This window comes from Penicillium canariense, assembly GCF_028826845.1.
Source record: "Penicillium canariense strain IBT 26290 chromosome Unknown utg000001l_segment0_segment0, whole genome shotgun sequence".
In the NCBI taxonomy this organism is placed as follows: Eukaryota; Fungi; Ascomycota; class Eurotiomycetes; order Eurotiales; family Aspergillaceae; genus Penicillium; species Penicillium canariense.
Window position 1 is genome coordinate 4,470,704 of NW_026622728.1, and position 206,675 is coordinate 4,677,378.

Consider the following 206,675-nt stretch of genomic DNA (forward strand, 5'->3'; position numbering starts at 1 on the left):
CAAGACATTTAGGGGACTAAGGCAGGTTGGCATTATCGCGCGATAGCATCGGGTTTGCCCACCTGCCCATGTCACCCAGTCGTCAGATCACCCACGAGAGTGTCTCTCCGGCCTGGTCCGGACTCCGCTCCCTGCAGCGTCGAGGGTAGCTCTCAGGCCGAACTATCAGGGAAATCCCGACCATCCCGACTATCCCGACCATCACGACTATCATGACTATCACGACTATCATGACCCAGCACAAGCCTGCCATTGGCCCATCGAAGGCCAAGCTAGCGTGACCAGCCGCCAGGGATATAGCTACGGTGCTGCTCCCCACAGACCACCTGAGACAGGGCCAGTGACCTCGCGAGGAAAACGCCTGTATCGAGATTGCGGGCTATTTCTGCTGGGCCGCAGACGCCATGCTGGGCCAGCACGAGGGAGAGCAAACCCTTCCCTATGTCTCTCAAGAACAGAGAACTCCGTACCTACATCGTATAACTCCGTTCCTGGAGCGTGTGGGAGAGGATCAGCAGCGGGTGAGACAATCGTTGGACCGGGTTCGGTAGCTGATGGGATCGACTGAAACAGATCCAGCGGGAACACCGAAAGGTGCTTTTTCTCCGGCCAGACTCGGCGCTACACGCGTAGAATGATTGAGGACTGAAAAGGGGCGATTGGCTTCGGTATATTGGGCAATATCAGGTTAAACACGAAGGAGACAAGTCAAGGCTCAGCTGAGGCTCGTCGATGACTATTTTCGGCCTGAGGCTGCGCTGTCCCGCTGGACTATAGAACCGTGAACCGTGAACCATGAACAACAGGGGGATGAACCTTTCTAGCTCGTAGATCATTAGAAGCATAGGAAGCTATTCCTGAATGATGATCCTTCCCAAGCGAACTCTCATGATTCAGTAGGAGTTGTGTGCATCCTCAACAAGTGTTAGTCACATCCTCTGCACGTCCCAAACTCTTCCTCGGATCTCCACAGGGCCAGACCCAACAAGGCGCAGCGACAACAAAGGCCATCAGTCCACTTTTCTGAGCTGGCGGGCCGTGAGCTGCGTGCTGCACAACTTTTCTTTTTCTTTTTGCCGACCTGAATTCTGCAGGGCCCGGGACTGCCGTTGCCTAGCCTTTTAGCATCACTAGGGAGGAGTCGCTGCCGACTTACGTACCCAGCGTTCGCAATCCTCACTCCGAACTCTCCCCTCCCTCCAATCCATCCAACCTTGCGGAACCGATCCCCGGTTCTCCCTTCACCAACAAAACCCCCCTATACACTCTTCCGAAACCCCAACCCACAGCCACCAACATCAACATCCCGTCCTGTCAATCATCCCCCGACCGGCATTTCGACGGAGCCCTACACCCCCCCCCTTCAGCCCGGTCCATCCTGGGAGGACGCGCGCAGGTGGACCGCGAGATCCCTGGCACCCCCATCGTCAACACAACGTGGATTCGATTACCCACACCGGGGGTTGACCTCCCCCTTGGAGGTCATCCCGTATGTCTGAGACAGGCGAGATGTGTCACGGCTCGACGCGCACCATGCGGAAGGCAGCTGGGGCAGGTCTGTCGGGTCCAGATGCAACCAAGTGCTCGCGGCGCGGGCAGCTGTCCATGTCCCAGGGCCGTCGATGGCGAGATACCTCCAAACGTCGGCGGGGATGGGCACCCCGTCATCGATGGAGCTCCGCCTCCACCTGGTGGGTGGCCCTGATGTGTTTGGTTCTATCGTGGGCCTCGCCGGCCACAGCAGCGCTGCTGACTTTCGACAACTGCCTGAGCAAGACGATCCTCGAATCTAACCCGCCACAGCTGCAATACATCCCGCTCGACGTCGCCGTCACGTTCAACCTGTCCAACCCTTTACAGCCGCTGAATGTCACGGTCTATGGAAATGTGTCGGGCACGGCCGACGGCTCTACGGCTCCCGCGTGGACAGATTCGTCGTGGACTAATCAGAGCTCGACCGAGGGGAAGATCGTGGATTTGAGCAGCAGCAACAACAAGTACAGCACGCTGATTACCTCATTTGATGTGCTGGGCTTCTCGGCCTTCAGCAATGCGTCGCGCTTCTGCCAATCGCTGTCACAGGGCGAATGCCCGCTGGGCCCCGTCTTCAATTATAACTTGTGAGTCCAAATTTTGTGGCAGACCAGCTACTCCTTCGGCCTAAGCTAACGTGAACTGTGTTTCTTTTTTCCAGGAGTGATTTGAGCACCCTGCGGGCTTTCTCAGTTCAACATGATATGGCCTCGACGTATCGCTTTTCCACCATCACACCGACGTTTACCATCCGATCTGGCGACGCGTCGGCGGCCGAGCTTGGTTGCATCACGGTCGCCATTACACCAGACTTGGGCTCGCCCCTCAAGGATGCCTTGACTTATGTGCCCCTGGTGATCCTGCTGTTGGTTGGGATTGCCACCGTGACGGCGGCGATTTACAGCCCTTGGGGAACAACAGATATCTTCCGGTGGACGAGCAATTACGGCCGCGACGAGGACGTGCTGCGATTAGTGACTCCGGGGTTTGCGGATTGTCTGCAGTACCTCCAATTCGTCGTCTTGACTGGGTCACTGTCATTGGATTACCCTGGTTTTTTTCAGCCTGCAGTCAGTCACGGCTCCTGGTCGGTCCTGATGTTCAACCAGAGCTTTGTTCATCCGGACGGCGGCAATAATCCCGTTGTGGATGGTGTCTATGCAATCAATGGCACATATGGGCTGGACCGAATGAACCAGCTGGTAGGCATGGCCACCACCCGCGATATCTGGCCGGGCATGATGGTATGGACGGTGGTCATCTTGGCCATCATAACAGTCCTCTGTCAGGCTGGCTTTGGGCTGCGCTGGCTTCACCGCGAACTCGCACACAACACGGAGCAGGACCTGCGCGCCAAGAATATGCCCTTTACCGTTGGCAACGTCATTCGCATCGTCTTCAACTACCTTCTTCTGCCCATCGTTTCTCTCTCCTTCTTCCAACTTGTCATTGCCAAAGGCTCGCCCGCTTACAGCGTTGCTTTGGCGGCCGTGGTCATCATTATTGTCATTTGCTTCTCCATCTGGCTTATTCGCGTGATCGTGTCCACTCGGCCGAAATCCCATCTCTTCGACGACCTCCCGACTGTCCTTTTGTATGGACCTCTCTATAACACCTACTGCGACGATGCCGCCGCCTTCGCTATGATTCCCATATTCCTCAACTTTGCTCGCGGTGTTGCCATCGGAGCTCTTCAGCCATCAGGCATCGCCCAGGTCGTCATGCTAGCCATCTGCGAGGTCGTTTCCGTCCTGACGCTGATAGCCTTCCGGCCCTTCCCTTCGCCCACGCATATGAATCTGTACCACAGCATTTTCTCATGCATCCGATTCCTTACCATCCTTCTCAGCGTGGTCTTCGTCCCCTCTCTCACCGTGTCCTCTACCGCACGGGGTTGGATCGGCTATGTGATCCTCCTCCTGCACGCCTTAGTTCTCGTCTTTGGATTCTTCCTCAATGCCCTGCAGACGCTGATCGAGGTCCTGGCACGACTCGCGGGTGCCGGTGGCGCCACCCGTGGTGGTCTGGTGAAGGTCTTTGGCATGCGGCAGCTGTCAAGGCGTGTGCCGCGCCAGGATCTCGCCCGGCAAAGCATGGGCTCGGAGGCGGCGATGTTGGCACATGCTGATGACCGACTGTCCTCCCAGTTTGAAGGCTCACGGCCTCGCAGCTTGTCCGGCAGCTCTGGGCTCCTACTGAACCGTGCGACAGCCAGTGAGGGGCGCGCCAGTGCAATCCTGGATTATGCCAGCTCCCAGGGTGGTGGCTCACACAGTCGTGCCCCAAGTGGTAATCTATATACGAATTCTCCTACCGCTTACACAGGTGCTGGTGGGTATTCCAGCGGATCGCCGAATAGTAGCACGTTCATTGCTGCACACCCGCGGGATCCATACTATCGGCCGCCTAGGCCTGGTCGACGGACCTCGCAAGGTGACTCCTTCGACCGGGGCAAGAGGAGCTCGAGGTCGTTCTTGAAGGGCAATCGCAGACATGATGAAGAGCACATCGGCGATATGGCCCCGATGTCTGGTCGTGGCACGCCTGTCCCTGCTTATCTACCAGCACCGAAGGATGATATGGAGATGGACGACACGGGACAAGGAAAGGACTATGCCGTTCGTGAAGTCGACTTCTACTACCGCGTTCGTGGGCCTCCGCTCTCGCATACCGGTACCCGCAAGTTGAAGACTGGACCTGCCGATCCTACAGGGCCCGTTTCCTCTGCGACAGGCTGGTTCCGCAACGTATTCCAGGGAAAGACCAAGGATAAGGGCAAGGGCTTCGAGGTTGTCCGGAGTGCCAGGGCGCCTCCTCCGGGGCTTTTCCCGGAGGCCGACTACAACGAGCCATATCACGATGACCCGGAGGATATTGCGGCTGGTGCTGCGGCTCACTCTCGCAATGTGTCCGCCGGCGAAGCTCCCTATCGTGATTCTGAAGGCGATCACGGCGAACATGGGGTCGAGCGGGAACCTCGGCAGTCCAGCGATGCCCAAGGGGCTCCGGTCCTGCCTGAGGTAAATACCGTCGGCGGCATCGAGCTACCCAGCCGTGTCGGATCTCGTCGCACACAGGCAGCATCTGAGTACGGCACGGAGCAAGTTGCGCAGGCCTTGTCCGCTGTCACCGAGGCCTCCTCTCCCCCATCAAAAAGCGTTCGATCTCACTCGGATCAGCATCTCCAGGCCTCTTCCCCCACCACCGCACGACTTCCTTTCAGCAGTAGTAGCTCGGCATCCCGCGAACGGGGCCTGTCGGTAGCATCAACCTCCGGCTCCATGGCATCTAGTCACAACACCAACCGCGATGGCACTCGCACCGAGCGCCCATCGAGCATGGGGTATGTCGCGCAGCATCGCACACGCGACAACATCCACGAAGCCAGTCCCGACGAGCCCTCCTTCACCGGCAGTGCAGCCGAACTAGTCGACGAACACGCTCACAGTGGCCACCAAAAACCTCTCTAAAACAACTAAACCTAGTGTGTACATGCAAAACACTATTCTACAAATCCATACTTGCCCTCTTCAACTCCTCAACTCACATAGCACCCTTCCCACCCTATTGTATTCCACATTCAGGCGGCTTGGACTTCTTGATGCCCCAGACACGAATTTTCTTTCTTCCTGTTCTGCACTTCTTGTCTTGCCTTCTATTCTCTCTTGTCCTTTTCTCCGCTTTTGTGACTGTGATTGAACCTCGGGCCTTGAGCCTCACCTTGATTTAACACGTCTCCCCCAAAATTGTTGCGAGGCGTTCTCCCTGGCTACTTTCTACTTAATATTTTCGCGTATAATTTTCAGTACCTACCTACTCGCCCGCCCAGCCCACCTACCTGGGACCGACTGGTGCGATGTGATTCTGGTACTTGGATGGCTGGATCTGGCTCTCGTGCAAATTAATGGATACCAGATGTGTTTGGCTGCGATGGCGGCTGTGTTTTAATACCCGTCTACCACACACGTAAACCACTGCTTCTAGTACTCTGTACCATAATTTCTCGGAACCTCGTGATGAATTCAAACGGTGGTGGCTTCTCGATTTTGTACGTAGCCATGCGACCTATCACATAAATTATATATAGACTTGTCTCTCTTGCAGTCAAGAGCCTCAAGAAAATCCCGACCGGGCGGGTAGCCTGGTAGGCACTGTTGCCCGACACGATTGACAGCAATCTGACTGCCTGGATTGATATGTAAGTAGCGGTGAGATATGCTTATCCAAGCGAAAATAGGGTACACGGCTTTGGCGAGACGTGTCTGAAATACACCTTAGAGAGGATGTCACTGTCTTCAAGGGTGTGTAAGTGGCGGTCAGATACATGCGCCCGGGTGTAGGGTGCTAAATTTTAGCAAAAGTGGCCAGTGTGCGCCTTGCAGCGAACAGCGAGGGTCAGATACGTGCGTCCGGGTGAAAACAAGTACGAAGCTTTCGCGACTCGTAACGTGTACCTAGGGATAGGCAAACCGAGGACTTCGGGCTCTGTGTGTGCTTATAAAACTTATTTTGCAGACTTATGATATAACTTCCGTTTGAACTGTCTTTTCTTTATTCCATAGCCATCAAAACAGATATTTTAGACTCGATATGCGCTGATATGAAGGAACCAGCTTAGAAGCCCCACAATCTCAGCGACGAGCAGTTTCGCTATCAACCCGATGATAGTTCCCAACCCTCTTACATACGAAGGAGATGAGATGTCAATGAAAAGCGTGTTCATTTAGAACGAAACTAACACAACCTGAAATAATAGCTAGCATAGTGCTTTAAATAGCCAAGAAAACCCACGACATCTCTAGTTCAATCTGTGATTGTTGCGCATGTGCTGCTCAAGGTTATCCGCCCGATTAAACACCTTCTCACAGTTTACCATTTGGCAGGGATGTCCATGAGGAGCTATGTGGATTTTACGGACGTGGCGAACAAGTGAAGATTCCCTTCCAAAAGAACCTTTGTACTGGCAGCCTTCCCATTTGCACCAAAATGTCTGTGGGGTAGACATATCGCTTTGTAAATTGGAACTGTGTAGTCTTAGCCTAATCGAATGGTCTACTTTAGGGTCTGGAAGTGGCTGGAAAGTCACTTACACATAAGGTTGGTCATTCTTTTGAGCCAGTCGGATATCTGGAGGGTTCCATGCGTGATTGGCCGCCGTGTTTGTAACGTCACTAGGGACTCGCACGGATGAATTGAGGGAAAAGCGTTCACGTCGGGTCGAATTATTCATAGTCGCAAAGGCATCCTCATTCTGATTTGCATGGCGGGCAGAAGGTGAACTGCCAAGGTTCCAATACGAGGGTGCGTGAAACTGTTCCCATGAAGCCTCGTTTTCGTGTGAGTGGTGGACGCAAGGTGACGTGGCAAGGCTCAATTGTGAAGCTTCCAGGTGCATTTCTGGCAGTGAAGCATCACTGCCATTGGGTACGAGGTACGAGGCGGAAGATACACCAGCAGGGCTTATCCGTACCCCTGTAGATGCTGCCCAGCTGAATTGCCGGCCCGAGTTCTGCAGGGAAGTGTCTACCACGTCGTATGCGTGGGTATGGGTATGGTCCGCTTCCAATCCCGTTGAGTCAACGGACCATGCCATCGTGAGCCAAGGCACCGCGTGTCTCGAAGGCCGAGGAGCAAGGGTTGGTAAAGGCGATACTTGATGAAGGGATACAGAGGAATACCTAGAGAAAGGGTCTATTTCATCTGGGGCAGACAAGCGATCTTATATCCCATATACTAGGCGTTATTCCGACTCCAGTGGACAGAGAGCCTTGTTGTGGATAGGTGATCAGGTTGGGATGATCCATGCTGGGGCCCGCGTCGTGCCCCTGGTGACAGTGGAGCTCGCCATTGGCGTGAAATTCGTGAATTGACCAGTGAGAGGGTGCAATGAAGCAAAGAAAGGGGTGCGAGTGTGACAGCAGCTGTTCCAGACCCTGCTACTCCAGATATCAGCTCGTGAGCAACCACTGAAAATCCAGAATTTAAGGTGCAAGATCTGCGGGACAGGTCGTCTCACACCTAATTCAAACCCTGTCCGTGAATCTTGTGAAAGAGCCAATGAGAGATGCCGCCTACTGTGGCAGAGTCAGGGTACGTCGACTCTGCTTTTCCTTAAGATGGAGCTTTCCGGCGTTCAAGCCCCAATTTTTCAAGTTCTCACACAGGCGTTGTTTACCACATCAAATCATGGCGGACTCAGAATGGGATGCTTTCAGGCCAGAAATTGAGCGACTTTATGTTTACGAGAGCAAGCCTCTATCCGCTGTCCTGGAGTACATGGCAACCAAGTACTCAATGGTGACATCGTAAGTCTTACAAGTCGCGACGAATGGCCAACATCTTCAGCTTACAAACTCGTAGCCGGGCAAAATTGAATAGACTGCTCGACGCCTGGGGAATTGAAAAGAACCTCATCACTCGCCCGGAGGAATGGCCGTATATTGGGAGAAAAATCTTGAAAAGAAAGCGGGATGATAAAAAAGAAAGTGAAATTCATATTCGAGGGGAGCAAGTTCAGCCTGAAAATGTTAGGAAGAAATTGTACCGGGAAGCCTATGTGCCAACCAGAGACCTGATTTCGAACGGTGAGATGGGGATCTGCCCTCTTCAACCCTCTTCAAGACAGTGAGCTGATTGATCTCAAGCGCCGTCACCGGAGACCCCAGAAGGTGTTCTAGTATGGACCCCAGCATCACCAGGAATGCGTCTCAATTGGAATACGCCACTTCCGTGGCTGCGATTCCTCCAGCTTCTACACCCTCCGCATGCGCAAGGTATCATTGGAGACTATTCGTTTTGATTTTAATATTGCTTACCTCATAAAAGGTCCAAACTCGCCCTCGCCTCTCGTTGTGTCCTCTCCTTCATCGACTTTTCCTGCCCCATCTCCATCCTCGTCTCTTGCTATATCATCACCTGGAAAGTCTTATGCAATGTATCGAGCCGTCAACAGAGAATTGCTCCAGCGATTAAGCTCCATTATACCCTGGGGAAGACTGAACAGCCCTCCTAGCATACAAAGCAGTTCCAAAACAGCAGCTGCATTGACAATTCTGATGCCTGAGCAGTTCAAGGGGCAGCATCAGAGTTTATCATCGAAATTGAGCAGCTCTAGGAACAGTGGAAAAGATCTTCTGGCTGTGGAACTGTTCCTTCTCTCCAACAACCTGATCCCGCATGCCCGTGAAGGGCGATCTACAAGGGGGATGAGATCCGAAGATGAGCGAGTGATGAAGATGCTTAAGGATTCTAGTTGGGGTGATTCGAAACATCTCAGGATCTTGTTATCAACACACGAGCCATCAGCCGAAGCTATTGCGGAGAAGGTCTTCGCAAGTTCACTGAGACTTAAAGATTTGGAGACAGTGAGAATGATGCTAGAGGCTCAGATGGATCCAAATGGAAAAATTGAAACGGTCGAATACGGCATGTTGACGCCCCTGCAGTTTGCCGCAAGTCTTGCAGATGATGATGGTGCCGAATTGGTCGACCTTTTGGTAGCCCATGGAGCCGACGTAAATCCATCCGTCGATGAATATCCCCCATTGTTTTACGCAATTCAAGCAAACAACACCATATGCATGGACAAGCTTTTATTGCAGCGCGCCGTGGTAACGCCAGCATGCCTTTCTGCCGCAACGAGGTTGGATACCTTTGAAGCCTTTGAAGAGATAGTCGATTCTTGCTACGATGTGAATGCACGAGCAGGATTGCAGGACCACAGTGCTCTTGCGGAAGCCGTGCAGATTGGGAATGTCCCAATGATTCAGCTTCTGCTAGCGAAAGGTGCAAAGATGGATGAGCTAGTCGCTATCGAATTCGAACAAGATACTGCCACTACAACAATATTAGGGCTTGGGGTGCTAACTAGAAAGCTTGAAGTCATACGATCATTACTGGATCACGGCGTTGACATCAACCCTGACTTCGATGGCTTTCCCTTTATCTCCCCCCTTACATTGGCTGTCGAAGTGGGAAGAATCGATATCGTCATTTTCTTGCTGCAGGAGGGAGTGGATGTGAAGGCTATTGATGAGGGATCAGACAAGACTCTACTTGAACGAGCAGCCAGCAAGAAAAATCTAGCTTATTGTGAAGCTTTGCTGGCTTACGGAGCCAAGCTTAATGGCGAAAATGCCAGTTCTGCGAATGAGTCTTCGGCACTTCTCGTTGCTTTAATGAGTGGTTCGACGGAAATCGTTGCGCTCTTCATTGCCGCACATGCACGTCTCAATGATTATTACACGAAGCCTCCTGGTTCTGTTCTTGGCGCAGCCATCGAAATGGGAGACATGACATCAATCCACATGCTGTTAACAGCCGGTGCTCGACTGATTGGGATGAAAATCCGGAAGATAGGAAATCTAGAAACTGCACAGTTCCTACAGGGAAATGGAGTTCTGCGAAATCTGCTAATTGTTTCTGGAAGCAGGATTTTGGCCGCCGCTATCACCTATCGCCAACTCGACTTAGCCCAATATCTGCTTGATCATGATGCTGATCTTGGAGACCAGCTCGGGAGAGAAGACAATTCCTCTGTGGAGCAAAGTCCATTAGAGGCTGCGATAGAGCAAGGAAATCTACGACTCGCGGAAGTTCTCTTGGATCGAGGCGCAAAAGTCACGGATGGTGTTCTAGCAGGAGCTATGAGACCGTCACACTTTGATGCCAGGTTCCAGCGACGCCTTCTGGCTGGTTTCCATGAAAGCGCTCCAAGTGCTGTAGGGGCCGCAATCGTTTATGGACACCCGCTGGGGCTGTTCCAAGAGGCGAATGTGGACCCCAGAGGTACACCCCAACTCGAATCCTCTTATTTTCAGCTGGATGAATGTGATTTTGAAATTCCATCTCCTGAGTCGGTTCTTGAGCTTGGGGTCGTGATGGGAAACAAGGAGGGTTTGCTCTCTCTACTTGAATGGATTCCCTGGAGTGCAGATCTTGTTGGCCGCGCTCTGACACTCGCCATTCTTCTTGAAGAGCAACAGCTGTTGGATATTCTGATGAAATTCTGCCCTGATGTTGCGCAAGAGATCACGATTTCCTACCATGATTCCGACGATTTTGGGACGGTGAGTGGAAACAAAGACACCTATACCCCGCTTCAAGCTGCAGTCAAGCACCAGCACATCAAAGTTGCGACTGAATTAGCAAAGAGCGCGGATGTCAATTTCTTGGGAAACGGCGCCCGTCGCCGAACACCTTTGCAACATGCTGTTGAGAACGGCAATATGGAGCTGGTCAATATGCTTTTGAAACGCGGAGCTCGAGCCGATGGAGCTCCTGCCGAGGATGGTGGCGCGACCGCTTTGCAGATTGCATCCCTTCGTGGGTATATCGGCATCGCACAGAGAATGCTTGATCTAGGTGCGGACGTGAATGAAGGTCCTGCGAAGCTTAATGGGCGAACAGCCTTGCAAGGTGCGGCAGAGTACGGTCGCATTGATATGCTGCACATGCTTCTTGATAAAGGGCCGTTGGTTGTCGGAGATGCTGAGCGCCATTATCATAAGGCTGTAGACCTCGCAGAGCGGAACGGGCATATGGCTGCTGCGAAAATCCTCAGGCATTTCAGGAGCACTGTTGAGCTGAGCTTATCTTAGGCCCTAAGATAGAGGTTGATATAAGGTAGATTGAAAATTCCAGCGAGTCTACTTGTCGAAGTTTTCTTCTCGTTAATAGGTGCCTTTCTAATTCACACAATATATTTTGTGTAAGTTCAATGACCATTATAAACGCGCAAAGCATTGGGGTCTTAAAAATACAAACACGAAGTCATTCCATTCTCACAATGACGCTCTCCATCATCTCATGATGTTCATAGCCGAGGCCCTTCGGTACTGTAGACTTGCTATCTCACGCTGAATACAACTATGGATGAACTTCTGAAGAAGATATGTCAGCCCTGAATCCCTTTTACGAAGCACCCAAGCTCCCTGGTCAATGTCTCTCGCAAAAGAAAAAACCGTGACTCTGTTCCCCAACCATTGCTGTAAGCACAAAGTATTTCCAGATCACCAGCCAGAGGGACCGACCAAGGTAGCTCTCTGGGTATCTAGTCATATGGGAGCTTCTGTAATTCGAGGATTTTAAGGATGAAGACAATGCACACGCTACTTACAAACCATTTTCCAGAACAGATAATTTGTTTCAAGTTGGTTTAGTCGGTTAGCCTAGCCTTGTGGGGTCAAACCCGATCTCTGCACTGCAGTCGCGCGGCTGAGGGTGAGAAGTTGGGTGAGAGCGGGTGATGGTGTATGGGCTTAACGGGCCGAACTGGCCGGTGGCGAACTTCGGCTTAATTCTGCCGGGTCCTCACCGCCCTACCCACCCGCCGGCCCCACTGATAAGGGCGATCGCTCCTGCGCTTAAACCTCTCTCCCACCTCGTCAACAGTCTCCTTTCCGCGTTGCGTGAAGTCCACGCTCAATTTTCTGATCGGTGGCAAAGTCGCTGTGTCTTGTTTGCTTATTAGGCTATTATCCTGCCCATTCATTTGGTTTTCGGGAGCTTGCGCAGTTGGACACTGTGTCACGAGACTCTCGGCTGCCTGTTTCGTGGCCGTGATTGCGAAGCTCTTGGCGTGATTCTGTGAGATAGGCCGGCACCTGCCTGCCCACGGTTGCGATAGTGCAAGTGCCCAACAGCCTGCCCCAAGGATCTGTGTGGTGGTATTTGGTTCAACAAGACAAAGGCCGCTTGTCCTTGGTAAGAGCTTCATCCGTTGAACGTCGGTTATTATCGCTTCAGATAACGATGAAAACACTCTCTGGCTGCTATCATTTCTGATAAATAGCTGACAAGGAGTAATTTTTATCTAGCCAGCAGCTAGGGTATAATTGCCTGGGCCATATTTTTTTCGAGCATCCAGGCCCCCCACTAGCGTCACCCCTATCGACAACTCCTTCACAGCCCCTGACAAAGCCGGCTTTGGTCGACCGTGCCTGAGTACCTTGCATCGAATGACACTGCCTGCAAATCCCATGACGATCAACGCCCTTGCTGGCTAAGGCTGGTCCTGCTGCCCACGCTTCGCACTCCATAGACTGCTCCTGGATCAACAAGATAATCAACAAGACTTGATGATGTCCGGCTCCAGCGCTGCATCTTCAGATAATTCCATGACGGGCCGGCCCCGGCCCGAGGAGCAACTCATCAGAGCAGTCGATGCTGGACAGATTGCTGAACAGTATGCTGGGCCAAATGTTGGAGAAAGCGAAACTCTGACGCGGCTACCTGTCCGCCCGGTAAGCGGAAAAGCCGTACAAACACCGACTTCTTCGATAGAGAATATACGCATTGGTGAAACATCGGCTGGTTCCATGTTGGACATCATGGCGACTTCATCAGACAATAGTCCCATGCTTGGTTCTTTGCAAGCCAATTCGACAAACCATTCACATTCACAGGATCGCAAGCGCCGGGTGACAAACAACGGCAATACCTCCTCACTCCAGAGAACTCGCTCTGGTGGAGCAATCCAGCGTGAGGCCAATGTACAGGTTGCATTGCCTCATCGATCGGTATCCATGGTTGTGCCAACTTCGCGAACTGCCGCCCCGAAGATGTCGGGGTCATCATATGAAGCGGCAATAGAAACCAGTTCATCACCGCATAATCACCCTATTGACCACCGTTTGTCTGCTGATCATGGAGTTCCAAGAAATGTCCCGCTGTCTAGTGGCATTTCATCACTGTCACATCAGCCTAGGAGAGCTGACGATAGAACCCGCCGTCAGACATGGCACTCTCCATCGGAAGCTGGCGCGGATACTGTGACATACCCAAAAGAGAATCAGGTCAGCCGTCCATTTCCATGGGAACCATGGACTGGACCGAGCTCTCAAGCCTCAACCGGCAGCCCTAGTGAAGGTGAACTTTGCCAGCCACAGGCCAGGGCATCCATCTATTCACAACACACCGACCACACCCAAGCCTCGCAGCACCGACGAGAAAGGAACGTCGGAAATGATTTTGAAAGGGGGCCAAGGCGGAGATCCCACGTGGGCCATATAGCACTCAGCAGCCGACCTTCCGTGTCGAGATCCTTAGATCACAGCGGAACTTCGTGGAATGGTACCCATGAAGGTGAGAACCGCCTTCAACGGTCTGTGTCCTCACGGACATCCGTGGGAAATAGCGAGGGGGCCTCTTTCGAAAGAACCGCGAGATGGGGACGAGAGGGCGGGATAGTTGATAGAAACATGCATGCGAGGCGAGTCTCATTCGGGAGCCACCGCAACGATCCTCAATCGGGGGCCGGCGAAGACGAAGGAGGATATGGAGGATATCCAGAATATCAAGATGTCGACATGCCGAGATGGCAACCCGACGCAGAAGTAACGAGCTGTCCGATTTGTGGGACTGTTTTCAGTTTTTGGTACAGGAAGCACCATTGCAGGAAGTGTGGAAGGGTGGTGTGTGCTTCGTGCTCGCCTCACCGGATTACCATCCCAAGGCAGTACATTGTTCGCCCACCCGAATCACTCACCTCTCTGCCTACGTCCTCGCCAATTCCTGTATCTCTGACACCCGTTATCGACCTACCTGGAGACGGTCCCGTTTCGTTCAATTCCATTATCAACCCTGCCCTCGGAGGTGGTGAAGAAGTACGCCTATGCAATCCTTGTGTACCTGACCCGAATCCCAATCCTCTGGGCTATGGTTCTCCTCGCGCCCAAGGCCATCGATCTACCCAGTCGCTGTCGTCTACCATGGGATCGGCTTATTCCACCACAGCGGTAAGTTTCCGCCTGGCCCTTCGTTCCTTTGCTGCTACATTTACTATATCATGGAGTTTTGGACTAATACAATATTTTTCCATTGCAGCGAGTGCATGCCTCCTCTCGCCAGGAGCGACGGACGGTCGGAGCCAACGACCGACCCTCGTTTCTACCGGAATTTGGCCAGCAAGCCCACCGATCCGCCCACGATGCCATGGCAAACTTCGACTACAACGAACAGGACCAAAGCCACATGGTTCATGCAGCCGCGTTTGCCGACACATTCGCCAGAGTCGACAGCTTCCGCTCATCAATACCTAGCGCGTCTCGCTCAGCCGTCTGTGAACGAGACCTTTGCCCCGTTTGTGGAAGGCGATTCCCAGCGCTTAGCGATGACCAGCCGATGGAAGCCCGCGAAGAGCATGTCCGACGTTGCATCGCCAGCTACGGCGCCTCACCTTCTCAGCGCGAGCCCCAGCATGCGGATGCCCGACTGCCACCGCCGCCGGTAGCCGCCCGCATGCTTGAGTTCAAGGCGACCGAGAAGGACTGCCTCGGCGAAGATGGGTGTGTGGCCGAGTGTACGATCTGCATGGAGGACTACGAAGTCGGGCAGAGCCTGGCTCGCCTCGAGTGTCTCTGCAGGTTCCACAAGGCATGCATTGTTGACTGGTTCGAGCGGAAGATGGAGTGCCCTGTGCACAAGGTATCTTAGGCCCACCAACCTGGTGGTATGCTGCCTGTCAGACGGAGCGGGAAAGCTTTTGGTCGAAGGAAATAACGGGTTTGTGCAACCCCTTCTCTTTTATTTTCACGGCGATGTATAGGGGGATGTCAGATGTTTGAGTCGTTAGCTTCCTCCCCCTATAGATGTCCCCATGTTACGGGGAAATGAGAACACGATATTCATAAGCCTGTTCCATTGCGTGGCAACCGTGTATAGTAAACCCTTGATAGCACGGTATAATCAGGGTGTCAGCTTATCCATCATGGTGCAGCTCTCTAGCCTGCACGATCTCATTGCCTCCCTTGGTATAGCTCATTTGAAGAAAACAATTAGTATACTCCTCCTGCGAGTTGAACGACAGCCTGTTTCCACTTGAACAATATAGGCACAATCAAATCAGACAGTAACTGCTGCTCATCGTTCGTCAGGTGGGCGTGGTCACGTGCACGCACCCTGTGGGGGCCATCGTTCGACGCCAAAACAGCGCGGCAAGTTCGTGAACTCGACAATTTTTATCATGCAAGACCCGCTTCTTTCCAAGGTAAACGAGGCCACTTGATTGTCTCCACTTGGGGCTCATCTAGCGAGCGCCAACGAACCCTGCACCCACTTATATCGCCGTGCGACTTGCGCGAGTCTCTGAGTCGGCGGTCGGTGCTTGCATCCACCGTTCTCCGTCCTATCTTCTTCCGCGAGGGGCAAACAAAAACCCTGCATTGGGGCCAGAACGAGTACGTTGAAGAGATATTCCTTTCCGAAAAGGGGTCGGTTCAAGGGGTCTAAGGGGAAGGGGCTTGGAATGCTAACATTTCGCAGGGAGTGGTCCACAGGCCGATCAATTCGGCTCGTAGTCTTCGCCGGCGACAGGTCCGCTTTTGGTTCGCTGGGGCAAACGGGGTGATCAACGATCGGTCTTTATACTTGCCGCCCCCCGACTGGCATTTAACATGAGTTCCGAATACCCGGAACCCCCTTCGCGGGTGTCGCACGGCGTCTATGGCGTGTCCCCGCGTGGTGGGGACGATTATGGTCTGGGGTCACACCCAGCTAGGACCTCTACCGACCCCGGAGACTCCCATGGGGACATCAAACGGGCCCGCGCCTGCGAACCATGTCGTCAACTCAAGGTCCGGTGCGATACGGATCCAACACATCCGAATGGCTCCTGCAAGAGATGTGCGAAATCTGGGCGCGCGTGTATTGTCACGGCGCCCACGCGGAAGCGTCAGAAGAAGACAGATAGCCGTGTTACGGAGCTTGAGCACAAGATCGATGCATTGACTGCGACCCTGCAGGCGTCGCACGGTGCATCATTTAATATGGCACAGCCGGCGCAGCAAGGTTCTTCACATTCGCCCGATCTTCCAGGTCGGCGGTGGCTGCGAGAAGATCCGCATCTGACAGGGAATAAGCGACACCATGACGGGCTCGTCGTGTCGCAATATCCTCGCCAAAATAGCCCTTCTGCAGTGCAGATACCTCGACCGCAGCCATCTAAACACTGGCGTGTTCCCGCAGCCGGCGACTCAGCACCACCTAAAGTGGACAATGAATTCGTTGACGTGATCGATAGGGGCGTGGTGGACGTCGAGTCAGCCCAGGCAGCATTTGATCGCTATGTCACCAAGATGGCACCAGAGATGCCCATGGTGGTTTTTCCACCTGGGACAACAATGGGGTCCGTGCGGCGTGAGAAACCGGCCTTATTCCTCGCTATCCTCGCTGTCGCCATTGCACCCTTTCAAAAGGAGGTTCAAGCCAAGCTTTGCGATGATGTCTACCGTCTGATTGCAGAGCGCGTGGTAGTTAGAGCCGAGAAATCCCTTGAGCTTGTTCAAACGTTGCTGGTTTGTGTGATTTGGTATTCGCCTCCGGACAACATTGAAGAATTGAAGTTCTACCAGCTCATCCATTTGGCGGTCATCCTCGCCATGGATATTGGGCTAAATCGCCGCACAGGACAGGATGATAGGCCCCTCACTCGGCTACGAGAAGTGCTTAACAAGAAGCCAGTGGGATCACCTGTTGATCTTGATGGCCCCGAGGCAAAGCGCACCTGGGTAGGGTGTTATTTCATGTCGGTTCAGTAAGTCTATACGTGCTCATTCGAGCGGCCATTTGCTAATATTATCAGAGTATCTACGGCGTTACGGAGGGTGCATCTCGTAAGGTGGCAGTCATATATGGACGAGTCCCTTCATACGTTGGAAACCCATCCTGATGCCCTGCCTTCCGACAAGAGCATTATTTGGTGGGCAAAGCTTGGGCTCATAATGGAAGAGTCCGGCGTACATCTTCTAGCCGACGATTCCGAGAACATGGTCTCCTTTGCTGATAGCAAGGTGCGGTATACAGTCAAGGCTTTTTCAAACCAACTGGCCCAGTGGAGGAGGGAAATTCCAGAGGAGTTCTTTAACAGTAAGTTCGACTCCTATCATGACTTTCTGGCCGAAGGTTTCTAATACTGTTTTTAGCGCCCCTTGCCCATACTTATCATGTCATCAACCTCTTCGTCCATGAAAGTGCGATTAGTGTCGACTGCAAAGAAGCCGGCCTTCTAACCTCACGTGATAAAGATCTGCCCACTTCGATTGCTGCTCCGCTCATTGACGCAGTCAGTACCTGCATCAATTCTATCCACCAAGCCCTGGACATGATTACGAAAATTGAACCAGATCGTCTCATTTGCTTGCCGACTGTGGCACTTGCCCGGACAAATTATCCAGTGGTCAGTCTGATTAAAATATACTCGCTACTTGTGGCATCAGACTCCCGCATTGGCCAAATGATCGATACGCATAGCCTCAAGGTTGAGTATTACCTGGAGAGGGTTATCGCCCACTACCGTGCCGCTGCGGCGCTTGATGGCGGCAGGGCAGCATCGAAGTTTGGGAATATTATGATGATGCTGCGAAATTGGTTCATCAAAAAGAAGGAGAATGGACCTGCGCTGAGAGAGCTCTTTGGTACGGAGACGCTCACAGACATCCCGAGTGACAGGCAGTCGGTAGGTCTCATCTTCTGCCATTCCAATTCGACTTCTAATCACATTTGTGCAGAGGAAAACGGGAACCACACCCCTTCACCTCCTCAGCGAAGTTGCAATGGGCGATCCAGCCAACCGTGCCCCATCCACTGGCTCCCAATCTCACCTGTCCCGCTCCAGTCAAGAGAACGTCTACACCGCATCAACATCCAACCGAGATCCCGGCCATACACCAGGACATTCGGCCTACGGCACTGCAGACACACCACTTAGTCGCACGACCTCTACATCCGAACACGCTCCACCAGGTACTACTTGGCACTCTACACCTCCTTTCTCGGGACCCGTTCCTGGGAACTCAGGTCCTGAATATTACCCGGCATTTACATCACCCGGCCCATCGCAAGCATATGCAGGTATGCCATCTTCGAGTGGTGCTGGCCAGCAGGGATATGCTGATATGTCCAACATGGTCATTTCGCTCTCCCAGCCAATGGGCATGTTGCCCGAGATGGGCACCGAGACTAGTTTTGATCCAGATAACCTGTTCACGCTGGGAACTATGATGGATGAGGGACTGTTTACGTTTCCCTTGGCCTTTGATGGGAGTTTCCAGTTTTAGAGGGAGGTACCGCAATGTATATTGTTTGTCCGATTTGTTTGGCGTTTGGCTACTTAGTTATCTCATCTATAATCCCCTCCGATGATGAACAAGCCACCCAAAGAACCCGGATTTTGCCATTCATTTAATTTAAATATTAATATGCTCAGATCGCTCCAAAACGTCTCCACCTGCATTAGCTGGCTTTCGAGGTCCTGGCAGGGTACTGGATCTATTTGCCGTGCTACGTGGGCATGGATGATGATCTATGCGATTGGCAGATAGCCCTGCGCCCAACCTCAAAACCTCAACACAAGTGCACCGCCTGGGTTGAGGGTTGCTTTTAAATATGACTCCTGTAGGCGATCTTAACCGGATCGAGATCTCAAACAGATGTCCGAGACTCCGTATAGAGTATCAAAACCGGTTGATTCAAATGCGCTGCACCGAACAATTCGGGCGATGCCAATGATACAAATGGGCCATCAGATCACCTGCTGCAAAGTGAAAATCCAGGTAACAAAGCTCCTCCCCAGCAAAGCCTGAAAGTCTAGTGGGTTACTGGCGCAATCGGATATTATTCACGCGCGATGGAAGATATAGCAAACGAATTACATGAAGCTGTAATTGTGTCTACAAGGGCCGCCGAAAGGCGCGAAAGACCCTTGGGCTAAGGAGGCTAAGGAATAACTCGACACTGGATTTGCTTTACATGCTTGCAAACACCCACGACAAGCAAGGTCGGGATAACGAGCCCGTAAGACTTTACAAACGGGCTACGATCAACCAAAAGCATCTCCTCGTGGCATTACACCAGGACGTATCAGAGTACCTTCTTGGGTTGGTAGTTGGTACGCTATACCAGAAGTGAAGAGAGCTGGTATGAAAGCTATTTCAGTAAGGGCTTTGCAACGAAGATGTGAACAGAATTACTGAAGGCTCTCAAAGAAGCGGCGCGGGACATGGAAAGACCTTCGGTCTCAGTCATGGCAAGACCCTAGGCACCCTATCTTGGCTAAGTATGCCATACACGAGTCTCAGGAGGGAGTCTCAAGAGGTTGGTGGAGGCATAGGCCGTGCTGGGATTGCGAGCTAGGAGACTTGAAGACATCGCCAACTTCGACGTCGGCATCCCGGTGTATGGCCGGAGTCAGTATAGTGGTCATAGCATTTTCGATCAAACGTTAGCTGCGAGAGAAAATATTGAGACCTGTTTCCGGGATACTGTCACAAACGCTGAAGGCCGGAGTAAGTAGTTGAATCACTGAAAGAGCGCGAAGATACGGATAACTCCCGTCGCAAAACCGAAAAGCGAATCGAAGTAAGTAGTAAGGAAACGGAAAACAAAAGTACAGGAGATGGTGTGGTGGGCACGTCGGTGGGTGAAGGATATGATCAGAGATTTTGAATGCGGCCCTCAAGTATCATCTTGAACGGATACTCTCGAGAGTAGAGAGATCCTTTGAACGATTTTGACTGGAGTGATGTTGGCCAAGGGTACTTCTAAGGCAACAGAGACTGCGTTTCTTTTGTCATTTTCGCTTTGTGGTATCATTTTTAATCTCATATTAAAGGGGTATATACTATATTTATCGCGAATTTCCCTGCCACGTATGAAGAATGCGTTGCTCCACATATGCCCACGGCCATCCATTATCTCTTTCCGTCCGGCGCAGCAGGTCGAACAACAAGTTCTGGGCGAGTGGATCATCTATCCATGCACTGCAAGCACATAGTGCATGGCAGGCCATGATCCGCAAGGACGGCTCGTCGTCTGCGGAAAAGGCAATGCCGAAGAGGTAATTCAGGTTCTCCGATATTTGTTCCTGCAAAGGAGCTTAGTTAGACTGATGGGGTGATATCTAATATATAGATGCTAGATATACCTTTAATCTCGCGCGCTGCTCCATGCTGTTGTCGTATACTTCGGCTTCACGAATCAGCATCAGCGCCTTGGCAAGGCACAGATGTTGCACAGCGGTAGCTGCCAAGAACCAATAAATTAGCCAACATCTTCACATGACAAACACACAACGCGAAAGCTCTCACAATGCCATAGAGTTGTGTACCAAACCACAGGGAAGGGCTTTCCACCCCTCGGATCCGGCGGCGAAACGTGCAACGGGGTAAATGTCTCCGAACGACCAGCTTCCCAATCTCGGATCCGTTGTTTCAGGGCATTCTCCCCCGCGCTCCCCAAATGGCCCCCGTAGTTTCGGCCCGAGGAATTATAACAGAAATCAATTGTCTCGGCAAGTATCCAGATCGCCTGGTTCACCCGGTCGCCGTCGCTTAGGGCCGGCTTGGCAACCCACCACCGCCGCAGGCGGTCATCAAACGGTGCGAAGGCTAGGCGAAGACATTTTTGATACGTAAGCGCGAACTGGATGTCTTGGATCACGAAGACCCAGAAGGAGGCTGATGCGAGTCCGCCGGAAATCGCTGAATCCACATGTGAACTGATATATACCGAGCCTGCGAGGAGATGACGCTGTGGGTCGTTGGAGGGGGTGTGGGCTTAACGGAGTGTCAGTGAGGTCCATTCTGGAGCTTTGAACGTTGGGAGGGGGAGGGTTTTTTTCAGGGCGTACAGGAAATTTGTTCGAAGAAGCGAAGGATCACGGTCGAACTCAGAAGAATGTCGATGCCGATTTCAAACTCTGGTTTGTCGAGGACCGGGAGCATAATCGAGACACAGCGCTCATGGTAGCTATCCGCTACATCAGGCGAGATCGTATTTGCCGTTCGAGATAGATGGCATGCCGACACTGCTAGACAGGCGTAGAGAAGGAGTGGAGATTGGCTGGCTCTCCCAGCCACATCCGCTGAAAAGTGTCGCTCAGGGTCACCGGCATCAAGCTAACCTGTTAGCAACGTTCACAGATCGTTGATGAAAATTGTCCTTACCCATGGTGCTAAGTGCCGCTGAAAATGTCGGAGCAGGTAGGCTTCATTAACGTTGGCTAGTCGAGGAGTGGACAGTGGTGTACTGGATGATTGGGGTGAGTTTGCAGAGGTAGAACGAGAGCCACGCGTTTCTGTGACATAAAGAGGGACCGTGTTACTCGGCCCAGCCACTGACGGGTCCATAATGGACGATGGCGTGGATCGAGCTTCCGAGGGAGATCTGGAGGCCGATTGTCCCGTCACTGACACAACGTGATACTCAGCTGCCGTCTGATCGGTTTCATCTTTGAAAGAATCTGAGGTAAAGTCAGAAGTCACCCTTTCAACTTGAAGGAAGGAACAAATTTCCCTGGGTCACCGCCACATACATTCAGATGAAGATTCCATCCAGACCTGATCGTCGGGGAAAGTCAGGTCGCTTTCCCCATACCTCGGGGGCCCCTTTCCTCGTAAGGATGGGTTCTGACCATGCCGAAAGGAAACCTCCTCAGACTTTCCAGGCGCCGGCACGCATTCGCGGCCGGATCGTTGGCAGCGCAGACATTTTGCTCCGGATTTATCACCTTAGGAAGAGTTAGATTCGCATTGCTGAAGAAAGGTAATTGCAGACGCGTGGTGGTATGGCGTACATTTCAAATGGCGCAAACGACAGGTGAGGCTATTTTCGTCAGCTTTTCTCTGCTCGACAATGCAGAATAGAGACGGTGGCGGAGACTGACCATCCCCTCATTACGCAGCGACAAGGGCGAAAGAAATGACAAACTGGGAAATTTTCCAGAAAGAAAACATACTCGGTATCCCAGACCCGAGGGCACTAGATAGATATAATCCAAGAGCCTCGCCCTGCACAGGAACTATCGAATTATTATGCAGATAATTGATGGAGACTCGAGGCTAAATCAACAGTTGAGGCGGAGAGAGTGGAGCCATTCAGAGGGAGAAAAAATAGGCCTGGCCAAGATTGGGTAGATCATCATGACATTGCGCAGATTTTTTGGAGTACAACCAGATGTTGCGCTGGGTTGTTGGGGGTTAGCTCGACAAGGAGAGGAGCAGGGTGCCGGGTGAGTGGGGATTCGGATGTACTGGGTTTCAAATCGAATTGGCTGCCACTCATACCCCGACAGGCAGGCGTGGCCTAGCTTCATCACGCCAGGTGCAACGCTCCCCACTGGCCCGGCGTTTGACAGTCTCCTGCTGGATTTGGTTGGACGGCACACGTTCCCCCCACGCGTCCTGGACAAAGAGTTTTGCTTTCCCCCGATCAAGGCCGATCGTTCCCCGAGCCACCCAGATCTGGGATGTGCTCTGGCCGAAACACAAGCGGCTGGCTCGGGAACCCGGGCGCCGAGGGGGGCAAAAACAAGCGAGTTGCATGACCCCCGTAAACGTCCGTAGTGTGGTGGTAGTGGTGGTGGTTGGCGGTGGTAGTTACGTGATATGTTAATGGCGACCCCTTTTCAACATCGTGTTTCTAAATTTTTTTTTCCCTCGGCGGGAATTATGTGGGCATGACTGCGTTGGCAATGCCCAGGCACCACTGGCACCAGAACCAATCATATGGGACTGCGGGGCGGCAAGGTTCCTAGGAATTGTTGTGCCGGAGATGTTATAAATCCGAGTGATGCATCCTAACTCCGTAGTCAGTTGGACAACTGGCAGCAGTCCAATTCGAAGTACCGTTGCTGCTGGCTGTGTCAAGCGCATGGCCTCCAGTAACCGCGGCACTGCATCAAGCTTTAGCGGTGGAAACACTAGCGCCGAAGCTTCCATCCACTATTCGTGTTCCGCATCCTCACCGAGCTGCCTGGTGCAGGGCGCCGCGGAACGGTTGACTCTAGTCGGCCAGGTTCTCTCCTGTGGTCCTGTGCGGTCTCGAAGGTGCTCGCCATGCCCAAACTCAAAAGGACCCCTGGATGATAGCACTCAGTCCCGTACAACTGGATCGGCGAGGCCGGGATCGACTGTAGTGCCCAGCAAATCCCGCAAGATGTGGGGGCAGCGATATGAAAGGAAATTTCGGCACCGTCCGCGATTTGCTTTCGGTTTAATTTCGCTGGACCCGTGGATGGCGTACTCCAGACCCGTCGAACCCTGTCGATCTTGGCGGGCTGAGAGGAGTCCCCGAGCACCGCACCTGAAGCCGACGCTCTGATTCGAGCATTTGCACAATGGGAGGGGGTGCGATGCCAATCTCCCCGAAGGGCTGCTGCAGCCAGAAAGTTAAAGAAGATGCTCCCGGAGCAATAGCCAGACAGGTATATGTTCGTCCATCGATGTGGGGATTCTCAGATGCCGAGTATTCCAGCTGCCTCTTTCAGCGATATGTGCCGAAGTCAAAACTCGGAACAGTATTTAGTCAGTTTCCGGGAGATCAATCGATGCGACAGGGGAATACTTGGGAACTTTGATATTTGATATTCACTTCTTCTCGAGGGAAGTTGGAATAGAAAGAAAGAAGCCAAACGATGCAATTGCAATCAACCCCCCAAACTCAAGCGCGGGGGGTCACCTGACCCCCGAAAGCAGGAAATCCGCTTTCCCTGCCGATTTCCCCTCACTCGGCCCTGCGACTTATCTCTTCTAGCTTCGTTCTCAATACCTCAATACAATGACCCTGTCTCTATTTCTACTATGATGATGCTGACTGTATAATACCAATTCCTCCCTCCCATAATCCACCATGTCCCTCCCACGCATCTCCTTCCTCGAGGGATGGGAGCGCACCCCAGCTGCAGCCTTCCTGCGGGGGCGAGGGGACGACTCGGCCCAGTCAGACACCGAGTCCGACACGTACCAGGACCTGCCCGAGGATGCATCCATCGCATCCTCATTCCCATCCATGTATAGCAGGCTCAGTTTCAATCCGTATGCGGGGCCCGGCTGGAGCGAGAGCGCGGTCGACGATCGCGACGATCGACCCTCGCTGCTAGGATCCCTGGGCCTCTCCCCCACGACAACGCGGGACAGTCGTGCGGAACACGAGCGGGGACTAGCATCCCCGACACCTCCTGCTGTGGCAGTGCAGCAGAAAGAGCCACTGTGGTTTACGGACACAAGGGGTGCTTTCGAAGTGAGCCCTGCGAGGCGAATCGGTATGCAGAGCCACTTGTGAGCTCCGTGGTGGTGTATAGATCTGGTTGCTGATGTTCTTCTGCTTTTTTTAGCGCAGGTCTGTCTGGCAGTTGTGTACTGCTTCCTTGCCGCGGGCGTGGTGTTTGGCTTTGCGGCGTTGAAGCCGGTCCTTATTAGTGAGAAGGTATATCGTAATCTCTGCTCCCAGGAGGAGCTTGATAACGATGTCACCGTCTGCTATGGGCAAGAAATTAAGTATGAGCATGAGAAATTTGCTTCTGGATATATGCTGATGCTTTCCTGGCAGGTTGAACTTGATGTTTACTATTGCCGCCGTCGTCACCAATGTCTCAGCTCTGCCAGTTGGAACCATCTTGGATGCATATGGTCCCCGGGTGAGTGGTATCATTGGCAGTTCCTGTCTGGCCGTCGGCGCCGTCCTTTTTGCGCTAGCCCACCGGTTACCTTTCGACGGTTACATCCCAGGGTACCTGTTTCTATCACTGGGCGGGCCATTTGTCTTCATTTCTTCCTTCCAGCTGTCCAATACATTTCCTACTCGATCAGGGCTCATCCTGTCAATGCTGACAGGTGCATTTGATGCATCAAGCGCGCTCTTCCTAATATTTCGGCTTCTAAATGAGCACACAGATGGCGCCGTCTCTACCCAGACATTCTTCTTGGCCTACCTCGTGGTCCCGATCTTTATCATTGCAGTACAACTGACAATCATGCCGGCCACGTCCTACAAAACGGCCGGCGAATTGGTCCAACAGGCCGAGGCACAGGTCATCGACGAAATCCACGACCGCGTAGACCATCAAATCCACGACCGCGACGAGCGCGAACGCCAACGGAACGTTCGGCGCGAGCATCGCCAGAACATCGTCAGCCAAATCCAGGATCTCCTCGACGACGGCACAGTCTCGGTGGTCTCGGCAGCTGGAATTGACGACTCCGTCTTCAACTCTCCTTCCAGCCCGGCAGACCAACCGCGTGACCAACCCTCCCACCTACGCCAAGGACAATCCCCCAAACCCCAACCTGTACCCCAAAACACACCCAACACCCACACCAGCGGTGTCTGGGGTGTGCTCCACGGACACAGCGCATTGTATCAGCTCCAAACGCCCTGGTTTATCCTAATAACTCTCTTCACGGTGCTGATGATGCTCCGCATCAACTACTTCGTCGCCACCCTCCGCTCACAGTACACCTTCCTCCTCAACTCACGCCTGAAAGCTGCAAACATCAACGGGGTCTTCGACATCCTTCTCCCTATTGGCGGTCTACTCTCGATCCCCTTCATCGGCACTTTCCTAGATACATTCAAGACGCGCACTGTACTAACTATCCTGGTCTCGACTGCCACGATTATCGGGATACTCGGTTGCATACCGGGAAGTATTCCCGCCGCGTACGCGAACATCGTCCTCTTCGTGTTATACCGGCCTTTTTACTACACCGCTGTCTCGGACTATGCGGCCAAGGTCTTCGGGTTCCAGACTTTCGGCAAGGTGTACGGGATGATTATCTGTTTAGCTGGGGTGGGCAATTTCGCGCAGGCAGGGCTGGACGCGGTCACGCTGAAAGTGTTCGGCGGGAATCCTGTGCCTGTGAATGCTGTATTGACGGTGCTGGTTGCTGTCGTTGGGGCTATACTGGTTGGGTTCGTGAGTTGGAAGACTGCTGTTATAAGCGCAGATCAGGACAATGCCGTGATTGTTGGCGACGATACGGCAGAAACAAGTCGTAGCCAGAACCATGCTCACCAGGGCGTTGCCGCGAGGGATTGGGAGCGTCAGCCGCTGTTGATCGGATCATCCGGGGATGACAATGCACAGGTACAGAGGACATATGGTTCTAGATAAGGCAAAGGTGAATGCAAATTATACAGGACATAGAGAAGGTATATAAGTTAAGTGCGTACATAACACGAATGTGACTTTATGTTCATAAATGCATTATCTCTAACATAAACTGGCCAGCCGAAAGCTCCCCCCGGGGACGGTTGTTGGCCAGCACGGAATATTTCATCGAAATAAAAAAAAACAAGGGGGGTGCGGGGGGGGGACACCCCAAATATTTACCGAGTCCGGAAACATTTCAAGGTTCAAGGGCAGAGGCTTTTTTTTCATGGCGACAGGGTGGAGGAAAGGCAGATGATTGTAGTAGGGCTGATCAATAGGATCAGAGAGTAGGTATACGTCGGGTATAACCCTTGACACGCTGTGAATAGAGAGGTTCAAAACGGCGTTCGATGAATCAAGCCAGACATGGCCTTGCCATGGTTCAAGACAGCGAGAGGGATGAGCGGCTTCGTGTAGATAAGCCAGTCAAGGTCATGGAGGTAGGAGACGCTCACTCCATGATGTAAGATCTTGAAGCTTCAGAGAAAAGGCTTTCACCCGCTTCGTCACAGGCAATATCGTACCAAAGCATCACTTCCAAGGCACGTTTTACATCCGCCCAAGAAGACAGCCCATTGCGCCGGGTAGTCTCGCGCAGAGCAGATACAAAGAACGGCCTTTCGGGGCCACCATCGAACGCAGCGATACCCCCAAGGGTCAAGATCCAGATCAGGGGAATGCTATGGTTCGGAGAAGACCAGAGGACAGAAGCATTCGGCTGGCGCAGAACAGCCTGGAGCAACTGCGCCAGACGCAACAGTGGGGTATTATTTGCGGGGATAGGGAAGACAACGCCGACTGAAAAGATCAACATGGCCAAGCGACAGGCTTCGTAGGTGGCTTCCTCGGTAGGGTGCGAGAAGGCGCTCTGTATATCTGCGGCGGCTGGGACAGAAAGGAGTGTGTACTGCGCAAGGTTGCGCTGATCCGAGAGTAAAGAGACTTCGTACCCGGCTTCCATGCAGCCTTTCATGATGTTGACATAGGTGGTTGCTGCTTGCAGTGCCTCTGCCATTTGAGGTGTGACACCGATGTTCTGTAGCCACCCGAAGCTATGCTCAATATCAGAGGGCCCGAAGCCGAGCAGTTCTTGTACTGATTTGTCACCTCTACTCTCGTCGATGGCGCAGAACTCGAAGCATGGGGCGATGCATAGACAACTTGCAGTCATGACATCGGAGCTGTGGAAATTAAGAGTTAGTAAGTGGACCCGAAGTGCCCAATATGCATGCTAAAACTTACAAACAGATAGTCGGACGCAAGCCGTGGAGCTTGATGTTCTTTAACCCCCGCATCTTCACTAGCTGAACCAATCCTGAGACGTGAATCATGTTCGGTGGCAGATGACCATATACATCCAGCCACTGTAAGCGTTGGAATGGCGGAGTAAATGGTGTTCTCCGATACTGGTCGGGACTCGCTTCCAACGCTTGATGATGGGCCATACAAATGACACTCAAAAGCACGGCGTCACTAACCGCACGAGTGGGATCCTGCACGGCCTGACTAATCAGGTTGATCGACTCCATCTCGCACAATTGAAGGGTGCGCTGCTGGTTAGACCCAAAGCTGGACCCAGGAACCCAGCCCTTGAGCCACTGAACACGCTGATGGCATAACGATCCGAACATGAATGCCGTGAAGAGAGCCGGGTCCGACAGCGCAAGCGGGAACCAAGTCTCGCCCGCTTTTTTCTCATGCCCCATTGACTTTGGAATAAGGCCCGGCCACAGCACCGACAGACCTAGATGAGTACGGTCAGTATTCCATAGAGTCTGATCCATCCCGACTGCAGATATTGGGGGGACGAACAGTAATTTTCACAGAGATTCACCACTTCTGGCGAGAATTTCGAGGGGTACTGGGTGAATGGATCTAAGAATCCTGATATCGGCGGCTCGATGCGGGGGACCTCGTCCCACGTAAAAATGGCAACAGGCTCCCCCAGGTTTGTCATTGAGTTCGTGTCATCACTGCTGCTATCACTGCTATCGCTCGCGGGTGGGAAAGGGGATCGTGGCCATTCGCCCTGCGGGCGCAAAGAACCCGCGCCCATGGCCAGTGCGCGGTGCGCGGCATAGGGCGACGGACGCGACACGAGGGGGTAAGACGACTCGGCATGGTCGCTGCTGATTGAGTTTCGAAGGGGGTTCGTCGCGGTGTTGGAGGAGGGTTCATCGGTCGTCGAGCGGCCCTTGGTCTGGTCGGAGATCCATCGGCCAACATGGGCGCGCACCAGGCGTTGGGCCGTGAGTCGCTCGGTCTCGGAGGACGGCCTGGCATTGACGAAGTGGATACCATCTCGTTTCCGGGCATTGCTCTGTTTCTTTCGGGAAGCCATCTCCCTCTGATCATCCCTGATCACCGGCACAGGACGTTGCGAGAATTGGAAGGCGAGACAAGGCGGGTCGGCATCCTGCGTTCAGGACTGTAGTAGCGGGTGTGAGTGTGGGTGGCGAGGAGTCTGAAGTGGGCCGTAGGTTTGACACGCAGGGATCACACTCAAGACAGAAGAGGCACAGGGGAGCTCAAGGAGATACGGATGGTCGAGGATCAGTGGGCGGCAAGTAGCTGGAGGGACACGGGTTATTTGGATTATTGGAGGGGAGGGTGGAAGGGTTCGCCCTATGGGCGCTGGTGGACCATGATGTGCTTTCACACTGGGAATAGAAGCAATATGGGGAGATGAGAGAGAGAAGAGAGGTGGGGGGTTATTTTTAAGAATGATAATCGACGAGACGAAGAACCAGTTGGGTAAAAGAGCAGCAGTTGCAGAAGATAAGTGGGGATTTGACTAGACACAACTGACAGACTTGACGGGTTGACGTCGTGGAGGTTTGCGCGGCCCCGTGACCCGCGCAGATCACGCTCTTGCGCTGTCGGATGCTTCGCCCTCTCTGCTAGCCGACTCAACCAACTAACTCACGAACTAGTGACTTGCAGAAAGGTTCCTCTAGTTCCGAGTTTGCCTTCTTCCAGTGGAGCATCGCAACGTCGCAGTCTTAGCGCCGCATGGGGCCACCACTCTCCTTGCGCGCAGCGCCAACCTTTGCACTGGCCCTGCCAGTCCCAAGGTAACCGCCTATTGCAAGCCCTGACATGCCCCCGCCCGAGCGGCCAGCAGCTACTGCGATGGTTTGAGAGTTTCTCCACTCAGGCCGAATGGTAGGCTAGCCCCGGAGCAGCGTTCCAGAGGGGGACGATGGCTTGCGATGCGTACCCATGGGCCTGGATACGAAGGCAGCGGCGATCCCTCATATTGGTGAGCGAATTGAATGCCTGGGATTCCACCTATCCGATCTACGGAGGTCATCGAGCTCAGAAACGCTCTTTTCTTCACAGACCCGCTGCGGCGGGACCCCAACCCACCATCTTGGTGCACACTGGGGAATAGCTCAGGGTCGTCTGGGGGCTTGAGGGCCGGCGAACATGATTTGTGAGCGGGGACGCACCAATGACCGCCCCTCCACAAAGTGACCATTGCGAACCCAACCGTCACTCTCGAGGGCTCCAAACATGAGCCACCCCAGCTTTCTCCTAACTGCCTCAAGTCTCCAGGCTTGGGACACAGGATACCACCGTGCATGGAGCTTGGCCCCCAGTACTAGGGTACGTCGTCGCGTCTTTTCTACGTGATACATCCACTGGGGCGGATAAACCTTAAGACAGCCTAGAGCACTCCAGACAGAAAGGCACAGGCTGCTGACAACGAACTTACCAACGGAGCCCAAGAAACGTCGATCGGATTTCCGTTTCGCGATTGGCGCAGGTAGACCAACCAGGCACCGAAAAATGGCACTGACAGTGTTGTGGCACCGCCGATCTGGAGGGCTCAGCCAGTTGGAGAAGCTCCGGCGTGTCAGACTAACCCTCTCTGTCCATCCCCTTCCCAGCCGCCCGGGTTCAACTGGGCGGACTAGATCGGGTTCCCGGGACTCGCAGGAGGTGCGAGAAATGCCTGTCGATCTTATGCATTGCATCAGTGCCATAGAGTTCGCGGTGACATAACACCCTCTAATTAACTATCGAAGCTACGCAGGTTTGGGCAGGGTCTGCATGAGCCCATGGTGGGAAAAAAGGAAGACAAAGAAGAAGACTACACGAAACTAAACTGATTTCCTCCGCTAGTCTGAGCCCCAGCCAGATCGTGGGACGCAATTTGCAGGGCCCCACCTACGCCTGGCGTTAATCGGGTTGCACCGCATGAAACGCGTGATGCGGTCTCCAGCTCGTGAAGGGCTTTAAGGGCAGTTTTAGAGTAGAGGCGGGCCAATGAATGTAATAAGGTACGACGGTAGTAAATGCATGGCGATCGAATTTCTCGGTCACCCACAGTCGCGGCAGGGACGGCTAATCTTAAGTACATTAGATATCACGGCAGCAACACAACCTCTTACTTCAGTCAATCTCCAGCAAGGTATACTTGCTGCTCTGGCCAGTCTGTGGATCGCGGTACTGCTCCAGCGCCTTTTCCACAACCGCCATATACCCCAGTACCTGCTCCTCCTGCCAGCGGCGACCGACAACCTGCACCGCAGTAGGCAAGCCAGCCATCTTCATGGAATCGTAGTGCTTCCAGGCGCCGCGCGCGATCGCATTGTCGTTACCAAGGCGTTTCAGTGTAGTCTTGTATGGGGTGACGAGCGCGTCGCGGACAGCGTCAACGTGGCCCACAGGCAGGACCCCAGCAGAGTAATCCAGCAGATTCCAGAGGAAAGTATAACCGCACGACGAGACAGCGTCGTGCATCGCTTTATGCGGCAGCGCAGGTGTCGCATTCGCAGGGCACAGGATGAAGTCGAACTGCTGCGGCTCCGCGTCCCACCATTTATGCCAGGTCGCGCGGAAGGCCTCGCGCTGCGCGACCAGCGGCCACAGGGCCGCCGAGGTCTTGGGACCGAAGTCCTTGATCAGCGTAGCGAGCACCTTGTCGCGCTTGATGTAGCGCACGTACAGGTAGTACAGATAGCGCAGGGGACGCGGCAGGTGCGCAAAGCGGGACAGCTGGTTGGCGCCTGGGTCGGAGGGTTCGAAGCTGCGCAGGTTCGCGTTGAAGTGGTGGCAGCCGTCCGAGTTGAGGAGCTGCGAGGCGAGGTTGAGGCCGGTGAAGGGGTCGGCATTGGGCGGGGTGGTGATCTCGGTAACGGCGTGGCCGGCCTCAGTCAGGGCGGCGACGGTAGTAGAGATGGCGCGCTCAATCGCGGGCGTTGGGGGGACGACACCTAAAGGCTATTAACAAATGATTGTAGATTGCAGGGGAGTTAGGCTGATGCCATACCATCAGTGGTCATGAGACCAATGCGCAGAGGCTTGCTCTGTGCCTCGTCCTCCAGCTCCTTACGCCAGGAGATAGGATGGACGGAATAATCGTACTTCCAAGGCTGCATCCCAATGATGGCCTTGGTAAAGTATGTGAGGTCGTTCAGGGTGCGCGCCATAGGGCTGAAGACACTTGGAATACCCTCCTGGCCAGGCATGCTCGTGCTGACACCGATCTTGGGCCAACGACCGGTGCTGCAGCGGAGTGAGTAGATGCCGCTCCAGGCGGCGGGCACACGCACTGATCCAGCAACATCGGATCCAATACCAATGCGGCCACCCTGGGCAAGAAGCGCTCCTTCTCCGCCGGTGGAACCACCGGGGGAGTAGTCGAGGACGTGGGGATTGCAGCAGTGACCCCAGAGACCATTGGCGGACTCGAAAGAGAGAAGCGTCATGGGCACTGCAGTCTTCGCGTAGGGTACCGCTCCTATCAGCAGCGTCAGGATATAGTCCACTCATTAGAAAGAACAGTCACAGCAACATACCCGCATCCTTAAGGAGCCTGACCATAGGCCCATCTTCCTGGAACGGCTTGTTCGCCCACACCGAGTAGCCGAGTGTACTATCAAAGCCCTTAACCTGAACCGTGTCCTTCAGCGAGACAGGAATGCCCGCCAGGGGACCCTTCAAATTAATATCCGACTCGAGCCATGACTCCGCTTCTGGAAGAAGCAGCTCGGTGATGCAGTTGGTACGGTTCTGAGCTCTGACAGCGACCTTGCCGTATGTTTGCAGCACAGTCAAGGGCGAGATCGTCGAGCCTTGAATATCGCGGACTAGCTCTTCGATTGGCTGATCGATAATGTGCTTATCGGCATCGGTGATCCGGAGATGGTAGGGAGATGGCAACGAAGCGAAGCGGGTAGCGCGTTCCGCCTGCTTCTGGGTGCTGTAGAGTTATTAGCAGACTGTTCATAGACAAGGTTAGAAATATGGGAGCTCCCTACCGTGCTCGACGGTACGCAAAGTAGTCAAATGGGGGTAGCATGATGGCGTAGCGGTGAAACAGTCGGAGGGAACAGCGGCGGAGCGCACCTTTTATCTAGTCAAGGAGCTTGTGCGGGGAAGTGTGGAGAAAGCGATAAGCCCGTCCTGATAGGCATGTCCCGATGCCTTTCGGTTTGTGTCGGCGGAGCAAAGTCCGCTGGGTATCGGGAAGCTTTGGCTTACAACCAAAACACATTACCTAGCAATCTATTCCCTGCCTATTTACGAAGATAGTAATGCCTGTTTGCGTTACCGACCAGCTAGCTATCGACTAGGATCATTCTTTGAGACTCGAGACATGCCTTTGTCCTGATAAGGCCCCTGTACACTATACCCCGTCCAGCAGGTCCAACCGCCGGTAGATAACCACTAAATCGCAGACCCAGCCGTTTTACCACTGATAGTGATGCATCATTGAATATTTTATTTTCATGTTTGTGAAGCTATATAAAAGTTATCTACTTAACCGATCACACCAAAAAGCCGCCCTGGAGGCGCGGCGGGTATATCTCCAGTTTTTTTCTCTTTGCCATGCGCCAACTAAACAAACCCCTCATAACGCCGGTGAAAGCCAATTTCGTCCCAAAATGCAATCGAACAAGGTTATTGGTCCCCTCAAACAACTCTCATGATTCAGATGAGTTAGAGAGTCTTAAGGCTCAACCTTTTGCAGCCAGTTGTGCTTGGCGAGCCACCAGACGACCACACCGCCAGTCACCAGGAGGATGACGCCGAAGAATATGATAAAACCCCAGATTAGCGATCGCTTGCGCTTGCGACGTTCTCGCTCGAGCCAGGAGTCAGGTTCCCTATCATGATGTCAGCTGTCGGTGATTTGAGATTAGATAATCATGAATATGCGTACTTGACAGGTGTCGTGGCTTCTATGTCGCTCTTGGCTTCTTCTTCTAGATGAACTGCGGTGGAGAAACGCTTCCAAAAGTATGGATCGCGGACCAGGGCCATTGTAACGGTTGCGCGATAGGGTGTGTAGATCGGTCGCTTTTCTTCAAGCAGTTGTTCAAAGTGTCCCGGGGGCAATTAACGATGAGCAGGAAAATAGCGGAAGGGTGCAATTGATATCCGATTTTGGATTGTTGGAAACAAGTAGGTTGCGATGGTGGTGATGCCCCTTGATAGATTGAAGGCCAGTCGTGCGACAGCGAAGAGAGACTTGATTTCAAATAAGGAGCAAGTGATGCAGATAGCGGACCGACAGGTGAGGTGGAATAAATTCGAATGGGCAACGATCAATAGCGACGGTGGTTGAAGGAAGTGTGGTAACGAGTAGGTAGCGAGTGAAGAGGCGAGATTGGGGTGAGAAGATTAGATAGAGGAGGGGGAGGGGGTCAGGACACTTAACTCCTCAGATAAGAGGGCAGTGCGATCAGATGCCGCGTGTGGAATTCGCAACCCGGTTGACAGAGGCTGGAAAGATGGGGCAGCCCATAACTCGGTGTGCCTGGTCCTATTTTGCCGGGCTGGACTATGTGACAGCCCCCGCAGACCAGTGCCTGGCACTGTCAATCGAGCGGATGGACAGACGGAATACCTGCCCTGGTAACCGTAGACCCAATCAGAGGGTAGACCAATTGCCTGAAAATGCCATTGGCGAGCATGGCATGTCGGTCCGGAATGTAGGGATGAAAGACTATCGGTGGTATAGGAGATGGTGGCTGGAGCCGAGCCAATCCTAAAGTTTGAACGAGAATCTAGAATGTAGATCGCCGATCTTTTCGCGGTGCTTGATGGACTAACCGGTAATTTAGAGCGGGAACTGCAATGATACGATATCTATTTGATATGTATAGCATGTATTGGCTAGTGGGTTTACTGAAGATATAAATCTGAGTGATCCGGGCCATTGATGCACGGCCAATGCATTCGATTAAATCTGACAGCTTTGCTGCTGATCGTTTCTAACCGTTGTGGCGTCAGGGGGGAACTGCATGGACGACGCGACCCGCTAGCTGCCCCCACAACTGAGCAAGATACGATCTCGATGTTGATCGTTTTAGTGTTGTACTCTCGATACGATATTCAAATTCAAGTCGAACACTCATACTCACAATGATATCACACCTATATGGTCGATCATTTGGGGAACTGACCGCAAAGCAGAAGGATTTTGGAAATCAAGGAATATATCTGCAATCCACTCCACACAGGGCGCTTTCATCATCCGCTGTTAGGAGACGTTTGTTGAACGCAAGCGGCTGTTTTGGATGTCGTGATATGTCTGGCCAGACCCAGTCGAAGATTCATGATTTGCGTAGGGAGTTTACATGGCTAAAGTTCTACTTGACATGTCAGGAAAACTCCAGCCCAGCCTTGGAGGTAAAGATCGTTAACTTGATGAAGAGGTGATACTCTTGACATCGTCCAGTAAGAACCCCGCTGCTTAGTTTCTGCATGTAGCGACGGGAATAACCAAACACAATTATATACATTGATCACTAGTGGAAAGCTTGGAGGTTGAAAGAGAGCAAAGTCCTTGAGACCTAGATTGAACCCTAGTTCTTCCTTGATAATAAGCAAAACGTGAAATGGCATGTTCAGGTAGCCGACTCCGGTTATTTGCCACTCGGCACACTCAAACCATGCCGAATCGACCCGTCAAAGTCACCCTCCAGTCCACTACAAGGAAAAGTTGACCGACAATCCTCCATAGCCCTGCAATTTCGGGTAATTGAGAACTTTTCCGAGCAGAAATAGATCCCCCCATTCAAGATGCCCAAGTGACGGGGTCGTCGAACGGCAGAAGAAGAAATCTATCGCGTAGTTCATCTACCAGTTGACCCACTTGCTACTTCGGGTTCGTTGCTCATGCCAATTCTCCAGATGCCGACGATGCCATACACACAGGATCAAGTGCTCTGGTGGATAGTCGTGCAAGAAATGTCGGCAAGTCGACTGTCCTGCCGAGTGCGCCTATGTGAACAGGGATCAGATTAAGGTGCATGAGAGATATGGGAAGAAAGAGGTCGTATTGCACGCTGTCAGCTCATTTGCTAACCGGCAGCGCAGGCGCTTCCCCCGCACGTTCTGTTGAGTCGAGATGGACCCAGCGCGGAGAACGTCGTGTCGCTGCATCTGCAGTTCAAACAGGATGATAGCCATAGCTCAATCCTGGCCATTTATGGATCTCATGGTCTCATTGCGACAGTGTATTATCTTGGCCACCCGGCCCATCCTGCTGTATACTCTCATCCAGTCTCGCGACGCCAGTCACGCCGACAAAAATACCACGCAGGCACATGTCCAGACGCCCAAGACGCTCAGTGACGCATGCAACCACGCTGCAAGGCACAGCCACTCGCTGATCGTGGGGGAGTGGACCAACAGATCGCTGCAGATCTTCGGGTACTTCGACGCCCACCACCTCGTCTCTACCTCTTCTCGGTGGCGCTTATCATGGTGCTGTCCAGCCAGATCCACGAGCACCGCAGCGACTACGGTCTGTTCGAGACAGCCCTGGAAATTCTCCGCGCAATGAGCAATCACGGGAACCTGGCTGCCCCCGAGTTCTACAATAACCTGGAGTGCGTGCAGCAATGTCTCGACCAGAAATGGGGCTCGACCACGCGCACCTCGCATGCCAGCGAGTCAAGTCGCGTTCTCGACAGCCAGCCGATGCGCTGCCTGCGCTTCCCCAGTCTGCACAACGAGCGACCAACGAGCGACCGAGGTGGATCTGCCCGGAGGCTCTACGCTGCCCGAGACTACTGCGCCAGGGAATCTCACCCATGAGTAGTCTTTTGGATGAGAGCATGGAGGAGTTTCTGGCGCAGCCAAACGTTGATTTTGGGCTGTTAGATCCAACGGGAGTGCCGATCAGCGTGGCGGACGCGGTATACTCGTGGCCGCTCTTCTCGCCGTGGACGGCGTGAGGTGCTGCAGGGGATTTGCTGGGTGGGCTGGTGAGAAAAAGAAGAGTCTGTAGTCACGTCGGCACATATGGGCGATCTGCTCGATCTGCTCGATCTGCTCGATATGAAGAGGTATAATGGATGACGACATGATAGTCGGCGCCTCGTATGATGACAGCAGCTGAACAGGGACGTGAGTGGCGTGGTTGGTCGTAAGATGGACGGGCTGAGCGATTTGCTGATGTGTTCGGGAATGACCGCGCAAATGGCGTCTCGCGGGCAGTTGACGCCTGATTTTTTTGCCCTCGCGGACTGGCCCTTTTTGACTCAGCTCGTCATCTCGTCACCTGCTAGTCTTTTTGACCCTTCCCAGTCATGCCTACGAACACCTGCTCGTCGGCTCCGTCCCTTCCTGAGAGTTGAAGATTGTCTCCAATCTCGTGATTCTCTTGATTCTCTGACCTCATCCTCCCCTCCTGATTGTTCCGTGGATCGCCCTCCCCGCAGTGGGTCCATGTGTGTTGTGCCTGACCGCCCCTCGCTGCCTGGGGATGAGCCTCGAGCGCTGTGTCTTTACTTCACTGGCCATGCGGACGTGGATGTTCAGGCGCCTACTCATCCTCCCGTCTCGCCCGGCTCTCCTCCTGCATGCCACTCTCCCGACCGTGCCAGCGCCAGCCCTGCCATGGCCTCTGCGACCAGCCACTGGGGCACACTGATCAACCCGGACAAGAGCCCGGCGCCGCTGTTGGAACAGCTATGTCTGGGAATCGCACAGCTGATGGTGAGATATTGGACTGAAAAACTTGCCCCCAGAAACTCTCGCGAAGGCTTGACTGACTGTGTGAGACAGCCCTCCTTTGACTCGAGCCCCACAACCGACCTCACCCCGGACCGCCTCGCAGCGTTCTACCGCAAGGTCGGCGGCAACTACGATCCGCTCTTCCTCGAGACTAAAACCCAAGCCCTCTCCTTCATCTATCAGTCGCTCGGGTGTTTCCACAGCCTCCAGCCCTCCAAGAGCCCCTATGAACCCCCCTTCAGTCCCCTCGCTATGCCCGAATGGCTTCGTGCGCTGGCAGACCATTCAGGTGCTCATGGACCCGGATGAACACTGGCGCTTTCTGAAGAATGCGGTGGGCCTCTGGGATATTGCGGACGCGAAGGGCGAGATATTCCCCAAGGATATCCCCCCGCGATGCGTTTCCCTCAGAGCCAGATCCCGAAATGTTGCAGTGGCATGAGGGTGTCGCCAAGCGGCTCGAATACGACTATGTGAAGAGGAACGTTCACCGCGCGTCACCGCCGAGTTTTGGCGCTTATCACTATCATTTCAGTGGAAAGGATCCATTGCCGGATGAGGAGGACTACTTTTCGCATCCACCGCGCCGGTCAGAGTCACGGCGTCATACGCAGTATGATTCTGATCGACCGAGTAGACGGAAAAGTCACCGCCGCCGCATGAGCACGGACGATTATCATGCGTCAAGTAGCCGCAGGCCGGACGGTGGCCGTTCAGGCGTCTCGTCGCCCCGAGTGCAGTCGCCAGGTGCTCCGCCCGGCACGGAACGTCCTCCCCGCTCCCGAGGCCGAGACCATCCAGCCTGGTACAGCCATCCCCTCAGCCCAGGAATGGAAGATGCCCATTCACACGACGCCGATGCGTCAGAGCATTCCCCGCGCAAAGATGCCGCTGATCCCCTCCCCAAACACCGATCCCGCCACCACAACTTGTCCCCGCCTCCAGACACCGGCGCGCGCCGCCATTCTCACGACTCATACATGCGGAAACCTTATCGCGATCTCTCGCCAACGGCTCCGCGGCGGTCGCACGTAAGTGGAAGTCATGAGCCTCGGTCCTCAAAATCGAGCAAATCGCGCCGAGAAGCGCGCTCTCGCTCCCGACCAGCGCCCGACGTCCAATTCCGCAAGCCCATCTTTGACGGCCCCGTGTGGGCCCCGGCGCCAGAGCCTCCACAGTATTCATCAGTACCCCCACCTCGCGCCGCGCCCCGCCCTCGCTTTAATCTTGACCCGGAAGATACCAGACGAGGTAGCTACAGCGGCGGGAGTCCCGGGGGCAGTCGGCCTGGAAGCGGTGGCAGCAGCTCGGAACGACCGCGCTCGTATAGCAGCGCAGGATTCCACTCACGCCCTTCCCGCTGTAGTCCTGTTCGAAGCTCCGCCGCAAAGCGATATATGCGGACTCCTCTAGCGGAAGATTCAGCATCATACAACGCCTCGCCATCCCGTAGAACACCCCTATACGATTGATGCCTTATGATTCTTGACATGCTTTCTCATACCCATTTTCCCCCTTCTTGGAATTACCCACTTCAACTGTCTCCCCTCTGCATATGCGTCCCATCCCTTCTCGAATTTCTCCCGTCCTCCATTGGCGAGTGGCAGTCATGATTTACGACCTGATATATAGGTGTTTCCTTGGCGGTGTTTCTGATCCTTTAAGCGTGTTTTGATTTAGTCCTTGACCTTCATCTCCCCTCCCCCCTTTTCCCTTTTTGAATCCTTCTCTATACTTATTTGTGGTTTTTTTTCGCCGCGAACCTGGAAGCCATGACGTGCTCAATCAGCATATCAATAAGGTAAGCTTCTGAGTCCGGTTCTCTTGTGCCCGATGGTCGGATACCGCATTGTTTGCCACGCACACGCTACGCAAAGGACAACAGTTTTCTAGCTTGATTTTTCGAGCCTGTACAATTCCATGATAGGAATTTTTGAAGAGATTTACTGTTGAAATTAGCTACTCCACCTGTATTATCCAGCTAGCTACTAACCTGTTTTAGCTACTTGGCGCAGAATCTTCATTATCTGCCTGTAACCCCTATTTCCTACAATACACACTCTCTTGGTCTATTGGTCTACGCTTTACTCGGCGTTACCGTTCTTTCTGCGTTCGACATTTACCCCTGGACACACCAAAACGGGTTGCTGGCTAGTTGAAATAAGCCTAATATGGAGATAATCACGGGTGGATCTGTATTGTAACAAGCTGAAAGCATACAGTGACGTTCCATAGATTTCAACACCCCCTAATTACATAATATTCTGCCAGCCAGAAAGGGACTACCACATGTATGGCTAATTACACACACTAATATGGCGTATACCACCCAACCGAGTCAATCAGTGCCTGAACCCTATTAGGGATGGTCTCTGAGAGATGCTCTAGGTGCTTCATCTCTAAGTTGAATATTAGCGTGGTTTCTAGCTAGCTAAATATGGTAGGTGGTATAGGATGAATATAGGCGGTGTAGTGGGTGGGTCTAAAAGGGGTGTTAAAATGTATGGAACGTCACTGTATAGCCTATTACGCATTCAGGACAAATAAGATCGAGTAGAATCAAAATCAGATGAACAAGATTGATCGATTGAGGAAGAAAATAAGGGTGTTCAGAGCAACCCCTTGGCTCACAGTGGCCGTTCATTAGTATTTGCACTGTGGTATTTCCCTCATAGGTACACAGCCTTTTTTTATTATCTATACCTTACTTTATCGACGAGATAAACTCACTCTCCTCCCCTTTTATTCTCTATCCTCCTCATAGTGAGCGCAGGGTACTGGATACGGAAAGGTGGCACCCTATTGAGTAGGAACTTCCTACGGAAATTGATGTGGAGGAACTCGAACGCAGAAGAAATAGTGGGCCCCTTGGCATGCCAGAGTACTATAGTGCAAATACTTGTGAACTCTGACTGTATGTCTATACGGCCGATACTCGGTAGATATACTGTAGTACGAAACCGAAGTTCATGACTAATCCGAAATTACATACATTCCCTAGCAAATATGGTCGCCTGTGAGACACACCCCTTGCTAGCGGTAAGTTATCGCTCCAGGTTTCGACAATCTGGTTCTCACTACATTCTACAGTAGAAATAGTACCCATATCAACATACAAAGTGGTGTCGGGATCCGAGCCGAGAAACAATTTCTGTATATGCAGGGGTAATCTGTCTTCAAAAAGCACTATACAGTATGATGCCCCCAGTCAAAGACTACTACTGTACTGCCACCGCGCTCGTCCTAGTGTTCTTTGGTCTGCATTTACCCTAGGCCTATCTATTGACCTAGATATAGTGTCGAGGAAAATGGACCTATCATTTATGCCAACAACTAATTAGTTCGCCAACTGTGTACTTTGGTATATAGTTTCTATGTTAGTTTCGACGCCTGGGGAATTCGGTCATTGCAACCCCAAATCCCATCTTTGTAAGCGAGGACAACTCAACGTGTCCTCGCCTAGATTCAATCTTGTAGTTTCTTAATCAATCAATTCATCCTCTTTGGGTTGGTTCCGTCTGATCCTTATTTATCAGAGTGTACTAGTAGATATGATTTCACCATGTCTTGTTACACGGACTAAACTGTTCAGCTAGGGTCCTGTGCTGTTTCCACTTGGTAATTTAGTCTAACCGAAGGAGAAAACAAACGCCGTGGGGTCCCTTGAACTTAATTCGATAAGCTAAATATGAGAATGCATTTCAAAGCTTTCACGAAAGAGATTAATGATTACCAGGCGTAGCGCAGCATTTTACGTGCTACAGTAGCCTGCTAGGGCCCGCCTAAGGGGTAATGGCTGACTATCACATATTGGAGTAAGGATATTACAATACCTACAGACTAGGATCTTTTTCTTTTTTCCCCTCTTCTCTAGTTTTGAAATCTTCGTCAGTGCGCAGTCTTCCCTGCTTTTCTTTCGTAGATTGGCAGATCTGGCAATTCGTGACACCTGTCACCCTATAGCCTCCAGTAAGTTGATCATAGGTAGGAGATAGTTCGTTGATTGTGTGAGACATTTGTGGTGAAAGTGGATACGCCTGCAGCTTATTAGCTCAGGTACACACCGGAGATAGTCCAAGGGAGGATTTGGAAATGATGCTATTCTACTAGTCTCAACTACTTGCCTCTTCCCTCCAATTTGGAAGTCTGGGAATGAAATTCTAGTCACGCTAGTGAGTAGTGGAGCACCTAAGGGTTACATCACGGAAATGGTAATTTGCGGCATAACTTCGGCTCTGACAAAAAAAATGTGCGGCCATAGATATGGCCAATTCCATGGTATTTGGTAGAACAAAGCTCAGAGAGTAACTTACTCTAGTATTGGCGACGATATATTCAATGTTGTCCACAGCTGCAGGAAATCTAGGATCTAGGGAAAGGATATCTTAAAAGAGGAAGAGATAAGTCGAAGGCTGAACCAATTCCATAGATTCAGCTGGCGGGTAGAGAGACTTATTCATATATATGTCCCAATTGAACTTCGATACTAGTTGTCAAATGTAGAGACATACAACTTTACTACCCACACAACCTTAGACGAGACCGGCTACAGCAACAGCGCTCTGGCAGAAATATGCTCGGAATCATTCAATATTTAGTAAAGCTATACATCTCCCCAAAAGCACGACACGATCCATGTTTGGTATATATTGGCTGCTCCGCATGTGCCACCCGACACGACATTAATGGGTGTCTCGCATGTTGCATCCGCATACTTGTCACATTCAAGCTTTCCTACCAGGCTAGTGTAACTGGTGTTTTCCCATAAGCTCAGCGAACACGAAGCTCCAAATGCTGTAATATCCGAGACACTGCTCGGCGCTTCGTCGTCGTCATCTACACTTTGTGACCAGTCTGTATCCGTTGTGCAGTGATCAATCGTCAACTCATCTTTGTTGTAGTCCAGGCCTGTGTAGGTGAAAGTGCCTGTGGACGAGGTGTCCGAGTCATAGACTTGGCGGATGAAGAGGGCCCACGCCGAGGAGCTGCCGTATTCTGGAAGGGCAGTGCTCGTGGATGTGGCGGTGGCGGTGGCGGTGGTTGTCAGAACCGATGCGGTACCACTGTAAACCACATCAGTGTAGGTACTGGTCGGTTCGGTGATGGTGATGCCCAAGGCGCTACCCAGTCCTGACCAGCCGGAGCTTATACTAGAAAGCACGCTGTCGTTCCAGGCTCCGCCATCTTGGCCTTGGTCGTCATCGGGCGACACTGAGTAACAGGACTCTGCCACCCCCGTCGTCGTGGTCATCGCTGTAACCGAGCAGCCCACTTCCACCAACGTGCTAGTGGTCGTGCATGAGCTGGAGGTAGAGTCCACCGAAGTACACGAGACCCAAGCGTCCGTGACAGTCTGCCGCGTACAGGACGAGGTGGTAGTCGTCGTTGCGGTCTGCTTTGTGTCCGTGTCATCGTTGTTGGCATTCGGATCCGGCCCGTTGTCAACAGTGTCGCTATCGGGATCGTCCGGATCGGAGCTGGTATCACTATCATAGGAAGCTCCGGTATGCGGGCAGCCCCAGAAGCAGTGACAGAAGGGGTCATTGCAGAGCTTTCCACTGCATCCGCTTTCACATTCAGGGTTGTTAGGACCGTCGGTCACGTCGATTGAGGGGGGCTTAGGGATGTTTAGATCGTCGGTGCTCCCACTGCTGCCATAGGGAGTAGTATCCCAGGGATATGGCGGGATAATGATGGTCCGGTTCTTAGGGGCATGCGTGACGCCAGGCTCGTTGAGTGGGTTGGGATCGTCGGCAATAGTCACAGTGGTCGGGGGAAGCCGTGGCGTGGGGAAATATATGCCCCCAGTAGGTATCACCAGGTTGGAAACTGGGTATGCGGTGGTCGTGATGTCGGGTAAAGGAATCACTGTAGACTCGGCCACTCTACTGGTCCGGGTGGCGGTGGACACATCGCCATTGTCCTGAGTTATTCCAACGACAGTCGTCCACTCAACCACTACGGTGGTGGTATATGGAGGCCGTTTGATGATTGACGTGCCGCCCAGCTGAATCTCGGGCAGAACCATCGTGCAGGGCATGGGGCACGCAGCTTCCGGGTTTGACCACACACCCGGATCGATATAGACCACTATGCCGTTATCCGTGGTGCCGGACCCTGCGGTGGATGATAGTACGCATGCTCCTTCCGGGCAGTATCCTCGACTGCAGGCAAAGCTGCACAGCCCATGATACTCGTCGTAATCGACCGTGGCTGCAGGGACTCCCGTCAGACTGGAGTTGACCGCCGGAGCATCAATCAGGACACCTTCCGCGGTGCAGGTACACGAATGAATGGGGCAGTAGCCAAAATTGCACGCATATAAACACAAACCGCCCAGGTTGCCCTCCCCTTCGCCCACCACACAAGCAAGAGGAGTGAACGGCGAGCTAGTGGGCGTGGATAGAGGCACGTCCACGGTGCCACACGCGCTCTCAGGGCAGTATCCGTAGTTGCAAGAGAAACTGCACAAGCCGCTGTAATTGGCGTCCTCTCCAGCAGCCGGGTACCCGACGGTGCTCGTCGCATTGGGGAGGGTGCGTGCTGTTCCCATCTTGGTGCAATAACAGGCGCCAATGGGGCAGTAGCCGTATCGACACGAGAATTCACAGAGGCCGGCAAAGTTGCCCGTACCTGTGCCCTCAACGCAGGTATCGTTGGCCAGAGAAGGAGGCTGGGCAGAGATCGAAGTACTGGAGATGGAACTGCCTACCCAGGCGTTCCAATTCTGGAAGCCGTCATCGCAGGCTGAGGTGATGGAACCCTCAGAGACTTGGGCAATTATCACTCCATCCCGGATGACAGTCACGAGGACAGGACCACTGCCAGTATAAGCAACGCTGCCATGGTATATTCCCACCCCACCACTGGGCTTGTGTGTCCAAGAAACACTGTCCACCGAATTGCCACCCACGGACACGAGGACGTCGGCAGTGGAACCGAGCAGAGCAGAGAAGAAGATCTCGTCGGTCAACACACTCGCCGGTTCAAACTCAATCTGGAGCTGGCTCGCGGTGTTGATCGTCGTTTGGCCATCGTCACAGGCACCCACGGGCTGGGGGCGGAACCAAGTCACCAATCCCTCCTCAGTGACGGTGGCGATGTCGGACTTGTACATGTCAATGACAAAGGGCAGAAACAGACGCCAACCGTCATGAGGCATATTTTCAACATAGTTGAACGGCGCTTGGCCGATATACATCGGGGCCATGGCCTTGTCGTAAAGCGGGCCGATATAATGAGACTCGCCGTAGTCATTCCAGGTGAGGATCTCCACGAATTCGGGCTGCAGAAACCAGATCTCTTGCCACCGGTCATACCACAAGTTGTCACTGCGCCACATCCAGTTTTTGTTGTAGCCTGGTAAATTGGTGTAGAACCAGGGGGACACAGGCATCATGTAGGGCAGTCCATTCAAGTAATCTCGGTAGGATGCGTCGACGTATGTGTTCATTTCCTGGCCACCCCAGGGCCAGGCCGCCCAGCTCATCAGTCCATCGGCCACGTCTTTAGCCATGGCAGCTTTGGCTCCGAGAGAGGACCAATCCGGGATCAGAAAGCAGTTGGTTTCTGCCTTGATGGTCACCCAGTCATCGGCATTATCAGGGCCTTCAAACGTCGAGACTAAAGGCTGGCCATTATGTTGATAGTAGGCAGCATTGGATCCATAGGTGGTGAGGTAGTCCAGGACCTGGTCTTCAGGCCAGGCACCATTGCCGGCGTAATCAAAAGAAAAGAAGAGTCGGAAGCCCAAGGAATCGGCAACAGTGAAGGCGACAGGGAGGGCTGCACTGTTGACCGGGTCCCCATAGGCCATGTTCATGGCAAATGCATCAATGTGAGCGTCGAGAGCGAGGGTGAAGTCATTGGCCCAATCGCTTTCCGTGTAGTTCTCGCTGTTGGATACCATGAAATGGGCAAAGACAGCCTTGCCATGCACTTGGCAAGCCCCTAACAGGAGTAGGACGATGGGCATAAAATGCATGATCAAAGGTAACGAATACACAAATCTGGACTAGCAATTTTTCAAAGTCGGGGAGGCAGCAACAATGTCTGCCCCCGGAGGAAATGAGTGGTGAGTTGAATCGGAACCAAGAAGGGACATAAAGGAGAGACACAAGAAAAAGTAAAAGAGTGTGCACTCATTCTTATGATCCGTATTATAGCGGCGACAAAAAGACTAGTATAGCGCCATCCGAGCCGAAACAGCGCTTGCCTCGACAGAATTAGATGTTCGGGGATTTAAATTCTGCCTAAGTCAAATAATCGATGAAGCTTACCTGTTCGGCCATGTCGTCGGTGGGCTCTTTGCGTAAATTGTCACTGCCGTAGATGTACCAGAGGGCTCAATTTCTCCAGTCCACTCATACACATTCGGATTAGGACGAGCCGGGGCGGTTGTCGTTCTGGAATCCTACCCTAGGGCTGCTGAGCGGTTGCCGGTAGCTGCGTTGGTACTCGGTAATGGATGGATATCCACTATCTCTTTTTCATTTTTCATTGATAGTAAGAGGCTGGGAGCATAGGAGCAGCAGCGTTGGATCCGAGTGCGATACGGGTGGGTCGAACGGACGGAACGGATATCAGGGCCCACCTGCTTTGCTAAGTGGATGCGCTCCATTGGAACCCTGACACCCCCTTTTTTCATGTACCGATTAACGCCGGTCCCTTTTTGGCAGCATCCTATACAAACGGTACATACATAGGGTTTCTTTGATAAAGTGGAAATTTATGTAATTCTCGACATTCTTTTGGCCTAAATAAGCAAACGCCCAAGCTTTATTGCCAAGTATCATTTTGTTCAGAAAGAGACAAGAAAAACTCACGTTGTGAGAAAGAAGAGGTCTGCTTACTTTTTTCCTCAACGAGTCCAGGCATGAGTCACATCAATCGTGTGTCCCTTGATATGTATTCGAGATGGGAATACATGGGTTTGTATAATGGTGAAATAGGTGTTTCCCAACTTCCTAGGAAGCGGTGGTGCACACACACTAAGCAAAGCGTGTGGGGGCCAACGAAGGTACTAATATTGCAGGATTAGACTAGCCGTAAGATTCAGAGCAGATAATATAGTTCTGTCTAGACCTCGCTAAGGACCGCAAGGGACCGGACTAGACCGGAGACCGGACCACACCATATAGGCTTGGTCCTTACTTTTAGGACTGTCCGGTGTCCCTAACTTTTTTGGGACCGTACTACGTAGCTAAGAGATAGAGCAGCTAAATCACACACTATGCTCCATTGTATACAGTACAGCGTTAAGACAGACCCTAGTGGTGAGACATTTACGGATTTCAACACTACCACCGCTTCATTATCCGAAAACATCGTAGCCTTATTTGAAGATCTCCATAAAAGGATCCTGACACAAAAGCCAGGACTGAATAGGGATACCGTAAAATGGAGAAGATGCAAGAGAAAATTACTGAAATCTCGGATGGAAATATGTTGCATTTCCGTGCCATCGGTCATGGCACAAGCCTTTCACGGCTCCTCGTTATGGCACACTCCTACTTAAACGAGCAGTTAAATTAGCGGAAGGGAGCATGTCTGATTGAATCTCGCCGGTCTCTCACTATCCTTACTTCCAGGGGACATTCACTGGTTTCGATTTACTTTCCTTTTTCACCAATTTCTATACAATCAATTGTCTTCTGTGTTTTTCTTTTCTTTCATTACCGGACTTACTTGGTCATCTTCTACTCCCTTCCCTTGTTCTTGGCTGTCTTTCTCAATATGGGCTCCCAGCCATTACTCCGACTGGGGTTTCTAGGGCTGATAGGTCTTCTGTGCTTGCTTCTGGTGCACCAGACCCTTCATGTCACCGACAGTAGTCCTAGTCGGAATCATGCACGGGATCTCGTGGCCTCTGCGACTCCTAGGGTTTGGCAAGGCCAAAATCTGACCATCTCTGTCTCTTCCTCGAGAGGTTTAGCAGCGCGGGCACTCGATTTTGAGACGGCGGTACAAAAGGGCAACGGCTTGTATTGCAAGTGCAGGGCCAAGTGGCAACTCAGCGACGAGTCTGCCTGGACGACCATAGACGAGTTGGAAAATTACTGGGAGAGCCACGCATACGGAGAGAATGCCGGTACCGAACCCGACAGTGTGGCGTGGTTGAAAGAGGCCTTGACAGCCAAAGGACTGCCCACTGTGCTCAGCTCAAACAACGGGAAAGACGGCAATTTGGTGGGACAATTCTGGGTTCAGGAAAAGCCTTGGACGACAGAGGTAAATGCCAATGGCAAAGTCACTCGGACGACCAACTATATAAGTATTCTTGAATATTCTTGAACCGTTGTTATTATTTCACGTATATGAAGAAGCACAGTCTGTAGAAAATAGCTGATCTGGTTTTCCTGGTATAGGAAACAGATGGATTCTACATCAACCCCATGAGTCCCATAGCCGGCCTGGTCATTGCGGAAAACAATCGGAGTCCCGCGGACATGAGTGGTGGGCGAACCTGTCCGATAAGTAAATGGTCCGACGTGGTCTGGCTCAGTTACGCCGCGCTGGCCAGGTCTACCGGCAGCTCCGTGGCAAATCTGAAGTACCTGGTCCGGACACACATTATCAATGCGGATACTTTGAGTGTTATGAAAACGGTGTGTGGTGGCCCTTGTCCTGCGTGGCCCGGAATGGTCTTCGACATCAATCAGAAGAAGAGCGGCGGGGTGTTGATTAACCAGAATGGATTGGCCTTGTTGGGAACCCCCAATGGTGGAGGAGCCGCTTGGCTTCTGATCAACCACAAGCAGCAACTAGGAAAGAAAACCCCGATATCTGTCACAGCTTGGACGACCTCAGGATTGGATGAGAACGGCAACGACGAGCCATGGTTTCATATGATCTTTCAGTTCAGTTCCTGATTCTTTACATAGCTAGTTAGATACTCAAACCTAGCTCACGTAAAGACCTCGGGGAGAGGTTCGATTGAAAGATACCTGATATTCATTCTCTAACCGACCGTTCCTCTGCTACTCTCTGCTCACATTCCTGATTCTCTATCTGCATCCATGCCTGCATAAAAACAGAAACCCGATAATCTATCTCAGAGCCCGAGGCAAACGGAGAACACCCTTTCGGAACCTCTGATCCATCAGGAGTCGGGATAGGTCCAGGATGCCGCCCTGCGAAGGGGTAATTTGCCGACCAGAGTCCTAGGCAGTATAATCGCCAGAGGTCCCAAATTGGCATGCCTAGTCCCCGCCACGGACGGGCATCCTGGATACGGCAGACTTGATGCCGGGCGGGATAGGTTTTTGTCCTGACCTGACACGCTCTAAAGCAGCCGGCCATGCGATTCCAGCGAATCGATACAAGACCCTGGCCCCAAAAATCCATAGGGATACCCTCCTCGTAGTCGGGGATCGTAGGCGGAGACGGAGGGGCCCAGGTATCAAACTTACATCGTAGTCGAGATGCATTCGGTAGCTGAGAAATAAGGTGTATCCCGTCGTTGGTCGAAGTGACCTGAGACTTTGTAGTGCGAAGGATAGGATCAACCTCGCATAGGGTCTCCAGGCATTCTGATATAGTGCGTAGTTCCTCTCTCATCACTGGGGGTACGCTATTCCAGTCCGTGCTTTCGATCCGCCAATTCTCGAGATCACTGTGAGGCCAGTTTAGCCGGGCCCCAGCGATCGATAAATCAGAATACAATTGTAGGCGCCAGAGCGCACGGTAAACCCGATACTCCTCAATCCACGAAGGAGGGCCAGCATCACGCGGCTGATATGGCTCGGTGGGTTCCTGATTTTTCAATAAACTAGGCTCTCGAATGCCCTTCCAACGCCGCGGCTTAACCTTGCGGACACAGGTCAAAAGGGTGGTCAAACAGGCGCACGCCAACCGCTGGATGTTGGCCGCGACAATCACCATCTCTTTTAGCACGGCTGAGGATATTGAAGAAGGGGTTTCCATGAACGACGAAGAATGGTCTCGAGCGATAAACTCGGCGAGACTAGTATCTACCAAGCAAGGCTGGCGTAGCTTTAGGGCCATGCGAAATAGACAGTGCAATTCGTGACGCATGATAGGGTTCTCCCCGAGGATTGACTCAATTAGGCGGATGGCTTCAGGGTCCGCCGCAGTGTTGGCGTCGCCTGCGTAAAGCCCCCCTATCGGAGGGGAGACTTGCATAAGGCTTTCGAGACCAACCCAGTCCGCTGCCAGTGCATTGATACTGAATAAAAGTTCACTCGGAATCTTGTCTAGGGTTTGCATTGTCGCGATGAGGATCGATTAACAAATCGAAGTCGAAATTCATAAAGAGAAGGTATCTTTGTGTTGGGGGTGACCTGAAAGATGGGTGTTGGAATGAGAAACAGCGAAGAGGATCATATGTCGAAATACAGTCAGCGTTCATTAGTATTTGCACTGTAGTACCTTGGCATGCCAAGGAGCCCAGTATTTTTTCTGCCGTTCAGTTCCTCCACATTAATTCTCGTAGGAAGTTCCTAATTAACAGGGTGCCAGCTTTCGAAACCAATACCCTGCGCTCTACTCTAGTAAGGGTTACTAGGTAGAGGATAGAGAATAAAGGGGGAGGAGCGTGGGTTTATCTTATGTCGCACAGAATATGGGGCATAATACCGCTAGACCAAAAAGATCCATGGGCTTTATTCTTAGTCTATACGGTTATTTCTTGTTCTGACATCTTACCAAGAAAGGAAGGTATGGGTAATAAAAGAAGGCGGTGTATACGGGAACTACCAGAGTGCAAATACTAATGAACGGCCACTGTATGTGGAGTGGTAACTTACCACTAAGAACGGGATTCTTCATCAAGTGCCCACTTTTCTTATCTTTTCGTATGTAATTCTGGTTCGTACGTTAACTCAGGCTTTGTAACACCCGAGTATCGGCCGGACAGGCAGGAAACGCCTGGCCGGACAGGGGATGGATGACCTTCATCAGGCTTTTCCCCTGATTCTCTATATCCTCATCAATCAATCCGATCATGATCATCCCATTTGATATCTCCCTTACTAGCCTATACCAATAGTGCATAGTTAGACATCATACAGTAGCGGCCCAAAGGTTTTCAAACCGGTACTAGGATTTGTATACTTATGGTCCATTATAAGCTGTACCACGAGATAACAGCCTCACTAATGGGAAATTCACAATTTTTACTTGCTAGCTAAAGACTCCGATCGAGCCCACCAGGGTCCGGTCCGGAGTTCTTCGGCTTTCCACACATGCTAGTGGAGACGCTAAATGCGCATTCGAGAATTTCGAACTATAGGACGAGGTTCACCCTCCTAGTCTTCCCAGCCGCGGAGTTGAGAAATTACACTAGTCGGACGGAACGAACTATGTAGGCGATGTCCGCGTTCAATCTAACATTGCGGAATAACCTAGACGTACTTCTCTTGCTAAGCAGTTCGAAGATAGACTAAGGTTTTGGAGGTACGGATACGGATATGGAAAATAGTAGCTCCAAGGAAAGTGCCTTGCCCAACAAAAAGGGACGAGGCCCATACTCAGTAGTTACTAGTTTCTATGCTACCTGCATTAGATAAGGGTATGAAATTGCTTTATGCGTATTTGGTACGAATTTTCCTAAACCCACTCTTTAAGAATGCTACGATACAAGGGACACCCTTTGCTTGCGCCTGCTTAATGTTATGGATATGTCTCCTACCTAAGCTCCTAATCCCAATTCGCCTATCATATAAACCACCAGGGCTCACATGGGGTTTTTTTTCTCCTAATATCTGCCATCATACGCACCATGGTCTTTCCACTTTTTACCCTAGCAATCTTTCTCGCTACTGGAGCAGTTGCATCAAAGTCGCCGCAGTCTTCCTCAACCCTTTGCACCAAGTCAATCCTTAACAACATCATCGCCCTTTTCAGCCATGGAGCTATAACATTCTCCTATGGCGAAGCCAGTGCAACTGCCTGTGCGGATCGCTGTATGGAAGTCTCGACATGCCAGGCCTGGCTATATTCCACCTCTGGACAAGAATGCCAGCTATATCGCGAGCAGCCTGTTTCACACTCCTCGAATCCGCTATTTGTATCTGGGTTTTGTGAAGAGCCTGAAGAAGTGGTGTCCTCTCACATTGCGTCCTTACCTGCATCTTCAACATTCCCTACCAGTATCCACGTAAGTGACTTCTTCCTTGCCCTTGCTCGTCTTGCGATGCTTTGTAAGCTTCCACCTGCTGACCAAAGACACTGCAGCACACACAACCTTCGCCCCAAGTCATCAAACGTGATGCCACTCCTCATCCACACCATTCTTATCGCCATGATCACCACCATCATTAACAAAGCAGTAAAGAGTGAGCGAATAGTCCTACTTCGCTAAGCGTTGTGCGAGCTAGCATCAAGTCATAAATCCATGATGGACCTGAGTTGTATTTCATTTTTCCAATATATTCTAATACTAAAGAGCACCTACCAATTCATGTATCATAGTCATATTGAGACTGGAGGTCCATATTTTTACCAGCTGTAAGCCGATTATACCTGTAAAGTTGGCTCCTCGTTAAACTTTCTCCGAGACAACAGCAGTGCTAGTAAGAAGGGTCATCAAAGATTCGGCGTGATGAAAAGAACTAAGCAAGTCCTACTGGCGCAGAGAAGAAACGGGCGTTAATATACAGGGGAAAAGGGCAAAGGAATTAGCGTGTGTAGAACAAATTAGAGCTCCATCCGGCATACGCGGGACATTGATGAGCGAAGCAGACACATTTTATTTGGGGAGAGAAAGGGAAGCATAGCAATGGGGGCTAGACAGGTGCGGTTGGTTTGAACATGATTGGGAATCGGATGGGAGACAAGATCGGGTATGATTACCGGGGTTCCCCGAAACAAGGGACTATGGGGGTGACCTCGCTGTTGGGTTATCACAGCGCGAGCAGAACCGATGACCGCAAGGGAAGGACCATATGATCATCCGATGAGCATGAGGCGAATTATTTAGTCATCGTCAAAGATCTGGAAGGTGTTGTTGAGAATGGTCTCAATCATGCGGACTTGCCAGCCAGCATCGGCGATGTTGCCTCCCGAGTTAGCACTCATCAGGGTCGGTCTGTCGTAAAGTTAGCTTCTCCGGAATCTGATGGAGAGAAAGGTTGTTCACTCACCCGAAGTAGATGGCCAGGCTACCGGCGCTCATGCGGTTCGAGGTGTAGTGCTCCTGGACCTTGTTCAAGTGCTGTAATGCCATCATTACAGGTTGTTCTTTTCATAAGATATGAGCAGCGATTTACCAGGATGACAGCCCGCAGAATAGCGTAGTGGGCGTCCGGAAGGCTGTTGATGAGCGCGTGGCACAAGTCACGGCGCTGGGCATCATCCTCCTAGATACCTGCAAAGTCATCTCGTTAGTATCACACTAGAGAAACAGCAGGTAACTCGGAAGTTAGAGCAGCATCAACGAATTGGATGTAATACTACGAGGTGAAAAGCGGCTCAGGCGGGTCCCGGAAGAACTGCTTGACAAGGCCTGCCACGCTATTAACGTTGTGGTAGAAGTTCTCTAGGCTGGTGAAGTCAAGCTTAGAGGCGTCTAGATAGATGATCAATTAGCATAGAGACCACTGGGGAGAAATGTATGCAAGTTGAACTGACCGTTATCGGAGACCGGCTTTCTATGGTTGATGTGATTAGCACTACCGGAGAGTGGGTAGATACCCTTAGTCTCGTGACCAAACAACTCCATGGTTACGGAAACGCAGCGAGTGGATCATACGGGTGCACTAATAGGATCAATAACAGGTCTGAATTGCTAGAAGCCCCCTAACTGGCAATTTGGGTGGGCTCAAATACATGCCTAATCTTGGAGATAGTATATCCTGAATCCAGGTGGATCACCTACCCGCTGCGTTCCGACAATATCCAAGACGGGAAACTGCCGGATGTACATGTGGTATCCATCTCAACAACACACCTCCTTCTTGCCGTCGCACGACCATGCATTTACATCCTAAGAACAAGTAAACTTTTTCATCAATATACGCTGCCAGTCAATTGGCGGAACAAGATCCCAGTGCGGGTCTTTCGCCCACGGCGAATCTTTCGAGTATATCTCCTTCCAGATGTGCTCAAGTGGCCCAGGGGTAGGCCAAGCGTTTTCTTCATTTCTTAGCCAGAGACGCAGGGCATGGCGCCTCTTGCCCCCCGGCTTTGGGTTATCCGTGAAGCCATCGCGGGAGTGTAAGGCAGCCCAATTATTAACAATTTGGATGTCGCCTGGCTGCAACTGCATTGACAATGCATGTTTGGCTGCCGTGAACTGAACCAGGTCCAGGGCTTCTGCCTGGCGCTCGGTCAAGGGCGGAACTTCTACCTGACGCGTGGCATAAGGAGACCCGGTTAAGGACCGACGTGAGAAGCAAAACGCGGGGCCATAGGGGCCGAAATCCAGCAGGATGGGCCGAATTTCCCAGCTTGGTGGGTCTGTGAATTTGGAATTTGGACATCAGACAGTTAGCTTTTTGTGACCAGTAAACGTGAAGTGTTAGCAAGGATCTAATATGTTAACGCACTTGTCGAACTTCCACGTGTTTGATGCCAGGATGTGAATGACGTCTGGTCGAGTGGCCGCAATTTCATTGTAAATTTTGGCAGACGACGCGAGCTTCGACGATCCGCCCTGCGCCGCGGTATCTACGAAGAATAGAGCAACAATATCACAGTGGTCGGAATGGAATGGCTAATTGTGTTCCACGGTTAGCTTTCTGGCAAGGTCTAGAAGTTGTTCAACCTACTTGGCCAACATTGGAGTATGGGGGTTGCCTGTGGTCCACCCCAGGAAAGTCTCGTCCGCGGTCTTTTATGTGAACTGTGGAGCACGTCAATATCCAAGCAAAACCATGGGCATCTTAGAATAACGACTTACTAACTCGATTCCCTCTGTCATCCTGGCATGCTCTGGTGCTGCCAATGTAGCTGGTGATCCCAGCATATAGGATCATACTTTCTATAGGAGAGTATCGTGTCGGATCAATACCTCTAATAATGCAGAATCCTCGTCCCACATGCACAGTCTCCGACAATTCCCTAAGCTTCACTCCTAGCTGAGGAAGAGGAAACGTTTCAGGAGAGATTTGATCGAGATCTGGGTTGCTGGACAAGGCTAGATAAATGGAAATTGTGAGACAAAGCAAGTGAGATGAATTGATACAGGGTACGAACCTAGAAAGGAATGAAGTGCAGTTTCACTTTCTGCCAAATCCTCTGGAGACAGGATATAGACATAGTCGCCTTCGCTTTCAAAATTCGAACCCGACCAGTCTCGATCGGATTTTATGAGATCTGGAAAGCCAACAGGAACTGTCGTCGGAAGCCGTTCGCCCAAGCTTGCCAAAGCACAACTGCGTGCAAGGTGTGTTTCTAGCGACGGGAGCCACTGGATAACTTGATCGCGGTGACTACCGGGTTGAGTGGAATCCTTCTTGTTGAAGGTATCATCCTGCTTCGGACTACTCCCACGAACATCCTCAGGTACCAGCCATGGCATTGATATCGATTTATCGAAACTGCAGCTGCTGGCATATAACGTGGACATGTGCATTAGGCGTTGTTAAAAGTTGGGATGAAATCTTCCTGTCTATCTTTCGGCTTAAGCCAGGTGTTCGCGGTGTAAACTCTTCTGGGACCGAAACAGATGCGTGCAGCAAGAAGGCGAAATAAAAATTGAGTCCACTGCGAGGCTCTTTACTCCATAACGCAGAAAGCGATGATGTAGCGTGGGGTATTATGATAGGAGAAGCATCCAGTACTAAAGCAGCCCCACCCCTACTTTTTGAGGCGTGCCGCATTTAGCGTCAACAATACCTGGCTACGAGGTTCCGGAACTGCTGCAAGCTGCAGGATGCATCACCTTTCCTTTCCAATATTTTAATGACCAGTGCATTCTCCTTTTAGAATGTTTTCTGTAGCCTTGATTCTTATTCTAAACGAAAACCGTAGCGGCCCGCCGCAGGTGGTGGTTGTGGTTCGCGAAATCCGGAGCTCAAGGGCAGGTGGTGCGTTGATGAAACATGTCAGCGTAATTCCAGGCCTTACAACGAAGTTTTCTTAGCTGTCAAAATCTGAGATAAACTCATCATGTGCCTCGTATTCAGGTCGGCCAGCTGATCCGAGGCAGCCAATGCCCATCAGCCCAAACAATATGTTCTGGAAATGGAGAGGGTCACAAGGGAGCTGGAAGACAAGGATTAGTATGCAGCAGGACATGTGCTCCTCTACGATGGACAGAGAAAATAGCAGTTGATTGGCAAAAGATAAATTTAAGGCGAGGCTGCGCCTACCGGAGATTGCAACGTTTGACATGCACGCTGCGAGCCAGTCACATGTCCGCATTTAAGAGCCCCAATAGCTTGATGATTGGCTACAATACCAAACACCTGATTTGTGCTACGTGGGTTGTTGTGATAGGATGAAATGCCTATAGATTATTGAAAACTCTTGTAATCGTTTGGATTTAGAATGGCATGAGCCGACTGACAACCCGGTTTAGATCAGGTGCTAATCACATGTTCTTAACTACCATGCCTGGGGAGCTGCTCGCAGTCTTCAGGGAGGTTGAGAGTGAATTCTTCGATTTAAATTACTGCTATGCGCCCAGGGTTGCTTCGATGTGGATTGTGGGCTAGTCAGCATGAACTGTTGTATCCATCGTCGTACAACCCCGCCGAATGGCCTGACTCACGCTTCTGGCCTGAGCAAGGGGGAATGCCCTGTCCGCCCTCCGTGTTATTTTCCAGCATGACGAGACCCCTACTCACATATAACAGGATGAAAGCGATACAACTTGTGGCAGTTCCTCAGCCCCGAATAGTCTATCAACTCAAAGCTCGACTTCGACATTTCGTGATGACCTTGGCCTGAGAATCGTGGCAGCTGGTGAAGATCCAGCGATTGAGTTTGTACTGACCAACCACATTACCACATGTACCACCTGCTGATCTTCTGCTCTCGTAGCTTGATTGCGGTCCATGGACTTAACGGACATCGAGAGCAAACTTGGACGGCGTCGAATCAAATAAACTGGCTTCGCGATCTACTCCCATCCGACATTCCAAATGCTCGAATACTCACATATGGATACGATGCACGTACACATGGGACAAATGATCTGACGGCGCAATTCCTCTATGAGCACGCCATCACATTCCTGGGAAAGCTGTGCATCTTCAGGAGGAATACCAAGGCAAGTCAATCCCCATTTGGGCATAAAATATTCATATTTGTGACTTTGATTAGACAGAGAAGCGGCCGATCATCTTCCTGGCTCATAGTCTCGGGGGTATCCTGGTAAAGAGTGTATGTGATTTGGGGGTTTTTAAACGCATCTACTCACAGAATACGCAGGCTCTAATTCATTCGAACCTCAGCAAGCCGGGTTATAAAAGCATAAAACTGTCGACATAAGGAATCATATTCTTCGGCACTCCTCATGCCGGAAGTGGTGCCGCCACTTGGGGTACTCTGCTTCTGAAGTTAGGCTCGCTTTTTGCTCAAACCAACACATATGTCATTAAGCACCTGCGGGCAAACTCGGAATGGCTGGGAATGCAACTTGACCAATTCACCCCGATAAGTGCCGATTTCGAAATCGTGTTTTGTTACGAAAGCTATAAAACACCTGTTCTCCTCGGACAAGGTGTCCTGGTGAGTTAACCCTCTGCCGTGCTGCTTCTGTTTTTCATCTAATTCTCAGTAGATTGTGCCGCGGGAATCAGCAACTGTTGCTGGATATCCCAGGAGCACGAGCTTTTGCTTTTCAAAGAACCACACGGAGCTTGTTCGATTCAAAAACGCGAAAGACGAGGATTACATAACAGTCATGTCTCACCTGAAGGATATGATAAGTCGTTGCATACAGAGAGTGAAGATCAACTGGAGTGAGCTTTACCACTCTGAAGCTGAGACAGTTACAAAGGGTATGCAGGTTCTTAGCCTTTTAAGGTGACGATCACTAGATAACAAGATAACAAATATAGACATTCGGCGTACAGTGGAAAGTTCAAAGATATGCAATTTGCCTTTCGCCCTTCCTGTTGAAAGGAGTCCAGTATTTGCTGGCCGCTCTTCTCATTTGCGAGAAATGCACGAATACCTCTGCCCAGAAGAATCCCAGGTGGAGGGCGGAATCGACGAGCTGCAGCAATGTCGAGTGGTAGTGCTGTATGGCCTTGGAGGCATGGGTAAGACGCAACTTGCTATTGCATATGCCTTACAACAGAAGCAACACCTTTCTGCGGTACTGTGGCTTGACGGTTCCAGTAAAGGAAGCTCGCAATTAGGGTTCCGAGACATCGCCCAACGATATATCGATGCGTCTAAACAGGTAACGACGCTCGGGAACTCCTCTTTGCCAATCTTCCTCTCCGAGAGTACCTCAATTCATCGGACCTTCTCTCCTTGGACGAATCAGCTCTGCCAGACATATGCAAGAAAACAGTCAGTTTCCTGGAATCTGAGTACAGTGGTAAGTGGTTGTTAATCATTGACAACATGGACGAGCTCCTGGGGTACCCTATCTCGGATTTCCTTCCCCGGGCATTCACAGGGAAAGTCATCATAACCAGCCGGCTTACCGGTGCTGTTAACTTTGGAAAACCGATAGAGGTTGATGAGATAGAAGAAGAAGCAGCAGTCTCGATATTGATGGATACTGCTCTTTTGCGCCTAAAAGCCCCTTCAGGTAATCCTTGCCTCTTCACATCGCTGAAAGACAATCTTACGGTGAATAGACACTTCTCATGCCCGAATCATCGCGAAGGCTCTTGGGTATCTGCCACTTGCTATTGAGCAAGCTGGTGCATATATCAGCGACGTTCAGATCTCTCTTGACGACTATCTCCCACTCTATGAAAAGGCTCGCAGCCAACTCCTGAATCCTGCCACATCCCTCGTCAATCTGGCGCCAAAGAAAGCGGTTTTCGCTACATGGGAAGCATCCTTTGCTCGTATTCAAAGCCATAATGATGCAGCTGCAGAGCTACTTTTGCTCATGTCATTCCTGCACCATAGTTCTATATGGGAGGGTCTTTTCCTAGGTTTTCCTGGCAAAGGTAGGCCAATCGCTCCAAGCTCTGCACCCGACTTTGCTTGGCTATCACAACTGTGTCAAGACAGTCTCAAATTGAAACATGCTGTCGGAAATATCATTTCAGTTTCTTTAGCCAAGCGAGGTCCCCTAAGCGGCAGCATCTATCTTCATCCGCTTGTTCACACCTGGGGCCGCGAGCGTTTAAGCCCCGAGAGACGTGCTCGGAAATTGATTCATGCTCTGATTGTGGTTGGACAGGCACTTGAACACGTATCAAGGCAAGCAATGACAAAAGAAATCTGGGAGTTTCGACAACAAATTCTACCCCATGCAGATTCCTGCATCAATTTGGCGGAAGAAGAGAAAAGTCAAGACATATTCGAGTCCATTTTTGCAGATGCAGTTGCTGTCAAAGCCTTTTTTTACACTGTTACCCTGCTGCAAGATATAGGGCGGCTAAAGGAAGCCGAAAGGTATCTTGATATGCTGGTCCAACTCAAGCCCTCAACAATTTGCCCTGAATTATATGCCAACGCTCAACGAAGGCTTGCCGAAATCTTGAACTACTATTCGCGATATGAAGAGGCCCGGAATCTGTTCAAAGAGGCTGAAATATCGCTGACACAGCTGTTCGGACCGAGCCATCCAGACACTCTCGCCGCTCAAGTTGGGCTTGGGGATGGATACTTTCAGTCTGCCAGGATCCTAGAAGCGGAGCATGTTCTAAAAAGAGCCCTTGATAACGACACGTCTGATGCTGGCCGCATTGGTAAACACGGCCGTCTGGCTGCTTCGGTTTTGGGCTTGGTGTATCAAAACCAAGGTTTTTACAGTGACGCCCTGGAGCTACTTGACCGTGCACTAGAGGATGCTGCAGATGATGTTGATGGAGAGATCTTAAACTCCCTGATGGTCAAGTATCGCCGCGCCATCATACTGCAAGACTTGGGTTACTGGAAAGCGGCCGAGACGACATTCAAAGAAGTTCTTCAAGCTCGACAAAAAATCCTGGGCCACAACCATGTCACAACTCTGAGAGTTCTCAATGCTCTAGGTCGGCTGAGTTGCTGGTTGGGAAAATATAAGGAGTCGCGGGAACTTCTCGACCTGGCGTGGCAGGGCCAAGAAAAACTCGGCTTCAGCAGTGAGAATGAGACAGCACAGCTCCGCACGCTCTACAATATCGGCGCCCTAAATTGCGCAGAAGGCATGTTTGACGAAGCGTTCGAATGCCTGAACCGGGCCCTCAAGTCCCAACAGAAACTTTACGGCGAAGCGGCGGGTCAGGTCCTGGATGTGAAGTTGGATTTGGGGATCTTATACACGGAAAAAGGGGTCCTTGAAACCGCCGTCTCAACATTGGAATCAGTCCTCGAAACCAGGCAAAGACGTAATCCTGGAGGGGTTGTGTCGCTCATTCGTTCCAGGACAGCACTCGCCGATGCGTTGTTATGTCAGGGCAGAACTGAAGAGGCCGAGGAGATACTTCGACCTGCCATCGCCGATGCAGAGACGTCCCTCAAACCAGACAACCCTGACAGGTTGAGAATGGAAACTTCTGTTGCGATGCTTCAGTTTCACAAAGGCCATGGACACTCTGCCCTTCCGGCCTTGGAACTGACGATCCAGCTGCTCGGCTCCACTCTGGGTGAGAACCACCCGATGACCATTCAGGCTGAGGGACTCCTTGCGCAGATATACTTTCAGGAGGGTCGGAAAGAACAAGCGGCAGATATGATCAAGGAAGTTGTCGAGAAGATGGGTGCGCTGGTTGGGTTAGAGCACCCAAAGACAAAGAAATTTGTGCAGCTGAGGATAAGCATGACCATGAGTGAATTAACTTGATAGAGGTCGCAACAACCTTTTCTATATATTTCCCTTTTTCAAGTTTCCCTCTTTTAATTTCTTAGGATAATTTACTTAGTGAGCCTAAGCCTGATCGCCCTCATTAAAGGAGTGGTAGCCCAGAAAGGAAAGGGACAAAATCCTGTGTATAGGTGGTGCATATTTCGGATATCCTTTGCGTTATCTTCAAGCTGACAAGCCACCTGTAGCAAAAGTGCACGGAGCATGCCGGACTCATTTTGCTTTGCTGCGTCATTAAAGTCAAAATAGAAGTGCACGATTCCAACGCGGTCTTTGAATTGGTTTTGATGGGTTCTATGCTCAATGGCGGTTGAACAAAGAACAGACTTGCCACAACCTGCGAAGCCATTGACCCACAAGAATGAGCAAGGAGCTTCCATCCAAATAGTGAAGCGGCCATTGTTGACACAAGCGATGTCCCTTTCGAGTTTTGATGTTGTCTCTTGGAAGCCAGTCTCTAATGTGAGCCCAATTTCGTGTTGATAGCCGAGATGCTATTGCATGATTTGGCAGAGTGTGTCTGGAATGCGATCGATATGGCGGATGGGATCAAGGAAAAGAGAGGAAAGACTCTGTAATTCTTATGGTTAGGAGTTAATTGTCCCGATAGAACCGTCGCGCTCAAGAGAGAGTAAGACAAAACTTGAAAAAAATAGTTCTATCTATATTCTAGCTACGGCCGGCGATAGGCGGAGTGTTTGGGCTGTTTACAGTGTTTGGAGTGTCAAGAGTCGACTATTTAGCGGCGAGGCTAATACTGTCTCCACCAATAGAGGACGAGAGTAAGCGGAAAGGGGCGCTACTACCGAAGATATGGTTTGCATCTTCCTGGGGGGGGAGGTGTTTATTTCAACCTGCATTATGCAGTATGCATTATCATCCCTCGGTATAGGATGACGCCATGTCCAACATCACAAATCATTACCAGTGGGATATATCAACAGTGCAGCATGGAGCTCTGCGAGGCCACTCCGCCCATAATAAAGGTCCCAAGCCAGATGCCTCCAAGCACCGACATGAAATAGCCCACATTCATGGTCATCACCGCGAGCATGCTGGGCACACGGTCAGTATCGATCCGGGGCCATGAAATGTCAACTGGAATAAGGCATCAGCAACACTTACAGCAAATATGCAATCCCCGACACAACCAATTCGTACGTCGCCCGACCGGCAGCAGGATTGACGCGCCACCGCGACCACCGACTCCCAAGCTCTTGGATGCTCAATTGCAGTCCGGGCACAGGCTTGGTTTTGTGGCTGGCATCCGGCAAATGCTCGCCCAGCATACTATGCTGCACGCTGTCCGTCCACACCCGGCCCTCGAGGATGGGCCGCAGTGCGAGCAGAATGCGCAGCAGGACGGCCAGCACGATCAGGAAAATGCAGGTGCCGGCATATTGGCCCTGGGAAGATGGCGTCCACTCGTTCGAGTAGAGGGGCGTTTTGAACGAGGTGAAGAAGGTCATGGCCATGTCGGCCATGGACATGGTCATGGAGGAGGAGGACATGTCCATCGACGAGCTGGTCGAGGTAGATGTGGACATGGCCATGGCCATGGTGGAAGCGGCCGTGGTGGACGTCGTGGCCGTCATATCGGACATGTCCATCATTGTGGTGAGATAATAGAGAGACGCTGGGTATCAAAAACTTCACGTCGCGAGATACCTCGACAGAACCGGGCCGGCAGCAAAAAAAGTCCAGAACAGATCGATCCAGATAGAAGAAGAGATGCGACCAATTTTATCGACTCTTTCTTGCCACAAGAGAGGAACAGTCCAGAAGGAAGCCCCCGCACAGCGTCATCCGGACGGGGTCTGGTGTGGTGCCGCCAGACGAGCACCACGCGAGCCGAGCCAAATCGTGTGCCTGTTCCGCGCACTCCGACCAGGAACTGTGTGATGATCGCCCTTCGAATTGCCCACGATTGGCCCGCTGCGAATCGGGCGGGGCCGCAGTTGCAGGAGAGTCCACTTTAGTTCGTGCGAAATGCCCGCAAATGTGCTCACTGCAGCGGTGAAGTCTCCAGCCCGAAATGATGTTGATTGATGTTGATTGATGCTGATTGATGCTGATAGCACGATTGGCCCGTCAACATGAGCGTGAGTGGGGATTGCCCCAACACAGAATGGACATGAGAATATTTGCAGGCATTCGAGCACGATACCTCCCGGTTCGAGGCATGTCCGTGAGTCAACAAGAACAACCGTGCGAGCAATGACCCTATCCCCAGCCGTTGCTATCTTCCGGCTAGAGCTCTTTTGAGCGCATAATCCCCGGTTGGTTCGTATACGGCGGAAATGTACGAGCCAGCATTCCCCGGCGGATCGGTCCCGCAAACGAAAAGTGGAGACGTCCACCACGAGGAAGTCGTTGCGCTGGACCAGTGCGATATTAATAATGCCGCCCATCTCATGGATCTCGAGCATATTGTCATATCCTCTTTTCAACGTCTTTCGGCTCCCAGAACGCTCGTCCAAGCCCTATATCGACCCATCTGCATGCTCAGGCTAGGCAATAGTCACCAACGTACACCGTTCTGCAGCCATGGACATGGGCATGAGTATGCTGCCCTGGCTGGACCAGCCAGTCATGCTGCACTCTAATCGCAACCCCGGCGCGTGTGCGATGACGGCCGAGCAATGCGCGTACAAGAATTCCTACTGGGTATTCTGGTACCAGGCGGATCACCGCTATGCTCTGCCCACCGTGGCCTTCTTTCTGGTGGCGATTATACTTTTCACACTGGGACATATCCTGGCTGGGATATTCGCACCGCGGATGAAGCAGGCCTCCCCGCTGTCGCGGGTGCTTGCTGCATTCCGGTTCCTGTCGTACAAGGGGTGGCGGCTCGGCGGGTGGAATACCCAGTCGTTGGGGGTGTTCTTGCTGGGTGCGGCAGGGGTGGTCTTCTTTCTTGGTATGTGGGATGGGGATGGGGATAGCCCATACGAGTGGGAATCTAGCGATGATCGAAGCTAACCACCTGCGGGTAGCCATGACCCTTGGACCGCGTCCGTACTACTGGCCCAACACGAAAGAGATCAACTACGGCAACTCCCCTCCCCTTGCAACCCGAGCGGGATTTATGGCATTGGCGTGCATGCCCTTTTTGATGTACGAGATATACCATCTACCTTATCTCCTCCCTATCTTCCAGCCATTGACATGATCACAGTCTTCTCAGCGCAAAGGCCAACCCAATCACCGCACTGACGGGCATCTCCCACGAGAAGCTCAATGTGTGGCATAACTGGGTGGCCTGGGCCATGTTCGTGCTTGCACTCGTCCACACCTTCCCTTTCATTGTCTACCACGTGTGGAAGGGCGATATCGTCGAACAGTGGAGCACCGGAGGCGTCTGGGTCACCGGGGTCGTTGCTATCATTGCCCAAGCATGGCTCACGTTCATGTCCGTTCCGTGGATTCGGTAGGCACTCTACCCTTGGGCCCCATCTATGTCCTACTCACTGAACTCGTGCCCTCAGGAACCGGTACTACGAATTCTTCAAAGCAACACACTTGTTCATGGCCTTGGTCTTCGTCATCTTCTTCTTCTTCCACTGTGACTTCCGCATGTCCTCCTGGGATTACTTCATCGCCACAGGAGTACTGTACTCGCTGTGCTGGCTCTACGCCCAGTGCAAAACATACTTTGAGCACGGCATCCGCCACAAAGCCCGCCTCGTGCCCGAGTCCGAGCACACGCTGCGTATCACAATCGACACCCGGATGGAATGGGGGCCGGGTCAGCACGTCTTTCTCCGCTTTCTCACCTGCGGCGTGCACGCGCTCACAGCGCATCCGTTCACAATCTGCTCTGTGCCCCGACGAGATTGCAAGAACCAACTGGTGTTCTATGTAAAATCGCGTGGTGGACTGACCGGCCGTCTCATGGCGCTGGCCCGGAAGAACCCTGACATCCAAATCCCTGTTCTGATAGACGGCCCTTACGGGGGCATTCCAGCCGGGCGGGTCGGTGATTTTGACAGGAACCTCGCCATAGGCGGAGGAGTTGGTGCTGGCATCACGCTCTCTCTGATCGAGGATTTCGTCCGGTACTCATCCGTCCAGGAGAACAAGGAGATGAAGGTGATTGTTGCGACGCGTGATCCAGATATGCGGGCGTGGTACACGCAAGCGTTGGAGGATATTGCGACGCGACAGGCACTGGAAAAGCCAGTGGCAGGACTAGCCATTCACATCCATGAGACTTTTACCGAAGGCGGAGAGCAAGAACTCAGTGCCGAGAATATCAAAGTGCAAGGCAACACGCAGAGCATCGACTCCAAAGAGTCCAGCCCTTCCAGCACCTCCGCCACAGAGATATTCAATCTCCAGGTCATCGCCGGGAGGCCAGATCTCCCGGCCGCCGTGCACCACATGGCAGATCGGGAAGGTGTTTCGGTCGGTGTAGTCGTATGCGGCCCATCCTCCATGCTGTACGATGTCCGTGAAGCTGCTTCGGCCGTGCAGAACAGCATCATCTCCACGAAGCCCGGTATCGCGAGGGAGTTGTGGCTGCACAGTGAAAAGTTCTCGTGAGTTTCCCCATCTAAATGATTCTCGAGTATGGTTGCTAACGCGATGTTTGTAGATACTGAGCATTACATATCAATCTGGGTGACGAACCTAGTGGATAGTTGCATTGCGTTGTCATTATAATCCAAGATACCCTATCGAATTAAATATTGCCTGTCTTCATTCAACTCACCCAACTCACCCAAGTCTGCCATGTTTTTCTAATGGCCGCGAGAACTAGCCCCAGTACATGACGCACTACCACTTCCCATATTGAATAAATATCCCCAAGACGCCAGATGATAATAGTGGACCGGGGGAAAGTCTGCGACCATGCATTCCTGCTATTCACCCTGGGAAGCCAAAGTACTCAGCTGGCCCAGATCTCTCTGGGCAGTTTCGCATCATGTGCAGCCAGGCGAATGAACTCCCGGACTGTCATGAAGCTGACGTCTCCTATCCCGCACGTTCTGCATGGCTAGAGAGTCACCCTCACAACCCACGCGGAAGCAGGAGTAAAAAGTCGAGAGACGATCACAATTGTAGTCACAAAAGCGAAATAATTACGCATCTCATCATCCATCATACAGCGTTCCAAAGTGCAAATGAAAAGCCGCCATTCAAGGTAGAAGCCTCCACCGAAAACGCTGAGGACTACTAGGACAGGCAAGAAGGGATTGCCGATAAATAATCTTATAGTATTTATAACGAGCCTCTCTTTTAGATAATTTACCACACTGCAGTCATGCACTTGCTAGCAAACTAAAAACAAAATTAAAAACATACAACAGTCAGGATTCGCATGTGGTCACCCACCATACTACTAACTGACCGGCGTGTGGCTTAAGTACGGCTGAGCGGACGGGAAGCCCTGTTCTCCACACCCTATGGTCGTATGTGCTATAAATCTACTTAAGAGGATCTATGATGATTAGAAAGTGCTAGAATATAGGGTTGAAGGGATTACCGGAATTTATATATACCTTAGCCTTAGCTTTAGTCTTTTTATAAGTAATCATGGTGACGGTAAAACTGCGGCCTCGGGAATTAATCGTCTCTGGAGCACAGGGTGAGTTAGTCACCCCGCCGCCCTGAGCTGCTCACTGAGCAACCCTGAGTTACTCCCTGAGCAGCCTATTCGCTCACCCTAATGCTCAGGCCGACCAGCACATTCGACATCTAGATCCAGCAGAAAGACACATGCTTCCGGGAGTCTCCCCACTGTACATAACTTATACATTCACCGCACGGGGAGAAACTTACAAAGTGTAATTATCCGAGGACAGCCTAATTCTCACTGTTGAAACCTCATCAAGGGGTTGAAGTCGTAAAGGATAAGGAGGAGGATTGGGGAAATGTTTGACAGAGTGGCTGCCAAGCCCAGAAGAATGCTAATAACGTTGTGCCTGCTCAACATATATAACGGCGGATACCACCCACCGCCTCTCTTTCTCTCCTTTTTTTTTACGTTTCTTTTTCTTATAGATCAAGTCACCGAGATGGGTGCCAGCTGGTCATCAGGCCGCCCTAAGGAGCCCTCATCCTCAGCTGCCGATCTTGAACAGCCCCCCGATCCACCCAGCCAGTCCAAATACCCTCGCTGTTACGGCGATGTGGTCCCTTCGGTCTGTAGCGACCGCCCAGAAGACTTTTACGAAGAGCTATATGAAAAGATGTACTTCGTGCAGCATGCCAACCAAGACTGCATCGTGGCCTTTCAACAATGCGAGAAAGAAAATCCCCGTGTCGACCCCGAGGAGTGGTTTATCATTGCTGAGCGAATCCCCCGGGTATATGAATATCTGGCACATAGCACTAATACCCCGAATGTGGATGTAAACCAACCGATTGATCTTCACCCCCGCATCGTCAAGTGAGTAAAAGCTCCCTGCCTGCTCGTCTCTTACATTCGCCGCTAGAACACCGCAATTCTGCGTGGTGGGAGTAGATATCTTGGCCGTCTCCCTGTAGGATATCTGCTGGAGAAGCTAGACCCCGGCCCACTGGGCGTCACGACTCTGCCACTTCTGACCACTTTTCCTATGTCGCGTACGTCTTCCGATGATAAGGACTTCCCCGATAATGGAGACAGAGAGCCCCTCCTCCTTCTCTACTACCGCTGGGCACTGCAATCGCTTGCTATGCTAGCCTTCCTGCATGAACACGGGGTCTACCTGATGGATTTCAGCTTGAGCACAATATGGATACGCGATGATCTCTCGATTGCACTATCAGGATTCGTGAACGCAACCATCCCGACAGATGAATGGCCCTACTCTCCCGACGGGACGAGATACGAAACAGAGATCTACTACCCAACCAATCCCGAAAGTGGGCACCCAGAGCTCAGTCCGAGTATCGATCTCTCGGATTGGGCGACCTTTGTCTGGCAATTGATGCGAGAGGATGCGTCTAGTGATGGAGCGAAGAGGTGGGCGATGCCTACCGATCCATTGGATCCGACGGAGATGCCCGGGGAGGTGGATGAATGGGAGTACCATAAGCAACGGCTGAAGGAGGGCAAGCTACAGCTTTTAGAAGAGGAGCGATTGGGTGCGATTCTGGTTAAGGCCTGGAAGGGGGAATATCAAAATGCTCGGGAGATCCTGCAAGAGGTACGATCGTATCTCCAGCAGATTGGGGTACGGATGGACGGAGAGGATGAGGTCCTTCTGGATGATGGGCAAAAGTGGGAGGATGTATTCACGGTAGTCCAGACAGATGGCGCCCGCTGGGGTCGGGAGATTAGATATCGGCAAACCTTTTGACTGCATCGTTTCCCGCTTCATTGTCGAAGATCAGACTTGGGCGGTAGTCTAAGGCCCTCCAATTTGAGCCATTCTTTGTCGTCCTCGTTTTCCTCATTGTCGTCACCATCATCGTAGGGGCAGCCTTTACGAGCCCGCCGCGTCTCTTCGCTGGCTTGCACGCGAACCTCAAGCAGTCTGCTGTCTGGCACCAAATGCGACATGGCCGCGACCGGCGCCTCATCTCTCATCCCTGTGATTAGCAGCACATCCACATCTACGGCGCCGTTCACTACATTCAGAAAATGCTCCTCTGGCAGCCGAGGCCGATGCCGCAACTGGCTCCGGAAAAAGGTCGTCAACGCGGGGCCGGTGTTGCTCTTTGTAAGTACGGTCCTGAAGCAGGCGGGTCAGGTCGGCACCAGTAGCCGCCGCATATTCTCTCTTAGCCACATCGCTAATGCTCACTGCGCGCGCCATGAGGCTTTTGTGACACGAGATGAAGACGGAGACCCAAATGTCGGCGCAATAGTCCTTACCGGCGCAGCTTTCACCTGTGACCAGAATGATGAGCTTCTGTTTCATCGCTTTCGGGAGTGGGCAAGCGTAAGCCAGCACATTGCGCGGATCCGAGATATGTTCGAGACGAGCCAGGCGCGGCCGTTTCGGCCCAAAAGCCTTGGCTGCCAGCGCGGCGTCTCTGGGGTCTGGCCCGAGGTCTGCACTGTAAACTCCACTACACAATGGCAACAAGTCTCCGACGACGTTGTATACCCACCCCACGGCAGCTCGAGCGAGTTCGGTTCTATCTTGGTCGCGGGACCAGACCCCAGTTACCACACAGGCAAAGTCCCAATCTCGATAACCGAAAGCAGTGGCATTAGCCGTCACGTCGCGGGCCGCCCCGCCACCTTGCAGCAGATGGAGGTAGCAGAGTGGCGTGGGACGAGTCTCAATGGCCGCCCCGATGTTCCAATTTCGAATCTGGACTTTTGGCGGCCACGTTTCATAATTTTGAAATAAGCGCTATAGCACTATCGCCTCTATCCGCTTCCGTGGAACGTGTCAAGGCCGGAACAAGCGCCGCTAGAAACTTTATCCATTTCTCACATCTTGTCTCTCCCGATACCACATTTTGCCTTCACAATAATCATTGCACAACCAACGTATTCCGCCATGAGTAGGCTAGGCAAACTGTCAACTAGAGTTCTTTTCTTTATTGCAGGATATTTGCCCAAGAAGGCCATCAGCTCGTCTGTCCAAAAAAACCAGAATTTATACAGTAGGTAGGTAGTTGGGCACGGATAGCACCAATGACAAAGAATGTAAAGTGAGATCACGAGTTGACGGAGGCTTTGTTTATGGTATCATGCTTGGGAGAATTGTATCGATGTGATCACAAATTTGAAATTGGTGGCAGGCTTTTGAGATGCTGAGCTTCTGCCCTTTTCGTTTTGTGGTAGATAAGTTGACTACCTCACTCAACTCTTTGCTTAGTGCTCGCGTAAAATATAATTCTTTGCGATGCGTATGTTCCGGTGAATCCAGTTCCAGCACTTGCAAGATTTTGTATGAAATATCAGGGGAAATAAGACTATTGATTTACTCGTCGAACCGTCGTTATCCTGCTTGGCTTCTTCACCGTCGGTTTCTACAGGCGGGTCCAAGTTCCTTCGTGCAATCTCCAGAATCTTACAGCCAAAAGGAAGTCGAAATAACCTGGTGCATTCAACGAAGGTATCAAGTCTGGGTGGAAAAGGAAGAGAAATCTACCTGGTGCAATGGTGCTTGATATGTCCCATGATAAGGAGCACCTTTTCTTATCATCTCGATTCAGCCATGTTTGTTGCCATCGTCAAATCCTCAAACTAAGCCCTACAGAAACACTCAGCACAGGAAAGAGAAATCTTGAGAGCAAAGGAGTGTGAAGCAAATGCTAGAAGTTTAATCATGAAGAAGCTATAAATTACATGATTTAGAACATGTCTCATCAAAATTTAAGTCGTTGCATTAAACTCTTCATACAGCCTGGGCATAACAAAGCCTTTCACTCCGCATTATTCCCAGAGTGAATCCAGCTCTCGAAGTCTTTTCTCTTTTTTCCAATCCTTCAGGTCAAATTTTCCTTCCTGGAGTTCAGCCCGCTGGCCATTCCACATGAATGTGACTCCATCAACAGTCCTTTCAACACTACTATCATGTTCGAGAATGTCGATTAGGCAAGGCTGGAGCTGATAAATTTCCGTCTCATAGGACACAAGTCGATCAAGTTGTGTCTTTGACAAGATTTCGAATGCCATACCATCGACCGGTTGGCGTGATTCACCATCAACAAGGGCAGGGTACGGGCCCCATGGCTTAATTTCATAGCCTATCACTCTGGCACGGCTCATGATAGGAAGGGAGTGTGATGTTCTCAAAACTTGAGAAAGTGTTTCTGGATCCATTAATGTCCCGTAGACAAAACAGTATTGTCTTTCGAAGAAATCCGCGGGTGCTGAGCCCTCTTCAGAAGAGTTGGGAGACGCTCTCAGGCTTTCAGTCGACTCGTGTCCCGAGGCGCTATGGTTCAGGAACTTGCGCACCATCAGAGATGGGGGTGGGAGCGTTTTGGGCATTGCGTCGGTACGTAAATTCTGCAATACATCAGCAATGCCTCTAGTGCCTCATTTTTCCGCATTTGGCAAGGCTCTGTGTGCAGGACCTCACATCACGTACCAAGGTGATACAACGAGACGTCGTGATGCAGTAAAGCAATAAACGATTGACAGGACCTCTGATGACAAGGCTGAAGATACTGTATTACTGTTGGGGGGATGTTAACTACTTGAATAGACCTGTTTGTAATTAACTCACGTTCAGACAATAGCAAGGCAGACTCAGAGTCAGGAGTATGGTTCTTCTCAGGTGGACAAGAAGCTAGCAGTATACAGCACGGGTGCTGTCTGGGATCAGGGAGCTAAGCCTATTTAGGATTGCACCTACTGTCATTCTTAGCACACGGCCGTTGAACCCCAAATCACATGATTTCATTTCTAGTTCTACTTCTGGTTAACTCTCCGTGCTGGATTTGGATGTCGAGTAATTTTAAATATGTTATATTATGGAGGCCCAGGGCAGCGATTCATGGCTATTCGTCCTGTGGCTCCAGCTGGAGCAGGGTCGTCAATCATCGCCTGGCTCTCTTCGTGGGCTTACGAACGTGAAGAATCTGCGTCTCGGAATCCATGCCCTCTACTAACTGTCGCGAGGAACTGGTGCCGATCAGGTCGGCGATGCATCTTTGCTATATTGGATTGTCTCCCACCGGACTCGGAAGCGCTTTGTATCTATGGTTACGGAAAGGGGATGAAACCGCGGGTTGAGGGTCTTCCGGACCATGTGTTTGATAGGCAATTGGAGAAATTACTCGCTGAGAAGGATAACAAATTGCCCCGATTGTCATATATCGAAGGGATTGATGAATTCATCGAAAACGCGACCCCCGTCAAGCAGCCAGCCACCGACGATTCGGACCTGTGGGAGAGAAAGACAGATGATGAATGGACTGATCATGAAAATGATTAGGTAGTATGGCTTGGTCTTCCCTTCGATGGAACAGCTACCCAAGAGGATTTGGATCAGCTGATCGAGGCGGAGTTATTATCGGTGTAAATAAATGTACTATGGAGAATGAGGGCATTACAGTGTATTCGGCTATTGTATGGGTCCTGTGCAGATTCTCCCGCTGAACCACACCACCACGCATGTTCTATACTCATCCGCACAGATCCGGAGATATGCATATCTGCTGGACCGGGGTTTCCACCTCGTCATAAGCCGTGATCCAGTCCCACGTGCAGAGAGGCCCCACGCCATAGGTGAGCTCAACCTGCAACAACCCGTACAATCTGCGGAGCCAGTTCCGGCAATGCTCGGGTCCACATCGCGGAACAGTCTAAGCGTAATGCTGTTGGAGCTGCAGATACAAACACACTTATCATCTGCATTACTGACCTCATACCAACGGCACAGTAGGGCCTGGTGCCATTGGCGACCGTGGCATTCGGGGGAGCTATCGGAGCAGTCGTGGACCCAGTACTTCGACCCGGGGCAATCATCACTCCCGGGATGGGATCAGTGATGTTTTAGTACCCAGCCTGGGGGTTAAGACAGATCGTGTGGTCTGATTGTTGAATTGAGTTATTCCAGTCGTACAAGTCGTCTAGGGCTCTGTAGAAGTCTCTTTCCGTGTATCTGTCTGTAAATAAGTGGCGTTGGAGAATTCATAACTGGGATGGTTTTGTCGTAAGGTTACATACAGCACCTATGGAACGACGGCAATTCAATATCCATCACGCCTCGCTAGGCAGATAGCTTCTCGGAGCATAACGACTAACCACTCCCACGGCCGAAGCGCTGTCAGGATTTAGTGTCCCACTGTTAGGAAATCCTTTTCGGGCCCTTAAACCCGACTAGCCGTGATTTCCTCACCTGAACCATGGGATCAGGCATAGTCTCTTAAGTAGTATCAGAGCTGAGTTCAAATAGTCCTGAAAGCTATAATTTGATCGTGCAACACTCACTGTTCCATCCATGCAACTCTTAGGGAATCCTTCTCAACTCTGTTAGAATCTATTTTGGCCACCATGGCAACTCAAAACAAAGTGCATGATAATAATTAACAGTAAACCGATGGTAGGGACGGAGAAAAGAAGGAAAGGAGGGGGAAAATGGGTGGTCCCATTGCCGAACGGAATGGAATGGAACCCGCCGATGGATCGGAGAATAATCATAACAGACATTGACTCGTAGATTTGGAGTGGGCTATGAACATAATGGCGACCTTCCGAAAAGCAAAGGAATTTCAAGCACTGAGTTTGATTGATTCCCAGCTTCCCATGCCCGAATCCACAAAAAGACCCGGACATGGATCCGTATTTCCATTGAGATGCCTGGCAAGTAGGGCATTGGATTACTGGATTTTTCGCCAGGCTAGTAGTTATGTGGAGGAATTCTTGGGTGGAGTTGTTTTAGAGACTGAGATCTCTGACTTCTTTGACTATGCATTTGTTGCCTGCATTGGCATGTGACCTGGTGCTTTCTGATAAGCATTATCCACTACAAAATAATACCAGAATGCTTTATATGGTGCAATATTACATAGATCACGGATATCTGCATTTGAAGTAGGACCGTGTGGCATTAATACGATATTAAGAAACCTTCACGCTATCCGTCCGCATCCGATGAAGCACGACATGAGGAATGTACCACCCAGAATTGATCGTATGACTATGTGATCCCCCCGAATATAGACAAACTAAAAGCAAACCCAATTGCCCGAGTCCAGTGATAAGCATCGCTCACTTGATAAGTACCATGATAAGCCTACATTGACCTGTCCGCTGAATATTCAATTGGCATTACTATCCTCAATATCATTCCAGCAACTAAACAAAAACGATACTCAAAAAAGAAAGACGCCCGACGACAGCCATGAAGCTCCAAACAGCGTTGCAAGTATTGTGGCCTGGGTCTCTTTTACTCTCTACCATGGCTGTTTCTACAGGTCCTACTCTTCATAATCTACCTCAAAAGAGGGCCACTGCCGAATTAAGTGGAGCGGGTTTGAAGAAGCTGCTCGGGTTCCTGGAGAGTGCAGATATAAGTGAAATCCCGGATCCCGTTAGCTTTCCTTGCACCTTGGAGTCATTTCATATAGGGTCATTCTGCAGTAAGTTTCACACTCTGTACAGAGGACTCTAACAAATCCTCATTCTTGCCGCACATTATAGGTGGTAATAGTTGCATATTGGCACCTGATGAATTTCGCTTCCTGTGCCCTTAGCAATATCCGACATATGCTAGACCTTGTGTGATGAAGTACTTATTCACAAGCGATTTGTCACTCTGTGGGAAGCATGTATTGCAGCCTACAAATACTATCCATTTGTGAATAGCCGTTTGAATATGTTGCTAGCTGAATAGTCTACTTGGTTTCAAGATTTATGTGCCAATTGCCTAGAATTTTGCAAAGTATATTACTAGCAAGCAGAGCGAGCAGAAGGGTTTGAGCAATTGAAGGTTCAAATCCCATACTTAATTACTGATAACATAGTTTCCACTCAAGAGTCATAGGAACTTGAAACTGTAAATACTATACTAACACCTAGGTACACATCTGGACAGAAGCACCGCAGAGTTGTATCTAACGTAGTACTGGGTAGGAAGTGCGACCTTAAGGCTTGATTTGATTCCAAAATGCACCGTTGTAGGGCAACATCCGAAAGCAACATGAGGGTAGGTGGTGATCTTGTTTCCAAATCTACGCGAAGTAAACTACAGAAGGCGCATGTGGCCATCTGACCAATCTACCAAGTGTACCAGGGTAACTGGGAAATCAAGAGTTCAAGTTTACGTTAACCATTTGATGCCCTCTCCGGTGGAAGCCTGATGCCCGGCATGGCTCTTGGCATATAATGATAAAAGATGGAAAACTTCAAGAAGTCTCTTACATCCAAGGCGTAGCATGGTCTAACTGTGACACAGCTAGGACCAGGAATAATTCCTGTTAGTTGCCTTGGGTTATACAGTGCGACACTCCTATGAAACTCTTACTACAAAACAATCCCAATATTGAAGAAATACATACCAAATTGCTCTAGACCAAGGTATAAAAGGTGAAACTCCCTACCCCTTCCTTCCACTATTACTAGCAACCTCGCAAAAATCCTATAATCTCAGGCTTTGTGGACATCTTTTATCTATCGATTTTTAAAGGTACCTAAATTGAGGTTTGTCAACATGAAATCTCAAATTATAACAGGGCCTCTCCTTTCTCTCCTCATTGCAGCGAATGCAGCTTCTGCCGTGGGAGATCTGAAATATCTAAAACTAAGCGGAGCTGAACTTCAAAATGTGGTTGATGTGCTTAAAGCCCACGACCTTGGAGGCAGACTTGCTGCCGATCAAACTATTAGTTGTTCCGTGGCTTACACCTTGGCACTAAGTAAATTGCCACTTATTGATACGTTATGGAAATGTTACATATTTGCTAACTACAACAACAGGTACTACTGGGCCTCCATATACTCTGACCCTTACGTCACTTGATCTTTCAAACTGCACGTACTCAGGCCCCTGATTATGAGTTGAACATATCATACACCCAGTGGCGCAAAGCTGGGCTGAACACCAGGTTCAGAGATTACAATAGCTTAGGAAATATTGCTTGAAGCAGAAGGAATGAAAATGATGATTTTAATGACGATCTCGTTCACTTAGATTCTCAAACAGTATGAGGCAAAGCAATTGAACCACATAATCGGGAGACTCGACATACACAGATGGAGTCAGAGGTGGAAGGTTACACGTCAATAAAATTATTCCCAGCTCCGAATTAGCTCACGCCTGTGGGGAATCGCTACAAAGAGACAAAGAATCGGAGGGTCTGTACGGCTGAAGGCGCAGATCGTATAATTAGCGCTCAAACACCCATAAATCTCTACAACTGTCAACACAGAGATTCCCGTCACCTTCTGCCACTTAAGTTCATGCCGTTGAGCATTGTTCTTTCAATAAAAATGTTTTCCCAGAATAGTTTAGCTAATGATTTGTTGTTTTGTATCACTACTTGCTTCACCTTTCAGGAGATCATAGTACATACGACCATAGGGTGTGGAAAACAGGGCTTCCCGTCCGCTCAGCCGTACTTAAGCCACACGCCGGTCAGTTAGTAGTATGGTGGGTGACCACATGCGAATCCTGACTGTTGTATATTTTTGCATTTCTTGTTGATTTAGACTGTCGTAATTATGCTATTGCCACTTTAATCTTTAGTCCCTTCAGGCCCCTTGCCTCTTCAGCTGAACGTCCTGAAGCCCTTCTATTCTTCACCCGACCGTCCTGAATACCCTGAAGCTCTGACGTAGCCCCTCGGCTAAACCTTCCTTCCAATCCTCCTTCCCATTCGCGTCCCAATCCTAAGTTTACTTTTTGGGTGCTCTGAGCTGACCCTGGTTGGAGCTGATCACGGAAAATAAATTCAACATGGCTACTATAGCCGTCTGCTCTGGTCCTGGTTTTGACCTCTCTAAGGACGTAGTAAATATTCTAATAAAGTAGAGATATAGAAACGAATAGTTGGCTCCCTTGGAAATAGTCACAATTTGAGAGTTCTAGTTTAGCCACAGTGATGGTTCCTTTCCTCTAGAGAAGGGTCTATAGAGGCAAGATGGTATTAAGAACCTTATTAATTAAACCTAGGATGAGCTGAAGCTTTGGGAATTACTGTTGTGGTTGGTTCCGTTGTTGTGGCTACGGTATGGCGCCTAATAAGCCTCGCTCACACACGCATAGCAAGATGACCGCTAGCCTCCAACGCTAGTAGTCCGGACGTCGGGTGAGTCATGATCTGTGTGGTCTTTGGACTTAGCGTAAATGGTCTTCGATTAGGGAGATTAACTCTTCCCATCACACACTTCTAAATAGTTTTGCTTAGCTAATTACATAGACTTAACGTAGCTCTTTAGATAGTTAGCCGAGGCACCTGTTCGCATATTAGGTAAGTGCATAAATCTTACTTGATAATTTCCACCATTTGACGGAAATTGAATATAAATTCAAGCACGGTCGCAAATTTGAATCTTTAGCTTAATATAAGGGTAGCTGAGATCAGAAATCAAGTTATAGTTGTGAGATTGTCGCCACACTCCAGTAACGCTGTTAGTAAAGAGTACTTGGTAAAATTGGAAACGATAGCTGGGTACATAGAGCTAGAGCTTTTTCCGGTGGACCCTTGACATTAGCAGGGAACTAATCCAACGTACTTATGACTTCCCTGCAGGCCTTCCATAAATCTGTGCATGTGAAGCTGTATCTAAATACTAAGCGGCGATATACAACGGAAATACAACAAATATCTAGAGTCCAACAGAGTATGAGAATTCATGTACACTTTCGTATTTCATATAATATGTAAATTTATATACGGATTCGGGCGGACTTTCGGACTAGTGAGGCTCCAGGTCAGTAAGTCCGAAAGTCCGACGTGGAAATAATCAGCCGCCAAGTCGGCGCGGCTCTTTGGGGCTTATAGGCCTATAGAATACAATTTTCGGCTCTATTTAATCATATTAGTAGGCGAATGCAGATTATCCCTTAGTGTTGCATAGATTGCAATACGTTCTTAATGTGTCTTGGACGCGAGCTTATTACCAGAGAAGTAGGATCTAGGTTCGGCATCAAGAATCGTCCGACTAGCACGCTAACATCTCATATAGGCTTGAGCCATTCACCCTACTTTTAGAGATATATTTCTATCGCTAACCCTTCGTATCGCTCTTTCGTATCAAAGGATTGCCTCCCAATAGACTAGCACAGTCGATATATTTCACAATGAGATACACAAATAGCCTAGAGAAGAGCTCCAGCGAGTCCATCCGCCTTGTGTTCGGCCCGCATATCGGCACGTTCACTCGGCACTCAATAAATGAACTAGTACGGCCTCTTTCTCAAGGTTCACAGAGGGATTGCATCCTAGCACACTTTAACAAGTTACCGCAACATTAGGATATTCTAGCGACCAAAATTCCCGGTCTGGCTCGCGATGTTAACGGCCTCCATATACTATCTGAACTAGACTCTCGGCTTCGACACGGCAATTTATCGCAAGATAACACAACCCTACCTAGCATTATTGTTGGCCTACTAGTCGGGTTGATATAGCTCACCCAATATTGGGGCTACCACAATAGACTTGCGGGAAGAACTGGTCGCACTACATTCGAATAGCGGGGCAAAAGTCGAAGCACTAGGCTTCTACGCTAGGCAACTAGCGGCCCTCGCTATTGCCAGCGCTAGCAACTAGTAGGAATTCCAAAAGTACGGCGCTATTATAGTACGACTTGCGATGCTTATCGGAGCCCTGATTGACGCCTATGAGGCGTGGGACAGGAGTGCCGGCAAAAAGGCAGTTCAGCATCATATGCAATTGCCTAGCGCGGGCAAAAGTAGGAAGATAATATGTTACGCATCATCGAAGTCCTCCCAATAGACGCATCTATCGCCGTCCGCTACGACTAGGCGCGTGCTATAGTAATAGCATCGGAGACTGTTGCTCCTCTCCTCCTCAAGAGGTTCTGTGCTGCTAGTATTACCCGCAGCCGAAGTGGGCATCAAGGGCCAGATGCACAGCCCCAATGCAGATAGGAGAGCCTGCACCAATGCGCTCGTCAATTTATGCAATTCTATGCCTGATTTGCAATACGCTGATGCGGCAAATCTGGCCCTTCTAACCTAACCCTCAGGCTGTGCCTTTTTGGACAACGAAACTTCCATTTGCTTCGATCTCACTTTGTGAGGCAAGTTCTAGGGCCCAATGCTACCTGTTCGGGATTATCCTCTTTCTATCTCTTGAGGCCGGGCCCATTTCAACAGCGGGTGGACAGAAGAGATGAAGTTCATTTGTCCTGACTAGTCCTCGAGTCTTCACCGCGATAGCTTCTTTAGTTCAATTTTAGTCAACTATCAAGCTTTCGGTAATACTTGTTAATCTCCGGAAGCGGGGTTCGGTTCTTGATTAATCTTGTTAGTTTCGGCTGGAAATCCCAAGAGGGTTAAGCCCATTTGGGACCTGGAGATAGCGCGTTCATCTCCCCGTCGGAATTCCGACCGTGCGATAGGTGAAGGAACGGCGAGGAATGCAGCAGCAAACAGAGCACGACGCAACACCTCCAAATCCCGAGAGTACGTATATTAATCTCCTGTTTTCCATTGTAGCAATTCCTATGATCGACTTGTACTTCCAGAACAGCATTGATTTCCTCTTTTGATCGCTATCAGTAATTATTTTCCCGTCATGCATATGAAAGCCGGCTTGGTAACAGGAGCTTGTCTCCTAGCGTTCACGCTTGGTGCCAATGCCAAACCTATAAACAAGGCTACCGCCGCGCGGAGCGGTAAGGCCACTACATACAAGCCTGTGGCTTTCACTTCTGCCAGTCCAAACAAGGTCAGCTCCAATGTTCTGGAGCTGACCAAGATCAAGTCTGCGAAGGGAAACAAGCGCAGTGCTGCCTGGAACTTATTTAGCGGAAGCAGCCAGCTCATCTCCCTGGAGACTGGTGAGGAGTTTGCCACAGAGATCGATATTGCGGGTCAAAAGTTTCAAGTCATCGTCGATACCGGCTCTAGTGATACCTGGGTCGTCGGGAGCGGATTCGAGTGTGTCTCTGTCTCCAACTCCAGTGATGTTGTTTCCGAGTCCGACTGTGCGTTTGGTTCCACATACACCCCCAGCTCCTCCTTCACGCAGATCTCTGGAGAGTTCTTCAGCATCACCTATGGTGATGGCGAGTTCCTGAATGGCATCATGGGTACCGATCAGATCACCTTAGCAGGGGTGGAGGTGACCCAGGAGATGGCTCTGGTCAACTATGCTGGGTGGGACGGCGATGGAGTTACTTCCGGTCTGACGGGTCTTGCATTCCCTGCTCTGTATGTATAGTTCCATTTCCAACGCATCTAACTTCAGTGCTGATGTTTTCTTCTAGCACGAGTGCATACTCTAACTCCACGAACCAGCAAATTGAATACAACCCCATCTTCACCACTATGTATGAAGAGGGCAAAATTCTGCCGCTCTTCAGTCTGGCCATCCTTCGTGATGTCTCTGGCCCGTCTGGATATCTTACACTCGGAGGTCTTCCTCCGATAGATTTCGTGCCCCACTTCACCAGTACACCTATTTTGATTACCAACATCCAGGGATATCCCACTACCTACGACTTTTACACCATCAATATTGATAGCCTCCGGTTGAACAAAAAGGAAATTACCGCTGCTGGGGGCTCTAGCATTCAATATATTGTATGAGTTTCCCTCTTGGTGACGAGCTGTCGCACGGATTATCAGCAGAATTTACTAACAGTTCACCGTCCTTAGGTTGACTCTGGCACCACTCTCAATTACTACCCCACGGAATTTGCCAACCAAGTCAACGCCGCGTTTGATCCTCCAGCTGTCTACAGCGATGACGACGGTGTCTACATCGTGGACTGCAACGCCAAGGCACCCCGACATGGAGTTACTATCAACGGCAAGACCTTCTATATCAATCCCCTAGATATGATTCTCAACGCTGGAACGGATTCAAATGGCAAGACAATTTGCATCAGCGGCGTCGATGACGGTGGGTCTAGCTTGACGCAAGATGTCTTCATTCTCGGCGACACTTTCCAGAAGAACGTGGTGTCGATCTTTGACGTCGGCGCTGCGGAGATGAGATTCGCTCCGCGGGAATACTATTCATCGAACGACGATTATTGATTGGTGTGAAAATGAGAAAGAAAAGCATCAATGACCGTAAATCGGCATATATAGCACGATAATATCAAACTGAAGACCTCTTGAGACTGTCGTTTAACCCTACACACCTTCCGACGAGCCCCTATGAAAGAGGTGCGACTACACTTACTCGAGTGCATATGGCAGGTCAGCTACCAAAATTTAAAACCTGCCTTCGAATCCCCCGACACACTGTCCACCTCAACCACTGCATCTCCCTCGCCTAGAACACCAAACACAGTCTCACACACACCCTTCCTCGGACAGACAGTCAATGGAAACGCACACCTCCAACCACAATATATAGTCCCAAAATCACTCAACAACGTCAGCACCTACCACGTTAGTGGTTACTTCATCGCTCAGTATCAATTCTCCCGTTAAACTGTCACCCTCCAGGCTCGACGAAAGACAAAGAAACGCCTGGTCAATCTACCTCACGAGATACCGCAGCTACAAAACACAGTCACTATCGCGATACTTACTTTCAGCATTGCCAGGTTTCTCACGATTCCTGGCGGAGATGCATCCAAATGCGTACATTTGTCGCCCACTCAAGAGCCCGTCACAAATGGGGGCAACCTAACAGCAAAAACGGAAGCTCGGCTACGGCCGGCCTTACATAGTGAGGCTCACCATTCAGAAAGCTTGTAACAATCAATACGTGCGCCTTGTGACACGCTGAAAAACTAAACATCGCGTATCACACAAGGGACAGGAAATGCGAAGTGAAACCATCAAAGATAACAGTATTTCAGACTCGAAATGTTGGAACAATATTTTGCCGAGGATCACCAAAAAATACTATTTTGTAAGACCGTCTAGAGAAGGCAGGATGGGGTGGCAAACTGCTTGCGATCGCATTGGCGGGAGCAGCTACCACTATATTTATAGTTGTTATGTGGCTTGAGAATTCGGACATCTTTATTATTCGGTTCTTTCCGGATTTGCTATTAGTGCAGTTTTTATGATACATACAGCTAGTACTTGGAATTTTTGCTTATGATGATCAAGTTCGGGCTGAGCAGCGGATCACCCGGTGAGTCTAGTCTTTTGGCAACTTGAAGGAGAAATCTTGAGCCTCAATTTTTTGGTGTCCTGAAAATGCGTTATTTTCGACTTCACATAAGATAAGACAGAATGGGTACCCGAGAGCCCAACCTAAATAGGCTAGAGCATGTCAAGCATAGGGCGCGGAATACCACATGACAGCTGACGGACGGGGATTTAGTTGTGCACTCAACCACCAACAGAAGCAAAATTACCATCTTTCGTCGAAGCAAAATGACCAGCGAGCCCCTCAATTTTCGTATTGCAAACCAGCAGGATGCTGTAAAACTTCAGCAACTGATAGAATCGGCATTTCGCGCCGAAGACAGCAGGCAGGGATGGGTCGGCAGCTCGGATCTCGCGTCACGCTTTCATATTGAAGTCAAGGACATCTCAGCCGTGATTATTAACCCAGCTACGGCTTTCCTGGTGGCCAGCGACGATTATGGCGCAATTTTGGGCTCTATTGGAGTTTCAAAACGCGCCCTTGACCGCGCTCGCCTCTTCATGCTTGCAGTAGAACCACAACACCATCGTGGAGGGATAGGACGCCAGGTGCTTGCATACGCCGAGGACTACTGTCAACGCACATGGGATTCCAAAATCGTGGAACTGAATGCCCTTTCGACGCGCGAGGCTCTTATCTCATGGTATCTGCGCCGCGGTTACCGAAAGACGGGAGACTCGGCACCGTTCCCCAGCGAGGAGTACGACGACCTGGCGTTGCCAGCGGACATGTGCTTTATTGAGTTTGAGAAGACTATGGTTCCACTTCCCGTTGCAGAAATAGTCATATGAGCAATCGCATGCGTGACTGCCTACATGCAGCACTGCCTCGGGAGTGTATTTACTGGATTTTTTCCATGATATGGACCTCGCCAACTGCCAAGCACCATGCCTGGGTCCAAATATCTAGCACATTCAAGTTCTGTTGTGGATCCGTCGGCCGATTTATGGCGGTATTTGTTTGTGTTTCCCGGTTATCATGCAAGAGATTCGAGCGTCCGACGTTGGTTTAGCAAATATTGAGTAACAAAATCGAGATATATTGTCGAACTGGAGGCTAACAGTACAGATTAAGGGTGTCGCATATAGTGCACCTTGGTCTAGCAGTCATATTGCCTAAAATTGTGCGACATATTTTAATCATGTTGAGGTACGGTTAAACCCCAGGAACGCTCGCAATCGAAAATAACATCAGTAGCAATTCGAGATGTTTTACCCATACTCTGACCTTACAATTATTTTTAACAAATATCCCCGAAGAGTGAGGAAGCTATCTATTCCCTTTTGCTATTATATGAGACCAAGGCCGGAATCGTCGGTTCTTGCGCTGCATTCAATCAGAAAGGTATTATCCATTCAAAAGCACTTTCAAACACATACGACCATAGGGTGTGGAGAACAGGGCTTCCCGTCCGCTCAGCCGTACTTAAGCCACACGCCGGCCAGTTAGTAGTATGGTGGGTGACCACATGCGAATCCTGGCTGTTGTATGTTTTTTTGTTTTCTGTTTTTTTGTGTGTCTGGAATTAGTAGCATGCAGTCATTAAGACCAGGCTTTGTTGCGAGCGCCAAAGAGATCAGTTCTCATCGAACATCGGCAGGAGAATACATGAGCGGTGAAATGTCTATCCGAGCCGACTTCGGTACTCTCACTTAATTGGGGGCTCCCGCTGGAACATCCCGCAGGATACCCTAGTATAAAAAGTCTGACATCCCCCTCCCTCTACCTTATTCCTTAAAAATCAGTCTTTGTTCCAAATTGACTATACTGGTACCTCCTTACCTGCTCGACTGGCTCTCTGCCCTGAAAATAGTTGCATATCTGCTTCTTCCCACCACGTGTTATGGATCTCCACATTTTGACCACCAGTCATCTGCTGTGATTGAGGTATAAGGTATACAGTGCAGTTCGTGAAAAACATCCTGCCAAGAATTCGTTTGTTAGAGTCCAATTTCGGGTCGCAGTGTGCTTGATGTAGACAAATCGCATGCTATAGAGACTGACCCCAGACTTTCTTACAGCTCTGCCTCTAGCTATGTGGCTCTCTCTTGCGGTGCCTAGTCATGAGTTTGTAGTTATATTGAAAGTTTCGGCGCGCAGGGATATTTTTTGGCGGTCGGGCACATGAATAGGTGCACTTGTGTTTGACCACACCGAGTACTCCACTTGTATGTTTAAAAGAGGTCTATACATTAAGAAGATGGCCCTAAGCAAATAGAGGTGACAGATCTTCGTCCAGGTAATACGTAAGTGCATGCTAGGTCTTATCTCCTTAATCTCTCGGGAGAGATGCGAAGATGTAGAAAATAAAGTAATCAATTTACGAGCAAGAAGCCACAGGATCCAACTTGCAGGCCGTAAAATGCTCCCTGTATACAAAAGAAATCTTCAACATTTGCAAATAACTTCCTTTCAGAAATTATGCCATCTCGTTAACCGGAAGTAACGTGAAGGGGGCCATTGCCGTCATCCACTGGGCAACCGTCGCTGTCAGAATTGAACTCGACAACGCAGCTGGAGTCCTGGCCAATAGCAATACCAATAAAGGTCGTGTCGGTCTGTCCATTGCTAGTACCAAGGCTGTTGCCATTGCCATCCTTCACCTCGCAGGTCTCAGGGTGACCTGCAAAGTCAGCCTTGCACTTGAACTTGCGAGGAGTGCTCCAGCAGTCGCCCTCGATAGTAAACTCGCGGCCGTCATCGGTGTTGTAGCAGGGCGAGTGGTCATCAGGGAAGCCTTGGTCGTAGATGGCCTCACCCGCATCGTTAATGATGGCAAAACCGGAATAGTGCCCGTTCGTGTTGCCCCCAGCTGGGCCAGAGATGGTGGAAAAGTCACCAGCAGACCAGACGACCCTGAGGTGTTCGGCGTAGATTGGCGCGGAGGCTGCCAGCAGGCAGAGAAAAGTGCGGAGGGGAGCCATGCTTTCAGCAGTCAAATTGAGTCCGGTGAGTTGAATAGAATTGAGGATTTGTTCTGTCTCCAAGCTTGCTTTTCGGAAGCCCTTTTATACCTGTTCGAGGTCGCATTCAGTCACTAAAAGATGATGCCAAGGAATTTGCGTCTCTTTATTCCCTGATCTGATGAGATGTTTGCATGGATTAGTGGAGACATGAGAGCAGAGTACAACTTTCGAAGGAATGGCTAGGTTCGGGATCCACTTTCTACCTTCCTGTTGAGTCTTGTCATCGCTTTATTGATTTACATCAATGATTGAACAGCTTGTGAAATGTGCAGAGGGAGCCGGGGGGGCTTTCTGCATACTCTTCCAGGTGTTGATTATTCAACAAAACCCGATGTTTGAGCCCTTCCCCCAGGCACCCAATCCCAACTCAGTGGAGAGAGACAATCAATACCATATAAAGTATGTCGGGTGAGTTCCGACGACTCCGTTGATAAGCGTCCAAAATATGGGGTCCAGAATGCAAATCTACCCCAAAGGTTCTGACTGTGTCTGACGAGACTGATGTGGATAATTTTAGTGCAGATCCAGGGCGGGACTCGGGAAGGCCAAGACTTTCCTTACGGCCCGGCCAATGGTACTCAGCAAATGCAAGAAGGATTGTCGACCCACTCTCCGGCCAAGGTCGTTTGCTCTACCTCAATCCTGCTCGGACATGGCCGAGAGTCCGACTAGAGGTCCCCGGATCCAGACATGCTGCACGATATCAAATGCCCTACTTGCTCAGGAGCCCTTTATATCAGAATATCATGATCCTCACCTGCATTTACTTTCAATACTGTATACCCTTCAAGGGGCTTGTACCACTCACTCATTATGCTGCAGGCAATGACGTTGGATCCACATTGTTGTTTCACATTACTAGTGATTAAGCCCCGCAGTCATTATGATATTTATGATATGCTTCCGCCCCCAAACGCCAAGAAGAGTCAGCAATGACATGATTCAGTGTCAAACCTGAACTTAGAGATGACGTCAATAGTCTACAAGCTCACGAGCATACAGATGTAAAATTCATTGCCTTGATCGCCATTAAGCTAAGCTTCATCCAGATCTGTATCACAGGAGTAAGCTACGTACTATTTGAGATGCTTCCCTGCTGACTCGGAGTCATACTAAAGAGCCCCACTGTAAAATACGAATCCTCCGTGATCTTCATCAATACAAGGACTACGACGATATTCTCACAACCTTCTGCATCACGCTGCCGCAGAACAACTATAAACAGGATTTGCTTGCAGAACTCGTCAAACGTATCATGGGGGAGAAGTACGACACATACCTGTTGAGGAGATTATAGGCCAATATTTCAAGAAAGCGCTTACATATACTGGCCACGCTACCTAAATTGGGCTGCTCGTACCGGCGCTGGGCCAACAGGTCATTTGCTCCTATCTACCCGGGTAGGTGGGCTTTCGATGTGATTGTTGTAATTGCTCGACCTACTTTGCCACGCCCCATTTTGCCATCCTGGCAGCCTACGTTGGCGGCTGATGCGTCTAGGCCATCAATAAGGACTGTTCCCAAATGAGTACACAACGCCATACCTTCCGCGCTATTGCTTCAGTTTTGATATGCCTTTTTAATAGCTGGTCTGCAGATAAGGTCAGATTCCAATTCCGTCAAACTCACAAATAGAAATATAAAGGACTGGAAATTGCCCACGTCATGTTCAAATTCTGGTAGACTCGTGTCTGGCTGATCTGAGAACTAGTGTCCATTGATCCGACCCATACTGTGTTTCATTGGTGCTAACTCCCCCCTGACGCTATCCCAGAGTCACTATATGATTGCCTTACCACGATGAGACCCTTAGCAGGGTTAGTTAGGAGTCCAGAAGACGGAGTATCGAATAACATTCGGCGGTAAGGCGATTTCAGATGCACTTAGACTAGTCTTTCTAGAAACGAACTCGACCATCATTGTCCTTTTTGCTTCTTTATCTTTCTCAATGTCTTATTCACCTACGTCTACTCTGTACGTTATTATTTATTCTGATTGTATCTCTGCAATCTTTATTATCGGTATATTTATATTAGCGCTGGCCAAGAATACTTCTACTTATAATTAGCCTAAACCTGAGGTTAAGGTATAAATCCCTGCAACCTCTACACCCTATAATGATCATCAAACCTCTTACGCTAATTTCCAGCACATACGACCATAGGGTGTGGAGAACAGGGCTTCCCGTCCGCTCAGCTGTACTTAAGCCACACGCCGGTCAGTTAGTAGTATGGTGGGTGACCACATGCGAATCCTGACTGTTGTATGTTTTTATTTTTGTTTCTAATTTCTCTAACAAGTTGCATGACTGCAATTTTAGTGTTCCTTTTTTGCGGTCCAATGCCAGGCGGTATTTCTATAGAGTACTGTTAGGCATAGTGACCACCGCGGAGGCGCCGGTTGGAAGCCTGAGGTATGTAAACCGCTATTCCTTTCTTTTTATTTATTGTTATTTTTTCGACATTCTTTGATTCGCGTAACAGTAGATTTAGAGCTTTGTATGGCTGAGGCTCTTTGTGAATATATGCTGATTACCAGCTTGAACACAATTTTCCAAGGCCCTGTGGCAGAATTGCTTCATGTAGGGCTTCCGACTGGCAACATGTAAAGCACTCATAAGAGACATGAAATGACAGATCAAAAATAATTGTTCACCGACATCGCCTGGATGTGCAGTTATGCTGACCTATGAAAGAATCACCAGTTTCCAAGTACAGAGTACAGGCCAAAATATCACATCTTCTTACTTGTTGACTGTGGTCAAACAGAGCACCCGCTGCTGGTATCAACAGAGCACCCGCTGCTGGTATCATTTTCAACCCAAAATCTAGGACAGCAAAGTAAGCAATTTATAGCCGCAAAATCTAATGCTAAATAGAATAAGTATACACTAACGCTTTATCCTCTTGAACCACTATCGATGGTCTTTTAATAGTATATTCTTTAGTAAAAGGTATCGCCTTTGGCAAAGTAATTAGCCTTTGAAATCGATACCAATTAATTCTACCCTTACGGCTACAACTAAGCTTGCTAGTCTTAATCTGTTGAGAGGTCTGGGCATAGACCTTCATAGCCACAACCTGGGGGCGCTTAGCAATATCCGTCATGGTAGTGTAGTGTAGTGGTAGTGGTGGTGATAGATAGAAATATTTGAATAGGGGCTTTGTTTTCCACTATCAAGGCAAAAAGCACTAGTACTCATAGCCTAGCGGGGTATGGAAGACTTTTGGAATGGCCCTCCGGAGCCTGGTGTTCCGTAAGTCTTCGACCACCCAACAATGACATATTATTCAGCCGGTTCAAACAACTCCCCTTACTCCTGCATCAATATATGGCTTTGTTAGTTTGTAGGTTGGGTTTGATTCATATTCCAGATGAACTTTATGAAGAAGCATGATCGTACTTTACGTTTATAGCGGTTTCTTGACCTGTCAAGTTTCCTCTGAGAGCGGAAGACTAGACGGTAGAGCAAATGGTGGTCGAAAACTTATGAGACACCAACTGTACCAAGCTGCGGTTTACTGTACCCCCCAATACTGTACCGCATCTCCTCCGTACCAGGAACGGGGCAAATCTCCTGCGCGATTCAAAAAGACCCATGCGACTCGGGTTGGCGATATTCAAGGGCTAGGCTGTGTGGGCCGTGGGTCGCGGCTAGATGGCGGAGGGGAAAAGGGGGTGGTGGGGCATGTGCATCTTCAGCTTTTGTGGCGCTCGCAGAGTTTGAAGTTGGTGGCTGCAAGCCCCGGGCCATACTTAAACATGGGCCAGCTTCAATTATTTATGTGTGTTTGTACAATAATTGCACCAAGTTCCGGTAGCTTCGCTAATGCGTTAGTCCACAGACTTTGCTGCCCTCTGCTCTTGCACAAAAGGGGGTGGGAAATGGGTAGCTGCTTTCAATTAGCCTAGCAGGCCATCGTGCCGCAGTGGAGATATCCTTTGTTCAGCTGTAAGAGGAGTAATGGACATCTTGATAAAAGCTCCTGTCAGCAGGAAAGACCAATGGTAGGAGTTGTGGAATACGGAGGATGTAGTGACTCGATGGTCTGGATGTGGCCATTATTGGCGGCGAGTCTAGGAATGCAACGTCCTATTGATGAGAAAACCAATTCTCCCAAACCCCCGTCCTTTGTCTTCACCCCCTGATCGGCGATGTCACGAGCGCAAAAATCAGATATGGAGCCGGTCGGCTACATGTGCGGAGCCGCTCACGAAGCACGAGCAATAAGGCCGCGCCTTCAACTAACGGATCGGAAGCGGGGCGGGCAGCACAAAGTTCGACGACGGGGTATTGGCACTGCTAGCTTAAAAGTCCTCCAGCAGAACTGGGCAACATCGCTCCTGAACGACAGGTGATCGCCAATCAGGGCCCCGTTTGTAGTGTCAATAAGCCGGACTGGACTTTCTCCAAGACCCTGTTTTCCCTGTTTTTCTTATGGACCTTTAAATGCAGATCGGCACTGCTGCCGCTATCCCTTCTCCGAGATTGCAACAGTGCAGGTCCCAAGACGCTATGCTTGTTGGCTTTGTTGGTTCGGCACAGGCACGCCGTTGGCTCTTCGCCTACTCCCTACACGACAGTACATTATCCTCTCCTGATCCCTCAGTCGACTCCCATCTGCTTCATTCTCTCGTTAGTCCTCTCAGTCGCTCTTTTTTGCTGTTCTCAGCGTCCATTCTTTTATCACCCCACACTCTTTTGACCATCCACGTATGATTACGTTTCTTTCGACACAATGAAGCAATCGATTATCACTTCCCTCGTCGCTCTGGCGGCTTCCTGCTCTGTAAGCCGAGAGATGACTCCTGTACCCATAGCCGAAATGGTACTGACGTGCTTTTTTATAGGGCGTCTATGCCACCCAGGACTTGATCAGTGTGCCTGTTGGGCTCTGCGCCGTCATCCTTGGAGAGAAAGAGTGCAAACAGCAGAGCTCCACCACCGGCCTGATCAACGTCCCCCTTGAGGGGTGCGTGGCTGCTCTTGGACAGAGCAAGTGTGACCAGGCCTCTTCTTCCGCCAGCGACGGCGGCTCCCTGATCAATGTGCCGATCAACGTCTGTCTGGCTGTCCTCGGCGAGGTCCACTGCCAGCAGAGCTCCGATACCACTGGCGGCCGGATCAACATCCCCATCAACCTGTGCCTGTCTGTTTTGGGCGAGCATGATTGCAAGGATGCTTCCAGCCAGAACCTCGCTATCACCGAGTCGGCGAACAGCGTCCCCAGCGCCCCTGCGACTGCACCCGCTGGCGCCAGCTCTGCTCCATCGTCTCCTGCTGTCTCTGCCACCCCCGCCCCGAGCTCCTCCGGACCCTCTCGCGTTCCTGGCTTCTCTGCCGGACGCTCTTCCACAGGTCGCCCGTCCTCATCCGCCGCCGCCACTGTGACCGTTACTCGTACCACCACCATCTGCCCCACCAGCTCCGCTGGTGTCAAGACCTCCTCTATTCGCCGCGTGACCGCCACTGCTCCCGCTGGTTCCGTCTCCAGCGGAAGCGTGAGCACTCCCACTGCCAGCCCTGTTGCGTTCAACGCCGCTGGCCGTGCTACTCTGTCCGGTGTCGCGGTGATCTTCGGTGCCCTCTGCGCAGCTGCCATGCAGATCTAAGTCGCGATATAAGCTTTCTTAGCCGAATAATGCGACATCCACTGGTGACAGCTGGCATCCTCACGCACCATCCGCTACTGTTGACATGTTCTTCGTGCTGGACATTCGAGTCCATATTTTCTTTGACTTCTATTATTGATGGACCAAATCGGCCTCAATACAGCCATCTTAATTCTGTGATACCTCCTTAACTCGGTTCATTGTTTTCGTCATTTACGTTGTCCATGTAGCTACGAGGAATATATTGGCTGCGTGACATTGACCGAATATTGAATTTTACTTGTGCGCCGATTGCTACAAACTCAACTACTCAATATTGATTGGAATATCTGGGCCGTTAAGAATAAACGTAATCGTAATATTTCCTGATGAATAGAATGACGGCAGAGTTAATTTGATCCGCCATGCAGGATCACTTGTCTTAATCTGAATATCATATTGAGGGGGAGTTGATGGATTCCGTGGCAGTCAATAATATCGGGTTGTTCTTAAGCAATTCAATTAGTAAATCATGTACCTAGCTAACGATACATTCTTTCGAGAGCCTAATTGACCGCCACATGAATTCCGAGAATCGAATTTGGTTTTATAACACCACATCCACTCGGCGACGCTTAAAAACCACCCAGGCACAGACCGCAAGAATGGGTTCAAATGTTGTACCACCGGAGTGTGTGGAAGAGATTATGAGATATCTCGACCTCTCCACCCTCAAGTCCGGAGAGTGAGTATTTGAATACCTACTCTGTATAGATTGTGCAGACCCCCCTTCAGAAAACTCCGCTTTCAGTCAATGGAATTGACGAAGTCCAGTCTTCGGTCATTTCGAGCGTTACTTCTGCACAAACTCTAAGTACTGGTCATGGTTTGTAGATATATTGGGAAACTTATCCCACTCTTCGTTAATAAGAATTATTTTCTGCATGTTGAAAGTCAAATGAGAAGTACACTTCTACCCAATGCTCCATTGGGGCGTGGTGATGCTCCTAATCCGTGGCGCTGTTAACTCCGAGATGATGACAGCGTTGCCCAGATGCCCAGCCTCTTGGTAATGCGAACCCCTCACAGTCACTGCTGTGCCGAAATTTTGGTTTGATTGGAAATACGCCAAGGAAGAATGGATTAATTGACTGAACTGATTTTGATGCCTATGAAATGGAGACGCAAGGTGGCTATTTATAGCCGGAAAGGAGTGTTTTATTCGGGCGAGGGGCTGAGTAAAGGCAAGGTAATGGAGCAAGAAAATACGCGAAATCTTGTTAACTGGTCTCGTGCGACCAAATGTACGTAATCTATTTTCTAGAAAAGGTGTACGCGAAAGCAGACCAGGGTAAGACTCCATAAGACGACCCAGGGGAGCAAAACAGATTGCTCATGTGTACTGGAAACTCTTGAAGCTTGAACCATTCTCCGCGCAACCTCTTCGTATTGATCCTGGCCATAGGTTGCGTTCAGCGTTATTGCAGCTGACGTTGTGCCGTCCTCGAGCCGAATCCATGTTTGTATCTCATCTTCCATGGCTCTTTGATCCAGGAAGATTTGTCGTCCACCACGGGCGGCATCACCATAACCGCCGTAGCCAGTATGCCGGCCATAGCACATATTGACACCGTTTCCCGTCAATTCTTGCTCAACGATACTACCATTCCACTTGAAACACCTGTATATGTTAGACAGTGTAATCATCACTCCGTTGAGGTTCATACCAGTCATTGTCATGATCGTGACCACTGAATGTCGCAATCAATCCCGTAGTGTTGAGGAGGGCCTGCATAAACTGGTTATCCTGCCCAGTGTAGTTGGTGTCGCCAGAACCTTGCGACACTACGATTTCCCCGTTGATCCCGGGAGTTGCTTTAGAATCAAATTCCTCTTCCTGGTAGCTAAACATCGCATGTGCAGGAATATGGTAAAATGCGAGCGATGGAATGACTTTGCGATACTTCGCGGTCAAATTGGCATTTTGATTTATAAACCATTCAACGACCTGTTTTGACTTTGTTAGAGGCCTATGATTGTAAGTGGGGACGAACTGTACATCTTCGTGGACCCAATCACCTCTTGTACCCGAAAGTCCGTTTATACCTCGATTTGTTGCGTAATGTCCCCCTTTCGAGTCAAAAAACCATAAAATAAGAGAAGGCGTGTCCTCGGAGCTTTCGTGCGGATAGACTGGCAAATAGTAATTCGTGACTCCAGCCTTTGGGCCTGTAACCATACTTCTAGTCAGGCTATTCTTGTACTGTATCTCATGATCGTAGATATCCTTCATCGGATTCAAGTTGATTTCACTGTCATGGTTACCATAGGTTGATGCCCATGGAATGTCCATCTCAACCAACGGTGTCACAACTTCATGAAGATAGTGGCCAGAATTGTCACCATCTGTAGCTTCGCCGGATATCAAGTCTCCGTTCAAAACAACCAGTTGTACATCTTCCCTTGACAGAACATGTGACATGACCCTTTTTGTCATAGAATCGAGTGTCGCATCTGGGTCAGGTTAGCGAAGCTTATTACTGAATTGAATGGTGCTGGAGGTAAATACTTTCAGCGAAGTGCAAATCACTAAATACAGAGATCTGAAAAGTGCCATTCTTGGTAAATCGAAGGTTCCGATCATCCAACTTTTTAGGCGATCGCGGCTTCATAATATGCTGAATCGAATCTTTGGCCAGCATATTGAGACACGTCAAGGAACGGTCCTCGGAGGCAGTAAACACGTCTTATAACAAATGTCCATGGCAGATTATACTGCGACAGTGGCTATGCTAGAGCCAAGTCATTCACGTCATGATATTTTGTTGCCTGATAATTCTGGGCGTTCATGATCTGCAGGTTCGATGTGAGGTATCGCCGGAAATGGACTGGCCGAGATCGCCAAGATCTTCGCGCTGTCATCGAGCATGGAGTTAACGGTGATAGCCGCTGACCGCCAACGGAAATACGACAGACCAGAAGGCCCCGGTCGCAAACCATTATCCTTAATCTTTAGCTTCCGGCCCCTCAAGCACTGAGCAGAGTCGCACCCCCGGGCAGCAAAATGGAGGCACTCCCATGTTTCCTGGAGCGTACATTGTTCGCGCTCGCTGTTTGAATCGGACCGTGGTTTCCTCAATCTCTAATTGGTGTTGATTTGGTGCGCCATTTGACCCATGTTCTCCGCATAGATATCATCCACACTGGCCTGTCTACTTAGCGTGGGTCTGCCGATGTGTTTCGCGATCATATAACGTCCAGTATTTCCGAAACCTCGAAAATCGGAAACAGGCGTTCCAAGCACCTTTTCTTTCCGGTCGGTGATACCGCGAAGAATGTCCTTGATAACAATCCGTGGATTATAAGAAGTTTGGGGGCAGTTATGACGATATGGAGCAGATGGGCGATTCTTGAGATCCCCAGCCGTGGACGAGGTGAGTAGGCCTTGGGAACAGATCTCTAGCATTGTACAGCGCGGCGCGAATGAGGAGGCAGCTGAGCAGATCAGGAAATTGATCGAAGATGAGAAGGATAAGCTTCAAATCATTGGCGATGAGGCGTGGAGCAAGGGTCTCGAGGAGTCTCGGCAATATCTCGAGGAGAGCTCAAGCTTAAACGATTGGTAAAAGACAACATCGAAGCGTTGAAGAAGGGGGACTTAAAGGACCTATAAAGTCTTGTCAAGAGGTGCTACTCCGGGCAAACCACAGGTGGGAGAAGTACGTCAAGGATAGGGTTGACCAAGCCAGGGTCGCCTACTTGCGCAGCCTGGACAAGTGGCTGGAGATGGTCGAAGATAGTTCCAAAGTAATTTCCCAGTTGCAGTTATTACGGAATCCTGGGCAGACGAAGGGTAGCGAAGCAGAAAATGATGGGCTCGAGGAGACCAGAACTGCAGGATGTGTTGAAAAAGCGAATGGAACAGGTGGCGAGGCTCGCCGAGGAGGAAAAAAGAGAGAGCAAATGAGCTTGATTGAAGCACGATAAATTGTCATATGTACATTTCAATACCCTAAATTTGGAACTAAGTCGAACCACCGTTGAACAGTAATCGAAATTTCCAGCTGGCAAGTACTTTGGACACCCGAACGGATTCTAGACCGTTGACCATCTAGTGAACTCCGTCCCACGGACCTATCCTCACGTCAAGCTTACACAATCCAATCAATAGTTATACTACTTTGGTTAATGATGATAATTAGGCCGATAAAGGCTAGGCCTGCCTAACGGTCGCCCGGATTGAACGAGCCTGTTCCTCTTTGGTGGGATTGGATCCGAGGGTCCATCTGGCTGATTACTATTCACATGCGCTTTAGTCGTAGCAGCTAAGTTTAAGTATCGAATACAAGTTGAATTAGTCAAATCCAGGTATTTAGAGTTCAACAGAGTGACATTCCTTAGCATTCACCACCCGTCACCATGACGCTTATTAATATACTTTCTCTGACTGGTCCATTTGCTTGAGGCGACGGTGCTTCCCTGATACCATTTGCCTCCAGATCCTGGAATCTGGCATCCGTTCCAAGGATGTTGCACATCATCAACGCGTAGTTTTCTGGTAAGATAGGCTGATTTTAGGAAAGCAGGGCAAATTTTTTTGTTATAAGATGAAGCACAGTAAGTGCCATGTCCGGGTAGGTTCTGCGATTTACCAACATGGCCTTCGTTCTGCGTGAACTCAGAACAACCAGTCTCAACCGCGCCGCACTATTTAATACAAGACGCACATTTGCGATTTCACCTATCGTCATGGGATCCCGTATCAGCGACACGATCAAGCAGGATCACCGGGAGATAGAGTCTTATTATAACAATATAATCAATGCGACAGACGAGACTGAGAAGGTGAGATGGCAAAATATGTTCACCTGGGAATTGGCACGACACTCCATTGGAGAGGAGCTTGTTGTCTACCCGGCATTCGAGAAATACGTGTCCGGCGGTGTCGATCTTGCAAACAAGGATCGCAAAGAGCACCAAGCAGTATGTCATACTCCCGTGAGTTTCATTAACATCATTTACATGATATGTTACGCAGGTCAAAGAGCAATTGAAGCAGTTCCAGAACATGCAGCCTTCGAATCCTCAGTTCACTTCTACTCTTAAGGCTTTGATGGACGATCTGTCTCAACATATCAAGGAAGAAGAGTCGCATGACTTGCCCAAACTTGAAGAAGTCCTGTCACAAGACGACAGCGAGAAGTACTCGACGTCCTTTGGAAGAACTAAAATGTTCGTTCCCTCTCGTTCTCACCCAAGTGCTCCCGACAAACCGCCATTCGAGACGGTTGTTGGCCTTTTGGCGGCGCCAATCGATCATCTTGCCGATCTCTTCCGCAAGTGGCCTCACACCTCGGGCATGCCTAATCCTTCCACGAAGTAAATATAGGTTCTGAAGCTCAGGGAGTAGTAACCCCTTGCACGCACTATATTTATTTAGTTCATGATTTTGCAATCATCAATCTGCCGTCTTGGTGTTTCTTGAATAACTCCTTGTGAATGAAAAGTCTCCGATGAATTTTTTTCGCTATTCTCCACCTATCATAGAAATTAGCTAGCTTGCTATCGCTATTGAAAGTGATGACCTAGAGTATAAGAATACCGCCACGTTTTCATGACTTATCGTAACGGCAGACGTTTACTGAAGTGCGTGCGTGGCGTGATGGAGAATCATTTCACACCAAGCAAGGGAACATTCTGAAGATCACTTGCGGGCGGTATCTACACTCTCATCGACTTGAAATGTATTGACGGTGTTAGTGACGATTCTTAGAATGTGTCCACGGGTCGTCGATCGGCCGCCTGCAATATTTAACTTCCCGGGAGCGCGCGGAGCGATATAAAGGTGCGAGGCTCATGTTTTGTAGATTTGATTACGGAAATGTTTGCTAGAATGCTGTTGATTTGGTCATATGGCATTAATTCCAATGCGTGCTAAGATGCTCTATATGTTGCATGCTTTGGTTAACCACCGCCAAGTGAAAGAAACGTCGCGGTATCAGAGATAGCCATGCCATGGGCAGATAATTTTATCGACTGTCGCCTTATCGCAGGGTAAAATAGGAAAATTGAAAACAGGAACACTAGAACTTTCCAAATTCGAGCTGCGTAGGCGATCTGACAGGTCAAATCCAGATTATTAGGAGAGAAAACATGAGAGACATGATGAGATGTGGGGGTTGAGCTAACAATACATGGTTAACCGGACAGTGAAGTAATAAACCCGTCACAACAAGCAATACTTTTGTATGATTCTGGGAGTAATTCTCAAGATTATGCTGTGTGCTGACCCCTGTGGGGCTTGCCTAGGCTTTGAGAGATCCCGCCAATGAGGGAGATTTTCTCCTAGCTATAGCACCAAAGCAGGTTTTGGACTATAAGTCCTGGTCTCAGCCCGGTGTGGAAGTAACTTGTTACCCTGTCCCACTTCCGTATTAGTAAACGACGCATGCTAAGCATCCAATCACACATGGAAAGGAAATTGTAAAATATCTCGCGACTTGAAAGAAAATAGGTTGTAGCTCGTATGAAGCATTTAACTGGATCGCCAAGTGAGAAAGATAGCATCATTGACTTCATATTGGTAAAATGAAACTGACCTGGTGAACCCCGGCTCATGATATTAAATTGTTGAGGCCTGCCCAGGAAGAAGCGTTCACTTACTTAACCATCATTCATAGTTTCTAAATTATAAGGATAAATCAATGCTCATGCAATCTTACTCTAGACTCAGCGGAGGAAGCTGGGCCCAGGTTTTAACGCATTGATCGTAACAAATCCCAAAATTACAAAGACGGCCAACATCACCAAGAGGCGAACAGCAGCAACAACTTGGCTACACTCCGATGAAATGCCACCATCATGCCCTTCCCAGTCTGGCATACGATAGATGGTGTGGTTGTCAGTGGAGCCGTATATCCCGATGTGACTGCCGCCCAGGCCGTCCGTGTCATGATAATGATAATGATAATGATGTAAAAGACCAAGATCATGATGCTTGGAAATGATCTTTAGTATTGCCAGTATTGGGAGAGATAGGAAGACATAGACATACTCCAATCGTCGAGTCTGTCATGGTTGTTGTATCATGGTGTGTCATGGTGAAGGTTCAAGGTTTTGGCCCTTCAGTTGTGTAAGCGGTAGGCCTGGGGCGTACTGGGGTATTAGGGATTGCAGGTGACCTAGAACGGTGTGCAGTAAGCGTGGAGGGTGAGCACTAAAACAGAAAGGGAAAGCCAAGAGCTGCCAGGCATTATCCCGTACATATGTACCCTATGCATCTCAAGTATTTTCCAACTGTAGGTGTAACAGCTACATGACTCAACTTACTTTCATGGCTGCACACACAGAGTCCGCCACAAATAAAACTTATGGCAAGGTCTTCTGGGCTAGGTGCAGGTGCAAGAATGTCCCATGATTAGTAAGGGGAATACCTCGCATTGAATTCTTAGGCTGAGAATCTCAACATCCGTCCACAAAAACTGTATGTTCGTGTTGCCCCATTCCGTAACCCCCTTAGAAAACCTACGAGTAAATTAATGGACCCTATGTGTCCAGCTGATTTCTCACTGTCGGCGGCCATTGGCTGGCTAGAGAATGGATGAAGGGAACATTCTCAAGAGTACTGTACCTCACCCCTCACTCCCCCCCCCCCCCCCCGAGTGGCATCTAGACATAACAGGAAGGGTCGTAACTACTCAATTTACTAGTATCAGTTACATGGAACTTCCTTATAAAGGCTTGCAAGTCCTGATCAAGATAAAGCACTCCTCTGCTTCACTTTCTTGTTCATTTCCTCTTTCGTCTTCTAGTCCCGGGGAATGACACCGAGGTCTACGCAATTCGCTTTACGCCAATATGAAGTTCCTCTATTGTCTTGCTACTATTCTGGTATCACTCCCTTTGTGTGTACAGGCCCAGGATTATACTCGCCCAAACGACCTCAACATCACAGAGGCTCAAGCCGAAAAATATAATTGCGACGCTCTCTGCCAGGAGAACCTCCAGAAATATGAGGGATTGGACCGTCAAATCTTTGGCAATATTCCCTTCGATTATGACTTCTACGCAACTGCGGCAAACTTCACGAGTTCACAGCCCGGGGACTTGTTGAAACTCCAGCAGCAGAATGAATCTATGTATGACATCCCACCTGGAACGTCGTTATGGCTTATGCAATACATATCTGTCGATGTTGGCGGAGCGCCGGTCCCAGTGACTGCCTTTATTGCACTTCCCTACGCGGAGGCTCCAAGAGACAAAGTCCGTCTCGTCGCATATGCCCATGGAACTATTGGATTTGTCCCCGCTTGCGCTGCATCGTCTTCTTACAATGGATATGACTATCACTCTTGGCAGCTTCTCACAGCTCCCGGATATGCTGTGGTTGCTACAGACCATGCAGGCCTAGGAAATAATTATACTTCCCACAAGTATGGCAACCCTGTCATTAACTCTGAGGATGTTTATTTCTCGGTCGTTGCTGCTCGGAAAGCCTTTCCGGAAGCCTTTACGACTGAATGGGCTTCTGTTGGACATTCTCAAGGAGCTGGAACTGTCTGGGGGCTCAGCGAGAACTCTCGTGTCACTACCACCGAAAGTGGCGAATACTTGGGCGGAGTTGCCATCGCTCCTAGTGCCAGATTGGATGATCTCCTCACAGCTTCGCCCATTGCGAAAGGATACGGCTTTGGTGACTTCATCGTGAACATATTCAAGGCTCTAGACTTCCCGATACAACCAATCGTTCTTACCCCGGCCGCTATGGACCGTTATCCGCTCACATACGAACTCGGACTTTGCGACGTTTCTGCATCGGAATTAAATGTTGACCTACCAAACCATGGCATTGTGGACTCCACGCCTGACATTACTCAACACAATCATGAAGCTTATATCGCATTCCAAAACAAGTATGGCGCAGCTACCGGAAGAAAGGGATACAAGGCGCTTCTCGTTATTCAATCTACCGACGACGAAATAGTGAATGTTACTGCTACGGTGAAGGCGTACGAATACGCGTGCAAGATAGGAAATATCGTTCACCTGAGTTTATATTCGGGCCTTAACCATGATTCTTCACCCGCCGCCTCATCTCCAGAGTGGCTTCAATGGCTTGACAGCAGGTTTAAGGGTGTGAGATCTGCAGACGCAGATAAATGTGTGGTCGAGAATGTACCTCAGTTGCTCGATACTTTGGTTTGATACGATTTCGCAACACCTCAGGGCCGTCCTCTTACAGGATATCCTTTCTTATCATTTCTTTTCCTCCAGTCTTGTGCTACCTAAGGCTTGGACTGCAATGGGGTTTGGCGCGGTTAGGAGTTATAGTTAGGAAGAATTATGAATTAAATTGAAGATGCTGAATACGTCCTATTATTGTCCGTTTGAGCGCAAGCGATTAGTCTAAAGGCACCTGGCAATCGATTTTCTATGTTTAGTAATGAGGGCGATAGGTGATGTTGTCGACCTGGAAGGAGGTAAGTTACCTCTAGACTCAAGTAGTTTAGCTGAGACATGACGTTACACCTATATTTTAGGGTCTCAAAACGACACAGGAGCTCAAGGATGACGATACGAGCCACCTCCATCTAATCACCATCTAATAGCGGTCAGTTTTTTAACCCCTACAACCCCTAGCTGTCTGAGGTGCCGTAGCTTATTGAATAGGCCACCGAGGGTCAATGATTCCTGGCAACCATCCCACCAGTCACAAGATACCACAGAAAGACAGAGGAACCTGGTCATGCCCACTAAGATTAGTCTGGGCATTAGAGGGAAGAATCATTAGCCGCAAATTTACAGTGCAATGTTCGCTATAGGTATCAAGATACTTAACACACCGCCACAATTTCTAGCCGCTCGCTCGACATCCCAGCGAATACTGAGTGACTTGAACGCCAAAGGAGCTAGAAATATGAGCTAGTTTCCTAAGGTCAATAGCTTGTAAAATTTTAGTTATGGTTCGTCGAGGTCTGGAGCTGTGCCCTACGAATGTGGATCTTGATTATTGTTGGTCGCGCTTCTATGATTCCGCTTTAGGAAAGAGGAAGGGAGTGGAAATCAAGAAATCAAGGCGCGCAACAGGTTTCGCCTCAGCCGTATCTCAACAAATATGCCTCGTGGAATACCAGCTTGCTTTTTGTAACCAATCGGATCATAAAATTCGTAATATATTCGTTCATCCGCGATGATGGAAATGTGACGTAAGCGACCCAAGCCCTGCGTCTCCCCAGGACGGACGTCGCAGCCAGAGGTACTCTTATACTGTTGTTCTCGCTCTCCTGGAGTTTTGAAAAGCGTTCAATAGAAGATATACCTTTTGTGATCGAATCCTTTGCAATCAACCACAACTGGCTCTTCGACTAAAATGGCTGCCGCTATTGCTAGCGGGCTGAACAAGGCCCAGCAAGCAACTCAGTCTGTATCGTCCAAGGACAAAAAGATAGTGGACGTTTCCCGTGACACTGTGGATGCTCACAGTCACGAACCGCAGACAACCGATCATGGAGTTCGCATTGAAAATCCCGACAACTGGCTCAAGGTTGCAGACGGCCGCAAGACTGGTCCATCTCTGCTGGAGGACCAGATCGCAAGAGAAAAGGTGCAATTCGCTTTCCTATAGAGTCTCTCGACTCAGAATTTTTATTGACGTGCTCACCCCCCTGTAGATCCACCGTTTTGATCATGAGCGAATTCCTGAGAGGGTTGTCCACGCGCGTGGAACGGGTGCCTTTGGCAATTTCACACTTTATGAAAGCGCTGAAGATGTGAGCCACGCTGGCATCCTTACTGACACATCTCGTAATACCCCGGTCTTTATCCGCTTTTCCACAGTCCAAGGCAGCAGAGGTAGCGCGGACACTGTGAGAGACGTGAGAGGATTCGCTGTCAAATTCTACACGGACGAGGGAAATTGGGATATTGTCGGAAACAATATCCCTGTGTTTTTCATTCAAGATTCGATCAAGTTCCCCGACTTTGGTATGTTCCTATAATTAATTTACATTTCCTAAGCTAACATGACGGGTAGTGCATGCCGTCAAGCCTGAGCCACACAACGAGGTTCCGCAGGCTCAGACTGCGCATAATAACTTTTGGGATTTTGTCTATCTTCACCCTGAAGCAACCCATATGTTCATGTGGGCCATGTCCGATCGAGCTATCCCCCGCTCATATCGTATGATGCAAGGATTTGGAGTGAATACATATACCTTGATTAACAAGGAAGGTAAACGCCATTTTGTGAAGTTTCACTTCATCCCTAACCTCGGTGTCCACTCTTTGGTTTGGGATGAAGCTTTGAAGCTTGCCGGCCAGGACCCTGACTTCCATCGCAAGGACCTAATGGAAGCTATCGACAGCGGCGCGTATCCGCAGTGGGACTTCGCTATTCAAACCATTCCCGAAGAAAAGGAACATGATTTCGACTTCGATATCCTTGATGCGACCAAGGTTTGGCCTGAAGATCTTGTCCCTCTTCGCCGGATTGGAAAGCTCGAGCTCAACAGGAATGTGGACGAGTTCTTCCCTCAAACCGAACAAGCCGCATTCTGTACTAGTCATATCGTCCCTGGTATCGATTTCTCAGATGACCCACTGCTCCAAGGCCGAAACTTCTCTTATTTTGACACACAAATCAGTCGACTGGGAATTAACTGGGAAGAACTACCTATCAATAGGCCTGTCTGCCCTATGATGAACTTCAATCGAGATGGAGCCATGCGCCACCGAATCAGCAAGGGCACCGTCAACTATTGGCCAAACAGGTTCGAGGCGCTACCTCCAGCCAAGGCAGAAGAAGGGGCGTTCACCTCGTACCCTGAGAAAATATCCGGCATCAAAAAGCGTGCGCTCAGCGAGAAGTTCCGTGACCATCATACCCAAGCGCAAATGTTCTACAACTCGATGTCTGAACATGAAAAAGCGCACATAAAGAAGGCTCTCACATTCGAGCTTGACCACTGCGATGATCCCATCGTATACGAACGTCTTGCTGGGACTAGACTTGCCGAAATAGACTTGAATCTTGCCCAGCAAGTCGCCGAGCTAGTCGGGGCTCCTATCCCTCAGAAACAGCTCATGCCGAACCCGGGTCACCGCGCAAAAGGTCTATCACAGACTGAGTTCCCGCCCGAAAAACCTACGATTGCGAGTCGTCGGATCGCTATACTCATCGGTGATGGCTACGACCAAGTTGCCTTCACAGGTATGAAAATGGCGATCAAGGCAGCAGGAGCACTACCCTTCGTGATTGGAACCAAGCGATCCCCGATTTATGCTCAGGGACAGTCTCCCGAGAACTCGAAGGGTGTGATTGCCGATCATATGTATGATGGACAGCGCTCAACAATGTTTGATGCTACCTTCATCCCGGGCGGATCTCATGTCACCGCCCTATCCAAGAATGGCCAGCTTCGCTTCTGGATTGTGGAAAGCTTCGGGCATCTAAAAGCTATCGGAGCTACTGGCGAAGCTTGTGATCTCGTCAATCAGGTGCTAGGTAAAGTATTGGATATCAGGCTTGCCACTCCTACTTCAACAGAGTGCGTTGAATGGTATGGCGTGGTAACGGCTGGCTCGACAAAGCCAGAGAGTTTCAAGGAGAGTTTCCAGATTGCCAAAGCAGCAAAGGACTTTGTGGGCCAATTTTTTTACCAAATTGCGCAGCACCGGAACTACCAGCGTGAACTGGATGGCCTCAGCGCGGCATTAGATTGGTAGATGGATAACTGTGCTGTTGAGTGAGCAGTTCTGAATTACGCATGAACTCGAGCATTGTAACTGCCCGAGCATCCGCCACATTGGCCCTGGTATCCTCTCAACAGCGATCCCCTCTGGGCTTACCATCAGGATCTAACAATCCGATCATCATTGTGGTCCGGTTGGACATCTCCAGTACTATTCAATACACATGGTCCCAATTCGACGTTTCATCCAGAACGATGGCATTGCGATGATAGTGTAAATTATCACAAAAGTCTAATATATTCCAACCTCAGTTTCTCTATGCTGGCGACCGCTGCAAGTATCAGGAAGGATCACACGTACAATAATATAGGCTAATTAATCCCACGAGTCGGTAGTAGCGTTCGTGAATACTCTGCACCCGCTCCTCGCCCAGACAAGAGGGTGCTCCTTCAATCTCATTACATATTTATAATCCAAAGTGAAATGATATCTAGAGCGATATAGCCTGCGACGTCAAGTTCGAGTAACTACGGTTTCGGAAATAGCCGTTTCAGCTGCAGGACTCAACTAACCGTAAGTCTTAACGAGCGATGAATATGAACTAATAATCCGAGCACGATAAGTGAGGCAGGAATCGCTAACGTTGGGACATGGCAAGGTTGCTGCCTACTGCGTCTTGGAAGCGACTAATCGGGGACCAGGGAATCAGTCATTTATATCCAGAGATCCGCACATGCACACAGCCTACAATGTATACGACAACCGAAGCAGGCCATTCAAGATAATGTGAGAGTATATTGTCTATTGTCAAGATATCTTGCTCCTTCTCAATCCCTTTTGAGTTTGGCAGGTTCGTTTAATGCTGTATCGAGATCAGAACTAATTTCATTCCAATTTCAATCACGGGATGCTGATGTTCGTACACTATGCATGGCAAAGTATAGTATGCTAGGTGAGGGGAAAGGTTGGGGCTGAGGCCCGCCACTGGCGGCTCAAAATCGCCCGAGATGAGCCCTGCGGGGCCGGAGAAACACAGCCCCAATCAGGGGGTGACCAGAAGCGAGGGCTGGGGAGAAGTAAGTACTTTTGAGATATTTCGTTCTGCGCTGTTCCTGCGCCTTTTTCTCCCCGCCAGTCACTCTGCCCACCGGCGACACGTGCCCCGTGCACACGTGCGACGTATCCCGAGATGGTGCGCGCTATCTCACTGCTGCTGCGCCTATCGATGCGCTGACCACTTCCCGGTCATTGCCCCAATCGACGCCCTCATCGCTACGTGCCGACGCTTTTGATCCTGTCACGTTTGACACTATGTCGTCGCGAAAGAAGCTCCGACTTCTCGACTCAGCTATCCACCGATAGGACTCGATAGTCTCGTCAACCATGCACCCCTCAAAGGCGAATATCGACGATTTTATGGCCTTTGCGCCTGGTACTGATGCGGGAACGGCTGCCTTGTTCCTCGAGGTATCCACCTGAAGCTGCTGTCCCGTCTTGTTCCCCGCTTTGCTAATCTGAGCGTTTCAAGACTGCCAACTCCGTCAATGAAGCCGTGAATCAGTACTATGACAATCCGCACAAACATGCTCGACGCCCACCGTCCTCTATGTCTTCTATTCGCAGTCCGGTCACACCCGTCACCCCAGTCAGTCCGAGCTTGGCTATGACGACGCGCAACTCGATCAGTCCGACTCCGATCGCAGAAACGAGGATGCGGGCCAATTCCCCACCTCCATACCCGTCGCCACCTCTATCAACGGGAAGTGTTAGTGTGACTGGATCGCAGCGCAGGGCACATACAAATGGGGTAACTGAGGCAGCGAAGATTCGCGCCCGGGACGAGCAGGAGATGCAGAACATGTTGCAGACCGTTCAGCAGTCTTTTCATATCTACAACTCCGAAATTGAGCCGGAGCATGAGACCGACTACGCTTGCAACTGCCTTCTCCACAGGTATATGCAACGGAAGATGAATCGCCTCGGTGTTTTAGAGCTATGGTCTAAAGCAGTGATGTACCCGGGGGAAAAGCACTACCATGACTGCTCACAGGGGCGCCTGTTCAGTAAAAATCCTTATCAGACCCTTGTGGTGTCACCGTATGGATTTTCTACCAGTTCAATCTACGGCGTGCAGCGGCCTGACCCACATTACCACGCCAAATCAATCCACCAAACAATAGACTTGAACAACTCTCTCAATGCCAAGGCGCAAGCTGCTGTGGACGCGATGGAGCCGTCGTTCAAGATCTGGGAGGTCGACCAACTGCAATCTTCAATGTCAAACATAGGTATCGGTCCGTCCACTGACGGCGATCATCCTAGTGGAAAGTCAAAGCGCGCGAGCTTGAAGAAAGCTCTCTCCATCAAATCCTCTGAAGAAAAGATTGCTTCCAGGACATCGAAGATCTTCTCTGAGGCGCGCGAGCTGCGGGATGCAATTCTGAAAGAGGAAGCTGGCAGGTGGCCCGATCCAGAGGACCGACGGATAGTCAGCATGTACCAGGACAAGGTCGGGATGGCGCAAAGGATTGCCGACCTTCGAGAACGAAGTCCTCTCCAATACCTTCACCTGCTCAGAGCTGGATATTTTGAGCCTATCCCAGTAGAATGGGCTCGACAGGTCTCGAATCCGCTAAAATTCAGCATTGACGCTTCGGTCGGATGGCGAGGCATCACACCTGCGTGGAGAGGATTCGAAGATACTGCAGAAGAGCGTTTATACTGGGTATTGAATCATCGGCAGGGGGATAGAGCAAGGTTGAAGCCCGACCCAATATCTGCGCTAAGTATGGCCAGAGCCAGGATGGCCCAAGCGGTGGCGCCACCCCCTGCCTATTATGCTGCGGACGACACTTGCCATCTCCAAAATAATTATGGGGGATATTCAAATCAGGTCATGCCGCCCCAATTGCAACATTTCGATGCCCCCGAACAGTCGACGGACGACACTATGATTCTGTTGGATGTTTCGGGCTCTATGGACTTCCAGCCGCGGCGACCGGTCTATAATCAGTACTTAATCACAGGCTATTCACAATCTACCCAGCCGAAGAACAAAGGTAATTCCAAGGTCGCTAAGGAGTGGTGTTCACAGAAATACTGACTGTTCTTCTAGAACTAGCACGGGCGATCGTCCGCCGCTTTACCGACGCAATGTCCAACCACGACCAAAACTGGTCCGGCTACGAACTTATCACTTTCTCCAGCCAGGCCGAGTATATCGGTGTGGTAAACCACTGGAATTTTGATGAAATGTGGCGGAACATTCGATTCGGCGGCCGCACAAGGGTAATGACGGGCTGGCAAAGAATCAAGGAGCAACATTTCCAAAAGCACTCCCAGACAGCAACTTACCACCCAGTCTACGGATGGCAAGCTGGCCCACAGACACCAATGCTCCGCCTCCTCCTTCTACTCGACGGTGAAGCATCCGACATGGACGAGTTCGAACTGGATCTTCTAGGCCTATCCTGGGTGCACATCACAATTTTCCTCATCGGCGTAGACGGATGTCCACACCATCATCGCCATGCCAACGAACTCCAACGCATCAGCGAGGTGAATCCGCACGTCTCCTTCGTCGATGCGCAAGGCAACGCGCCCGAGCGATTCATAACTCACGAGCTGCTGAAACGCCACCTCGGCTACGAGCTTTCAATGACAGAGTTTGAGGAACTCGAGCACGCGCCAGGAGTGCCGCGACGCGCGGAACTCCCTGCTCATGAGCCGCCGCCACCGAACTTGCCGGAGCTAGAGCAACCGCCTCCGCTGGGGGAGCGACTACCTGTTGAATTGCCGAGTCATGAACCCACGCTGCCGCCCCGATTATCTATGGAGTTGCCACCTCCCTATTCTGCCACCGCGTGAGGTCACTGGGAAGTGTCAGTAGTATATGTGATTGAGTAACGATCTATTTATTATAATGTTGGCGTTAGTGGTGTTTAGTCATGAGCGTTCGATGCCTAATGATCCATTCTTTGTACGCATTTGGATTCCTCCTTCCTTCTTTCAGTGAACTGAGTTTATGGATCCCAGCTCACTTATCTATACATGTTCCTGAGTCCCCATGCATACAGCCCGGCTGTTGAGCAATAAATTCTTCGATTAATACCCAAGCACGAACCCGTCTGTTGTCACCTTCCTTTCTCCAGTCATCCTCTGTCCTTATTCATTCGAGGCATCTATTTTTACTTCCACAAGAAACTCTAGAAGCTTCTGTCTTTGCTCTTTGCCGCGATCATGATTGTCGTCTGCCTCTGCATGTTCTGGATATCCGTCCTGGCTACGCATTCCGAGAGAAGCTTTTACAATATCATGAGCTTCATAGTGAATTGCCACCATCATGGAATAATGAAGTGCTGTATCCCTTCTATCTTGGCTATTGCCATCCATTCCTCCTCGAGAAGTAGTCTCATCATTGACTGTCCAGGTGGAAGATCTTGTAGTGAAGAGAAGACTTGGAAATAGCATTTTTTACCGTCACGAGGTGGGTCTGCGCCATGCTCAAAGAGCAGTGAACGTTATCTTCGTAGCGAGTAAGCCTAGCAGTGCGCAAGGGGAGGTCACAGGGGAGGTCAGCGGCGTTGGCATCATTAACTACCACAATCCAGCAGGAACAGCACCATCGCGATATTTCAAGCCAAGCAGCGGTGCAACGTACTGCACACTATAAATGCTGCGCTTTAAGAGCGTGTCCCAGTGCCGAGAAGCGTATTGGTGATTCGAATGTGACCGTGGTCACCTGCGGCATGGAAAGCCAACTTTTGTACCTTACCAAGGTGGCTTCGGAGTCATCAATAGGATGCTAGCCATTACACTTCAGAGCCGCTCGACCCTATTTTCCAATCCACTTTCAACACATCAGCGCAGAGAAGATAGGTTAAGAGGGAGTGAAGGAGCCAGTTTGTTCACGCAAAGGAGAGGTGAGGATTGCGCATGCTGAAAGTGAGTGATAATCGAGTGAGAATTAACGTGCGTGAGAGTTGCCTATGATGGAAAGCATGGCTTACATTAGATGTCCTTTGCACTCCTTTCCCTTGTGTTGGAGACTGCTCTGGGATACTCCCATTATTAGTTTCGAAAACACACCTATCTGTGGCTAACTTTCAAACTAGGGTGCCATGTGAAGATGGTAAAAACTTACCTCGGATAAAACCGGATTTCCTCCGCTAAAACATGAAATTGAAGTGATAAGCCCGTTGCATCCCGATTCTTATCTCAGTGCGCAAAGTCTATCGACCGCTTTCCTGGCCTCATAATGGCACCTTCTAAATGTTACACTTGGCAAATCGTCCGGAAGAAGAGTCAATTCAACAAAAATATCGAATCTGATGATGGAAAGGAAGAGGAAGAGAAAGGGAGATGAGCTCTCGTTTGACTACTACACGCCGGAACCTTCCATGTTGTCTCCTTCCCTATCAGGTGACCTTCACACTGACCGTATTTATATGTTTCTTGATTGAATAGAGAGCATACTAATGATTTCCATATAGATACTCTGAAGAAGAGTATGGGAAAGGTTGTGCCCAGCTGCCTTGAAGATCGCGTTAAACACCTGTGGACCCAGATCCTGCAGAATTACTTCATCCTAGCGAAAATCTACGGCAGAGAACGGGAGCCATACCTCTCAGAGAGCGAGCTCAGAGCCGTGGACCTGGTTGTCACCACGTTGCGCCGTAACACCATCTACAAACTGCTGTTTCTGGAGAACAATACTTGGTACATGGTTCCATAATGAGTGAGTTCTGTGACCATGGCTCAGTAAAATGAAGCGGAAATATAGGTAGAGAAATATTCTGTATGATCAATGACTGCTTAGAGAGTCTAACGTCCATATATTGAAACTGAACATAAATGCTCAGCGATTTCCCTCTCACTTGTTTCTTGCACACAATATTCCACTAACGAGATCCTGGCACTAAACATATTCCTATCCAAGTTCAAGTTTCAAATCCTTGCCTGACTGTTCCATGAACTAAACCCCCTTTTAATGAGCATGTGTCTCGGAGCCGCAGCATGATCCTCCCATGGCCTCTCTAGCTAGCATGGCGCGACTCAGCGGGCGAGGCGCCGGGAGCCAATCCCGACCCGCAAGATCCGGCAGGGAGTCTACATCTCGAGCCTCATTGACTGATCCCTCGAGGTCACGTTTGGCGACGATCTCACTGTTGTAAACCATGTTGAGCCAGTTGCCCAAACGGTAGCCACCTTTCGCGATTTGCAGCTCGATCGTGCCGATAGCAGAGTTGTAGTAGTCGGGGTAAAGATCGCTTGCGCTTTCCAAGGCGGAAGCCCCATTGGGCATGACAACAGAGCAGACGAAGGCATTAGCATCGGATGCCCATCGGGTGGCGCTGGTAACGACATCACTGATGGTATCCCCTTGAATCCAGCTGGCAGCTTGAGATTTGTAGCTTCCCGATTCGATCTCATTAATCAAGGTGTTAGCCCAGGACTGCGCATCGGAAAGCGAGGAGCCGCCAATCAGCACTTCAGGCATATAGGTATCCCAATCCGCGTGAAGGTTGTCAGAGTATCCTTGGAATGTCACTTTGATATCATTTCCACCAACTTCATAGGCTTCATCGTGCAGCGGCTGTGTTATATCTCCAATGAAGTGGACAAGGAATTTGAGAGCCTCGGCAGTATTGGTGGCGCTAAGTCGGCCGTCGCCTACACGCTGAGTGTAATTGGCAATAGCAGAAATTGAGCATCCAGCGCTGCCACAATCGCGATTATAGTCCACATTGCAGCTGGTCGGAGGGTTATCCTCGGCGTCAATGAAGTGGAACGGGGCTGACCATTTGCCGGCAGTTGTTGCGCGGTAATCATCGGCCCAGGAGGCAATATTGGCCAAGTAGGAGCTAGATGTGTCGCCAAGGACACCTTTAGCCCTTTAGAACCATCAGCATCGATCATTAAACATGCTATTCTCTTTACTCACCATGCAGCTGTGCTAGCTGAGACATAATTTTGGGCAACATAGGCAACCGTTGCGTGACCCAACGCGCCCCATGCATTTGCACCCCCCACGGAGCCAAGAGTAACAAGGGTAATCTTTGATAGAGGCGCCATTTTTAGACAAAACCTTACCGTCCTTCGCGTAGCTATACGACCGGTCGGGTATGAAAGTAATAAGCAAATCGAAATGCTTTCGGGTGGCGGCTATACTGAGAAGAATGCCGTGGTCACAGATAATCTGTATTTATATATTTTTGGTCTCTCGCATTAGACGCTGAAGTTGAGCTGCACGAATTATCTCCGGCACGGCAATGAAAGCCAAATTTGGAAGGTGCGGCAGGATATCATGCTTGACAACGTTACAGCAAACGAGTAGTCGTTCCAAGGGTCTGGCTAATGCAAAGGGGGGAACACATGAGTGGTTGAAATGGTGGTGCGCGAGAGATTGGCTTTGTGATTATCACCCAGTCATTCTGCAGGGGGATGGGATCGGCGCCGCAGGGCACCGGAGTCCCCGGAGCTGGCTATCGCGGGCGGAAATGATCGACACAATATACAACCAAGTGCAGGAACAGACCAGCTGTCACTCGTTTCTGTCATTTACTATGCACGTGTTGCCCAAAGTCTAACCGCAAAGGGATGAAGTTTTTATCATTTCCGACACACGTGGGGATGATATTGTGATTATCTGGAATATTCAGCATGCGATCAAAAACTCCAGGGTCTAAATTCCACAATGTGGCGGGGTCATGGACCCCTTGACAGCGTACAAGAAGCCTAGCGTTGCATTTACTAGTATGTTAGCCATTCAACGTACAAGATTAAAGAACGTGACGAACGATTACCAGTATCCGAACTCATACACTACAAAAAAAGTCTTTGTGGTATTTCATTTGGAAATCTAGACAGTGGGTATTAACTGTGCACTCGTCGGTTAGATCGAATCCGCCTTCTCAAAAGTGTAGGTACGTCTCACCACCGCCTGCAGGAAAGGGGTGAGGGATGGGGGGCGGGGGCTTCGCGGGCAACAGATAAAAGGTTTACGAGGTCTTGGTGGGGCACCGAGTATACGAGACCAAACGAAAAGCCCGCTCTCGGGTTGCTGGTCATTGCACTGTTCCTCCAGGGGTTCTTCTATTGGTGATTTATGTTGGACAAGCTTTGGCGAGGCGCGATCGAGGTTAGCATGGTTTAGTTTCCTGTCACACTGCTTACACCGTCGGAACTCCACCACGCCTGCAGAAAGATGAGGAGATAGTTATATCCGGCCCTGGCAAGTCGGAGCCGGCCGATGTTTTCTGACTGGCATCTTGTTAAGCATTCCCCTCTCATGTGCGGACACCGTTAATAATAATGCGGAAATGATCTTTTGAACTGGGTGATATTTGATTACCTCAAGGTCCTCGCTTTCTGCAGATCAAAGGCACGACCGTGACGCTGAATATCTAAATTATGCTAAAATGTACATCCTCTATTTCGAAAAGCCAATAGGGTGTAGAGCTCTCCTAAAAATTGGCTATGTCGCCGCCACTATTCATGGGTGCAAAAGACGATTGGAAATAGTCGAAATCCCGTTCGGACACATGTCAATAAGTTCGAATAAGTTTTAGGGAAGAGGTTACTCATTCAGGATTCATGGCTATGGATGACAGGTTCATACTTTCTTCAATTATTGTGTCAGATACAATTCTTCTGTCAGATACCAGTAACTGACAGTTTGGCACAAGCACATACGATCGATTTGCCAAGAGCGAGCGGAGCGGGGGTCGCTTTCTGACCGGTGGCGTGACTGCCTTCGGTCGCTTATCGCCATCACCATATCCATTTTCCAGACTCTTCCTTCCTCTTATCGTCACTCCCTCACAATCCCGGAGCTTTGCTTTTCACATACCATATAGCATCACGGAAATTTTAGACGAGCTACACGATATTTAGTATCATTGAAGATATATGAAGCAAGAGAACGAATGAGCTCCACCTTCCGCCCCACAACCAGCCCAATCTGGTAACGATTACGAGTCAACGACAGGCTCAGAGCTTGCCCTTCGGAACCTTTTGAAGGCACACAGATCTCAATGACATATAAAACCTGGCTTATACACTACATACCGACTGCGTGTCTGGTCTCCTAGAGTTAAATGCGTGTTCATTCTGATAGTTGCTAATAAATCTCATGAGAGATTGTTGTCCATGCCTTCAACATGGAGATCTCTGCCCCCCACTTCCCGTGTCACTACATGATAGAAGTCGTGGCCATGAGGACGAGTACCATTCTTGGCGCGATGCATACGCAAGCCATGTTGATCACAAATATTTTCATCAGATGCTTGCTAGCCATGGGCCCTCCCCCCCCCAAAAGGCGGGGGAGGTCTCTGTTTCATATGTTTCGAATGACCCCAGCATGAGCTTGTTCTTTGAGATGCGTCAAAGTGTTATATGCATTTTATGTTGCGGTGGCTCTTATAGGGTTACCCATAATGGTTCATCCTCATATCTGGGTATGCATTGCCGCGTTTGCCCGGGCAGCTAGCGGCGATTTTGTGTCAGTCGACTACCAAAAATACAACGACGTAGAGTTGGGCCACCGTCCACATCTCGAATTCCACTCGAGCAGCGAGTACTCCCCTGTGCTGCAAGTCAATGTATGGGACCGTGATGCCATCTCCCAGACGGGTTCCCATATCTTTCTCCGACATGACGGCAACGAATCCTCCCCCTCTCATCGCCCCTTATCCTCGATGCCAACGATTTAAGCGCCGTCTTCATGAACAGATCATTCCAGAATGTCTTCGGCACGCGCATTCAGGAGAACTTTGGCAAGAATTATCTGACATTCTGGGAAGGGGAAAAGGGAGATGGGATTGGAGATGGCTATGGGCTTGCATACGACGACAACTACCGTCTGGCCTACAAAGTATCGGCACAGAATATCAAAGTCCACAGCGACCTCCATGAATTCGCCTTTACGGGTCACGGAACGGCGTTGGTCACTGGTGTTGACAAGGTACTAGCCCGAGGCTCAGACTATAAGGATTGGGCAGTTCCCGACGTATTCGAGATTCTGGACGGCATAGTACAGGAGATTGAGCTTGGGACCAACAAGGTGCTGTTTAACTGGCGAGCTCTCGACCACATTGACCCTATGGACTCATTTGAGCCCAGGGGGAGCGGCTGGGACGCCTATCACTTGAACAGCATCGAGAAGGTGAGAGAATATACAAACATGAGCCCCTATCAGAAACCTACAGACATACTCTGACACGTTGTTTCTTCTAGACTAAAGCTGGCAACTATCTCATCTCACTGCGGCATCTCCACTCGATCCTGCTGATCGATGGCAAATCCGGCGAGATAATCTGGACACTGGGCGGTAATCGCAACGATTTTGTCGAGCTTCCGCCATTGGAAGGTGTCGAATACAGTCAACCTCTACTCACACTGCGCTGGCAACACCATGCCCGTTTCGTCCCCGGAACCGACGAGACTCAGATGACCCTCTTCGATAACCATGTCCGAGAAACCTCGCACGGGCAATGCGATTCTGAATGCTCGCGTGGCTTGCACATCGCTATCGACGACACCTCTTCACCCCCGACCGTCCGCCTTCTGCGCGAGTTCCGCCATCCATCGCAGCTTCAAGCCCAGAGCCAGGGCAGCGTGCAGGTCCTCTCGCCTTCTCCAAAAGACCTCGGAAACGTATTCATTGGCTGGGGCCGGTGTCCCACCTTCACAGAGCACAATGCAACAGGGCAGACAGTCCTGGACGTCCAGTTTTCCCCATGGCATAGCCCCGATGTTCCCGACGCGCTTGACAACTATCGCGCGTACAAGATGGATTGGTCAGCCACGCCCTGGTGGGATCCCGCCATTGCAGCGAGGAAAAGCTGGAAGGGCGAGTTGGTCGTCTACGTCAGCTGGAACGGCGCGACCGAGGTGGCCAATTGGGTGGTTCGGGGGGCGGCCCATGATCTGCACGTCAATCGAGGCGAAGTACTGGCGGAATCCCGACGGACTGGGTTCGAAACCAAACTGACGGTCGGGAAGACGGTTTGGCGATATTTGTGGGCCGAGGCTATGGATCATCAAGGCAATATCCTTCGGTCAACCAGTATTGTGGACTTGGACACGGAAGAGCTATCAGTTGCCTCGGACATTTACGGTGAATTCGATTCAGCGATTCCCATCAAACAGAAAGCTGCTGGACTATCAAAAACTGCTTTCGTCTTGATCGCTACTGTGTCGGGTATCCTCGTCTTCATGATTTCAGCAGGCGGAGCAATTCTCTGGCGCAGGTGCAACGACTATAATCGCTTGGAGCCAGATGATTTTGATCTGGACATGGGGGAGGAGGATGACAGCGAGAACGATAATACGGATGCGACCAGCAAGCTTGAGAGCCTTAGCCCTCAATCAAGAGAGGACGATGCCCATCATGCTCTTCTTCCTCGTATCGAGGAACGTAAATTTCGCGTGGCCAATTAATTCCTCATCACTGCGTCTCGCTCATAGCTGGTACTAGGCATATATATCTATTACAGAGACGATCACAACGGATTTCCATAAAAACTGGACATCGAAGACATAGACTAGAATCTTTCACGGCCATATTTTTTTAGATTCGTGTACCTCTCATTGTTTCTGGTTATCTTTTGATCAGATGGGAGTCAAGTTGAGCTGGCGACTGTCTTCCCAACCGCTATCTTCGATCCGCGAAAAATGGCAGATGGCTAGGTGAGTTGCCTTCAGGCTACCTACCTTAAGCGCGATAACCGCATAGGCCGCCTAGCCGAACTATGGGCGATATAGTATGTGGTGTAGCTGCTAGATATGAAACACTAGACTCTTGATATCTACAGGTAGCTACGCTGGAGATTTGTTCATTATCGCTTATGGGTAATGTAATCAAGTCGGATATTGCAACCAACCAAATGAATGCCCGATACGGGCGCGCAAAGGGCACTCCTGCCGTTGGGTTAGACTTCAAGGCGGAGGACACGATTTCAGACCCCATGCAAGCTCAAGGTTGGCTTGTCCTCTTCTTAAAGCGGGCAACGCTTTAGATGGTAATGCAAGTCCAGCTTCTGGACCCGAGTGCGATCCGGGTATAAAGATATGGGATGTTTCGATAAAAGGATTGAAAACTTCTCAAAGAAAAAGCCACTAGGTCCTATTAAAAGATATGTTTTCATTTGTAGAGTCCCACGTACCTACTTCATATCTACCGCCTCTATTTGTCCAATCACGTTGGGCGTTCGCGAATAGATAGCAACACGTGACCTACTGTAGATCAGAACGGCCCGTCGACCAATGCCACACTCTTCCTTCATATAACCCCATAAACGGAACCAAATCCCTATCAACCATACAGAAATGGCGGAGGATACCCAGAATGGCAGTTTACAACGCCCATTTCCTTGTGATGAATGCTCGAAATTATTCACTCGGAATGTACGTATCCCTGCTCTTTATTTTCGCCTGCTTCTCACACGGGATCGACGTCGCTAGGAGAATCTAACGCGACATAAGCGTGCACGTAAGTCTCCAAAGGTGTTTTTGCAATAAAGCTAGAAGTTAATGGCTCAAGGCCACGGCAGCACGTTGCGCAAGGATTTCGAATGTGATGGATGTCACGCTCGATTTTCTAGAAGGTCTCGTTCATCTTTCCATGCTTGCCATCTTTGCAATCATACCAACATTTTTGCAGCGACGTATATAGACGGCACAGTGATCGATGCCGTGTAGGCAAATCCGCGAACCATGCATCTCAGCCGCAGGTGCTGTGGGAGCATATCAAGCAAACGCCGCAGGCAATAATGGACATAACATCGCCTCTGGCTGTAAATCAGACCTCAACCGAATCTGTTGTGGGCGGTGATGCTTTTTGGGAAGAGCATAGTACCTTCACTACTAATTTACCGCAAAGTCTTTCACCCACCTCGCCGATGTATGCCCCCCTAGGCTCCTCTCTCCCGCGGATGGAGGTTGTTATTGAATGACATGTCTAACAGCACTAATTTCACTAATAGAGACCACAGTAATAGCGAAGACGCACACGTCAAAATGTATTTCGAACATTTCCATCCGTCTTTTCCAATATTACATCGTCCCACATTCACCGTGTCATCGGCACCGAAGCTACTGCTAAAAGCTGTTACTGCTATTGGTAGCTTGTTTTCGGCAAGCTCACAGGGCCTAGAGGAAGCGCAAGCTCGCACACGCTGGCGTCGAGATTTGTGGCAAAGTGGACAACAGGAGCTCCAGGATATGGTACATTATATGAGACTTTTTGCAGCTTGTTATTTTGGGTAATATGTTCTGATCGATATTGAGACAGGTTTCTAGCGATGGCATTGAAATCCGACAGCCGTGGGTCATGCAAGCGTGGCTCCTTTACATAATTTACGGGGTATACACAAGCGAGGCAGCCCAATTCCAGACAGCCAAACAGATGCTGCGGCAAATTATTGATGTTAGTACTATTTCTTCATCCATAATGCCTCCATTCTGAACGCGGACGCTTTGGATATAGGCTGTGCGCGAAATTGGTCTATCACAGCAGGGAATTGCTATGCCAGATTCCCAGTCCTGGCTGTATGGAGCCGATTACAATGTACTCGGAGATCAATCGCAAACCCTATATGCCCGCTGGACTTCCTACATAAGCGCGGAATCCATGAGACTGTCGCTATACGCTTTAGTCTTCCTGGACTCGCACACATGCTTGCCTTGCAATTCTCGGCCAATAATGTCAGGGATGGAACTTGGCTGGGAACTTCCCTTCCCACTTAATCTATGGGAAGCGAAAACTTCCGAAATATGGCTTCGGAGGTTCAACGAGAATTTCGGACTTTCAGCTTTCACATTTAGCAGCGATGTGTTATACCAGCCGCGCGGGTTGGCGACGGCCTCCCTGGCTATCGCCACACAGCAACTCATGACCGAAGCACCCGACTCAGAACTTCTAGCAGCGCTGGAAGCATCTCCATTTGCCGCATTCTGCCTGCTGGCGAACTTGGATGCTTTGGTGAGGGACTTTACGCGGTGTTACTATCAAATGCCACCCAGCTCTTCCGATCCGAACCCGTTTCATATTCTCACTCAGAATCAGACTAAACGGATTCATCTGGCGATACGGGAAATCGCGAAGATCGTCAAGGACCAGGCTTACACGGGAGACAGCCCTCATTTCTTCCTATGGAGAACCAATGAGCTTTTTATCTCTTCTCTCAAAATAAGCTTATGTCGCCCCGATCAGCTCTTGATCGGAGGCATCGTGGAAAACAGCTTAATTGCGGGCATGGCTACTTCCACCCACTTGACACAAGGGAACCTCGTCGCGATCCGGCGATCAGCCCCGTCAGTGCCACATCACGTCGGTGGTAACGAAGGAATATTGGCACTACTCAGTGATCTTTCTGGGGTGCTTTCCAGTATCTTTGGCGAGGAACAGGAGAAAATGATCCATGAAGCGCCGTGGGCTACTGTCGCTAGCTACGGTGTTCTTGTATGTATCTGGGGAGCATTGAAGCGCGCAAACACTGATATTCGCCACCATATGGACACCTTCAATGAGCTCCCCAAAACCTTCGAGCCTTGCATGCTGATCTTCAACACACTCATGGAGTCTGTTCTTCTCAGCTCCGGTGAGCATGAGGGGGTGGCCCGAGATCCTCGTTTGTGGTCGAGAGACCGAGAGGCTTTCGCCAGTCTGCTCGATGAAAGTGAGCCATTGTTAACCAACCTTATCAAGACATTCTGTAAGCAAAGATACGTATGGGGAATCGGGCCTTCGATGCTGGCTGTCTTGGATGAGATCCCCGGCGCTGGCTCCACCAGCGCGCTAGAATAATCCGTGTGTTGTGCGGTATCGGAGAGTGGAGGGATGTGGAGCTCCACTTATATTCGGCATTGCGCCTGAATTGCCCCGCTCGAGCCTCGAACTTCGGCTATATCAATCGTTCGTGCGGCAGAAGTGCCCAAGAGGAATACATGATAGGGAGCTTTTAAGCTAAATCACAATCCCAACTCCAAGATGACGTCATCTATCCTGAGAGTTGGCTGGGTAGGCTGTAATGGCTCCTATGGTGGTTACTGTGCTGACCAGGCGTCAACTGTATGGCCTCGGATCGATGGGTCTTGGTATGTCCCTGAATCTACAGAAGTATCTACTGGCGAACGGCTTGCCACCACTTCGTTATTGCAACCGCACACTATCCAAAGGACATGCTCTTCACGAAATAGGAGCCATTCCCGAACACGGGTTCGAGGATGTCGTCCAGAATTCAGATGTGATTTTTACGATGGTGAGGGAAGTCACTCCTCATTATCATTCGCGCATATGACTGACCAACAAATAGATCTCCACGGATGATGTCTTAATGGAATTATTGACGAAAGCCCTGGCCACGGGCGATTCTTTGAAAGGCAAAATATTCGTGGATACTTCCACAATCCATCCAGACACATCTGAGTGGGCTGCACAGCGTCTCTCTAAATTTGGATCGACATTTGTTGCAGCACCAGTATTCGGTGCAAGCCCCGTGGCAGCCACTGGAAAACTGATCTTTGCGATGGCGGGACCCGCTAAGGCAACCGAGACCGTCAGACCTCTCATCATGAACATCATGGGGCGGAGCATCATTGATATGGGAGAAGACGTGCGCAAGTCTAGCCTTCTTAAAATTTCAGGGTAAATACACAGGCACCCCCTTACGCACAGCCATTGTCTTTAAGCTAACACCCCGTCCCGTTCAAGAAACGTCCTTGTTATAAGTTTCATGGAAGTAATTGCCGAAGCACAAGTTTTCGCGGAAGTAACAGGAATCGGCAGCCACCAGTTGGAAGATTTCATCGGCAACATGTTCGGCCCCGTGCTGGCAAGCTACTCAAACCGTATTACGAGTGGCGCCTATGCGCCGCCTCTTGAGACAGCTCCTGGGTTTGCAGCCGCTCTTGCGTGTAAGGATATGAAGCACGCACTCTCTATTGCTGCTAGTCATAATACTAATCTCCCGACGCTTGAGACTGCGTCAAGCCGCTTGAATTCTGCGCGGGATTATGCCGGTGAGCATTTGGATAGTGCGGCTGTTTATGGAATTGGGCGGATGGAGGCGTCGTTGCCGTTTTGGAGTGAGTATAGTCGGCAGGGGAAATGACTTTCTTGCGGGGATCATTTAGAATTATAGCGTATTTTGCTGAAATCTGATTGATTGAAGTTGCACTGGACTCTTCATGATTGCCATGATTGCCATCCTTCCCTAACGTATGGTATCTTGATAGCCTAGCACACATCTACAATCTACTAACCGCAGCGCTATTCTCAAGGACAGTTGAAGTTGTCTGGAGTTTATGCTTGCAATTCTCCTTATGCAGCCAAAGAATCTTGCTACAGATGACCATCCCACCCGAAGAAGTTTATTTTGCTGGAATCGAGCTTTCCGGCCAGGGCGTGAAAGGTAATTTTCTTCAGTTTCTCTATAACCCCGTATCTCATGAGTCCATTCATTGCAAAGTCCTTTTCACCAACATATCACTAACTACAATGTCCTCTCCAGTTCAACCACCTCCTGGATTGGAGACATCACCTCCTGACTCAAGCTCGAAATAGAAATGTTTCCCAATGGCTTTCGCCCCCGACCCGTGCCATACCCAAAATATTCCGACACAATAGCTTTGACGCCCGCAATACCCACCTTTACGAGTGCCCCATCAGCATGACTGAGCTTAGACTGAAGTCCCTGAGCAGCCTTCAAGTCACCCTGCTCGTACCGCCGTAGGACCTCAACATGTAATTTTGGTACAATGTTAGCGAGAGCGGCAATAATTCCATTCGATCCTGCCACAAGCGCGGGAAGGAAGAAATCAGACTTCCCCCCAAAAGCGGCAAAGGAGTCCGCAGACAGCGTGGAGGATACACGTTGGAGCTTGCCGACGTTGCCGCAGGTTAGCTTGCAACCGATGATCTTCGCGTTGGACTGTGCGAGGCGAATGATTGAGTCGGAACTTATGTCAATGCCGCCTGTCACGCCCGGGAAGTTGTATATCAGGATGGGGAGCTCGGAGTGAGTTGCTACCTGTGTGATACGGTATTCTTATATCAGCCGGTCCAATTCGGACTATTTGGGATAGATAGGGACGTACATCGCTAAAAAAGCTTTCAATAACAGCAGGATTCATAGCCGCAACCCAATACGCAGGCGGCAACACCAGCGCAAAATCGGCGCCAGAATCTTTAGCCTCAGAGATATAAGAGAGTGTTTCCCGAACACTGGGTGCACCGCAGCCAACAATTAACTGTAGTCCCGTATATCCCAGCTGGTTGAGGTGGTCGCGGACGGCACGCACTAGAAATTTGCGCTCGACATGATCCAGATGAGGGGCTTCTCCGTTGCTTCCCTGAAGTACGAGCCCAGCGACCCCGCCATCGGCCATGCGCTTCGCGTGAGCTAGGGTGCTGTCAACATCAATGGATTCGTCCTCCTTGAAAAAGGTCACTAGCGGCGTGTATACACCGAAGGCGGGCTTTTTTGTGGCCATTTCTGTGTTTTGTTGATTTTGATTTTGTGTGGATGAGAGAACGATACTGTGAAAGGCTGGTTGCTGTTATTACTCCAAATCCTTATCTATCGGTGCCCGCTAATTCATTCCGCTCTCGGCGGAGCTCCACCGTGTTGCCCACGCCCCTCTAAGCTAAGATTCCGGTCGTCACAGAACGCCATCCAAGCCTTCAAATCTGATGTCTTAGCAATCTTTGCTGCTTTCTCACCTACCTCTCGTCTGCGACTCGCACACAACAACTGTCACTCTTCTAGCACAATGGGCGCAATCTCTTTCTCTTTCTTTGATACCGTTACGTACACGCCTCCCGACGCCATCTTCGAGCTCACAAAAACGTATAATGCGGATCTCGCTGCTCGTAAAGTGAATCTTGGCCAAGGAACATACAAAGATGAAAATGGCAATCCTTGGATCTTGCCGGCGGTGCGGGCGGCCAAGGAGAAGATCAAGGAATCAAACCATGAATATCTCCCGATCCTAGGGCTTCCATCTTTTCGGGTGCTGGCTACAGAGTTGGTCTTCGGAAAGGATTCTGCAGTGATTCAGGAGAAGCGGGTAAACATCGTTGATTATTTTTTGCTATTTTTGGACACTGATCTTGACCACTAACTGATTCCTACCAGGTGGCTTCCTGTCAAGCATTATCAGGTACCGGGGCGCTGCATGTAGCAGGGACGATGCTCATGCGGGCATTTGGCCGCGACCGAACCGTATACATCACCAATCCCAGCTGGTCTAATCACCGCCAGGTTTTCGAATCGGTAGGATTCGGCGTCAAAGAATTCAATTATTCCTTGAGTGGCGGCGTCGACATGCAATCATTCCTGCAATCACTCAACGAGGCAGCCCCAAAGTCCATTTTTGTCTTTCATGCTAGTGCTCATAATCCAAGCGGATGGGATCCTAGTCCAGAACAATGGAAGCAGATCGGTTCGATCGTCAAGGAGCGGCAGCTTTTCCCTATCTTCGATGCTGCTTACCTGGGATTGACGTCCGGAGACTACGATCGAGATGCATTTGCCATCCGGTATTTTGCTGAGGAGATTGGCCTTGAGATTGCTGTTTGTCTTTCCTTTGCGAAAAGCATGGGTCTATATGGTATGAAATCTCGCCTTTGAGGATGTGCTTTTGAGCATGAGTGTTTGTTCCCCTTTATTTTCTAACTCATGACAACCTTTGTAGGCGAGCGTATCGGCCTATGTGCTTTTGTATCGCGCACTCGTACACTCGCAACTGCAGTCGAGTCGACTTTAGCACAACTGATCCGTTTTGAAATCTCTAATCCTCCGGCATTCGGCGCCCGCATCGTGGCTGCGGTTCTGGAAGATGTGGATATTGATGCCGAATGGCGGCGAAATCTTGCTACGATGAGTTCTCGAATTGCAGAAATGCGGTTGCAGTTATACCAAGAATTGACTGAACTAGGTATACACTTCGGTCCCTTGCGTGCTTCCTCCTGCTTGAATGGATTATTAATATTATCTCTTGTTAGGGACCCCTGGAGACTGGAAACGTCTCATGGAGCAAAAGGGCATGTTCTGCATTCTAGGTCTGACACCTGATCAAGTACAGCATTTGCAAAGTAAGTGTATGAGGGCAGGGGCCACTTTTAGCAGGAGGGAAATCTGGCTTACATATGTCCAACATAGACGAATACCATATCTACATGGCCGAGAGCTCAAGAATATCTATCCCCGGTCTCAATCGGTCTAATGTCCGCTATGTGGCCGAATGCATCCATCAGACGGTGAAGAGATAAGGGGATCGGGTTGAGTTTGCGTGCCGTTCATTACCCAGTTTTGGCCATGTGCCCAGAGCCAATCATGTAAATATTTTTCGCTTTGAGGGGCGAGAGCTATCGATAGATGGGAAAATCCCAGATAAGGGGTAAGATACAGTTCAATAGACCCACATAAGATAAGGAGTGGTCGAACTCGGTTCATGACCAATTAAGCGGTATCTATATGGAAAAATACGTTATCTATAGCACTGCGGGGGTACGTCATCTAGGTGGAGGTAGTCTCGCCCTGGGGACGTTCAAAGGTGATGTGTACTTAGCTGCTGCCCCTTATAACTACTTCGGACCATGTGGAGCTCCACCTCCACTCCGACAAATTGCGGGGTACATATCTAAGGACTACATGATTACTATGTGCCACTCAAGATACTAGGGGCCAGAGGATGATTTAAAGAGCCCATATGGCTTCATGGATCCAGCTTTCATGGACCCGTTGCAACAGGCTCTCGACTAAGATGACAAGATGAGCACAATGTCGAACGAAATAAAGCTAAGCAAGGTCCCATCAACCCATGACATGGAGCGAGTGACCACGGAGGTTCAGAATGGAGACCTCAAGCAGCAAACTACGCGGAACCTCGACCCAGCCCTGCAATTTCTGGACGCGGAGGAGGTCGAATATACCCCCGCCGAGGCGAAGAAGGTGCTATCCAAAATCGATCGAGTTCTCATGCCCTTGCTCTGCTGGGTATATTTGATTCAGTTTGCCGACAAGACATCCTTGAACTATGCCTCACTGATGCGTATCCGTGAAGACACTCATCTTGCGTCTAATTCCCAGCAATATAGCTGGGTTTCAAGTATTTTTTATGCCGGTTACGTTTGATGGGAGTAAGTATAGCCCTTGTGCCATTTGCTACCCAAATTGTATTGATCTCCGGATGAAGGTTTCCCACGACATACCTGCTCCGTCGCCTGCCACTGGGCAAGTACACGGCTGTCAATATCGTGCTTTGGGGTATCGCGTTAGTCTGCCACGCAGCCACTCACAACTACGCAAGCCTACTCTGCGCTCGTTTCTTCCTAGGCATGTTTGAGGCAACAGTCACCCCAGCCTTTGTCTTGTTCACCTCCTGCTGGTACAAACAAGAAGAACAGGCCAAGCGCATGGGCTTCTGGCTTAGCTGTAACGGTGTGGCTCAGTTACTCATCGGACCCATTGCCTACGGACTGGCTGGTGTACATGGAACGACCATTGCAGTCTGGAAGATCCTATTTCTTGTTCTTGGCCTGCCGACTATCATAACGGGGATTTTCTATCTGCGCTACATGCCAGATAATCAAATCCAAGCGCGGTTCCTGAACCACCGCGAGAAACTCATTGCCATTGATCGCATCCGAGGCAATTTCCAAGGTATCGGCAACAAGACATGGAAGTGGCCGCAATTCTTTGAAGCTTTCCGCGACCAGCGTACTTATCTTTATGTACTATTCTCATTGTTGATGAACATCCCCAACGGAGGAATCACGACCTTTGGTTCTATCATTATTAGCTCATTTGGCTTCTCTGCCCGCCTGTCCCTCATGCTCAACATGCCAATGGGAATTGTCGACATTGCCTGTAAATTGGGGTTTACCTATCTCTCTGATAAATTCCTCGATCGCACCCTTTTCGCCACAATCGCAACTTTAATCCCCATGGTCGGTGGGATAATGATGATTGTGATTCCACTTCATGCCAAAGCCGGCTTGCTGATTGGATATTATCTCATTGGTGCCGCGGGGACAGCTTGGTGTCTCATTATGGTGATGATATCCAACAATACCCTCGGCTACACTAAGAAAGCAACGGTGAATGGTCTCCAAATTCTGGCCTACGCAGCTGGAAACTGGATTGGTCCTCAGACGTTCCGCTCGAAACAAGCACCAGAATATTTTGATGGCAAGCTGATGGTCGTTGTCATGTACGGCCTGGCAGCGGTTACTCTGGTGGTGATTAGGGTGGTTAACATTGTGGAAAATAAGAGACGCGATCGCCAGGCAATTGACGATCCTGCCGCATTAAATGCTACTGTTGGCACTGAGTTCCTGGACTTGACTGATTTCGAGCAGCCTGCTTTTCGCTACGTGCCTTGATGGCTCACGTTTGAACATGAGTTGGTATATGTTTTGCAGGCTTCATTCCAGTTCATCTTGACTAAGTTCCCTGGTTGACTTGTTAGTATCCAAGGCGAATTATGTGTATCTCATTGATGTGCGCTATTTTGAGGCTTGAAACCTACCTTAATAATATGTTGCTGAGGTAGACAGCAGTCTCATTGGATCAAGCAACTATTGTTTCGATTGCTCGATTATCTATGTCTTTTTTAAGTATTTAGTTACTATCTGTCAGTAGGCTCTTTTCAAATAACAGTTACAAGCTAGTATTAATGTCAGTCTGTTATCATTTTAACAATTGGTGGAGTGCAGAAGACAGATACCAGACGATACGTACCGGATAATTCGATATCCTTATTCTGATACTGTCTAATTTCCATTGCATATCGTCCATGTTTATACTTCTCATGAAATTGACTGCTAATGGTTCGATATAGGAGTCCAATCTGCCTAGACGCTTTAAATATTGTTCTCTAATCTATCATGTAACAGGCATATATAGCCCGAGGAAGTAGAGGAAGACCCTAGAACCAATCTTGCTTTGGACCCTCATACTTGCTCGGCCAAACTCCTACTCGCAGCAACACTACCATTAGCAACCGGCACAAATGACGGCATGAACGTCGACTCGTCCACACCAGACCTATCCAACTCCCCGGGAGCTCCATAACCACCACCACCAGGAGTCTCAATAACGAAGCGATCCCCGGGCTGAACACGGATAGAGTTTTTACCCCCAACATTGATATGGCGACCAGCCTTAGTTATCCAAGTATTCCTGCCACGCTGCCCATCCTGCCCACCTCCCATACCGTAAGGCGCGAAACTGCGCCGTTCAGAAAGAATAGACACAGACATGGGAACCCTGAGCTCAACATCTCTGATAACTCCATCGCCTCCAGGGTACAATCCTGCGCCACCACTACCATCGCGGAGACTAAAACGCCGGAGAATAACCGGATATCGACGCTCAAGAGATTCGGGGTCCGTAATGCGCGTATTGGTCATGTTGGTGTGTACACCACTTGTACCAGCCCAGCCGGGACCTGCTCCACTCCCGCCAGCGATGGTCTCATAGTATCCGAAGCCATTATCGCCGTCGTTGCCAAAAGTAAAGTTATTCATGCAGCCCTGGCTGGCGGCGCAGATACGGAAGCTCTTGAATATGACGTCCACGATCCGTTGGGATGTCAGTACGTTCCCTGCACACACCGCCGCTTCGAAGCTCGGCCGCAAGAGCGATCCCTCTGGTATAATTATTTGTACTGGCTTGATACAGCCGTGGTTGAGGGGGATGTCAGATTTTACCATGCAGCGCAGGGCGAAGATAACTGCTGAGTTACAGATTGCGATTGGGGCATTCCAATTTCCTGCTGTTTATTAGACCCGGGCGTCTGCACTGCGAGATTGGGATAGGGCAAGCATACCGTAGACCTCTGGACCTGTTCCTGTAAAATCGAAGATGGCAGAGCCATCTGATGGGCTGATAGTCACTTTCAGCTTGATTGGGGTGCCGTCGTCCATATAATCCACAGCGGATATTTCTTCTCCATCGCGATCATGGGCGAGATGCTTCAAGAGATTTCGCACCGCTAGCTCAGCGGAATCTTGGATCGCGCACATGTACATCTATTACAGTTAGCTAAATGCTTTTCTTTCGATATGACGAATGGGAAGTACCTGAACTACATCCATAGAATATTCCTCAATCAGCTGCCGCATGAGACGGGTACCACAGTGGTTTGCAGCAACTTGAGCTTTCAAGTCGGTGATATTATCCTGGAAACATCGGGATCCGCTAGAGCCGGGGAAACGTGCAGGCTCCACGCATAACAGCCGGTGGAGTTCTTCCTCATCGAAGTGGCCCGCACGCACCAGCAGATGAGAGTCAAAGACCGCTCCCTCTTCCGATAGGAGCTTTGACAAGGGCGGCATGGAGCCTGGAAGGATACCGCCAACCTACACAAAGGGGTTCAGTGAATGCGTTACGCGCGACATGGAGACCACTTACATCCGCGTGATGGCCGCGTGAAGCAGCCCAGAAGATAATTTCTTTTCCATTGGAGTCAAAGACCGGAGTAATCACCGTAAGGTCAGGAAGGTGAACACCTCCGAAGGCTTCCAAGAGATAATGTTAGATGGAGGCCGCAGCACCGATTTTGAATTGAAACACCCACCTGGAGTATTGGAAAGCAAAACATCACCATCCTGCAGCTTACCCTGCCACTCAATAATCTGTGACCTGACCGCAAAAGCCATACTCCCAATCATGGCGGGAACATGAGGCGCGTTGGCGACCAAATCCCCCTCAGGTGTGAAAATTGCACAGGTGAAATCGAGCCGCTCCTTAATATTAGCACTGATACTAACGTTCTGCAACACGCGACCCATTTGCTCCGCAACACCCATAAATCGATGACGGAAAATCGAAAGCTGGATTGGATCAATGGCCTCTGTGCTCCCCGCTTTTGGGCCAGAAGAGCGGACGTCCAGGATTAGGACATCTTGAGCGATAGTCGCGCTGGATTGCGGGTTGACCAGAATTGTCTGCGTCTTGTCAATGACCAGGGCTGGTCCTTGAATTTGGCAGCCATCACTTAAGGTGTTGAAGTGATATACCGGCGTGTTAATCCATCCCATCGGACTGAAATATGTAGATTCCCATGAGGTAGGGACAGCACAGACATCCTCGGGCTTAGACTTCAAGGACGAGGTGAGAGCAGCAACTGAAGAGCTTTTGGAGAAAGTACTGCAGCCAATTGCCCGAACACGAATGGTGTCAACGTACACCATACGGTTGGTAGGAGTGAATCCAAATTGCTGATGGTGAGCTTTGACGAATGCTTCCTTGGCATCAATCTCCGAGCTATCCCAGGAGATCATGATTGAAGTCTCGCTGCCATCGTACCTCATACTTAGATAGCGGCGTGTTTGAACGCTGTTAAATGGTTCCATGGTCTGACTGCTTCGCGCGCAGGCGGCAAGCAATTCCATGTCGCGATTGATCGCGTCAATGGTAGAGTTGTCATAGGGCCTTGCGCACACCCGCTCTTCCTCGTGTACGACATCTGCCAGTCCAATTCCATAGGCGGAGAGAATAGAGGAGTACTTGTGGATCAGAACTCTTTTGATTCCAAGGGCTTCGGCGATGGCGCAAGCATGCTGGCCTCCTGCACCACCGAATGAAGCGAGGTGATGCTTTGCAACATCATGACCCTTGGCCTCGGTCAAGCTTCGAATAGGCCCGCACATTGCGGAATTGGCGACTTGGAGGAACCTGCAAAAGACTTTAGTGACTAAGTCCTGTCTTTTTGTTGTAGGTAACACTTACCCATCGGCAGCCTCTGCCCACGTCAATGACTTGCCGGTCTCTTGGTTGATAGTTTGAGTCAGGTCCTTGAACTTGGCGAGTACAATATCTCTATCCAATGGCTCATTCTCGTTGGCACCAAAAACCGACGGGAACTCTTCTGGAATCAAACGACCCAGTGCGAGATTCGCATCCGTCACAGTTAACGGACCGCCTTTACGGTAGCATGCCGGTCCAGGGTTGGAAGACGCACTCTCCGGGCCAACCGACATAAGTCCATCTTTCCATGTCAGTATACTACCTCCTCCAGCGGCGATAGTATTCACATTGAGCTGTGGTGCCTGGATCGAGATTCCAGCAGTTGTTGTTTCGAAGATATGATCCAATTCACCGTCGTATCGACTGACGTCGGTACTGGTGCCCCCCATATCAAATCCAATCACTGGAGTTCCAGATTCTGTGTCGAAACATGTTTGGGAATAGCCTATGACACCGCCAGCCGGCCCGGAGAGAATGGAGTGCAGCCCGGAAAGGCTCGACGAGGGAACCAAACCACCATCTGACTGCATAAATTCCAGTCGCGTCTGCGATTGCTCAATCTTGGGAAAGTTCTTTGAAAACTGTTGGAGATATCGTTGAATGTTCGGGGTTAAGTACGCGTCAACCACGGTAGAGTTGCCGCGCGGGACAAGTTTTGGCCTTGGAGAGATTTGATGCGACAGTGATATACATTCAAACCCAATATCGAGTGCCAACTCTCTGATTTGCAATTCATGTGTTGGGAATATGTAGGAATGCATAAGACACACTGCCAAAGACCGGTAGCCCTCATGGTATATTCTCCGCAGGTAATCTCTAGTGTTGTCCAAGTCGAGAGGCTGAAGTACTTGGACCACCTCACCGGACGTTCCGATGTTTGTCTCAACGGGCTCTGGAGAGTGAAGTGTGATACTGCGGAGATTTGAGTCATTGCAACTTCCTACTGTCACGCGCTCTTTGACTTCAAAGACATCTGAGTACAACGGTTTCGGTCGTCGAATCGTAAGATCGAACATGTACGGTCGGCTTTGGTTGCCGATCTGCAAGATATCCTTGAAGCCTTCTGTTACCAGTAGGGCTGTGCGCTCGCCCTTGCGCTCGAGTAGCGCATTGGTTGCGACCGTTGTGCCCATGCGAATCCATTCTGCTCAATTAGCACTGCATCAAACAAGCACAAAGTTTAGTGAGGAGTCTCACCAACATCCTTAAGATCTAGTTCCGAGCCTCGTGGGATTGTAGTTTCATAGTATATTTCCAGGACGCGACGAATTGCCTCAGTTGGTGCGTCGGCGTAGTTCTTAGGGTCCACAGACAAGATCTTCACGATGATATCGTCCCTGTCGAGAATTTTGCAGATGCAATCCGTAAAAGTACCTCCGCGATCTATTCATAACAGTCAATACTGCACGAGCACTTAATGATAGTACTAACCAATAGAAATGCGGAGCGGCTTTTTGTCGATACTCTCGGGCATGTTGATCGAGTCAAATATCACGGTGTCGTAGTCGGTGTTAAAGGATGGGCTGCCGACAATCCTATCACTACCCGCCCTCGGTGCTTTATCGCTTTTTAAGGAACAGCATACACCCAAGGCAATCTTGACGAGTGGGGTGCAAGACTGATAACGGTTCGGCTTTCCACCGAGGTGGAGGAGGGGGTGGTGCTGGTGGAGCTCCACCACTTTACCTGCGCGCTTTACAGAGCATGGTGGAAACAATGCATCCTCCACCGTATACCATCAAATAACCAAGCATGTCATATAACGGACCTAGGTAGAAGCACCCCTGCTTACCTGGGGTAGACTCATAAATACTCCGAATCCGCCTCCTACGCCATAATTTTATCTCAACGGAGAATTAGATAAACACGCTGATCCTTTATCCTATTTCTTGTATTCACAATGGGCTCTATTGGTGACTACTATGAGCCAAAGGCTCCCAACAAGGTCGGCAAAGGGGTCAAATCCCATTACGAGATTGTGGAGGAGCCAAGTCGATCTGGTCGCAAGATCCGTATCATCGTGATCGGAGCTGGCGCGAGCGCGTTGAACTTTGCCCACGACATTGACACAGGCACATTGGACACAGACCTGGTCCTTTACGAAAGAATCCCGAGGTTGGTGGCACTTGGTATGAGAACCGGTACCCCGGATGTGGATGCGACATTCCCTCTGTGAACTATCAATTCTCATGGGCGCCCTCCGCGGACTGGACCTCTTTGTAAGTGCAAAGGAAAACCCTTCCCGCAGACTTTACAACAGCCCAGGACTAACTTGGATGGTGGAAGTTACTCGGGCGCACCTGAGATTTTGAATTAATTCAAAGGAATCGCCGAAAGATACGGACTTCGGAAATATATTCGCCTGGGCCACGACGTTGTAGGCGCGTTTTGGGACGAGCATGACAAACAGTGGCATGTCAGGATCCAGAGGGGAGACGACCCCGATGATGTCTTTGAAGACAGCGGACATATCTTAGTGAATGCAAGCGGTGTGTTGAGGTGAGTATCTCTTATCCGCGGTCAACTTACAGGACTAAACTGCTTCAGTAAGTGGAAATGGCCTGATATTAACGGCCGGGAGACTTTTCAGGGTCCTATGCTTCATAGTGCACACTGGGACGACGGAGTTCAATTGCAAGGAAAACGGGTGGCCGTTATCGGCTCAGGCTCATCTGCAGTACAGATCATTCCGAGCATTCAGCCCAGTGAGTTTCATTCACAGTACGCACAAGGGGTATTCTAACAATCGCTATCGAGGTTTCTTCCCTCAAATGCTTCATGCGCAGTGCCTCATGGGTGACTGCAGGCTTTGGTCAACGCTTTGCAGGAAAGGGGGGAACTAATTTTAGATGTCAGCCCCTCTCATGGGATTCCAAAATCTGAAATGTGGCATACTGACAGTATTAGATACCGAGAAGCAAAAGGATATTTTTCTCAACGACCCTCAAAAATACCTGGCCTATCGCAAGAATATTGAGTCCGAGCTCAACTCCCGCTTTCGGTTCATTCTGAATGGATCGGAGGAGCAAGCGAACGCGCGAAAAGTAAGCTGCCACTCTCAACCGGGCCACATCCCTAATCGATTACTGAGACAAACTTGTCACTAGTATGCCGAGAAAGATATGCGGTCCAAACTCGCAGATCGCCCTGAAATCGCAGACTCAATTGTACCAAAAGATTTTGCAGTAGGCTGCCGAAGACCCACCCCTGGAAATGGATATCTCGAAGCGCTGTGCAGCGAGAATACCTCAGTTGTCTCCCAATCCATTGCTGAGATTACTCCGAATGGCATCAAAACTGCAGATGGGAGTGAGCACGAAGTCGACGTTATTGTGTGCGCCACCGGGTTTGATGTCAGTTGGCGGCCATCGTACCCGACAATTGGCCGGGAATCCCGCAGTCTGAGTGAACAGTGGAAGGATATCCCAAGGACATATCTTTCCATTACAATTCCAAATTTTCCCAATTACCTCAGTAAGAGCATTCAAGCGCCCCACATCTTCACTCTTGCAGTTATAATTAACGCTGGACAGTATTCAACGGCCCCTTCGGCCCGTACGGCCATGGAAGCTTCCTCCCAATTACAGAGACCCTGTCTCGGCACTTCCTCCAGATCCTGGAGAAGATGTCGTCAGAGGGTGTTACATCCTTTGATCCCAAAGCCGAGGCAGTTGCGGATTTCTTCGAGCATCACAGAAACTTCATGCCGCGTACCGCTTGGACATCTCCATGTCGTTCGTGGTTTAAGCAGGGGACAGTTGATGGGGAGGTAATGATGTGGCCTGGCTCACGAATTCACTTCTTTGAAACTATGAAACAACCCCGTTGGGAAGATTACAATCTGAGTTACACTACATCCAACCGATTTGGATATCTGGGCAATGGTTTCGCTGCACGCGAGTTTGATGGAAGTGATTTGTCTTGGTACCTGGGTACTATAATTGGGAACGAACTAGCGCACCTTCCGGATGACGACTTTGAGGAATTTCTAGTCCAATAGGTTAGGCAAAACCTGCATCGAGTTAATTCAAACTTTTGGGACTGACACTTTTCGCGACAAATGACCTTTTAACACTATATTTGATTGGGGTTACCTCTACATTGAATAGCCCATCAATCTCTGAATACAAGAACTGTACTTGCTTTGCTAAGATGCACACAAAGGGTGCCAATCAGAATGGGATAGGTATTGCCGTCCTTTCCTTCCTCCCGATTACTCTACTCTTGGACTTTCTCCATCTCACTCAATCAGCCCTAGCCATAGTTCTTAATGCAACGTACAGCTGCGCCGGCAATGGAACAAGGCCGCCACACTGCTCCTTTCTCGCCTTATCCCGGATGAGTTTTTTCCAGGCATGAAAGTCGGTTCCACTAAGGAAAACCCTCAACCGTAATTGAGAAAATAAAATAACCGTACTTCTGGTATTTAATTTGAATCCTGAGTATCGAATAATAGAACAACACAGTTCAAGCAAATTTAATAAGCTAAAACTATTTTTGCCCAGCCTTCCCTATTCGCGGGAAACTCTTTGCCCCTTTCCAAGTGAGACCGACGATAACCGATCTGGATGCTCGGCTTTCCTGGTAGAAACTCCACCCGTAGTGCATCTATGCGTGAGGTCTCAGGGATGATGTCATGCTGTGTAAAGCCTTGCGATTCAATCTGCACCACTCGTTCAATGACCAGGGCTGTATTGGCCATGGACCATCTCCCTTCGGAACTCGGCCAAAGTTTCAATAGCTGGAGTGCCCGACGCCTAAGATACCAGTCTCGGCACTTCAAAGCGCAGAAAACGAGTGGCGTGACAATCCCCATCCAGATCTCTGGGCGCGCTTGCACCAGCATTTTCTCTGCTATTTGGAGAATTTGCCGGACGAATGAGAGGCAACTGTCATATCTTGTCTCGCCGTCGGCAAGTTTATCGTGCATCAAAACCCTGGTTGAGAGCACCTTACTCCAAATATCCAAAAATGAGATCATTATCTCAGACCGAGGCAAGTCTTCGGCAGCTTGGTTGTCTCCACGATCCGGTTGCCCCCAGCTCGAAGTTTCCCCAGTAATGCCACCGCTACACCAGTCCGCTTTGTGACATCCCCTGCCGCTGGTCGAGACCGTACTTGGAGAGCCAACCAGCCGATGGCTGTAACAAAGCCAGCTGTGACTTCTGCGGACTCCAAAGTTTCAATATCTGGAAACTGACTAGCAATCACATCCGGAAGCTAATTCAAGGAGACTCACGACCGAAAGTTATCCGGATCCAAATTTCTCTTTATTAAGTAGATAATAGGGTCCTAATGAGAGGTAAGAATAATTCTATTAGGTTACACAAGCACCACTTATAGCTATAATATCATCTTCCTTATCCGCTATAACTACGATAGCTTTTCCTTGAGCGACTAGAGCTTGCTTCTTCTATATAGATATAAACGTGGGTTTAAACGTGTAAACTATATAGAAAAAAGGGGAAGGTCCTATAGGGGTAGCGTAAGCGTAGCGGGGCTACGCTTAGGCTATCGATAGAAAAGGATTAGCTAGCTACTATCTCCCTACTATATTACTAGTTAAGTAGCCGCCCTACCTAATCGCCTTAGTCTTGACCTATGATAGAGTAATAATTACGAGATAAACCTAGCGTTTATAACTTAATATTACTTATTACTCTTATTAAAATCTAAATATCCTTCCTAAGCTCTAAAAGAGCCTATAAAATATTACTTTTCTTTATTATTATATAAATATAATTATAGCTAAACGAATCGAGCTATCCTTATAAGTTACCTTTAGCTACGATAGCCGTCGTCGTCTCCTTTATAATCCTCTTTTCGCGCTAGTAGCTAATCCCTTATAAGGCCCCTATTAGTAGTAGCCGTTAAAAATATCGAAGAATACGAGCGTCTTATCTAAGATACGAAAGACAACCTAGGTACTCGACTCGAAAGTATTAATAGGAAGTTAGAATAACTATCTAAGAAGGATAGGACTTAGCCTAGATTAGATACGGCTAAGCTATACTCGCTAAAAGAGGAGCGCTTAAGTATAGAGAAGTTCCTTTAGATATACGTCTAGTTATCGAGCTATATTAATTAGATTTAGCTAATATCCGACGAGGCGGGACTATCTCGGGGATTAGGCGGAGCTAGGGCGTCACCTAAAATAGTTATAAATAATAGCCTATAAGAATACAAAAATAGCTTAGCTATAACTACTACTAAGTTAGAAGAGTATATATAAAATATTATAGATTAGCTACTCGTAAAATTAAGGACTATAATCTCCTCTAATAAAGATACTTAATATTTATCGAGGCTACGTAATAAGTAGGAAACCGCTCGGTAGTACTTAGGTATTTACTTACGGGTGGATAGTTACTTAAAGGATAATATTAGCGTTATCGAAAATTACGGTACTAGCGATACTCTACAATTTATAGTCTCCGCGAATAGAAAGATTCTTCATAGAAAGAACTAGAGCCTAGGTTAGAGGAGTAGGTAAATAGGAGACTACGTAAGTAGCGAGTCAATCTAGTAGTTATTGTAGGACCTCGTAGCTATTTATACTAGCTACTCGAGAGGTAAAGTATCTATCTTAAAAGCTAGCTCCACGCTAAGCGTAGGCGATATAATAGAAAGTGAGATAACTACTAAAGTTAAGGAATAATACGGGCGAGGCTTTACTCTAAGACCGGCGCGTATACTAGATATATAGATTTCTTCACCTAGTATCCGTAATTAGTAGGTAGAATTCTTCGATAGTGAAATATACGGCTTGACTAGAGAGGGATTTGCTTTATCAGTAAAAAGTCTAGTCTTACTGGAGAATATATTCCTTTTTTTGTATTTAAAAATTATAAAATACTTTTACTTTCCCCCCTATCAAAACAGGCTTCTACTATAACACAGACGCCGAAACAGGTATTCTATCATACCAGCAAAACCGATAAAAGTATATAGCCCACTAGACCTTGTAGGGAATAACCGAACGCTAGGATGGACGATGCTCCCATAGCTCTTTCGTTGGTTCCTGGGGAGGTAGAGCTCCTGGAGTCCACAGGTGCGTTCCGGCACACGTGGTGCCCGCTGGGAACTCTCAGAGAAACAGTTTGGCTGTCTCAGAGTGCCAGGAGGAGCTCAACAACGCGATCTTCCCCCCTTTTCACGACGCGCCGACGCGCCGAAAACCGAGTCTCCGAACCTCACGAAATACCAAGCATCACAGAACCAGTACCAGAGAGGAAGTCGTTCCCCCTCATACGTACGCCCCTACGACGGAGAACGGAACTTGTCACTCCATTTATCCCGCCCGAAAATCGTTTACGGTGCCGGATCTCGAAGATTACGCGATGCAGACGCAAAGAGGAAGGCCGGGTATGATTAACACAACACAGTCACAATAACTACTAGCAAAGAACCTACACCCGAGAAGACGACTACACTCTGCTCTGATGCCGCGACGCGTCAAAATTAACCTCCAACCTCACGAAACACTAAACATCACAGAACTAGTACCAGAGACGAAGTCGTGCCCCCTCAAACGTACGCCCCCACGATGGAGAACGTAACTTGTCACTCCGTTCGTCCAGCCCGACAACGGTTTACGGGTTAGACAGACGATGATACGCTGGGCTCGGGGTAGAGATAGTTGTGTGGTTCATAGCCTCAATATTGGATATCGTAATAACAACGACACTAATAACACCACCACTACTACCAAAAACACCACTAACAGTTCAAAACGTCAATTCGATCCTTACAATATTTTACAACTTCACAGTTGACTTGTGTCCTAATAGATGTTATGCCAAGGGGCGCGTCCCAGATATGGCTTTCTGTCACGAAATATCTATTGTACGTGGCCATAAATCAACACGGACCTAGAATATCAACGAGTAAGCGACAAACACTTCTACTGCTACACGCATACGGTAATATTGGCACTCAAAGTAGCGTACCTCCAAAAATACAGAACGAACCATAGTAGCCTCTACAGGAGGGGCCCTACCGGCAGCCCATCTACGGTGCTTAACTTACCGCAGACGAGTGATTTTGTCAAACAGAAGCAGAAGGGGCCAGGAAAGGTCTAACAAGTCATAGATACAGAACAACTATTATAACTATGAGTATGGTGTAACTGCTGGAAGCAGGAGAAGGAGGTCACTTTGGTCAGAGCGACTCATTTTCGAATGCAGGAAGCAGGAAGACATGTATTGATAGTTGAAGGCTGCATAGCTGCTAGTAAGTTAGATCCCAGATTACGTGATGTTTAGATAGTGGCAGCCTAATAGGCTGCCACTACCACTCTAGGCAGAAGGCAGCTACTGTAACTACAAATAGCTGCCGTCTACTTGTATAGTTAGAGAATGATTATCACACTTGTACCTCAGTCCAGGGTTTCAACTCAAATTTGGCGGCTGGGACAGTATATGAGTAAATCAATCAATCAATCAATCAATCAATCAGAATGGGGCTTCCCAGGAATAGAATACTCCTAGGAGTACAGGAGCAAATGCTTGATTAGACGATCTGAAGTGTGGACCAACATTAAATGGCAACCGCTATCTGCACGTATTACAGAGAAACGCCTCAGAAATATAATAGAGTCGATATTCCCCTTGACGAAACAGCGCGATATACTTGTTTGATTTGAGTCTCCCTCTTAATTTCGCAATCGGCCCCGGTGCGATCTTCTAGTTAAAACAACTGATACAAGTTCTGGCATGAAATGCTATACAGGAACGCCGGCACTTCATCCGAATCTCCAAGTCAGCCGGCCCCGACACAGTAAATCTATTTCTTATTTGAAACGTCTAAAACAAAAGAGTTAGCTCTTTGCTATAATAAATACGAGTAAAACAGCTGGGACAGTAATATCGGTGTCGAATTGTAACTTACTGAATTGGAAGTGGATAATGTCTCCATCTTGGACAACCTAGGGAAATATGAAGTTAGCTGCTGCAACATGAGGAGGGATCCTTGTACATACGTAAGTCTTTCCTTCTTGTCGGTATTTCCCAGCAGCCTTAATTGGGCCCATGGACTTGCCACCTTCACAAAGATCGTGGAAATTTTGGTACGCGACCACTTCAGCCTTGATAAATCCCTTCTCAAAATCGCTGTGGATAGCTCCAGCAGCTTGTGGTGATAGGCACCCTCTTGGGATGGTCCAGCATCTAATTTCCTTCTCGCCAGCTACGTACAAATCAGCGCGAATTCATCCAGACGGAGCATATTACGAGCAAACCGGTAAAGTAGTATTGCAAGCCAAGCTTAGTGAATCCTTCAGTGATGATTTTGTCCAGTTTTGACTTGACTTTGCTCTCCTTGAGGAACTCGGCTTGTGCGGCTGGATTATCTTTCATACTGTAAAGTTTCTCTTCAAACTCAATAGAGAAGGGAACAATGTCTCGGGGAATACCTCCGTGCTCGGTGACCCACTTGGCTATGAGCGGCAGGTACTTGCTCTTCTGTCTGAGGTAATCCTTCATTGTCAAGTTGACAAGGTAGATGGTTGGCTTTGTGGTGATTAGCTGTATCTTCTCGTTGATGAGTGCAATCTCGGCTGGTGTCCAGCTTCCATCTCTGACTGGCTGATCCTGTTCCAACATCTATTTCACGATTATAAGCACATTTAAATGGTTAGACCAATAAGGCCGGAAATCTCGGGCTCACTGTTCGGATCTTTGTCGTTGTCTCTGTGAAGAGAGGTAGCATCTTGTATTTGCCACCTGCCTTTTTGACGATTGCTTCCTCGGCAATGACGGTCTTCTGCAGAATATCTTAACAAGGATTAGCTGGCGGCAAGCCGATTCAAAGGGCAAAACAAACCGAGATCTTTCTTGCAAAGCTCGCTTTGGATGGTATCTAGAAAATGCACCGATTAGTTTCATCATCTTAGGTGACTTGGATGAACTGACTCAAGTCCCGGACGGGATCGATCGAGTCATCGACATGCAAAACTTCATCGTTATCGAATGCTCTGTCATAAAGTCAGAGTTAGTGTGAAAGCGCGGCAGTTTTGTGACGGATTCCAGACCTGACAATGTGGAACATGCCGTCAACGGCCTGGATATGAGATAGAAAGGCATTTCCAAGTCCCTCTCCCTGGGAAGCACCCTTGATCAGGCCGGCAATGTCGGTGACCTGCAGATACGCTGGGTACATGGAGGGCGGCTTCCAAAGGTCACAGAGAAAGTCCTATATATATTGCTTAGTTCAGCCATCCATTAAATATCCTGGCTGTAGAGTATTTTAACTTACATATCGAATGTCGGGAACAGCACATCTCGCCTCATTGGGCTCAATTGTACAAAAGGGGTAGTTCTCTGCGGCAGCGCTCTGCTCGGTCAAGAGATTGAACAGGCTCGACTTTCCCACATTAGGCAGACCAACGCATCCCATCTTTAGGTTCTTGCGAACCCTTCCGAAAGCGACAACATTGTCCTTGACAGCTTCAACCTTCTTAGGGGGCATAGTGACCCGACTGACCGAACACAAATGAATGTTTTGTTTTACGGATAGCTTGATCTTGGAGGGGTAAAAAGAAAGAATCCCCTGGCAAAATTTTTAGCAAGTGGTTTTTAGGCCCACTTTAGGATACGGAATTACAACGTGGGCATCAGACTTTGCTAGCGGCCCCCAAGGCTTCTGTGGGCATCTGGTTGTACACACTTTCATTGGCTAAAATAATCTTCGACCCATTGGTACATGCCACCCCACTCCCATAGTCCAAATAACCAATGAGAGATAAATACCATTCTATGCCCACAGCTACTTACACCTGTATCTGTTACGTTGGGAGGAAATTGCCAACGATGAGAGATGGACTAGATGGGACGCGTCAGTGTACGAGCGTAAAAGAATCCCAGGATTTAATGCACTTACATATCGTGGTTTTCTCGTCGAATCGTAAAGGAGAAGCAGCATGGGATCGCCCCGCCCTCCTCATGTGTAGGGCTTTTAAGAGTACAGCTGGTGAGTATGGCCTTCCGGGAGTTGTCGAAAGCAATCGCGCCGAATGTCTCCCAGTAGCTAACCAGCTGATCCTCGGTAATGATTTCATGGATGGCGAGTTTAGCCTGCAAGCAGACATCGATGAGTTCGTGGTGCAAAGAAGATAATCGGACCAAATCATCCAACACTCACATCTCGCGAACTCTCAATCGGGACGTCGATCAACTGCGCCATCTCATTATTACCTCGGAAGATCTCGCCCGTCCGTCGCCAGCAGCAGGCGGGGATGGCCATACTGGCGAAGACGCGGTCGTACTCCATCAAGCTCTGTTCAAACCATATCTCCACCAGGATCAGTTCGACATCCGTCAAGCTATACATAAGCTCTCGGAATTTGGGCCGAAACTTGTCGAACTGTCGGAGAATCCTTTGGCGGGACGCATTCTGCATGTTCTTTTCTATGTACTCATTGAGTCTGGCGTACCCCTTGACATAGTTGAAGGGCTTCAGCAACCCAGCGTCGTACTTCGCTTTGAGAAGCTTGTTCATGCGCTCCTCTGGGGGGTCAGATCCCGACGGGTCTGCAGCAGTCATGTAGTATGTCTCGTGAGCCTTGTTATTCCCCACTGTGGAAGCCGGTCGTTGAGTTGAGTCATCCTATTGTGCCTGGCCTTGTGCCGGTGGTGGAAGACGAGTTTGCGGCAGACCATGTGATACTACTCGCGTACCTATAGAGTTCATCAACGACGGATCAGAGTAGATGCCCGGTATATCCTGATTTTGGAACATCGCCCTATTATTTAACAGACTGTTACTGAGAAAATCACCGAGCAAATTGTACTCGTTCGTGACCTTAGGTGCATTAAACATGTACGACTGATGGAACCAATGCATGTCCTGAAACTGGTTCTGTGAACCCAACCAGTCGTTGTACGCCATCACTGCGACCCCATGTTAGCCGAGTCTGAAAGTACAAAAGCATTCGACTTTTTCTTGCGCTTACGCCACTGAGAATTGGAATCGAGGCCCCGGCCAGAGGGGGGAATGTCCCCAGGCCGCGCCGAGGAAGGCGAGATTCCGATCGTGCCATCGGGGAGGATTTTCTGACCAGCAGCATCCGGGACGTCGACCGTTCTAGGCATACCTTGAACGTTGGCCAGCTCATTGTTGGAGGAGCCTTCTTTGTCTGCGGCCGAATGGTCTTGCTTACTTTGCGTCTGTCTCGTAGGTTCCCTGAGCTCATCATGGCACAGATGGCCGATATCGCGCTTTATACATCGGGTGCAAGGCCGTCCCTTCACGAATTGAAACTGGTCAGCAGGCACATCTTCTGGTTTGCAACGGCGTTGGCAGCTGGTTCCACGGGGCACAGGAAACGGGAATGGGCTCAAACGAGGGAGGGAGGTCGTACCGGATCGCAAGTCATATGCTGTCCCACACGACCAAGTGGCTCCAGTTAGCAAAGTGGTGTCCTCAAATATATCTCAACATTGGAGGCTGGCTAGCCGCCCTCGAGGGTTTCGCAGGGAGCGACTCAGGGCGTTGTAGGGTGTTTGCATGTTGAGCTTACCGAGCGACGACAAAAGACACATGCTGGGAATAAGAATCAGTCGTTAGCGAATAATCACTTCCCAATCTTCACGCGACCCAGGTCCGAAAATTGTGCCCAGATCCGTATTGCATGCATCCTGTGTGAACGGTACCTTACCGTGATTCACCTTGCGAGGCTTCTTGATACTGGGGCGACTGCCCGTGCCAGTCGTTTCGAACTTTGCCGCAGATGCTGCTTGCGATTCCTTTGCCTGCGTATCCTTCCCTTCATCTCCAGTGCTAACCCTGGACTTTGCAGTCGCGCTTTTCTCGGTGCCCGTGCCCGACGCACTTGTCTCTGTCATTGTGATCGATAATCACGACTGGGTAAGACGCCGCCAGTCAACATTGGCCATGTTGGGGAAGGGGTTGAACGTCAGAGTTCTTGGGATCGTGAATGCGGTCAATCACTTTCAACCAGCTCCGCATGGGGATGCTCGATCTTTTCCGGCTCGCCACGGAGAATCCCGCTTTGCATTAACCATGATATGCTCGGGCGCTAAGACTGGCTTAATACTGGTACAAAGCAGGTGTCGGATCATAATTTGATTGAAGAACTGTGAAGGAGATCACTGTTTGAATGTCAAAAGACCCACGGCCATTCTGCGCGGGGTCGATTTACCACACAAAACATAGTCGACTCGTACAGAGGTATGAAGTACGGAGCACACTTCGAACATTTCGATTCGTCCTTTTTTTGATTATTCTTCAGTTAAGCGTGACAGGGAAAGACTATCCGAAAGTGAAGGCTGGGCTCGCAAACTCCGAGGAATTGCCGCACTCGGCCGGAACTCTTTGGTCATGAAAACTGACTTAAGGAACGAGCCTGCTTAGAGAAATGGATCTGCAGATCATCTGAAGTCTGTTTGGTTCAGATCGCAAAATCATCGGATTTATCAGTGTTCCATGGCTACAACGGTGAGGTGAATCTTGAGCGTCGATTCAGGTTGACATCCCAACACAGTGAGAGACTGATGATGACTAAATTTTTGATGAAGTCAGGTTTCGGCCCCACAGAGTTATCCTCCTCCAACCTCTTTATTGTCTCTGAGAAAATCACAGCATCTCACGATGCCTGGAACCAGGTTTAACAACAACATCATCTCCACGGCGGTGTCCGTTAGCCATGTTTATCTAGAGGGCGACGAGACCGACTATCTTGGAAAATGTTTCACCGGAGAGGTGAAAAACGTTCACCTCACGGTTGAGAATCAATATGGCCAAACCTGGGACTTAGTTTGCGAAATTGCTGAAGATATCAACTTCCTCCCCAACGAAGAGGTTGTGCTGTTGGAAGATCAGAGTAGGCAGTCTTAGGATCCGGGATTAATGGATTATCACTGACTAGCCATATCTAGGGGTCCATAAGTTTTACTTTCAACAGGGCAACAAAAAGACTTGGCTATTAAGCCATGCCAGCTGAACATTCCTGTATGGAGGTTGTGGCGAGATAGCCCACCTTCGGGAGTACGCAAGTCCACCAGTATTACAACCCCAACATTATTGTGGATGATGCTCTCGGCATCCCAGTTACATTCTGAATTATTTTTTAGGTCACTCCGTACAAAGGATAGCATATTCAAAATTTGGTAGCCCACACATGACGATCGACGGCGACTCGGGAGGCTAGTTCCTTGCAGTACATCTGGGAGGAGACGCGAAGGATATACCGTAAAAGGACACTCATTCATGTACTTAGTTTATCTCTTCGCGATTAATTGCACTTTGTTACTCGTGCTTACTTTATTTGCTGGATCTGTTGACGGTGATGGGCTGGCCAATTGAACACGCACCTGCTTGTATCTGGCATCGGTCGGTAACTGGGGCTGAATCATGATTGAATTACTCATCTGCTAAGACTATTCCATATTTCAGCTCAATCGCCAGTCATCAGAGTAAATCAAAGAACCGAGCGACAGATTAAGAATGAGTTGGAGGGATTGGTGTGGTCTCTCCTCAAGGCGAATTAGTATAATAAAGTATTTATTTTAGATTATATATATATGATAAATCGCTATGAAATGCTATTAGTCTATATTATAGGTGTTTCACTATTAAACACGATATTTAGCATTACGTTTTGCTTTATGTAAAATAAATAGGAAGAGTTATATAAATAGGCATTATAAACTTTCTTCATATAGCTTAAATCCCTGATATTCTAACCACTAGTTCTCTATACTAACCGGGATATCGCTCTATTAGGTGCACTTTGCGATAATTATCTAGAGTATCTATATTTACTTTATTTGAATCTTCATGCTGCTCTTTGTCGACTAGCTGCCACTCTCTGCTCTACAACCCCCGAAGATATATCATGGTTGTTCTAGCGGATTCAAAGCCTGCCAATAGACTAAGAGGAAGTCAAGCCTCTAGTTGAAATGCGAGATAAATAAATTGGGGCATCCTCAGGCGTGGTTCTTCCCCGATGAATTGGGTGCCAAAGAGCGTAAATGACTCATTCTATGCCTCTCTTCGGCTGACCAATGTTTGAGGCTGATAGTACTGTTCTTCGACCTATTTGAAAACTAAAAGAAATAAATTTTTGGGCTCCTCAGAAGGTAAAAATCCAGAATCACAAAAAGAGAAGTAATCTAACGGTTATAACTGGTAGACACGAGGGGAAATATTTATGACCTGTAAACATGATCATGCATTAATTCTCCAGGATGAGAGATAAAGTGTATGCTGCAAGATGCTGCTTCCCAGGCTACGTCTTGACGATCGGACAGATTTTGACGTACACGACTTCGGGAGAGAGCAAGCCACAGACAGAAAAACGGATCCAGCCTCGATTTAAAACCTATCTTGGAAGTTTGGTATGACCATAAACACGGTTACCTCTCCGTGGATTGCAGGTGAGCTTCCAAGAAGAACCACAGGCCCCACCCAGCCTTTAATCCCGACGAATAGAGGAACCGAGGACGTAAATCCCTTGAAGAGGGTGTTTCTTGGCCAGAGCATCCTCTTGTTCCCAGCTTTCCAAGTTCAGCTTGATGCCTGTCTCTTTCTGCACTCGCTCCCAAAGCCTTCCCCAACTAGCCAGGTCGTGGTAATAGTAAGGAAGACGAGCGGTTGTAGCATTCAATGTATCTTGATCTCTGCACATGACTACTCGGCAGACAATCATAGACCCGGGTTCAGCGGCCATGAGATCCAGAACTGGTTTAGCCACTGTCACTTGCTGGTCGAAATTGAAGACGTGAAGGAACAGGGAGATATAAACAATTCCAAGCTGGCCCTTCAGTTTCACAGGAGCGTGGTTGATTCCAAATTGCCATGCCAATTCTGACATGGACGGACTGTGGAAATGGACACATACCTGTGGCGACGGGGCTTCAGTGAGATGCGATGCCAGGCTTTTACACAGTCTATGGACGCCAGCTAAGCGGCACGATTGTCTCTGTCGTGGCTTCGACCTTGAGGCATATCACAAGCCACGTGTTTTCGAGGACCAGCCTTGGCCGTAGCGTTGGAAGAAACTGAAGCACGGTTAGCTGGAGAAGACCCCCACTATTGGCGACTGCTACAGTATCTGTGCATACTGTGAACATTGCAAGTTACAGAAGTTATGTCGATCTGTGAAGGGGTATTTTTCCACTAAGAACTGGCTGAGTCCGTATGTTTTTGTGCGGCAAGCCAGGTCAATCCGGAATACCGGTGTCGTAACACCAGTACTACAGTAGCCTCTTAGGCTACAGTATGAGATGCTTTCAACGGCGATGCAATTTGGAACTAATGTTAGATCCATTGTGATGTGAGGGGCTATGAGCAAGCCCGCATGTTATGAAGAGTAGGTTGGGATGAATAATGCGCAAGGAGGATTCGGCTCAACGGTAGTTGAATGAGCCAAGAGGGATAGAAGATAAATATAAGATGATCTGAGTGATGCACTGGACAGTTCTTCCATCAATCATCCGACTGCCCTGGCGCGCACAGTGTCAAGAGATCTTGTCATAAACTGCTCTCATGGACGTTGTATTAAACTCATATTCCCTCATAACGAAAGTAACCGCGCTAGCACCGAGAATCAAAACGCATTAAATGTCGCGGGAGGATGCACCGGTGATATCGGCGTGTTTGATGCATGTCGTAGAAGGGATTGCACAGTACAGTGTTAGAGTCGTGGATCCTCGCTGGGTGCATCGGTGTGGAGCGCCACCCAGATACTTACTTTTTATTGTCTGAGAAGCCCGAGTTCTTTTGCCGTGTGCTTTCGAGGGCTGGCGGGAAAAAAGGCAGCACGATGCCGGCGACGTCGAAAGTAAAGCGTATGGACCCCTTGATTCTCAACAGTGAGGCGAACATTTTTTGCTTCTCCAGTGAAACTTTTATCAAGGCAATCCGTGTCATCATCTCCCAGATACTGTAAAGGTAACGAACTCGAATTGCCGTGGAGATGACTTTGTTGTTAAACGTGGTTCTAGGCATTGCGGATGCTATGTTGTGTTCAGAATGATTAAAGAGGCTCGAGAAGGAGGATATTGAAAAAGTACGAGTTCAATTTGATATCTGGCTATCGCCTTGTAGCACAGTGGTCCGACTGGAGGCCCTGTACGGCAGGGGGTCAAGCTCTTCTCCTGTCCTCCCTGGAGCTCGGTGATGTATTCTCTTCGAACCACCTCCGTAGGAAGGCCAGAGAGGGGGAATGTTAGAATATTAGGAAATGCACATGTCCATCAAAGTGGGGTGTCTTTGGCTTGGTTTGGCCAATCGTTTTCAATGCACACCTTACCGTACTTGCCTCTGTAGGGGTCAGTAAAGGGGTTGAGAGGCGCTTCTGTGGTATCCAAGCGGGAAACTCTCCGGACAGAGTACTCTGCAGACTCAGACTGAAATGCATGTCCCACAAGGCTCTCGGCTCCGAGCATAAATTCTGGTTCGCTCAGGTAAGTCCACGGAGATATCTCGGGATTGACACCATTTGCCAGTGAGATTTGAACATTTCCAATTGGGACCAAAAAAAAAAATGAAAAGAGAATCATGCCCTGGTGAACACAGACACAAATATCCCGCTCTTGGACAGTTACGTCGGGCATTGAGCATCCCAAACTCCCGAGTAATGATGGACGGTTTTTCGTTCAGCGCAACATACTTCCCTATCCCAATCCAATAATACAATCCCGAAAGTGTCAGCTAGGCAGTAAACGAAACTTTCTTCAAAAAGGCTTGATTGGTTTTACGAGAGTTCCTGTACGGAGTTACAGTACCCCTTGAGGTCACCAACAGCCGCCCAAGAAAACGCCAAAGTCTCCATAACGCGGGAAAAGGTATCTCCGTGACAGGCCATCAGCTCAAGCACAGAGAGGTTGATAAAATGTCACAGCAAGCTGATACTGTATTAGACCTCGGCAAGGACCGCCTAGGACCGGACCGGGACCGGGACCGGACCGTACTATATAGGGCTTGGTCCTTACTTTTAGGACCGCTAGGCGGTCCTAACTTTTTTAGGACCGCACTACTACGGTCCCGGTCCCCCGTACGGTCCTATAAACAAGATTAATATAGGAAACCCCGTAATATATATATTTTATGTAGAATCAGTTAGTATTTTTCAGTATTCTATTTTTATTCTTTATTTATATAGGCTAATTTTAGCTTAAAGAGGATTTCTGTAGAAAAAACTAATAATAATAATTTCGGCCGAAAAAACCTAATTCTTTATCTCTACTAATTATATATAAAATCTATATTATATCTTAATCTCTTTAGGATACGCCCTAATAAACGCCTCTAGATATTAAAATTAGGTAGAGGGATCTTATTATCTTCTAGCTTAGTAAGCTAACTATTAATAGCCCTTCTCTTTCTTAGTACTCGTTAACTAGGCTACTAAATAGATACTTCTATAGAAGTATCTATTATCCTACCTTCTTTATTATCGCTAATAGGATTAAACTCTTTATTATCTTACTTAGTATTATCTTACTCTTTCTTCGTATATTTCTCTTAGGTAAAGAGAAACTTATCTATTAGTATAAACTACTCTAACTATATATTAAATCTTATTATATATATAAATATTATTAGATCCTAAATAATCTATAGTTTTAATAAGCTATAGTAATAGTAGTATATATTATAAGTAGAGTTAAAGAGTCTCTCTACCCCGGAGCTACTAGCCGGAGTTATAAAGATATCTCGAGTAAGGCTTACTAGGATAGGATACTCTATCTTATAGGCCTTCTAGAAGACTAGGGGTATTAATTAAATAGTACCTAGAGAGATATAATATTAATAAAAACTAAGATATATTAGTATAAGAGAGTATTATTAGACTTATTACTTCTAAGATATCTTATAACTTTATCTAGAGTAATTAGCGTTAACTAGAGAGAGGTAGTAGATCTTAGAAGTATATTAATATTAGAGATATTATTACTTAGTAACTAGGTAGTTAATATTAACTATACCTCTATATAATACTATTAGTAAGGCTCGATATAAGTCTTAAGGGACTCTTAATACTATAGTATTTAGTATTTCTCCTATTCTAATATCCTAAAGAACTTAAGCTTATTTCGTAGGCCTAAGATAGTCTTAATTATATAGAGATTATTCGGATTATTATTAGTCTAGCTATAATACTTCGTAAGCTTTTTGTACCTATACTCTAGCGCTAGTTTTATTACTTTCTTCTACCTAACTCTCTTTCGTACTAGCTATATCTTTACTTTATCAATATAGATAAATAAGGTATTATAGATCCTAAATATATTATAGATAGTTATATTAGTTATCGTTAATAGAGATAAAATAAACTTAAAGAAAAGATAGATAATTAATAGTAGATAGTTAATCTATCGCTATTTATCCTTATCTAGCTTTATATTAGTTAGATTAAACTAATTATAAAATCTATTAAATATAGTCTATAGCTAATATATATACTAAAATATTAGAAAGGTAGAATTCTAGCGTATTTAGATATCTTATATTAGTATAAGCTTTAGTTCTTTAGTCTAAAGTATACTAAAACTCTCGTAGTACTAGGGGCTTTTATTAATATAGATAGTAATCTTTCGAACCTAGAGGATATTATATAGTTAGTATTAAATAGAGAAATAATAGTAGAAAGGAGATATAGTATACTTTATTTAGGATCTATATAATCTTCCGATTCTCTTACTAGGCGCTATCTCCCTAATTAGCCTATTCTATCTCTTCCCTATTATTTCGTAGATTTATATCTATCTAGCTAAGAAGCTCCTTAAGACTAAGTTATATAATATATATAATATATAGTATATAAATAATTAGTATATAACTAGGAAGCTTAAGAGACGAAATAGTCTCTTTAAAAGTAGTTAGTAATATACTATTATTTAATATATTATTAGTTATAACCGTAAGTATATAATTAGTAATTTAATACTTCTTAAATAGCCTAAGTAGAATACTATTTAGATAGGCGCCTATATAAGAGCTATAGAGAGGTTTAAAGCTAAGTAGAATCTTATAATAGTTCTACTTAAGATTAATAAAATAGCTAGTAACTACTATAAATACTTAGTAAAAAAGAGAGGTCTAGTAATCTAATATAATAGAAAGCTTAGTACCCTCTAGGAGTATTTAAAATAGAGACTCCTAATATTCTATAACTATCTTCTAAAAATACCGACGGATAGTCCTAGTACTTAGTATTTTAGGAATAAATAGGGTAGAAAAAGCTATCTCGATAAAGACATAAAATTTAGGGTACTTAATAAGTTAAAATAGTAGATATATAGTTATAATAAAAGTAGTTAACCTATCTATCTAAGCGTTTACTAAGAAGCCTTTTTTACTAGATAGGTAATTTACCTAGAGATAATTATATAAGTTAATATAAATTAGCCTTATAGATAGTATTTATATCCTATTTAAGATTATCTTTCTAATATCTTATATCTTACTCTTTCCTTTTTAATAGGTAGTAGCTTATAAGTAATATCTATTTATAGTCGATATTCCTCGGTACCGGTCGGTAGGATAAGTAAGGATATAATTATACTATTTATATATTATCTTAGAAGACCTATTAGAGATAGTAATAATCTAGTAGAAGTATTCCTAAGTATCTATCTAGTATTTACTTTTAAAGATATTTTATTCTATTCGGCTTCTATAGTTAGTCCTTTACTACTAATCGATAAAATCTTCGTTAACTATCTCTATCTAAAAAAGAAACTACTTCTTTCTATATAGACTAATAGACTTAAGAATCTCTAGAATTAGGATAGGTATCGCTAGTTATATAAAGATTAAGCTAAGAGTTAAAGTTAGTATTTCGTCTTCGTCTAGATTAAATAGCCTATTAGATATAAAGAAAGAGAGTATATCTATAGGGTTATCCTTAAAGACTAATAAAAGATAGTTATTAGAGAACTAGGATACCTAGCTCTATAATATATTAATAAGTAGTATATAAGAGAAGGTAGGAAGTAAGGCTAAGGGGTAATAGGAAAGATATATAATTATCTTTTTATTAAAGTAAATAATAATTAAAGAGATTACTATAAGGGAAAAGTAATTAATAGATAATTTAAGATAGAATTAGCTAGATTCTAGATAGTAATTAGCTAATAAAACCTACTCTACTATAGTCTTTACGGTCTAAGACCGTAAGGACCGCTAAAGGACCGCTAAAAGACCTCTAGGACCGCTAAAAGACCGCTAAAAGACTATAAAGACTACTAAGGGACCGCTAAAAGATCTTAAGGACCGCTAAAAGACCGCTACCCCCGCTTAAAAAGCGCTACCTTAGGGATAGCGGATTATATATAGGTTTCTAATAGCTATAATAGCTATTAGAGATCTAGGCTAAGGATATTAATAATATCTTAGTAGATAGCCTATATTTCTAATAGCCGTTAAGTATTTTATAACTAGGGAAATTAATAGTATCTAGGTAGTAGATAGTATTAAATTCTAATAGCTATCGAAATTTCCGATAGCTATTAGAAATTAATACTAAGGATATTAGCTAGCTAATATATATTTCTAACTATAAAACTAATAAAACTCCTACCCCCCCCCCCTAATCTCTCTACTAGAGTAGTAAAATACTTAAATTTTAGTTAGTTCTTATACTTTAATAAATAAGATTCTAATATATAAGCTTATTTTACCTACTTTATTAATAATTAGGCCTAGTTTATTATAAATATTAGTATATATACTAAAATAGTGTTTAATAATAGTTATAAACGTAGCTAAATTATTAGTTTATACGGCCGAAAATAGAAGGTCTTAGTAGAATTATAAATATACGGGGGACCGTACAGGGGACCGTAAAGGACTATAGGGGACCGTAGTGCGGTCCTAACTACTTTAAAAAAAGACTAAGGACCGTAGGTCCCGGTCCCGGTCCTAAGATTTAGGACCGGACCCGGTCTTTACCGAGGTCTATACTATATAGCCTAGTATGCAGAGAGACGAATGACATTAAGCGGAATCAATTGGGATGTATAAGATTGATTAATTCAACAGAAAAATAGGGGGTAACAGCCCTGCTAAAATAGCCCCTAAGACATACCGCTTATTCGCTGTGTCTCCGTTACTTAGCTACAGCAAGGCTCTCTTTGCTGTCCCGTAGACTAATTATATAAGAAATGCTAAACGAATATAGACCTATCAGTAACGAATCAGTTACTAGCGGTAAGTTATCCCTTTATATGCTAATATACCCCTTTAGTAAAATAGCTATAGGTAATTTGCTATACTATTTTATCTAACGTCCTTAGGTATTGATTTTACCTTCTAATAGCTGTCTAATATCTTCTATCCCTAGCTACCTAATAAATTCGGTATATTTCTAGCGAGGTAATAGCTTCGTAAGGCTGTCTACTACTATATCCGACGTTTTAACCTACTATATTAGTAGACCTCGGCAAGGACCGCCTAGGACCGGACCAGGACCGGGACCGGACCGCACTATGCAGGGCTTGGTCCTTACTTTTAGGACCGCTGGGCGGTCCTAATTTTTTTAGGACCGGACTAAAGACCGCAAAAAGACCGGACACATGATTTATACATGATTTATGTAGAAAATATAGCTATTTCGGGCTTTCGGCTGACTAATCAAATCTTTTTATGAATTTAACTAGCCTAAATAGGAAGGTCTTGGCAAAATTATACAACTCCGGGGGATCGCAGGGGACCGTAAAAGACCAAGGACCGGACCGCGGTCCTTAGTTTTTTAGTATGGTCCGGTCCCGGTCCTAAGATTTAGGACCGGACCCGGTCCTTGCCGAGGTCTATATATTAGTATACGTTTAGCTTAAACCTCCTACCGTAACTAGTGCTAGTAGATATTAATATATCGGAGCTTCGTATATAGTTAAGATAATTCAGCTGTTAATAGGTTAATAGTCTACTAGTTATTATATTATAGGATAATAGGGTAACTAGGAACGAATATAATAGCTACGAATAGACGATTCTATATATATAGAGACTTACTAGCGTCTAATATTACTAGTAATTCCACCTTAGTAGTACTTATTATTATAGTCTTCTATTTTATAGCCTTCTAATCTACCGGTCCTCTGAATATTAAACTAATATAGCCTAATAAACTCTTCCGATCGTAGTTATCCCTATATAATATATTGCTAAAGAACTATATAGTCTACTATAGCAAATTAGGAAGCTTTCGATAGTAGATAGCTCTTATCTATATATAATATAGGTAAGCGATAACTAGGTTAATTCTATTAATATATTTAGGGGAAGGGTTCGATAGGAACTAAACGAGATATAAGGTAGTCTTTACTATATCTAGCTAGATAATCGTAGTAATATACTATATAGAACCGATCTTAGCTAAGAATTTATACCTTCGCTCGTCGGTAGCCGTTCTACTATAAGGTTAAAGGTTAGCTATACTAATAGGAGGGACTTTAAGCTATCTTTTAGTAGTTAAATAATATTTAGTAGCTATCGTAGCGATATAGGTATCTTAATATAGCTATAATTTACCCTATTAATAATCTCTTATAATATAGATACTTAAGAACTACTACGCTTCGCCTATTAAATAAAGCTCCTAGATCTAGTTAAGGCTTTTAGCTATATTCGTAGTCTTTTAATATATTAAAAGATAGTTAAAGATAAGGATATCGTTAACGTAAAAGATAATAATAATACTATCTATAGTAAATAGGTAAATATCTTTATAAATTATATTAAAGCCTAACGCTATTAGAACTCTTAACGCTTCTTACTACTAGAGCCTCGGTAATTTCTATAGGCTATATAGGGCTCTTAAGAGCTTCTAGTACCTTAGTCTTCGTCCCAGAGGGTAAAGGCTAGGAGGTAGTTCTATATATACTTCCTTATTAATCTAGCTATCAAGAAATATATTAATAGTGTTATATTAAGCGGTATCGAGATTAAAGGCTACTACGAGAGCGAAGATAGCCCTAGTAATTCGTACGGCTAGCGTTGCTAAATATTTCTTATCTATTAATATCTTCTAAAGGTCTCTCTTTACGTATATCCTTATTTTATATTTAATTAATAGGCCGTCGCTATCGAATTTATATATAAATACCTATATTAATAGTAAGACCTAAATACCCTTATCTATCGGCCGGTTAACTTCTTTATAGATACCCTTTCTCTTTAGTATTTTAACTTCCTATAAAGCTACTTCGACGAAGCTATCTCTATATAGATAATATATTATCTCTATCTAGTTCTTTAGCTCTAGTAATAGGTTATCCTAGTAAAGGTATTAGTAGGTCTATAGCGAGCTTATCTCTATAGAAAACGCTAATAGAATACTTTTATAATAGTCTTCTAGATCGTTTACTAATATAAAATAAGCCTTCTTACGTTTACGTTTATTCTTAATAATATTACTTTCCGAGAGCGATACGTTAATATTATTTAGTATAAGAGATCTATACTTACGGTATCCTAACGGTAGTAGATCTAATACTTCTAGTAATTCTAATATCTATCTAAGCTCTCTAAGAAGCTACTTATTAGGCCTTTCTACCCTCTTAGCTTTAAGGCGGTTTAAGGTTTCTAGTATTACTAGAGATATTAAGAGTAATAATAGCTTTATTAGAAAGCTTCCTAGGACTATTAATAACCTCTCTAGTACTATCGCCGGAGTTAACTAGCGAGAGGGAGTTAGCGATAGTATTATTATCGCTAGAACTAGGGAATTTAATATAGATTCTTTCGTAGAGCTTTACTCTTCTTCTCTTTTTTCTTTTTACTATTATAGCCTTTCTATATATCTTTCTAGTATTATAAAGGTTATCTCGAGGCTTTTATCGACGGTAATAGGTATCTCTATAGCGTTATATCCTACTATCTATAGTATTATCTCGAGGATATCGGCTAGCGGTAGTCTCTCTATTTCCTTCGGGCTAAATTATATATTCTTATCGAATTCGACGTCTCTAACTACTCTAATAGTATTAAGATATAGAAACTATATCTTCTAGATATTCGATATAATATAACTAACTAAATACCCTATCTCTACGTATAGCGCTATCTTATCTTTCTAGGGAATCTTTTAACGGCGTATATACGCTCTATAGCTATAAACCTAGAGATATACTAGGTTAAGACGTAGTTTATTCTATTAGTAATAAGGTTTCTAAATAGCTTTAATCTATAGGATAATCTCTTAGCTATCTAGTAGTATTATAGGCGTTCTATTAATTAAATAGACTGCTATATTTACTACTTCTAGCTAAAGATTCTTCGGTAAGCCTATATCGATAATAAGAGCTCTAGCGATAATAATAATAATACCTCCTACTCTCTCGATAAAGCTATTCTATTTAGGTATTCCGACGACGCTAAATTCTATTAAGATACCCTCCCTAGCGTAGTATAGGTAGAAGGTATAGCCTAGGGTCTATTTATTATCGTTCTTAAAGACCTCAATATCTATACTAAGCTAATTTCGATAGATAATAATAAAGCTAATAATAGTATCGATATATTTACTCTTTTTCTCGTAGGTCTAGGCTATATAGAGGCGAATACCCTCGATAAATAGGTAAGAGACCTATTTATAACTATTATAAGCTTCCTTTAGCTATAATAGGTTAAAATAAAGCTTTCTAAACTTACTATAGATCTTTACTCTTACTACTAACCTCCGAGAGATCTACTTCTTTACCTTCGCTTACTAATAGACTATATATCGTTTAGGGTTATATTAAGCGTTATCCTTAAATTCTCCCCTAATAACTATACCGTTAATTATCTTTATAAGTACCTTAATACATTAGTTATAGATATAGCTAAGCCTACGATACTATATCTATAGTAATATAATAGATACTAGTAGTTTCTAAGAGGTCTTAAGTATAGAAAAGGCTACTAGAGGGCTATTCGCTACTAGGATAGTAGACCTCGGCAAAGACCGGGTCCGGTCCTAAATCTTAGGACCGGGACCGGGACCTCCGGTCCTTAGTCTTTTTTTAAAGTAGTTAGGACCGTACTACGGTCCTCTATAGTCCTTTACGGTCCCCCGTACGGTCCCCTATATATTTATAATTCTACTAAGACCTTCTATTTTCGGCCGTATAAACTAATAATTTAGCTATATTTATTACTATTATTAAATACTATTTTAGTATATATACTAATATTTATAATAAACTAGGCCTAATTATTAATAAAGTGGGTAAAATAAGCTTATATATTAGAATCTTATTTATTAAAGTATAAGAACTAACTAAAGTTTGAGTATTTTACTACTCTAGTAGAGAGATTAAGGGGGGGGGTAGGAGTTTTATTAGTTTTATAGTTAGAAATATATATTAGCTAGCTAATATCCTTAGTATTAATTTCTAATAGCTATCGGAAATTTCGATAGCTATTAGAATTTAATACTATCTACTACCTAGATACTATTAATTTCCCTAGTTATAAAATACTTAATAGCTATTAGAAATATAGACTATCTACTAAGATATTATTAATATCCTTAGCCTAGATCTCTAATAGCTATTATAACTATTAGAAACCTATATATAATCCGCTATCCCTAAGATAGTACTCTTTAAGCGGGGGTAGCGGTCTTTTAGCGGTCCTTAAGGTCTTTTAGTAGTCCTTAAGATCTTTTAGCGGTCCCTTAGCGGTCCTTACGGTCTTTTAGCGGTCTTTTAGTAGTCTTTATAGTCTAAGACTATAAGAACTATAGTAGAGTAGGTCTTATTAGCTAATTACTATCTAGAATCTAGCTAGTTCTATCTTAAATTATCTATTAATTACTTTTCCCTTATAGTAATCTCCCTAATTATTTATTTATCTTAGTAAAAAGATAATTATATATCTTTCCTATTACCCTTTAGTCTTACTTCCTATTTTCTTTTATATACTACTTATTAATATATTATAGAGCTAGGTATCCTAGTTCTCTAATAACTATCTTTTATTAGTCTTTAAAGATAACCCTATAGATATACTCTCTTTCTTTATATCTAATAGGCTATTTAACCTAGACGAAGATAAAATACTAACTTTAACTCCTAGCTTAATCTTTATATAATTAGTAATACCTATCCTAATTCTAGAGACTCTTAAGTCTATTAATCTATATAGAAAGAAATAGTTTCTTCTTTAGATAGAGATAGTTAATAAAGATTTTATCGATTAGTAGCGAAGGACTAACTATAGAAGCCGAATAGAACGAAATATCTTTAAAAGTAAATACTAGATAGATATTTAGGAATACTTCTATTAGATTACTACTATCTCTAATAGGTCTCCTAAAGTAATATATAAGTAGTATAATTATATCTTTACTTATTTTACCGACTAGTACCGAGGAATATCGACTATAAATAGGTATTATTTATAAGCTACTACCTATTAAAAAGAAAAAGGTAAAATATAAGATATTAGAAAGATAATCTTAAATAGGGTATAAATACTATCTATAAGGCTAATTTATACTAACTTATATAATTATCTCTAGATAAATTATCTATCTAGTAAAAAAGGCTTTTTAGTAAACGCTTAGATAGATAGATTAATTATCTTTATTATTACTATATATCTACTATTTTAGCTTATTAAATACCCTAAATTTTATATTTTTATTAAGATAGTTTCTTTTACTTTATCTATCCCTAAAATACTAAGTACTAGGACTATCTATCGGTATCTTTAGAAGATAGTTATAGAATATTAAGAGTCTCTACTTTAAATACTCCTAGAGGGTACTAAGCTTTCTATTATATTAGATTATTAGATCTCTCTTTTTTACTAAGTATTTATAGTAATTACTAGCTACTTTATTAATCTTAAATAGAACTATTATAAGATTCTACTTAGTTTTAAATCTCTCTATAGCTCTTATATAGATATCTATCTAAATAGTATTCTACTTAGGCTACTTAAGAAGTATTAAATTACTAATTATATACTTATAGTTATAACTAATAATATATCGAATAATAGTATATTACTAACTACTCTTAAAGAAGCTATTTTATCTCTTAAGCTTCCTAGTTATATACTAATTATTTATATACTATATATTATATATATTATATAATTTAGTCTTAAGGAGCTTCTTAGCTAGATAGATATAAACTTATAAAATAATAGGAAAGAGATAGAATAGGCCGATCGGGGAGATAGCGCCCGGTAAAAGAATCGGAAGATTATATAGACCCTAAATAAAGTATACTATACCTCCTTTCTACTATTATTTCTCTATTTAATACTAACTATATAATATCCTCTAGGTTCGAAAGATTACTATCTATATTAATAAAAGCCTTTAGTACTATAAGAGTTTTAGTATACTTTAGACTAAAGAACTAAAGCTTATACTAATATAAGATATCTAAATATGCTAGAATTCTACCTTTCTAATATTTTAGTATATATATTAGCTATAGACTATATTTAATAGATTTTATAATTAGTTTAATCTAACTAATATAAAGCTAGATAAGGATAAATAGCGATAGGTTAACTATCTACTATTAATTACCTATCTTTTCTTTAAGTTTATTTTATCTCTATTAGCGATAATTAATATAACTATCTATAATATATTTAGGATCTATAATATCTTATTTATCTATATTAATAAGATAAAGGTATAGCTAGTATAAAAAAGAGTTAGGTAGAAGAAAGTAATAAAACTAGCGCTAGAGTATAGGTATAAAAAGCTTATAGAGTATTATAGCTAGACTAATAATAATCTAAATAATCTCTATATAATTAGGACTATCTTAGGCCTACGAAATAAGCTTAAGTTCTTTAGGATATTAGAATAGGAGAAATACTAGGTACTATAGTATTAAGACTCTTTTAAGACTTATATTAAGCCTTACTAATAGCGCTATATAGAGATATAGTTAATATTAACTACCTAGTTACTAAGTAACGATATCTCTAATATTAATATACTTCTAAGAGCTACTATCTCTCTCTAGTTAATACTAACTACTCTAGATAAAGTTATAAGATATCTTAGAAGTAGTAAGTCTAATAATACTTCCTTATACTTAAGATAACGGGAGTGTAAGACCATGTTCTGTTATTATCGTAAGCGAATGTGTCTATAAGGACATAAGTACGGTTAAATATAGCAGAAAGTACCCGTAAGGGGCCGAATATGTAAGGTTAAAGGAAGGTAAAGTACGCCTAGGATTATATCCTCCCCTACTTAATAAGACTCGACCCGAGTCTACCGTGTAAAATCAGTCCTTATCGGACCCGAAAGTATACTAGTATATATAAATATATACGTAGATAAAAGAAAAGTGGCCGGTCGCGGCTAAACTGTAGTTAAACTATAGTATAAAAGCACCCTACTAAACTACCTAGGGTACCTATCCGTAGGTAACCCGACGTATTATATAATACCCTAGTAGTTACGGAGGTATTATATAATATATTAGTACGTAGAAATACCCCCTATAGTAGATAAATATAAATAGAGGTAATATTTCCGTTTTCGGATATAAAGGGATATATTAGCTAAAAATATTAATAAAGATATAGCGTATTAGGTAAATAAACGGCTTAAATAACGGCCTAAGGCTAGTAGGCGCCCTAAAGCCGTCTATATATCCGATATAAATATTATTAGATCCCTTACCGTCTACCGTCGCTTATTAACGCCTATCTTATCTACCCTATATAAGTTTCTATTAATTTTATCGGTCGTCTATCTCTAAATATACTAGAATTAGCTACCCTAATATATTTAGCTACTAGATACCTTAAGGAGAGCCTTCCTAATATACATAGCTAGTAGATACCGTAGGGATAGCTTTTCTAATATATATAGCTATTAGGTACTCTAGGAACAGCCTTCTTATAGTATACTACTATTAGGTACTTCTAGAAATAGCCTTCCTACTATACCCTACTATTAGTATTTTAGAAATAGCCTTACTAATACTTCTATAACTAGGTTCCCTCCGAAGTATCTTTTTAGTCGTAATTATAGCTAATCCTTCCCTAACTCCTACCGCTGTTAGTAATAATAATTAGCCTTCTAATGCTACTAGCTCTACCGGCCCCCTTACCCCCGGGGACCCTTCGCTTCTTTTTATACTTAATAAGCTAGAAAAAGACCTAGTTATAGCTCCTGTTTAAGCTATACCCGTTACTATAGCTCCTATCCCTATCGCTATTATAATTCCTACCGCCCCCGTCCCCTCTATTCCGGTCTCGAACCCTCCTACTTAGGTTAAAAGGCTAGATAACTATAGTAATCTAGATACTTCCCTTTTTTATACTATACTTAATCTAGCCTTTTTAAAGTAGCCTACCTAACGGAATATAAACTAGCGTAAAGGAAAGCCTAAGAACTATACTACGCCCTTCTAAATACGCTCTATCTTCGTTTAGTAGATTAGGTTCGTAGCCGAATAGGCCTATAAGTAATACGTAAATAGATATAGACCGTTCGCGACCTATATTATTAATATTACGGACGAGAAAGGTATCTTTAAGCCGACTTTTAATAGGTCCTATATCTACTATAATTTTAATATAGCTAGTAATTACTATAGCTTCCGGTAGCCTAGTTAGATACTACCGAAATTTATCTTACGGCCCCTAAAAGACCTAAATCCTTACTACCTTATATTAAAATATCTTAATAAAGATAGTCCGGGTAAGTCTAGTAAGGATAAACGTACCTATAAAGCTCTTATAGACTCCGACGTAGAGGAAATTAAGGCTCCCCCTCCTAAATAGATAGTTCCTACTAGGCTTTCGACCCTAACTCGTAAATACGTAGACTATATTTACTAGAAATACCTTAAACTTCCCTATACTCGTATAGAGTTTATAACTAAAAAGATCCTAACTAACTCTTCTACGTCTAGTAGGACCCGCTCCGCTATCGCTATCTCCTATAAAAGTACTTCTATTACTAATAGTATATCGTATATTACTATCCTAGCGTCTAAGCAAGCAATAAGGCTGCGTAGGAAGTTATATTAGGATAGTTGATATAGGTAGGTGTGATATAATAAAGATACTCAGAAGGGGAAGAAAAGATGTGAAGGAAGCTTAGTTTAATTATTATTTAGTTAGGAATTTTGTGGGTATTTATACCTGAGCTCGGCTGGCTAGCCTTAGGCTATAGTTTATATAATATTGGTTATAATTGCATCATCTCGGCTATAGTTGTATGTAATCGGCTAAGGTTGCCTATAGTTATATCATTATGATGTAGTTATGTTATAGTTATAGTATCATGATATTGGTCTAGATTATTTGTAATTATATAGTAGTAGCTATAGTCTTGAAGTTATATAATCTCGGCTATAGTTGCATATTATCGGCTAAAGTTGCCTAATAAGCTGTTATCTTTAATAAGATATCTAGCCGAGATATCTAACCGAAATGCCTCACCAGATTTTATATATCTTATAGGTAGGCCCTGGTGGTAGGTCTTTGTGAGCCCTATTATGAGCCCTATTAGTAGGCCCTGGTAGGCCCTATATCTTAGATGCCCCCTTAATCTATATAATCTATATAGATATATAGATATATAGATTAGTATATAAGATATAGATATATAGATAAATATTTTTATATATCTGTCAAGTTGGCCAGCCTTTTTAGTTCTTCAAATATAATTCGACTAAGATTTTTAGTCAATATATCAGCTAGCTAAGTCTTAGTAGGTATATAGGTTATTTTAGCCTTTTAATTTATTATAGCTTCTCTTATAAAATAGTATTATATATCGATATATTTTGATCTTTTATAGAATTCAGGGTTATACCCTAGCCTTATAGCACTATTGTTATCTACTAGAAGTAGTAGTATATTAGCTATATAGCCAAGATGTAGTTTTGTATTTATATAGTTATATAGATCAGATATATATATAGCTTCTTTTATTGTTTCTTTTATAGCTATATATTCAGCTTCAGTAGAGCTTAGGGTAACAGTTTTTTGTAGCTATAAGATCCAGCTTATTAGGTTATTAATAGCCAGATTACCTAATAGGCTAAATATATAGCCAGTAGTCGATCGTCGGGTATCTAGGCATCCACCCTAATCACTATCAGAGTAGCCCTTTATATATAAATCTTACCCAGAGCAGTTATATTTTAGGCCAGTATTTAGGCTATATAGTAGATATTTCCATATTTTATTTAGTATAATAATATAGTTATATAATAGATTACTCATATATCTTACATAATAGCTAACCGAAAAGGTTATATCTAGCCTAGTCTTTAGGCTAAGAAATAGTAGAGATCCAATTTCTTTTTGGTAGTTTTTGATAGTCTTTTCATCTGCTTTATTTTGATTTTTCTTTAGCTTAATGCCGGCCTTACCTAGCGTTTAGCTAGGTTTGAATTTATTATATATATCAAATTTATTTAGCAGTTTTTTGATATAGTCCTTTTGATCAATATATATCTCTTTTGATATATAGTCAATTTTAATATTATTACCTAGAAAAATTAATACTTTGCCTATCTCTTCTAGTTTGATATATTTATTAGCCTTTATAGCTATTTATCTTATATATACTATATTAGAGTGTATAAATAATATATCATCAACATAGACTATTAATATAGCCTTAGTTTAATAGTTTATGAATATTCCTTTATTATGAGGTAATATATTAAACCCTAGGGTTTTAGCTATAGTAGCAAAATATTAATACTATAGCCTAGGGCTTTATTTTAGGCTATATAGTGCCTTCCTTAGGTAGTAGCATTTATTTTTATATTTTTCATTATTATATAGCCCTTTAGGTAATATTATGTATATATTAGTATCAATATCAGCATGTATAAACGCATTTTTAACATTATATTATATAATATACTAGCCTTTATTTACTGCTATAATTAGTAGTATATACTAGGTTTCTGTGCGTATTATAGTAGAGAAAGTTTCTAGGAAATTAATACCAAGCTGTTAGTAAAATCCCTATATAACCCATCTAGCTTTATATCTTATAGTTTAATTTTTATTAGTTATATAGTTATTTTTAATTAGTTACCCTTTATTTATAGGCTTTTTCTTAAAGACCCACCGGCCTTTGATTAGTGTAATACCTTTAGGGATATCTATAATATTATAGGTGTTTTGATTTAATAGTTCTTTGTTTTTATCTAGATAGGCCTTATACTATTAGTCTTTTTTATTTGATCTTATAGCTTGTTCAAATAAGCTTGGTTCTTCTATAGTTATAGAGGATAGTATATAATCTATAGTATTTTTTATATAGATATTTTTAATATAGATTGGCAGTGTAGTATCCTCTATATTATATATATATTCTTTCTCTATATTATATTGATTTTTTGATATATTATTTTAGTTATTATATTAGTTATTGGGTTTATATAGGGGTATTTGGATCTCAATTTTATGTGTTAGTGAAGTATTAATCATTTTTTGTTTATTTATATCAGTTTGGTTATTTTAATTAATATCAATATCTTTAGTTATTTAGTTGTGGTTATTTTCCTTAGCCTCAGCCATAGGATTAGGTTTAGGGATTAGGGGTTTTAACCCTATATCTATAGGCTTAGCTATATCTGTTTAATCTTATAGGAATTTTCCTTCAAGAATTATGGCGTCTCTTAACTATATAGTTCTTTTTAGCTTTATATTATATAGCTTATAGTGTTTTTGATTACTATAGCCTACTAATATAGCTATATTCTTGCGTAGAGTAAGCTTTTCTATATATTTATTTATATAGTAGTAGGCTAAAGAGCCCTATATTTTTATATAGTTAATTTTGGGCGTTTTACCCCAATATATTTTATATGGTGTCTTATAGCTAATAGCTTTATACGGTGTTCTATTATATATATATATAGCCGCTAGCAGGGCTTCCCCTTAAAGCTTTTAGTCAGATTTCGAGTATATTAGTAAGTATCTAAGCTTAATAAGCAGTGTAAGGTTTATCCTTTTAATTAGCCTATTAGGCTCTTTAGTATATATAGGTGATTTTTGATGAAAGATACTATATCTTCTTAGTAATATAGTGAATTTATTATTGATATATTCAGTGCTATTATTAGTGAAAAATTCTTTAATAGTAGTTTTAGTCTGATTTTCTAATAGATTTTTATAGTCTTCAAAGCTTTAGTAAGCTTGATCCTTTAACTTTAGTAATATAATATATAGGTATCTAGATTTTTTATCTAGAAAGGTTATATAGTATATATAGCTATTAAAGGTCTTAGGGCTAATAGGCCCGCTAATATCGCTATAAATTCTTTCGCCTATATTAAAATCAACCTAATCTATTAATCTTTTATTAATAGATCTATCATATTTAGATAGAAGGCATATTTCGTATATATTATCAATATAGTTAGATATATTATCTGCTAGTATATCAATATTTAATTAGTCTAATATTTTCTTTAATAGTATTAGGCTAATATAGCCTAGACGTTCGTGCTATATTTTTATAGTAGTCTTTTTATTAGATTTTATAGCTAAGATAGCTTTAGATCTATCACGCCCTTTAGGGCAGATAATATTAATAGTAGTTTTATATAGGTTTTTTTCTTATAGCCTATAAAGGTTATTTTCTTCTGGTTATTTTTCATAGTATATATATATGCTTTCTTTTTGACAAACAAAGACATAGTGTTATCTAGGCGGTTAGTACTGAGTATATTGATACCTAGCTCTGGTATATATAAAACATTTTGAATTATATAGATATAGTTAGTATTTGTCTTAACTAAAATATTACTAATATATCTTATTTTGATGGATTTAGCTTTTCCCTATATAATAGTTTTATTAGTAGATATATAGCTATAGAAATATTATAATTTAGATATAGCACAGATGGTAGCAGCAGTGTCAATAATAAAATCAACTTTTAGTAGATAGTGGCCTATTTTGATTGAGTTTTGAATATCTCTCATTTTGGCCTTACTTCTATTACGCTTTATATTATCTGATATAGCTATATTAGTATATATTTCTTCTTAGTATATAGGGTTATATATAGGGGTATTTACCTCTAGGTCAAAACCTCTAAGGTCGATATCAATATCGCTAGGGCTTATTTGATCAATGTAAGATAAGATATTGATTTCTTCTTTATGATTATTAGATTTCTGGCTATTGATATCTGATTCGATTAGATTTATAAGGTTATCTGGTTTCTTTTAATTATTTTTGTTGTTTCGATTATTATGAGTATTTTTAGTAATTTTGTTCGATTTATTTGCTTTATTTAATGCGTTTAGTGTTTTCTACCCAGCTGGGCGTTTATCTGTATGTAAAAACTAGCAATTATCAATAATATGGCTAGTTTTCTTGTAGTTGGTGTAAAAACGACTATTTGAGGCTTGTTGTTATTTTTTGAATCGATTTAATATATTATATAGCTTTTCGTCTGATGTTTTGCTACGTGCCTCGTTAATTAGGCTAGCAAATAGTGATTCGACGTTATAGGCTTTTAGATCCTTTCGGATTGATTGTATAATGTTTTATATGAACCCTTGATAGTCTTCGTCTAGACTATTCAATATCTAGGCTATAATAGCCTGTTCTGGTAAGACTAGATTTTTAGATGAAAGGTCATCTAATAATAGTTTAACCTTATTGAGATATTCTTCTATAGTAGAAAAATCAGCCAATGAGGTATTGAAGAATTCTCTTAGGGTTAGATACTCTGTAGTGAAACCCTTGGGGTTATATAGCCCTTCTAGGGTTTGCTAGGCCCTATAGGCATTTTCTTCGTTCTTTAGATATAGTAGTAGACCTTTGGCACAAAATATCCTGATACAGGCTAGTGCCTTTTAGTTCTATTTAGTGGTAGATATTTTCTCCTCTAATATAGGGTTAATTAGATCATCTTTGATTAAGATAGCCTTTAGGAGAAGAGACTATTTAATATAGTTCTCTGACCCAGTGAGCTTATCAATCGAGATTCTTCCGATAGATAATATATTGGATGATATATATTAATATATATCAAGGTATAGGAGATCTTAGTAATATATAATAAGATATATAATATCTTGGTATATTATAATAAGATATAAGATATCTTGATATATTATAAGATGAAATAGATTTTAGTAGAAAGGTTCGGGCTCATAACCTCTAAGCAAGCAATAAGGCTACGTAGGAAGTTATATTAGGATAGTTGATATAGGTAGGTGTGATATAATAAAGATACTCAGAAGGGGAAGAAAAGATGTGAAGGAAGCTTAGTTCAATTATTATTTAGTTAGGAATTTTGTAGGTATTTATACCTGAGCTCGGCTGGCTGGCCTTAGGCTACAGTTTATATAATATTGGTTATAATTGCATCATCTCGGCTATAGTTATATGTAATCGGCTAAGGTTGCCTATGGTTATATCATTATGATGTAGTTATGTTATAGTTATAGTATCATGATATTGGTCTAGATCATTTGTAATTGTATAGTGGTAGCTATAGTCTTGAAGTTGTATGATCTCGGCTATAGTTATATATTATCGGCTAAAGTTGCCTAATAAGCTATTATCTTTGATAAGATATCTAGCCGAGATATCTAACCGAAATGCCTCACCAGATTTTATATATCTTATAGGTAGGCCCTGGTGGTAGGTCTTTGTGAGCCCTATTATGAGCCCTATTAGTAGGCCCTGGTAGGCCCTATATCTTAGAGGGACGTATTAGCTAAAAATATTAATAAAGATATAGCGTATTAGGTAAATAAACGGCTTAAATAACGGCCTAAGGCTAGTAGGCGCCCTAAAGCCGTCTATATATCCGATATAAATATTATTAGATCCCCTACCGTCTACCGTCGCTCGTTAATACCTATCTTATCTACCCTACGTAAGTTTCTATTAATTTTATCGGTTATCTATCTCTAAATATACTAGAATTAGCTACCCTAATATATTCGGCTGCTAGATACCTTAGGGAGAGCCTTCCTAACGTATACGGCTAGTAAATACTATAACGATAGCTTTTCTAATATATATAGCTATTAGGTACTCTAGGAATAGCCTTCCTATAGTATACTACTATTAGGTACTTCTAGAAATAGCCTTCCTACTACGCCCTACTATTAGTACTTTAGAAATAGCCTTACTAATATTTCTATAACTAGGTTCCCTCTAAAGTATCCTTTCGGTTATAATTATAGCTAATCCTTCCCCGACTCTTACTACCGCTAGTAATAATAATTAGCCTTCTAATACTACCGGCTCTGCTGGCCCTTTTACCCCTAGGGACCCTTTATTTCTTTTTATACTTAATAAGCTAGAAGAGGACCTAGTTATAGCTCCCGTTTAAGCTATACCTATTACTATAGCTCCTATCCCTATTACTATTATAATTCCTATTACCCCCGTTCTCTCTATTCCGGTCTCGAACCCTCCTATTTAGGTTAAAAGGCTAGACGACTATAGTAATCCGGATACTTCTCTTTTTTATACTACGCTTAATCTAGCCTTTTTAAAGTAGCCTACCTAATAGAATATAGACTAGCGTAGGGGAAAGCCTAAGAACTATACTACGCCCTCCTAAATATACTCTACCTTCGTTTAGTAGATTAGGTTCGTAGCCGAATAGGCCTATAAGTAATATATAAATAGGTATAGACCGTTTACGATCTACGTTATTAATATTATAGATAAGAAAGGTACCTTTAAGCTAACTTTTAATAGGTCCTATATCTACTATAATTTTAATATAGCTAGTAATTACTATAGCTTCCGGTAACCTAGTTAGATACTACCGAAATTTATCTTACGGCCCCTAAAAAACCTAAACCCTTACTACCCTATATTAAAATATCCTAATAAAGATAGTCTAGATAAGTCTAATAAAGATAAATATACCTATAAAGCTCTTACGGACTCCGACGTAGAGGAAATTAAGGCTCCCCCTCCTAAATAGGTAGTTTCTATTAGGCCCTCGATCCTAATTTATAAATATATAGACTATATTTACTAGAAATACCTTAAACTCCCCTATACTCGTATAGAGTTTATAACTAAAAAGATCCTAACTAACTCTTCTATATTTAGTAAGACCTACTTCGCTATCGCTACCCCCTATAAAAATACTTCTAGTACTAGTAGTATATTATATATTACTATCCCGGCGCTTAGTACTACGTCCGTTTAAGTATATATACCTATAACCTCTAATAAAAAGAAAGGTAAGGCCCTAGAGATTTCCTAGACTAGACCTTCTACGGCCGATATTAGCCTAGCTATTATCCCGAACCTATCCTTCTATAACCCTTAGGTTATCCTACCTACCGATAATCTATATATATAGGTAACTACCGTAGATAATAACTTTACTATTATCTATATAGCCTATCGGTCTATTCCTAGTATAATCGAGGCCCTATAGAAGTACCGATATAAGATAAAAGGCCTTTTAGAGAAGTTCGGCTAGTTAGACACTCCCGTTCCCTCCCCTATTAAGTCTAAGAAAGAGGAAGAGGAGGGTATAAAGAATCCCTATCTCTCGGACTAAGGTAGCTTCTAGCGTTCGGGAGCGTTCGGATAAGGATACCTAATATATTATTTTTTAGCGGCCGATATAGCTTTTTTATTAAATTTTCTCGATCGATAGTACCTATTTACTAGTAAATAGCTCCGATCTTTCGTAAATTACTTATAAATTAAATATACTTTCTAAGAATTTTCTTTTCTAGGTAACTATAGCTTCTAGCTATAGGCTTATATATATAATCTTATTCCTAAAAAGACTATAAATATAATTTAGTTTTTATAGAGATAACTAAGGTAACTAGTCCGAAAACGTCCGTAGTTTTTTAGTTACTAAAGAGACTATTACTATAAATAGCCTATTAAATAGTATCTTTTCGTACTTATTAGCGTCCCGATAGCGCTAAATATCTTCCCGAAGAACGTCTTCTTCGACTAAAATTTCTAAATCTATAGTAGATTTATCCCCTAAAGCTTCCGACTAGAGTTCCTCCTAGTCTTCTTCTATAGTTTTATACTACTTCTTTTTCTTTTATACGTTTTTAGCTATATTCTTAGTAATAATACGCTAAACGATCGCTTTCTCCTCTACTTACTCGTAGCGTATACTATTATGCCTAAATTTATCCTATTCTTTTTAAGTAAATATAGATAAATCTAAGTAACTAGATAGATATTTATCTACCTCGAGGATCTTTCTAACCTTTTTAGGTTTATTTAGGCGTAATCCGGCCCTACGAAGGGTACTATATATTACCTAGGATATCTATAAACGCTTAGGATTATCTATATTAGCTTCTAGGAGTCTTAATCTATTAATAAGGCTTTAGAGTATATAACTATTCGGCTCCTCGAGAGTATATATTCTAAGTAAATAGGCTAATAGGACCTAATAGGGCCTAAACTACTTACTCTCGAACTTCTACCTACTTTTATTATAAATAAGAACCTAGTCTCCCTCCCGGAAGCTCGTTTTCGTAACTAAACTATTACGAATACGATTTATCTTAATAGCCCTAGCGAGTAATAACTCGTTTACCTTTATCTAGGTATTATTAAGATTCTAAAGCTTATCTAGCCTTTCCGTAAAAGATTAAGTATTTATAGATAAATCGTTACTAAAGATTCGTAGATATATACTATATACTAAAAAGAATAGACTAAAGCCTATAATAGTATACTTATAGAGCCTTATAGCTAAGAGGGCTTACGAAAGGTATAGATCCTATACTTTCGTCGGTTTATTTATTAGATACTTATTAGTATTTACCCTAAGAGTCTGTTTAAGTTCTCTATCTTTCTATTTATTCGTAAGTAGTAGGGTATTATTATCCGGTATTTTATTTTTAATAGATTTAGGTAGTAATAAACGATACTAGCTAAAAGATTCTAGCTATTATCGGAAATTAACTCTATTAGTATACTATAGTATATAAAGATTTTATTATATAAGAACTAGCCTAATACCTCCTCTATTATTTCCGGGGTAGCTTTAGCGACTAGCTAACTAGTTATATAATTAATAGCCGTAATAACCTATCTATTCCTATTCAGAGTAGTTAGTAAGTATCTAATTAAGTCGATACCCTACCTCTAGAAGGGTCGGATCCCGGTAGTAACTATATATTAGGGGATTTCCCGCTCTAATCCTTTCTTAAAGCCCTATAAAACTTAATAATTCGGATATAATTATACGAGATCTTCTATATTCTACCGTATTTATAGCTACTACGCCTATAGACGAATAACTCTATTTAGGCCCGGATAGCCTAAATAGCTAAACTCTTTATATAGGCGGGATACTAAATCGCTATAAAAGACTAGCTCTAAATAAGATACGTAAAATCTATCTTTATAGATAAAGATTAGTTACCGTTCCTCTACTCTTACGCTTTTTAGTATATAGAAGCTTAAATTTAGAGCGAACTTTTATATAGTTTTTATAGTAGCTTTATTATTTAGTAGCTCTTTATAGTTAAAGAAATATATAGTTATAGCTAACTAATCTTCTTCTAGGACTTTATTAATAGTCTAGCGGACTACTTAAATTATAGCTAAAGCGACGTCCTAGACTAGTCGGGATTATAATATATTTATAGGGCTATTATAAATAAAATTAGGCCTCTTACTAATTATATTAGGGACTATAGCGTCCGATCCCTTATAGTACTAAATTTTTAAGTTATATTCCTAGAATTTACTAACCTAGCGAGCTAAACGCTTATTATAGATTAGGATTATCTATAAGTACTATAAACTTATATAATTAGTAATAACTATAGTCTAGGTACTATTCTCGATATATTAATCCTATAGATATAGTATTTTTTTAATAGCTAATAGCTCTTTCTTATAAATAGAGTAGTTTAATTCTACTCTAGTTAGCTTATAGCTATCGAATACTATTAGATATAGCTTCTTATCTTAATTAGCTTAAAGTAATACTATCCTAATCGCCTATTCGGATATATCTATTTCGATAGTAAAAAGCTTTACTCTATCCGCTTAGATTAGGATAGGAGTATCTATAAGCGTTTTCTTAAGCTTTTAAAAAGTACTCTTATAACCGGTTATCTACCGAATCGGACAGAACTTCTTTTTACGTAAGTCCTTATCTTTCTCTTTTAGTAATTTATATAGCGATACGTAGATCTATACAAAACCTCGGATAAACTTACGATAGTATATAGCTAGTCCGATAAACTAATAGACTTTATATATATTCCGAGGGGTCGGCTACTTCTAGATAATATTAACTTTAGTAGGGACTAGACGGATCTAACTATTCCTAATAATATAGCTATAGAATTCTAACTCTTTAGTCGCTATCGTATATTTACCTAGCTAGGTAATTAGCTACTATTAATCGAGTATAGAGAGGACTTTTTTTAGGTATTAGTAATACTTTTCTATCGAATTAGAGAAGATTAAAATATCGTCGAGATAGATAACTACGAAATCTCCTAAAAATAGCTAAAGGGCCTTATTTATAGTTATTTAGAAAATAGCAGGGGTATTATAGAGTCTAAAAGATATAGCGAGCTATTTATACTTACCCTAAATCGTATTAAAAGTAGTCTTCTCGATTAATCCCTCCCCTATCCGAATTTACTAGTACCCTAACGTAAGATCGATCTTTAATAGGACCCTAGCGGTACCTACCTAATCTAAAAGCTCCTAGATACGTAGTAATAGATACCCGTTCTTAGCTATTAGTTTATTTAAAGCCCTATAATCTATATATATATACTAATATTTATTAGGCTTTTTTATAAAGATAATAGGGAAGCCCTATATACTCGCTAATAGGCAGATTAAGCCTTTTTAAAGTAGGCTTTCGATCTATCGTACCTATTCTTAGAGTTTTTTATCCGATATAGGGTATAAGTTAATATTAACTAGTTATATATCCCTAGTATTAATTTCGTAGGCGATAATACGCTTAGGCGGGAGTATCTTAGGGAGTTTATCTTTAAAGATATACTTAAACTTATATATAATCTTCCGGATATACCCGTTCCTATAATCTAGTACTAATACTAGTATCTTATCCGTTTTCTTTTTTTTAATACTTTTAGGACTAAAAAGATAGCCTCGGTACTCTTCTTCTATACCGCCCGTAGAACTTATTTCGCTCTTATTAAGTTTAGATAACTATTATCTACTTCTAAGGTATTCTAGCGGTCGATTAGCGCGATTACGTAGGTTCGCTTATAATTACGTAATTTTATCTTCGAAGTTACCTAGTCGATCTTAGGATTTTAAGTAGTAAAGAAATCTTTACCGAGGATAAATTTATAGTTAGAAAGATCTAGTATCTATACTATTAGATATCCCCGCTATAAACCTATAGTAACTAGTAGGTAGATAGATATATTAGTAGCTAAATAGCTACTATCGGGTATCTATACTCTTAATTTATCTATTTATCGGTAGATTAGCCCCGGGCCCGAAAATCTCTTTATAATATCTATTAAGATAAAGATATACGATACGCTATAATCTAGAAGAGCCTATACTACTATATTTCTACCGGTAGCTCCTAATACTATCTTATAAAATAATAATAAATCCTTTATAGTAAAGAGAGAAGCTTTAATTCTAGGCCTAATAGGGCCGAACTTATACGCTAAAGCATTTAAGTTAGTCTAATTAGCTTACTCTAGATCTAATAAGTCCTAATCCGGTAGTTTAGGTATTACCGAAGCTTTCTTTATACGGCTAACTACTACTTCGAGAGTAATCGGCCTTTTTAGTTTTTCGAGTTCCTAGGTATTAGTAGATTCTAGTCCCTTTTTAACTTATTAGTTTTAGGATTAGGGTATTTACGCTTAAAATAACCTTTTTTACTATAAATAAAGTATTTAGTATTATTCGACTTCCATCCTTTTGTTACGGACCTCAAGAGGTACGGGGACCGTAGTTATTTGAGGAGCAACCGTAAACTAATCGTCTACGGACGCTAAGGAGTAGCGTTATTACGTACGTTTCGGTATACTTAGGTATACCCCGGAAGGCCCTAAGATATTCCGGAAAGAGAACCAGAAACGGCCTATAGCTAACTACTACGGATAATACCTACTTATATAATAAGGTAGTTAGTGTAACGTAGGAAACGGCTACTATTTTACCCGTACTTAGATTACGTCCTAAGTGCTAGGTACTAGTAAAACTATACGTAACCTCTAGTAGTAGAAGGGTAGATTAGTATACGGGTAGATTGTACTAAGACTTATCTACTACTCTACTATCTACTACCTATTGTTACGATCATGGAAAGAGCCAACTGGAAAGTAACCAGGTGCATTCACGAAACAACGAAGGTGAAGAAGGAAGAAACTACGGAGGCTCTGGTAACTATCTTGTAGAGAGCTCATGTAAATAGGCCCCATTAGGTTAGCTCGGTCGGGTGTTTCCATCACTCCGCGTCCATCAGGTGATCTCCGTCCATCGTTCTGTCATGCGTCACATAGCCCTCCTTTTTAAAGAGGCTCGCCCCGAGACTCTAGGATATTATCGTCGATATAGTCACCAACGAATTCGTCGACTTCTGCTGCAGCTAGCCAGATCTGCAGGTTCTTTAGGGGTCCGGGGGAGTTGGGGTATCGTCGGTGGAAATCTATCAGTTTCAGCGGCGCATTTTTGAAGTCGGCTGCGTAATACCAAGCGTCGTCCTTATCGTGGCCTAGCCACTTGACCTTATACTATAGCTTTCGGTAGTGTAGGCGTAACCGTAGGACCTCTTCGACTTCCTATTCTTACTGATCATTGACCAGGACTGGCGGTAGAGGATCTTCGATCTAACCTAGCAAGGGATCGGTCTTCGATATACGGCGTAGCTTATTTGGCGAGAAGACTAGGTGTACCTTAATAGATAGGGGTAGCTCGAGCCTGAACGCATAGCCTTCTTTAGCGATGATCTTATACGGCCCGCTGGCTTAGTCCGATAGCTTCCGGCTTAGGCGGTCTAGTCCCTAATAGCGTATAGTAACATAGACCATATCTCCTACGTCGAAATCCACCTCGCGGCGGTGTTTGTTCGCCTATATACGTTAGAGCCCTTATGCGTAGTCGATTACTTCAGCAGTCTCTTTCTAGATTCGTTCGATTCGTTCTACAAAGTTTTGTGCATTACCAGTTAATTACGGCGAAAGAGAAGCGTCGGTAGATAGGTCCCAATCGAATGACATTCTAGGCTCGTATCCTCTTTCTACAAAGAAGGGGGACCTTTTCGTCGAGTCTTAGCGTAGCGCGGACGCGGCGAAGTTAATCATCGGCAGCCATTCGGACCAGTCATCTTGGTGCTCATTAACCATCACCCTCAGTCGTTAGGCCATCTATTAGTTAGCTATCTCGGTCTGGCCGTCGGTCTGCGGGTAGTGAGCGGTAGATAGCTTGCGCTTAATATAAAGAATTCGGCAGAACTCAGTCCAGAACGCCGATATAAACTATCCTCTACGGTCCGACACAATTAAGTCAGGCATACCTACCTATCGGAAGAGATGCATAATAAATAATCGAGCCATTTCTACGGCTATAGTCGTCTTATAACAGGGGATAGAGGCCTAGCGCTTGCTAAGGCGACAGCACACTACGAATACCACATCGTAGCTATGCTTGTCCTTAGGGAATGTCCGGAAATCCATTGTGATATGCTGCCATAGCCGATCGGGGGCAGGGAGTGGTTATAACAACCCTAGGGGTCGGTCTCTCTATATCTTTATCCGCTTACAAATTCGACAATTATCTACGTATCGTTCGACGTCGGTTACCCAGTTAGGCTACCAGTAGCGACTTAAGAGAAGGGCCTTCATTTTAGTCTCGCCAGGATGCGCAGTACATAGTTGACGATGGACCTCATCAAGTAGGCGCGCCCTAAGGTCTCCGTCATCTAGCACCACTAGTCTTCCTTCGTAGAGCAAAAGACCACCTCTTATCTCCTAATATCTATCCTCGCTTATTCTTACCTAGTTTCGGTTCACGTCGAGGGAGGGATGAGTCTGATTAGCATAGAGAACGCGCGCGACTACCCTAGTTATATCGGAGATAGTCTGGGATCCGTCGTCGGGGTTTGTTATCGTTACCGGAGCGATTCTAGCTAGAGGGGGTTAAGGGTTATTGTCATCGGGGTGCACACCTTGTTCGAGGCACTCGCGCGGGAGGAGGATTTAGTTCTGCCCATCATAAGTACTAGGGTCCTTTCGTAAGAGGGTGTTAGCGATGATATTTCGCTTTCCTGTAAAGTAGCGTATCAGGAAGTGAAATCTCGACAGGAATTCTCCCCAACGCGCCTAACGGGCGTTTAGCTTCTTTATAGTCATGAAATATTAAAGCGACTAATAGTCAGAGAAGATACTAAATCGGTCGTCCCGTTGTAGTCCCTCTAGCTCCGCTCTCTAAAGATTAAGGGCCTTAACGATTACAAACATCTCATGGTTATGTGTGTCCCATCGCTGCTCCGTAGTAGTTAGTTTTGACGAATAGAAGCAGATAGGGTACTAATAGCCATCAGGCTAGAGCTATAAGAGGACTCCTCCGACATACCCATCTAATGCGTCGGTCTCGACCTTTATAGGGGCCGATGCGTCGTAGTGAGCTAATACCGGAGCCGTCGTCATCATCTTCTTAAGTTCTTGGAAGGCTTATTCACACTGTACGCTCCACTCGAACGGCGTCTTATCCTCGGTGAGGCGATTTAGTGGCTTCGTAATCCAACTATAGTTCTTCACGAATCGTCGATAGAACCTACAGAATCCTAGGAAAGATCGCACCCCGCGAACTATAGTAGGCTGCTACCAGTCGACGATTACTATAATCTTTTCCGGATCAACCTTAATACTATTAGTGCCGATAATAAAGCCAAGGAACCGGGTTATCTACGTATGAAACTCGCATTTACTTAGGCTTGCCTATAGTCCGGCTTCTCGAAGCTTTTAAAGCACCTTCTTGATATATTCGATATATTCCTCTATCGTTTCGCTGTAGATCAGGATATCATCGATGAAGGCGGTGGCAAAGTCGTCGAGGTATCTACCAAGAGTTATATTAATAAACCGCTAGAACGTGGCGGGTCTATTCGTTACTCTAAAGGGTATTACTTTGTACTTATAGGACCTATATCGTGTACGGAAGGTAGTGAGGTCTTCTGAGTCAGGATCTATGCGAATTCTGTGAAATCCTTGCCGGATATCTAACTTTATAAAGTATCTAGCCTTGCCTAGCCGTTAGAAGATCTTATTAATCAGTAGAATTAGATAACGATCTTTCTTCGTAATCGAGTTAAGCTTACGGTAATCGACGTAAAACCGGAGTCCTCCGCCGGGCTTCCGGACTATTAGGATTAGGGAAGTATAGGGGGCCTTGCTTTCTTCGATAAACCCTTGCGTAAGGTTCTTTATAATATAGGCCTTGGCCGCCTGAAGCTCTTCTTCTAATTGCTTATAGAGCGGGCAGTATCTAGGGGTTAGGCCTTCCTCGAGGACGATTCGATGGTCGGTAAACTCTCGGTGTAGTAGTAGCGTATCGGAGTCTTGCTATGAAAATACATCGGTGTACTTATAATATTCCTTAGGAATAATGCGCTTTATCTTACGTTCTTCTAATTAACGCTCGTGTCGTTTATTCTCTAGGATCCGGTCAATCTCCTCGAGTAAGGTTAGAAAGACTTCGCTGCTACCCCTTTATGTATATCGGTGGAATCCTACAGCACCAATCATCGCGATAGCTTCTAATGGGGGGGTATAGGTCTAAGGAGTTAGTCGTTGTCTTTCTAAGGAAGGACGGGGTTACACCTCCTTTAGTGCACGCTCTATTTTAGCTAGTACACTCTTATAGTCTTCGGCCGTAGTCTTTATCGGCTTATATTACGGTAGGCGATCGATCTTTTCAAAAAGCTAGTCGCATCGATCGGCATCTCGTTAGTAATTAGGATTAGGCCGTCGTAAGATCGTCCGGGGGAGGATAGTAGATAGCTAACTAGCTACTTCATCCTATAGGCTCTGTTCTTCCGGCCAGATCAATCGGCGCTTCGCGCAGTCGGGAAGGACCTTATACTCTACAAACCACTCGCGTCCGAGGATCAGGTCGTGCTTGCCAAGATCAGCGACCAATATTAGTAAGCGGCGTTACACGCGGCTATCAATCATTAGTGTCAGTTCAATAGCATAAGTGATCGGCTTTCCAGGGTAGTCATTAAACCCTCGGGTCGGCACCTCCTTTTCTAGCCGTATCACTAGCTACCCAAAGGCCTTCGCGGCCTACAGGGCTAATCGGGTATCGATATATACAAATCCATCTGCTCCAGTATCACTAAGCGCGGAAATCGAGAATGAATGTCTATTATAGGCTATTTAGGCATTAAAAGACAAACTATTTCCTCTTCCTAATAACTTCTATAGATTTAGCGCGAAAAGTGATAAAGTTATACCACCTAGGAAGGAGACTTTCCCTAGGCTTAGGCATTTCCCGATTCAGGGGCATTAGCAGTAGTAGGGGCTTCGTGATCGGCGAGTTCTTTAGCAGTATCGATCGAAGCGACGGTTATCGGCTTCTTCGGGTAATCGCGTAAGGTGTGTCCTTGTTCGTGATATTTGAAGCATCGACCTTCCTTTAGGTAGGTCGCTCGTTCCTCCGCGGTTATTAGTTTATAAGCCGGAGTAGCACCCTTACGCTTAATAAAAGGGGATGATGCAGGGCGTCTACGCGAAGCGGTAGTCGTAGCTAAGCCTAAGGCTAATCTAGAGACGGTTACGGCCGCTTAGGCACGACGAGATTCTTTCTGCTTGTAAAACAAGCTTAGGTTCAGGGCCATACGCTAGCAGATAGCAATAAACCTCTTGAAGCTAACGTCTGGGTCATCGAGTAGGTACATCGTCTAGGTCTAGAGCATCGGTAGTAGCTTGCTATAAAGGTCGCGGAGTCGGTTTTACTCAGGCTGCTGAGCCTCTTTAGCCAAGCGAGAGAAATCAGCAAGGAAGTCGCCAAAATCATCCTTGGGCTTCATAGTTAGGCAGGTATATTCGTAGAGTACCTCCGCAGCTCGGTTTAGGTTTAAGAAGACACTCTCGAGATACTTAATCATATCCTCTGCGTCGCCGTACGGGTTAGACGCTCCATCTCTCATTCGGGGACCAATATAGAGTAAGGCCTTGCCCTCGGTACGGCTCGAAACATAGTAGATTCGGTCGGACGGAGTCAAGTAGTGGTCAGCGTTACTACGTAGCTTGTGTCGAATCTAGTTCGCCCACTAGTCGAAGCGTACGGTCTTGCCGTCGCTAAAGAGAGAGGGGTCGGGGAGTTTCGCGGTACGGCGAGATACAGCCATCGGGGACTCGTAGGTCGACGGACGGTCTTACCCACGCTCCTGTAGGTCGACAACCTTCATAGCGAGCTGACCAGCCCTCAGGGTAACAGTCTCAAGATCCCGTTATGCCTCCCCGTATTCAGCGTTTATAGCATCCCGCTGGTTAGTGAGAGTTCGAATTTCGCAGCACTCTCGGCGGAGGAGGTCAAGGAGTTGTTCAGGCGTATAATTCTTGATGAAATCAAGGTCAAGGTCCCCCTCAGAGGGGAAAGAGATCGGTTCGTCCAGTCCCTACCATCCGGCAGGTTCGGCGCTAGCGATTTTATCGTCATCGCTGTTCGTTTCGTGCTCTCCGGCTAGGTTCTCTGGGGTCTGGTCGTGAGGCTCATTAGCCGCAGTGCTCTGACGGCGTCGGATCGTTGAACGGGATCGTGCCATGACGTCGGCTTGTCTTGGCAGGGGAAGGTTCGGTTGGAATCGTTCAGGATTCGTCGGTTTCGGTTCAGGGTGGGGCGTCGCTCTAAGTGAGACGGTGACAGCGTGCTGTCTATATCTGTACAACTCAAAGATGACAGGAAAGGGTGAAAAAGGACCTTCGTTGCATGTTACGATCATGGAAAGAGCCAACTGGAAAGTAACCAGGTGCATTCACGAAACAACGAAGGTGAAGAAGGAAGAAACTACGGAGGCTCTGGCAACTATCTTGTAGAGAGCTCATGCAAACAGGCCCCATTAGGTTAGCTCGGTCGGGTGTTTCCATCACTCCGCGTCCATCAGGTGATCTCCGTCCATCGTTCTGTCATGCGTCACACCTATACTATTACGAAGGACTAGATATATAAAGACACTTATTTAGTATTATATATTTAGTTCTTCGCGATTAATTATATATTATTACTTAGTTACTACTTTTAGTACTCTACTTTATAGTTTACCTTTAAGATAACCTAACCTATAAGTAGGGGAGCTTACTTCGTAGTAATATTTAGTAACTAATCTACTTAGTGTATATCTCTAGTACGTTCTATAAGATACTTAATAGGACCCGAACCCGACGTAAGGCTAAGTATAGTAATAGTATAGTTATAAGATACTCTTAGAATCTATAGTTAGAACTAGGTAAGTATAACCCGGTGTTACGCGGTGCCGACTGGTCACTGTGAGTTAGAACGTTCGGGTTATACTTACCTAGTTCTAACTGCGGATTCTAAGAGTGTCTCGTAACCGTACCGTTGCTATGCTTAGCCTTACGTCGGGTTCGGGTCCTGTTAAGTATCTTACAGAACGTACTAGAGGTACGCGCTAAGTAGGTCAGTCACTGAGTGTTACTACGAAGTGAGCTCCCCTACTTGTAGGTTAGGTTATCTTAAAGGTAAACTATAAAGTAGAGTACTAAAGGTAGTAACTAAGTAATAATATATAATTAATCGCGAAGAACTAAATATATAATACTAAATAAGTGTCCTTATATATCTAGTCCTTCGTAATAGTATAAGTAGTAGATAGTAGAGTAGTAGGTAAGTCTTAGTATAATCTACCCGTATACTAATCTACCCTTCTATTACTAGAGATTACGTATAGTTTTACTAGTACCTAGCACTTAGGGCGTAATCTAAGTATAGGTAAAATAGTAGCTATTTCCTACGTTATACTAACCACCTTATTATATAAGTAGGCGTTATCCGTAGTAGTTAGCTATAGGCCGTTCCTAGTTCTCTTTCCGGAATATCTTAGGGCCTTCCGGGGTATACCTAAGTATACCGAAACGTACGTAATAACGCTATTCCCTAGCGTCCGTAGATGATTAGTTTACGGTTACTCCTTAAATAACTATAGCCCCCGTACCTCTTAAAGTCCGTAATATTATCCCCTCCTTCCTAGTCCTTTATCCTTAAAGGATTTTCCTTTAAACGTTAGTACCCCCTTAGGTAGGTATAGTATTTTTCTGTTTTTCTTTTTACCCCGTTATATCCGTTTATTATACCTAAACGTAAGCCTAACTCTATTCTTAAAGGTATTCCTAAACTTCCTATTCTACGCAATTAGGTCACTAGTCGTATTCGTTAAGCTAAATATATTATTATAAATAGCTTTATTACGTCTATTCCTTACGATTATTATTAGGAATCTAGTAAAGAGTATATAATAGATCGAAGTCGTCGATATTCTAAGTATACTTCTTATACTTACGTTAGTCGGACGTATAAGCGAGAGTTTTATACCGGCCGGGAATAGGATTTATTACGTCGCGCCGAGGATAAACTTTCCTCCGATATCGAAAAGAATAAAAATAAACTCGACTTATTAGAACCCGAGTTAAGCGATTTATAGTCTCATCTCGTAGAGCTATATTAATAATTATTAAATAAATAAAAATAGTATTAGGAAGCTATATCTCGATAGCGTCGCCTACGAAAGTAAATAGCCTTCCTTAAGTAAAAGGGTTTTAAAATATTAGAATATAATACTAAATTATTAAGAATTCTTAATAAAAAGACGTCGTCCCTAAAGTAGGCTACTCCCTCTACCCTTAAAGTTTAGTAGTTAGCGTCTACTGCTAAGAATCCGAACTTTAATTAGATATTTTAGGAGATTACTTAGTTACCCTTATCCTTCTAGGATAGTTTAGACGTTTTCCGGGCCGGGTAGCTCCTCTTTTATTAATAGAACTATTAAATTAGCTAGTAGCAGCCTATTAGGTTCTTAATAGGTTCCTATATATTTTCTAAGGTATTATATCTTTACTATTTTACGAGGTAGTAAGGTTTCCTATTAACTTTATCCGTTACTAGGATTTCCTTAATCTTATATTCGTTCTCCGTTTCCTCCTCGATCTCTATATTAGTAGCGACTTCGGTATTTCTAGGTACTTTTTCTAATAATAAGATATAAAATATTATATAGATATATTATATACTCTCTAGTAGCTTTAGTCGATAATTAAGTAGTCCTATTTTTTCTATAATTTCGAATAGTCCTAGTTTAAGGTAATCGAGTTTCGTACTAGGTCGTCTAGTGCGAATATTACGTTATAAGAGGTAAACTTTCTCCCTCTCTTAGAAGTCCGGCGCCTCCTAGCGTAACTAGTCGTAGTAGAACTTTATACGTATATTAAGAAACTCGATATCTCTAGATAATTAAAGATATAATTACTTTATCCCTATCGCTAGTAGTCGTAATAATTCCGTAATTAGTCGTTTACCGATAGGTTCTCTAATAATTATAGGATTAAGCCTATAATTTACGAAGAATAGTGTTTCTTTAGTCGTCGAGTATATAGCGTTATTATACGCGAATTACGCTATTAGTAATAATCCTATCTAATTATTTTATTAGTAGTTTATATAATAACGTAGGTATTATTCTAGGGTCTAGTTAACTCGTTCTGTTTATCCGTTAGTTTAAGGATAGTATACGGTAGAGAGTCTATACTTAATACCGATCTAATCCGTAAGTAATTACTATATATTAGATATAAAGAGTTTATCTCTATCCGAGGTAATCTTACTCGGTATACTATAGTTAGCGAATATATATCTAAGTAGTAGGTTAGCTATTATCTATACGTTAATAGTTTCGGTTATTAGGATTATATATATATATTTAGTTAGTCGATCTATAACTACTATAATTATATCGTTTCCTTCTAAGATAGGTAATTTTATAATAAAATCTATAGTAATCTACTCCTATAGTTAGGTTAGTGTTTCTACTATTTATAGCTCTCTATATAGTATATATCGAGACGGCTTATTCTGTTAATATAAGTCGTATTACTAGATATATTTTTTAACTTTTCTATATATCGCTAGGATATAGTAGTTCTATATAATTTTCTCGATTATTTTTTCGATTCCTAGATATCCTTATATTAGTTCGTCGTAGTATAATTAGATAATCTTAGTCTATAAGTTTCTAGGAACGTATACTAAGCTATAAATATAGACTAAGCTATTTCTAGTTAGTGCGGTATTATTACCTAAAATCTTTTATATTAATTTATTATTAGTTATAGCTTCTTAAATCTTCTATAGCTATTCGTTATCTTATACTTCGCTAGTTACTATAAGGATTTAGTAGTTATAGACGATATATCCCTCGTCGTTCGTAGTTAGGATAGTAGGTACTGCTTCTTTAGTCCTAAGTTCGTAGTCGGGTCGTCGATTTAGTACGTCTACGACTACGTTTTCTATTCCTTTATAGTATACTATCTTAAAGTCGTACTAGGCTAGGGTTTCTGCCTATCTAGCTTATCGTTATATAAGTTTTTTTATTATTATAAAGTATATAAGATTATAGTAATCTATTCGTACGATTACGGTATATTTCGCTCCTTCTAGGTACGCTCTCTAGGTTTAGAATACTAATACTATAGCTAATAATTCCTTATCGTAGATATCGTAATTAAGCTCTGCTAGAATTATTTTCTGAGACTAAAAAGCGATAGGTCTAAACTTACTATCTTCTCCTAGTTATATAAGCTATACGCCGAGTGCGAAGTCTAATACGTCGGTTTCTATAATAATTAGTACGTCGTAGTTAAAGATTATAAGAATTACTTCTCCTACTTTCTTATTATATATTTCTTTAAGTGCTATAAACGACTTTTCTGCTTCGTCATCCTATTTAAATAGTACTCTCTTTTTAGTAAATCGGTAGAGTCCGGCCGTATATTATAAGTATTTCGGAACGAGCTTTCGGTAGTAATTAGCTAATCCGAGGAAGCTCTGAACGTCCTTAATATATATCGGAGTTAGCTATTTAAGAATACTCTTAACCTTATCTTATTCTATCCCTAACCCGTCGGGGCTAATAGTATATCCGAGGAAACTCGTTTCCTAAATATAGAACTTATATTTTTTAAGTTTAAGTATAACTTTTACTTCCCTTAGCTTCTGTAGCACTTTCTTATTATATTTAAGGTATTCTTCCTTAGTTTTAGAAAATATAAGGATATTATCTAGGTATACGATAACGAACTCGTCGAGATATTCTTCTAATACGATAAAGATAAAGCGTTAAAATAATACGGGTACGTTAGTAAGTCTAAAGGGTATAACGGTATATTCGTAGTAACCGAACTTAGTCCTAAATACCGTTTTCTATTCGTCTCCTACTTTAATTCGAAGTCTATTATATATATTAGTGATATTATATTTACTAAAATATTTCGCTTTTTAAATAATATCTTATATCTCGCTGATTAGTAATAGCGGATGTCGGTTTTTAATCGTAATATCGTTAAGTTATCGATAATTAACGTATATCTATAGTTCCCCTCCTTTCTTAGGTACGAATAGGATTAGGTATCCTACCGACGATTTCGATTTTCTAATATTTCTTTTCTTGAGATTATCCCTAATATATTCTTATAGTATCGCTAACTCTTTTTACGATAGTAGGTAAATTAGTATAAACTTTAGTTCCTTACCTTCTTTAATTTTAATCTTATAGTCGAATAGACTATATTCTAGTAGCTTACCGTCTAGTAGTAGCGTAAATATATCCTAGAATCTAATATATTCTTCGGGGATCTTATATTCTTCTTCTAGCGCTCCCGTAGCGTAAAAGGATATTTCCTTATTATTAACGAGGACGTATTCTTTAAGTTCCTCGTTAGTTATATCTAGTCGTTATTCGGTTATCGCGATATCCCTAATATCGGTTAATCTCTTATTAGGCCTATCTCCTAGCCGAAAACTCTTCTTAAGTTCTCCTTCGTAAGGGTTCTCGTAAGTACCTACGTCCTTTTCGCTAGGTCTCTTTAGCGCTTTTTATATCTTATCTCCGGTCTATATCTCGCTAGTTTATCGATAGTCGTATCTATCGAATAATATACGTCTTTATTACTAATTAATAGCTAGATTATACTTTCTTAGCTAGGGTACTCTAAGTACTATATCGTATTCTCCGAGGCTTATAATATCGAAGTTAATTACCTCGAAGTAGTCTCCGATAACTATTAGTAATAGTCTACTTTTATACGTAATCCCTAGTCCTAGGCTCTCTCTATTAAGTCTAATAATAGATTAAGGTCGTAGTTTTTCTACGCCTTAGATCTTATAGCGGTATTTATACCGTAGGCTTATAAAATTTCCTACTACTCCCGAATCGAGCATCACTTTAGTTAATCGAAATATAATATTAGTAGTAATTTTTATATATACGCCCTACGTAGTAGCTACGAGATATTATAGTTCGATGTTTATCCTCCGGTCTCTATATTAGAGTCCTGTATATTCCGAGCTCTAATTTAGTTTCTTTTCTCGTCGTAGCGGCTTTAGTTCTAGACTATTTTCGACTTTTCCTACTATATATATTATATATCTTTTATTATAGTATCCTATTATAGATCTAAGTCGGTAGTTAGGGTATTATATATATCCTTAGTATATATAATAGTCTTACTAGTATAGATAAAGTCTATCCTCGATCTTTACCTTTAACTAGTATAGTTCGTATAACTAATTAGTAATTTCGAGGGCTTTATCGATTATCTAGCTATTATTTCTTTCTTTATTTTAAAATAAATCTTAGAGTTTATTCTATAGTCGCTTAATATCTACGATAATATTAGCTTTCTAGGGTTTTTCTTAAGGCTATTTAGTTATATCCGTCCCTAGGAGCTAGGGTAGAGTCTCTAGGATCTCTAGGGTTCCTAGAATCTCGATTAGTATTTTTAGGATCCCTATACCCTATTCCTAGTACTTATCGGATAGTTCCTAGGAGTCGATAGTATTCCCGGGACTATACTAGATCTACCCTTAACTCTCGATATTTTCCTAGTCTATCTCGGGGAAATTCTCTATCGTATACTCTACGCTATTTAGGCTACGGTATTCGATGTTGTCTATAAAAGTATCCGTAGTTTTACCCTTTATAGCGTTCCTTATAACCTCTACTCGGTCGTCGTAGGCGTATTCGGCCTCTTCTAGGTTTAGTTCCTATTCTTTAGGCCCTTTAGTGGCTTATAGCTATTATAGTCGGACCTCGCTGTTCCGAGTCGCTCGTAGCTACTATAGCTTTACGTTATTACGTTCGTTATTACGCTTACGTATCTATAGCTTTATATTATTACGCTTATTATACTTATACGCCCGATATCCTAGCTTTCTATATTCGAAGTATAGGTTATTGTCCTTTCGCCGTTTTTCTTCTTCGGTCGGGAGTCTCGCTACGTCGAGCTCTATTAGTCGTAGTCCGTAGGGGTCGCTATATAACTCTCTCGGCTAGTTTCGTCGTTATCCTCGCCTATCTTCGTAGTAGCGGTATTAGTGTAGTACCGTCCCTCGGTTACTACCTTATCGCTACTCCCGTCGCTAGAGTTTACGTTTATAAAGTTAATTATCGAATTTAACCGTAAGTTTAATTATCTTATAAAGTTCTTCCGGTCGGTTAATCCTTATAAGTTCGTCCTTAACGTCTTCCTTAAGTCCTCGTTTAAAGAGCTAAATATAGGTGTCGTCGTCGAAGTTAAGGTACGAAATAATCTATTAGAATTTAGCGACGTATATACTAGCTGATCTAGTCTGTCGTAGCCGATCTAGTCGTCTCTCCGCTATTCTTACGGTATCGATATTACTAAAGGTTTGTTCTAATTTTTTCTTAAAAGTTTTATAGGATATAAAGATTTCTTTAGTAACGTCTCTCTAATCCCCTAGGGGTTTATCGTTAAATTCCCGGATATAAGGCTTAAACTATTCGAATACCTATCTACGGAGGTAGGTAGAAACGTAGATTACTCTGTCAGCTTCTACTATATAATTAATTAAGCGGAGCTATATATCTATTTAAGTTAAGAAAGAACGAAGCTTAGTTCGTTTACTATAGTAAAACTTAGATTTCGGTAGTTTAACCGTAGCCGGCGTACGGGTATTACTTACCTATACGAGCTATTCCTATAACTAGGATATTATCTCTATAAGTTACGTATTAGTAGGTATAGCGTTCGATCTACTCGAAACGTTACTTAAGGTACTATTATTACCTACTATAATAACTATACTCTACGGTTTAAAGATAGGGCGATTAATATATTATACGGTGCCGACTAGTTACTGTAAGTTAGAACGTTCGGGTTATATTTATCTAGTTCTAATTACGGATTCTAAGAGTATCTCGTAACCGTACCGTTACTATACTTAGCCTTACGTCGGGTTCGGGTCCTATTAAGTATCTTACAGAACGTACTAGAGGTATATACTAAGTAGGTTAGTTACTAAGTATTACTACGAAGTAAGCTCCCCTACTTATAGGTTAGGTTATCTTAAAGGTAAACTGTGAAGTAGAGTACTAAAGGTAGTAACTAAGTAATAATATACAATTAATCGCGAAGAACTAAATATATAATGCTAAATAAGTATCCTTATATATCTAGTCCTTCGTGATAGTATAAGTGGTAGATAGTAGAGTGGTAGGTAAGTCTTAGTACGATCTATCTATATACTAATCTACCCTTCTACCACTAGAGGTTACGTGTAGTTTTACCAGTACCTAGCACTTAGGGCGTAATCTAAGTACGGGTAAAATAGTAGCTGTTTCCTACGTTACACTAACTACCTTATTATATAAGTAGGCGTTATCCGTAGTAGTTAGCTATAGGCCGTTCCTGGTTCTCTTTCCGGAATATCTTAGGGCCTTCCGGGGCATACCTAAGTATACCGAAACGTACGTAATAACGCTATTCCCTAGCGTCCGTAGATGATTGGTTCACGGTTGCTCCTCAAATAACTGCGGCCCCCGCGCCTCTTGAGGTCCGTAACACCCGGACGCTCTAACTTATAGTAACTAGTCGGTACTATATAATATATTAATCGCCCTATCTTTAAACTATAGAGTATAGTTATTATAGTAGGTAACGATAGCACTTTAAGTAATATTTCGAGTAGATCGAACTCTATACCTACTAATATATAACTTATAGAGATAATATCCTAGTTATAAGAATAGCTCGTATAGATAAGTAATACCCGTACGTTAGCTATAGTTAAACTACCGAAACCTAAGTTTTATTATAGAGAATAAACTAAGCTTTATTCCTTCTTAACTTAGATAGATATATAGCTCTGCCTAATTAATTACGTAGAAGAAGCCGATAGAGTAATCTACGCTTCTACCTACCTATATAGATAAGTATTCGAGTAGTTCGAACCCTATATTAGGGAATTTAACGATAAATCCCTAAGAGATTAGGGAGATATTACTAAAGAAATCTTCGTATCCTATAAAACTTTTAAGAAAAAATTAGAATAAACTTTTAGTAATATCGACGCCGTAAGAATAGCGAAAAGATAACTTAATCGGCTATAATAGACTAGATTAGCTAATATATACGCCGCCGAATTCTAATAGATTATCTTATACCTCGATTTCGACGATAATACCTATATTTAGCTATTCGAATAAGGACTTAAGGAAGATATTAAGGATAAACTTATAAAGATTAACCGACCGGAAGAATTTTATAAGATAATTAAACTCGCGGTTAAATTCGATAATCGACTTTATAAATATAAACTCTAGCGACGGGAGTAGCGATAAGGAGATAACCGAAGAACGGTACTATACTAATACCGCTACTACGAAGGTAGGCGAGGATAATAATAAAACTAGCCGAGGGAGTTATATAGCGACCCCTACGGACTATAACTAATAGAGCTTAATATAGTAAGACTCCCGATTAAAGAAGAAAAACGGTAGAAGGATAATAATCTATACTTCGAGTATAGGAAGCTAGGATATCAGATACGTAAGTATAATAAACGTAATAACGTAAAGCTATAGGCGTATAAGCGAGATAACGGACGTAATAACGTAAAACTATAATAGCTAAGGGCTACTTAGGATAGTAAGATCCGACCCTAATAGCTATAAACTACTAAGGGGCCTAAAAAATAGGAACTAAGCCTAGAAGAGGCCGAATACGCCTATAACGACCGAGTAGAGATTATAAGGAATACTATAAAGGGTAAAATTACGGATACCTTTACGGACGATATTAAATACTACGGCCTAAATAGCGTAGAGTATATAATAGAGAATTTCCCCGAGATAGACTAGGAAAATATTAAGAGTTAAAGGTAGATCTAGTACGGCCCTAGGAATACTACCGACTCCTATAAACTATCTAATAAGTACTAGGAGTAGGATATAAGGATCCTAAAAATACTAATCGAGATTCTAGGAACCCTAGAGATCTTAGAGACTCTACCCTAGCTCCTAAAAACGGATACGACTAAATAGCCTTAAGGAAAACCCTAGAAAACTAATATTATTATAGATATTAAGCGACTATAGAATAAACTCTAAGATTTATTTTAAAATAAAGAAAGAAACGATAGCTAGATAATCGATAAAGCCCTCGAAATCACTAATTAGTTATACGAACTATACTAGTTAAAGGTAAAGATCGAGGACGGACTTTATCTATACTAGTAAGACTATTATATATACTAAGGATATACGTAATACCCTAACTACCGACTTAGATCTATAATAGGATACTACGACGAGGGGTATATAATATATATAGCGGGAAAAGTCGAAAATAGCCTAGAACTAAAGCCGCTACGATAAGAAAAAAAACTAAATTAGAGCTCAGAATATATAGAACTCTAGTATAGAGACCGGAGGATAAATACCGAACTATAGTATCTCGTAGCTACTATATAGGGTATATATATAAAGATTATTACTAATATTACGTTTCGATTAACTAAAGTAATACTCGATTCGGGAGTAATAGGAAACTTTATAAGCCTATAGTATAAATATCGCTATAAGATCTAAGGTATAGAAAAGCTACGACCTTAATCTATTATTAGGCTTAATAGAGAGAGCCTAGGACTAGGGATTATATATAAGAGTAGACTATTACTAATAGTTATTAGGGACTACTTCAAGGTAGTTAACTTCGATATTATAAGCCTCGGAGAATATAATATAGTACTTAGAGTACCCTAGCTAAGGAAGTATAACCTAGCTATTAATTAGTAATAAAGACGTATATTATTCGATAGATACGACTATCGATAAACTAATAAGATATAGACCGGAGATAAGATACGAAAAGTGCTAAAGAGACCTAGTAAAAAGGAAATAGATATTTAGGAGAACCCTTATAAAAACGAACTTAAGAGGAGTTTTCGGCCTAGAGATAGGCCTAACTAAGAAATAACCGATATTAGAGATATCGCGATAACCGAATAATAACCGGATATAACTAATAAAGAACTTAAAGAATATATTCTTATTAATAACGAAGAAACGTCCTTTTACGCTATAAGAGCGCTAAAAAGAGAATATAAGATCCCCGAAGAATATATCGAATTCTAGGATATATTTACGCTACTACTAGACGGTAAGCTACTAGAATATAGTCCGTTCGACTATAAGATTAAAATTAAGAAAAGTAAAGAACTAAGGTTTATACTAATTTATCTACTATCGTAAAAAGAGTTAGCGATACTATAAGAATATATTAGGGATAATCTTAAAAAAGGAAATATTAGAAAATCGAAATCGTCGGTAAGATACCTAATCCTATTTATACCTAAGAAAAGAGGGGAACTTCGGATATACGTTAATTATCGATAACTTAACGATATTATAATTAAAGACCGATATCTACTACTATTAATTAGTAAGATATAAGATATTATTTAAGGAGCGAAATATTTTAGTAAATATAATATTACTAACGTATATAACCGACTACGAATTAAGGTAGGAGATAAATAGAAAACGGTATTTAGGACTAAGTTTAGTTACTACGAATATACCGTTATACCCTTCGGATTTACTAACGTACCTATATTATTCTAACGTTTTATCTTTACTATATTAGAAGAATATCTCGACGAGTTTATTATTATATACCTAGATAATATCCTCGTATTCTCTAAAACTAAGGAAGAATACCTTAAATATAATAAAAAAGTACTATAGAAGCTAAGGGAAATAAAAATTACACTTAAACTTAAGAAATATAAGTTCTATATTTAGGAAATAAGTTTCTTTAGATATACTATTAGCCCCGACGGGTTAGGAATAGAATAAGATAAGATTAAGAGTATTCTTAAATAACTAACTCTAATATATATTAAAGATATTTAGAGCTTCTTTAGATTAGCTAATTACTACCGAAAGCTCGTTCCGAAATACTTATAATATATAGCTAGACTCTACCGATTTACTAAAAAAAGAGTACTATTTAAATAGGATAATAAAGCGGAAAAGTTATTTATAGTACTTAAAAAAATATATAATAAGAAAATAGGAGAGGTAATTCTTATAATCTTTAACTATAACGTACTAATTATTATAGAAACTAATATATTAGACTTCGTACTCGGCGTATAGCTTATATAACTAGGAGAAGACGGTAAGCTTAGACTTATCGCTTTTTAGTCTTAGAAAATAATCCTAGCAGAGCTTAATTACGATATCTACGATAAGGAATTATTAGCTATAGTATTAGTATTCTAAACCTAGAGAGCGTACCTAGAAGGAGCGAAATATACTATAATCGTACGGATAGATTACTATAACCTTATATACTTTATAATAACGAAAAAACTTATATAATAATAAGCTAGATAGGTAGAAACCCTAGCCTAGTATAACTTTAAGATAGTATACTATAAAAAAACTAAAAATATAGTTATAGACGTACTAAGTCGATAACCCGACTATAAACTTAGGACTAAGGAAGTAGTACCTACTATCTTAACTATAAATAATAAGGGATATATTATCTATAACTACTAAATCCTCGTAGTAACTAGCGAAGTATAGGATAACGAATAGCTATAGAAGATTCGAGAAGCTATAACTAATAATAAATTAATATAGAAGATTTTAGGTAATAATACTGTACTAACTAGAAATAGCTTAGTCTATATTTATAGCTTAGTATACGTTCCTAGAAACTTATAGACTAAGATTATCTAATTATACTATAATAAACTAATATAAGGATATTTAGGAATCGAAAAAATAATCGAGAAAATTATATAGAACTACTATATCCTAGCGATATATAGAAAAGTTAAAAAATATATCTAGTAATACGATTTATATTAATAAAATAAATCGACTCGATATATACTATATAGAGAGCTATAGGTAGTAGAAATACCGACCCGACTATAGGAGTAGATTACTATAGATTTTATTACGAAATTACCTATCTTAGAAAGAAACGATATAATTATAGTAGTCGTAGATCGGCTAACTAAATATATATATATAATTCTAACGACCGAAACTATTAACGTATAAATAATAGCTAATCTACTACTTAGATATATATTTACTAATTATAGAATACCGAGTAAGATTACCTCGAATAGAGATAAACTCTTTATATCTAATATATAGTAATTACTTATAGATTAAATCGGTATTAAGTATAGACTCTCTACTATATACTACCTATAAACTAATAGGTAAACAGAACGAGTTAACTAGACCCTAGAATAATACCTATAGTATTATATAAACTACTAATAAAATAATTAGATAGGATTATTACTAATAACGTAATTTACGTATAATAATACTATATACTTAACGACTAAGGAAACACTATTCTTTATAAATTATAGGCTTAATTCTACGATTATCGGAGAACCTATCGGTAAATAACTAATTACGGAATTATTATACCTATTAGTAATAGGAATAAAGTAATTATACCTTTAACTATCTAGAGATATTAAGTTTCTTAATATATATATAAAATTCTACTACGATTAGTTACGCTAGGAGGCGCTAGACTTTTAAGAGGGAGAGAAAGTTTATCTCCTACGACGTAATATTCGTACTAGACGACCTAGTACGAAACTTAATTATCTTAAATTAGGACTATTCGAAATTATAGAAAAAATAGGACTACTTAATTATCGACTAAAGCTACTAGAAAGTATATAACGTATCTATATAATATTTTATATCTTATTATTAGAAAAAGTACCTAGAAACGCCGAAGTCGCTACTAATATAGAAATCGAGGAAGAAACGAAGAATAAATATAAGATTAAGGAAATCCTAGTAATAGATAAAGTTAACAGGAAACCTTACTACCTCGTAAAATAGTAAAGATATAATACCTTAGAAAATATATAGGAATCTATCGAGAACCTAATAGGCTACTACTAGCTAGTTTAATAGTTCTATTAGCGGAGGGGGAGCTACCTAGCCTAGAAATATCTAAACTATCCTAGAAGGATAAAGATAACTAAGTAATCTCCTAAAATATCTAATTAAAATTCGGATTCTTAGTAGTAGACGCTAACTACTAAACTTTAAGGGTAGAAGAAATAGCCTACTCTAGGGACGACGTCTTTTTATTAAGAATTCTTAATAATTTAGTATTATATTCTAATATTTTAAAACCTTTTTACTTAAGGAAGGCTATTTATTTTCGTAAACGATACTATTAAGATATAGCTTCCTAATACTATTTTTATTTATTTAATAATTATTAATATAGCTCTACGAGATAAGACTATAAATCGCTTAACTTAGGTTCTAATAAATCGAGTTTACTTTTATTCTTTTCGATATCGGAGGAAAGTTTATCTTTAGCGTAACGTAATAAATCCTATTCCTAACTAGTATAAAACTCTCGCTTATACGCCCGACTAGCGTAAGTATAAGAAATATACTTAGAATATCGATAACTCCGATCTATTATATACTTTTTACTAGATTCCCGATAATAATCGTAAGGAATAGATACGATAAAGCTATTTATAATAATATATTTAGCTTAATAAATATAACTAGCGACCTAATCGCGTAGAATAGGAAGTTTAGGAATACCTTTAAGAATAGAGTTAGCCTTACGTTTAGGTATAATAAATAGATATAATAGGGTAAGAAGAAAAAATAGAAAAATACTATATCTACCTAAAAGGGCACTAACGTTTAAAAAGAAATCCTTTAAGGATAAAGGACTAGAAAGGAGGGGATAATATTACGGACCTTAAGAGGTGTAGGGACTGTAGTTATTTAAAGAGTAACCGTAAACTAATCGTCTACGGACGCTAAAGAGTAATATTATTACGTACGTTTCGGTATACTTAGATATATCCCGGAAGGCCCTAAGATATTCCGGAAAGAGAACTAGAAACGGCCTATAGTTAACTACTACGGATAATACCTACTTATATAATAAGGTAGTTAGTATAATATAGGAAACGGCTACTATTTTACCTATACTTAGATTACGTCCTAAGTACTAGGTACTAGTAAAACTATATATAATCTTTAGTAGTAAAAAGGTAGATTAGTATATAGGTAGATCGTACTAAGACTTATTTACTACTCTACTATTTACTACCTATACTATTATAAAGGACTAGATATATAAAGATACTTATTTAGTATTATATATTTAGTTCTTCGCGATTAATTATATATTATTACTTAGTTACTACCTTTAGTACTCTACTTTATAGTTTACCTTTAAGATAACCTAATCTATAAGTAGGGGAGCTCACTTCGTAGCAACACTTAGTAACTAACCTACTTAGTGCGCACCTCTAGCACGTTCTGCAAGATACTTAATAGGACCCGAACCTAACGTAAGGCTAAGCATAGCAACGGTACGGTTACGAGATACTCTTGGAATCCGCAGTTAGAACTAGGCAAGTATAACCCGGACGCTCCAACTCACAGTGACCAGTCGGCACCGCATAACACCTTTCTTATCTTTCTACTAGGATTATACTACGTTTAGATCTATCTTATCTAGGTTACGCTCGTCGCTAGTAGTTATTCTGCTAATATAGTTTACGATTATTAACCCTCGCTTAAAATTAATAAAATAGTTAATAACGCCCTATAGATCGGTTAGAGGGTTATATTCTTCTGCCTATTTCTTCTATAAATTAGTATTTATATCTATTTAGAGGTATTAGATAATAATATCCTCCTATATCTTAGGATTATACTTAGATATAGCCTACTAGAGTTCGGTAGTATACTATATAAAAGTCTTTCGGCCCTATTTATATAATATAAAATAGTCTTACTTCTTTATATTACTAAGATACTCCGAAAACTTATATAAGATCTAATCCTAGTAGACTTACTAGGTCTTAATCTTTTTACTATATAAGTTCGCGAGCTATCGCTCCTAGCGATTATTAGTATAGCCGGTTAAGGCTCCGCGAGTATATCAGAAACATTGGCGCTTATGGTGGAGGTAGCCCTAGGGCTGGCAAAGGCAAACAGGGGACGATCCCATGCTTTCTTTGCGCGTGGTTTGACGGTGCTTTTTTTGATGCCAGCTTGAGGAGGGAGGACGATCTTGGAGTCGCGCTGTGCGGTACCTCCCATCAATTGCTGACGGGGGAGAGTGGGTCGGAGTGGAGAGGTCGAAGCGCAGGAGGTGGCGGGAGCGGCCATTACGGAGGAAGATGGGTCAAAGGTCACGTGGATATCGCCAGCCGCTATGGCGACCTCAGGTCTTTTCCGTGACATGCAGCCCATTTGGAGCGTTTGGATCGCGATGTTGCCTCCATAAAACCCCCACGCTGTCTCTCTACTGAGGGAATTTATTCGGTTTGTGATTTCTTCCGATGTGATAATATTCAAGGGATCTCTCAGCTTCAAGGCTTTGGTAGGCCTCTGGATGGCTGGATGTCCACATCGACACGGAATCCACTCTGGCTCCCTCCACAGCTCCCTTTACTTACTGTATAGGAAGAATTCAAAGCCAAAATATTGTCTTGGTCTACCAGATAATAAACATGAAGACCGTCCTCCTGCGGTCGCTGTCCGGCCCCACCAGAAGGTCGCGAAACCATCCAAGGTAGCCAAGCCAAAGCAGGCTCAGCCGGGGGAATCGCCCAAGGCGTCACGAGCCGGTTTGTCCTCCCGGCGACGAGCGGTCAATGTCGAGGCTCGCGTGCAGGGAGAAGTCACACCGCTCGATGCCACTCAGCGGGACATAACAAACCCCGTCAGCACAGGTGTGGTTGGTAGTATCAATCGAGGTCCTGCTAGCGGTTCGTCACCAGGACGGCGAGTCACAATCACCTTTCGCGCTTACCAGCGAGGGGAATAGATGATGAGGGACGTGGTGTCTGTGGATTCCGATCATCCAGTTGAGGCACAGGCCATCGTAGAGCGGTATGCCCGAGACCCGGAGCAGGAGGTCCATTTCTATGATCGTTCACTACGGAAAGTTGCTGTGGACCAGTGTGTCCGCGCGGCGATCGACGATGGAAGTTTCACGGTCCTTATGGGTTTGGGAAGGGGCCTCGCGGTGACGCGGAACCTGGTGTCCTCGGTGACACAATTGCTCGAGAATGTTGGAACCGCCGGGCCAGTCATAGAGGAAGAGGAAGAGGAGTTGTAACGGTGGGGATATCGACCTTAGGTTACACGTTTTGTTTATATTTAGCGAGCATTTCCAGCAAACTTAAAATTCAGTGTATATTCTCAATTTATTTTGTGCTCCCCAGTCCCCACCTCTTTCGTGTTCTGGCAGGTGAACAGTCTCACTGCGAAGCCTCCTGTGGGACTCCTGCATTCCTTTTCGTCTCCGAACCTTTCTTCGCCCGTCCCCAGCACCACCACGCATCGATATGCGGCTCGTCGCTGACAACCGCCAACAACCGACTCAGCGAGATAGCCGCCGGCTCGGTAGGGAAATAATCACTCCTCACGGGCTCCCTGGGCTCTGCCGGCCCTCCCTCACAGTAATAGCAGTCAACTCGAGATCTTCCGTCTTCATGCCCTAGCTGATGCTCGATATTACGAAAACTGATTTCACCGGTCCACTCCTTGTGGTCCGCCTTGAACCTCTCGTAACACTGTATATCAAACGTGCGTCCGCCATGTTCGAACCAGTCTGTGATAGCCTGGGTGGAGGATTCGATGGAGATAGAGGAACCTAGAGGCGCGGATACCCAGCCGTCTAGTTTTAGATGCCCGTTTACGACGAGCTCAGCGAGATTAGGGATGAGGCGCTCGATGCAGGTAATGTGGTAGTACTCGATGAGTTCTGGGGAAGAAATTGTCAGTCAGCCAGTCAGCCCACAGTTGGTTGAGAATAGGAACCGTGCTCAGGGATAGGGAATAAGAAAAGGCGATACACAATACCTTCCCCATAATACATATTCCGGCTACTCTTCAGCGCAAAGCGATACTGGGATCGGATAATCGGCGAGCGAGCGAGTCTCGTAATCGCGCAGTCCCACGCTCTGCAGTGGCTGGCTTTGACCCGCGGCACCTCTTGCAGGTAGAGTATTCGCTCTCCAGATCGCAGATCCTCCAATATGTAGCCTGCTTCTTCTCTCCTCCGTCTCGCTTGTCTCTTTCTCTCCCGTCGTCTTTCCCTGTCCGCGTTTGCGTCCGCGACCGCGGGGTTGGCTGGTGTAGCCTCTGGCCGTGCCTTGGGGGTTGAAGTTTCGTCGCGGCCCCCGCTGGTGGCGGCGTCTGTTGGCTCTGTGCTTGGAGGCATGGTCGGAACAAGGTTGAAACGATGAAGAAAATAAATCAGATTCCCAATATAAGATTACTGATGGGTGCGCCGGTATCACCTTGGAGCAGAGCGGTAAAGAGAGAGTTGGTGTGGGAGAGAGCACGGCACTGAGATACAAAAGGACAGCCTTGCGGCGGGGAGCTTTCCGACGGTCCAGGTTTCAACAAAACAGGCTTCATTAGCCACGAGTCCCTATCTAGGAGGTCTGATGGATGATAAGCGGGACTTCTATAGTCGTGTTAGAATTCTTATGGCATATACGTTAGCGGCTAACCACGATGACTGACAATCTATAACTACCATTAATACTTGCTCCAGTCAAGGTACTAAGGAAAGCGTATCAGATAGCCTAGCTGCTATCGATTTCCTACCTAGTACCAATCATCGACTGTGACATATTTTGAATTGCTATTAGAGCTAGCTTGGAGGTTAATGGAATACCACCGGTAGTCACCGTTTTTGGTTTTCTGTGTTAACCTATATGACGAAGGATACAGAAGTACCTAGTGATACGAACAAAGGTAGCGCCTAAGTTAGCTTGTAAATACATGTGGCAACCTCCGCTCAACCGGAAACTGTTACAGGGCGGCATAAATTCGTTAATAAAGCGTGCGGAATAGTTTATTATCCTAGTTAATTCGTTATCGACCATCATCAGAGCTAAATAAAGCTCGAAATGCTTAATAAGGGTTCTTGAAACTAGTCCGCCGGCCTGTTACTATAGTTATATCCCTGTTTAAGATACCCGAAAGACCCTAACGGCAGAATTAGACTTAGTCGTCTAGAATCGCTAAGCGAGCATCTGGTTAGATCTCTCGCTAGATAGTCTGTAAAATGTCTAACTATATCTACTAGAGACATAGATAAGCCAGCTATGATAACATTCGATTAGTGATAGCATCCTCCTTAGGATATTACCGTAACCAGTCTAGGCCTAAGTCAGCGTAATAAGTAAGATCAAAGAAGTGCTAGACATGGCCACCATATTCGAGATAATAACGTTAGAGCGTGCCGCTACCAAACAGAACGAAGTCAATAATATCAGGGGAAAATGCTAGTCAAGCCTAATTAATACGAGACTCAATCTAGCAGTAACTATACCGCTCTAGTGTTTAGCTAAACCTAAGCCTATAAATCACCTACGCTAGCCTAGCTAACTATATAGCACGCTCTCACCGAGTCTACCATAACAAGCCTTATCGGGAATAATCATAGCCCCTAACAGCGACACGGAGATAAGAGAGGAACATATCTATCATTTTCGTCTACTCCCACGTTATTAACCTAGGAAAATCCCTAGCTATCTCTAGGTTCGGCTAAACCCTAACCTAGAGACGGCAATAGGGAAATTCCTTAGTAGATCCTATAAGGTATATATATATATTACTAACTTCTACTATTCAAAGATTAATAAGTATATATAGTACTATATAGGGCATATAAGCCTAGCGCACTATCACGGTGCAGACCCCGGCACCACCGAGGCGCCACCGAGGGTAGTCGTTTTTGGGCCTAAATGCTGAAGCCTGATGATTCAGGCCGTAATAGTTACTAAGCTGCTTCACTAGAACTACACCACGAAGCTCCGCTGTATGTAGCTCCTTGAGCTACGTCTTGTCAATGTACCGTACATAGCCGATTAGCCTAGCCTGCCTGCCGCGCTGACTCCTAATACATCTGCTACCGGACCCGAACCCTGACACGCACTCTATATAGTACCTAGCCCGAGTAGTAGACACTACTTATTAAATAATTCCTCTTTCCTTTATTTTTGGTGATATATGCTATTAATAGCAGGGCTCCCGCTAGTCCCCGTAGAAAGACTAGGAGATAAAAGTTGCTGGTATAATATATCCACGGCGGTAACTATGGGCGTAGAACGCTAGCATTATTATAATCCCGTTAATGGGTATTGATTCAGATAGACATATACTACTGGGCGCGAAACTGCTATAGTTAGAGGATAATGGCAAGGAGAGTATTCCAGGGGCAACTAGTGAGAATATGGGCGCGGCGCACGTTCTATTGGGGGCCTACTTAGCGGGTACGACTGCATATTTATCCGTAGAAAGCTCGTTAGCACGTCCAAAAGCCTACTCTAGGGCGCCAACCGATGTAAATAATTAAATCAAATCAAATCAAATCAAATCAACGCCAAACAATGGGCGGCGGCCATATCGGTTGCATACCACCAGCCCGTCCATTACGTAGAACGCCGGCTGCATGCCTCACAATCCATCCATTCATCCGTCACAAAAATATTACCATTTTTTTTTCGAGAGGTCAGCAGTTAACTTACCCAGAAGGCGGCGCAGCTTCGTTATCCACTGCGATATTGAGTCGGGCCGGAGTAGAGTTGCAGGACACTAACGATGCAAGCATTGTGAGTGGCCACCAGGAGGATGCGCGGTGGAACCACCCAGTTCAGGGCATTACCCTTTCTGATGGTTATGCTAGGTTCAGCCGGTAGCGAAGACGCTAAATACCAGGCTGTGGTAATTTTGTTAGGCCATCATCCTTCATGACTGAACTGGATGATACTGGGTTTTCCAGCCAAGTCACTGATTATATCTGTACTGATGGTGGAGCAGCTGGTGGGGAGAAGCTATGCTAGGGTAGAGGCTGCCTCCAACACCCCCAGATTTGATGGTGTCCTCGATTCTTCGAAATACCCTTGACCCCCCGACTCTTTCGTTCCAGGCAGCTTGCTCTATTCAATCTGCCTAGCAAGCAGCGTACAGACTTCTATGCTGTAACCAGGAAACTAGCCCACAGCTCCAGCAGATATGCCAGCAGCTATGCTTTATTTGTCAGCTCTCAATTGTTTTCTTTTGCTGGTTTTACTGGTCCCTGTTATGTCAGCGCCATGTCCCATTCATTTGCTCCTGTATTAATAATTCATCATGCCAGACACCGCGTGGCATTGTGAGTCGGCGCATGATCCACCCTGTCCCATATCTCAACGCAGCCTGTGGTCGTTGGTTGAGGCGTGGCTCAATTCAGAGTGACTCGGCCCACCGCCATCTGCTGTAAACGGTTCGATCGGGAGACCGTTTCATGCATGACACTGCTAGATTTGTCCCCGAGTACTTCCATTGTAGTGATTGACATGCCAATACAGGTACCAGGCCTTTCTGTACCCAGTAAGGTAAGTCTTACAGAGTCTCGTCTCCCCACCAAATCACCCGCCACGGCCTGCTGGTGCAGGGCACTGCAAGGGACGAAAATGCGCTCATCCGTACCGCTGTAGACGGGCATCTAGCTTTGGAATGGATATTTTGAGCTTAGGTATAATAAACTAAAAGGCAATAAGTCGATTTTCTACTTCTATCCATTGCCCGTTGCTATTGGATCTCGTTGTAGCTGCGCACTTGCCACAACGGTGTTTTTCGTCCTAGCCAATTCGTACCTAACCATGAACCTCTGAATCTGGTGCTGATAGGGGTTTACGCCACAGAAGGTACCCGCGCCGAAGTATCGTCCTGTTGTGGCCAGCACCAGGCTACAGCAAATTTGGTGTGAGGATGTTTTTGGCTAACTGAATTCTTCGATAAACCCTTCCCCCCCCCCCCCAGCCCGAAAAAGCCTCTGTCCCGAGGAGTTTCCCTTTCCTGGGTACTTCTGCTCGATGTACCTTACAGCACTACCACCCTGGGCCTCGTGTATTAGGAGCCGCTAATCGATCTCTCCCACCTTACTGTCAGCATCCCACCGCCAAACATGAACGTAGCCTAAGAAGCACATTTGGCAGCGATTAATGAGTTTTGAAGCGTAGACGAGCTGTTGCGGTTATTGACTGCTCTGCATTAACTTGTGCATTAGAGAGCGGTCGCTGTTGAAGGCAATGGCCATGAAAGGTTAATGTCTCAGAGGTTCAAGCTCGCAGTTGGACATGTGGCGTTTTGAAACACCATGCCACCGCCTACTTGTGCAGGTTCAAGTCTCTGTCAATGGAAGCCAATCACCATCGTAGAAAAGACGATAGCGGCGCGTGTATTCGAGATACTAAAGCTAGAGAGGAAAAGAAGAAGAGGAAGGGCCCTCCTAGCGGTCGTCTAAATACTCCTCTACGGATGAATCTATCGTAAACGCACTCCCGTCGTAAACAGCCCGATTCGATATCGATGCCGCAAACCGTTCGCTACGGCAAACGGCTCGGTTCGACAAACAGCTCGGTTCGATATCGTGACAGTCTCTGTCGATTCATCTTTGGGGAAACACAAACGCCTCACATCCTGCGCGCCGAAAATGTTAAGATACAATCATATACAATGTCCTAGCCCTACAAAGCAACTGGGATAAGATATCCAGGGTGCTAATGTACTGATCATATGTGCCTGTGTTTGAAAAAATGTCCTTGCCACCGACGTCATTAAGATCTTCAGACCTGGTCCGGCAATCAAGAATCGTCACTTAGCGCTCTAAAACTCAGCAAGGCTAATACAATCTACCATCACGGCTGCAGGAAGTTTTAATGCTATTTATGGCTCCCTGAACTGTTAACCGCCGATTTCTCGAATATCACTGTTTCACCTTACCCTTCCTTCCCCAATGCAGATGGGCACCGTGGCCGATCCCCTGTTCTGTTGTCGGAGACCACAGTGCTGCCTGGCGTGCGTGGAACAGGGGTTGCCATTGGGGTGTTCGTTGCTGCCAGGGAAGACCTGTCTGCCAGGACCGGCTACCAAGTGGAATCATGGCTGGTATGCTATGTAGTGGTAAAGCTAACAAGGCTCTCATGGCAGATGTCCCATCCATTTGAGCCGTGCTTAACTAAAATGCCACTAGGACAACCTCTTACCGAGGGCGTCATTGCTCGAGGGGAGGAGGAATTCTCAAGGTTAATTACGAGAGAGGAGAGACATTGCCTGTTGTAGCGTAGGCATTGTCCTTGACAGGCGCTAACGGAAACTACGCTTGGCGATGCAGGCAGGGGATGTGGCTCTGCTGGTCTTGTGGGCTAGCGGCAGGCAGCGGCCTCCGTTGCGGAGGGATGTTGGAGGCTTTTCTACAGCCACGCTGGGCACTCACAATTTGTTTGCGGCATGCTCACAATCAAGAAGCAGCCGCAGACAAGGCAAAGGCAAAGGCAAAGGCAAAGGCAGAGACGGGTTTGGCTCACTGTCATATGGCGGCTGTTCTTGCTCGAAGCCCGTCATCAGGCTGCTCCGTGTGTGCTGACGAATTGCCTACTACGGCTGGGGCAATCTGCAACATCCAAAAGATCGCCGGAGACAACATCAATTGTCAGTCACGCCGCTTGATTTGGCTCAGTTTACCAACGCTGTTTTTACCAGAAAATGCCGCCTTCCTCCTCCCTAAAGTGTGTTTGAATGAACATCGGCGCCTAGTGCTAGGCCGAATTTGCGCGATTGGGTGGTCACGCCAACCAGGTCTGCAGCTGTGGACTGTGGGGTGACAAAAATAACACCAACTTCCAAAACGGTAAATTTTGTTTGTCTACCTAAAGTTTATATAAATTTTGCAAACAAAAAGCATACCCGCCATATATAAAAGTGGAGGCGCTCACCAAGGACCTCCTATTGACACCGTTGCAGACGGACTGGCAGGCTGAACTCGCAGCCATCCGTAAGGATATGCAGGATATCAAGACGGCAGTGGAACCGCCAGCGAAGCAGACCGTCAGATCCTTCGCTAAATAGGCCAGAAGAGCGCCTACGCCCGTACACTACCAGTCCTCCTCCCCTAACTCGTCCGATTCTGCGCCCGCACGAGCTTCGGACGTCGTACGTAACCGAGAGGTTGTAGTGTGCCTTGGAGATCGGGTATAAGTAGGCGTCTTCCGCCGTCTAACGCCAGCAGAGCTTACCAAGCGTACTAACTAGGCCAGGGCTAAAGCCGTACAGTCCCCTCGCGATCCGACACCCGCCCTCGCCTAGGTAATAATCCTAGCGTCCCGATAGCTTAAATAGGGGGATATCCGGTTCACCGTACGCGACGCGAAAGAGGCAGAGATCCTACGGATTTACCGTAACAAGTAGACCAAAAGGCTCTGTAAGACTACCTTCGTCTACCTACTAACGTAGGGAGTAGTAGTTCACGACGTTAACGTACGCTCTTTAAGAATTAACCGGGCGTCGGAGGACCTACTATAGAAGGAGGTAATTAAGGATTTACTAGCGGAGAATATTTAGTTCTAGGGAGATACGGAGATCGCTAAGATCTACTAGCTTAAGACCCTATTAGGTAAGAGCGGCTCTCTCGTCCTCGAGTTTACCTTACCGGTCCCTATAAATACGGCTATTAGCTACGGAGTCCTCTAGGACTATAATAACCTAATAGCGGTCTTATATAATCGAGAGTCTCGGCTACGCTAGTGCTTTAACTATTAAAAGTTTAGATATATAGGAACCGCCTATTCCTAACCTATTAGATATATATACTACACAGAGGGCTATTAGTCTCGGGATTACCCTTCGAAGGATATACGCGAAAAATATAAATATACTAACTATAAAGGCGTATACGCTATATAGAATTAGGACTATCAGCTTTATATCTAGGAGGTCGAGCGGATAAATAAGCAAGCTAAATACCGGGGAAGATTTTATCTAGTCCCTATACCGTTTAGCATCCGATAGCTACCGGCGAACCTACAGCCCTCCTCCGTTAGCTTATAGGGAACCCCCTAAAGCTTATCTAGTAAAGAGCTTAGCGGTATAAATAGCGATATACTAGCCGTATAGCCTAATAATAAAAGCTCGTAGGATACCGGTCCTATCCTATCTCGATCTACCTAAAACGTAGCTACGCCGGTTACTAAGGCAGCGGCTACTAAAACTACTAAGACTATAAAGAATAAAACTAAGATAGCTAGTAAGCTAGTAACAGCTACTAATACTAAGTCGATAACGGCTCTAGTAAATAATAGTATAGAATAAAGACAAAAACCGTTAGATTCGATAGATACTAGGGTAGATAAGGCCGAGGAAGAACCTACCTCTAAACCTATATAAGCCTACCCCGAGCTAAATTCAACGGAGGCAGGAATAGAAGAGGCTACGGAAGCCTATACTATATCAAACTCGACCGATATAGAGGCAGAAAAGGCTAGAGTAGGCGAGGCTAGAGCAGAGGAGGCTAAAAAGGAAGAGACTAGAGAGGAAGAACCTAGAGAGGAACTTATACCTAAACCCTCACAGATTCGCCCTATAATCCCCTTAATCTCGCTTAAATTACTTAATAATTACTAATTCGGGCCGAGCGACAGCGTTATACGGCACTAACTAGTCTTTTACCGAACCTTCCCTCCCGTATTATCTAAATCCGAAGCAGCCAGAGAGCGAACCGCTAAGGTACGTATTACCCGTATAAAGACCGTAGAGGAAAGGAAATCATAATTAACTAGCAAAGGAAAATAGTCTAGGGACTCCTAGTCAAGAGACTCGAGCAGTAGAAGATTAGTAAGGATATCGAAACTAATCGAGGACGTAAACCGGCGAAGGGCAGAATTAACGTCCGAAGCCGAGGGCGATATATAAGAACCTAAAAGCTAGTTAGTACTATATAATACTAACAAACCGTCGATATCCTCCCTCTCTTCCCTACCGGAATAGCTATCTAACTAGGAGTTCTAACCGTTATCGCTACTATCGGTACTATCGCTACCGGATCGACCTAGCTCGCTACTAGAGATAAGTAGTAAGAAACGGAAGAAGCTATACAGTAAAAACCGCTAAAAGAAAAAGCTAGGAGCGCAGAAAACCCTAAAGAAACTAGCCCCGTCTAAATATTAATAAATCAGTATAATTAGTAATAATATATACTAAGAGAACTTAAAATATACTAATATAACGTAAACCGATAGAAAGATAAGGTAATAGCTTAGTTTCTAAGAGACCCGGAGGTTCTCTTAGCAGATATTATCGCTATCTAAGAGCCGTAGAAGTCAGAATTTAAAGACAACACTTACCGGCCTTACTAATATACCTATAACCTCCTCCGACCCCCGATAGACCCGAGCCTACCCGTCGAAGCAGCTCGTATATATATCTATATATTTATATTAAAGAAACTAGGCGAGTATACCTATATTATCTACTCCCGTAACCTATAGGAGCTCCGGATAACGCTAGTCGACGGCGAAGAGCTTCGGCTATTTAATCTATATAATAAGAGGGACAGCTAGGGAGCCTTAGATCTATTAAAAGAACTTATACCGTTAGCTAGAGAACGTTAGAAGGGCGTCTCTTACCTAATCATAGATAACTATAACCTATACTACCCGGTATAGAAAGGCAACAGGGTCTAATAGCTAGAGCCTAAAGCCGATAAGCTACTCGACCTAATAGCCGTCGCCGTATTAGATCCGTAGCTACCCCCGGGTATAATTACTAGGCGCGATAAGGACTTAGTAACGACCATCGACTTAGTTTTAGCTACGGCTAACCTACGTATACGCCTAGTAAGCTATATAGTAACGGAGAAAATATATACCGACTCGGATTACCTCCCTATATACACTATAACGGACATCTCGCCTATCCTAGCCGAGGAAAACCTACGGAGGAACTAGAAGGCGATAGACGTAGAGAAGTTTCTGAAATTTATCGAACTAAACCTATATTAAATCAGCAGTAACAGTAACAGCCTCTAAACCCCGTAACAGATCGACGACGCTACCGACTACCTTATATATATCGTCTAACAAGGTATCTAGGCGTCTACACCCTTCGCTACACTATCCGAATAGTCTTAGCCCGAGTAGACCCCTAAGTGCACCGAGGCTATTAAGGAGACACGCTACGCGTTCCGTCGATGTAAGAGGGATAGCGCAACGGAGGAGGACTGGAACGAATATAAAGAACTAAAGAATAAGAAAGGGAAGATAATCAATAGGGCTCTAAGAAACGGCTTCCGCGGCTAGGTAAGATAGATAGTAGAAGATAGTCCCCGCGGTCTCTAGAAGGTCTCTAAATAGGCGCACATACGTAACCAGCCGGCCTACCGTAACGTCCTAACACTTAACGAGACGGCAGAGACGAACTAGCAGAAAGCAGAGACCCTCCGCTAGGCGTTCTTTCTACAGCCACCGGAGGCTAACCTCTCTAATATCGCTAACGTACACTTACCGAAGCAGCTAGACTTCCCCGCAATCACCTAGCAGGAAATCAAAGACGCTATTAAGCGAGCACCACTAGATAAAGCGCCCGGCGAAGATGCAATCCCGAACTATATATAGAAGATCTTAGCGGATAATAGCTATAACTTTATAGCTATTTTAACAGCAATCTTCGACGTATATATACGAACGGGCTATAATCCCCGCTACTTCTAGCACTCGATTACCGTTACGTTACCAAAAGGAGGACTAAGGGACTTCCGCAAACTAAAGTCCTAGCGTCCGATAGCCTTACTCAACACCCTCGGTAAAATATTAGAATCGGTTATAGCTATACGTATTATATAGGCAGTGGAGGAACACTAGCTTCTACCAAGAACGCACCTAGGTAGAAGGAAAGGTATTAGTGTCGATTATATAATCTAAATAATCCTCGATATAATATATATAGCTTGGGGACACGACCGAGTGGTCTCTGCCCTATTTTTAGACGTCGCCGGCGCATACGATAACGTCTTACATCGACGGCTAATCTATAACCTACGTAGGCTAGGCCTAGGCTATTTCGCTGCGTAGCTGCAGTCCTTCCTAACTAGCCGCTCGATACGTATTAGGCTTCCGACAGGCTATATCTTAGAGATCTTCCTTACCCCGACAGGAATCCCCTAGGGATTACTATTGTTACCTATTATCTTCCTAATTTTTAATATACCCCTTATCCTTACCTGTATAAAGGGAACGAGCTACGATGACTGTGTGCGCGGAATCGGATAGGTCGACGATGTGGCTACTATCGCGGTCTCTGAATCCTACTACCGGAATGTGTAACTATTAGAGGGAGCGCTAAATAAAGCTAACGTCTGGGCGGAGCGATACGCGGCTAAATTTGTACCAGAGAAGTTTGAACTTATCCACTTTCGAAACCTATAAATTTAAGACTAGCCTACGGCCGACTAATACCGGATAGTTTAGCTAGGAGATGACGACTACGACGTATATAATATTGCCTATACGTTCCCCGTAGGCCACGATAAGATGGCTGTGTAAACCGCTACCTAAACGATCTAACTAGTTGAGCAAGCGAAATACCTCGGTATCTAGCTCGATAAGTATCTTTTATTTAGTATCTATCGATAAAAGCTACTCGCTAAGGCTAACGGTAGCCTCGAGGCCCTCCGGGCTATCACCGGCTCTACTTAGGGTATATCCCTCTACGCTATGTGTCGGGTTTACTAAGCGGTAGTAGTCCCTTAAATATTATACGGCGTTACTGCGTGGTTCTGCCCTAAGGTAAGGACGATACTATACGGGGAACGACTTAGGATTACTAACGAATATACTAAGATCTAGCGATACGCCGCCCTCCTAATCTCTAGTATATTTAAATCGACTAGCGTAGCTACGCTTAATATAGAGCTGTTTCTGCTACCTATTAAGCTCTAAATAGAATAAATCATCGAGGAAACCGCTATCCGTATCTAGATAGGGCTAGAATAGGCCCGACCAGGGTGCCTACGCCGGAATTATAAGCGTACGCTAAAGAAAACCAAGATTAGTAGATAGGGACCAATAGAAGCCTACCGATAGAAGCCTAAGGGCATCCTTAATATCCTAGGGGTCTAGGAGACCCATAAAGCGTTCGTTCTATTACTATAGGAGGTACGGATCCTATACGTAATCGAAGATACAGAGGCTACGCAAGCCTCGTACGACCGGATCGAGACAGAGTCTCTCTTCTAAGAGAGCCTTACGACCTTACTATAAGAGGAAGGAGGAGGAAGCCCGATAGGATAAAACTACAGCCCGACGGTTCTGTCCTTTACGGATAGCAGTAGATACGAGGGATAGGTCGGCGCCTCCGCCGTCGCCCTAAAGGACGGTATCTTCCTACGACGATACTTAGGGACTCTCTAAGAATCTACCGTATATCTCGCTAAGCTTAGTGGCATCGAGATGGCGATCGCTAAACTCTAGTCTAGCAAAAAGTTGGTTATTTTCTCTAATTACTAGGCTGCTATTTAGGCAGTGTAAAACCCTAAGCGATCGTCGGGCTAATATATGCTCGGCTATATTTATAATTACGTTAGGGCCCTTCGATCGTATACGCCTACGTCCGATAAGATTCCCGTCGAGATCCGCTAGATCCCTATATACGTAGGCGTGCCTAGTAATAAGACGGCGGACGTTGAGGTAAAGTTAGCGGTGACGGGAGGTATAGAGAGCGGAACGGATTAATATACGTCCGATTACCCTCGACTCTTACTAGCTAGCCTCGCTAAAGGCCGTATACGGCGGCGAATTAAGTAGCGCTAGGCTACTAAGTAGGACCGTAAAAAGACGGGGAAACTAACTAAACGGTTACTCCCTAAGCCGGATAAGAAAGCCTTAGAGCTATATAAATCTCTGCCTAAGCACTATACGTCGGTGTTAATTTAGATACGCTTAATGCGTATCGTATTAAACCATTTCCTATATAAGATCAGCGCTCGTGATTCTGATTAGTGTTACTACAAGGAAGGGTCTTAAATACCGAGATATATCCTTATATAGTGTCCGTTGTATACTAAGTAGCGTTACGAGATACTAGAAAAGATCTAGGTACAGATAGATCTTAGAGCGACCGCTGATTACGACGCGATCGTCTCTTATCCGTAGGCTACCCGCTACGTAGCCGAATTTATATTATAAACAGGCCTTCTAGGTTAATTCCGATAGACAGAGATCGAACTAGAGCTAGACCCTAATACTAAGCCGGATGCTAACGCTGATGCTAACACTGCGCTAGATCCTGACCCTAATCCGGAACTAGAAGACGACGAAATAATAGCCAAAGACAGCGAATCTAGCAGGGGAACAGGCGGCGAAGACGATGTACACTATAACCGCTAAACCCTAGCTTAACCTAAGACGGGCTGGGACGACTATAACTAAACACGCTACACTAACCGGTCAACTCCACTCGGATATAACCAGCTGGCGTGGCCAGGAAACATTAATCGAAAGAAGCAAGCGGCTACACACTGTCAGGAGGTAGAAGAAGTTAATACAAAGCGAGGGCGATGAGGGCGAACTGAGGGAGGAAAACAGTGGGATCTGATGGCTGCGGGCGTATAGTTACAGTATTGGGCTGATTTTCAGCTATATTTATTTGGCAAAACGCCGTTTTCCCTTTATATTTACTATCTACTACGTTTCGGGGGCGTTCGGTTAGCTCTTGTTTCCGCCGGAGGAAGCGCCTACATAGCCACTGCGTACTAGCTGGGCTGCATTAGGTTAATAGAGTTATCATCATCATCATCATCGCCATATATAAAAGAAACACAAAACAATTCCCCTTGCTTACCTGGACTAGTGTTATAGCCAGGTAATTTGTGTTGAAGCTAGAAAGAAACAGTGTAGGGTAGCTGGGCCTGATAACAAATTGGCGTGGCCTTGTGAGACGAGTGCCTCTGCCATCACGCCACGGGGCAATACATAGATTGGGGAGCAATTCTAGCACTCAATGTAGGCGCAATAGCGTCTGCCTAGAGTAGAGCAGGGCCGCGACCTGTGGTGGTTACACCCTGTTAGCTTGTCATACGGCTGTAGCAGAGCTGATGCCTTGTCCAACCCAAGGACGAACAAGTCTTCCGTCAGGCAATTGATTCGGGCTGTGCCAGATCCGAGAAGGGCAGGTGGTCGGGCGACATGAAGCCTGCAGCCTCAAAGTAAGTGTGTAAAAACTAGAACCCTGTTGAAAGCCGGCTCATTACGAAGAAGATGCCGCCAGCCACAGTTGTCATTCAGCTGGCAAATCCTGGTGGACCCCAATCAACCCATCCTCGTCGATCAGAGCGCCCAATACCCACTACGAG

The 206,675-nt window shown here is 45.9% G+C and overlaps 51 protein-coding genes across 51 annotated transcripts, besides 2 other annotated features; 31 read left to right on the forward strand and 20 right to left on the reverse strand.

Annotated features, from left to right (window-relative positions):
* Nucleotides 1–1,491: 1,491 nt before the first annotated feature.
* Nucleotides 1,492–5,003, forward strand: N7482_001520 (uncharacterized protein; the record flags this gene model as incomplete). Its single annotated transcript, XM_056683645.1, has 2 exons — nucleotides 1,492–2,120; nucleotides 2,195–5,003. 2 exons carry the CDS (start codon nucleotides 1,492–1,494, stop codon nucleotides 5,001–5,003), a joined length of 3,438 nt encoding a protein of 1,145 aa, XP_056547251.1.
* A 1,616-nt stretch (nucleotides 5,004–6,619) lies between these two features.
* On the reverse strand, nucleotides 6,620–7,126 carry N7482_001521 (uncharacterized protein; the record flags this gene model as incomplete). Its single annotated transcript, XM_056683646.1, has 1 exon — nucleotides 6,620–7,126. The coding sequence occupies one exon, from the start codon at nucleotides 7,124–7,126 to the stop codon at nucleotides 6,620–6,622; it is 507 nt and encodes a 168-aa protein (XP_056547252.1).
* A 593-nt stretch (nucleotides 7,127–7,719) lies between these two features.
* On the forward strand, nucleotides 7,720–11,132 carry N7482_001522 (uncharacterized protein; the record flags this gene model as incomplete). The annotated part of the gene is made up of 4 exons (XM_056683647.1): nucleotides 7,720–7,838; nucleotides 7,894–8,117; nucleotides 8,178–8,306; nucleotides 8,359–11,132. The coding sequence occupies 4 exons, from the start codon at nucleotides 7,720–7,722 to the stop codon at nucleotides 11,130–11,132; spliced, it is 3,246 nt and encodes a 1,081-aa protein (XP_056547253.1).
* A 1,479-nt stretch (nucleotides 11,133–12,611) lies between these two features.
* N7482_001523 (phosphatidylinositol-3-phosphate-binding ubiquitin-protein ligase) lies at nucleotides 12,612–14,967 on the forward strand (the record flags this gene model as incomplete). The annotated part of the gene is made up of 2 exons (XM_056683648.1): nucleotides 12,612–14,270; nucleotides 14,359–14,967. 2 exons carry the CDS (start codon nucleotides 12,612–12,614, stop codon nucleotides 14,965–14,967), a joined length of 2,268 nt encoding a protein of 755 aa, XP_056547254.1.
* A 959-nt stretch (nucleotides 14,968–15,926) lies between these two features.
* Nucleotides 15,927–18,587, forward strand: N7482_001524 (putative C6 transcription factor (War1); the record flags this gene model as incomplete). Its single annotated transcript, XM_056683649.1, has 4 exons — nucleotides 15,927–17,065; nucleotides 17,114–17,397; nucleotides 17,454–17,986; nucleotides 18,039–18,587. 4 exons carry the CDS (start codon nucleotides 15,927–15,929, stop codon nucleotides 18,585–18,587), a joined length of 2,505 nt encoding a protein of 834 aa, XP_056547255.1.
* Nucleotides 18,588–20,155: 1,568 nt separating this feature from the next.
* N7482_001525 (uncharacterized protein) lies at nucleotides 20,156–21,860 on the reverse strand (the record flags this gene model as incomplete). Its single annotated transcript, XM_056683650.1, has 6 exons — nucleotides 20,156–20,392; nucleotides 20,453–20,550; nucleotides 20,616–21,083; nucleotides 21,158–21,425; nucleotides 21,474–21,769; nucleotides 21,842–21,860. The coding sequence occupies 6 exons, from the start codon at nucleotides 21,858–21,860 to the stop codon at nucleotides 20,156–20,158; spliced, it is 1,386 nt and encodes a 461-aa protein (XP_056547256.1).
* Nucleotides 21,861–24,156: 2,296 nt separating this feature from the next.
* Nucleotides 24,157–26,419, forward strand: N7482_001526 (putative MFS transporter Fmp42; the record flags this gene model as incomplete). Its single annotated transcript, XM_056683651.1, has 3 exons — nucleotides 24,157–24,568; nucleotides 24,641–24,803; nucleotides 24,856–26,419. 3 exons carry the CDS (start codon nucleotides 24,157–24,159, stop codon nucleotides 26,417–26,419), a joined length of 2,139 nt encoding a protein of 712 aa, XP_056547257.1.
* Nucleotides 26,420–26,909: 490 nt separating this feature from the next.
* On the reverse strand, nucleotides 26,910–28,799 carry N7482_001527 (uncharacterized protein; the record flags this gene model as incomplete). The annotated part of the gene is made up of 3 exons (XM_056683652.1): nucleotides 26,910–27,639; nucleotides 27,701–28,202; nucleotides 28,271–28,799. 3 exons carry the CDS (start codon nucleotides 28,797–28,799, stop codon nucleotides 26,910–26,912), a joined length of 1,761 nt encoding a protein of 586 aa, XP_056547258.1.
* A 2,057-nt stretch (nucleotides 28,800–30,856) lies between these two features.
* On the reverse strand, nucleotides 30,857–32,768 carry N7482_001528 (putative acetamidase; the record flags this gene model as incomplete). Its single annotated transcript, XM_056683653.1, has 4 exons — nucleotides 30,857–31,680; nucleotides 31,737–32,207; nucleotides 32,266–32,669; nucleotides 32,728–32,768. The coding sequence occupies 4 exons, from the start codon at nucleotides 32,766–32,768 to the stop codon at nucleotides 30,857–30,859; spliced, it is 1,740 nt and encodes a 579-aa protein (XP_056547259.1).
* Nucleotides 32,769–33,419: 651 nt separating this feature from the next.
* Nucleotides 33,420–33,733, reverse strand: N7482_001529 (uncharacterized protein; the record flags this gene model as incomplete). Its single annotated transcript, XM_056683654.1, has 2 exons — nucleotides 33,420–33,576; nucleotides 33,633–33,733. 2 exons carry the CDS (start codon nucleotides 33,731–33,733, stop codon nucleotides 33,420–33,422), a joined length of 258 nt encoding a protein of 85 aa, XP_056547260.1.
* A 2,173-nt stretch (nucleotides 33,734–35,906) lies between these two features.
* N7482_001530 (uncharacterized protein) lies at nucleotides 35,907–36,517 on the forward strand (the record flags this gene model as incomplete). Its single annotated transcript, XM_056683655.1, has 2 exons — nucleotides 35,907–36,048; nucleotides 36,102–36,517. The coding sequence occupies 2 exons, from the start codon at nucleotides 35,907–35,909 to the stop codon at nucleotides 36,515–36,517; spliced, it is 558 nt and encodes a 185-aa protein (XP_056547261.1).
* Nucleotides 36,518–37,150: 633 nt separating this feature from the next.
* Nucleotides 37,151–37,747, forward strand: N7482_001531 (uncharacterized protein; the record flags this gene model as incomplete). Its single annotated transcript, XM_056683656.1, has 1 exon — nucleotides 37,151–37,747. One exon carries the CDS (start codon nucleotides 37,151–37,153, stop codon nucleotides 37,745–37,747), a length of 597 nt encoding a protein of 198 aa, XP_056547262.1.
* Nucleotides 37,748–37,863: 116 nt separating this feature from the next.
* Nucleotides 37,864–38,910, forward strand: N7482_001532 (uncharacterized protein; the record flags this gene model as incomplete). Its single annotated transcript, XM_056683657.1, has 1 exon — nucleotides 37,864–38,910. One exon carries the CDS (start codon nucleotides 37,864–37,866, stop codon nucleotides 38,908–38,910), a length of 1,047 nt encoding a protein of 348 aa, XP_056547263.1.
* A 3,131-nt stretch (nucleotides 38,911–42,041) lies between these two features.
* On the reverse strand, nucleotides 42,042–45,422 carry N7482_001533 (glycoside hydrolase family 71 protein; the record flags this gene model as incomplete). Its single annotated transcript, XM_056683658.1, has 1 exon — nucleotides 42,042–45,422. One exon carries the CDS (start codon nucleotides 45,420–45,422, stop codon nucleotides 42,042–42,044), a length of 3,381 nt encoding a protein of 1,126 aa, XP_056547264.1.
* A 1,751-nt stretch (nucleotides 45,423–47,173) lies between these two features.
* Nucleotides 47,174–48,309, forward strand: N7482_001534 (uncharacterized protein; the record flags this gene model as incomplete). The annotated part of the gene is made up of 2 exons (XM_056683659.1): nucleotides 47,174–47,686; nucleotides 47,806–48,309. The coding sequence occupies 2 exons, from the start codon at nucleotides 47,174–47,176 to the stop codon at nucleotides 48,307–48,309; spliced, it is 1,017 nt and encodes a 338-aa protein (XP_056547265.1).
* An 82-nt stretch (nucleotides 48,310–48,391) lies between these two features.
* N7482_001535 (uncharacterized protein) lies at nucleotides 48,392–49,666 on the reverse strand (the record flags this gene model as incomplete). Its single annotated transcript, XM_056683660.1, has 1 exon — nucleotides 48,392–49,666. The coding sequence occupies one exon, from the start codon at nucleotides 49,664–49,666 to the stop codon at nucleotides 48,392–48,394; it is 1,275 nt and encodes a 424-aa protein (XP_056547266.1).
* A 2,709-nt stretch (nucleotides 49,667–52,375) lies between these two features.
* On the reverse strand, nucleotides 52,376–54,920 carry N7482_001536 (uncharacterized protein; the record flags this gene model as incomplete). The annotated part of the gene is made up of 9 exons (XM_056683661.1): nucleotides 52,376–52,487; nucleotides 52,543–52,613; nucleotides 52,669–52,711; nucleotides 52,853–52,967; nucleotides 53,417–53,847; nucleotides 53,947–54,113; nucleotides 54,169–54,242; nucleotides 54,300–54,536; nucleotides 54,596–54,920. The coding sequence occupies 9 exons, from the start codon at nucleotides 54,918–54,920 to the stop codon at nucleotides 52,376–52,378; spliced, it is 1,575 nt and encodes a 524-aa protein (XP_056547267.1).
* A 1,434-nt stretch (nucleotides 54,921–56,354) lies between these two features.
* Nucleotides 56,355–60,305, forward strand: N7482_001537 (uncharacterized protein; the record flags this gene model as incomplete). Its single annotated transcript, XM_056683662.1, has 7 exons — nucleotides 56,355–56,619; nucleotides 56,673–56,728; nucleotides 56,948–57,076; nucleotides 57,129–57,348; nucleotides 57,409–57,801; nucleotides 57,843–58,112; nucleotides 58,162–60,305. 7 exons carry the CDS (start codon nucleotides 56,355–56,357, stop codon nucleotides 60,303–60,305), a joined length of 3,477 nt encoding a protein of 1,158 aa, XP_056547268.1.
* Nucleotides 60,306–61,263: 958 nt separating this feature from the next.
* N7482_001538 (copper transporter family protein) lies at nucleotides 61,264–61,939 on the reverse strand (the record flags this gene model as incomplete). The annotated part of the gene is made up of 2 exons (XM_056683663.1): nucleotides 61,264–61,381; nucleotides 61,452–61,939. The coding sequence occupies 2 exons, from the start codon at nucleotides 61,937–61,939 to the stop codon at nucleotides 61,264–61,266; spliced, it is 606 nt and encodes a 201-aa protein (XP_056547269.1).
* A 934-nt stretch (nucleotides 61,940–62,873) lies between these two features.
* Nucleotides 62,874–64,871, forward strand: N7482_001539 (ferric reductase family protein; the record flags this gene model as incomplete). The annotated part of the gene is made up of 4 exons (XM_056683664.1): nucleotides 62,874–63,246; nucleotides 63,323–63,443; nucleotides 63,505–63,756; nucleotides 63,815–64,871. 4 exons carry the CDS (start codon nucleotides 62,874–62,876, stop codon nucleotides 64,869–64,871), a joined length of 1,803 nt encoding a protein of 600 aa, XP_056547270.1.
* A 1,475-nt stretch (nucleotides 64,872–66,346) lies between these two features.
* On the forward strand, nucleotides 66,347–66,724 carry N7482_001540 (uncharacterized protein; the record flags this gene model as incomplete). The annotated part of the gene is made up of 1 exon (XM_056683665.1): nucleotides 66,347–66,724. The coding sequence occupies one exon, from the start codon at nucleotides 66,347–66,349 to the stop codon at nucleotides 66,722–66,724; it is 378 nt and encodes a 125-aa protein (XP_056547271.1).
* Nucleotides 66,725–66,889: 165 nt separating this feature from the next.
* On the forward strand, nucleotides 66,890–67,615 carry N7482_001541 (uncharacterized protein; the record flags this gene model as incomplete). Its single annotated transcript, XM_056683666.1, has 1 exon — nucleotides 66,890–67,615. The coding sequence occupies one exon, from the start codon at nucleotides 66,890–66,892 to the stop codon at nucleotides 67,613–67,615; it is 726 nt and encodes a 241-aa protein (XP_056547272.1).
* A 17-nt stretch (nucleotides 67,616–67,632) lies between these two features.
* N7482_001542 (uncharacterized protein) lies at nucleotides 67,633–68,728 on the reverse strand (the record flags this gene model as incomplete). Its single annotated transcript, XM_056683667.1, has 4 exons — nucleotides 67,633–67,886; nucleotides 67,987–68,318; nucleotides 68,373–68,578; nucleotides 68,705–68,728. 4 exons carry the CDS (start codon nucleotides 68,726–68,728, stop codon nucleotides 67,633–67,635), a joined length of 816 nt encoding a protein of 271 aa, XP_056547273.1.
* Nucleotides 68,729–69,651: 923 nt separating this feature from the next.
* On the reverse strand, nucleotides 69,652–70,212 carry N7482_001543 (gamma-glutamylcyclotransferase family protein; the record flags this gene model as incomplete). The annotated part of the gene is made up of 1 exon (XM_056683668.1): nucleotides 69,652–70,212. The coding sequence occupies one exon, from the start codon at nucleotides 70,210–70,212 to the stop codon at nucleotides 69,652–69,654; it is 561 nt and encodes a 186-aa protein (XP_056547274.1).
* An 8,228-nt stretch (nucleotides 70,213–78,440) lies between these two features.
* N7482_001544 (uncharacterized protein) lies at nucleotides 78,441–79,903 on the forward strand (the record flags this gene model as incomplete). The annotated part of the gene is made up of 3 exons (XM_056683669.1): nucleotides 78,441–79,072; nucleotides 79,135–79,444; nucleotides 79,520–79,903. 3 exons carry the CDS (start codon nucleotides 78,441–78,443, stop codon nucleotides 79,901–79,903), a joined length of 1,326 nt encoding a protein of 441 aa, XP_056547275.1.
* A 1,302-nt stretch (nucleotides 79,904–81,205) lies between these two features.
* N7482_001545 (Acyl-CoA N-acyltransferase) lies at nucleotides 81,206–81,769 on the forward strand (the record flags this gene model as incomplete). Its single annotated transcript, XM_056683670.1, has 1 exon — nucleotides 81,206–81,769. One exon carries the CDS (start codon nucleotides 81,206–81,208, stop codon nucleotides 81,767–81,769), a length of 564 nt encoding a protein of 187 aa, XP_056547276.1.
* A 545-nt stretch (nucleotides 81,770–82,314) lies between these two features.
* Nucleotides 82,315–82,497: a sequence feature (Protein overlapping with rRNA (N7482_001546, KAJ5175669.1) was converted to a misc_feature.).
* A 263-nt stretch (nucleotides 82,498–82,760) lies between these two features.
* Nucleotides 82,761–82,835: a sequence feature (Protein overlapping with rRNA (N7482_001546, KAJ5175669.1) was converted to a misc_feature.).
* Nucleotides 82,836–83,410: 575 nt separating this feature from the next.
* N7482_001547 (uncharacterized protein) lies at nucleotides 83,411–83,902 on the reverse strand (the record flags this gene model as incomplete). The annotated part of the gene is made up of 1 exon (XM_056683672.1): nucleotides 83,411–83,902. The coding sequence occupies one exon, from the start codon at nucleotides 83,900–83,902 to the stop codon at nucleotides 83,411–83,413; it is 492 nt and encodes a 163-aa protein (XP_056547278.1).
* Nucleotides 83,903–88,683: 4,781 nt separating this feature from the next.
* Nucleotides 88,684–89,557, forward strand: N7482_001548 (uncharacterized protein; the record flags this gene model as incomplete). The annotated part of the gene is made up of 2 exons (XM_056683673.1): nucleotides 88,684–88,734; nucleotides 88,796–89,557. The coding sequence occupies 2 exons, from the start codon at nucleotides 88,684–88,686 to the stop codon at nucleotides 89,555–89,557; spliced, it is 813 nt and encodes a 270-aa protein (XP_056547279.1).
* Nucleotides 89,558–90,856: 1,299 nt separating this feature from the next.
* Nucleotides 90,857–92,238, reverse strand: N7482_001549 (metallophosphoesterase family protein; the record flags this gene model as incomplete). The annotated part of the gene is made up of 3 exons (XM_056683674.1): nucleotides 90,857–91,217; nucleotides 91,264–92,050; nucleotides 92,106–92,238. The coding sequence occupies 3 exons, from the start codon at nucleotides 92,236–92,238 to the stop codon at nucleotides 90,857–90,859; spliced, it is 1,281 nt and encodes a 426-aa protein (XP_056547280.1).
* A 680-nt stretch (nucleotides 92,239–92,918) lies between these two features.
* Nucleotides 92,919–93,162, forward strand: N7482_001550 (uncharacterized protein; the record flags this gene model as incomplete). The annotated part of the gene is made up of 2 exons (XM_056683675.1): nucleotides 92,919–92,974; nucleotides 93,000–93,162. 2 exons carry the CDS (start codon nucleotides 92,919–92,921, stop codon nucleotides 93,160–93,162), a joined length of 219 nt encoding a protein of 72 aa, XP_056547281.1.
* Nucleotides 93,163–94,192: 1,030 nt separating this feature from the next.
* Nucleotides 94,193–94,919, forward strand: N7482_001551 (hemerythrin domain-containing protein; the record flags this gene model as incomplete). Its single annotated transcript, XM_056683676.1, has 2 exons — nucleotides 94,193–94,519; nucleotides 94,575–94,919. 2 exons carry the CDS (start codon nucleotides 94,193–94,195, stop codon nucleotides 94,917–94,919), a joined length of 672 nt encoding a protein of 223 aa, XP_056547282.1.
* A 2,474-nt stretch (nucleotides 94,920–97,393) lies between these two features.
* Nucleotides 97,394–98,740, forward strand: N7482_001552 (putative secretory lipase; the record flags this gene model as incomplete). Its single annotated transcript, XM_056683677.1, has 1 exon — nucleotides 97,394–98,740. The coding sequence occupies one exon, from the start codon at nucleotides 97,394–97,396 to the stop codon at nucleotides 98,738–98,740; it is 1,347 nt and encodes a 448-aa protein (XP_056547283.1).
* Nucleotides 98,741–99,905: 1,165 nt separating this feature from the next.
* N7482_001553 (uncharacterized protein) lies at nucleotides 99,906–102,259 on the forward strand (the record flags this gene model as incomplete). The annotated part of the gene is made up of 3 exons (XM_056683678.1): nucleotides 99,906–100,139; nucleotides 100,207–100,519; nucleotides 100,569–102,259. The coding sequence occupies 3 exons, from the start codon at nucleotides 99,906–99,908 to the stop codon at nucleotides 102,257–102,259; spliced, it is 2,238 nt and encodes a 745-aa protein (XP_056547284.1).
* Nucleotides 102,260–103,609: 1,350 nt separating this feature from the next.
* Nucleotides 103,610–106,093, forward strand: N7482_001554 (uncharacterized protein; the record flags this gene model as incomplete). Its single annotated transcript, XM_056683679.1, has 3 exons — nucleotides 103,610–103,693; nucleotides 103,755–105,285; nucleotides 105,342–106,093. The coding sequence occupies 3 exons, from the start codon at nucleotides 103,610–103,612 to the stop codon at nucleotides 106,091–106,093; spliced, it is 2,367 nt and encodes a 788-aa protein (XP_056547285.1).
* Nucleotides 106,094–107,735: 1,642 nt separating this feature from the next.
* N7482_001555 (uncharacterized protein) lies at nucleotides 107,736–107,960 on the forward strand (the record flags this gene model as incomplete). The annotated part of the gene is made up of 1 exon (XM_056683680.1): nucleotides 107,736–107,960. One exon carries the CDS (start codon nucleotides 107,736–107,738, stop codon nucleotides 107,958–107,960), a length of 225 nt encoding a protein of 74 aa, XP_056547286.1.
* Nucleotides 107,961–108,212: 252 nt separating this feature from the next.
* N7482_001556 (S1/P1 nuclease) lies at nucleotides 108,213–109,300 on the reverse strand (the record flags this gene model as incomplete). Its single annotated transcript, XM_056683681.1, has 2 exons — nucleotides 108,213–109,119; nucleotides 109,170–109,300. The coding sequence occupies 2 exons, from the start codon at nucleotides 109,298–109,300 to the stop codon at nucleotides 108,213–108,215; spliced, it is 1,038 nt and encodes a 345-aa protein (XP_056547287.1).
* A 2,650-nt stretch (nucleotides 109,301–111,950) lies between these two features.
* N7482_001557 (arylsulfotransferase) lies at nucleotides 111,951–113,668 on the forward strand (the record flags this gene model as incomplete). Its single annotated transcript, XM_056683682.1, has 2 exons — nucleotides 111,951–112,391; nucleotides 112,463–113,668. 2 exons carry the CDS (start codon nucleotides 111,951–111,953, stop codon nucleotides 113,666–113,668), a joined length of 1,647 nt encoding a protein of 548 aa, XP_056547288.1.
* Nucleotides 113,669–113,843: 175 nt separating this feature from the next.
* N7482_001558 (uncharacterized protein) lies at nucleotides 113,844–114,246 on the forward strand (the record flags this gene model as incomplete). The annotated part of the gene is made up of 3 exons (XM_056683683.1): nucleotides 113,844–113,917; nucleotides 113,964–113,991; nucleotides 114,043–114,246. 3 exons carry the CDS (start codon nucleotides 113,844–113,846, stop codon nucleotides 114,244–114,246), a joined length of 306 nt encoding a protein of 101 aa, XP_056547289.1.
* A 1,274-nt stretch (nucleotides 114,247–115,520) lies between these two features.
* On the forward strand, nucleotides 115,521–117,035 carry N7482_001559 (uncharacterized protein; the record flags this gene model as incomplete). Its single annotated transcript, XM_056683684.1, has 2 exons — nucleotides 115,521–115,655; nucleotides 115,716–117,035. Coding segments are annotated over 2 exons (1,455 nt in total), but the record flags the coding sequence as incomplete, so codon positions are not given.
* A 280-nt stretch (nucleotides 117,036–117,315) lies between these two features.
* N7482_001560 (NAD(P)-dependent oxidoreductase) lies at nucleotides 117,316–118,421 on the forward strand (the record flags this gene model as incomplete). The annotated part of the gene is made up of 4 exons (XM_056683685.1): nucleotides 117,316–117,489; nucleotides 117,544–117,875; nucleotides 117,942–118,315; nucleotides 118,402–118,421. 4 exons carry the CDS (start codon nucleotides 117,316–117,318, stop codon nucleotides 118,419–118,421), a joined length of 900 nt encoding a protein of 299 aa, XP_056547291.1.
* Nucleotides 118,422–118,722: 301 nt separating this feature from the next.
* On the reverse strand, nucleotides 118,723–119,722 carry N7482_001561 (dihydrodipicolinate synthase family protein; the record flags this gene model as incomplete). The annotated part of the gene is made up of 2 exons (XM_056683686.1): nucleotides 118,723–119,259; nucleotides 119,327–119,722. 2 exons carry the CDS (start codon nucleotides 119,720–119,722, stop codon nucleotides 118,723–118,725), a joined length of 933 nt encoding a protein of 310 aa, XP_056547292.1.
* A 279-nt stretch (nucleotides 119,723–120,001) lies between these two features.
* Nucleotides 120,002–121,502, forward strand: N7482_001562 (uncharacterized protein; the record flags this gene model as incomplete). The annotated part of the gene is made up of 5 exons (XM_056683687.1): nucleotides 120,002–120,298; nucleotides 120,367–120,841; nucleotides 120,926–121,168; nucleotides 121,236–121,325; nucleotides 121,393–121,502. The coding sequence occupies 5 exons, from the start codon at nucleotides 120,002–120,004 to the stop codon at nucleotides 121,500–121,502; spliced, it is 1,215 nt and encodes a 404-aa protein (XP_056547293.1).
* A 502-nt stretch (nucleotides 121,503–122,004) lies between these two features.
* On the forward strand, nucleotides 122,005–123,617 carry N7482_001563 (uncharacterized protein; the record flags this gene model as incomplete). Its single annotated transcript, XM_056683688.1, has 2 exons — nucleotides 122,005–122,309; nucleotides 122,429–123,617. The coding sequence occupies 2 exons, from the start codon at nucleotides 122,005–122,007 to the stop codon at nucleotides 123,615–123,617; spliced, it is 1,494 nt and encodes a 497-aa protein (XP_056547294.1).
* Nucleotides 123,618–124,187: 570 nt separating this feature from the next.
* N7482_001564 (uncharacterized protein) lies at nucleotides 124,188–128,461 on the reverse strand (the record flags this gene model as incomplete). The annotated part of the gene is made up of 8 exons (XM_056683689.1): nucleotides 124,188–125,008; nucleotides 125,066–125,267; nucleotides 125,319–125,597; nucleotides 125,650–125,756; nucleotides 125,816–126,915; nucleotides 126,970–128,131; nucleotides 128,185–128,370; nucleotides 128,419–128,461. 8 exons carry the CDS (start codon nucleotides 128,459–128,461, stop codon nucleotides 124,188–124,190), a joined length of 3,900 nt encoding a protein of 1,299 aa, XP_056547295.1.
* Nucleotides 128,462–128,887: 426 nt separating this feature from the next.
* Nucleotides 128,888–130,987, forward strand: N7482_001565 (flavin-containing monooxygenase; the record flags this gene model as incomplete). The annotated part of the gene is made up of 7 exons (XM_056683690.1): nucleotides 128,888–129,116; nucleotides 129,312–129,486; nucleotides 129,535–129,708; nucleotides 129,774–129,838; nucleotides 129,895–130,031; nucleotides 130,095–130,461; nucleotides 130,521–130,987. 7 exons carry the CDS (start codon nucleotides 128,888–128,890, stop codon nucleotides 130,985–130,987), a joined length of 1,614 nt encoding a protein of 537 aa, XP_056547296.1.
* A 4,784-nt stretch (nucleotides 130,988–135,771) lies between these two features.
* On the reverse strand, nucleotides 135,772–137,454 carry N7482_001566 (YchF/Obg family ATPase; the record flags this gene model as incomplete). The annotated part of the gene is made up of 9 exons (XM_056683691.1): nucleotides 135,772–135,791; nucleotides 135,877–135,913; nucleotides 135,968–136,173; nucleotides 136,226–136,589; nucleotides 136,654–136,760; nucleotides 136,810–136,845; nucleotides 136,899–136,960; nucleotides 137,018–137,178; nucleotides 137,242–137,454. The coding sequence occupies 9 exons, from the start codon at nucleotides 137,452–137,454 to the stop codon at nucleotides 135,772–135,774; spliced, it is 1,206 nt and encodes a 401-aa protein (XP_056547297.1).
* A 316-nt stretch (nucleotides 137,455–137,770) lies between these two features.
* Nucleotides 137,771–139,829, reverse strand: N7482_001567 (uncharacterized protein; the record flags this gene model as incomplete). Its single annotated transcript, XM_056683692.1, has 7 exons — nucleotides 137,771–137,807; nucleotides 137,866–138,059; nucleotides 138,127–138,560; nucleotides 138,663–138,875; nucleotides 138,938–139,363; nucleotides 139,505–139,527; nucleotides 139,582–139,829. The coding sequence occupies 7 exons, from the start codon at nucleotides 139,827–139,829 to the stop codon at nucleotides 137,771–137,773; spliced, it is 1,575 nt and encodes a 524-aa protein (XP_056547298.1).
* A 766-nt stretch (nucleotides 139,830–140,595) lies between these two features.
* On the forward strand, nucleotides 140,596–140,841 carry N7482_001568 (uncharacterized protein; the record flags this gene model as incomplete). The annotated part of the gene is made up of 1 exon (XM_056683693.1): nucleotides 140,596–140,841. The coding sequence occupies one exon, from the start codon at nucleotides 140,596–140,598 to the stop codon at nucleotides 140,839–140,841; it is 246 nt and encodes an 81-aa protein (XP_056547299.1).
* A 1,579-nt stretch (nucleotides 140,842–142,420) lies between these two features.
* Nucleotides 142,421–142,819, reverse strand: N7482_001569 (uncharacterized protein; the record flags this gene model as incomplete). Its single annotated transcript, XM_056683694.1, has 1 exon — nucleotides 142,421–142,819. The coding sequence occupies one exon, from the start codon at nucleotides 142,817–142,819 to the stop codon at nucleotides 142,421–142,423; it is 399 nt and encodes a 132-aa protein (XP_056547300.1).
* Nucleotides 142,820–191,882: 49,063 nt separating this feature from the next.
* N7482_001570 (uncharacterized protein) lies at nucleotides 191,883–192,611 on the forward strand (the record flags this gene model as incomplete). Its single annotated transcript, XM_056683695.1, has 2 exons — nucleotides 191,883–192,258; nucleotides 192,358–192,611. 2 exons carry the CDS (start codon nucleotides 191,883–191,885, stop codon nucleotides 192,609–192,611), a joined length of 630 nt encoding a protein of 209 aa, XP_056547301.1.
* Nucleotides 192,612–192,753: 142 nt separating this feature from the next.
* N7482_001571 (uncharacterized protein) lies at nucleotides 192,754–193,718 on the reverse strand (the record flags this gene model as incomplete). Its single annotated transcript, XM_056683696.1, has 2 exons — nucleotides 192,754–193,259; nucleotides 193,358–193,718. The coding sequence occupies 2 exons, from the start codon at nucleotides 193,716–193,718 to the stop codon at nucleotides 192,754–192,756; spliced, it is 867 nt and encodes a 288-aa protein (XP_056547302.1).
* Between the last annotated feature and the right edge of the window lie 12,957 nt (nucleotides 193,719–206,675).